General features: G+C 34.5%; 15 protein-coding genes and 1 non-coding gene across 88 annotated transcripts in view; 9 read left to right on the forward strand and 7 right to left on the reverse strand.

The window, feature by feature from the left end:
* LOC126694698 (protein disulfide-isomerase 5-4-like) overlaps positions 1-3,984 on the forward strand; it is an 11,969-nt gene extending 7,985 nt beyond the window's left edge. Inside the window, exons 8-15 of the mRNA XM_050391098.1 lie at positions 107-181; positions 865-921; positions 1,865-1,931; positions 2,051-2,194; positions 2,573-2,794; positions 3,254-3,406; positions 3,497-3,574; positions 3,711-3,984. Of these exons, the coding sequence (XP_050247055.1) occupies positions 107-181; positions 865-921; positions 1,865-1,931; positions 2,051-2,194; positions 2,573-2,794; positions 3,254-3,406; positions 3,497-3,574; positions 3,711-3,788 (874 nt within the window). The 3' untranslated portion in view covers positions 3,789-3,984. The remainder of the gene's footprint in view (positions 1-106; positions 182-864; positions 922-1,864; positions 1,932-2,050; positions 2,195-2,572; positions 2,795-3,253; positions 3,407-3,496; positions 3,575-3,710) is intronic.
* A 1,265-nt stretch (positions 3,985-5,249) lies between these two features.
* LOC126694699 (early nodulin-like protein 1) lies at positions 5,250-6,562 on the reverse strand. The gene is made up of 2 exons (XM_050391099.1): positions 6,252-6,562; positions 5,250-5,960 (listed from the first exon to the last, which is right to left on the reverse strand). The coding sequence occupies exons 1-2, from the start codon at positions 6,454-6,456 to the stop codon at positions 5,509-5,511; spliced, it is 657 nt and encodes a 218-aa protein (XP_050247056.1). The 5' UTR covers positions 6,457-6,562; the 3' UTR covers positions 5,250-5,508.
* Positions 6,563-19,267: 12,705 nt separating this feature from the next.
* LOC126695906 (uncharacterized) lies at positions 19,268-20,398 on the forward strand. Its single transcript, XM_050392701.1, has 2 exons — positions 19,268-19,866; positions 19,951-20,398. Exons 1-2 carry the CDS (start codon positions 19,268-19,270, stop codon positions 20,396-20,398), a joined length of 1,047 nt encoding a protein of 348 aa, XP_050248658.1.
* Positions 20,399-35,757: 15,359 nt separating this feature from the next.
* Positions 35,758-49,155, forward strand: LOC126695907 (U-box domain-containing protein 14-like). The gene is made up of 2 exons (XM_050392702.1): positions 35,758-35,826; positions 48,664-49,155. The coding sequence occupies exons 1-2, from the start codon at positions 35,758-35,760 to the stop codon at positions 49,153-49,155; spliced, it is 561 nt and encodes a 186-aa protein (XP_050248659.1).
* Positions 49,156-60,539: 11,384 nt separating this feature from the next.
* Positions 60,540-158,167, forward strand: LOC126694700 (receptor-like protein 7). 50 transcript variants are annotated; one of them, XM_050391132.1, is made up of 20 exons: positions 60,540-61,307; positions 101,675-101,726; positions 139,990-140,369; positions 140,459-142,862; positions 143,225-143,343; positions 143,537-143,782; positions 143,944-143,974; positions 144,106-144,218; positions 146,874-146,973; positions 147,212-147,267; positions 147,392-147,464; positions 151,503-151,603; positions 151,841-151,895; positions 152,020-152,094; positions 152,501-153,789; positions 156,596-156,684; positions 156,854-156,954; positions 157,199-157,245; positions 157,370-157,444; positions 157,851-158,167. In XM_050391132.1, exons 1-4 carry the CDS (start codon positions 60,638-60,640, stop codon positions 142,420-142,422), a joined length of 3,066 nt encoding a protein of 1,021 aa, XP_050247089.1. In that variant the 5' UTR covers positions 60,540-60,637; the 3' UTR covers positions 142,423-142,862; positions 143,225-143,343; positions 143,537-143,782; positions 143,944-143,974; positions 144,106-144,218; positions 146,874-146,973; positions 147,212-147,267; positions 147,392-147,464; positions 151,503-151,603; positions 151,841-151,895; positions 152,020-152,094; positions 152,501-153,789; positions 156,596-156,684; positions 156,854-156,954; positions 157,199-157,245; positions 157,370-157,444; positions 157,851-158,167. The 50 variants fall into 50 exon arrangements, with proteins under 50 accessions (XP_050247089.1, XP_050247090.1, XP_050247091.1 ...); XM_050391133.1 differs by having other exon boundaries at positions 60,540-61,252; positions 101,620-101,726; XM_050391134.1 differs by having other exon boundaries at positions 60,540-61,035; positions 101,406-101,726.
* Positions 70,704-78,187, forward strand: LOC126694707 (uncharacterized). Of its 19 annotated transcripts, none has more exons than XR_007645850.1 (6): positions 70,708-72,162; positions 72,972-73,067; positions 74,945-75,948; positions 76,910-76,976; positions 77,119-77,172; positions 77,855-78,187. XR_007645850.1 is itself a non-coding variant. In XM_050391160.1 (6 exons), the coding sequence occupies exons 3-6, from the start codon at positions 75,025-75,027 to the stop codon at positions 77,921-77,923; spliced, it is 330 nt and encodes a 109-aa protein (XP_050247117.1). In that variant the 5' UTR covers positions 71,430-72,162; positions 73,005-73,067; positions 74,945-75,024; the 3' UTR covers positions 77,924-78,187. The 19 variants fall into 19 exon arrangements, 9 of the variants coding, with proteins under 9 accessions (XP_050247119.1, XP_050247117.1, XP_050247116.1 ...); XM_050391160.1 differs by lacking the exon at positions 77,119-77,172 and having other exon boundaries at positions 71,430-72,162; positions 73,005-73,067; positions 74,945-75,055; positions 75,786-75,948; XM_050391159.1 differs by lacking the exon at positions 77,119-77,172 and having other exon boundaries at positions 71,433-72,162; positions 72,944-73,067; positions 74,895-75,055; positions 75,786-75,948.
* Positions 115,217-124,367, forward strand: LOC126694706 (uncharacterized). 3 transcript variants are annotated; one of them, XM_050391155.1, is made up of 4 exons: positions 115,217-115,825; positions 116,666-116,761; positions 119,651-119,868; positions 124,142-124,367. In XM_050391155.1, exons 1-4 carry the CDS (start codon positions 115,736-115,738, stop codon positions 124,161-124,163), a joined length of 426 nt encoding a protein of 141 aa, XP_050247112.1. In that variant the 5' UTR covers positions 115,217-115,735; the 3' UTR covers positions 124,164-124,367. The 3 variants fall into 3 exon arrangements, 2 of the variants coding, with proteins under 2 accessions (XP_050247112.1, XP_050247111.1); XR_007645848.1 differs by lacking the exon at positions 124,142-124,367 and adding an exon at positions 120,838-121,281 and having other exon boundaries at positions 115,221-115,825; positions 119,707-119,868; XM_050391154.1 differs by lacking the exon at positions 124,142-124,367 and adding an exon at positions 120,838-121,281 and having other exon boundaries at positions 115,221-115,825.
* Positions 158,168-163,431: 5,264 nt separating the features above from the next.
* Positions 163,432-174,824, forward strand: LOC126694705 (uncharacterized). The gene is made up of 11 exons (XM_050391153.1): positions 163,432-163,972; positions 164,814-164,909; positions 166,812-166,915; positions 167,473-167,729; positions 168,802-168,924; positions 169,964-170,052; positions 170,375-170,480; positions 171,814-171,911; positions 172,958-173,218; positions 173,772-173,855; positions 174,469-174,824. Exons 1-11 carry the CDS (start codon positions 163,883-163,885, stop codon positions 174,481-174,483), a joined length of 1,323 nt encoding a protein of 440 aa, XP_050247110.1. The 5' UTR covers positions 163,432-163,882; the 3' UTR covers positions 174,484-174,824.
* A 2,908-nt stretch (positions 174,825-177,732) lies between these two features.
* Positions 177,733-180,991, reverse strand: LOC126695908 (COBRA-like protein 10). The gene is made up of 2 exons (XM_050392703.1): positions 180,400-180,991; positions 177,733-179,480 (listed from the first exon to the last, which is right to left on the reverse strand). The coding sequence occupies exons 1-2, from the start codon at positions 180,989-180,991 to the stop codon at positions 178,054-178,056; spliced, it is 2,019 nt and encodes a 672-aa protein (XP_050248660.1). The 3' UTR covers positions 177,733-178,053.
* A 1,886-nt stretch (positions 180,992-182,877) lies between these two features.
* LOC126694709 (DDRGK domain-containing protein 1) lies at positions 182,878-190,046 on the reverse strand. 2 transcript variants are annotated; one of them, XM_050391166.1, is made up of 9 exons: positions 189,878-190,046; positions 188,784-188,921; positions 188,519-188,627; positions 187,473-187,576; positions 185,463-185,564; positions 185,201-185,362; positions 184,678-184,734; positions 184,369-184,405; positions 182,878-183,400 (listed from the first exon to the last, which is right to left on the reverse strand). In XM_050391166.1, exons 2-9 carry the CDS (start codon positions 188,901-188,903, stop codon positions 183,195-183,197), a joined length of 897 nt encoding a protein of 298 aa, XP_050247123.1. In that variant the 5' UTR covers positions 188,904-188,921; positions 189,878-190,046; the 3' UTR covers positions 182,878-183,194. The 2 variants fall into 2 exon arrangements, with proteins under 2 accessions (XP_050247123.1, XP_050247124.1); XM_050391167.1 differs by lacking the exon at positions 189,878-190,046 and adding an exon at positions 189,757-189,842.
* A 9,145-nt stretch (positions 190,047-199,191) lies between these two features.
* LOC126694710 (thiamine thiazole synthase, chloroplastic) lies at positions 199,192-202,063 on the reverse strand. Its single transcript, XM_050391168.1, has 3 exons — positions 201,558-202,063; positions 200,098-200,586; positions 199,192-199,582 (listed from the first exon to the last, which is right to left on the reverse strand). The coding sequence occupies exons 1-3, from the start codon at positions 201,975-201,977 to the stop codon at positions 199,430-199,432; spliced, it is 1,062 nt and encodes a 353-aa protein (XP_050247125.1). The 5' UTR covers positions 201,978-202,063; the 3' UTR covers positions 199,192-199,429.
* Positions 202,064-227,379: 25,316 nt separating this feature from the next.
* On the reverse strand, positions 227,380-227,519 carry LOC126697941 (small nucleolar RNA Z247). Its single transcript, XR_007646314.1, has one exon. It is a non-coding gene; the product is annotated as a small nucleolar RNA Z247 (small nucleolar RNA).
* A 3,735-nt stretch (positions 227,520-231,254) lies between these two features.
* On the forward strand, positions 231,255-243,917 carry LOC126694711 (tRNA nucleotidyltransferase cca2-like). 2 transcript variants are annotated; one of them, XM_050391169.1, is made up of 14 exons: positions 231,255-231,719; positions 232,381-232,498; positions 233,677-233,732; positions 233,891-233,940; positions 234,044-234,142; positions 234,930-235,039; positions 235,173-235,300; positions 239,159-239,225; positions 239,403-239,486; positions 240,237-240,299; positions 240,438-240,582; positions 242,187-242,354; positions 242,982-243,079; positions 243,229-243,917. In XM_050391169.1, the coding sequence occupies exons 1-14, from the start codon at positions 231,277-231,279 to the stop codon at positions 243,334-243,336; spliced, it is 1,737 nt and encodes a 578-aa protein (XP_050247126.1). In that variant the 5' UTR covers positions 231,255-231,276; the 3' UTR covers positions 243,337-243,917. The 2 variants fall into 2 exon arrangements, with proteins under 2 accessions (XP_050247126.1, XP_050247127.1); XM_050391170.1 differs by having other exon boundaries at positions 243,232-243,917.
* A 5,608-nt stretch (positions 243,918-249,525) lies between these two features.
* On the reverse strand, positions 249,526-250,825 carry LOC126694713 (MYB-like transcription factor ETC3). Of its 2 annotated transcripts, none has more exons than XM_050391172.1 (3): positions 250,498-250,825; positions 249,875-249,956; positions 249,526-249,780 (listed from the first exon to the last, which is right to left on the reverse strand). In XM_050391172.1, exons 1-3 carry the CDS (start codon positions 250,565-250,567, stop codon positions 249,693-249,695), a joined length of 240 nt encoding a protein of 79 aa, XP_050247129.1. In that variant the 5' UTR covers positions 250,568-250,825; the 3' UTR covers positions 249,526-249,692. The 2 variants fall into 2 exon arrangements, with proteins under 2 accessions (XP_050247129.1, XP_050247128.1); XM_050391171.1 differs by having other exon boundaries at positions 249,875-249,959; positions 250,498-250,816.
* Positions 250,826-256,440: 5,615 nt separating this feature from the next.
* Positions 256,441-259,024, reverse strand: LOC126694714 (protein translation factor SUI1 homolog 1). The gene is made up of 5 exons (XM_050391173.1): positions 258,858-259,024; positions 258,006-258,092; positions 257,224-257,429; positions 257,056-257,109; positions 256,441-256,701 (listed from the first exon to the last, which is right to left on the reverse strand). Exons 2-5 carry the CDS (start codon positions 258,040-258,042, stop codon positions 256,657-256,659), a joined length of 342 nt encoding a protein of 113 aa, XP_050247130.1. The 5' UTR covers positions 258,043-258,092; positions 258,858-259,024; the 3' UTR covers positions 256,441-256,656.
* Positions 259,025-282,810: 23,786 nt separating this feature from the next.
* Positions 282,811-288,358, forward strand: part of LOC126695909 (2S seed storage albumin protein-like) — a 6,383-nt gene continuing 835 nt past the window's right edge. The window contains exon 1 of the mRNA XM_050392705.1: positions 282,811-283,219. Coding sequence (XP_050248662.1) covers positions 282,811-283,219 — 409 coding nt within the window. The remainder of the gene's footprint in view (positions 283,220-288,358) is intronic.

The raw sequence follows: 288,358 nt of genomic DNA on the forward strand, positions 1-288,358 counted from the left end.
ATGAATTTTGTGTCTAATGTACCTCATCATATCATTTGTGACATTGATGTGTAGCCTTATTTTCACTCTGCAACTCAGAATCTTACATGAACACTTGTTTATTTAGATATGACCCAGAGTTGGATGGGCGGATTCTTTTGGGAAAGGTAGATTGCACTCAAGAACCTGACTTGTGTAGAAGGTACTTTCTAGATTTATGTTTTCTTGTTTCCAGGTTTCATTGCTGTTGTGGATCTAATTTCAGGTTCAATTTTCTATTAGTAATGAACTAGTTTTGCCCCATATGTTTCATTAATTTTAGTAAAAATCTAAAATTCATATATGACCCCAGTTTCTCAGACCAATAAAAAAGTGGATTTATTTGAATAATTGGATACTGATCCTTACAGAATCAGTTTAATTTGCTTGTTGGCGATCACTCAGAGTGGAGAAGAAAATCTGAAAGGAAGATGTCCCACTACAAAGAGATTCACTTAGGCAACAGTTTGATTAAATTTTATATTTGAATGAGAACTTTGCTGGATGGGGCTGCATACTATCATGAGCATAATATTTGATAGCTTTGCTACCAAATTTTAAGTTTTTTATTAATAACAAGGCTTGTAGAATTATTATTTCAGGTTTCTTCTTTTGAAAATACTTGTGATGGTTTTATGAATGGAGTTGTATGGTCTGATAGAAAAAATAGTGGCGACTTTCACATAACTTGTGTTCTAGTTTTATGTTGGATTACCTCTGGGCAGAAAAAAAAAAAGAAAAAAAGAAAAAGAAAAGAAAAATAAAAATAAAAACAAAAGAATCTTATTTCCTTCAGTTAGTTTCTTGCCATTTTTTCTTTTTCCTAACTTCATCTTCATCATTCAGGAATCACATACAAGGTTATCCATCTATTCGCATTTTTCGTAAAGGAAGTGATCTTAGGTAAATAATTTATCTTTTGTTTATGCACACCATTCTTATCATATGCTTTATGTTTACATTCATTTTGCATTTGATCCATAAAATGTTCATCATTTTTATCTTCATCTAATTGGCTCTGCATGTCTATGTGGTTCTATGGAAGATCAATTGTAATTGTTATGTATGCTATTAAGAATCAGCTGGTTCTAATTTATAATTCTAATGCCTTAGACTTGCTTTGCATTGTCACCAGCATGTTTTACTTATTCTTCAAGTGTATGTGGTCGATATGTTATATGGTAGTACTGTAAAAGTTTAAAAGTTTTCAACACAATGTTTGGGAGTTCTTAAAAGAATGGAATGGAAATTATAGAATGAGTAAATATCATAAAGAATGGACAGGAAAGGAAGGGGAAGGAAAGGAATATGGTGTATTTTTACTAGTGTGTTTGGGAGTGTATAAAAGAAGGAATGGATTGGAAAGAAATATGTAGTTTTACTATTATTCTCTTCACCTTTTACTTGTCTTTTCTCAGTTGAGGAAAATTGATATATCACCAACATTTCATGAAAGGAATGTGTTTTTCCCACTTTTGGGAGGAATACTTAGGAGAAAGTGGAATATCCCTAAAAATCGATACCATTCCCTTCCCCACTCCCAAACAAGTTGTAAGGATGTTTGTGGTATGATTATTGACACAACTGGTTGTATACTATTAAGGGGTTTGCAGTGTTTGCTTTCCCTTTTGAGTAAATGTTTTTGCTCATAAAAACAGGTCCACTGTTTCTGTTGCCTAGTTCATTTATTTATTTCTTTAAACTATTGTCACTGTTGCATCATTTTGATTCTTGTATAAGGTCTCATATGGAAACAACTTTTTTCCTTCTAAAAAAGATAAATGCTCCAATCTTCCTGTCCTCGGCAGTTCAATCTTTCTTATTATTTGTCTTTTGTCTGTATCAGGAATGACCATGGACACCATGACCATGAATCTTACTATGGAGATCGAGATGTAGATAGCTTGGTTAAGGTATAGAAGCAATTAAGTTTGCTATAGGATCACATGCGTCCAAGTTTAAGTTTGACATTTCTAGTGAATAACCATTAAGAGTACAACATGGCCTGATTTTATGTTTCTACCCTTGGCAGACAATGGAAGATTTGGTTGCACCCATTCCTGTGGAATCTCAGAAGATGGCTTTGGATGATAAGTCAAACATGACACAAAATACCAAAAGACCGGCACCATCAACAGGAGGCTGTAGAATTGAGGGATATGTGCGAGTGAAGAAGGTAATTTCCTATCCTCCCAAAAAAAAATAAAAAAATAAAAAGGTAATTTCCTATAAAAATGAAAATATATGGAAGTATTGCTTTGATATTTAGGTGGCCATAAGGGAACTGTTATTGCCAAAGAGCCATTTAGTTGCTTAGTTTTCAGATGTGAGCTTGCTTTTAGTTTTAGATGCATGACATTCTTTAATTTGTGCTACAAACAACTACATAACTTTGGCAATAATAATGCAGCAGTTATAGCTTAAGCGGTTATAGTAATTATCTTTTTGTTCTCACAATATCTGGCCATTTAGACCCTGCAAATTGAACCCAAAGGGAAGCACACTTTTTATTTGGGTGTTCAGTTTCAAACAAAAGCTGTCTTGTTCTCTGCAGGTTCCAGGAAACCTTATCTTCTCAGCTCGTTCAGGAGCCCATTCTTTCGATTCTACTCAAATGAATATGTCACATGTCATATCCCATCTTTCATTTGGTCGGAAGATTGCGCCTAGGGCGATGTCTGATGTGAAGCGCTTGATACCTTATATTGGTGGAAGCCATGACAGGTTAAATGGGCGATCATTCATTAATCACCGGGATTTAGGTGCAAATGTTACAGTAAGTTTGTAAAGTTTATGTGATCTTTACTACTTTATATAATTTAATTTCTCTTCTCTAATGTTCTTCACATGCCCAGCCATCTGCATGTAATTGTTTTTATTTTACTGCTTATGTGAAAGAAATCAGCATTGTTTGTTTGTATGATTTTTTCAAGGACCAGAACCAGATTGAATCCATTTGTCCCTTTTATTTTGTCAGAAATACTGAAATACTCATTATGGTTAATTCTTGCTGAATGAGGTAGATAATATTTGACTTGGGCTCCCCTCATCTAGCAGAAATTAGATCGCAAGAGATTCATTCCTGTCAGTAACCACAAGGCCCTAAACTACTCTTTTTAATTGGCCTCCTGAGTGAATGAGAATTAAATGAGCTGTGGGATTTTGAATGTGAATAATGTTTTGATGTTTGAGCACTATATATAGAAATGCATTAATCAGATTATTTCACTTGCAGATAGAGCATTATGTGCAAATTGTTAAAACGGAGGTGATGGTAAAAGGGCCTCATAAGTTAGTTGAGGAGTATGAGTACACAGCCCACAGCAGTTTGGCGCAAAGCGTATACATACCTGTTGCAAAATTCCATTTTGAGCTTTCTCCGATGCAGGTTTAGTAACAAACTACATAGTATTCATTTATTTATTATATATCCCCCGGTTCTCATTTTCCACATATTTTTTGTCTTCTTCTTTGTCAGGTTTTAATAACTGAGAATCCAAAGTCATTTTCACATTTTCTCACAAATGTCTGTGCTATTATTGGAGGTGTTTTCACGGTTGGTATCTTACTCTCTCTCTCTCTCTCTCTCTCTCTCTCTCTATATATATATATATATATATTTTTTTTTTTTTTTCAACTTTTAAGATCTTATTGCTTGCTATTGTTAACTACTGTTCATTTGCGTGTTTCAGGTTGCTGGAATTTTGGATTCCATTCTGCACAACACTTTTAGACTGATGAAGAAAGTAGAATTAGGAAAAAATTTTTGATAGATAGGTGAAATCTTTAAGCCTATAAAAAATTCTTATTTTCTCAGACTACCATTTACTAGTGAGGGATTTTTTTGCAATCTATTATATTATAAATATATGTAATGAAGAAAGAAACTCTTTAATTGTTCGCCATTATAGTTACTATTAGAGGAAATTATTTGGAAAAAAAAAAATCTGAGGTTTCTGGTTGTAATGTTTTGCCTCCATTTTATTTGTCCTTTTGATTAAATATATTATTGGATAGTAGGATTGTTAAATGATCTATAGACGTGGAAATTGAAAAAAAAAAAAAAAATTATCTTATGAGATTGTCTCATAAAGTGAGGTGTTGTATGTCTTTATGTTACAAAATACCATCTCATGATAATGATCTTATGATACCATTTTATGAGATACCCTCATAAAATTGAGGGATGATCATTATCATGTCACCTGAAGAAAAAAAGAGAGGATATGTTAAATTCGATATGTTAAATTCCACCTGCATATTATTTTCCTCTATTGAAAATGAACATAAAAAGACATAAATTTTGGATAGATTTTGTGGGTGGACATAATAGCACGACAGAAATTGCACTAACATGTTGAGTGGGTGTGTAAACTATTGAGTCCTTCATCAGGTATGTACTAGGTAGACCTAGGTTAAATGACTTAACTAGTTGGGGTGTACATGGTTTGGGGCGATCGGTGTAGTAGTCAGGTGCCCAGAGAGGACCTCAAAGGAATGAAGATCAACTGTAAAACCTAATCACATCAAACTTAAATGAATTTCAATCAACACGACCACACCGTGAGAGCCATAGGGAAATTGGATATGGGATCTCAAAGCTCAAAGGAGAGAGCAAATTTAGGATCCCGAAAACTCAATCACATCATACCCAAACAAGCTTCGATTGACACTATTATTGCACGCGGTGGTTTGCAATACCTCATTGCCCTACCCCACGGTCTATCATCAGGCTCTCATGAAGGCTTAGTCCCCACCATCAGGCCTTACCAACAATCGAAATTGAAGCTATACCTTGAAGATGAGGCAAGAAGAGAATGAGAAGATGTGAGAGGAAGAAAGAGAGATATGGTAGTTTGATTGATCCGAGATAAGAAGAGAGAAATAAGTTATAGATATATACCTTTGGTGCAATGTAGTTTTTATCGAAATTCTGAAACTGCTCTGGTCGGCCTGCAGTAATCTTAAAAATCACCAATCATCAACCTGTGCACACCAGCTTGGCTCAAGTCAAGATCATCGGTTTGAACAATCCTATTAACTAGCCATTTTGGGATATAGTGTAGATGAGAGTAGCACTTGGAGTCTTGGGTAATGATAAATGATATCTTTGTGCTTTAATCACTTTATATATACGGTTTCAAATGAAGATTTTGTTTTTCTTTTTTTCTCCTTTTTCTTTCATGTATAAAAAGTCCCAGAATCAGAGAAAGAGACAGAAACAAGAATAATTAACACGAAATTCGTGTTATCCACACAGTATAAAGATTCATTTATTCCCTTATTTACGAACATCAATAATGGTGAAATTACAAGCACCCCAAATAGCATATCATTGGCAGCTTGCTTATTTCAACTGTATAACAAACCATTCCACCTTTGAAAACCCAGTTGAGTTCAAGGTACGAAAAACAATGGGGGTAAAAAAATAAAAGAAAGGAAAAAAGAAAAAAAAAAGAAGAAACCAACTCAATCATTCAAACATTATACTTAGAGTAAGAAATAAAGAGATGAAGCAGTGAATGCTCCAAGGGTAGTGACAGAACTAATGAAGATTGAAGAAGCTCCACTTGGAGGAGGAGGAGGAGTTTCACTGACAGGAGCTGGAGTCTCCTCACCGGTAGGTGGTGGTGACGGAGACTCCTCACCGGCAGGTGCTGGAGATGGTGTTATATCTGTTGAGCCTGAAGGTGGAGGAGAGGTGGTTGTGTTAGTATTCTGAGAGCTGTTGCTTCTATCTGCCAATACAATAACCACCATCTTTTCATTTTTTTGACAGTTGTCTTTGTTGCCACTTATGAAGTAGAAAGGCCCAGATTGAGGCAACTGGACAACAGTGTGGCCATCAGTGTATTTTTGCTGATATGAGTCAGTGTTGCAATTGTTGTAGCTGTCCTGGTTTACTTGAAGCACCGAGTCTTGGTCGGGTTGGTAGTTAAAAACTGCAAGTGTGACAGAGTTGTACTTAAAAAAGTTAATTCAAGTAATTTAAAATAATATATCATTTGCTAATTAATTCAATACTTAGATTCCATTTGTTTTGATAGGGAAAAACAATCCAAGATTGATCATGTATCCTTGATTCAAGCCTAATCAAGAGCCTCATAGGTCAAATTTTCTTGTATATGTATATAAAAATATTGTACAGATATTTCTGTACTGAGAAAATGGTACATTGAACAAGCAATAATTTATGTTAAAATGAAGACAGCTTGGGAATGATAACAACTTACGAAGAGAGTCTCCGATTTGAAATCGGCTATTTTCTGCCCATTGGTTGAAGTGGACATCATTGGGACTTGGAACACTCCAGCCCTTTGAGCCTCCAACAGTGAACTGAGTTGCAGCTCCCTTCTGCACCAACAGCATGAGACAAAAGAGTCCCACTGCATACAATACTTTGTTTTGAGGATTTAGTTTAAAAATAGTGTTAGCCATTGTAAAGGAACAAATGGGTAATTAGATGTAGAAAAAGGTTTTTATTTCAGCCAAAAACTGAGATCTCAAATTCAGGTGGAGCTAGAGGTGTGGCAAGAATGGTGTCAGGGTCGAGGTTTTTGTAGGCCAAGCTGCGTGGAACTTTACAAGCTGTGGCATTGAAGCTTTTGCAACTTTTTCTTATTCTCACTTCTTTGGATGACTTAACTCCTAGTGCAAAGCATTTGTGCTACTTTATAATAAGAGCTAGGTTGTTCTCTTCACTTTCGGAGCTTTTGTATAACTTGGCTTGTGGGTTTATACTTTGCTTGAAAATTATCAAGAATATTCATGTCTTGTGCTCTCGGTTAATCTAACGACATCTTATGAACATCCACGCAAGCTAAGCCTGTCTTCACATGACATGAATAGTTTCCATCTTGAGCTTCTTTTCTTTCTTCTCACAAAGATGTTTAAAAAGTTTAAACTTTAAAGTTGTGGCAGATCCAATTTGCAGTATAAATGGATCAAAGTAATTTTATAAGAAGGCTGACTTGTAGGGAATAATATGCAGATAACTTTTTTGTTGTTGTTAATAATATGCAGATAACTTTAGCAATGTCATTCCTCTTGTTTTGTATCAATCTAAGTTATATAAGTGATTTTGCTGAGCCCTATTTACAACTAATCTTTTTAGCTAATTGTTAGTGCACACATATTGTTGCACACAATGCACATAAATTATTTTTTGAATTGAAATCGTGACTTTAAGACATGATTTCAGTTCAAAAACTAAATTGTGTGTACACAGCCTAATCATTTTTAAGGAATAGTGCAAATATGCCTAACACTTTTCTCATGTTGTCACACTTTAACCTTTTGGAATTTATTTTTGGGACTTGGATTAATGGGTTTTAGGGTTTGAGTTAATAGACCAAATTTTGGACCTAATTAAAAGGCCCATATGCTAGCTCTTTAATAGTAGAATGTTAAAAATTTTATTTTGATAGGTGTCGACGTGTGGTTGTATTTTCTAAGTGTTTAAATAGTGTCTTCTTCATTTTTTTTTTTTTTAGAGAGTTGTCTTCTTCATTATTAATGGTGGGTTTAGCAACTAAAAGCTTTGGGGTTAGTTACTTAAGGTTTAGGTTTAACAATTTGAGCTACTGGAGCTGCATCAATCTTAGGCGAAAAACACATTTTGGTCCCTACATTTTCAGCTGATTTCCGTTTTAGTCCCTAAGTTTTTTTTTTATCGCTTTTAGTTCCTCTCCTGAAAAACGCTTCCATTTTAGTCCCTGTCGTTACATCAGAAACGGATATTGCAGACGTGGCAAACGGCAAAGTTAAATAATAATAAACTAATGTCCACGTGGCCTAAATTAATAATAAAAAATATTTTTTAATGCCACATCAGCATCTAAATTAAAAAAATTAATTTATTAATTTTAACTAAATAAAAAAAAATTAAAAACAGAATTAAAAACTAAAAATCTTATGAATTGAGGTCTAAGTGTGCCTTGAACAAGAACAACAAGAACACAATCCCAGATCCAATAACACAAACCCAGAAATTATTTAAAAAAAAAAAAAAAAAAAAACTAACCAAAGCCAGAAATTCCGATCTCAAAGCCAACCCACAACCACCAAAATAAAACCCACAACAACCCAGGCCAAGAAAATCAACCCACAGCCACAAACCCAAAAAAAAAAAAATGTCAACAGCTCAAATCTAAACCAAAAGACAGCAAAAAATAATAATAAAAGACAAGAAAAAAAAATTTTTAGGACCTGATGGATATTGTTAGCAAATTTGGGTTTGTGGATATTGTTATGGATTTTTGTTGTTTTTTTTATTTTTCTTTGTCTTGGCTGGTTTCGGTTGAAAAAGAGAGAGCAAATCTGGGTTCGTGAGAGAGAAAGTGTGAAGGGAAAAATGGGTAGGGGGGTTAGAGTGCTGGGTTGAGCGGCGGCGGCGGCGGTGGCGGAGCAACAGCAGCGAAGCATCAGTTCGAAACCCAGAACAACCAATCTTAGAGCATTGGTTCTAAACCAACCCAAAACAACCAATCTTCAAGCATCGGTTTTCAAAACCCAGAACAACCTAGAACAAGCATAGAAGCATCTATCTAAATCCAATACCCAAGCGAGCAAAACCTAGAACAACCAATCTGATGCTTCAAATATGTGCTTTCTATCATCGATCCCTACAGAAACCAGGAAATTACGAAACTGATTCGACTCACCGGAGCGCTCCGAGTCGCTGACGAGTTTCAGCTCGTCCCACCCGCCGTAACTCGCTGAGGCGGAGGTACAAGAAGCGCTTGCAGAGCAAATGATGTGGGTTTCGTGGCTTTGAAGCCATTTTCGGCGTGTAAAACGAAAAAGGCTTCGGCTTTCCCGAGAAAGTGAGGGAAAATCAAAGAGAAATTTTGTGGGTGAGAATTTAGGATTTGAATAATTAATAGGATTTACGGAAATTAGGGCTTGCATTGTGGGGATTGTAACTTTGTAATTCGGACTTCAGAGAGGAAAATGTTGTACGACCTATCATCTACTGCAACTCCGAGTTGGAGTTCCACGCAGGCACTCAAGCTTTTCAATTTTTAGTGGGTTTGTGGCTGTGGGTTGATTTTCTTGGCATGGGTTGTTGTGGGTTTTATTTTGGTGGTTGTGGGTTGGTTTTGAGATTGGAATTTCTGGCTTTGGTTAGTTTTTTTTTTTTTTAAATAATTTCTGGGTTTGTGTTCTTGGATTTGGGTTTGTATTCTTGTTGTTCTTGTTCAAGGCACACTTAGATCTCAATTCATAAGATTTTTAGTTTTTAATTCTGTTTTTAATTTTTTTTATTTAGTTAAAATTAATAAATTAATTTTTTTAATTTAGATGCTGATGTGGCATTAAAAAATATTTTTTATTATTAATTTAGGCCACGTAGACATTAGTTTATTATTATTTAACTTTGCCGTTTGCCACGTCTGCAATATCCGTTTCTTATGTAACGGTAGGGACTAAAATGGAAGCGTTTTTCAGGAGAGGGACTAAAAGTGGTAAAAAAAAAACTTAGGGACTAAAACGGAAATCGGCTGAAAATATAGGGACCAAAATGTGTTTTTCGCCTCAATTTTAACATTGAGAGTAATAGGAGTTCTTTGGTTTAGGGCCTGTTGAGGAGTTCTAAGATAGAAGAATAGGTTGTTGAAACTGTGTTTTGATGTGATAGCTGGTTAGGTAAGTGACATATATGTAATTGATATATTCTTTTTTTTCCCTAACACGCGCGCATACACACACACATATATATATATATATATATATATATTTATATATATAATGTTTTATCGCTCAAGAATTGTTTGAAACTAATGGCTAATCCATGTGATACAAAATTTTAATTTTGGATCAAATGTTAAAATGTCTAGATTTAATTTCTCAATTTAAAATTTTTATAAGCTGAATTATTCTACATATTTGGTAACAGGTGCACTTCAAAGAATGCTCATTTAAAAAAACAAATTGTTTATATATTGGTTATACATGGAAATAGTTATGTGTCAGTGTAACTCTTGTGATATTGTATTTTATATAGTTAAATATGTTTGACTCATAGGTCAAATAATTAAGGAATAAGAAGCCCAAATGATAGTGCATTCAATTATTCAAATATTTTATAGACAATTGATGTAGACATAAGACATATAATAATATCTTGACATAAAAATAGGCTATTGATTCCTTCTCCAAAAAAAAAAAAAAAAGGGCTATTTATTTAATTTTTTTAGCCTTTGACAGATAATTATATTATGCTTTTCATCCCCAAATTTTGAAAAGTTCTTTTTTTCATCCTTAAATTTTGTAAAGAGCATTTTTTAATAGTTTAGAGACAAAAATAGGGATGAAATTTTTTTTTCTCAATATTTTAGATATGAAAAAAGAACTTTTTTAAAGTTTAAAGATGAAATTAAAACTACATTAAACTTAACCTCTTGCCATTTGTTTTACTATTATGACTGATGGAAAATATATGCACGTGCAGCAAACATGAAAGTGGACTCCTACAGTCCTACGCTTAAAATTAAAGACAAAGATGACCCTCCTACATATTTTTTTGTTTCCTGCGAAAATCTAATGGCCAAACCCAGGACAAAAAAAAAAAAAAAAAAAAAAAAAAAATCACATACGCATCAATGAAAGCATAAAAAAAGAAAAAAAAAAAAAGCCAAGAATCAAAGGGCACAAACATATATATAAATATATATATATATATATATATATTTTTTTTTTTTCCACTAAAGAAGAATGGAATAAACACCTTTGAGTGAAAGCATGCCTAAAATCAATCGGAACAACATCAACCACAGTCAAAAGGGCTGATCCACGCGCTAATATAGCGAAATCAAATTTAAAGGTCAAAAATATGACTTTTATAGCTAGATTTACATTGTACTAGAAATGTAAATTTATATTGTAGACACACAAAATATGTAAAATGTTAGACATATTTACAAAAAAAAGTGTACAATATAGTAAACTATATATATACTGTAGGGTTTTCTCTTCCATTAATACACTTCCCTAAACAATGTATTATTCATATAGAGAGATATTTAAAAATGTTGACTTCGATGAGGGTAAATTGCACTGATTTGCACTGATTCTCCCTGAGATTTTCCGTTCTTACACTTTCTTTCCTTTTACTTTGGAATAATACACTTGTTTTCCCTAAAATAAAAATTGTTTACTGCAACCTCCCAGGATGAATGAAAGTATAAATAAGATCTGTACATTCAATATTCTAACCTTCAAAGAATGTTCATAATTTTGTATATTAAACATAAACAACTTTACAAAAAATGAACACAATTTGGTATATTTAGCATACAAAATTTTCAAAGAATTTTCATAATTCTGTATATTTAATATACATAATTTTTTATATTCAATGTACATCATTACATATATTTTAAGTATAGAAATTTTCAAAGAATATTAAAAATTATGTAAATTGAGCTACATAAAAAATGTACATAATTTTGTACATTTAACATACACAACTTTTCAAAGAATGTACATTATTATGTCCACTCAATGTACACAATTTTGAATATTTAATATACAAATGCTTTTAAAGAACGTACACAATGTATCTTCAATGTATATATTTTTCAAACTATTTCAAAGAATGTATTGAATTATATATATTCAATATACCCATTTTTCTAATAATGTATATAATGCTAAACATTCAACGTACACATTTATCCAAAGAATTGATATAATTCAACGTACACAATTGTTCAAAGAATGTACCTAATTATTTACATTCAGCAAACAAAATTTTACAAAGAATATACAAAATTCTATATTTCCAATGAACACATCTTTCAAACAATTTCAAAAAATATACCAAATTCTATACATTCAAATTACACAATTTTTGAAAGAACGTACAAAATTCTATATATTCAAAGTAAAAATGTTTCAAATAATGTATATATTCAACATTCACATTTCTCAAATAATACACAAAATTTTGTATATTCAATGTACACAATTTGTATATTTAACATAAATTTTTTTGAAAGAAAATACACAACTTTGTATGCTCAATAGACACAAATTTAAAAGAATTTTCAAAATTATGTATATTCAATTTACATATTTTTTAATGAATGTACAAGGTTTTTAATATTTAATGAAACAAATTTTTAAAGAGAGTACACAATAAAGTATATTCACTATCCAAATTCCTTAAAGAATTTATACAATTATGTACATTCAACGGATACAATTTTTCTAAGAATGTACAAATTATGTACTTCAATGTACACATCTTTCAAAGAATATATACAATTTTGCACATTCAATGTACACAATTTTACAAAAATTGTACTCAATTCTGTATCCTCAATACACACAATTTTTCAAAAATGCACCAAATTCTATACATTCAACGTAAACAATTCTATGCATACAATTAATGCACTCATTTTTCATGAGGAAGGGGAATGGGAAATTTGAATTCTGAAAATCTCTATTGGAAACATAAAAAAAAAAAAAAAAAAAAAAAAAAAAAAAAAAAAAAAAAAACTAGTTGAGATAAAAGACTCTTGACTAGAGAATTCCAATTTAGTCCATTGACGTGTTTTTCGTTTAATTCTCTTTAAATAAATTCAAAAGTGTGGGTGTAACCTAACTCATTTTGCATTTTTTTTGGTGGTAAAAAGTAGTTAAAATAGAGACATAAGGTCTTTTTTTTTTTTTTTTTTGGAATGATTCGATAGTTATCATATGGGGTAGAGAAGGATTTGAATCCTAAAAATATTTGTTGAAAATACTAACAAGTAGGAAGTGTTAGTTGAATTACAAGAGTCCTAGCAATCACATAAGAGTTGTACTTTACTTAAAATAAAAACATGAAATAATTAGAACAAGAAGTTTTGGGCTTTAAAAAGCAGAACTTTGAAAATAATTGCGGATTGTAAATAAAACTTATGCCAAATTCACCTTTTTTTTTTTTTTTTTTTTGGGTGAGAAACAAAAGAAAATCACAGCATGCCAAATTCACCTTAAATAAAGCTAATATGCAACTATGCACCTTACACTCTTGTAAGATGGGAAGAGAAATGGCAAAAGGTGTGTAACCTTTAACATATGCTTCATGTCTACCTGTATTACTTTTTAACAATTTTTTTTTTTTTTTTAATAAGAATGAGAGACAAATAAAAGGAAAACAAATGTGGCAAGCACATGCAACAGAAGCATGGAGAATCTAAAAACAAAGTTTTCAGCTATGTTGGGAATAATATCGAACTCATGGCCTCAAACTTGATTTGGATTTGTAATTTAACAATTAACATTGTCAGTAAAGTCGGTGATTCTAGTAAAAATTAAAAAATATGTGGGAGAATTTAGGATGAGAAAGATGAGGGGCTTTGAATCAAAAGTTGTAGTGGGCTAATTTAGTTGGAATCTTTATCATTGATGGGCTTAGCATAGATAGTAAGACTCAGACAGACTTAAATATTTGCAAGTCATTCTCATGCTGGAAAATGTTCCTCTCATATCAAGGCCCACTTGTGCCCATTTAATTTTAAACCCAAAAAACCCCCCATTTTTGAGGTAAAAAGAAAACATTGACAAAACAAAACAAAAGCCACCTAAATTCCATGCCTATTTTGTTCTTCCCAAATCCCAATTTTGGTGTTCTGGACCTTCTGCCTACATATAAAAGAAAAAGAAAAGAGAAGGCCGGCCCAAAACCAAGTCCAAACTATCCAATCATATTTAAGTGCCAAAATCTCTAATACACATTAGGAAAAACATTTAAAAAAAGAAAAAAGAAAAGGAAAAAACCTACTTGACCTACCCAAGGAAAGTAGTATAACTTCATAAAACTTAAAACAGGAAAGAAATCCAATCCTACATTGTAAATTAAAAGTGCAAAACTTATATAAAGTTTCTAACGTACAAGATAATAAGTTTGCCAATTAAATTAAAATATATGATTATATTGACTAAGAAAATATAGATAGTTATTTTTTTAAAGAACAATTAAATTTAATACAGTTATATGTTTCAATTTTATTGGGACTAGGAACTATCTCATGGATCTTTCCTTTTGTTTCCTTTGACAGAGTAATCCCCCATTACCATGACCATAAAACAATTACCAACTCACCAACAAATATATGTTTTCAACACCACATGTTATGGGATTACACATCTTATGTAGTTGGATAAGTTTAGAATTTCAGTTTCTTAGATTTTATTTCATATAATTTTTAGATTGGAATTAGTTTTTAGATTACTATTAGTTGAGAGTTTTATGGTACATAATCTTTGTAGGGGCCTTTTTTGTATATTGTGTGCTGGGCTAGGCTGCCTCCTGCGGTAATGGGCCCGAATGTTTCTGAGTAAGGGAGTTGGGACCGGTCCAATTGTAACTCAACTTAGGTCGGTTTGTGCACAAACTTATGCCTTGTTTGCCAGGAGTAGGCTTACAGCAAGCAGAACTGTTTCAGATGAGTTACGGCAGACAGATATAATAATAATAACAAAAATAGAGTATTCTGACTATTTAAATAAATGGCTATGTAATCCCTACTTATAAAGCATGATTATAGTCGTGATAATGTTATTCACAGAGAAAGTAAAGGAGAAGGAAAATAATATGAACTAATCAAGAATGGGCATAAATCAAGTTTTAACTTTAGTCTGCTGAAGCAAAGCCAAAGAGGGGAGAACGCCTCTTCTCAATGCAAATAATCTCCCAAGAAAAGATCCAGCCGTGGGGATTAATGGTTTTGAGGGAGTTGGACCTGAATGGTTATTGCCCAAAAGGAGTCCTTGTTACGTTTTGAAAGAGAGCAGGATTTGAAGGGGGAGAGAGGGAAATCGACCTACTGGTGCATGCCCTTTGAACTATCTCTCTTTTTTCCTCAATTTCCTCTCTTTTCTTCTCTGTTTTCTCTCTTATCTTTTTTTCTTTTCTTTTTACTCTGCTTTTCTTTTTTACTCCATGAATACTCTGTTTTTTGATCCCTTCCTCAGGGCACGGCAAGGGCCCTTTCATAGTACCTGTCGTGGCCAATGTTTTACCATTTTGCCCCTTAATCGCCTTTGTTTGGTCTGGGCGTACTTGCCGACCACCAAAGGTGTGTGACACTTACCCTCGCCAGACAAAGGCAGGTTTTCATTCCTCAGTCTACCGTAGCACTTCTTTCCTGCCACGGTATAAATGTTTTCTCTCTCTTTCCCTCAAGGCATGCACCCAATGGTTCCCCCCTCAACCTTGCCTCTTTTGGGTGGTTTGTCATCCCAGCAGGACGTACCTCCTAAAAGGGCTTAGGCAGGAGCCGCAAAATAGATCTTTTCCCCTCTCTCCACCACCAAACCATACACCCTTTACCTCTTACCTCTAGCCCCTGACCCCACAACGTCCTATATTGGCTGGGTATAGGCTGGTGGTGCCTGGGCCTTACGCGTGCTTCCCTTTCAGATATGTCCAAGAGTTTGCCTGCTACTCATGCGTTTGCCGTGATCTGGAGACTCTCCGTCTGTGTTTTCTGACCTTTTATGTAGGTTTTTTTTTTTTGTTTCCTGCTCCATTCAAGAGCTGGGCATTGTCTGATGATGTGCCTTACATTTCTTTGGTCCACTCTTGATTTTCTTTATTTCTTGCAACGTTGAACTGTTATTCCTGCCGTAATAATTTAATCCTGCTGGACCTCTTTTGGGCTAGCCGTTTATTCCTTTTCTCAGTGGCTTGTCATGGGCACTGTTTTGCTTTTACTTATGGGCTCCTATGTCCCTTTGGGCATTCACGGCCCGATCGCTTTCTTTGGGTTTCCTCGGCCCGTTTGCTTAATTCCACACTCCCATGGGTTTTTTACTAACTTCATTGGGCTTTCCCGGCTCAATAACCTTATTCTTATCCTTGGGGTACATTGGCCTGCCATAAACCTCTTACTCTCTTAGTTTGCATTGCCTTGGGCCTGCGGCGGCCCTTTCTCGCTTTTCTACCTTATACACTGCCCATGGGATGCTATTTCTTTCTTTCCTGGCTTCTTTGAGTCCGCTTGCCTCTTCAAGACCCATTTGTCTATTTGTTGGGCCTGTAATCCATTATTCCTGCCGCTTGGGCCTAATGGTTTTTTGCTATCTATTTTGTCAATTCTTTGTTGCCTTTATTATTGGGCTTTCTTTTTGTCTGCCCGGGCTTTCATAAATAGCCCTCAACAATCTTCTATTCCTAAAAAGAGTGGTTTTATTTTAACTAGATTGTTAGACATTGATGAGTGAAATTTAAGATTGGAAACATTCAAAAAGAGACTGCTAACTTTGTAACTCAAGAGTTGATACTTTCTAGTGCTTTTAAAAGAGACATCAAATCCTCCATCTTCCACCAAAAAGAAAAAAAAAAAACTTCTATCTTCCAACTATTGAATTATTTTTTAAAATAAATTAAAAAAAGTAAAAAAAAAATTAATAAAATGAAATGTAATAAAAAGAAGAACCAAAACAAAGACACAGTAACTAGACAAGATATGATTATACTTTGTCTATACATTGAGTTATTTTATTGTAGGGGCCTTTTTTGTGTGTTGTGTGTTGGACTGTCTCCTACGGTAATAGGCCCGGATGTTTCTGAGTAAGGAAGTTGGGGCCGGTCCAATTGTAACTCAACTTGGGCCGGTTTGTGCACAAACTTATGCCTTGTCTGCCAGGAGCAGGTTTACGGCAAGCAGAATTGTTTCAGACGAGTTACGGCAGGCAGATATAATAACAATAACCAAAACAGAGTATTCTGACTATTTAAATAAATGGCTATGTAATCCCTACTTATAAAGCATGATTACAATTATGATAATGTCATTCACAGAGAAAGTAAAGGAGAAAAAATAATATGAACCAATCAAATGGGCATAAATCAAGTTTTAAGTTTAGTCTGCTGAAGCAAAGCCAAAGAGAGGAGAACGTCTCTTCTCAATGTAAATAATCTCCCAGTAAAGAGATCCTGCCGTGGGGATTATTGGCTTTGAGGGAGTCGGACCTGAATGATTATTGCCCAAAAGGAGTCTTTATTATGTTTTGGAAGAAAGTAGGATTTGAAAGGGGAGAGAGGGAAAATGACCTACTGATGCATGCCCATTATACTACCTCTCATTTTTTTCCCAATTTCCTTTCTTTTCTTCTCCGTTTTCTTTCTTATTTCTTTTTCTTTTCTCTTTACTCTGTTTTTCTTTTTTTACTCCCAGAATGCTCTGTTTTTCGGTCCTTGTCTCAAGGCACGACAAGGACCCTTTTATAGTGCCTGTCGTGACCAATGTTTTACCATTTTGCCCCTTAACCGCCTTTGTCTGGTCTGGGCGTACTTGCCGACCACCAAGTCTGTGCGACATTCACCCTTACCAGACAGAGGCAGGTTTGTTTCGTTCCTCAGTCTATCGTAGTATTTCTTTCCTGCCACGGTATAAATGCTTTCTCTCTCTTTCTCTCAAGGCATGCACCCAACGGTTCCCCCTCAAACTTGCCTCTTTTGGGTGGTCTATCATCCCAGTAGGACGTACCTCCCAAAAGGACTTGTGCAGGAGTCGCAAAATAGATCTTTTCCCCTCTCCCCACCACCAAACCATACCCCTTTTACCTCTTACCTTTGGCCCATGGCCCCACCACGTCTTATATTGGCTGGGTATAGGTCGGTGGTGCCTGGGCCTTGCGCGTGCTTCCCTTTCAGATATGTCCAAGAGTCTGCCTGCTGCTCATGCGTTTACCGTGATCTGGAGACTCTTCGTCTGTGTTTTCTAACCTTTGATGTGGGCTTTTCTTTGGTTTCCTGCTCCATTCAAGAGTTGAGCTTTGTCTAATGATGGGCCTTACATTTCTTTGGTCCACTCTTGATTTTCTTTATTTCTTGCAATGTTGAACTGTTATTCCTACCGTAATAACTCAATCCTGCTGGACCTCTTTTAGGCTAGCCGCTTATTCCTTTTCTCAGTGGCTTGTCACTGGCATTATTTTGCTTTTACTTATGGGCTCCTATGTCCCTTTGGACTTTCCTTTGGGCATCCACGGCCCGATTGCTTTCTTTGGGCTTTCTCGGCCCGTTTGCTAATTCCACACTCCCATGAGTTTTTTTACTAACTTCATTGGGCTTCCCCGGCCCAATAACCTTATTCTTGTCCTTGGGGTTCATGGGCCTGCTACAAACCCCTTACTCTTTTAGTTTGCATTGCCTTGGGCCTACGGTAACCCTTTCTCGCTTTTCTACCTCATACACTGCCCATGGGATGCAATTTCTTTCTTTCTTGGCTTCTTTGAGCCCGCTTGCCTTTTCAAGACTCATTTATTTATTTGTTAGGTCTGTGATTCATTATTCCTGTCGCTTGGGCCTAATGGGTTTTTGCTGTCTATTTTGTCAATTCTTTGTTGCCCTCATTATTGGGCTTCCTTTCTGTCTGCCTGGACTTCCACAAATGGCCCTCAACATTTAGCCCCTGAACATATGAAACGCTTCTGCGATTCATATGTGAATGAAAAGGCATTTCTGCCCTTCTCTCATCTTTTTTCTTCTTCTCTTTTTCGCGGGTCTTTTTTAATTTGTGGACCCCTTCTTATACATATATATATTCTCCTTCCTGCCATGAACAGGGTTGTCTTTTCGAATTTCCCAGTTTGGCAGTTATTTTCGAAACAGAGCCGCCGCTTCATTAATTTCATCCCATTTTGATGGCTGACCCGTCACCTTCTTTCGTGCTATTATTAATGACCTGGGTATTTAAGGAAGAATCGTTCTGCACTTTAATCACGAACTCTTTCTTTTCCCAGAACATACACTCTTTGTCTCTTACTTTCCTTCTTCTTTTCAAACACCCATACCCATTTTCTCCGACTAAGCCTCCTCATCATGTCGCTGGTGAAAAGCCAAGGCTCTTCCCGCTGCAAAGGGAAGGTGGTTGCTTCCGATTCTCCCGCCGTTCCTAATGTGGGCGAGAAGATGGAACGTTCCGATTCGGAGCGGTCCGCTAAGGAAGAGACGCAGCGCGACCCCGACAGTGAATGCGCTCCTTTAATCGACCCGTGGTACGAAGTCAATCCTTACTTTCCAAAAATCCCTGGTGACTATGTACCGTTGCCGCCAAGCCGTGTATTGATTGCCCTTGCCCGGCGAAACCCCGACGTCTCTTGGGCTCCTTTAGCATCTTCGATCCCCGATCTGTCCATTCGCTAAGGTACCTCGCTTCCCGTTCCCCTTCATTTTGAATTTGGGTCCGGCACAGCCTCGGGTTGGAAAGAATGGGTTGACAGTGAGCTTTCTGATACGGGTTTTATGGGTTTATTGCAACGAGCCGGCGTCTTGAAGGCTATAGTCTCATCTTGCTGCTTGTCGAATTTCCAGAACCTCTATAACCTCCGTCATTTGGTTCGGCGATGGTGTACCACCACCCATACCTTCTTTTTCTCGTGCGGCGAACTCACTGTGACCTTTGAAGATGTGGCTAACCAGTTGCTCCTGCCCATTCTTGGCGATGCCGATCTTGCCGCCGCCTTAGAGTTTTTTCCGGAGGAAGAGGCCATTGAGGCTGAATTGAGGAAAATGATGGCCGGAAACACCAAGTTGTCATACTGGGTGAGTTCTTCCTTTAAGTTTTCTGTTGCTGCCCGCCGTACGGCTTTTTTTGCATTTTGGCTTTGCAAATTCGTTTTTGGGTCTCACCCCCATTACGCCATAAAGCTTTTGTACTTTCGTTTGGCTATTAAAATATCTGCCGGGGTGAGCCTACCGTTGGCCCCTATGTTCTTGGGACACTTGTATGTTCAATTAGATATCCTCCGTAGTGATGAGAGTCAGGCTGGGTCCTGCCATATTGTTGCTTCTTCCGTCCATTGCACCATACTTCAGCAGTTGTTGTTTGAGCGTTGCGCTCAGTACTTGACAAAGTGTAGATCCGCTCGGTTTGCCAGAGAGAAGTACTAGTCATGTCCGAGAGTGATTACCGACTTTTGCGGCAGGTTTGAATCTGATTTTCCTCTTACTTTTCGTTGGTCTGGTTTGAAGCTGATTGGCTATTCTGTGGTTGAATCTTTTGATGAGGGCGTCAGTTTCTCTTGGAGAGCCTATAGAAATTTGGGTGTAGATTACACTTGTGCGGATTTTGCCATGGGTTCGTTTGTTGACACCATTGGGACCACTATCCCATTGGTTAGCTTTGATGAAATTGGGATCACCTATCTTGCTGTTACCAATGCTGGATGGCTGTCTTACCTAGCCGATGAAGGCATTAGGTTTGTTCACTATCCTGCCAACCAGGTGAGAAGACAGTTTGGGTTGGATCAAGACATCCCCGATGACATTTCTTTCCTCATGGAATCTCCTACTTCAGTCCGTCCTTTCCTGCGGCACACTGCTTTTGAGTTTTGGAGGAAGCGTTTCAACGCCGTTACAGTTCCCGGTTACTAAGGGAGGGTGTCTATACTTTTCCCACGCACGGTTACTGGCATACAGTGATGGTTACATTTGTGGATGAGCTAGCGGGTAGCCGTGGCTTTTCCCTTATTCCTCCTGAAGGGCTAGGTATGGTTGTCTCAATTAACCCTCGCCTGCTGCTTCCTTCTAAGTCTGTTTTGGCGTATGCTAGAAAACAAAGCCGGTCAGCCATCTTTGAGTGGGACGCAAAGAAGAAAGGATGGTACTGGCATGCTGGTGATTATCCCCCTGGTTGGGAGAAAAAAGTTAAAGTAATAAACATCCCTGTACCGAGCAAGAAAGCGTCTGCCAAACCCAAGTCCGCTGGCAAAACCAAGCCTGCCACCCCACTACCTCCTACAGGTGCTCCTTTGGCTAGCAGAACTCGTGGTAGCAAAAGGAAAACTACTCTTCACCCCGTATCTGCTGCTGAACGAAGGGTAAGTTACTTCTCCCCCTTTTTTTTGACAAAACTTCTTAACTTTCTTGCGGCTAACTTGCTAATTTCCTCTGCCTCTTTTCTTTTAGTCTAAGCATAAGGAAGACTCGTTAGTTACCCACCCCATTTTGCTTGATGAGCCTGAATCTGAGGTAAGCCTATTTCCTTCACTTCTTCTTTTTTTTTTTTTCCTTTTTCGCACGCGCTCCCTCTGCCATGTGTCTTTTTTTTTTTTTTTTTTTTTTTGCTTAATAATTTTTTTTTTTAGGAGGAGCCTGAGCCTTTATCCATATATTGCCCCACTGCCAAGAAAATTTCCGCCTCCATGGGTGTACCCATGGAAGGCTTTTTTGATGGGGCCGATGCAGTATTCGCGATGACTGCTCCTTCTACTGCTACACACAACGCTCCTGCCAAAACTCCCACCCCTTCCGCCGAGCCGGAGGGGTTGGTGAGACTACACCTTTGCCTGCCGAGAGACCCACTCCTTCAGAGGGAGCCATTCCTCTTGCCGTTGTTCAACCCAAGATTACTCCCTCCGTTCTGCCGCTCGTTATTTCGACTAGTGACCATTTTGCAACTATCTCCCAGGCTACAAAGGGCGGTGCCTCCCTTGTTGTTACTCCTTCCTCCATTCCTGGCTCCGCTACCCGTGGTCCTAACATGGACTTATCCTCAGAGGGATTCGATGACATTCTTGAGGATCCTGATGATGCGCCTATCCTGAAGAAGAGGGTTTCCGATTTCGATAAGGAGGGGAGTAATTCGCCCGAGCCTAACTTCATGGGTATGTATCTTTCCATCCCTTTTTTTATTTTTTATTTTTTTATTGTATTTGTGTTTCACTTGCACACCTATCCCCCCGCTTGCAGAGACTTCTGAGGGGCTAGAAATTGCAGCAGGCATGGGAATGACTGCTCCTGCCACACCTGTAGCGCCTATTCCTGCCGCACCTTCAGTACCCGTTTCAGCCGTACCTACTACTCCTGCTTCTGCTGTGCCTACAATACTTGTTTCTGCTACACCCGTAGCCCCCATTCCTGGTAACTTTGGCAAGTTTCCTTTTCTTCTTATTTCATCTTCTTTTTCTGCAAGTCTTCTCTTCCCGTGCCATGGTTTTTTATTTTTATTTTGCCTTGCATTTCCTTTTTTTTTTTTTTTTTTTTTTTCATAAGTCCACTCCTTACTATCCCTTCTCAGTTTGAGGCGAGTAGTAGCTCTGCCACTGTCCCGGATGACGCTGTGACCTTCCTTGCCCGCTTTGACCAGTCGGAGGTTAACGACCTTGGTCCGGCAGACTTCTGGGTTTTTGGTCCTCTTTATGTGGACTTTTATGGCTTCCAAGTCCCCGAGGACTGCGTTTCTCACCTAGTGATGATCTACAGCAGTCATGGCAACTTCATGTAGGAGTTTTGTCTTGGCCGTTCTGCTAGGGAGCACTTCTTGAAAATGTTAGGAAGCGTGCTGAACGACATCGAGCATAACTTCATCGACTCTGTTTCTGCCGAGAGAATCCTGCAGTGGAGAGCTGTGATTCAAGAACTCATCAGTGTGGGTTTCGCTATAGAGTTTGTTCTTGATCATCTACGTGAGGTTGCCTGAGCCCTTTTTATGAGGAGAGTTCAGCCAGCCATTGATGCCATAGATGCCCGTATCGAGCTTTTGAAGAAAGAGGTGGTGGATTTGGAGGGTCGTCGTGAGCGTCTTCTTTCCGGCGTTGGTGGGCCTAGTTGTTTTGGAGATCAGAGTCTCATTTCCGGACTTCATTGATGATGGCGCGGTTTCCTTTCCTTTTCTCTGTTTCTCTGTTTTTGTTATGTCACACAGAACAGTTATATGTTTCCTGCAGTAGTTACTTGGCTTGTGTTTGCCACAGTTTGGGTTTGTAATAATGCTACACTTTACTACTTTTTCTTTACTATTGCTATGACATGATGATAATACTTCGTACTTTTTCATTGCATGCTTATGAAAGCACGTTACAATTTCTTCTGTGACATAGTCACTTGGAGGAATAAAAAAGAAAAAGTGAAGGAAACATAAACAAGAAACTAAAGAAAGGGACAACCACATAACTTTCTTCTCTAAGCAAAATAACGCTTCAGTCATTTTCCATTGATGGGATCCATCAAATCCCTGCCATCCATTTGAGTTAGGCGATAATACCCACTTTGATGCGCTTCCCTTATCACAAGGGGTCCCTCTCATTTTGGTGCAAACTTGGATGGTCTTGCCAGACCTCGCCTGACGTAGTCTGCCACTTTCAACACTAGTTGTCCTTCCGCAAACACTCTTTCCTTGGTCATCCTGCCGTAGGCTTCAGTCATCTTTTACCTGTATCTTCGACTTCGTTCTTGGGCTTCTTCCCTCCTTTCATCCAGCTCTCCTAGGTCTTCGAACCTTTCTGCAGCGAAGACTTCTCCCTCTTTTTCTTTTTCTCGCATTTGCATGACCCTTAGGGACGGTGTCATTATTTCTGCCGGACTCACTACTTCAGTTCTGTAGACTAAGGAAAAGGGTGAAAAGCCTGTGGCTGACTTTGGTGATTTTCTGTAAGCCCAGAGAGCATCTAGCAGGTGCATCGCCCATCCTCCCGTATACTCTTGGCTCATCTTGTTGATGATTTTTATGAGAGCTTTGTTTGTTGCCTTTGCCATAACCTGGATGTCCCTTTCTGCCACAACTGCCTCATCCTTCTCTTCTTCTTTACCTAGACTTCCTTCAGCAACGCAACACGCCAAACTTTTGTGTTGCCCTTTTTGGGTGGGACCCACTTGCATCTCACCCGTGGGCCCCACGCATCTTCATAATTTATACACGATCCTGCCATCAAGGCCTCGGACCCTGATGCACTAAGGTATTTCGTTTGGCTCTACGGTAGGCGCTTCTTTTCTTTTCTTCTTTCGCGCCAGTAGCTCTCTTAAATCAGGTTCTGGGTCATCTTGAACATCTTCCCACCTAGGCACAAAGGTGCCTCGTGGCTTTAAAACCGAATTTTTCCTAGATGGAGCCCATTGGTCATAAAACATGGTTTCCACCAAGTGGGCTTCTGCCTGCTCAAATGGCGAGGGGTTTGCAGCTATGCGTATCATCCTGCCATTCAATCTTCCTTTCACACATTGGTGGTAGGTGGATGGGACTAGTCGATGCTTGTGTAACCAGGGTCTTCCCAAAAGCACATGGTAAGATACTTCCGTTCTGACCACATAGAAACGAGCTAAAGAGGCTATAGGGCCTACTTTCAACCATAGATGAATGTGGCCTGCAGTGTACTCACCTCTTTCATCGAACCCTGTTACTTCCATCGGGCATCCTTAGATCTTTTTCTCTGAAATTCCTGCGACTTGCAAGGTGCCCAACGGAATGAGGTTTACGAAAGCACCTGTATCCACCAGGGCCCTCTTGATGGGGGTTTGATTTATAGATGCTGCTAAATAGAGGAGCCTCCTATGATCTGGGTGCCCCACCTCCATATCTTTACTGCTAAACATGATTTCTGTTGATTCCTGTAGGAGGGTCCTGTCTTCTGGCATCTCTGCTGACAGGCACTCCACCCCTGCCTCGGAGGCGATGCTTACCAAAGCCTCCGTGGCTATTTTTCTTTCTTTTGCTGTAAGTCCCAACTGGTCAAATAGATTTTTGAACTTGGCACTTTGCTGAAGAGTGGTAATTGCCGCGGTAGGCAGGGCCAAGTTTTCTTCCTCGTCTTCTCCCGGGTCTGCACATATCACCACTACTACTACACCCTTTCCCTTGTGGTTTGGGAGTGGGTTTCTTTGGACTTCATGTTGGGTTAGCTCTAATGTGCCTTTTTTAATCCTGCGGTGCACCAGCCTGCAGAGCGCCCAGCATTCTGCGGTGGGATGTTGTACATAGTTGTGCAAGCGGCAGAAACAAGGATCCCTCATTTCTTCCTCCGTGGGCTCTCTAGAGACCTGGTTGGGTTTAAAGATCCCATCCGCTATCCATTTGTCAAGTAGCACATCCAGCTCCTTAGGAGTGCATGGTAAGAGTGGGGGCGTATCATACTCCATCCCCTCTGTTTTCCTTCTCTGATTTCTAGTGGACGCCGCCATAACCTGCAGGGCATTCCTCTTGTCCAAACTGGGTTTTACAAACTGAGCCGTCTTTCTAGCCTTCTGCAATAGCTATGCAAACTGGGAAATCTCTAGATTTTCCAGGACATCTCTGAATTCCCGAATCATATTGGTTATGCACATTTCTACTAACGTCTTTTCTTCACAGTGGTCGTAGCAATTGAGTGCTATGTCTCTGAATCGTTTGATGTATTCTATCAGATCCTCTCCATTCCTTTGCTTGGTTTCTTGCAGAGTTGTGAGCATTACCGTTTCTTCCCCGTGAAAGTATTTAGTGCAAAATACATCCACCATGTCATCCCAAGTTGGGATTGACCGCCAATGTACCAGGTGTATGCCTGGTCGCACAGTGACTTTGAAACTCCCGCAGACATAAGTCCTCGTCTGCTGCGTAAAGGCCAAGGGTGTCAATAAATTTGCTCACGTGTTCTACTGCACTTCCCTTTCTGCCATCGTACTGGGCAAAGGCCCTTGGTTCATACCTCTCGGGGTACGGTTTGCTGAGTACTTTTAGAGGATAGGGAGGTCTTCGTGTGTAAAACCTCTCCTTTGGTGTTCTGGCTCTCTCTTGCTCCAAGAGAGCTGCTACTTCGGCCATGGTAATGAAAAGTTGTTCTGCGTTCCGTGGGACACCTCCTGCTAGTGTCTCTTTTCTGTCAGCCACATGATCCGGGTCATGCTGGCTGCCTTTCTCTTTTGTTTTGTCTGCCTTCAGTTGACGGATCTCTTCCATCATTTGTTGCTGCGAGTGCTGTAATGATTGCAATACTTCGATGAAGGTGTTGGCATTGTCCGCGGGGACTCTTGTCTGAGGCTGAGGATCAGCCCCCGTTCTGTTGGCACCTTCTGTTTGGTTAAGTTGTTGTTGGTGAGGCGTTGTTGGCCTGGACTCTGCTTGTGAGGGTACGACACTCATATTCCATATTGTCCTGGACTTTGGTGGCATTGTTTGCAAGGGGCTCTGTTTTCTTTTCTTTTCCTTTGCCCCTGTCTATTTCCCAACTCCCTAGTGAAGTCGCCAATTTAATGTAAGGGCCTTTTTTGTGTGTTGTGTGTTGGACTGCCTCCTGCGGTAATAGGCCCGGATGTTTCTAAGTAAGGGAGTTAGGGCCAGTTCAATTGTAACTCAACTTGAGTCGGTTTGTGCACAAACTTATGCATTGTCTGCCAGGAGTAGGCTTATGGTAAGCAGAACTGTTTCAGACGAGTTACGGCAGGCATATATGATAACAATAACCAAAACAAAGTATTCTGACTATTTAAATAAATGACTATGTAATCCCTACTTATAAAGCATAATTATAGTCATGATAATGTCATTCACAGAGAAAGTAAAGGAGAAAAAATAATATGAACTAATCAAATGGGCATAAATCAAGTTTTAAGTTTAGTCTGCCAAAGCAAAACCAAAGAGGGGAGAACGCCTCTTCTCAATGCAAATAATCTCCCAAGAAAGAGATCCTGCCGTGGGGATTAATAGCTTTGAGGGAGTCGGACCTGAATGGTTATTGCCCAAAAGGAGTCTTTATTATGTTTTGGAAGAGAGCAGGATTTGAAATAGGAGAGAGGGAAAATGACCTACTGATGCATGCCCATTATACTACCTCTCCTTTTTTTCCCAATTTCCTCTCTTTTCTTCTCCGTTTTCTTTCTTATTTCTTTTTCTTTTCTCTTTACTCTGTTTTTTTTTTTTTTTACTCCCAGAATGCTCTGTTTTTCGGTCCTTGTCTCAGGGCACGGCAATGGCCCTTTTATAGTGCTTGCCGTGACCAATGTTTTACCATTTTGCCCTTTAACCGCTTTTGTCTGGTCTTGGAGTACTTGCCGACCACCAAGTCTGTGCGACATTCACCCTTGCCAGACAGAGGCAGGTTTGTTTCGTTCCTCAGTCTACCGTAGCATTTCTTTCCTGCCACGGTATAAATGTTTTCTCTCTCTTTCCCTCAAGGCATGCACCCAACGGTTCCCCCTCAAACTTGCCTCTTTTGGGTGGTCTATCATCCCAGCAGGACGTACCTCCCAAAAGGGCTTGGGCAGGAGCCGCAAAATAGATCTTTTCCCCTCTCCCCACCACCAAACTATACCCCCTTTACCTCTTACCTCCGGCCCATGGCCCCAACACGTCCTATATTGGCTGGGTACAGGCTGGTGGTGCCTGGGCCTTGCGCGTGCTTCCCTTTCAGATATGTCCAAGAGTCTGCCTGCTGTTCATGCGTTTGTCGTGATCTGGAGACTCTCCATTTGTGTTTTCTGACCTTTCATGTGGGCTTTTCTTTGGTTTCCTGCTCCATTCAAGAGCTGGGCTTTGTCTTATGATGGGCCTTACATTTCTTTGGTCCACTCTTGATTTTCTTTATTTTCTGCAACGTTGAACTGTTATTCCTGCCGTAATAACTCAATCCTGCTGGACCTCTTTTGGGCCAGCCGCTTATTCCTTTTCTCAGTGGCTTGTCACGAGCATTGTTTTGCTTTTACTTATGGGCTTCTATGTCCCTTTGGGCATCCACGGCCCGATTGCTTTCTTTGGGTTTCCTCGGCCCATTTGCTAATTCCACACTCCCATGGGCTTTTTTACTAACTTCATTGGGCTTTCCCAGCCCAATAACCTTATTCTTGTCTTTGAGGTGCATGGGCCTGCCACAAACCCCTTACTCTCTTAATTTGCATTGCCTTGGGCCTACGGTGGCCCTTTCTCGTTTTTCTACCTCATACACTACCTATGAGATGCTATTTCTTTCTTTCCTGGCTTCTTTGAGCCCGCTTGCCTCTTCAAGACCCATTTGTTTATTTGTTGGGCTTGTGATCCATTATTCCTACCGCTTGGGCCTAATGGGTTTTTGCTGTCTATTTTGTCAATTCTTTGTTGCCCTCATTATTGGGCTTCCTTTCTGTCTGCCTGGGCTTCCACAAATGGCCCTCAACATTTATTTACTTGGTTATTATTTGGGTCAATACTTTTTCCGCCGCTTGGGACCCCTTTGAAACATCCTCAAAGGCATCTGAGACAATTCTTTTTCTGGGATTTTGTTCATCTTTCAATGGATTCCAGCACCTGGGTGTTTTTCTTTTGTTCTTTTTTTGGGTTTGAAAGCAAAGAAATTGTTTTAAGCTTCTGTGTTTTTGGAAATGTGGAGAGACCCTAGAACTCCTGTTAATTCTTTCTACCAGATCCACCTTCAGTGCACTTGTGTTCCAAAGACCTTGAGATAAATTAATCACCCTTGAGATAGATCATAGATGGTATAAATATGTGCTCAATTTAGTTTTTCTTGCATGAACGAATACCAGAATACATAATTCCTTAAGGGTCTCAATAAAGTTTTTGAATCAATTTTATGGAAGCCTTAATAAAAGAACTGCCTACCTTTCTCCAAGCATTAATGCTATATGACAGTTTTTAGACCCCTTAAACAAATGAATTAACCCTAGATAATTAGCCAAGTTGTTACTTAGTCAAATTAACAAGTCTAGGTTAACACAAATATATCATATCATACATAGCAGAGGAAAATAAATAAGACAATGATATGATCACCCAGGAAACCAAACCGGTAAAAACCTGGGGAGGATTTGACCTAGCTATCCTCAAGGTAAACTTGAATCCACTATCAGAAAGAATCGAAGTTCATACAAAAGGACTTACAAGCATCCCCGCTCGACTTCCTAATGCTACCAACCAGTAGAACTTACTGACACGACCACATGCAAGCTCCGAATCTACGGACTCCTTCTTTCTTTGGATTCCACCAGCTACAAGCACCCCCGCTTGTGTAATCTTTAAGTTTTAATGGCAGCAACTGTTTTGATCATCAAGGTTTAGAGAATGTCTCTTCCTTGAAAACCCTAAGTTTGTGTAAAGGAAAGCTCCTCTAGATCTCACAAGAGATTTACACAAACCGCAATATGAGCAACATTAAAACGTGGCTAGGGTTTGCCTTTTATACTTAGGACAAATAAAAAACCCTAAAAACGTTTTAAACACATAGGGCTGAGTTGGACGAATCTGCAGAAAAGCAATCTGCCCGACGTTCGATCGGTCGAGCCTAAGCTTCGATCGATCGAGCCAGGCCGAAAGCCACACTGCTTTCTGCTTTACACTCGATTCCAACTTTACATTGACATACAACTTTGAACTAGCTTTAAACACTTCTAAACACATTGTTTTGATCATGGTTTGCCAACATTACAAATTAGAATTCTAAAATACATAATGTCCTAAACTTTAGAACCTAACAAACTCCCCCTTTGGCAATCCGTGACAAAACACAACTTAGAAGCTCAAAGTTTACAAATGAAAAGCCCTTTACAAAATAATGCTCATAAACAAAAATTTAATCCTAACTACTATCCATCAGTTGCAAGTGTAGACAGCAGCTCAATTGAATCAACCTGTATATTTCCTGAAACACTAAACAAAATGCATAACCGCATGTGTGGAAATAATACAAGTTAACAAAATAACTTCTTGATTTCAAACAACACACAAATAAAGACATATATCAATGAATAACTCATAAATATAAATCAATAAGCAGTTTGAAACAAGAAACAAATAAAATACCAACAAAAACATAAAACTCCCCCTAACATGAATATCCAAAAAAAACAAGGAAAGAGCTAAAAAAGTTAAGTACACAGTGAAGCACCTAGATACAATCTAAAACTCCACAAGCTCCAACCAAAAACAAAAATCTCCCCCTGAAAGCAAAAACTCTACAAGTACTCCCCCTTTTTGTGGCGGAATGCCAAAGGGCACACAAGAAATCCATCATCAAAAGGGAGGTGGTCTAAACTGTGCCAACTTCGCATGCAAGGCACGGATCTCATCAAGCACGTCCACCAAAATCTGTCCTTGAGCCGCCTGAACGGTCAAGAGATGATCCAACGTGCGACGAATGTCTGAATCATCCGTAGCAGTCGGTGGAGGAACAGCAGCATCAGCATCAGCAGCAGTACCTGAAGGCTCAGCTGCATCTATACCTGTAGAAGAGGGAGGAGGGGGAACACTACTAGATGACGCACCTCTAGGACGAGAAGGAGGAACCCTCAACTGAGCAGCTCTCTGACGAAGAAAGGTGGCACCTATAGGAGCTATCACATGAACAGGCTCACCTGACGGAAAACCATCTAAACCCAAATAGAGCAGAATCCTATGAATGAAAATAGGATGAATCAGCGCATGCCCTACGGCAGAACTCCTATGAATCTCGTTCAAAGAACGAAGGAACAAGTGTGGAAAACTGATAGACGCTCCAGAAGCAAAGGCGTACAAAAACACACATCGCTCTAAAGGGATGGTGTAGAAGTGAGAGATAGGCCACACAGAATGACACGCTATCCTAAAGAGGAGATAGGCAGTCTCGGTAAGCTCAGCAGACATGATCCGAGGATCAGAACCCCACTGGATAGATGACCCAGTGATGTAAGATATGACAACATTTAAAGAAGGTGACTCATCATAGGGATAGACAGCATCCCGAACTACCAGCACCCCTAGAGCATCAGCCACCACCCGAGGGTTAATAGTGAACTCTACACCTCGTATCCAACTCCTAACAAGGGTGTTGGAATCATAGATGTGGCAAGAGAGATTCGCATAGAACTCTCTAATCAGGGCGGTCGGAGGTGGATGATCTATCTGTACGAGAGGCAACCAACCCCTAGACTCAAAATTAGCCCTAATGGCTGGATCAAGCGCATCTAACACAACAGCTCGCTCAGACCAGATCTTACGCCTACAGATCAAGGTGTCATAGGCTTTTCTACACTTATCATTCTTAAACAGCTCTACTCTAGGTGGAGAAACAGAGGAAGTGGAAGTGGTCCTATTAGCTCTAGTTTTCCTAGGCATGGTGCTAAGATAAGGATCAAAACACAGAGCGAAAGAACAAAACCACAAAACAAAAACCAAGAGCAGACTGCAAGTTAGCACAAAAAAAAACAAAAAAAAAACAAAATCTATATGATGCATGAACAAGTTTAAATGTCATGATGCATGTGCTAATGCAGTGAATCAAGTCAAAAAGGTTCAAATTACAAAATTGGCTTGACATAAAGGTTTTTTTTTTAACACAAAAAACCCCAAAAATTAGAAACCACTTGATCAATTTTTAAAAAAATTGACGAATTGATCATTGCACATGATAGAATAACAATAATAATGACTAATTACATCAATTGGAGAAGCCAATTTCATCAATTTAAGCCTAATTTGACAAAAACCCCAATTCGGATCAAATTCAAAACCCTAGAATTTTCAATTTTTCAAAAACCACCAAATTGATCAAATTAAATCATAGGGAACATCAATATAACATCATGGCACAAAAACCCATTGATCAATTACACAAGAATTGACTTGAATCATCAAAAACCCCAATAATTTTGAAAGTGTTGAAAATAGACATGAGAATGCATGAAAAATGCATGAAATCAAGAAATAAACTTGAAAAAGATGGGCAAAAGGGTCTTACCGGCTTCTAAAGACAAAAACCCAGCAAGAATTTTGAAGGAAAACAACAAAAATTGATGGTGGAGCCAAGTGCCAACGCGGAGAGAGAGAGGAACTTTGAAAAAGTTTGAATAGTGACTTTGAAAAAGTCCTATTCTACCTTCTTTAAAAACCAGAAACACGAGTTTCGATCGGTCGAAAATCAGCCTCGACCGGTCGAAACAGACAGAGGCTCCCTCTCTCAAAAAATTTAAAATTTTTAAAATTTCGATCGGTCGAAAAACAGGATGGACCGATCGAATCAGGCAAAGGCTCACCAAATTTTTTTGGAAAAACACAATTTTTGAAAAACAAAAAGATTTGACTCAAAGCATTAAAATTTAAGACAAAAAATGCATGAGTATGAGATGATATGATTTTCCAAACAAGAATTTTAAGCCCAATATTCCCAAAAACAAAATTTTGTATTCTTCACAAATTTTCAAGCTACAAATTTAGTTTACACATAATTCAAAGTGATTGCAAAAACTTGGTTGGTCAGACCATAAACACACACAATAACATGTACAATGTTTAGCAACGAGTAACTCGTGTAATGTGTGCGACTAGCAAAGACATGAGATACATGTGAGGTGATATGTGAATAGAAATCAATCACAAAGTCTACAAAATTCATCACAAAAAATTTAAAAGAGACTATCACCTAAAGAGTTACATCATATAACTCCCATATCTCCTAGATCATAAGCTTGCAATCATGTAATTTTCTTGTATTTATGCCTCATAATATACATTCCAATTTTAAGTTTATGTGAGTTTGGCATCAAGCCTAATAGTACACACCAATTAGATTTCAAGAATAAAGCACTTTTACCGAGGCTTCACCTTATGTTCTTTTTGTGCATGTGCTACACTTTCTTGAGTACAAAATCTTATGATATGCACTAAGGTGTTCATGATTGGCTAGTGAACAGTGGTGAGATGGTTATTTATGCCTTTCTCTAAAAGTTCAAGTCCAACATTTAAAAACATGTGACTTCAAGATTAAGACATAATAATCAAAAACCATACATATCTTTCCCACACAACATGCACTACAAATTTTCAACTAGTAGAGTGCAATAAATAAGCTCATCAAAGCTAAACAAGGTACAAACAACATGTTATGTGAAAATATTTTGACCAACCTTGTTCTCAGAAACCAAGAAGAATAGTGTAAAAACAAAATGTGCTTCCTTTTCCCTTTTTTATTTTTATTTTTATTTTTATTTTTTTTTAATTTATTTTTTTTAATTTTAATACAAATAAAAACACCTAGAATGAAATGCATGAATGTTATGCAATGCAAATCCTAGAGACAACAAAAAACCAAATAACAATGGTCACAAAGGGTATAGCAATGAAGCACAAGGACCATGTCAGAAAGACTCAGTTAGGTCGAGTCTTTTGCATCCAAAACTTTTTAGATGCACCACGAGCATTGGAGTTCTTATTCACTTGAGAATGATTTCCAACTCCAGGATTAAAATAAAGGTTTAAAGCCTTTACCAAATCACCAATAAGTACCATAGGATCAAGTGCTTGAGGCACAAGTACTTTTGGTTTGTTTGCTCTCTTTGCAGCTTGCAGCTTGTAGCAATTTGGACGTATGTGTCCTGTCTTTCCACAAAAATGACATACCCATGCAGGTTTATCATGTGTCTTGTCCTTAGATAGGGTAGGCTTCTTAGGCTTAGATTCTTTCAGATCAACTCTAATCTTCCTAGATGATGAACCTTCTATGGGTTTAGCAACCTTACCCACAGGGGGTTTGACAGTATCACTCACTATCTCACTCGCAGAAGGTTCAGAGGAAGAAGATGAAGGAACAAACTTAGTGGAATGGGGAGCGGACACACAGATGCTATCAACATAACCTAAACCAGTTTTGTCAGAAGATGACTTTTGAACACTTAGCATTTGATCAAGTTTAGAACTAGCAGATCTAGCAACAAATAAATCGAGTTCTAAAGTTTTAACTTTATCAAGCAAAAGCATGTTTTCAGTTTTCACATTGTTCAAAAGGTCATTAGCATCAAATAATTTAACAAGCAAATTTTTCTTTTCAAGCTTAAGAGAATCAATTTTCTTTAAGCCAAGTTCAATATTCATAGCATCCTTTACAGCAACTTTGCAAAGTTTGTTATAGGCCTCTTGAAGATCTGCATCTTCAGAGAGTTCCCCATCAGAAGGGTTCTCTTCAACAGATATGCTCTCATCAACTACATCAGTAGCAGTGAAAGCAATGAAGTTTCCATCCTCATCACAATCAGAATCATGATCAGAAACTTCATCATCACTAAGGGTTACAGCCATAGCCTTACCCATAGACTTCAAATAGGTTGGACATTCAGATTTCAAGTGTCCATACCCTTGGCATCCAAAACATTGAGAGCCCAAAGGATTATTGGAAGTTTGACCTACTCTTTCTCTAGGTTTATCATTGTTGTTAACCTTAGTGGGATCATACTTCCTAAAATTTCTAGGTTCAACAGTGTTTGTGCCTCTTGCCTTTCTATTGTTATTCCTGAGAAAATTTCTAAAATTCTTGGCAAGATAGGCAATCTCTGTAGCAGAGAGCTCATCATCGAATCCTCCACCTTCAACATCATCAACTGGCTTAAGAGCCATTGATTTGGATTTGGAAGTTTTGGGTAGATCCAACTCATAGGATTGAAGAGATCCTACAAGCTCATCAACAGGGATGGAGTCCACATCCTTGCTTTCAGTAATGGCAGTCACTTTGGGTCTAAAATCTTCAGTCAAAGATTTAAGAATCTTCCTAACAATTTTAGGTTGATCATAGATTTCACCCAGGTTAAAAGCAGAATTAACAATATCATTCAGTTTAGCATAGAATTCATCAAAAGATTCATCATCAGACATCCTAATGCATTCAAATTTAGAAGTCAATTGCTGCAGTTTATTAATTTTGACAGCCTTTGTGCCTTCATGCACAGTCTGGAGGATATTCCAAGCAGTATGAGCGATCTCAACATTCGAGATTCTCTTAAATTCCTCCATAGAAACAGCATTAAAAATCGCATTCATAGCCTTGCTATTGAACGAAGCTGCTTCTTTTTGAGAAGTTTGCCACTCACTAACAGGAGTAGTAGGCTTCTCCCATCCGTATTCAACGGAATTCCACACCCTCTCATCAATGGATTTCAGGAAAGCTTTCATCCTTACTTTCCAGTAAGCATAATTATTCCCATCAAAGTGAGGAGGAATAACTAGAGAGTGTCCGTGTTCCATGACAACAGGGGTCAAGGATCAGCTCAAAGATCAAAAGATCAAAACACAAAAGAGCTACCTGCTCTGATACCACTTGACAGTTTTTAGACCCTTTAAACAAATGAATTAACCCTAGATAATTAGTCAAGTTGTTACTTAGTCAAATTAACAAGTCTAGGTTAACACAAATATATCATATCATGCATAGCAGTGGAAAATAAATAAGACAATGATATGATCACCCAGGAAACCAAACCGGTAAAAACCTAGGGAGGATTTGACCTAGCTATCCTCAAGGTAAACTTGAATCCTCTATCAGAAAGAATCGAAGTTCATATAAAAGGACTTACAAGCACCCCCGCTCGACTTCCTAATGCTACCAACCAGTAGAACTTACTGACACGACCACGTGCAAGCTCCGAATCCATGGACTCCTTCTTTCTTTGGATTCCTCCAGCTACAAGCACCCCCGCTTGTGTATTCTTTAAGCTTTAATGGCAGCAACTGTTTTGATCTTCAACGTTTAGAGAATGTCTCTTCCTTGAAAACCCTAAGTTTGTGTAAAGGAAAGCTCCTCTAGATCTCACAAGAGGTTTACACAAATCGCAATATGAGCAACACTAAAACGTGGCTAGGGTTTGCCTTTTATACTTAGGACAAATAAGAAACCCTAAAAACGTTTTAAACACATAGGGCTGAGTTGGACGAATCTGCAGAAAAGCAATCTGCCCGACGTTCGATCGGTCGAGCCTAAGCTTCGATCGATCGAGCCAGGCCGAAAGCCACACTGCTTTCTGCTTTACACTCGATTCCAACTTTACATTGACATACAACTTTGAGCTAGCTTTAAACACTTCTAAACACATTGTTTTGATCATGGTTTGCCAACATTACAAATTAGAATTCTAAAATACATAATGTCCTAAACTTTAGAACCATACACTATATTTAGTTAAAAGAGCATGTTTATACTCAAAAGATTTATTTGTTGAAGCCTTGATGACCTTTTCTGGTTGGCCTATTATTAATGTCAAGTCTAGATGTGGTTCGGACTGATAGGACATTGGTGCTTTACGTCGAGAAGTAGGAAAACATGTCAAAACTTTGGGATATTCTTGCCGGTTATGCCTGGATAGATAGAGATGTTGGCTATATTGTCAAGGTGGGTGACTCAAAGGGATGTCTAATATAATGTGTCATTAAGGGGCTTGTTCACATTATTTGCAAATTGGGATCCATTTTCCAGTGGGTCTTGATAATATGTTTCTACATTCTCATGGCATTCCCATGACATGAAGTTAGCCGTGGTTTGGTCCAGGAAGCTCCTTTGATCCCTCCTCCTCTATTACTAGGTAGAGAGAATTGTCCAAACAGCCAATTTTTTCATTAATTTCTTTTCCATTGTATCTAAATTCTAAATTAATGGTTCCATTCCATTCATTCTAATTCAAGGTTTATATGTGGCTTCCAATAATATATATATATATATATATATGGGTTACAATTAGTTCAATTGGTAAAATTTTTTGTCTCTTGAATAAAAGATCTGGGTTTCGAACTCTTGCTTACACAAAAAATAATTGGTATCTTATAAGCTTAATGATAAAGAGCAATATTCATGGAGCGGATGCTACAGATCTAAATTTTTTTTTTTTTTTTGGAAATGAATCATTAAGCGATTTGATTTTATGTAATTGTTTATATAAATTTTCAACTTCTTACTTATCAAAAATAACATTTTGATGGTCTTTTTATTTTTTTATTTTATATACAAGATAGAAATTATACTCTAGCCTAATCTAAGTGTATATGTGTGTGAAACTCTCTCTTGGAGACTTGAATCCCGACCCTTGCCCTCCACACCCCACATGCACTTAACTCTTAACATTGTGTAGTTATGATTATGAACCTTTACAGCTGCGCCTAAAATTGCGACATTCTCCCTGAAATTGTCATACGATATGCATTGATTTTTTTTGGAGGGGGTAATCATACAATGCACTGATTGCATCTACCTCATTGTGTAGTTAATGCAAGCAACTCTAAAGTGCATGTTGGCCTTCAAAGAATTACCAACTCATGGATCTTTCCTTTGACAGAGTAATCCACCATAATAAAACAATTAACAACTCATCACCAACCACCATATATTGCGAACACCACTTCTTATGGGATTGCACATCTTATTTAATTGGATTAGTTTAGAATTTCAGTTTCTTTGATTTGATTTCATCTATCTTTAGATTACTGTTAGTTGGGAGTTTTATGGAACACTATCTTTTATTCCTAAAATGGTGGTTTTATTTGGCTAGATAGTTAGACTTTGATAAATGAAATTTATCTTCGTGATACATAAAGAAAGAATAAAAAACTAAATGTAAAATAAATAGTGCTAGTATAAATTTTACACCATTGGGCTTAGTTTGCTTAAATGAATTTCATGGCAAATTCTTATGGCATGATGTGGATGACTGTTGGGCTTAGTTTACTAAAATGTGGTAATTTTTCTATTATACTAGCAGTAATGATATTTGAAAGTTCAAATATGTGTATTGTAAGGTTGAATTTATTCAACCATCTAATTGGCTTTATTCCGTGCCAAATTTGCTTGTAATTCAGCATTTAGTAACCCTGTATTTAGGTGGGTTTGTTGTAAGGGTAGTGAGTGAGATAGAGTGAAGTTTGCTCAAGAGTGTGCAAGAAAACAGAGACTCGCGGCTGGGACTCGCGGGTGACTCGCGGCTGCAAGCCGCCAGAAGCAGCACACGTGCCAAGCATGCTGGAAGATGAACAGTTATGCTAGCTGGAGCACTACAGGACAAAACAGGACAACTGGCCATACGGTTAACTCGCGACTGGATCTCGCGACTTAGTCAAGCCGCGAGGTCAAGCCGCGAGCCACCCCTGTTTTGTAAAACCTGACGTTTCACATTCCTCTCCCACTCCAGTATAAATACCCCTTTTACCCACGATTGAAAGAGAGCTTCCAGAGAGAATTTTGAGAGAGAAACCCTAAAGAAAAACCAGATTGTTTCACCCACAATCTCTACCTTAGAGTCTCTTCAAATTCCTCAACTCTCTTCCTCTCCATTGTCAAATCCTTGAGAGGCATTATACCAAACCTGGTTCTCACCATCATCATCACTGTGAGACAGTTGTTTGGATTTTTGGGAAGCAGTTAGGAAGGAACCAATCTTCATTGGTTGATGCTACGGTCTAGTAGCGGAATCCGGGAAGCTAGAAAAGAAAAAGGTTCGACGCAACCTCGTTGGAGCAAGAAGCTTGGAGGGCTTAAGTGCACTGGGTAGATTAGGCTTGGAGGGTCTATTGCTGTCCTTGTATCCCAACTGTATTTTCTAGTGGATTGTTTACTGCTTGGAGGGCGGCGGAGAGGTTTTTCGCCGAGGACTTCGGTTTCCTCTTCGATAACACATCGTGTGTTGTTTTTGTGTTTGCATCTTCCTTCCTCTCTATCTTTGCCTTTTTATTATCTGCTGTGGTTTTATTTTGTTATGGCTTAGATAGTCTTTAACCAATTTCGTATTATAGCATGTGTTAAGTTTCCGCACACTAGTTGTTTGACATATTGCTTGTAGTGGTTAAGTTGTATTTTGGGGGTCTAAACGTTCAAAGGTGTTTTGTACACGTTTTTGAACTTTCATGTATAAACACCCTTGAACGTTTAGACCCCCAATTTACAACTTAACCAATTCAAGCATTATGTCAAACAACTAGTGTGCGGAAAATGAACATAAACTATAATATAGAATTGGAAAAACTATCTAAGCCAAATTAAAATCACAACCTACAGCAGATAATAAAAAGGCAAAGATAAAAGGGAAGGAAGATGCAAACACAAAGACAACACGCGATGTGTTATCGAAGAGGAAACCGAAGCCCTTGGCGTAAAACCTCTCCGCCGCCATCCAAGCGGTAAACAATCCACTAGAAAATGTAGTTGGGATACATGGACAGCAATAGACCCTCCAAGCCTAATCTACCCAGTGCACCTAAGCCCTCCAGGCTTCTTGCTCCAACGAGGTTACGCTGAACCTTTTTCTTTTCTAGCTTCTCGGATTCCACGACTGGACCGTAGCATCAACCAATGTAGATTGGTTCCTTCCTAACTGCTTCCCAGAAAACCAAACAGCCCTCTCACAGTGATGAATATGGTGTGAACAAGGTTTTGGTAAAATGCCTCTCAAGGATTTGACAATGAAGAGGAAGAGAGTTGAGGAATTTGAAGAGACTCTAATGTATAGATTGTAGGTGAATCTATCTTGTTTTTCTTTAGGGTTTCTCTCTCAAAATTCTCTCAGGAAGCTCTCTTTCATTTGTGGGTATAAGGGATATTTATACTGGAGTGAGTGAGGAATGTGAAACGTCAGGTTTTACGAAACAGGGATGGCTCGTGGCTTGACCTCGCGACTTGACTGAGTCGCGAGATCTAGTCGCGAGATAACCGTATGGCTAGTTGTCCTTTATTGCTCCAGCTAGCATGACTGTTCACCTTTTGGCACGCTTGGCACGTGTGCTGCGTTTGGCGGCTTGAAGCCGCGAGTCTCTGTTTTCTTGCACACTCTTGAGCAATCAACACTCTATCTCACTCACTACCCTTACAACAAACCCACCTAAATACAGGGTTACTAAATGCTGAAATACAAGCAAATTTGGCACGGAATAAAGCCAATAAAATGGTTGAATAAATTCAACCTTACAATCTCCCCCTTTGGCTATTCCGTGACAAAACCCTAAAACATACTCTAGACTTAACATGTGAGTTGGGAACAGTTGAACAAAACTCACTCACACCTAACTCTAGAAGCTGTGAAGCACTTGAATCATAAGAACATGAAACTCCTGAAACACAACAATAACCATGATCATTGTATGCAGAAAAGCATGAAATGCATATGAAACAAGTTTAAGGTGATCAAGCAAAGATGAAGTGAAGATTCAAATTATGGCTTGATCAACCAAGTAATCACCACAAGGTAGTGATCACAGTGCTCATTCACACTTGGAATGAACACTTGAACATACAAGTTAACAAGAACAAAGCAAGATAGTTGTATGCCCAACACTCAACCAATGCATAATACACTAAGTATATGCATCTAGGAACAATCCTACAAGGGCACAAGAGTGACAGTACTTAAAACAAAATGCAAGACATTTAGATAGAAGTACTGATTTAAAAAAAGCATAAAAGGCTGCATTAAGTAAGGTACAAACCATAAAGCCTACAAACTTTGCATAAAAACATAACCCTAAAAGCTTACATAAGCAACATGGGTACAAAACACAATATATCCTGAATAACATCAACAATGTATATAAAAGATTAAACCAAGATTATAAGTTCTGAGTTAGAAACATGAATACACCAAAACCACGGTGTATCATCCCATATAAACACAAAAAAAACCAAAAACATAAACCTATAAGTTTAAAGGTTAAGACTTAAAACAAGAGTATGTGTGTACTCCCCCTATCACTATGCACACTTCCCTTTGAGCTTTCTCCCCCTTACTGAACGCTCTCCCCCTTTTTGGCACGAATAGCTAAAGGCTGTCGTCCAACTTTTGTTGAATAGCATCTAGCTGATTCTCCATAGTCTCGAGACGCATTTGAACATGGTTGTTTGTGGAGTAGAGAAGTGTCACCATCTCATCAATGCGTTTCTGAATATTTTCAAGTAAACTACCCACTTTATCAGTTTGAGGATTAGTCTGTGCTTGCGGAATGCTAGCTTGTGGAACTTCAGGAATAACATGCGAAGTAGGTGTGGTATGTGCAGGTGTCTCTGACTCAGGGGCAGATGGAGTAACCGGAGAGATGTGTGCACTCTTTGGTGTTTTAGAGGAGTGACTTCTGCTAGCTTGAAGAGTGTACATGGAAATAGGACGTTGACGGGTCAACATTTTTCCATCTGTGGGAGGAACAATGCCTTCACGAAGAATGAGCTTCATGATGAGACTACAAAATGGAATAATTCCTCGAGCTGCAGTTCGAACCGCGGTCTTCCTCATGGTGTAAAAGATGTGAGCACAAATATCAATGGAGGCTCCTGTAATAAGATCACAAAGGAATTGAGCTTTCCCAAGATTTATGAATGTAGTGTTGGACAGTGGGTAGAGATTAGTGAACATGATCAACTTCAGTGTGGTCAGCTCTGGTGCAAACTTTGCGGTGCTGATGGATGTGCCTGTATTGGATACTTCATGATCAGATCCTAGGATTTGTAGAATGTCTTGAATCTCTAGAGTTCGATCATCGTACGGAGTTAGATCCACATTCTAAGGTCTAGTGATTCCGAGAACATCTGCGATGGAGTTTGGGGAAACGCCAAATTCCTTTCCTCTGACCTAGAAAATAAGTTCAACTCCAAGATCACTTGCATTGAAGAAGCATTCTTTAACCAATTCATTCATTAGATCGACAAAGTTCCCAAACAAGTTTGCCCAATCTTGTGGCTCAAATATTCGAGGGACAAAAGTGGTCCCTAAGGTGTTAAACTCCACCACCCGTTCCACTATTGGAGTTGACTTGTCAAAGATGTTTGAGTAAATGTGTGAGGTAAGCGGGGTTCTAAACCTCTCCTCATTGGAGTCTTGAGATGACTGTGATGAGAGTCGAGTCCTTTTAGTAACTGGGGTTGCTGGATCGTCAGCAATAATGTCTTTACCCTTAGAGGATCGACGAGACATCTGCAAGAGAATAGGCCCACAGCAAAGAACCAAAACAGCACCACACAAGATAAATATCAACATGATTCGATGCAGCAAAGAACCAAAAACAGCACCACACAAGATAAATATCAACATGATTCGATGCAAATAAGAGTGAAAACCAGATAATTTAATACACAAATACTAACTTAAGACAGTTCAGACCCAAACAAATCACCATCAATACTAAAGTGCACAATACGACAGGTGCAGCAAAATGGTGAAAGTGTAATAGAGCATAGAGAGACACAAATTCAAAAATAACTGTCAATTAGACAGTCTACCATGACCATGATATGCATACAAAGACAGCATTCGAACATTAAGAACGGATAGCATAAAACAGACCACATAAAATTTCAAAATGAAGGATTAGAGCACCCAAAATAGAGCACATGGTAGTGAGACACAACATTCAGAAAATGAAGTTGTTTTAAAGGAATACTTTCAAGATGCCATCACACACACGTTATATTATCATAAAAACACAATAAACCAATGCCGCAAGCCAACTTCAACACACAAACAAGTGAAAGGAGCAAGTCACAAAAATACCAAACCCATTTAACAAAAGAGTTTGAGAATCAACAACAGGCAAATATTAGAATAAAGAAAAAGGACATTGTAACCAATCAGCATGAAAACGGATGAAATTAACAACAAACACAACTAGCCATACCCATCAAACAAAGAGAGGAATGTTTCGAACACAGTATCTATCCAAATGGCAAGAAAAACATTCATTAAACAGGGAAAATGAGATGAGGAAAACAAGACACATACCTTTTCTTGATGATTTTGAGCAGAAATGAAGCACCAATGAAGTTTGAAAATGGGTGCACGGAGTGTTTGGGAAGGAGACAGTTGAGAGAGAAGATGAATAGTCACAAAAGTTCGAGGGAAAACTGAAAAAGATTTAAAAACTGCCCCTACTTTTGCCAAACACGCATTTTTCGCGACTTAAGTGAGTCGCCAACAAGCCGCCAGGTCAAGCCGCCAAAACACACAGATAAAATTTTGAAAAATTTTCTAAGTGTTTTTCGCGATTGGAAGATCTATCCGCGAGAGAGTCACGAGCTGAGTCGTGAAAATCTCTAAGTAACCCTCGCGACTGGACCTTCCACTCGCGAACAAGTCGCCAAAAATGACCCGCGAACACGCGATTGAGGCCAGTGACTTCACTTACCCGCGACTGAGTCGCCAAAACAGGGCAAAAATGGATTTTTGAAATTTCCAAATTTTGAGAACAAAATACTTTCCAAAAACACTTAAAATACTCAAAAATCTTTTTGTGTTTGAATTAACAAAGATTGAGCATGTGAAAACACATTTCATCAAGTACAATCACACAAATGAATATGGCATTTATTGAACATAAACTTGTGTGTTGTGTGTGGATATCAACAATGAGATAGTCCTTAGTCTAATGTGAAGCTTCAATGATCAATTCAACCAACGCATACACAATTAGCACTAGATTAAGTGATCCATCTCAATTATAGAAATATGTATATATGACCTCCCACAAACTTGATAACATATCTTGGAACTTTATATTTGACTCCACTTTCAATCATACCATATGATCTTTTTGATCATTTTTTAGACAAACACCTCTCATTGTAAGAGTGATATTTGATATTTCACTTTAATGAACTAGCCTTTGGCTTTTTGAATAAACATTCACTTTAATTTTAGGTCTCTTACCCTTTTTCCTAGTCGAATACTAGAATGTGCGACAGGCTTTTACAGCTCAATATCTCTTTTCATTTGAAGATTTACATTTGGTGAGCTCTTTTTAGCAAAAACAAAAATAAAGAGTGGGAAGATATATAGACACAAATCTATGCATGTCTCAAGATCATCATAACCATTCACTAATCATTCATGACAAGTTTGAAGATCTATTTACAACAATCACATAGATTTCAAGATTTCTCTCACAGTGATATGAGTGCAATGAAACAAGCTATGCTCGAAAATGCACAAAGTCATTAGCACAAAGGTACAAGGCAAAACAAGTTTTGAGACAAAAACTCAACAATGTCAATCAAACTTTTTGATTTTCTAATTTTTATGTGATTTTTGGCTTTTTTGACACTAGAAGAAAAAGATTGATCAAAAACAAAAACAAAATTAAAAGTATGCACAAGTAGACAAGCAAACATCCATCAGCATAAACAACAAGCAAACAATCAAACATCGTCGCAAAGCATAGGAAGTATTAATGCATGGACATGTTGTAATGCTTATGCATGAGTATCCTTTTTCACCCACACGTCACTTGCGTTTGGGGTGATTTCCTTATAGGATTGGGTACGGAAGTTAGGGCTTTCAAACCTTCGTGAGAAGCTTTCTAAGCAGTTGGTGAATGCACCAATCATCTTCATCACGTTCATCATTCAGGGATCACCATTTTGATCTCTCGATTATTTACTTGCCCAATTTCTTCTATCATTTCTAGGTCCTCGTGACCTTTGAGGAGTTGCACTATTCTTTGCTCTCAGCTTTTGGCAATTTGGTCGAGTATGCCCTTGAAGTCCGCAATGATGACACACATAAGTTGATCTAGGACCTCTTTGTGGTCGTGGACGAGACTTAGCACGAGATTCAGACCTACCCACAGATTGATTGCGGGAATTCAACAACCGTTCGTTCCCCACATTTCTCTTCTCCTCTATCTAGGGCTCCTCAGCAGTAGGATCAACATCAGCTGATTCTTTGGCCTTTATAAACTTCACTTCTTTAGTGACATTTCTAGATGAGCTACTTCCTCCGGTATATCCCAACCCGGATTTGTCTGAAAAGTACTTTTGCAATGAAATAACATCATCTAGCTTCTTGGTGGTGACTCTCTCAATTTTAGCATTTGCTTGTACAACCTCTTGCTCAAGAAATCTCACTTTTGTGTAAGCTTCTGACAGCTCACCATTCAATGTTTTTATCTCACATTTGGCCTCCCTATATCGGATTAGGAGACTTTTATAATCCTCCTCTGCCTTCTTCATTTTTCTCACAGCTGCCTTAGCCACCCTTGTGTACTTACCCGACTTCTCCAAGAGTGAGTTATAATTCTCTTAAAGATTGGCTGTGCTTTCATCTTCTTCAGCATCTGATTCTTCAACAATTCCCAGTGATTTTCATCACTATGTTCTCCAAGGTCTCGTACAAGCAAATTCAACTTGTCTAGAGACTCAACATGAGCAATAGTCATAAAAGCTGAGTAGTTCCCCTCTCCATCACAGCTTTCTTCAGATTCTGAGTCGGATGAATCCGAGTCACTCAATGTCGTGGCATACACTTTGCCTTTCGATTTCAAATAATTTGGACATTCTTTCTTAAAGTGTCCATGCCCGTTACATTCGAAACAAGTGACACCTTGTGTAGGTTGGGATTCTTTTCCATCTTTTTTTTTGAATTCCCTTTTCTCCCTTCCTGAACTTTGGAATTTTCATTTATCACCAAATTTACCATTATTTTTGAATTTCAAGAATTTTCTGAAATTTTTTACAAGGTAAGCAACATCTTTGTCAACCACATCTTCTCCCGATGAGTCATGATCTTCCACCTTCTCATTAATGATCTTAAGAGCAAGAGATTTACTCTTCCGTTGATTGGGCAGCGACATCTCATAGGTCTGAAGAGAACCAACCAGCTCCTGGACTTCGATGTCATCAAGGTCCTTGCTCTCTTCAATCGCTGTCACTTTAGCACGAAAACTTTCCGGCAATGATCGAAGGATCTTCCTTACAATTTTAGAGTCCTCCGTTTTCTCTCCCAAATTGAACTTGCTGACAATCACCTCATTCAGCTTGCTATAGAAACAGTCAAAGGACTCATCCTTACTCGTTTTTAATTCCTCAAACCGAGTGGTTAGCATCTGCAACTTGGTGTCTTTTACCTTCTTCGTGCCTTCGTAAGTGGTCTCCAATATTTCCCATGCTTCTTTAGCAACGCTAATGTGAGAGATCCTGTGAAATTCATCTGGAGACACACCACAGAAAATAGCATTGAGTGCTTTACTGTTAGCATTAGATGCAGCAAGTGCTGCCTTATCCCATGTAGATTTAGCTTCCTCAGGCCTGGTCCAACCTATCTCAACAGCATCCCAAACAGATTAATCAATAGAACACAGAAAAGCTCTCATGCGAACCTTCCAAAAAGCATAATTACTACCGTCAAAATATGGAGGTGCATTTAGGGATTGAGACCGATCCATCTCAAAAGGGAGTCAAGGATCATACAATGGTAATGAAACCACTAGAAGTGTACCCGCTCTAATACCAATTGAAAGTTCAAATATGTGTATAAACACCCTTGAACGTTTAGACCCCCAATTTACAACTTAACAAATTCAAGCATTATGTCAAACAACTAGTGTGCGGAAAATGAACATAAGCTATAATATAGAATTGGAAAAACTATCTAAGCCAAATTAAAATCACAACCCACAGCAGATAATAAAAAGGCAAAGATAAAAGGGAAGGAAGATGCAAACACAAAGACAACACGCGATGTGTTATCAAAGAGGAAACTGAAGCCCTCGGCGTAAAACCTCTTCGCCGTCTTCCAAGCGGTAAACAATCCACTAGAAAATGTAGTTGGGATACATGGACAGCAATAGACCCTCCAAGTCTAATCTACCCAGTGCACCTAAGCCCTCCAAGCTTCTTGCTCCAACGAGGTTGCGCCGAACCTTTTTCTTTTCTAGCTTCCCGGATTCCGCTACTAGACCATAGCATCAACCAATGTAGATTGGTTCCTTCCTAATTGCTTCCCAGAAAACCAAACAGCCTTCTTACAGTGATGAATATGGTGAGAACAAGGTTTTGGTAAAATGCCTCTTAAGGATTTGATAATGGAGAGGAAGAAAGTTGAGGAATTTGAAGAGACTCTAATGCATAAATTGTAGGTGAATCAATCTTGTTTTTCTTTAGAGTTTCTCTCTCAAAATTATCTCAGGAAGCTCTCTTTCATTTATGGGTATAAGGGGTATTTATACTGAAGTGAGTGAGGAATGTGAAACGTCAGGTTTTACAAAACAGGGGTGGCTCGCGGCTTGACCTCGCGACTTGACTGAGTCGCGAGATCCAGTCGCGAGATAACCGTATGGCTAGTTGTCCTGTTTTGTCCTGTAGTGCTCCAGCTAGCATGACTGTTCACCTTCTGGCACGCTTGGCACGTGTGCTGCGTTTGGCGGCTTGAAGTCGCGAGCCACCCGCAAGAACAAGCCGCGAGTCTCTGTTTTCTTGCACACTCTTGAGCAATCAACACTCTATCTCACTCACTACCCTTACAACAAACCCACCTAAATACAGGGTTACTAAATGCTGAAATACAAGCAAATTTGGCACGGAATAAAGCCAATAAAATGGTTGAATAAATTCAACCTTACAATATTGCTCTTATGTTATTTACTTGGTTATTACATGGGGAAAAAGCTTATCTCTAAATCAGTTTGGAGAGAAAAACCTTTTCAAACTCCTCATATAGTTACATGTGAATTTTGAAAATCTAACTATTGAATTGCATGTCCTTATTATACCCTTGATGCTTGCAAAATTTTAAGAAGATCAAAGATCATCAATCAAATGTTTAAATTTCAGGTTTTTTGTAGTATAAAATTATGCACAAAAAATAAGTGTATTGATCGAATAATAAATAACATCTAATTTGAATAAAATTTGACATACATGTCAAGAACATACGGAACATGTAATTTAACAATTAGATTTTCAAAATTCACATCCAATAAAAAAAATATAAAAAAAGTTTGATGGGTTTGGAGATTTTGGGGAGAAAGCTTATCTATTATCTATTATTTGGACCGGTACTTGTCCCACTGCTTGTGAATTGGGACTGCTTTGAAACATCCTCTGAGGTATCTAAGACAATTCTTTTTACTGGGATTCTGTTCATTGTTTTTCTTTTTCTTTTTTGGTTTTGAAAGCAAATAAGTTGCTTTCAGATTATGTGTTCAATATGGTATTATTAAGAAATTTCCTAGTCATTCCACTAATGATCTCATCGATCTTGTCTAGACCAGTCTACATTTATCATCTGACCATTCAGTCAATAAAATTTCCTAGTCATTCATATAATTAATCACCGGCCTTGAGGGAGATGGTATAAAATAAATATAAGCTCAATCGCTTTGTAAAATCTATAAGTTTTTCTTACATGAATTTAATACGTAATTCCTTAAGGGTCTCAATTAAGTTTTTGAATCAATTTTGTGGAAATCTTGCATGAACGAACACAGTCTCTTCAAGGATTGCTATATTTAGTTATAAGAGCATGTTTATATTCAAATATTTATTTGTTGATTTCCTGATGACCTTTTCTGGTTGGCTTATTATTAATGTCAGGTCGAAATGTGGTTCGGACTGATAGGACAATGGTAGTTTACGAGAAGCAGGAAATTAAACTTGTCAAAACTTTGGGATATTCCTGCTGTTTATGCCTGGATAGATACAGGTGTCGACTATATTGTCAAGGTGGGTGATTGAAAGAGATGTCTAATGTGTCGTAAAGGGCTTGTTCAAATAATGAATCATTGCTTATCTATTTTTCAAAAAAAAAAAACAAAAATGATGAATCATTGCTTAATTAATCCATTATATTTGCTTTGTTATTATTTAGTTATTAGTTTTGTTCAATAAGGGATTGTACATCGAAGCTTAAATTGTCATGGATTGAGTAGATATGATGTTTGCACCAAAAAAAGAGAGAAAAAGACTGGACGTGGATATCGTTTATTACATGCTTGAAATGTTATGATATAAGCATTCAACATGTAAGAGTTGGGCTTCAAAAATGTTAGATAACATCAAGGATTCAGGGTTTAAAAGTTGTATAATACTTAAAAAATAATAGTATAAATAAATAGAATAATGGCCTGTTCGGATGTTTAAAAAAGGAGGGAGAGTAGAGTAAAGGGAGAGAGAATAATTCAATTATCTTGTTTGGAAGTTTTTTAAGGAAGGAGGGGGAGGGGTTTGGAGGGGTTTCAACTACCTGTAGCCCCTTATTTTTAATTCCCCCAAATTGGAAAGATTTGGAGGGAGAGTAAAGTAGATAAATTATTGACCAAATGAATTCCCTAATTTACCATTTCTAAATTAACAAAATTACAAACCGATTATATAAATAATCTTTGTTTGTTTCCTAAGACAATTTAACACTACAAATGACAAATCTTCCTAGTGCTTTCTTACAAACCAAACACAATATCTACTAAATTTAGTATCTTTATAGTTTCTATCCAGTTTTCTCTGCAACCAAACAGAAAAGAGAAACCCAAAATTGCGAAGAACAAGCTAGAAAACCTGCTCAAAATCGCGAAAGCTGGAGCGGTTAAGCCGTTAATCTTGTTGATTTCCTTGGCCAATCCTCAGCTCCAAGAGTATGACGTCACAGCGATTTTGAATCTCTCGCTCTGCGACGAGAATAAGGAGTTCATAGCCTCCTCTGGTGCGATTAAGCCACTGGTTCGAGCTTTGAGATTGGGAACTCCGATGGTGAAAGAGAACTTGGCTTGCGCTCTACTTCGACTCTCTCAAGTAGATGAGAACAAATTCGCGATCGGACAGTCAAAAGCGATTCCGCTGTTGGTGAATCTTCTAGAAAGCGGTGGTTTTTGCGGGAAAAAGGACACGTCGACGGCTCTGTACTCTTTGTGCTCTGTAAAGGAAAACAAGATCAAAGCCGTCCAAGCTGGAATCACGAAGCCATTGGTGGAGGAGGTGTTTGGGGAGTGAGAAATTGTGGGAATTGTTTGTTTCTCGAGAAAGTTTAGGAAATTGGAAGAGGTTTTTGATTTTTTATTATAATTTTTTTGAGGTAATAAAAATTATTTTATAATAGTTAATAGTACTTTTATACTTTTATTAGTGGTATTTGATGGAATGAGAATGTTGATTAAATAATTATTTAATCTAATAAATTAATCATAGACCAATGTTGCAAGTCTATTTTAAAATAGGGGTAAATTTGTCTATTTAAATCATTTCCCCTACTTTTCCTCCTAATTTTTAAAATATCCAAACAAGAGGAAGGGCTAATTACTCCCTTCCCCCTTACTAATTTTAAAAACATCCAAACAAGGTAGAGGATAATCATTCTTCTCTACTCTCCTCCCCTCTACTCTCCTCTACTCTCCTCCCTCTCTAAATTTCCAAAAAGGCCATAAGAGTTGGGCTTCAAAAAAGCAACAACTCTATAATAAATGTAGACTGGAAAAAGTTGGGCCAAACTCACATTAAATAAAGCTGAAACACTGAAAATGGCAAAAGGAGGATTAGTTTAGAATTTTTTTTTTCTTTTTTTTTTTTACACAGGATTAGTTTAGAATTTCATTTACCTTTAGATAGGAACTAGTTTTTAGATTACTATCACTTGGGAGATTTATGGGACATAATCTTTTATTCCTATTTCCTAAAAAAGTCACCCATATACCTACGTCTATTTCGTAACAAACTGCTCAATCCCAATACTAGATCCTCTACTGGATCATCTGAAGCTTTTGATGTTAAAACTAGACAATAATGAGAAAAATTGGATCTAGAATTGAATTTTTTTTTCTCTCTCAGATCGTTGTCTCCTTAGAGAGCCCACTTGCTAAATTTCAATTTTCATTCTTTGTTTCCAATGATACCAAAAATTGTCAGTTGGGTTACTCATTCAATTCAGAGCTTTTGATTATATTTTAAGATTTGCAAGAAAAAACAGAGTTGATTAAAGAGACCACCAGGTTTATTATGCTTGGTGAGGGTGCCTCTGATGATTAAGTTAGTATCAACCCATATATTTCATATATAAATACTATTTTGTAGTATTTTTCTCATACCTAAATAAGTGAGGCAGATTGTCCCTTTTTAAAATGACACGAGTATAGCTATTGTACATAAATAATAAGTTGCCTGTGCGATGCACAGATAATTTTGTAATATTTTATATAGGATGATTTTGGATAGTGTTGTACATATATTATAAAGAAAAAAATAAACTAAATTAGAGTAAAAAAAAACATATATATTTTGAGATATTAAAAATTAGTTTAGTAGTTTTACTACATATTTATAGTCTTCTCAAGGTAAGATTAATTTAAAAAAAAAAATCATGAAACCAAAAATAAATGCTAAAGAGTAACGGGACAATGAAAATCAATTAATTTGTATTGTGTTCACATATTTTATACTATGAAATGAAAGTATGTCCAACTCTCTCACTGTCTTCCACTCATCGATAGCGCAACATTAATACATGGTATGGGCAAGTGTGTATGCATGTGTCTTATAGTTGATTTAAAATCATGGTAGAATATGGTTTTACATTACGTATTAAATATTCTCTCTACTTATATACCAAAAACAAAAACTATCCAACCAAATTACCCAAACCTAAATCATATTTAATCCCCTAATTTAAAGAGGAAAAAAAAAATACTCGTAGGGGTTTTGGCGTCTTGATGGTGGTGGGAGGCTAATATGACAGAGGTAGCGGGCCCCTTAGATTTCTCTTTCTCCCTCTTTCAATTGTTTTGTCAGTCTCAGGTCTTTTATTTTGGTAATATGTAGTGAAATAATGCATTTTATTTAACAATCCACAACATTTTTGTGTCTTTCTATCTCTCTTTAGGGATTTATCTGGTTAGTTATTACTATTAGTTCTTAATTATTATTTTTTTACTTTTTTAAAATATTAAAATGGTGAGTATGCTAAAAGACATGAAGAAGAGAGAAAAGTGTGGTGTAAGCTTAGGCAATTAATTAGAGACTAATGAGATAACAGTAAAATAAGTTAACGTAAACTTTTGGGTAATAGTAAAAAAAAAAAACTCAATGAAAGGGGTAAAAAAAATGTCAAATGCAAAATTAGAGCGCTACTTGGCAAGACTTCATGCACTCCAGCATGAGGTCTCTGCTTTTATGTATATATATATTGATGATTATTCCTTTATAACTCCTAATCACTAATTAGCATGAGTCTCAAAAAACTTTGTGATAAGACTTTATCATACGTATAAAATAAGCATAGATTTATTTTTATTTTTATTTATTTTATAAAAAAAAGGCTATTGCTATTGTGTTCATCCTTATAAGAATTCAAGCATAGATTAAATTTTCAATATTTTTAACAATTTTTCTTTGATTCTTTTATAATTTCTATATTGTGTTGGTTTAAATGAATTTTTTCTCAAGCTTTTAGAGGATGGACTTCATTTTTTCATGCTTTCAGATGATAGACTTTAGATAAGATGTTCCAACTTTTATACACCAAGCATTGATGGTAAGTCTTGTACATGGAACAAATCAAGATAAGAAATTAAGAATATGGTCCACTTTGGTCGGCATTAGCTTGATTTGTCTAGACATCAATTTTATCTCTTGCCAAAAGTCCGACTTATTTTAGGCGGAAGTTTCCTTGATTATTACTTGTATACATAATTCCAGGATCATTAAATTGGAATAGGTCCCTTATTGACCTAACCAATTGGAATATGATGAAATTTCTTCCCATCCACTCTAAACGTTGTACACTCTAAATTTTTTCTATATCTCATAATGATACGTTGTGGAAAGGTGTCATCCAAGTCCAATATGATTGAGGGTTGTAGTTGAGACTATGGCCCATAAGTTTTACTATTCAATACTTTGCGAGAAAAATTAAACACTCATTTGATGTAACTGGAGACTATGGAATTTGACACTATATACATTGGGGTTTGTTCTTGATTTTGTGAAATTGCTGTAGGTATTAAAAACTCTAGTTTGATTAGTTGGCAAGTCATGTTCTTTAAGCGTGAAAAATCTACAATGAAAAACTTTACAATAAATGTTTTGGAGAGAAAATTGTTAGCCCTCTCATCCCATTGGGACCCCCCTATTTTACCAACGAAACAGGGTCCAATATTCCTGAGTGTGACTTAGTTACATGGAATTTTTATGCAATTGTGCCTAGATTTCTTTTAAAATTTTAATGATAATTTAAAACTCTAATTTGGTGATTTTTATATGATTTTTGTGATTTGATTTTGATTTAGTAAAGACATATTAGCCAAAAGAAACGAAGGTAGACATCCTTATAAGAATTTAAGCACAGATTAAATTTTCAATATTTTTGACAATTTTTCTTTGATTCCTTTATAATTTCTATATTGTATTGGTTTAAATGAATTTTTTTTTCAAGCTTTCAGAGGATGGACTTCATTTTTTCAAGCTTTCAACTTTTATACACCAAGCATTGACGGTAAGTCTTGTACATGGAACAAATCAAGATAAGAAATTAAGAATATGGTCAATTTTGGTTGGCCTTAGCTTGATTTGTCTAGACATCAATTTTCTCTCTTGCCAAAAGTCCGACTTATTTTAGGTGGAAGTTTCCTTGATTATTACTTGTATACATAATTTCAGGATCATTAAATTGGAATAGGTCCTTTACTATCCTAACCAATTGGAATAGGATGGAATTTCTTCCCATCCATACTAAACGTTGTGTACACTCCAATTTTTTTTTGCATCTCATAATGATACGCTGTGGAAAGGTGTCATCCAAGTCCAACATGATTGAGAATTGTAGTTGAGACTATGGCCCAGAAGCTTTACTATTCAATACTTTGCGAGAAAAATTAAACACTCATTTGATGTAACTGGAGACTATGGAATTTGACACTGTATACATTGGGGTTTGCTCTTGATGTTGTGAAATTGCTATAAGTACTAAAAACTCTAGTTTGATTAGTTAGCAAGTCATGTTTTTTAAGTGTGAAAAGTCTACAATGGAAAACTTTTATGTTCCTACAATAAATGTTTTGGAGAGAAAATTGTTAGCCTCCTCATCCCATTGGGACTCTCCTATTTATACCAAGGAAAAATGGTCCAATATTCTTGAGTGTGACTTAGTTACATGGAATTTTTGTGCAATTGTGCCTAGATTTCTTTTAAAATTTTAATTATAATTTAAAACTCTAATTTGGTGATTTTTATATGATTTTTGTGGTTTGATTTTGATTTAGTAAAGACATATTAGCCAAAAGAAACAAAGTTAGACATCCTTATAAGAAATTAAGCACAGATTAAATTTTCAATATTTTTGACAATTTTTCTTTGATTTCTTTATAATTTCTATATTGTGTTGGTTTAAATGAATCTTTTCTCAAGCTTTCGGAGGATGGACTTTATTTTTTCAAGCTTTCAACTTTTATACACCAAGCATTGACGGTAAGTCTTGTACATGGAACAAATCAAGATAAGAAATTAAGAATACGGTCCATTTTGGTTGGCCTTAGCTTGATTTGTCTAGACATCAATTTTTTCTCTTGCCAAAAGTCCGACTTATTTTAGGTGGAAGTTTCCTTGATTATTACTTGTATATATAATTCCAGGATCATTAAATTGGAATAGGTCCCTTACTGACATAACCAATTGGAATAGGATGAAATTTCTTCCCATCTACACTAAACGTTGTGTACACTCCAAATTTTTTCTACATCTCATAATGATATGATGTGAAAAGGTGTCATCCAAGTCCAACATAATTGAGAGTTGTAGTTGAGACTATGGCCTAGAAGCTTTACTATTCAATACTTTGCGAGAAAAATTAAACACTCATTTGATGTAACTGGAGACTATGGAATTTGACACTGTATACATTGGGGTTTGTTCTTAATGTTGTGAAATTGATGTAGGTATTAAAAACTCTAGTTTGATTAGTTGGCAAGTCATGTTCTTTAAGTGTGAAAAGTCTACAATGGAAAACTTTTATGTTCCTACGATAAATGTTTTGGAGAGAAAATTGTTAGCCCCCTCATCCCATTGGGACACCCCTATTTATACCAAGGAAAAAGGGTACAATATTCTTAAGTGTGACTTAGTTACATGGAATTTTTGTGCAATTGTGCCTAGATTTCTTTTAAAATTTTAATTATAATTTAAAACTCTAATTTGGTGATTTTTATATGATTTTTGTGGTTTGATTTTGATTTAGTAAAGACATATTAGCCAAAAGAAACGAAGGTAGACATCTTTATAAGAATTTAAGCATAGATTAAATTTTTAATATTTTTGACAATTTTTCTTTGATTTCTTTATAATTTCTATATTGTGTTGGCTTAAATAAAAATTTTCTCAAACTTTCAGAGGATAGACTTCATTTTTTCAAGCTTTCAACTTTTATACACCAAGCATTGACGGTAAGTCTTGTACATGGAACAAATCAAGATAAGAAATTAAGAATATGGTCCATTTTGGTTGGCCTTAGCTTGATTTGTCTAGACATCAATTTTCTTTTTTGCCAAAAGTCGGACTTATTTTAGACGGAAGTTTCCTTGATTATTACTTGTATATGTAATTATAGGATCATTAAATTGGAATAGGTCCCTTATTGACCTAACCAATTGGAATAGGATGAAATTTCTTCCCATCCATACTAAACGTTGTGTACACTCCAAATTTTTTCTGCATCTCATAATGATACGTTGTGGAAAGGTGTCATCCAAGTCTAACATGATTGAGAGTTGTAGTTGAGACTATGGCCCAGAAGATTTACTATTCAATACTTTGCGAGAAAAATTAAACACTCATTTGATGTAACTGGAGACTATGGAATTTGACACTGTATACATTGGGGTTTGTTCTTGATGTTGTGAAATTACTGTAGGTATTAAAAACTCTAGTTTGATTAGTTGGCAAGTCATGTTCTTTAAGCGTGAAAAGTCTACAATGGAAAACTTTTATGTTCCTACGATAAATGTTTTGGAGAGAAAATTGTTAGCGTCCTCGTCCCATTGGGACCCCCCTATTTATACCAAGGAAAAAGGGTCCAGTATTCCTGAGTGTGACTTAGTTACATGGAATTTTTGTGCAATTGTGCCTATATTTCTTTTAGAATTTTAATTATAATTTAAAACTCTAATTTGGTGATTTTTATATGATTTTTGTGGTTTGATTTTGATTTAATAAAGACATATTAGCTGAAAGAAACGAATGTAGACATCCTTATAAGAATTTAAGCACATATTAAATTTTTAATATTTTTGACAATTTTTCTCTGATTCCTTTATAATTTCTATATTGTGTTGGTTTAAATGAATTTTTTCTCAAGCTTTCGGAGGATGGACTTCATTTTTTCAAGCTTTCAACTTTTATACACCAAGCATTGACAGTAAGTCTTATACATGGAACAAATCAAGATAAGGAATTAAGAATATGGTCCATTTTGGTTGGCCTTAGCTTGATTTGTCTAAACATCAATTTTTTCTCTTGCCAAAAGTCCGACTTATTTTAGGCGGAAGTTTCCTTGATTATTACTTGTATACATAATTCCAGGATCATTAAATTGGAATAGGTCCCTTACATACCTAACCAATTGGAATAGGATGAAATTTCTTCCCATCCACACTAAACGTTGTGTACACTCCAAATTTTTTCTGCATCTCATAATGATATGTTGTGGAAAGGTGTCATCCAAGTACAACATGATTGAGAGTTGTAGTTGAGACTATGGCCCAGAAGCTTTACTATTCAATATTTTGCAAGAAAAATTAAACGCTCATTTGATGTAACTGGAGACTATGGAATTTGACACTGTATACATTGGGGTTTGTTCTTGATGTTGTGAAATTGCTGTAGGTACTAAAAACTCTAGTTTGATTAGTTGGCAAGTCAGGTTCTTTAAGCGTGAAAGTCTAAAATAGAAAACTTTTATGTTCCTACAATAAATTTTTTTTGGAGAGAAAATTGTTAGCCCCCTCATCCCATTGGGACCCCCCTATTTATACCAAGGAAAAATGGTCCAATATTCCTGAGTGTGACTTAGTTACATGGAAATTTTTTGCAATTGTGCCTAGACTTCTTTTAAAAATTTAATTATAATTTAAAACTCTAATTTGGTAATTTTTATATGATTTTTGTGAAATGAGGATTGCGTGTTTGTACAACATGTCACCCCCAATCAAAAAGGCAAAGGTACTAAGTCAATTTGCATGCTCTCAAGGGGAAAGAAAATTTAACCCAACGAAAAAGGAATTGACTGCAAAGAGCCAAAGACTCCTGCTCCAATTAGAAACATGGTGACATTCTTCAGTTCTAAGTTTCAAATGAAAATTAGTGTTACGAACAATAAATTGTAGATTTTCCTGAGATCTTTAATTTTTAAGTTTTAGACTCTCTCATTCTCCACATTTCATCTTTGTATTATGTTTGTTTTGCTTCTTTTTACATTGCTTGATTTACATTCCCTTTTGTTCGATTATTGATCTGGGAGACTTTACGGTTTTGAGCTCAATTGATTTGGTTTCCAGGGAAAATGTTTGTAGTGTTTTTGCCTTTTTGGTGTGTGTGTCTCTTTGTTTATAAATTTCCAGATTTTTAGTAAATGGCATTCTTATCCACCGAAAAATGAATTGACTGCAAAGACTCCTGCTCCTAGTCATATATCAATCTCTATCTCACATCTTTATCTCTTCGCTTCCAATTTTCCAATTCGGTTTGATATATCTCTGTACAAATGCAAAACCTTTCAATTATTTTTTTATTAGTCTTTTTAAATTAATAATGCCACTGTTGGTAATTTTATTGGTAAATATGTTAGTATATTTAGTGATTTGATAACTAGTAGTTGAATTCTAGTTTATTAAATCGGTTTATAATTAGCAATTAAGAATCTTCTTGGTAAAGAAGACTACTCAACTGATAAGGAAAGATTTCCTTCTTCTGTTAAGGGAAAGATCATCAACAACAACTTATATTATTACTAGAGAAGCTTAAACCAGATAATAATATAATTTTTCCAGCAATTAGAAAATGATGACATTCTTCAGTTCAAAGTTCCAGATGAAAATTAGTGTTACGTACTAGACTGAATAGAATAGATTTGAGTAATGGTTGTGTCTAAGCATTATTTCATATACATCCTTGATTAATAATTTAATACTATATTTTTATTATGCAACCACTAAGACGGAACGCATAAATAATTATTTTTAAAATGTTGCAATTTATGAAACATTACATGGCACTAGAATTATTGGGCAGGAAATGGAGTAAAATTACTTTAGTTGTCTAGCCTAATTACGTAGGCATAGAGAGAGTGAACGGTGAATGAATAACAACGAAGACGAAGACTTGGTACGTTGTTGTGTTGTCCAAAAAGTAAGAGAATGAAAGCTCATTGTTTTCTCAATCCCACTTTAATTTTCTGGAAAGCTGAAGGCTTGTGGAAACTGAAACTATGGAAACTTCATGGAAGAAGACCTCTCAATCTCTACATGAATGATAATTATTAAATTTGCATGAATTTCATATTACTATACCCAAAGAAGTCGACATTTAAAATACGTACAGTGCGTGTTAAAATAATCTAATAACTACATATATTGTTTATTATTATTATTTTTTTGATAAGTTAGTAATTGGAGTGGTGGGATTTGTATCATATATGTCTTTATTATAAATCGGCTCTTAGCAATCCTATTAAAGTTATGGCTCTTTTTTCAAGGTGTAATATTTTGGTGTTGCAGGCTAGATGTTTGAAATTGGTTAAACTCTTAAAAGTTACTATGAGTTTTTAGTGGAGTTTGTGATAAACCTTTGTGTTAGAACCTCTTTTCATTTCCCTTGTGTATATGTGTTTGTTTCTTAAAAAAGAAAAAGAATCTCCTTGTTAAAGAAGACTACTCAACTCATGATAAGGAAAGATTTCCTTCTTCTGTTAAAGGAAAGATCATCAACAACAACATATATTATCACTAGAGAAGCTTAAACAGTTAAACTAGATAATAATATATTTTTTCGGCTATTATATAGAAACATGGTGACATTCTTTAGTTCAAAGTTTCAAATGAAAATTAGTGTTATGTACTAGATTGAATAGATTTGAGTAATGGTTTTGTCGAAGCATTATTTCATATACATTCTTGATTAATACTATATTTTTTATTATGTACCCATTAAAATGGAACACATAAATAATTATTTAAAAATAGTTGTAAGTTATGATACATTTCGTGGCACTAGAATTATTGGGCAGGAAATGGAGTAAAATTACTCTAGCTAGTTGTCTAGTCTTATGTGTATAGAGAGTGAAGGGTGATTGAATAAAGACGAAAGACAAAGACTTGGACAATTATTGTGTTGTCCAAAAAGTAAGAATATGAAAGCTCATTATTTTGTCATTCTCACTTTAATTTTCTAGATAGCTGAAGACTTGTGGTCGTGTGGAAAGACTGCACCCCTGGAAACTTCATGGAAGAAGACCTTTCAATCTGTGCATGAATGATAATTATTAAATTTGTATGAATTTCATTTTCATACTATTGTGCTTAAAGACCTTTCAATCCACTTGAGTTATAACTTATAAGGCTCTTAGCAATATTATTAAAGTTATAATTCTTTTTTCAAGTTGTAATATTTTGGTTTAGTAGGCTCAATGTTTGAAATTGGTTTTTGCTAAATTTTTTTTCTCCTTTATTTTCAATTCCTTTTATTAAAAAAAATGTAGACAAGTTTCCTTTTATTAAAAAAAATGTATGACAAATTTACTGCAATGTGCAACATTTCCAGGAATCACTCATAAGTTTTTAGATTCTTTATTTTCTTCTTCTCAAAAAAAGAAAAAAAAATCTCTATTTGCATGTGTTGACTCAACTTTGTTTCCTTTCTTTTTTTTTTCATATATAATTACTCCCATCAAGTGCTCCTCATCTCTTACCAACTAACATTCCCATTTCAACTCATCTTTTTTCTTTCTCATTCAAATATTCACAACCTTTTGCTCTTATATTGCAATGACTTTTCCTACCAACAAAGGAGACAAATATCGTTTAACTAATCAAATAGTTAAAAGGATTCCCACTTACAAAAGTAAAGACTTTAGAGATGAGAAAAAATAATTTGTGCGCTTGTGAAACCAAACTTTATAGACTGAAGTTTAAATACAATTACATGTTTAAGTCCACTTTATTTTTTAAGCAAATGCTCTAAAGTTTTCACAAAATTTTTCCTTCTCTTTTTAGTATTTGTGTATTTAAGAAAGAAATCTTACTTTTTGAATAAAAAAATAAATATTATTTAAGTAATATTTATGTATAAAAATGTCTACTTATTATGTTGGTAGCATTATCATGTGCCTTTACACGTCCACACTAAATGATGTTGGTAGCATTATCATGTGCCTTTACACCTCCACACTAAATGAAGTTTTTTTTTTTTTCAATGTCATTGGTAAAGATCTATCAATAATTTTTTTTAAAAAAAATTATAATACTTTTGAAAATTTTTTTTTAAGAAGAAGATACTTGCATTTAAAGAAAAAGCAAAAAACTAGCCAAAATCAGCTACAAGAATAGAGTTAGGGTCTGTTTGGATTGAGCTTATTTTTGCTGAAATTGAAAACTGAAACTGAAAGCACTGTAGCAAAATATTTTTTAAATGTGTGAATAATGCCATGTGACCTATTTTTAATGAAAAAGTTGTTGAAAAGTGGAATTTGTGGGTCTGTGAATAGTGTACAGATCACTGTTCACAGTGAAAAGTCAACATTTGCGTTTACTGTTCATGCAACAATGCATGAACAGTAACCGCATCACTCTGAAACGCGTGAAAACACAAAAAAAAAAAAAGGGGGAAGAAGGACGCGTTTACTGTAGCGTGGGTCCCATGCCCAAAACACAAACGTTGAACGCAGGAAAACGTCCAAACCAAACGGGCACTTAATTGGTGGTGGAGCATCCTAAGCTTTTGGAAAATATTTAAAAGATGATTTGAGCAATGTATCGTTTAACTAATTAAACAATTAAAAAGAACACACACTTTAATTTCGAAAAAAAGAGAAAGGTTGCACAATTCAGAAGAATATCTATGACTAGGCGGAATTTGCAGCCGAGGTATCATCTCCATAAAAAACCCGATTGATCAATCTCAATGGTTGAAATCACAGCTTGATAGATCCTGTTTTTCATAGAGATATGATGCCTGGTCTATTTTGCAAAAGTTATTGTTATTATTATCCGTAATATTATATTATTTTTTAATATACAATAAAGTATATCTTTCCTTAAATAAATAAATAAACTGAACGAAGAATAAAAAAATAAAGCTGAAAGAAAAGTAGTAGAAGACTTGGGTTGACTTGGTAGCAATATATAAATGTTCATAATATTCATCCTATCCCACACGCCGCACTCACCTATATTCACTCTTTTGCTTCCTTGAAGGCTGAAGGGTATCATCTCATCTCATCAAAATGGGTTTAACTTTGAAGTATCAACTCTTCTTCTTCTTCTTCTGTCTACTCTCCTTCCTCTTTCCATCCTCTTTTTCTTCTTCCCTGTCTTCAAGGTCACAATGCTCTGCTCTACTCCATTTTAGTAACTCCCTTTCTCTTGACAGATCCGCTTCTCCTTCTCTTGATACAACCGATTTATCTTCTTTTTATGATTCTGATTATAGATCAAATACTCAAATGTGTGATAATTCGTATCCAAAGACAGCCTCTTGGAAGGAGGATAAGGACTGCTGTAGTTGGGATGGTGTCGAGTGTGACAATGCGACACGCCATGTTATTGGTCTTGACCTTAGTTGCAGTTGGCTTTATGGCTCCATTCATTCCAACAGTTCCCTCTTCCTTCTTCGCCATCTCAGGTCCTTGAATCTTGCTGGTAATTTCTTCAATCACTCCCTAATTTCATCTGAGTTTGGTAACTTTGAGACTTTGACTCATCTTAACCTCTCTCATTCCGGTTTTTCTGGCAAAATCCCATATGAAATCTCCCAGTTGTCTTCCCTTGTTTCACTCGATCTTTCTTACAATTATCCATTAATCATCGAAACACCGGTCTGGAAAAGAGTCGTTGATAACCTAACTCTGTTAAGGGAACTTCTTCTGGATTGGACATATATGTCCTCAATTAGACCTATTTCTTTGATGAATCTATCCTCCTCTTTGACAACTCTTAGTCTCCATGAGTGTGACTTGCGGGGAAAACTCGAAAATAACATCCTCTGCCTTCAGAGTATACAAACCCTTGATCTAGGGCTTAATTTCAATCTTGAGGGTTCTCTTCCAAACTCTAATTGCAATAGCAGTAGTTCCCTAACGTTCTTAGATCTCTCTGTGACGAGTTTTTCAGGAGAATTACCTGATTCTATCGGCAGTCTAAAGTCCTTGAAGCATTTGAATCTCTGTCTTTGCAATTTTACTGGTTCAATTCCAACCTCGCTAGGAAGTCTCACTCAAATTACTCATCTGATTCTATATTTCAACAATTTTACTGGGCCAGTTCCAACATTACTTTGGAATCTCACTCAAATGACTTATTTGGATCTGGGATGGAATAGTTTCACCGGTGAGATTCTATTACCACTTTTAAATTTTAGGTGTTCTTGGCATACGCATAAACGAACAATTTCTAATTATTGGTGAATATTTCAACAGGTTTGCTGCCATTGTCACTATTGAACTTGCCAAATCTCTCAAGTTTATTCCTTGACAACAATCAACTTGTTGGTCCTCTTCCTAGTCACGTAAGTGGTTTGAATCTAATTAATCTCTTTTTAAGTTCAAATTCCCTAAATGGAACACTGCCATCTTGGTTGTTCAATTTGCCATCTTTGGAGATGTTAAGCCTTAGTGATAATGAATTTATTGGTGAGATTGGTGAATTCAAGTCCGATTCATTAAGGTATCTTGATTTGGATTATAATAAGCTACATGGCTCTATACCTAGGTCAATATCTAGACTTGTAAACCTTACTATTCTATATCTCTCATCAAATAAATGGAGTACTATGTTGGAGTTTGAAATGTTTTCAAAGCTCAAAAATCTCCAATATCTTGATTTATCACATAACTTACTTAGCATCAACAATGTAACTTTTACCTTGCCCAATCTTCGGTACTTGAACTTGTCTTTTTCCAACATTAGTGAATTCCCAATTTTCTTAAGAACAGCAACAAATTTAGAATCCTTAGACCTTTCCAATAACAGAATTTATGGTCAAGTTCCAAGATGGTTGGGGGATGTGGGGAGAAATTCATTATATCATGTTGATCTTCGGGCCAACTTGCTTCAAGGACCATTTCCCACATTAAATTTTCTTAACCTTCGATATTTCTTTGTCTCCAATAATAGTTTAACTGGAGAAATCCCCTTTTTAATTTGTAATGCAAGTTCCCTTCAAGTTCTAGATTTGTCTCATAACAACTTAAGTGGCATGATCCCTAAGTGTATGGTACACTCTAATGTCCTCTCAGTGTTGGATTTGCGAATGAATAACTTTCGTGGTACCATCCCAGCCACATTTGCTAAGGGAAATAATTTTAGGAATATTAACTTTAATGGCAATCAATTGGAAGGGCAATTGCCACGATCTTTAGCAAATTGTAGGAAATTGGAAGTTCTAGATCTTGGAAACAATAAGATAAATGGAACCTTCCCTTATTGGTTGGAAAGTCTTCCCAAATTGCGGGTTCTTGTCATAAGATCAAATAGATTTAAAGGTCGTATATTTTGCAATCCTAAAACCAAATTTCCTTTCCCAAAGTTGCGAATCATAGACATCTCCAACAATCAGTTTAATGGTTCTTTGCCAATAAAATATTTCAAATATTTGAAAGCCATGACGAATGTGGATGAAAGTGAAGTTGGATTGAAATATATGGGAGAAGATTATTATCGGGATTCTTTGAATGTGATGATGAAAGGGTTGTATATTGAGTTGGAGGGAATCCTAACTGTCTTCACAACCATTGATTTTTCAAACAATAGATTCATAGGAGAGATGCCGAAGATACTTGGAAGGCTTAAATCACTCAAGGGGCTCAACTTTTCCCACAATAACCTTACAGGTTATATTCCTTCATCGTTTGAAAATTTGACCAATCTTGAATGGTTAGATCTCTCTTTCAACAAGCTCAGCGGGGAGATTCCCATGCAATTGGCAGAGCTGCCATGGCTTGAAGTTTTAGATCTATCACATAACCAACTGACAGGACGTATACCTTTAGGAAGGCAGTTCAATACATTTGATAATGATTCATACATGGAAAATTTGGGATTATGTGGATTTCCATTGTCAAGAACATGCAACAACGAGACAAAGCAACCAACACCATCAACCTTACAAAAAGAAGACAGTTTAGAGCCTGAAAATGGGTTTGGTTGGCAAGCTGTATTGATAGGTTATGGTTGTGGAGTGATATTTGGAATATTGATGGGATATCTTATGTTTAAGTTTGGAAAACCAAAGTGGATTGTGAGGATGGTCATATTAGAGCAACATATCATGCTCAGAAGGCTGAAGAATAATGCCTATAGACGTGGTGGAAGAAAATAACTGGTCAAAACAATTTGTGGGTAGTTTTGCTATAAACAAACTACGAATCAAACTCAAACAACAAAGCCCAGTAGAAAAAAGCGAAGCTCTCCAACTCCTTCCATGTGTCAAAATTGGGATGAAGCTTCTCATTCTACTCGCTATCTTCATCATCCTTGGTTCACTGTCTTCATTTTTCAAACAATGAAAACAACACATAGGTGATGAGGAGAATATCACCCTGCTTTCACGGTCCCCCAGGCCACAGAACACCATTCTTTGCCAAGGTATTCTCCTTCTTTACTTACATCTTTGGGTGCCTTTGTCACTTTCTTCTCTCTCTCTTTAAACACAAAGGCTCATTCACGCTGCTGAGCTTTGTAATTATTATTTATAAAATAAGTATTTGATTTGTTTTATTTATTTTTTTAAGGCAGCTGGTTGGTGTTGTCACTCACTGTTGAAATAATTGGTAGGTCCAAGATTCCTTTCTGCCTTGCATTCTGGTTTTCAGTTATTATAATAATACCTGTATTTTATTGATTTGATTTGTTTTCTTTGGTTGCTTAGTTTCTACTTTTCTTAGCATCTAATGTCAGAATGCTTGGTAACATGCAAGGTTGGTGCCTCTAATGTTTCTGAACATATCAATAACCTTTGTGCTCTTGAATAGTTCAAGACCTCCGTATATAGACAGTAAGGATTCATTCTCTCTTTCTCATTTTTATTGTTGGGTTTGGTATCATATCCTTATATATTTCATTTTTTTTTCATGTCCATTTTTTGATTCTTTGGTGAATGCATTTCTTAATATTATAATGTTGTGGAATTTATGATGGTTTTTAATTATACAATTGCTATCTATGCTGAATGTGAGTATTGTAAGTTTTCGACTAAAAAATGAAACATGTGAATTCAATTTGATTGAAGATTCCAGATGATTTTGAGATTATATACAGAAATTGGGCAAGCAGTAAGTCATCTTTTAGGCGTAAACTTGATATGATTTCTTCTCTTATTTGCGATCTTCAAGTTTTGATATACGAATGTGGAGTGAAGGTATGTATATAGTATCTCACTTTATTCTTTTTGTTGTTGTTTTGGTTGAATAGTTTCACTATATTCGATTATAGAGGAAACTTTCCTGGTTTCATTTGTCTTTTTTTCTTTTTTTCTTTTTTTCTTTTTTTTTTTTTTTTTTTTTTTTTTAATTCCTTTTCCCTTTTAGCAACAGTTGCTATGCAAAAGGTTCGTTTTCTTCCATGTTTGATTTGAAGGTGTAGCCCCATTTTCCCTTGTAATTAATGTATAAAAAGATCTATGCCCTAACCATGTTGTGGTAGGAGGTAGTGAGATTAATCACATTTAGAAGAAGCTGCTAAACTTTATTCAATCTACTTATCTCTGCAAATCAGCTTAGGAGCAAATCAAGACCAAATGTTCTGAAATGAAGTTGTGGAAATAAATCCCGCATTCATATGGTATTCCTAGCATTCCATTAGTTGCTGACTTGCTTTCAGAAATAGACTTTACACTCAAGACAAGCTGTTAAAATGGGGTTGTCAAGGTGACGTATTGTGTCTTCTACAAGACCTGTCTTGAGAATGGGGATCACTTCTTTGAGTATAATTTTCCAAAGAGGTTATGGGAGCAAGTTAAGTCATGATGTCTAATAAAATCCATGGTAAATTTTTTTAAAATAGTTAGGTGGGGAAAAGAAAACTGGAAGGTAAATGTTTTAAAAGCAATATAAGCAAACTTGCTTGGTCTGTAGTGGGCTATTATTTTTGCTTAAAAGAAATGCTTGTGTATTTATCAGCAATGTCAAGTTTGAGGAGGCATAAAGGCCTGGTTTGAGTTTTTTAAGAGAGAAAAAATCTTTCATAGTGAATACTCATGTTGTTTTCTTTTTTTTGGGGGGGGGGGGGGGGGGGGGGGGGTTGCGTTGGGATGTCCATTTATTTGATTTGCTGATAGCCATAATTGAGTGTTTTAGTTTGATGCTTTGTAAGTTTAGTTGCAGCTCTATTTAGTTTTGTGCTTGTTCTGTAAGTTTGATTCTTTTTAAGTTTAGATGCGGCTTCATGTTTTGTGTCTTCTGCTGGTGTTTGCTTACTTTATGGTTTGTTTCATTGATAAATTCATTCATTCATCCCTTTCTATTTTTTCTTAGAGAAATATATTTTCCAAGCTGTTAAAATGATCAAGGTGACATCTTATGTGTCCCCTGCAGGAGCTACCTTTGAGAGTAGGTATTATCAGTTGTTGTTCAAGCGTCCTTTATCAAAGAGTCTATGAGAGAAAGTTAAGTGTAATAAAATCCCAGGTATATAGCTTGCATAAGTAGTTCTGTAGGATATGGATAGGTTGAAGGGTAAAAGTTTTAAAAGAACCACATGCAAACTTGCTTAATCTGCAGTACTTTATTAAATTTGGCTTCAAAGAAATGTTGTTGTATTTAGCGGCAATGTCAAGTCTGAGGAGGCTATCTTGCTTTTGATCAGAAGAGACAATGCTGAGGTTGAGTTTGTGAAGAGAGTGCAAAATTTGTTGGTGAATAGTTCTAGGGGTTTTAGTTTGATTATTTTTAAGTATGGTTCCAGTTGCTATTTAGTTTGCTGATTGCTCTATTTAGGTGTTGTAGCTTTTAGCTGCTGGTGTTTTGTTGTTTGTATAGTTTGTTATTTTAAAAAATTCATTCCTTCGAAGAAGAAAAAGTTTCAATTATCTATGATTCTCCTTGACCATTTTTTTTACTTATTTTCTACCTCGCCAAAAAAACTATGAAAATAACATGCGTTGTAACCTAAATTCCATTGTAGTCAAACTCTAATGTTCTCACTAAAGTAACTCTTTTTTTTGGACAAACTACACTTTTGGTCCTCTGATAATGTGTTTGTTTTCGTCCCTACACATTTAATTGTATCAATTTTGTTCCTCAACTTTCAAATGAAGTCAACTTTTGAGGATACATTTGACATGATTTTGAAAGTTGAACGATGAAATTGTCACAATTAATAGTTCAAGAACCTTTATTTTAAAATTTGAAGGACAAAAGTAACACAATTAAATGTATAGGGACAAAATTTGGCCAACACTTTTTTATTGATTGCATTGCTCCCATGGTTACTGTTTTTCACCAGTTACCATCTTTTCTTTTGTGATTTTTTTATCTAATTTCTAGATTTGGATAAAAAGTGCAAGATGCTGCAACTCTTGAGAAATGTCTTGTAACAATCAAAGTTCATATCCTTTGCTTGTTAAAAGACAGAGGTGTTTGAGATTTCTATATGCTGTGAAAGTGTGTGTGTGTATTTATATATATCTTTTATTTTTTTTGGAGAGTCAATTTTTTGGTCTTTTTTTATAGTCTGTTTATATATATATATATATATATATATATATATTTATATATAGTCTATTGTTATGATATTAAATTTAATGTTGAAGCAAATTTATGTGTTTCAGGTTCAACTCATAGAGACCAAAATGCTTTAGATATATCAAGGCTAGCTGGATCATATAATGCTCAATGTGGTAAAATCTGGAAAGGTCGTGTTAATCTAAAGGTTTGCCTTTGCTGTTTCATTTTTCTTTTTAGTTTGTTTGAAGTGTTCATGAGAGTTTAAAACCTTTGAGGCAATACCATAGAGATGTTTTGTGGATCTTCTGCTTTATTGATGTTTTAGTGAATATCCATGAATGGGAGGATCAACACTAAGATTACGTACTCTGCTTGAAAATCTTTTAAACCAAATATTCCTTTCCATTCAATAGTAACCAAATACCTTTATTTTTTTGGTGCCTAGTTTCAGCTTGAACACTTACAGGGACATGTTGGATTGTAAGGCAAAAAGTAAGCTCCTCTGCTATGGCATGTACTAAAATTTTATTATTAGCTTTCATTTATGATTAGGAATTTAATTCTTTATGTAAAAAATAATTGTTTCGATTCTTTATTTGGCTCTTTGTTTGACTAAGAATGTGGAGCTGCAATTACAACAGACTATACTTATGTCAAAGTCATTCAAGATGTTACTCTGCTACTGCTAATAGGGTAGGTAACTCATTTTGGTTATGTTCAGAAAATTATCTTTGGAAGTGCTCCTAGATTTTGAAGTGCTAAATATAAGTGCAATTTTTGAATTCAAACATCAAGACAACAATTTGATTGATTAATCCAAAGATGATATTTGGTCTTCTTGATGTGTCAACCAATCATATTAATAGATTTTTTAATATTCCATTGTTTTGGATAAGAGAAGAAATAATAGGATTGAATTGGAAAATGGAAAGATTTGTACAAGTAACTTACGGGCTTAACCTAATGGAAAAAAATATTTAGAACATAAGATCTGTGCTACGTCTTGTACATGTGCTTTACCTTAGTTTTCTAGGCCAAAAAATAGATAGGTGTTTGTTGAGATTTTGGTTTTGTAGAGTTTATGATATTCCATTATTTTGGGTCTAATAGTTCCATGTTATGTCTTACTAGGAAAAGAGCCGGGCATAATAAGTTTCGTCATAAGACTACTCATGCAGCTTGTTGCTGCAAATTTGGGAGTGGTTGCGAAAGGAAGATGATTTGCAGTTGAAATAATTGGGATTACTATTAGTTTGATCATAAGTCTACTCAAGTAGCAAAATCAATTAGTTTTGAATGTTTACATGTTCTAAACAGTTGAAAGTATTATTCAAGTTTATGTTTTGTATGTATTGGGAAACATTTTAATTTAAGGCAAAGTCATAGATCTATATATCTGGCTTATTTGATTTGTTTTAACTTGTACTGGAAAGCACATGACATATCTGATGATTGATTACGAATGGACCATGTATTTGTGTACATATTTATTTGAATTTGTATTAGCTCCTGTTTAAGTATTTTTTTGGTAAGATAACTGTTATTGTAAAAAGACTACTCCATGTATAACGGACAGAGACTAGAATTCAAAAGAACAAATTTTGTACAAAGAGTCAACAATTCTATAAAATCAGGAAGTGAACTAGATCCTGTTTAATTATTCAAGTTGTAATTTTTGTTGTTTGCTTATTTCCTACTTTACTGAATTGGTTTATGTTCCTTTTCTCTTCCCCTTCTTCCTTCTGATTTTTTATTCATTAGAACGAGAATGAGAATAGAAGTTTTTATCATCTTATTTTAACATCATATATTGTTTTATCTAATGAAGGGATCAACCTCTCATATTCATTTGAATATGCTTCTATTGTTCCTGTATGTTATAGCAATTACATGCTTTAGCTTACAAAACAGCCCATTTTTCCCTGTACCTTTGAACTTGCCAGCAAACACCCCTAAGCCTTTGATATGACCTTCCTACGTATCCAGTGTATGGTCTATATGGGTTCAATTTGGTATGGCTTCTTTTTGAAACGGATGTGGAGAACTATCAAAAAGCTTTAGCTCTAAACTAAAATAAGTTAATGTTTGACATAGTTAAATGTATGTTAATATTGAATATTTTTCTCTTTCTTTCCTTCTTAGACATGAATATAAACTCTATTCTAGTACACGCATTTCAAGGTAAAGCAACTATACAATCTATTAAACTTCCCAATAGGGAAAAGGAAAACCCAATAACTATTTTGATACAAAGAAATGCAATGGGAAATGTTCTCATGGAAGCTCAAAGGCTTGTGGGAAATGGGAAACATTTCCTACCAACCTGTTTGGGGGAAATTATACACATTAGAAGGTTTTGTGATTTTATTGATCAAGCAACAGCACAATGGAATTGTGCATTGGTGAGGAATTTGTATGCACCTCATGTAACCATCTCTATTGTTAAGAAGCCTCCTAGGTTGGAAATTTGAGATACGCTTATTTTGCCCCGTGAATTTGTTTGTTTCTTTATTATTTTGTCTGTCTAACAATGTCATACATGTAGAGCGCTTTTATCTCCAACTACCCATGATGAACAAAATATATGTAAAGATGTGCTTCTTTTCAAATTTTTGTCTTTTATGAGTTAAAGTTTATTGTTACGTAGTTAACTTTCTATAATTCTTCTATATTACTATTGAAGTGATTTTTCCTGTTTTGGTATGGATTTTTCGTTGGTTCAAAATACCCTTCCGTCCTAGGGTTAAGTAAAGACAAAACTATAGGATAACCCGGTAAAAATATATCTCTGACTCTCATGTACAACATTGCCTTTAAAATAGAACCACTTTCCCATTGGTTTTCAATTTCAATCTAAATTTCAATTTTATTAGATCAACAAAGCCTATTGTTACGTAGTTAACTTTTTACAATTTTTTTATACTACTATTTAAAGGGGTTTCTTCTGTTGTGGTATGAACTTTTTGTTGGTTCAAAATACCCTTCCACCCCTAAGGTTAAGTAGAGACAAAACTATAGGACAATCCAGTAAAAATACATCTCTAACTTCCTTGTCCAACATTGCCTCCACTTTCTCGTTGGTTTTCAATTTCAATTTGGATTTCAATTTTATTCGATTAACAATTTTTTTTTTTACAATTTGTTTAGTGGAGGATTCCACTACTAAAATAATAATAATAATAATAATAGCCCACAAACCACAAGTAACTTCTCCTGAACTCAAGTTGTCAATCACTTCAAAAATAAAAAAAATAAAATAAAAAAATAAAAATAAACCATATTGCCTTCCATCAAACTTTAAATACTTATCCATTTTTTTAGGAGACACCATCTCTAATTTTGAAATTCTCACACAATTTCTATAATAATAATAAAAAGATATATCTCACACACATTTGACACATCTTTTTCCTAAAAATTAACAAATACTCTTCATCTTTTTTTCTTTTTCTTTTTTAAATATCTCACACGTCTCTTTTTGAGTTTCTCTACACAAGCTTTTATATTGTTTCTCCATTCGTTCCCACATCTCATTTTTCTCTGTTGCCAAAACCATGTCCTACAAACTTCTACGGTTGAACTGATCTGACACTGGAACCAAACCCAAAAAAAAAAAAAGTTTATGGTTCTGTTGGGAATAATATAGAACAACTCATGACCAAAATCTTGATTTGGTTTGGTAATTTAACATTGTTAGTGAAGGAGATCCTAGGAAAATATGTGGAAGAATAAGATGAAAAGATGAGGAGCCGTGAATCAAAGTTTTAGTGAGCTATCTTAACTAGAATCCCCATCATTGATGGGTTTGGCTAAGCTGAGACTCAAACAGTCCAAGTCATTCTCATGTCAAGGCCCACTTGTGCCCATTCTAAACCCAAACAACCCCCATTGACTTAAAAAACAAACATTGACATTGACAAAACAAAAGCCACCTTCCTAAGTCTAATTTCAGTAATTTCTATCATTCCATGCCTCTTTTTTGTTGTACCTATATCCCAATTTTCTTGTTCCAGTGAAATAAATAAATGAATGGCAGGTCAAATCTAATGATCCAACGCCTCCTTCGCTCCCCACCCTCTCTACCATCCAATCAAATTTAAGTACTAAAATTTTCCAACCACCACCACAAAGTAATAAAAATCTCTAATCTATGTAAAACACTAAAACCCAACCAAAAAAACCTACTTGACTTGATCTTTCCCAAATAAAAGGTACAACTTCTTAAAACTTAAAACTTAAAACTAGAAAGCAATCCAATTCCACATGATAAAAATAAAAAAATGTAAAACTTTATATTCAGTTCCTTAGACCCATTCTCCAAAAAATAAAAATAAAAAAATAAAAAGTTCCTTATGATCAGTAAAATCTTTAACGCTAAATCCTATATCTAAAAAATTATACGCAAGTAATTTTTTATAATAAAAGAAAAAAGACATGTGAAAAAGGAACGTTAAATTAACGCATTAAACGGCCTTGTTGGAGGTTGTCGTGAGAGGTGGGACTGGGAAACATCTCAAGGACACGGACCTTTCCTTTGACAGAGTAAAATCCACCATTAGAATGAGTATCTGTATGACCATGACTAAATCACCAACTACTCACCCACCACCATAACTCCATTTTAATAGAGGAAAACTAATTAAATTTTATGTAATAATAATAAATAAAAAAAAAGAACAATAACAAAAACAGAATAACCAAACCAACAAATAATTATTTTTCTTTCTCCAAAAAAAAAAAATTATTGTTTTTTTTTTTAATTTGTTATAAATATATAGATATAATTTTTGGGTTATGCTCCTGGATATTATTGGAGCCTGTACTTGACCAGCAGCTCGTGATCTGGGATCCCTTTGAAACATCCTCTGAACCAATTCTTTTTTCTGGGTTTTTGTTCATTTTTCAAGGGGTTCCAGCTTCTGGGTGTTTTTTGTTTTTTTGGGTTTTGAAAGCAAAGGAATTTCTTTGACTTTTTGTGTTTTCTGGAAGCGTTTTTGGAAATGTGGAGGGACCCTGGAACTCCTGCTGATTCTTACTATCAGGTCCGCCCTGAATGCACCGATGTTCCAAAGACCCGCTTCAAAATCAAGGTATGTTTTTTGTTTTTGTTTTTTTACAACATATATAATATTCGGATTTTTAGATACCCTTTTGGATTTTTCAGATATATATGCATACACACTGACACACATATATATACATGGCATGAATTAAGGAAGGTGGAAATAAATGATAGAGATTGGGTTGTTCGTGTTGGAAATTTATGATTTTTCTTGAAATTTGAGATTCGTGAACAATTACAAGATTGTTAATACTTCTATGTTTGAAGGCAGGTATGATAATAATATAGTTAACGTTTTTCTGAGATAGTGACATTGGGCTCATCAAGGTCTCATTTAATATTTCAGATTGTGTGCAATTTCATACTTAATCGGATTGTTATTAATCTGGACATTCAAAGAGAAATTTCCTTGTGAGGATGTTGCCATAAAATTACTGTTGATCAAACTTGGCAGGGCTCTTGTTTTCGCAATGTTTCTTACTTCCAATTTAGAGAATGTTTTTCTCTTTTTGTCATTGGAATAGACGAGAGGGTATTTGTAAGACTGAACAGTTGGAACCAAAAAAAAGGAACTAGTCATAGGCGTTTATAAGTCTATCATTATTGGTACTTTGTGAAATGTGATGCTTTGAATTGAAGATCTAACTAATATCTCTCCTATCAAGAGTTGCTTCTCTACAAATCTGATGATGTTTCATGCTATTATAAAAATGAATTATATGTAAAGTCATATTGATGCACTCACCCTAGGTAATACAGATCGAATGAATATTCAAATTCGTTAAACTTTCTCTCTGTTGCTTGTAAAGTCTATTTCTGAAGCTTCTACTTGCAAAGGCTGGTAAAACATTAAGTGTAAGGAAATGGCAGGCTGCATTTACTTCAGAAGGGTATCTGGATATCAGCAAGACTCTAAGTCGAATCCATCATGGGGTAAGTGCCTCTTAATAATTCAAAACCATCCAAAAAAGTGTGTCAAAGTTTATTTTTATTGGAGACTATGAAACTCAGTTTGCACCAGAGCATCACTATCATTCTTAGTTGATATATAAGATTAATAGCCAAGAGCTTTGTAGCTCAATTGGCACTTCTTGATGTTCCCAACAAAGAAGTCCAGGGTTCAAAACCCCTCCCATTTTAACTATAAAATTATCAAAAAAAAAAAGATATTTAAGATTAATATAGCATCTTGAGAAGCCCAGAAAATCTCCTCTTTAAATCAAGTTTGAATGTTGAACTGTGGAATTAGCAAACTTACTCCCTTCATATTAGATAATATAGCCACTTTTTTCCCTTTCTAAAATAAATTTGTTGGATAGATAAACATGACTTTCAGATCTTTAAGGGATATCTGCTTCCTTTTAGTATAAACCCTTGTGGGGGAAGATGCCATTTGATCCAAAGATCATTGCATTGGATAATATGAATGCCTCTAAACGTAATGTTGCTCCTACTAGCATAGTTGATCACGTTTCAGCACACTTCTTGCCCATGTAAAGTTTACTAATCAGGTTGAGGAATTCAATGACCCTCAGAATTGGAGATACTATCAAGTCAATGTAATTTACTTAATAAATGATTGTGCACATCATTATGATTATATACCTTTTTTGGCCTTCATGACCTCCCTAAAGACCTGCAGTGATAAACATATTGCTTCTTTAATTAGTCATAAATCTAGTGTGCTGTAGTCTGTTGCGGTGTCACTTGTCTCTCATGTGATTACAAATTTCTAAAATAGCTACTTGAACAAAGTGCATTTGCAAAATTCATTAGGATAGGCAAATATTGTATTTGACATATGAGCAAAAGTTGTAAAGAACAAAGATATCTGTAAATATACAAATGTTAAAAAGAATATTGGAGAAGCTAATAAAGTGTAATTATGATAATATTAACTAATTGCCTAGTCATTCAACTTAACTATCTTATCGATCTTGTCTAGACTACATTTATCATCTGAACACACTGTCACTAAAATTTATAACATCTGCTCTATGTAACATATCTGATTTTATTATTATTACCTTTGATTTTCTATGCACCTGGACTACTTGACTTGGTTCTTTTGTTCTGACAGCTCTAAATGAAGCTTGAAGTTTTTTTGAAGGCCAATTTAGTTTATACCCATTCTAAGTCATGTTTCTTTTTATCATAAAGTGAAAAATCACCTAGATATTCTTCACCATGATAATGTTCCTTTCATGTGTTGTGGCTACAACACATGTCATTTATAAATTAATCACCCTTGAGGTAGATGTTATCAATATGGAGCTCAATCACTTTGTAAAATCTATAAATTTTTCTTACGTGAACAAACACCCAATGTAATTCGTTAAGGGTCTTAATAAAGCTTTTGAATCATTTTTATGGAAGTTGTTATAACAATGGTTAGACAATTAAATTTGCCTTTTTCTAGTTGTTCAAGCTTTTGGGACAAATAGTAATTTACTATGGAATTAGAGCCATAAAAAAATACCTCCACTTAAATGATTAAACCCAATGTGTTGGGCCTCACTTATTAAGGGGGGATTCTTGGCCCACATGTGAGAGGAAGTGTTAGAATAATTGTTTGATTAAATTCATCATTTTCAAATTGTTGTTTAGTGATTTAATAATTGTTTACCATTTGTCCCAAATAGTAATTTGGGCCAAATAGTGTGTGTGCTTGAGCAATCATTTTACCAAATCTTCTCTATTTCTTCATTTTGTAGATATTTTCTTTTTCATGGGTTCATTTTTGTTTTTCCATTCATAAAGGGAACAAAGCTGTGAGGATTGCTGCTTATCATAATTATTTTCCAAATTAGGGGATAGATGATACATCCATCAACTAGAGGAGAAGTATGGGAATTTCTACTAAGTTGTTTTGATCCTCAGAGTACATTTGATGAACCTTAGCAGATATGGCAGCATCGAAGGTAGTCCAATTTCCTTTTCCATGAAATCCAAAATTTAGTTTCTTAAGGTTTGTAATGGGTAGCACAGTTTCTTTCTTTTTATTTAATTATAAAGGGTAGCACATAGTGGGGAATTAATGGGGAAGGGTTAGGGAGAGATTTATGGTGTTGTTGCTTAAAGGATCAAATGAGTGATTAAGTTTAATTTTCTTTTGGGCCATTTAATTGTCTTCTTTTATGTGCTAGATAATATGGCACTAAATATGAAAGCAAACATAACAAAGTCATTGGTAAAATGGCTATTCAATTTATCGAAAAAATCCCAAAAGACCAATGGACCAAAACTACCTTCATCTGGAGTTTTCTGCATTGTTGTCCCAAAGTCATTGGTAGATTCCTTCCCAATGACTATAATAAAATGAAAGGCATTTTTCCACTTATCCAAGGAATCTCTTTCTTGGCATTTGTATTTGAGATGGAGCTATGCTCAGGTCAGTTTCTTCAGTAAATTTATGTGGTAATAAAATGAAATGTAATGAAAAGAAGAACAAAAACAAAGACACAGTAACCAAACAAGATATGATTATATTTTGTTTACTTTGTTTAAACTTTCAGTTATGTTATTTACTTGGTCATTATTTGGGCTGTACTTGTCCTGCCGCTTGTGAACTAAGACCCCTTTGAAACATCTTTAGAGGCATCTAAGACAATTCTTTTTCTGGGATTTTTTTCATTTTTCAATGGATTCCAGCACCTGGGTGTTCTTTTGTTCTTTTTTTTGGTTTTGAAAGCAAAGAAATTGCTTTGAGCTTCTGTGTTTTTGGAAATGTGGAGACCCTAGAACTCCTGCTGATTCTTTCTACCAGGTCTGCCCTGAGTGCACTTGTGTTCCAGGGACCTGCTTCAAAATCAAGGTAATTTTTTTTTTTTTAAAGATTTTCTTTTGAAACATAAATATTTGGATTTTCAGATATCCTTTTGAATTTTTGGATACCCATTATCTTATTTAGTCATAAATCTAGTGTGTCATAGTCTGCTGTGGTGTCACTACAAGTCACTCATCAGATTACACATTTCTAAAATATTTACATGAACAAAGTGCATTTGTAAATTCATTAGGATAGGCAATAATGCATTGCATTTGACATATGTGCAGAAGTTGAAAATAACAAAGAAATCTCTATATATACAAATGTTCAGAAAAAAAAATGTTGGAGAAGCTAATAAAGTGCAATATGGTATTATTAAGAATTTTCCTAGTTCTTTTAATTCAATTATCTCATTGATCTTGTCTAGGCTACATTTATCACCTAAGCATTCAGTCAATAAAATTTCTATAACAACTACTCAATAACATATCTGACTGGCTTTCTATGCACCTGGTCTACTTGACTTTGTTCTTTTGTTATGGTAGCTCTAAATGAAGTTTGAAACTGCCAATTTAGTTTAATACTTATTATAGAGTCATGTTTCTTTTTATTTAAAGGAATAAATCACCTATATATTCTTCACTATGTTATAAATGATAATGCTCCTTTCTCAATATATATATATATGGTAATGATAATACTCCTTTCCTGAGTTGCAGCTAAAACCTATGTCATTTATAAATTAATCACCCTTGAGATAGATCATAGATGGTATAAATATGAGCTCAATTTAGTTTTTCTTGCATGAACGAATCCCAGAATACATAATTCCTTCAGGGTCTCAATAAAGTTTTTGAATCAATTTTATCGAAGTCTTACATAAAAGAACTGCCTACCTTTCTCCTAGCATTAACGCTATATTTAGTTATAAGAGCATGTTTATACCCAAAGATTTATTTGTTGAAGCCTTGATGACCTTTTCTGGTTGGCCTATTATCAATGTCAGGTCAAAACTTTGGGATATTGTTGCCGTTTATGCCTGGATAGATAGAGATGTTGGCTATTTTGTCAAGGTGGGTGATTCAAAGGGATGTCTAATCTAATGTGCCGTTAAGGGCTTGTTCACATTATTTGCAAATTGGGATCCATTTTCCATTGGGTCTTGAATCTTGATAATATGTTTCTCCATTCTCATGACATTTACATGACATGAAGTTAGCTGTGGTTCGGTCCAGGAAGCTCCTTTGATCCCTCCTCCTCTATTACTAGGTAGAGAGAATTGTCCAAACAGCCCACTTTTTATTGGGGTCCATTTTCCTTCGGTTTCTTTTCCATTGAATCTAAATTCTAAATCTATGATTCCATTCCATTCATTCTAATTCAAGGTTTATGTGTGGGTTCCAATCAAAAAAAATTTATATATGATTTACAGCTAGTTTAATTGGTAAAATTTTTTGTTTCTGGAATAAGAGATTTGTGATTCAAACTCCCATCTACACAAAAAATAATTAGTGTTTTAGCTTAATGATAAAGAGCAATTTTCATATAGTAGATGCTATAAGTTTAAATTTTATCTTATTTATTATATAAATTTTTTTAAAAAAAAGCTTCTAAGTATGCTCATGGTACAAGCTATTGTGAATCATTATGCGATTTGATTTTATGTAATTGTTTATATTACTTTTTTTTTTTCATTTTTCATAAAAACTTTTTTTATATGAATTATTAATCAATGCCCTAAGGGCACTCGTTAACATTTCCCAAAATAAAAAACATTTTGATGGTCTTAACTCTTAAAATTGTGTAGTTATGATTATGAACCTTTACAGTTGCGCATAAAATCTCGACATTCTCCCTCAAATTGTTATACAATGCATTGATTTTTTTATTTTTTGGTGGGTGGGGGTGGATAATCATACATTATACTGATTGCATCTACCTCATTGTGTAGTTAATGCAAGCAACTCTAAAGTGCATGTTGGCTTTCAAAGAATTACCAACTCACGGATCTTTCCATTGACAGAGTAATCCACCATAATAAAACAGTTACCTGCTCATCACCAACCACCACATGTTGCGACGACCACTGCTTCTGGGATTGCACATCTTATTTAATTGGATTAGTTTAGAATTTCAGTTTCTTGGATTTGATTTCATCTATTTTTAGATTACTGTCAGTTGGGAGTTTTATGGAACATTATCTTTTATTCCTAAACTGGTGTTTTTATTTGACTATATGGTTAGACTTTGATGAATGAAATTTGAGATTGGAAATATCCTAAAAGAGGCTGTTAGCTTTTTAGCTCAACTAATTAATATTTTTTGATATTTTCAAAACAGATATTAAATCTTCACTCTTCCAACTATTTAATTATTATTTTTTAAATTATATAAAAAAGTATAAAAATAATAATAAAATGAAATGTAATGAAAAGAAGAAAAAGCACAAAGACACTGTTACTAGACAACATATAACTATTATTATATTTTTAGAACTTTTTTTTACACTTTAAGTTAGAGCATTCCCATCAATTAGTGCAAAAAATTTTCTCTATTTTAGAATAAGAACTTACTTTTTTCTACTTTATATACTCCCTTTCAAAATACCTCACATTAAATTATTTATTTTATACTATAGTTTATTAAAATATCAAAATATATTGATTTCTTAATTGTTTTTTTTTTTTCTTCACACATATTAACCACCATTCACTCTCTTCCTTTATCCTAGGTGTTGAGGGCCATTTGTGAGAGCCCAAACAGACAGAAAGAAAGCCCAATAATAAGGGCAACAAGGAATTGACAAAATAGATAGTAAAAAAACCATTAGGCCCAAGCGGCAGGAATGATGGATCACAGGCCCAACAAATAAACAAATGGGTCTTAAAGAGGCAAGTGGGCTCAAAGAAGCCTGGAAAGAAAGAAATGGCATCACATGGGCAGTGTATGAGGTAAAAAAGCGAGAAAGGGCCGTCGCAGGCTCAAGGTAATGCAAACTAAGAAAGTAAGGGGTTTATGGCAGGCCTATGAACCCTAAGGATGAGAATAAGGTTATTGGGTCAGGAAAGCCCAATGAAGTTAGTAAAAAGCTCATGGGAGTGTGGAATTAGCAAATGGGCTGAGGAAGCTCAAAGAAAGTAAACGGGCCGTGGATGCCCAAAGGAAAACCCAAAGGGACATAGGAGCCCATAAGTAAAAGCAACACAGTGGCCATGACAAGTCACTGAGAGAAGGAATAAACGGCTAGCCCAAAAGAGGTCCAGCAGGATTAAGTTATTACAGCAGGAATAACAGTACAACGTTGCAAGAAATAAAGAAAACCGAGAGTGAGCCAAAGAAATGTAAGGCCCATCATCAGACAAAGTACAGCTCTTGAATGGAGTGGGAAACCAAAGAAAAGCCCACATAAGAGGTCAGAAAATACGGACGGAGAGTCTCCAGATCATGGTAAACGCATGAGTAGCAAGCAGACTTTTGGACATATCTGAAAGGAAAGCACGCGCAAGGCCCAGGCACCACCAACCTGTACCCAGCCAATATGGGACATGGTGGGGTCATGGGCCAGAGGTAAGAAGTAAAGGAGGTATGGTTTGGTGGTGGAGAGAGGGGAAAAGACCTATTTTGCAGCTCCTGCCCAAGCCCTTTTGGGAGGTACGTCCTGCTGGAATGACAGACCACCCAAAAGAGGCAAGGTTGAAAGGGAAACCGTTAGTTGCATGCCTTGAGGGAAAGAGAGAGAAAGCATTTATGCCGTGGCAGGAAAGAAACAAATCTGCCTTTGTCTGGCAAGGGTGAGTGTCACACACCTTTGGTGGTCGGCAAGTACGCCCAGACCAGATAAAGACAGTTAAGGGGTAAAGTGGTAAAAATTTGGCCACGGCAAGAACTATAAAAGGACCCTTGCCGTGCCCTGAGAAAGGAATCGAAAAACAGAGGGTATTCACGGAGTAAAAGAAAAACAGAGTAAAAGAAAACAACAGAAAGAAAAGAAAAAGATAAGAGAGAAAACGGAGGAAAAAATAGAGATAATACAATGGGCATGCACCAGTAGGTCGGTTTCCCTCTCTCCCCGTCAAATCCTGCTTTCTTCCAAAACGTAACAAGGATTCCTTTTGGGCGATAACCATTCAGGTCCGACTCCCTCAAAGTCATTAATCCCCATGGCAGGATCTTTTCCTGGGAGATTATTTGCATTGAGAGGAGGCATTCTCCCCTCTTTGGTTTTGCTTCGGCAGACCAAACTTAAAACTTGATTTATGCTCATTCTTAATTAGTTCATATTATTTTCTTTCTCCTTTACTTTCTCTGTAAATGACATTATCACGACTGTAATCATGTTTTATAAGTAGGGATTACTTGGCCATTTTATTTAAATAGTCAGAGTACTTTGTTTTGCTATTATTATTATATCTGTATGCCGTAACTCATCTGAAACAGTTCTACTTGCCGTAAGCCTACTCCTAGCAGATAAGGCATAGTTTGTGCACAAACCGGCCCAAGTTGAGTTATAATTGGACCGGCCCCAACTCCCTTACTCAGAAACATTCGGGCCCATTACCGCAGGGGGCAGCCCAGCCCAACGCACAATACGCAAAAAAAAGGCCCCTACATTAAATTGGTGACTCCGCTAGGGAGTTGGGAAGCAGATAGGGGCAAAGGAAAAGAAAAGAAAACAGAGCCCCTCGCAACAGTAGAATCCAGGACGACACGGAATATGAGTGTCGTACCCTCACAAGCAGAATCCAGGCTAACAACATCTCACCAACAGCAACTTAACCAAACAGAACGGTGACTGATCCTCAGCCTCAGACAAGAGTCCCCGAAGACAATGTCAACACCTTCATCGAAGTATTGCAATCATTACAGTACTCGCAGCAACAAATGATGGAAGAGATTTGTCAACTGAAGGCAGACAAAACAAAAGAGAAAGGCAGCTAGCGTGACCCGGATCATGCGGCGGACAGAGAGGAGACACTGGCAGGAGGTGTCCTACGAAACGCAAAATAGCGTTTCATTACCATCGCTGAAGTAGCGGCTCTCTTGGAGCAAGAGAAAGCCAGAACACCAAAGGAGAGGTTTTATGCACGAAGACCTCCTTATCCTCTAAAAGTACTCAGTAAACCGTACCCCGAGAGGTATGAACCAAGGGCCTTTGCATAGTATGATGGCAGGAAGGGAAGTGCAGTAGAGCACGTGAGCAAATTTATTGATACCCTTGGCCCTTACGCAGCAGATGAGGACTTATGTTTGCGGGAGTTTTCAAAGTCACTGTGCGACCGGGCATACACCTGGTACATTGGCTTAAAACCCTATAAAACCCTAATCACTAAGCCTCCGCTCCATGGACTAAGCTTTAGTAAATCTTCCATTAAAAACCGCGCAGACAATGTCAACACCTTCATCGAAGTATTGCAATCATTACAGCACTCGCAGCAACAAATGATGGAAGAGATCTGTCAATCGAAGGCAGACAAAACAAAAGAGAAAGGCAGCTAGCATGCCCTGGATCATGCAGCAGATAGAGAGGAGACACTGGCAGGAGGTGTCCCACGAAACGCAGAATAGCGTTTCATTACCATCGCTGAAGTAGTGGCTCTCATGGAGCAAGAGAAAGCCAGAACACCAAAGGAGAGGTTTTACGCACGAAGACCTCCTTATCCTCTAAAAGTACTCAGTAAACCGTACCCCGAGAGGTATGAACCAAGGGCCTTTGCATAGTATGATGGCAGGAAGGGAAGTGCAGTAGAGCACGTGAGCAAATTTATTGATACCCTTGGCCCTTACGCAGCAGATGAGGACTTATGTCTGCGGGAGTTTTCAAAGTCACTGTGCGACCGGGCATACACCTGGTACATTGGCTTAAAACCCTATAAAACCCTAATCACTAAGCCTCCGCTCCATGGACTATGTCTTAGTAAATCTTCCATTAAAAACCGCGCAATATTATTCAGGTCGGGTCGGCTAGTCGAACTGGATCAAAGAAAACTAGGCTCCACAAGGCCCAACAATATGTTCCGAACACCACTTCTTATGGGATTGCACATCTTATTTAATTGGATTAGTTTAGAATTTCAGTTTCTTGGATTTGATTTCATCTTCTTCTTTTTTTTTTTATGAGGATTTCATCTATTTTTAGATTACTGTCAGTTGGGAGTTTTATGGAACACTATCTTTTATTCCTAAAATGGTGGTTTTATTTAGTTAGAGTTTGATAAATGAAATTTATCCTCGTGATACATAAAGAAAGCATAAAAAACTAAATGTAAAATAAATAGTGTTAGTATAAATTTTACACAGTTGGGCATAGTTTGCTAAAATGAATTTCATGGCAAATTCTTATGGCATGATGTGGATGAGTGTTGGGCTTAGTAAACAAAAATGTGGTAATTTTTCTATTATACAAGCAGTAATGATATTGCTCTTATGTTATTTACTTGGTTATTATATGGGGAAAAAGCTTATCTCTAAATTAGTTTGGAGAAAAAAAAAACTTTTCAAACTCCTCCTATAGTTATATGTGAATTTTGAAAATCTAACTATTGAATTGCATGTCCTTATTATACCCTTGATGCTTGCAAAATTTCAAGAAAATCAAAGATCAACAGTTATGTCATCAATTAAATGTTTAAATTTCAAGTTTTTTGTAAATAAAATTATGCACAAAAAATAAGTGTATTAATCGAATAATAAATAATATCCAATTTGAACAAAATTTAGCATACATGTCAAGAACATACGGAACATGTAATTCAACAATTAGATTTTTAAAATTTACATCCAATAAAAAAAATATGAAAAGAGTTTGATGGGTTTGGAGATTTTGGAGAGAAATCTTATCTATTATCTATTATTTGGACCGGTACTTGCCCCACTGCTTGTGAACTGGGACCGCTTTGAAATATCCTCTGAGGTATCTAAGACAATTCTTTTTACTGGGATTCTGTTCATTTTTCAAGGAATTCCAGCTCCTGTATTTTTTTTTTGGTTTTGAAAGCAAATAAGTTGCTTTCAGATTATGTGTTCAATATGGTATTATTAAGAAATTTCCTAGTCATTCCCCTAATTATCTCATCAATCTTGTCTAGGCCAGTCCACATTTATCATCTGACCATTCAGTCAATAAAATTTCCTAGTCATTCATATAATTAATCACCGGCCTTGAGGTAGATGGTATAAAATAAATATGAGCTCAATCGCTTTGGAAAATCTATAAGTTTTTCTTACATGAATTTAATACGTAATTCCTTAAGGGTCTCAATAAAGTTTTTGAATCAATTTTGTGGAAATCTTGCATGAACGAACAATCTCTTCTAGGATTGCTATATTTAGTTATAAGAGCATGTTTATATTCAAATATTTATTTGTTGATTTCTTGATGACCTTTTCTGGTTGGCTTATTATTAATGTTAGGTCGAAATTTGGTTCGGACTGATAGGACAATGGTAGTTTACGAGAAGCAGGAAATTAAACTTGTCAAAACTTTGGGATATTCTTGCTGTTTATGCCTCGATAGAAAGAGATGTCTAATGTGTCGTAAAAGGCTTGTTCAAATGATGAATCATTGCTTAATTAATCCATTATATTTGCTTTGTTATTATTTAGTTATTAGTTTTGTTCAATAAGGGATTGTACATTGAAGCTTAAATTGTCATGGATTGAGTAGATATGATGTTTGCACCAAAAAAAAGAGAGAAAAAGACTGGACATGGATATCGTTTATTACATGCTTGAAATGTTATGATATAAGCATTCAACATGTTAGAGTTGGGCTTCAAAATGTTGGAAAACATCAAGGATTCATGGTTTAAAAAGTTGTATAGTACTTAAAAAATAATAGTATAAATAAATAGAATAAGAGTTGGGCTTCAAAAAAGCAGCAACTCTATAATAAATGCAGACTGGAAAAAGTTGGGCCAAACTCCCATTAAATAAAGCTGAAACACTGAAAATGGCAAAAGGTGGATTAGTTTAGAATTTCATTTATCTTGAGATAGGAATTAGTTTTTAGATTACTATCACTCGGGAGATTTATGGGACATAATCTTTTATTCCTATTTCCTAAAAAAGTCACCCATACTCCTACGTTTATTTCGTAACAAACCCTCAATCCCAATACTAGATCCTCTACTGAATTATCTGAAGCTTTTGATGTTAAAACTAGACAATAATGAGAAAAACTGGATACAAAATTGATTTTTTTTTTCTCTCTCTCAAATCGTTGTCTCCTTAGAAAGCTCACTTGCTAAATTTCAATTTTCATTCTTTGTTTCCAATGATACCAAAAATTATCAGTTGGGTCACTCATTCAGTTCAGAGCTTTTGATTATATTTTAAGATTTGTAAGAAAAAACAGAGTTGATTAAAGAGACCATCGGGTTTATTATGCTTGATGAGGGGGGCCCTGATGATTAAGTTAGTATCAACCTATATATTTCATATATAGATAGTATTTTTCTCATACCTTAGTAAGTGAGGCAGATTGTCCCTTTTTAAAATGACATGAGTTGCCTGTGCAATGCACAGATAATTTTGTAATATTTTATATAGGATGGTTTTGGATAGTGTTGTACAAATATTATAAAGAAAAAATAAATTAAATTAGAGTAAAAAAAAACATATACATTTTGAGAGATTAAAAATTAGTTTAGTAATTTCACTGCATATTTATAGCCTTCTCAAGGTAAGATCAATTTTTATAAAAAATCATGAAACCAAAAATAAATGCAAAAGAGTAACGGGACAATGAAAATCAATTAATTTGTATTGTGTTCACATATTTTATACTATAAAATGAAAGTATGTCCAACCCTCTTATTATCTTCCACTCATCGATAACGCAACATTAATCGATAACGCGACATTAATACATGGTATGGGCAAGTGTGTATGCATGTGTCTTATAGATGATTTTAAATCATGGTAAAATATGGTTTTACATTACGTACTAAGTATTCTCTCTACTTATATATCCAAAACAAAAACTATTCAAACAAATTACCCAAACCTAAATCATATTTAATCCCCTAATTTAAAAAGAAAAAAAAAATACTCATAGGGGTTTCGGCGTCTTGATGGTGGTGGGAGGCCAATATGACAGAGGTGGCGGCCCCCTTAGATTTCTCTTTCTCTCTCTTTCAATTGTTTTGTCAGTCTCAGGTCTTTTATTTTAGTAATATGTAGTGAAACAATGCATTTTATTTAACAATTCACAACATTTTTGTGTCTCTCTATCTCTCTCCAGGGACTTATTTGGTTAGTTATTATTATTAGTTCTTAATTATTATTTTTTTTTGCTTTTTAAAAAATATTAATGAAAATGGTGGGTATGCTAAAAGACATGTAGAAGAGAGAAAAGTGTGGTGTAAGTTTAGGCAATTAATAAAAGACTAATAAGATAATAGTAAAATAAGTCAATGTAAACTTTTGGGTAACAGTAAAAAAAAAACTCAATGAAAGGGGAAAAAAAATGTTAAATGCAAAATTAGAGCGCCACTTGGCAAGACTTCATGCACCCCAGCATGAGGTCATTGCTTATATATATATATATATATATATATATTGGTGATTATTCCTTTATAACTCCTAATCACTAATTTACATGAGTCGCAAAAAACTTTGTGATAAGACTTTATCATACGTACAAAATAAGCATAGATTTATTTTTATTTTTATTTATTTTATAAAAAAGGCTATTGCTATTGTGTTCATCCTTATAAGAATTCAAGCACAGATTAAATTTTCAATATTTTTGACAATTTTTCTTTGTTTCTTTTATAATTTCTATATTATGTTGGTTTAAATGAATTTTTTATCAAGCTTTTAGAGGATGGACTTCATTTTTTCATGCTTTCAGAGGATGTACTTTAGATTAGATGTTCAACTTTTATACACCAAGCATTGAAGGTAAGTCTTGCACATGGAACAAAAACCAAGATAAGAAATTAAGAATATGGTCCATTTTGGTCGGCCTTAGCTTAATTTGTCTAGACATCAATTTTCTCTCTTGCCAAAAGTCCAACTTATTTTAGGCGGAAGTTTCCTTGATTATTACTTGTATACATAATTCCAGGATCATTAAATTGGAATAAGTCCCTTACTGACCTAACCAATTGGAATATGATGAAATTTCTTCCCATCCACCCTAAACGTTGTGTACACTCCAAATTTTTTCTGCATCTCATAATGATACGTTGTGGAAAGCTGTCACCCAAGTCTAATATGATTGAGAGTTGTAGTTGAGACTATGGCCCAGAAGCTTTACTATTCAATATTTTGCGATAAAAATTAAACACTCATTTGATGTAACTGGAGACTATGGAATTAGACACTGTATACATTGGGGTTTGTTCTTAATGTTGTGAAATTGCTGTAGGTATTAAAAACTCTAGTTTGATTAGTTGGCAAGTCATGTTCTTTAAGTGTGAAAAGTCTACAATGGAAAACTTTTATGTTCCTATGATAAATGTTTTGGAGGGAAAATTGTTAGCCCCCTCATCCCATTGGGACCCCCCTATTTATACCAAGGAAAAAGGGTCCAATATTCTTGAGTGTGACTTAGTTACATGGAATTTTTGTGCAATTGTGCCTAGATTTCTTTTAAAATTTTAATTATAATTTAAAACTCTAATTTGGTGATTTTTATATGATTTTTGTGGTTTGATTTTGATTTAGTAAAGACATATTAGTCAAAAGAAACGAAGGTAGACATCCTTATAAGAATTTAAGCATAGATTAAATTTTTAATATTTTTGACAATTTTTCTTTGATTCCTTTATAATTTCTATATTGTGTTGGCTTAAATAAATTTTTTCTCAAACTTTCAGAGGATGGACTTCATTTTTTTCAAGCTTTCAGCTTTTATACACCAAGCATTGACGGTAAGTCTTGTACATGGAAAAAATCAAGATAAGAAATTAAGAATATGGTCCATTTTGGTCAGCCTTAGCTTGATTTGTCTAGACATCAATTTTCTTTTTTGCCAAAAGTCGGACTTATTTTAGATGGAAGTTTCCTTGATTATTACTTGTATATGTAATTACAGGATCATTAAATTGGAATAGGTCCCTTATTGACCCAACCAATTGGAATAGGATGAAATTTCTTCCCATCCATACTAAACGTTGTGTACACTCCAAATTTTTTCTGCATCTCATAATAATACGTTGTGGAAAGGTGTCATCCATCTAACATGATTGAGAGTTGTAGTTGAGACTATGGCCCAGAAGCTTACTATTCAATACTTTACGAGAAAAATTAAACACTCATTTGATATAACTGGAGACTATGGAATTTGACACTGTATACATTGGGGTTTGTTCTTGATGTTGTGAAATTGCTGTAGGTATTAAAAACTCTAGTTTGATTAGTTGGCAAGTCATGTTCTTTAAGCGTGAAAAGTCTACAATGGAAAACTTTTATGTTCATACGATAAATGTTTTGGAGAGAAAATTGTTAGCACTCTCGTCCCATTGGGACCCCCCTATTTATATCAAGGAAAAAGGGTCCAATATTCCTGAGTGTGACTTAGTTACATGGAATTTTTGTGCAATTGTGCCTATATATCTTTTAAAATTTTAATTATAATTTAAAACTCTAATTTGGTGATTTTTTTTTATGATTTTTGTGGTTTGATTTTGATTTAGTAAAGACATATTAGCCAAAAGAAACGAATGTAGACATCCTTATAAGAATTTAAGCACAGATTAAATTTTTAATATTTTTGACAATTTTTCTCTGATTCCTTTATAATTTCTATATTGTGTTGGTTTAAATGAATTTTTTCTGAAGCTTTCAGAGGATGGACTTCATTTTTTCAAGCTTTCAACTTTTATACACCAAGCATTGATAGTAAGTCTTGTACATGGAACAAATCAAGATAAGGAATTAAGAATATGGTCCATTTTGGTTGGCCTTAGCTTGATTTGTCTAAACATCAATTTTTTCTCTTGCCAAAAGTCCGACTTATTTTAGGCGGAAGTTTCCTTGATTATTAATTGTATACATAATTCCAGGATCATTAAATTGGAATAGGTCCATTACATACCTAACCAATTGAAATAGGATGAAATTTCTTCCCATCCACACTAAACGTTGTGTACACTCTAAATTTTTTCTCCATCTCATAATGATATGTTGTGGAAAGGTGTCATCCAAGTCCAACATGATTGAGAGTTGTAGTTGAGACTATGGCTCAGAAGCTTTACTATTCAATACTTTGCGAGAAAAATTAAACGCTCATTTGATGTAACTGGAGACTATGGAATTTGACACTGTATACATTGGGGTTTGTTCTTGATGTTGTGAAATTGCTGTAGGTACTAAAAACTCTAGTTTGATTAGTTGGCAAGTTAGATTCTTTAAGCGTGAAAGTCTACAATGGAAAACTTTTATGTTCCTACAATAAATTTCTTTTGGAGAGAAAATTGTTAGCTCCCTCATCCCATTGGGACCCCCCTATTTATATCAAGGAAAAAGGGTCCAATATTCCTGAGTGTGACTTAATTACATGGAAATTTTTTGTAATTGTGCCTAGACTTCTTTTAAAAATTTAATTATAATTTAAAACTCTAATTTGGTAATTTTTATATGATTTTTGTGAAATGAGGATTGCGTGTTTGTACAACATGTCACCCCCAATCAAAAAGGCAAAGGTACTAAGTCAATTTGCGTGCTCTTAAGGGGAAAGAAAATTTAACCCAACGAAAAAGGAATTGACTGCAAAGAGCCAAAGACTCCTGCTCCAATTAGAAACATGGTGACATTCTTCAGTTCTAAGTTTCAAATGAAAATTAGTGTTACGAACAATAAATTGTAGATTTTCCTGAGATCTTTAATTTTTAAGTTTTAGACTCTCTCATTCTCCACATTTCATCTTTGTATTATGTTTGTTTTGCTTCTTTTTGCATTGCTTGATTTACATTCCCTTTTGTTCGATTATTGATCTGGGAGACTTTACGGTTTTGAGCTCAATTGATTTGGTTTCCAGGGAAAATGTTTGTAGTGTTTTTGCCTTTTTGGTGTGTGTGTCTCTTTGTTTATAAATTTCCAGATTTTTAGTAAATGGCATTCTTATCCACCGAAAAATGAATTGACTGCAAAGACTCCTGCTCCTAGTCATATATCAATCTCTATCTCACATCTTTATCTCTTCGCTTCCAATTTTCCAATTCAGTTTGATATATCTCTGTACAAATGCAAAACCTTTCAATTATTTTTTTTATTAGTCTTTTTAAATTAATAATGCCACTGTTGGTAATTTTATTGGTAAATATGTTAGTATATTTAGTAATTTGATAACTAGTAGTTGAATTCTAGTTTATTAAATCGGTTTATAATTAGCAATTAAGAATCTTCTTGGTAAAGAAGACGACTCAACTGATAAGGAAAGATTTCCTTCTTCTGTTAAGGGAAAGATCATCAACAACAACTTATATTATTACTAGAGAAGCTTAAACTAGATAATAATATAATTTTTCCAGCAATTAGAAAATGATGACATTCTTCAGTTCAAAGTTCCAAATGAAAATTAGTGTTACATACTAGACTGAATAGAATAGATTTGAGTAATGGTTGTGTCTAAGCATTATTTCATATACATCCTTGATTAATAATTTAATACTATATTTTTATTATGCAACCACTAAGACGGAACGCATAAATAATTATTTTTAAAATGTTGCAATTTATGAAACATTACATGAAACTAGAATTATTGGGCAGGAAATGGAGTAAAATTACCTTAGTTGTCTAGCCTAATTACGTAGGCATAGAGAGAGTGAACGGTGAATGAATAACAACGAAGACGAAGACTTGGTACATTGTTGTGTTGTCCAAAAAGTAAGAGAATGAAAGCTCATTGTTTTCTCATTCCCACTTTAATTTTCTGGAAAGCTGAAGGCTTGTGGAAACTGAAACTATGGAAACTTCATGGAAGAAGACCTCTCAATCTCTACATGAATGATAATTATTAAATTTGCATGAATTTCATATTACTATACCCAAAGAAGTCGACATTTAAAATACGTACAGTGCATGTTAAAATAATCTAATAACTACATATATTGTTTATTATTATTATTTTTTTGATAAGTTAGTAATTGGAGTGGAGGGATTTGAATCATGTATGTCTTTATTATAAACCGGCTCCTATTAAAGTTATGGCTCTTTTTTCAAGCTGTAATATTTTGGTGTCGCAGGCTAGATGTTTGAAATTGGTTAAACTCTTAAAAGTTACTATGAGTTTTTAGTGGAGTTTGTGATAAACCTTTGTGTTAGAATCTCTTTTCATTTCCCTTGTGTATATGTGTTTGTTTCTCAAAAAAGAAAAAAGAATCTCCTTGTTAAAGAAGACTACTCAACTCATGATAAGGAAAGATTTCCTTCTTCTGTTAAAGGAAAGATCATCAACAACAACATATATTATCACTAGAGAAGCTTAAACAGTTAAACTAGATAATAATATATTTTTTCAGCTATTATATAGAAACATGGTGACATTCTTTAGTTCAAAGTTTCAAATGAAAATTAGTGTTATGTACTAGACTGAATAGATTTGAGTAATGGTTTTGTCGAAGCATTATTTCATATACATTCTTGATTAATACTATATTTTTTATTATGTACCCATTAAAACGGAACACATAAATAATTATTTAAAAATAGTTGTAAGTTACGATACATTTCGTGGCACTAGAATTATTGGGCTGGAAATGGAGTAAAATTACTCTAGCTAGTTGTCTAGTCTTATGTGTATAGAGAGTGAAGGGTGATTGAATAAAGACGAAAGACAAAGACTTGGAAAATTATTGTGTTGTCCAAAAAGTAAGAATATGAAAGCTCATTATTTTGTCATTCTCACTTTAATTTTCTAGATAGCTGAAGACTTGTGGTCGTGTGGAAAGACTGCACCCCTGGAAACTTCATGGAAGAAGACCTTTCAATCTGTGCATGAATGATAATTATTAAATTTGTATGAATTTCATTTTCAGACTACTGTGCTTAAAGACCTTTCAATCCACTTGAGTTATAACTTATAAGGCTCTTAGCAATATTATTAAAGTTATAATTCTTTTTTCAAGTTGTAATATTTTGGTTTAGTAGGCTCAATGTTTGAAATTGGTTTTTGCTAATTTTTTTTCTCCTTTATTTTCAATTCCTTTTATTAAAAAAAATGTAGACAAGTTTCCTTTTATTAAGAAAAATGTATGACAAATTTACTGCAATGTGCAACATTTCCAGGAATCACTCATAAGTTTTTAGATTCTTTAAATTGGAATAATGACATAACCAATTGGAATAGGATGAAATTTCTTCCCATCCACACTAAACGTTGTGTACACTCCAAATTTTTTCTTCATCTCATAATGATACGTTGTGGAAAGGTGTCATCCAAGTCCAACATGATCGAGAGTTGTAGTTGAGACTATGGCCCAGAAGCTTTGCTATTCAATACTTTGCGAGAAAAATTAAACACTCATTTGATGTAACTGGAGACTATGGAATTTGACATTGTATACATTGGAGTTTGTTCTTGATGTTGTGAAATTGCTGTAGGTACTAAAAACTCTAGTTTGATTAGTTGGCAAGTCATGTTCTTTAAGCGAGAAAGTCTACAATGGAAAACTTTTATGTTCCAACAATAAATGTTTTGGAGAGAAAATTGTTAACTCCCTCATCCCATTGGGACCCTCCCTATTTATACCAAGGAAGAAGGGTCCAATATTCCTGAGTGTGACTTAGTTACATGGAATTTTTTTGCAATTGTGCCTAGACTTCTTTTAAAAATTTAATTATAATTTAAACTCTAATTTGGTGATTTTATATGATTTTTGTGAAATGAGGATTGCGTGTTTGTACAACATGTCACCCCCAGTCAAAAAGACAAAGGTACTAAGTCAATTTGCGTGCTCTCAAGGGGAAAGAAAATTTAAGCCAATGAAAAAGGAATTGACTACAAAGAGCCAAAGACTCCTGCTCCAATTAGAAACATGGTGACATTCTTCAGTTCAAAGTTTCAAATGAAAATTAGTGTTACGAACAATAAAATGTAGATTTTCCTGATTAATTTTTAAGTTTTAGATTCTCTCATTCGTCACATTTCATCTATGTATTATACTATTATGTTTGTTTTGCTTCTTTTTACATTGCTTGATTTACATTCCTTTTTGTTTGATTATTGATTTGGGAGACTTGTGGTCCTGTGGAAGACCTACACCCTGGAAACTTCATGGAAGAAGACCTTTCAATCTGTGCATGAATGATAATTATTAAATTTGCATGAATTTCATTTTCATACTATTGTGCCTAAAGACTTTTCAACCCACTTGAGTTACAAGGCTCTTAGCAATATTATTAAAGTTATGATTCTTGTTTCAAGTTGTAATATTTTGGTTTAGTAGGCTACATGTTTGAAATTGGTTTTTGCTAATTTTTATTCTCCTTTGTTTTTCAATTTCCTTTTATTAAAAAAAATGTAGACAAATTTCCTTTTATTAAAAAAAAATGTATGACAAATTTACTGCAATGTGCAACATTTCCAGGAATCACTCATAAGTTTTTAGATTCTCTATTTTCTTCTTCTCAAAAAAAAAAAAAAAAAAAAGACTCTATTTGCATGTGTTGACTCAACTTTGTTTCCTTTTTTTCATATATAATTACTCACATCAAGTACTCGTCATCTCTTACCAACTAACATTCCCATTTCAACTCATCTTTTTTCTTTCTCATTCAAATATTCACAACCTTGTGCTCTTATATTGCAATGACTTTTCCTACCAACAAAGGAGACAAATATTGTTTAACTAATCAAATAGTTAAAAGGATTCCCACTTACAAAAGGTAAAGACTTTAGAAATGAGAAAAAAATTTGTCGCTTGTGAAACCAAACTTTTTAGACTACAGTCTAAACATGATTACATGTTTAAGTCCACTTTACTTTTTAAACAAATGCTTTAAAGTTTTCACAAAATTTTTCCTTCCCTTTTTAGTATTTGTGTATTTAAGAAAGAAATCTTACTTTTTGAATAATTAAATAAATATTATTTAAGTAATATTTATGTATAAAAACCGTAATTAAACATGTTTTTTTTTTACATATTTTTATTAAAAATTAAATTTTATAAGGATGTGGTTTAAACCCAAGTTTTACACTCTCCAATCCCAACATGCCACATCATCTTATCACGTATTAAAGAATAAGTACAACCACACTCAATCAATTATAATACTCATCTGAAAATTCAACCAAATTGGGAGTTTATAAGATGTTATTAATTGTGGTATGATGCACTAAGTTTTAAGTAAAAAGCTGATGTGACATCTCTTATTGGATTATGTAAAACATGAATTTTACACCACATTCTTACCAAATTCAGACTCTTTTTATTAATATCCTCAAAACACTTTTTTTTTATTAGTTGAATTTGGAAACTAATATCCTGTTTGGTTGTAAGGGAGATGAAAAGGAAAGAAGGGAGGAAAAAGTAAGGGAAGGGAAAGGGAAGAGAGAGTTGTACATAGAAGGATTGCATTAATACAATTTCTTCGAAAGAAAGGTCTTTTTTGAAAAAATAATGGGACCGTCTGAAGGATTGTGCTAAGAAAATTTCTAGAACACAAACTTTTTTCAAAATTATGGGTTGTGAGAAAAGTACAAAACTACATCAAAAAAAAAGTATGAAATATTGGCGAATCAGTCAAATTATATATTCTCACTTTTTAATAGAAACTGAAAAGTGAAAATACTTGGGACTATCACAACACATATTGATATAGAAAAACTTAATGAAAAAGGTAAAAAAAAAAAAAAAGGCTAAATGCACACTTAGAGTGCAACTTGGCAAAACCTCATACACTCTCATATGAGGTCTCTGCTTTTATATATATATATATATATATATATTGATTGGAAGTAATTATTATCCCGAGTGTAACGACCATTGTCCTAATGAGAGATTAAGACCTTTGAGTAACGGTCATCATTGAATATGTTGAATGTGCTTGACTTGTTACTTATCTTTCTTTAATGGCTTGCTGGTGACTTAATGTTGTCCATTAAAGGTGGATGACCAATTGATTTTCCTAGACTCATCAGTTTCCTTTCACCACTTTGTATTGTTTGGTCTCTAAGAAAGTGTAAGAAACTAAAGAAAAATGAAATCCCAAAGCTTTTATCATAAAATGGAAGTGAATTTTGCATGTGGTAAATTACTATTCTTTCTTATGCTTACACAACAACTACATGAAGCACTGAATAGGAAGAACTATCTACCTAAGTTGAGGTCTTTTTTTTAACCCCAAAATTTGACAACCAAATCGAAGAAAATTCATAAATTTAGATAGTAAATTTCATAGTTTTCTAGGAATCAGTTAGTGATGTCTTTGAAAGCTCTGGCACCATTTCAATGGCTTGTTATAGTCCATGGGTGTTGGTGTGGAAAAAGTATTTTGTATCAAATGATACCATGTTATCCACATCAAAATTCAATAAACAAGAGACATATGTGCAAAAATAACTATCCACTAACACATGTCTTTCAGTTGTTAATGAGATAATTCTTTCACTTATTGAATTTTAATACCGTTAATATAATAGCATTTGATACTAAATACCTTCTTGTTGGTGTGGGCAATGGGTTTGCTAAGGAGGTTGCTAAGGGGTTGGATATGAGAAAGAGATAAATAATTTATGGCATTTCATGTGGCTTATTTTTTACCTTCAAATTTATTATTTGTCACGTTTCTTTTATTTGGATAAAAATAGGAGGGAATGAGAGGAATCTAACTTTTTGTATTTCTTTCACAATTCTTAAATGGGAATCTCTTTGTTACTATTGGATTGCCTATGCAATATATTTTGTTCTTTTTCAAGGCATATTACTGTAATGAATTCATTCTTCCTAGACTTCTTCCTTAATTCATTTCTTTTTACTCCTTTTTCCAATTTTTGGGAGGTGGCAAATGATAGAAAATTTAACGGAAACCGTCTCAAACCAAAAGCTGAATCCAAAGGGCTCTTTTGAAGATTAGTGAGCGTCACTGCTGAATTTGTACTTGATAAGTGGAGCCAAGATTTCAGGTTTTTTTTTTTTTTTGGGGGGGGGGGGGGGGGAGGAATCAAAAGAAAAGATTAAAAAAATTAATTTGAAAAAAAAATATTAATATTAATAACAAAATAAATAAAAAATAGTAAACTAAATAAGTTCAAAGCTGTTAAGAGTATAACAATAAACCTGCAATATTGTATACATCTTTCATCCTCACTGCTTGATTGCTTTAAAAAATACATATGTAGATTTCAACTATATTTTTTCTATGCTTTTAAGAATCTGAAATGTGGATTTATAACAAAAACATAGAGTTTGAATTGTGAAAAAAAAAATCAATAAATGGAAGAGAAAGACAAATAGAGACAACATTAGGGTACAAGGCAAAAAAATACATTTAGTAGATTTTATTTATATTATTATTTGAAAAATGTTAAAGGTATTATAAATTTTACTATATAAAGTTTACAAACTGATATGGTAACAAATATGATTGATGAACTTCAACCACCTTATATATGAATATTTAAAATGCCTTTATGTGGTTGGTGACACAATATAGATTATGGAAACTAAGTCAATAAACTAAAGCCGTGAGGGTGAGGGAGGATAAATAAAATAATAATAATAAAAAGAAAAAAAAATTAAGGAATGTGCTCAATGGGATTTTTTTTTTTTTTTTTTTGAGGAAAAGATTTTGGAGTTAAAAAGAAAGGGTTAATCACATTTTTTTTCCTTGGAAAAATTAAAGCCCTTGGAATTTCTGTGGAAATTTTTGTGGAATAAGGATTACGTAATGTCAACGTGTCACTCCCAATCAAAAAGGCAAGGTACCAAATCAATTTGCGTGTTGTCAAGGAAAGGAAAATTTAACCCAACGAAAAAAAGGAGTTGACTGCAAAAACTCCTGCTCCTACTTCTATCAATCTCTCTCTCAATTCCTTTGTCTGTTCACTTCCAGTTTTCCAATTCAATTTGATCTATCTCTGTACAAGCAGAATCTTTCAATTATTTTTTTTATTTGTCTTTTTAAATTAATAATGCCACTGTTGGTAATTTTTTTGGTAAATATGATATATTTATTGATTTGATAAGAAATAGTTGAATTCTAGTTTATTAAATCGTTTTATAATTAACAATTAAGAGTCTCCTTGTTATAGAAGACTACTCAACTGATAAGGAAAGATTTCCTTCTTCTGTTGAAGGAAAGATCATCAACAACAACATATATTATTAAAGGTGGACGACCAATTGATTTTCCTGGACTCATCAGTTTCCTTTCACCACTTTGTATTGTTTGGTCTCTAAGAAAGTGTAAGAAAGTAAATAAAAATGAAATCCCAAAACTTTTATCATAAAATGGAAGTGAATTATGCATGTGGTAAAGTACTATTCTTTCTCACGTTTACATAGCAACTACATGGAGCACTGAATAGGAAGAACTATCTACCGAGGTCTTTAATTTAACCCCAAATTTTGACAACCAAATAAAAGAAAATGCATAAATTTAGATAATAGATTTCATAGTTTTCTAGGAATTAGTTAGTGGTGTCTTTGAAAGCTCTAGCACCAAGTGTTGGTGTGGAAAAAATATTTTATATAAAACGATACCATATTATCTGTATTAAAATTCAATAAATAAAAGATATGTGTACTAAATTAACTATCTACTAACACGTCTTTTAGTTGTTAGTGGGGTTATTATTTTTTGCAAGCACATCTCTTATTTATTGGATTTTGATACTATTGATAGTATCATTTGATACTAAATACCTTCTCGTTGGTGTGGGCAATAGGTTTGCCAAGGAGGTTGCTAAAGGGGTTGTGTTATTATAAGGAAGAATCCCTAGGGAGTGGACCTAAGGTACTGGCAAAAGATTTCGATACTAAATTTGTACATGATTTATATGAAAAGATAACAAAATAGTAAGGCCAAAAAAGTTATTAAAAAAAATTACAAGATGGAATGTGCTCAATGGGATTTGGATATTGGAGTTATAAAGAAAGGGTTAATCACATTTTCTTTCTTTCACTTAAGAGTCTAGGGATTTCTAAAGTTTGTGGAAATTTTTGTGGAATGAGGATTTCATGTTGTACAACATGTCACCCCAGTCAAAAGGGCAAAGGTACTAAGTCAATTTGCGTGTTGTCAAGGGAAAAGAAAATTTAACCCAACGAAAAAGCAATTGACTGCAAAGAGCCAAAGACTCTTGCTCCAATTAGCAACATGGTGACATTCTTTAGTTCAAAGTTTCAAACGAAAATTAGTGTTACGAACAATAAATGTAGATTTCCCAGAGATCTTTAATTTTTAAGTTTTAGACTACTCATTCTCCACATTTCATCTTTGTATTATGTTTGTTTTGCTTCTTTTTACATTGCTTGATTTACATTCCTTTTTGTTCGATTATTGATTTGGGAGACTTTACGGTTTTGAGTTCAATTGATTTGGTTTCCAAGGAAAATGTTTGTAGTGTTTTTGCCTTTTTGGTGTGTGTGTCTCTTTGTTTATAATTTCCAGATTTTTAGTAAATGGCATTCTTATCCACAGAAAAATGAATTGGCTGCAAAGGCTCCTACTCCTAGTCATATATCAATCTCTATCTCATATCTTTTACTGTTCGCTTCCAATTTTCCAATTCGATTCGATATATCTCTGTACAAATGCAAAACCTTTCAATTATTTTTTTTATTAGTCTTTTTAAATTAATAGTCACTGTTGGTATTTTTTTTTTTTTTGATTCATGTTGGTAATTTTCTTGGTAAATATGTTAGTATATTTATTGATTTGATAAGTAATAGTTGAATTCTAGTTTATTAAATCGGTTTACAATTAGCAATTAAGAATCTTCTTGGTAAAGAAGACTACTCATCTGATAAGGAAATTAAGATTTCCTTCTTCTATTAAGGGAAAGATCATCAACAACAACTTATATTATTATTATTAGAGAAGCTTAAACTAGATTATAATATAATTTTTCCAGCAATTAGAAAATGGTGACATTCTTCAGTTCACAGTTTCAGATGAAAATTAGTGTTATGTACACGTACTAGACTCAGTAGACTGAATAGAATAGACTTGAGTAATGGTTGTGTCTAAGCATTATTTCATATACATTAATAATTTAATACTATATTTTTATTATGCACCCATTAAGACGGAACACATAAATAATTATTTTTAAAATGTTGCAATTTATGAAACATTTCATGGCACTAGAATTATTGGGCAGGAAATGGAGTAAAATTACTCTAGTTGTCTAGTCTAATTATTTAGGCATAGAGAGAGAGTGAACAGTGAATGAATAACAACGAAGACGAAGACTTGGTACATTGTTGTGTTGTCCAAAAAGTAAGAGCATGAAAGCTCATTGTTTTCTCATTCCCACTTTAATTTTCTGGAAAACTGAAGACTTGTGGAAACTGAAACCTTGGAAACTTCATGGAAGAAGACCTCTTAATCTGTGCATGAATGATAATTATTAAATTTGCAAGAATTTCATATTACTATGCCCAAAGAACTCAACGTTTAAAATACGTGCAGTGCGTGTAACACGCACTAATCTAATAACTACATTTATTGTTTATTATTATTATTTTTTTGATAAGTTAGTAATTGCAGTGGAGAGATTTGAATCATATATGTCTTTATTATAAACAAGTTCTTAACAATTCTTTTAAAGTTATGACTTTTTTTTCAAGCTGTAATATTTTGGTATTGTAGGCCAAACATTCGAAATTGGTTAAACTTATCCCACCCTTCTTTAAAAGTTATCATGAGTTTTTAGTAGAGTTTATGATGTACTTCTGTATTAAACCTCTTTTCATTTTCCTTGTGTATATGTGTTTATTTCTCAAAAAAAAAAGAAAAAAAAGAACCTCCTAAGAAGACTACTCAATTCATGATAAGGAAAGATTTCCTTCTTCTGTTAAAGGAAAGATCATCATCAACAACAACATATATTATCACTGGAGAAGCTTAAACAGTTAAACTAGATAATAATATAATTTTTCAGCTATTATATAGAAACATGGTGACATTCTTTAGTTCAAAGTTTCAAATGAAAATTAGTGTTACGTACTAGACTGAATAGATTTGAGTAATGGTTTTGTCGAAGCATTATTTCATATACATTCTTGATTAATACTATATTTTTTATTATGTACCCATTAAAACGGAACACATAAATAATTATTTAAAAATAGTTGTAAGTTATGAAACATTTCGTGGCACTAGAATTATTGGGCAGGAAATGGAGTAAAATTACTCTAGCTAGTTGTCCGGTCTTATGTGTATGGAGAGTGAAGGGTGATTGAATAAAGACGAAAGACGAAGACTTGGAAAATTATTGTGTTGTCCAAAAAGTAAGAATATGAAAGCTCATTATTTTGTCATTCCCACTTTAATTTTTTAGATAGATGAAGACTTGTGGTCGTATGGAAAGACTGCACCCCTGGAAACTTCATGGAAGAAGACCTTTCAATCTGTGCATGAATGATAATTATTAAATTTGTATGAATTTCATTTTCAGATTATTGTGCTTAAAGACCTTTCAATCCACTTGAGTTATAACTTATAAGGCTCTTAGCAATATTATTAAAGTTATGATTCTTTTTTCAAGTTGTAATATTTTGGTTTAGTAGGCTCAATGTTTGAAATTGGTTTTTGCTAATTTTTTTTCTCCTTTATTTTCAATTCCTTTTATTAAAAAAAAAAAAATGTAGACAAGTTTCCTTTTATTAAAAAAAATGTATGACAAATTTACTGCAATGTGTAACATTTCCAGGAATCACTCATAAGTTTTTAGATTCTTTATTTTCTTCTTCTCAAATAAAGAAAAAAAAAAAAATCTCTATTTGCATGTGTTGACTCAACTTTGTTTCCTTTTTTTTTTTTTCATATATAATTACTCCCATCAAGTGCTCCTCATCTCTTACCAACTAACATTCCCATTTCAACTCATCTTTTTTCTTTCTCATTCAAATATTCACAACCTTTTGCTCTTATATTGCAATGACTTTTCCTACCAACAAAGGAGACAAATATCGTTTAACTAATCAAATAGTTAAAAGGATTCCCACTTACAAAAGTAAAGACTTTAGAGATGAGAAAAAAAAATTTGTGCGCTTGTGAAACCAAACTTTATAGACTGAAGTTTAAATACAATTACATGTTTAAGTCCACTTTACTTTTTAAACAAATACTCTAAAGTTTTCACAAAATTTTTCCTTTCTCTTTTTAGTATCTGTGTATTTAAGAAAGAAATCTTACTTTTTGAATAAAAAAATAAATATTATTTAAGTAATATTTATGTATAAAAATATCTACTTATTATGTTGGTAACATTATCACGTGTAAAGAGCCTTTACACGTCCACACTAAATGAAGTTTTTTTTTTTTTTCAGTATCATTGGTAAAGATCTATCAATAATTTTTTTTTTTAAAAATGTATAATACTTTTGAAATTTTTTTTAAGAAGAAGATACTTGCATTTAAAGAAAAAGAAAAAAACTAGCCAAAATCAGCTACAAGAATAGAGTTAATTGGTGGTGGAGCATCCTAAGCTTTTGGAAAATATTTAAAAGATGATTTGAGCAATGTATCGTTTAACTAATTAAACAATTAAAAAGAACACACACTTTAATTTCGAAAAAAAGAGAAAGGTTGCACAATTCAGAAGAATATCTATGACTAGGCGGAATTTGCAGCCGAGGTATCATCTCCATAAAAAACCCGATTGATCAATCTCAATGGTTGAAATCACAGCTTGATAGATCCTGTTTTTCATAGAGGTATGATGCCTGGTCTATTTTGCAAAAGTTATTGTTATTATTATCCGTAATATTATATTATTTTTTAATATACAATAAAGTATATCTTTCCTTAAATAAATAAATAAACTGAACGAAGAATAAAAAAATAAAGCTGAAAGAAAAGTAGTAGAAGACTTGGGTTGACTTGGTAGCACTATATAAATGTTCATAATATTCATCCTATCCCACACGCCGCACTCACCTATATTCACTCTTTTGCTTCCTTGAAGGCTGAAGGGTATCATCTCATCTCATCAAAATGGGTTTTTGTTGTTTAACTTTCAAGTATCAACTCTTCTTCTTCTTCTTCTGTCTACTCTCCTTGCTCTTTCCATCCTCTTTTTCTTCTTCCTTCTCTTCAAACTCACCATGCTCTGCTCTACTCCAATTTAGTAACTCTCTTTCTCTTGACAGATACGCTTCTCCTTCTTCTGTTTTTTCTGATGGTTATAGATCAAATACTCAAATGTGTGAAAATTCGTATCCAAAGACAGCCTCTTGGAAGGAGGATAAGGACTGCTGTAGTTGGGATGGTGTCGAGTGTGACAATGCGACACGCCATGTTATTGGTCTTGACCTTAGTTGCAGTTGGCTTAATGCCTCCATTCATTCCAACAGTTCCCTCTTCCTTCTTCCCCATCTCAGGTCCTTGAATCTTGCTGGTAATGGCTTCTATCCCTCCCTAATTCCTTCTGAGTTTGGCAACTTTAAGACCTTGACTCATCTTAACCTCTCTAATTCCGGTTTTTCTGGCAAAATCCCATATGAAATCTCCCAGTTGTCTTCGCTTGTTTCACTCGATCTCTCTTGCAATCATTTAATCATCGAAACACCGGTCTGGAAAAGAGTTGTTGATAACCTAACTCTGTTAAGGGAACTTCTTCTGGATTTGACAGATATGTCCTCAATTAGACCTAATTCTTTGATGAATCTATCCTCCTCTTTGACAACTCTTAGTCTCCGTGAGTGTGACTTGCGGGGAAAACTCGAAAATAACATCCTCTGCCTTCCGAGTATACAAACCCTTGATCTAGGGTCTAATGACAATCTTGAAGGTTCTCTTCCAAACACTAATTGCAACAGCAGTAGTGCCCTGAAGTTCTTAGATCTTTCTTGGACAATGTTATCGGGAGAATTACCTGATTCTATCGGCAGCCTAAAGTCCTTGAAGCATTTGGATTTGTCATCTAATAGTTTCACTGGTGAGATTCTATTACCACTTGTAAATTTTAGATGTTTTTGGCATTAGCATGAACAAACAATTTCTAATTATTGGCGAATATTTCAACAGGTTTGCTGCCATTGTCACTATTAAACTTGCCAAATCTCTCAAGTTTATACCTTGACAACAATCAACTTGTTGGTCCCCTTCCTAGTCACGTAAGTGGTTTGAATCTAATTATGCTCTCTTTAAGTTCAAATTCTCTAAATGGAACACTGCCATCTTGGTTGTTCAGTTTGCCATCTTTGGAGATGTTAATACTTGATGATAATGAATTTGTTGGTGAGATTGGTGAATTCAAGTCCGATTCATTGGACTATCTTGATTTGGGTTATAATAAGCTACAAGGCTCCATCCCTAGGTCAATTTCTAGACTTGTGAACCTTACTTATCTATCTCTCTCATCAAATAAATTGAGTATTATGTTGGAGTTTGAAATGTTTTCAAAGCTCAAAAATCTCCAATATCTTGATTTTTCACATAACTTACTTAGCATCAACAATAATGTCATTGTCACCTATACCCTGCCTAATCTTATGCAGTTGAACTTGTCTTCTTCCAACATTAGTGAATTCCCAAATTTCTTAAAAACAGCAACAAATTTAGAATACTTAGACCTTTCCAATAACAGAATTTATGGTCAAGTTCCTAGATGGTTGGGTGATGTGGGGAGGGATACATTAGGTTCCCTTGATCTTTCTCACAACTTTTTGACAAGTATAGATAAGATTCCTTGGAAGAACTTACAATTTGTTGATCTTCGGGCCAACTTGCTTCAAGGACCATTTCCCACATTAAATTTTCTTAACCTTCGATATTTCTTTGTCTCCAATAACAGTTTAAATGGAGAAATCCCCCTTTTAATTTGTAATGCAAGTTTCCTTGAAGTTCTAGATTTGTCTCATAACAACTTAAGTGGCATGATTCCAAAGTGTTTGGCACGTTTTAGTTTCCTCTCAGTGTTGGATTTGCGAATGAATAACCTTCGTGGTACCATCCCAACCACATTTGCTAAGGAAAATAATTTTAGGAATATTAATCTTAATGGCAATCAATTAGAAGGGCAATTGCCACGATCTTTAGCAAATTGTTGGAACTTGGAAGTTCTAGATCTTGGAAACAATAAGATAAATGGAACCTTCCCTTATTGGTTGGAAAGTCTTCCGGAATTGCGGGTTCTTGTCTTAAGATCAAATAGATTTAAAGGTCGTATATTTTGCAATCCTAAAACCAAATTTCCTTTCCCAAAGTTGCGAATCATAGACATCTCCAACAATCAATTTAATGGTTCTTTGCCAATAAAATATTTCAAATATTTGAAAGCCATGACAAATGTGGATGAAAGTGAAGTTGGATTGAAATATACGAGAGACATGTATTATCAGGAATCTTTGAATGTGATGATAAAAGGGTCGTATATGGAGTTGGTGAGAATCCAAACTGTCTTGTTCACAACTATTGATTTTTCAAACAATAGATTCATAGGGGAGATGCCAAAGACACTTGGAAGGCTTAAATCACTCAAGGGGCTCAACTTTTCTCACAATAACCTTACAGGTTATATTCCATCATCGTTTGGAAATTTGACCAATCTTGAATGGTTAGACCTCTCTTTCAACAAGCTCAGAGGCGAGATTCCCAAACAATTGGCAGAGCTACCGTGGCTTGAAGTTTTAAATCTATCATATAACCAACTTACAGGATGCATACCTTTAGGAAAGCAGTTCAACACATTCAATAATGATTCGTACATCAAAAACTTGGGATTATGTGGATTTCCATTGTCAAGAACATGCAACAATGAGACAAAGCAACCACCACCATCGACCTTACTAAAAGAAGACAATTTAGAGCTTGAAAATGGGTTTGGTTGGCAAGCTGTATCGATAGGTTATGGATGTGGAGTGATATTTGGAACATTGATGGGATATCTTATGTTTAAAATTGGAAAACCAAAGTGGATTGTGAGGATGGTGATATTAGAGCAACATATCATGCTCAGAAGGCTGAAGAATAATGCCCACAGACGTGCTGGAAGACAATAACTGGTCAAAACAATTTGTGGATAGTTTTGTTAGAAACAATCTCCAAATCTGACTCAGACAGTGAAGCCCAGTAGAAAAAAGCAAAGCTCTCCTCCAACTTCTTCCATGTGTCAGAATTGGGATGAAGCTTTTTGTTCTACTCATTATCTTCATCATCCTTATTCATTGTCTTCTTCTTCATTTTTCAAACAATGGAAACAGCACATAATGGTGATTAGGAGAATATCACCATTCTTTCACGGTCCCCACAACTACAAGACACCATTCTTTGCCAAGGTATTCTCCTTCTTAACTTACATCTTTGGGTGCCTTTGTCACTTTCTTCTCTCTCTCTCTCTCTAAATGTAAATGCTCATTCATGGGGAAATCAAGCTGCTGAGCTTTGTAATTATTATTAATAAAATAAGTATTTGATTTTTTTTTTTTTTTTTTAAGCAGCTGGTTAGTGTTGTCACTGTTGAAATAATTGGTAGGCCAAAGACTCCTTTCCACCTTGCATTATAATAATTCTTGTATTTTATTGATCTGATTTGTTTGCTTTGGGTGCATAATTTCTGCTTTTTTTTTAGCATCAAATGCCTAGTAAAATCCAAGGTTGATGCCCCTGCTGTTTCAAAACATATCAATAACCTTTTGTGCTCTTGAATAGTTCAAGACCTCTGTGTAGACAGTAAGGCCTCATTCTGTCTTTCTTATTTTTATTGTTGGGTTTGGTACCATATCCTTATATATTTAAATTTTGCTTTTGTTTTTCGTGTCCATTTTTTGATTCTTTGGTGAACACATTTCTTAATATTTCTATGTTGTGGAATTTATGATGGTTTTTAATTATACACTTGCTATTTATGTTGAATGTGAGTATTGTCTCTTTTCTACTAAAAAACAAAAAAATGTGAATGTGAGTATTTCAATGTTGTGAAATTTGATTGAAGATTCAGGGTGATTTTGAGATTATATATAGAAATTGGGTGAGCTGTAAGTCAACTTGTTGGTGTAAAATTGATTTGATTTCTTCTCTTATTTGCAATATTCAAGTTATATATATGAATGTAGAGTGAAGGTATATATAAAGTATTTTACTGTATTCTTTTTTCTTTTCTTTTTTTCTTTTTTTGGCTGAATAGTTGCACTCTATTCAGTTATAGAGGAAACTTTTTTGGTTTCATTTGTCTTTTTTATTTTTTCATTCCTTTTCACTTTTAGCAATAGTTGGTATGCAAAAGGTTAGTTTACTTCCATGTTTGATTTCAAGGTGCAGCCCCATTTTCCCTTGTAATTAATGTAAAAAAGATCTATGCCTTAAACTATGTTGTGAGTAGGAGGTAGTGAGATCAATCACATTTAGAAGAAGCTGCTAAACTTTATTCAATCTACCAAACTTGGCAATTCTCTTGCAAATCGAGACCAAATGTTCTGAAATGAAGTTGTGGAAATTAATCCAGCAATCATATAGTATTCCTAGCATTCCATTAGTTGCTGACTTGCTTTGAGAAATAGACTTTCCACTGTTGAAATGAGGTTTTCTAGGTGACATGTTGTGCGTCTTCTGCAAGACCTGTCTTTAGAGTGGGGATCCCTTGTTTTTTGAGTATCATTTTCCATAGAGGTTATGGTAGCAAGTTAAGCATGTTGTCTAATAAAATCCAAGGTAAATGTTTTGAAAGTAGTTATGTGGGGTAAAGAATAGTTGAAGGCAAATGTTTTCAAAGTATTATAACCAACTTGCTAGGTCTGTAGTGGGTTATTATTTTTTCTTAGAAGAAATGCTTGTATATTCATCAGCAATGCCAAGTCTGAAAAGGCATAACCATTTCTTTGATTTGGTGCTAGCCATAATTGAGGGTTTTAGTTCAATGCATTGTAAGTTTAGTTGCAGCTTCTATTTAGTTTTATGCTTGCTCTGTAAGTTTGATTCTTTTAAAGTTTAGGTGCAGCTTTGTGTTTTGTGCCTTCTGCTGGGTTTGCTTATTGTGTGGTTTGTTTCATTGATAAATTCATTCATTCATTCATTACTTTCTCTATTTTCTTAGAGAAATAAGTTTTCCACTTGAGATAGGCTGGTAAAATGATCAAGGTGACATGTTATCAAGGAGCTACCTTTGAGAGTAGGAATCATCAGTTGTTGTTTGAGTATCCTTTATCAAAGAGTCTATGAGAGAAAGTTAAGTCTAATAAAATCCCAGGTATATAGCTTGTATATGTGGTTTTGTAGGGTATGGATATGTTGAAGGGTAAAAGTTAAAAAAAAAAACCATAATCAAACTTGCTTAATCTACAGTAGTTTATTAAATTTGGCTTCAAAGAAATGCTGTTGAATTTAGCTGCAATGTCAGGTATTAGGAGGCTATCCTGCTTTTGACCAGAAGAAACAATGCTCAAGTTGAGCATGTGAAAGAGAGTGAAAATTTTGTTAGTGAATAGTTTTATGTTGTAGTTCTTTTTTTTTTGGGGGGGGGGGGGGGGGGGGGGGTGGTGGTGGGATTGCATTTCTCTGTCTTGATTATTTTTAAGTATGGTTTTTATGTTGCTATTTATTTCGTTAATTGCTCTGTTTATGTGTTGCAGCTCTTAGCTGCCAGTGTTTTGTTGTTTGTATGGTTTGTTTAATTTTAAAAATTCATTCATTCAAAGAAAAGAAAGTTACGATTATCTATGACTCTCCTTGACCATTTTTCTTACTCGTTTTCTACATCACCAATCAAACTACGAAAATAGCATGCACTCAAATTTGAATTCCCTTGCAGTCAAACCTTATTGTTCTTACTAAAGTAACACTTTTTTTTTGCCAAACTACACTTTTGGTCCTTTGATAATGTGGTTGTTTTAATTTCGTCCCTACACATTTAATTGTATCAATTTTGTTCCTCAACTTTGAAGTGAAGTCAACTTTTGAGGATTTATTTGACTTGATTTTGAAAGTTGAAGGATGAAATTGACACAATTAATAGTTCAAGGACCTTTATTTTAAAAGTTGAAGGACAAAAGTGACAATTAAATCTATAGGGACAAAATTTGGCCAACACTTTTTTATTGATTGCATTGCTCCCATGGTTACTGTTTTTCACCATTTACTCTCTTTTCTTTTGTGATTTTTCTTCTAGATTTGGATAAAAAGTGCAAGATACTGCAACTCCTGAGAAATGTGTTGCAACGATCAAGGTTCATATCCTTTACGTGTTAAAAGACAAAGGTGATATATCTTTTTGAGATTTCTATATGCTGTGCGTGTGTGTATCTTTTTTTTTGGGGTCAATTTTATGGGTTTTTTTTTAATTTATTTATTATTATTATTATTTTTTATGTAGTCTATTGTTATGATATTAAATTTAATGTTGAAGCATATTTATGTTTTTCAGGTTCTACTCTTAGAGACCAAAATGCTTTATATCTATCAAGGTAGGCTGAAACATGCAATGCTGGATGTGGTCAAATCTGGAAAGGTCCTATTAATCTAAAGGTTTGGCTTTGTTGTTTCATTTTTCATTTAGGTTGTTTGAAGTGTTCATGTGATTTTAAAACCTGTGAGACAATACCATAAAGATGTTGTTTTGTGGATCTTCTGCTTTAGTGTTGTTCTAGTGAATGTCCATGAATGGGAGGATCAACACTAAAATTATGTATTCTGCTGGAAAATCTTTTAAACCAAATATTCCTATACATTAAATATTAACAAAATACGTTTTTGTTTTTTGGGTGCCTAGTTTCAACTTCAACACATACAGGGACATGTTAAATTATAAGGCAGCAAGTAAGCTCCTCTGCTATGGCATGTACTAAAATTTTACTATTAGCTTTCATTTATGATTAGGAATTTACTTCTTTATGTAAAACTAACTGTTTCAAATCTTTATTTGGCTATCTATTTGACTAAGAATGTGGAGCTGCCATTACAACAGACTATACTTATGTCAAAGTCATCAAGATGTTACTCTGCTACTGCTAATAGGGTAGGTAACTCATTTTGGTTATGTTTAGAAAAGCGTCTTTGAAAGTGCTTCTAGATTTTGAAGTGCTAAAAATAAGTGCAAGTTTTGAATTCAAACATTAAGAAAACAATTTGATTGATTAATCCAAAGATGATATTTGGTCTTCTTGACATGTGTCAACCAATCATATTAATAGATTTTTTAATATCCATTGTTTTGGATAAGAGAAGAACTTATAGTAACCTGCAGGCTTAACCTTATGAAAAAAGATATCTAGAACATAAGATCCGTGCTACGTCTTGTACATTTTCTTTACCTTAGTTTTCTTGGCCAAAAAATAGATAGTTGTTTGTTGAGATTTTGGTTTTGTAGAGTTTATGATATTCCATTGTTTTGGATCTAATAAGTTCGTGCTATGTCTTACTAGGAAAAGAACTGGGCATAATAAGTATCGTCATAAGACTACTAAAGCAGCTTGTTGCTTCAAATTTGGGAGTGGTTGCCAAAGGAAGATGATTTGCAGTTGAAATAATTGGGATTACCATGAGTTTGATCATAAGTCTACTCAAGTAGCAAAATCAATTAGTTTTGAATGTTGCATGTTCTAAACAGTTGAAAGTATTATTCTAGTTTATGTTTTGTATGTATTGGAAAGCACATGACATATCCGATTATTGATTATAAATGGACTACAAGCAAGTATATCTTTAATACAATGGACTATATAGTGTGTGTTCATATTTATTTGAATTTGTATTAGTTCCTGCTTAAGTTTTTCTTTGGTAAGTAGATAACTTTTATTGTAAAAAGACACTCCATGTATAATGGGCACAGTAGAATAAAAAAGAATAAATTTATGTACAAAGAGTCAGCGATTCTATAAAATTACGAAGCGAACTTGCTCCTGTTTAATTATTCAAGTTGTAATTTTTGTTGTTTGCTCATTTCCTACTTTACTGAATTGGTTTATGTTATCTTTTTTCCCCCTTCTCCCTTATGATTTTTTATTCATTAGAACGAGAATGAGAACAAAAATATTTATCTTATTATAACATCAAATATTGTTTTATTCATTAGAATGAGAATGAGAATAGAAGGTTCCTGGATTTTTAGCAATTTCATGCTTTAGCTTACGAGACAGCCCATTTTTCCCTGTACCTTTTAGTTTGCCAGCAAACTGGAATTCATAAGATCCATTAATTCCCACCCTTAAGCCTTTGATATGGCCTTCCAACATATCCAGCGTGTGGTTTACATGACTTCAAATTGTTATGGCCTCATTTTGAAACGAGTGTGCGGACAACTATCAAAAGCTTTAGCCCTAAACTAAAATAAGTTAGCGTTTGACAGTTAATATGTATGTTCATATTGAATATTTTTCTCTCTCTTTTCTTCTTAGACATGAATATGAACTCTATTCTAGTTCACCTGATTCAAGGTATAGTAACTATACAATCTATTAAAATTCCCAATAGAGGAAAAAAAAAAAAAAAAAAAAAAGAAAAAAAAAAAACAACCCAATAACTATTGTGACACGGAAAATGCAATGGGGTATGTTCTTATAGAAGCTCAAAGGCTAGTGGGAAATGAGAAACAATTCCTACCAACCTGTTTGGGGGAAATTATAAACAATGTTTTGTGATTTTATTGATCATTTGATCAAGCAACACAATGGAATTGTGCATTGGTGAGGAATTTGTATGCACCTCACGTAACCAACTCTATTGTTAAGAAGCCTCCTAGGTTGGGAAGTTAAGATAAGCTGATTTGGCCCCACGAATCAATCAGGTCTATTTAAAGAATTAGAGTCAAGTGAGTCTACTGGCTTCTCCATAGTGAATGCAATTTGATGGAAGAAGTAGAGCTCAGATATAGTTACAAAATGTGGACAGCCTTGTGAAAGCCAAAGGTCCTTACTTTATTCCTTTGGAAACTATTAAATGATAGTCTCCCAATGCGAAGAGAGTTTGCAAAGTGGAATGTCATCCCTAATGCTTCTTGCCCTTTGTATGCTTCCAAAGAGGACTCTTTGGACTTCCTTTTTACTGGAAAGCGCAAACAAGCATTTGGGCAGACATGCTCTTGTCCGACATGTACAGGACATGGGAAATGCGTGGACATGATAGCACGTGTCCTAGAATTTTTTTTTTTTTTTTTTTTGGGTGAAAAATGATGGACACGGCAGGACACGGTTGGGACATGGCCTGTGCAGGTGCTGCCAAAAAAAAAAAAAAAAAAAAATTTGTAACACACTACCTCTCACACCAATCTCCTCCCACTTCCTCTTACACTGATCTCCTCTGCCGCCAATCTTCTTCCCATTCCGATCTCTTGTTCTTCTTTAGCTCTGTCTATTTCTCTTTTGTAGTTTCCCCTTTGCCTTTATTCTTGTTTTGTTTCTCTTTACTTTATTTTTTATTTTTTTCCTGTTTCACACTATCACACATGTAAAGCTCTCTTTTATCTCCAACCAGCCTCGTGAACAAAAGATGTGCAAATATATGTTTCTTTTCAAAATTTTGTCTTTTATGAGTTAAAGTCCGCTACTAAGTAGTTAAATTTTTACAATTCTTTTTTTATTACCTAGGTAGACAATAGACACAAGTATATATTATCACTGGTTTGGCTTTAATATGCTCATAAAAGAATTTTTAACAATTATTTCAAAATAATATTTTTGTTATAAAACATTTTATCTCTTAATTTTTTAAAAATTGTCATTTCACCCCGTGTTGTACCCATACATGTGCCTGTATTTGTATTCGTGTCCGTGCTTTATAGCTTATTTATTACATGTGACTTAGATCGTGCAATGTGGTTTAAATCACCGCACAACATTAGAATTGAGGTTCTTCAGCCATTGTCAATTCTGAATTAGGTTGCTATTTGGTTGGAATGAGTGTATAATTTTGTTAAAATTGATATGTTAATTTTTTTTTTTTAAATTTAAAAGCTTATATGGATGTTGATGTCACATTTTTAATTTTGAGGACCAAAATAGGAAAAGAAAAAAATTGAGGACCAAAATGAAAATCGGTCAAAAATGTAGGCACAAAAGTGGTATTTTTGCCAATATGTTATACAACAAACATCCAAATGGGTTTTAGCTTTTAGGTGTTGATTGTGCCACTCTGCTAGCATGGACAATATGACTCTAGAGAAACAAACTTCAAATCTCGGAGCTCTCCAACAACATAACCAAGGAATGATTAAAATTAAAATTTTAAAATCAGAGAGAGCTCACTTAACATTGTGATATGATGGAAAGATAGCAACAAGAGGGATCAAATTACTAATTTAGTCCAAGTATGAATGGTATTAGTTAAACTGAGCTCCCTCCTACTCTGTGAGAGAGTGAAAGGGTTTTATTTTATAAGCATTTTAAGTGTTGGTTTGGTAAGCGCCTTTTGGATCCAAAATTGTACTTATTTTTGCCAACCTACTTATTGTTGCATTTGGTAACTTATGAAGGTATCACAAGTAAAGGAACTCCCTTATATGATATTCTTCTCCTTTTTGGTGATTCACATCTCAAATAGTAATTAGTAGAGTTCAGATTATTAAAACCACACTTTTTATTGGTTTTTACTAAATACTCTCAAATTTTTCAGGAAGTCCATTTTCATCAAGATCACTTTTGTTTTTATGCAAATTGACTTTCAAAAAATATTTTTCACACTTACAAGTATCCGAGTGACTGAAATTGCTAATCAACCTGAAAATAATATTTGATTAATTGTAAAATAGAAGCATTTTGGGTGTAAATATTTTATACTTTTATTTGCGATTATAATATTTTACACTTCATACTTAGGTCGTCCCCTTTACATATTTTTTATTCATAAAAAAAATAAATAAATAAAAACATTTTACACCTCACCCAAAACTCATTAGCCCATCCTCCACCCCACCCCCCTATTGTCTATTTAACCACCACCGGCACTGAAACCAACACATTCTCAAAAAGTCCTCAAAAAGCTATACTAAATTCACCCAAAGCCCTAGCAATTTGAAGAGGTACTCCCATAATATGTTCCTAGAGCTAATGTGCTGCTTGAATTTTTGGGTCGGATTCAGATTCGAGCTCGCAGCTTTGAATAATTATGAGGATAGATTAATTTATCAGTTAGAATAGCTCATCACCAATATTTGTAGCAAGACTTTCTCATAATGGATGGAAAGTCAAAGTTGGAAAAAATGCTTAACTGTACTTCTAAAGCGTGATCAAGTGAAGATAGTAGTCAAGAACCCAAGTCCAGTATACTACAACACATGTTCACTCAATCTATTTTCCAAGATTTGGTGTCTAATAGATTATATCATTTGATCTCATTTCAACCCAGTATCTTTAATTTATAAATGAGAGACTTCCAATTTAGTCAAGTATTTCTTTCATTTACTTCTCTATAAATTTATACTAAAGTTTGGGTTTAGCTTAACTTTATTTTTTATTTTTTTGATAGATTCAACAGTTACAACGCGTAGGTGGTTGGGAGGGGGATTTTAACCTTGAACTACAATGGAAACACTAAAAGGTACTAGTTGAGTTGTAAGACTCGAGACGGATTTAGCTTAACTTAATTTGCAATTTTTTGAAGAAGAAAAAGTATGTTAAAATAGATAACATGAGGGATTCAAGGTTTAAAAAGTTGTATGTTACTAATTTTCTTTATTTTTTTTTATTTTTTTTATGTTATAAATATAATAAGAGTTGAGCTTAAAAAAGAAACCTTTAAAATAAATACAGATTGGATTTCCATCCAAAAGAAATGCAGATTGGAAAAAAATTGGGCCAAACTCACATTAAATATAATTAAAATACTGGAAATATGCAATTTTGCACCTTGCAGGCCGGGAAGAGAAATGGCAAAACGTGGGTAACATAGATAACATTAGGGATTCATGTCTACTTGTATTAATTTTTAACATAAACTTTGGACCTGATATACCAACCCTTTTTTCGTTCATATATATATATATATATATATATTAATTTACCTTCCATAGATTGCAAATTAAGAGGAGAGAGTGAGAGGCATATAAAAGGAAAACAGATATGGCAAGCACATGCAACAAAAGCATGGGGAATCTAGAAAAAAAAAAGTTTTCAGTTCTGTTGGGAATAATATTGAACAACTCATCACCAAAATCTTGATTGGGATTGGTAATTTAACATTGTTAAAGTGAAGGAGATCCTAGGCAAATATGTGGAAGAATAAGAAAAGATGAGGAGCTGTGAATCAAAATTTTAGTGGGCTAACATAACTAGAATCCCCATGATTGATGGGCTTGGCTGAGCTGAGACTAAAACAGTGCCAGTCATTCTCTTGTCAAGGCCCACTTATGCCCATTCTAAACCCAAACAACCCCCATTGACTTAAAAAACAAACATTGACATTGACATTGACAAAACATAAGCCACCTTCCTAATTCTAATTTGAGTAATTTCCATCATTTCATGCCTCTTTTTTGTTGTACCTATATCCCAATTTTCTTGTTCCAGTTAAATAAATAAATGAATGGCAGGTCAAATCTAATGATCCAACGCCTCCTTCGCTCCCCACCCTCTCTACCATCCAATCAAATTTAAGTACTAAAATTTTCCAACAACCACCACAAAGTAATAAAAATCTCTAATCTATGTAAAACACTAAAACCCAAACAAAAAAACCTACTTGACTTGATCTTTCCCAAATAAAAGGTACAACTTCTTAAAACTTAAAACTAGAAAGCAATCCAATTCAATATAATAAAAATAAAAAATGTAAAACTTATATTCAATTCCTTAGACCCATTCTCCAAAAAATAAAAAATAAAAAGTTCCTTAGACCCAATAAATGGGTTTTCTAATCTATATATATATATAAAACCGAAGCTTTTGAAGTTCCCACAATTTTCCACGTCAGCACAATATTAAAAAAAAAAAAAAAACTTTTTAAGACTAAAAAAAAAACCGGCATTATCAAAAAGGAAAAAAAAAAAACACCCAAAAATTTCAAACCGGCATTATCAAAAAGGAAAAAAAAAAACACCCAAAAATTTCAAACTAACATTATCAAAAAGGAAAAAAAAAAAAAAAAACACCCAAAAATTTCAAACCGGCATTATCAAAAAGGAAAAAAAAAAACACCCAAAAATAATATATTTGCCTTGAATCCTAACTAAAGCTATAAGACAGTTTAAATATTTTTTGACACAGCTTACGTAAATAAATATAGTATTTAATTTTTGTACAGAGAAATTGGGCATGATTTTTTTTTTTTTGAGAAGGAAATTGGGCATGATTTGATTGTAGTAGTATTGTGTTTATTGTTCACTACGTCCTGCTACTGCCTGTTTAATATATTCATTTTATTCTTGATTTTGGTATAAATATATTAATTGAAGAAGATGGTGATTGTACAAAATTTCAAAAACTTATCAATTGAAGAAGATGGTGATTGTACAAACCAATGTGTAACTTATACCAACATCTGTACTTAAGGAAAACAAAATGGCATATTCAGGGACTACTACAAACCAACAAAGGAAGAAGATACAAAAAACACTTTAAAGTTGTCTTTCAATCTCTAAGATTTTCTATGCACAATTTGGTTTTAATGAATTTGTGATTTTAATACTAAAGACGTATTGGAACAAAGGAAATTTTTTTGCTTTTATGCACAATTTGGTTTTAAATTGAAACAAAGAGGAATTAAACTCTTATATTTAGTTATTTGAGGATTTTTTTTTTTTTTTACTATAGCGTTAATTGTTTGTCTATATACATTTAATTTCTAAATATTGTAGTGTTCAATATTGTTTGAATTGTAACTTATCATGTATAAATAATTTATTTTGAATTTTAAGTAATTAATATTTGCATTGATATGTTGTTGAGATTCAATAGTTGTGTCTTTAAAATAAAGAGGAACTGAAAAACAATATCTAAACTTCAACGTTTTTTAAATATAATGAATGCATTGAATATTTAATAGAAGGCAGGAAATAAATGAAATTAAAAAATAAGAACGTGCTACTAGAGAATTGATGTTCAATTCCAACAGCTAATGTCAAATCATTTGGAAAAAATTGGTAGCTTTCCCGTGCATCGCACGGGTTAGCGACTAGTTAGATTTAAACATATGATTAGAGCGTGATCAGTAAAATCTTTAACGCTAAATCCTATATCTAAAAAATTATACGCGAGTAATTTTTTATAATAAAAGAAAAAAGACATGTGAAAAAGGAACGTTAAATTAAACGGCCTTGTTGGAAGTTGTCGTGAGAGGTGGGACTGGAAAACATCTCAAGGACAAGGACACGGACCTTTCCTTTGACAGAGTAAAATCCAGCATTAGAATGAGTATCTGTATGACCATGACTAAATCACCAACTACTCACCCACCACCATAACTCCATTTTTATAGAGGAAAACTAATTAAATTTTATGTAATAAAAAAAAAAGAAAGAACAATAACAAACACAGAATAACCAAACCAACAAATAATTATTTTTCTTTCTCCAAAAAAAAAAAAATTATTGTTTTTTTATTTTTTTTAATTTGTTATAAATATATAGATATAATTTTTGGGTTATGCTCCTGGATATTATTGGAGCCTGTACTTGACCAGCAGCTCGTGATCTGGGATCCCTTTGAAACATCCTCTGAGCCAATTCTTTTTTCTGGGTTTTTGTTCATTTTTCAAGGGGTTCCAGCTTCTGGGTGTTTTTTGTTTTTTTGGGTTTTGAAAGCAAAGGAATTTCTTTGACTTTTTGTGTTTTCTGGAAGCGTTTTTGGAAATGTGGAGGGACCCTGGAACTCCTGCTGATTCTTACTATCAGGTCCGCCCTGAATGCACCGATGTTCCAAAGACCCGCTTCAAAATCAAGGTATGTTTTTTGTTTTTGTTTTTTTATAACATATATAATATTCGGATTTTTAGATACCCTTTTGGATTTTTTAGATATATATGCATACACAGACACACACACACACACACACATATATATATACATGGCATGAATTAAGGAAGGTGGAAATAAGTAAATGATAGAGATTGGTTTGTTTTGTGTTGGAAATTTATGATTTTTCTTGAAATTTGAGATTCGTGAACAATTACAAGATTGTTAATACTTCTATGTTTGAAGGCAGGTATGATAATAATATAGTTAACGTTTTTCTGAGATGGTGACATTGGGCTCATCAAGGTCTCATTTAATATTTCAGATTGTGTGCAATTTCATACTTAATCGGATTGTTATTAATCTGGACATTCAAAGAGAAATTTCCTTGTGAGGATGTTGCCTTAAAATTACTATTGATCAAACTTGGCAGGGCTCTTGTTTTCGCAATGTTTCTTACTTCCAATTTAGAGAATGTGTTTCTCATTTTGTCATTGGAATAGACGAGAGGGTATTTGTAAGACTGAACAGTTGGAACCAAAAAAACGAACTAGTCATATGCATTTATAAGTCTATCATTCTTGGTACTTTGTGAGATGTGATGCATTGAATTGAAGATCTAACCAGTATCTCTCCTATCAAGAGTTGCTTCTTTACAAATCTGATCATGTTTCATGCTACTTAAAAAAAATGAATTATATGTAAAGTCATATTGATGCACTCACCCTAGGTAATATAGATGGATTGAATATTGAAATTCATGAAAGTTTCTCTCTGTTGCTTGCAATGTCTATTACTGAAGTTTCTATTTTCAATCCGCTTATGCAGGCTGGTAAAACATTAAGTGTAAGGAAATGGCAGGCTGCATTTACTCCAGAAGGGTATCTGGATATCAGCAAGACTCTAAGTCGAATCCATCGTGGGGTAAGTGCCTCTTAATAATTCAAAACCATCCAAAAAGTGTGTTTAAGTTTATTTTTATTTGGAGACTATGAAAGTCAGCTTGCACCAGAGCATCACTATCATTCTTAGTTGATATATAAGATTAATAGCCAAGAGCTTTGTAGCTCAACTGGCACTTCCTAATGTTCCCAACAAAGAAGTCCAGGGTTCAAAACCCCTCCCATTGTAACTATCAAATTATCAAAAAAAGATGTTTAAGATTAATATAGTATCTTGAGAAGCCCAGAAAATCTCTTCTCTTTAAATCAGGTTTGAATGTTGAACCGTGGAATTAACAAACTTACTCCCTTCGTATTAGATAATATAGCCACTTTTTTTCCGTTCTAAAATAAATCTCCTGGATAGGTAAACATGACTTGCAGATCCTTAAGGGATATCTGCTTTCATATAATATAAACCCTTGTGAGGGAAGATGCGATTTGATCCAAAGATCGTTGCATTGGATAATGTGAATGCCTCAAAACGTATTGTTGCTCCTACTAGCATAGTTGACCACCTTTCTGCACACTCCTTGCCCGTGTAAAGTTTACTAATCAGGTTGAGGAGTTCAGTGACCCTCGGAATTGGAGATACTATCAAGTCAAAGTAATTTACTTAATAAATGATTGTGCACATCATAATGATTATACTTCCTTTTCTGGCCTTCATGACCTCCCTAAACACTTGCAGTAATAGGCATTGCTTCATTAATTAGTCATAAATATAGTGTGCTGTAGTCTGCTGCGGTGTCACTACTAGTCTCTCATCTAAATGCAAATTTCTAAAATAGTTACTTGAACAAAGTGCATTTGTAAATTCATTAGGATAGGCAAATATTGTATTTGATATATGAGCAAAAGTTGTAGATGTCTCTAAATATACAAATGTTAAAAGATGTCTCTAAATATCTGATTTTATTATTATTCCCTTTGATTTTCTATGCACCTGGACTACTTGACTTGGTTCTTTTGTTCTGACAGCTCTAAATGAAGTTTGAAGTTGTTCTTCCAATTTAGTTTATACTCATTCTAAATTTTGTTTCTTTTTATCTTGAAGGAAAAAATCACCTAGATATTCTTCACCATGATAATGTTCCTTTCATGTGTTGTGGCTAAAACCTATGTCATTTATAAATTAATCACCCTTGAGGTAGATTTTATCAATATGGAGCTCAATTGCTTTGTAAAATCTATAAATTTTTCTTACGTGAACAAACACCCAATGTAATTCATTAAGGGTCTTGATAATGCTTTTGAATCATTTTTATGGAAGTTGTTATAACAATGGTTAGACAATTAAATTTGCCTTTTTCGAGTAGTCCAAGCTTTTGGGACAAATAATAATTTACTGTGGAAATAGAGCCATAAAAAAATACCTCCGCTTAAATGATTAAATCCCATATGTTGGGCCTCACTTATTAAGGGGGGATTCTTGGCCCACAACTAAGAGGAAATGTTAAAATAATTGTTTGATAAAATTCATCATTTTCAAATTGTTGTTTAGTGATTTAATAATTGTTTACCATTTGTCCCAAATAGTAATTTGGGCCAAATAGTATGTGTGCTTGAGCAATCACTTTACCAAATCTTCTCTATTTCTTCATTTTGTAGATATTTTCTTTTTCCTGGGTTCGTTTTTGTTTTTCCATTCATAAAGGGAACAAAGCTGTGAGGATTGATGCTTATCATAATTATTTTCCAAATTAGGGGATACATGATACAGCCATAAATTAGAGGAGAAGTATGGGAATTTCTACTAAGTTGTTATGATCTTCAGAGTACATTTGATGAACCTTAGCAGATATGGCAGCATTGAATGTAGTCCAATTTCCCTTTCCATGAAATCCAAAATTTAGTTTCTTAAGGTTTGTAATGGGTAGCACATTTTCTTTTTTTTTTCATTTAATTATAAAGGGTAGCACATAGTGGGGAATTAATGGGGAAGGGTTAGGGAGAGATTTATGGTGTTGTTGCTTAAAGGATCAAATGAGTGATTAAGTTCAATTTTCTTTTGGGCCATTTAATTGTCTTCTTTTATGTGCTAGATAATATGGCACTAAATATGAAAGCAAACATAACAAATACAGCAATTGATGTATGAGGTTTGTTTACCCCGACAGGTTTTTTCAATTGATCAAACACAACTTCTTTCAGCCCCATATGATTTTCAAACACAAACTTATAGTTGGTGGGTATTTCTAGGCCAAAAATATGACGGTTACACTTATTTCAAAATCCATGATTCACCTACTTAAAACTTGGAAGAACTGTTCAGTATCTTTACCAAACTTTTCAACTCTTGAGATTCAAACAAACTTCTCTCTCTGCATCCTTTCTGCAACTAACCAAGCCATAGAATTCTTAAATTGTTAAAAACAATCCAAATGGCTTGAGTGAAGCAATCCAGCACCGCTAATGAAGCATTGTCAGTGCAACCCATTTCTGTTGAACCTCGGTTGGATGATTGTAAAATGGCTATTCAAGTTATCGAAAAAATCCCAAAAGACCAATGGACCAAAACTACCTTCATCTGGAGCTTTCTGCAGTGTTGTCCCAAAGTCATTGGTAGATTCCTTCCCAATGACTATAATAAAATGAAAGGCATCTTTCCACTTATCCAAGGAATCTCTTTCTTGGCATTTGTATTTGAGATAGAACTATGCTCAGGTCAGTTCCTTCAGTAAATTTATTTGGTAATAAAATGAAATGTAATGAAAAGAAGAACAAAAACAAAGACACAGTAACCAAACAAGATATGATTATATTTTTGTTTACTTTGTTTAAACTTTCAGTTATGTTATTTACTTGGTCATTATTTGGGCTGTACTTGTCCCGCCGCTTGTGAACTGAGACCCCTTTGAAACATCTTTAGAGGCATCTGAGACAATTCTTTTTCTGGGATTTTGTTCATTTTTCAATGGATTCCAGCACCTGGGTGTTCTTTTGTTCTTTTTTTGGTTTTGAAAGCAAAGAAATTGCTTTGAGCTTCCGTGCTTTTGGAAATGTGGAGACCCTAGAACTCCTGCTGATTCTTTCTACCAGGTCTGCCCTGAGTGCACTTGTGTTCCAGAGACCCGCTTCAAAATCAAGGTAATTTTTTTTTTTTTTTTATAAATTTTCTTTTGAAACATAAATATTTGGATTTTCAGATATCCTTTTGAATTTTTGGATACCTATTATCTTATTTAGTCATAAATCTAGTGTGTCGTAGTCTGCTGCAGTGTCACTACCAGTCACTCATCAGATTACACATTTCTAAAATATTTACATGAACAAAGTGCATTTGTAAATTCATTAGGATAGGCAATAATATATTGTATTTGATATATGTGCAGAAGTTGAAAATAACAAAGAAATCTCTATATATACAAATGTTCAGAAAAAAATGTTGGAGAAGCTAATAAAGTGCAATATGGTATTATTAAGAATTTTCCTAGTCATTTAACTCAATTATCTCATCGATCTTGTCTAGGCTACATTTATCACCTAAGAATTCAGTCAATAAAATTTCTATGACATCTGCTCCATAACATATCTGACTGGCTTTCTATGTACCTGGTCTACTTGACTTTGTTCTTTTGTTATGATAGCTCCAAATGAAGTTTGAAACTGCCAATTTAGTTTAATACTTATTATAGAGTCATGTTGCTTTTTATTTAAAGGAACAAATCACCTATCGTTTTACCGTCAACAAAAGAAAAAGAAAAAAAAGAGCAATAAATCACCTATATATTCTTCGCTATGTCATTAAATATAATGCTCCTTTCCTGCGTTGCAGCTAAAACCTATGTCATTTACAAATTAAGCACCCTTGAGGTAGATGGTATAAATATGAGCTCAATCGCTTCGTAAAATCTTTTTCTTACATGAATGAATATCTAATTCCTTAAGGCTTTCAATAAAGTTTCTGAATCAATTTTGTGGAAGTCTTACATAAACGAACACCATAACTTTCTCTTATAAGCATTGCTATATTTAGTTATAAGAGCATGTTTATACTCAAAAAGATTTATTTGTTGATGTCTTGACCTTTTCTGGTTGGTCTATTATCAATGTCAGGTTTAGATGTGGTGTGGACTGATAGGACATTGGTGCTTTACGAGAAGCAGGAAAATTTGTCAAAACTTTGGGATATTCTTGCTGTTTATGCCTGGATAGATACAGAGATGTCAGCTATATTGTCAAGTTGGGTGATTCAAAGGGATGTCTAATCTAATGTGTCGTTAAGGGCTTGTTCACATTATTTGCGAGTTGGGATCCATTTTCCATTGGGTCTTGAATCTTGATAATATGTTTCTCCATTCTCATGACATTTCTATGACATGAAGTTAGCCGTGGTACGGTCCAAGAAGCTCCTTTGATCCCTCCTCCTCTATTACTAGGTAGAGAGAATTTTCCAAACAGCCAATTTTTCCGTTGGGTCCATTTTCCTTTAATTTCTTTTTCATTGTATCTAAATTCTAAATCTATGATTCCATTCCATTCATTCTAATTCAAGCTTTATATGTGGGTTCCAATAAAAAAAAATTATATATGATTTACAGTTAGTTTAATTGATAAAATTTTTTATCTCTTGAATAAAAGATTTATGATTCAAACTCTCACCTACACAAAAAACATTTAGTGTTTTAGCTTAATGATAGAGAGCAATTTTCATTGAGTGGATGCTATAAGTTTAAATTTTATTGTATTTATTATATAAATTTTTTTTAGAAAAAGCTTCTAAGTACGCTCATGCTACAAGCTATTGTGAATCATTATGTGCTTTGATTTTATGTAATTGTTTATATACATTTTCAACATTTTGATGGTCTTTTTTATTTTTTATTTTTTTTGAGAAACAACATTTTGATGGTCTTAACTCTTAAAATTGTGTGGTTATGATTATGAACCTTTATAGCTGCACCTAAAATCTTGACATTCTCCCTCAAATTGTCATACAATGAATTGATCTTTTTTTTGTGTTGTTGGGGGGGGGGGGGGGGGGTACAATGCATTGATTGCATCTACCTCATCTCATTGTGTAGTTAATGCAAGCAACTCTAAAGTGCATGTTGGCTTTCAAAGAATTACCAACTCATGTATCTATCCATTGATAGGGTAATCCACCATAATAAAACAAGGGGCAGTTTGGGTCCAATGCTTCCAGTGCATTGGACCCATTGGGATAATAACATGTGTTCAAAAATAGACACATGTCACAATCCCAACAGATCCAATGTCATTGGACACTGGATCTAATCCAAACCCATAAAACAATTACCAACTCATCACCAACCACCATTTGTTGCCAACACCACTTCTTATGGGATTGCACATCTTATTTAATTGGATTAGTTTAGAATTTCAGTTTCTTCAATTTGATTTCATCTATTTTTAGATTACTATCAGCTGGGAGTTTTATGGGACATTATCTTTTACTCCTAGACTAATTGTTTTATTTGACTAGATAGATTTTGATGAATGAAATTTTAGATTGAAAATATTCTAAAAGAGGCTATTAGCTTTGTAGCTCAACTTATTAATACTTTTTGATATTTTCAAAAGAGACATTAAATTTTTACTCCTCTAACTATTTAATTTTTTTTTTTAAAGTAAAAAAAATAAAATAAAATGAAATGTAATGAAAAGAAGAACAAGAACAAAGACAATGTTAACAGACAACCTATAACTATTATTATTTTAAAAAAACTTTTTTTTACACTTGAAGTTAGAGCATTCCCATCAATTAGCGCAAAAAATCCTCTCTATTTAAGAATAAGATTAGAACTTACTTTTTTCTACTTTATTTACTTACTTTCAAAATACCTCACAACAAATTATTTATTTTATACTATATTTTATTAAAATATCAAAATATATTGATTTTTTAATTGTTTTTTTCTCTTTACACACAATAACCACCATTCACTCTTTTCCTTTATCATTTGGACATATAAAGAAAGAATAAAAAACTAAATGCAAAATAAATAGTGTTAATATAAATTTTACACTATTGGGCTTAGTTTGCTAAAATGAATTTTATCGCAACTTCTTATGGCATGATATGGATGAGTGTTGAGCTTAGTTGCTAAAATGTGGTCATTTTTATATTATACAAGTAGTGATGTTATTGCTCTTATGTTATTTACTTTGTTATTATTTGGGGAAAAAGCTTATCTTCAAATCAGCTTAGAGAGAAAAAACTTTTCAAACTCCTCCTATAGTTGCAATGTTACATGTGAATTTTGAAAATCTAACTATTAGATTGCATGTCCTTATTATACCCTCAATGCTTCCAAAATTTAAAGAAGATCAACGAATCAATAGTTATATTATCAATCAAATATTTAAATTTCAAGTTTTTTGTGATATAAAATTATGCACAAAAAATTAATTTATTGTTCGAATAATAAATAACATCTAATTTGAACAAAATTCGACACACATGTTAAGAACATGCAATCTATCAATTATATTTTCAAAATTCACATCCAATAAAAAAAATATTGGAAGAGTTTGATGGGTTTGAAAATTTTGGAAAAAAAACCTTATCTATTATCTATTATTTGGACCGGTATTTGTCCCAATGCTTGTCAGACCCCTTTTAAACATCCTCTGAGGCATTTAAGACAATTCTTTTTACTGGATTCTGTTCATTTTTCAAGGAATTCTAGCTCCTGGGTATTTTTGTTTTGTTTTTTTTTTTTTTTTTTATTCCTTGGGGTTTTGAAAGCAAATAAACTGCTATCAGATTATGTGTGCCGTATTCTGCAGCGGTACCCTCACTACTCATCGAACTACACTGTTCTAATTTTTTTTTTTTTTTGCTAAACACACTTTTCTAAAATAGTTACATGAACAAAGTGCATTTTAAATTCATTAGGATAGGCAATAATATATTGTATTTGACATATGAGCAAAAGTTGAAAAGAAAAAGAAATCGCTATATATACAAATGTTCAATAAAAAATATCAGAGAAGCTGATAAAGTTCAATATGGTATTATTAAGAAATTTCCTAGCCATTCCACTAATTATCTCATCGATCTTGTCTAGGCCAGGCTACATTTATCATCTGACCATTCAGTCAATAAAATTTCCCAGTCATTCATATAATTAATCACCGGCCTTGAGGTAGATGGTATAAAATAAATATGAGCTCAATCGCTTTGTAAAATCTATAAGTTTTTCTTACATGAACGAATACGTAATTCCTTAAAGGTCTCAATAAAGTTTTTGAATCAATTTTATGGAAATCTTACATGAATGAACACAGTTTCTCCTAGCATTGCTATATTTAGTTATAAGAGCATGTTTATATTCAAAGATATATTTGTTGATTTCTTGTTGACCTTTTCTGGTTGCCTTATTATTAATGTCAGGTCGAGATGTGGTTCGGACTGATAGGACATTGGTGGCTTACGAGAAGCTGGAAATTAAACTTGTCAAAACTTTGGGATATTCTTGCTGTTTATGCATGGATAGATACGATGTCGACTATATTGTCAAGGTGCTTGATTGAAAGAGATGTCTAATGTGTCGTAAAGGGCTTGTTCAAATTATGAACCATTGCTTAAATATTAATCCATTATATTTGCTTGGTTATTATTTATTTATTAGTTTTGTTCAATAAGGGATTGTACCTTGTAGATAAATTGTCATGGATTAAGTAGTTATGATGTGGGTCCGGCTCCCCTTCAGTTTTGAAGTCTCCAGATCTCTCCCATTTTAAAATTGATGAAGGACACGTGGCAAAAATAAAATCCAAAGATTACAAAAATGCCACGCCAAATATAACATTTTTCTCACCTAAGAAGTCTGGCCACCCTCTTCTCTTTCTCCCCAAAAGCCTTTCCTCTCTTATTTGCCACTCTCTTCTTCTCTATCACCACCGCCACCTGAGCATCATAGGCACCGAAATCAAAGCTTACCGGAAAAGAAGGGTAAAACAAGACAATGGATTAGGAAATTAAAAAGAGCAAAAGGCAAAAAATTCAATAAATGGAAGAGAAATAAAAATAGAGACAACATTAGGGCACAAGGCAAAAAATACATTTATTAGTTTTTATTTATATTATTATTTGAAAAATACAAAAGGTATTACAAATTTTACTATATAAAGTTTACAAATTGATGTAGTAATAAATGTAATTAGTGAGTTTCAACCATCTTTTAAATGAATATTTAAACTGCCTTTTTGTGATTGGTGACATGTTAGTTTGTAAGCTCGATGTAATAAAAATTGTAGTATTTGTAACAATGCTTATTATTTTGAGTAGAATATGGATTATGGAAACTAAATCAATAAACTAAACCTGAGGGAGATTAAATTTAAAAAAGAAAAAACAAAAACAAAGACAAAGATTAAAAAAAAAAAAAAAAAAAGATAACTAAGGAGTGCTCTCAACGGGATTTGGATTTTGGAGTTAAAAAGAAAGGGTTAATCACATTTTTTTTTCCCCTTAAAATTTAAAACTCTTAGGATTTCTAAAGTTTGTGGAAATTTTGGTGAAATGAGGATTGCGTTTGTACAACATGTCACCCCCGGTCAAAAAGGCAAGGTGCCAAGTCAATTTGCGTATTGACAGGGAGAAGGAAAATTTAACCAAGAAGGGAATTGACTCCAAAGACTTCTGCTCCTGCTTCTATCAATCTCTCTCTCTCTCTCTCTCACACACACACACACAATTCCTTTGTCTGTTCACTTCCAATTTTCCAATTCGATTTGATCTATCTCTGTACAAATGCAGAACCTTTCAGTTATTTTTTTTATTAGTCTTTTTAAATTAATAATGCCATTGTTGGTAATTTTATTGGTAAATATGTTAGTATGTTTATTGATTTGATAAGTAATAGTTGAATTCTAGTTTATTAAATCGGTTTATAATTAACAATTAAGAATCTCTTTGTTAAAGAAGACTACTCAACTGATAAGGAAAGATTTCCTTCTTCTGTTAAAGGAAAGATCATCAACAACAACATATATTATCACTAAAGAATCTTAAACTAGATAATAATATAATTTTCCAGCAATTAGAAAACATGGTGACATTCTTCAAAGTTTCAAATGATAATTAGTGTTACGTAGTACGTACTAGACTGAATAGATTTGAGTAATGGTTTTGTCTAAGCATTATTTCATATACATTCTTGATTAATACTATATTTTTTATTATGTACCCATTAAAACGGAACACATTAATAATTATTTAAATAGAGTTGTAAGTTATGAAATGCTAGTGTGTAGCCCGTGCACATTCACGGGTACAATTAAAAATAATTACAATTATATAATTCAAATTATATTTTTTATTTTTAGAAGACAAAGGTAAAGACTTGGTAAATTGTTGTGTTGTCCAAAATGTAAGAATATGAAAGCTCATTATTTTGTCATTCCCACTTTAATTTTCTAGAAAGCTGAAGACTTGTGGTCATGTGGAAAGACTGCACCCCTGGAAACTTCATGGAAGAAGACCTTTTAATCTGTGCAAGAATGATAATTATTAAATTTGCATGAATTTCATTTTCATACTACCATGCCTAAAGAACTTGACGTTTAGAATACAGTCCGTATTAAAAGAATCTAATAACTACATATATAGTTGATGAATTTTTATTCATTTATTATTTATTTTGATGGTTAGTAATTGGAGTGCGTAGATTTGAACCATATATGTCTTTGTTATAAACGTTAAAGGGTATCGACTATTTGAGTTATAAGGCTCTTAGCAATGCTATTAAAGTGTATTGTGACTCTTTTTTCAAGCAATATCATTTCAATGTGTAGGGCCAGACGTTTGAAATTAGTCTTGGCTAATTTTTTCTCCTTTTAATTTTCAGTTTCCTTTTATAAAAAATAAAAATGTAGACATATATTGCGATGCGCAACATTTCCAGGAATTTCTCATAAGTTTTTTACTCGACTTTGTTTCCTTATTTTCATATATAATTACTCCCGTCAGGTACTTCTCATCTTTTACCTGCTAACATTCTCATTTCAACTCATCTTTTCTTTCCTTCTCATCTCCTCATTCAGATATTCACAACTTTTTGCTCATATATTGCAATGATTTTGCCTACCAACAAAGGAGACAAATATCATTTAACTAATCAAACCGTTGAAAGGACTCCCACTTATAAAAGTTAAAGACTTTAGATATGAGGGGAAAAAAATTGGTGCGAGCCTGCTAAACCAAGCTTTATAGACTGAAATCTAAAAGCAATTATACGTTTAAGCTCACTTTACTTTTTAAACAATTGCTCTAAAGTTTCCACACAATTTTTCCATCTCTTTTTAGTATTTGTATATCTAAGTAAGAAATTTTACTTTTTGAATTAAAAATAAAATATGGAAAATAAATATTATCTAAGAATGTTTATGTATAAAAAATTCTACTTTTTGTGTCAATAATATTATTACATGGCTTTAGGCCATGTAATAATGTTATTTTCATATGCGTGAAATAAATAGATTTGAGTGATGGTTTTGTCTAAGCATTATTTCATACGCACCCTTGATTAATAGTACTATACTTTCATTATGTACCCATTAAAACAGAATATATAAATAATTATTTAAAAATAGTTGCAAGTTATGAAACACATCGTTGCACAAGAATTATTGGGCAGGAAATGGGGTAAAATTACTCTACTTGTCTAGTTTTATATTATATAGACATATAGAGAGTGAACAGTGGTTGGATAATGACGAAGACGAAGACTTGGTAAATGGTTGTATTGTTCCAAAAAGTAAGAATATGAAAGCTCATTGTTTTGTTATTCCCACTTTTAATTTTCTGAAAAACTGAAGACCAAACCAAAGACTTGTGGAAAACTAAAACCATGGAAACTTCATGGAAGAAGACCTCTCAATCTGTGCATGCATGAATGATAATTATTAAATTTGCATGAATTTCATTTTAATACTACCATGCCTAAAGAACTCGACGTTTAAAATACAGTGTGTGTTAAAAGAATATAATAACTACATATATTGTTGATGAATTATTTTTATTTTTATTTTGATAAGTTAGCAATTGGAGTGGGGGGATTTGAATCAAATATACCTTTGTTATAAACACTAGAAGGTGCTAATTACTTGAATTATAAAGCTCTTAGGCCTTAGCAATATTATTTCAAGTTGTAATATTTTGGTATTGTAGGCCAGACGTTTGAAATTGGTTTTTGCTAATGTTCTTCTCTTTTATTTTTCAATTTCATATTTATTAAAAAAAAAATGTAGACAAGTTTCCTTTTATTAAAAAAAAAAATGTATGAAAAATTTATTGCAGTGTGCAACTTTTCCAGGAATCACTCATAAGTTTTTAGATGCTATCTTTGCCTTTTCTATATATATATATATATATATATATATGCTCTATTTGCGTGCGTTGACTCGACTAGTGGTGGTTCTAGGAATATTTTTTAGGGAGATCATTCAAATTCGTATTGAAGAGGTTGACAATGACCTTTTTTAAATGATATTTTCTTATTTCATCTTAATTATTGGGATGAGAAGATGAAATTTTTCGCAAATTATAATTCAAATGAAGATTTTTCAAATCAACACGAGTTCTTTTATATAATAAATCTTAATTAGATAGAAGATGAATATTGCAGTATATGTGATTTTTTTAATCAAAAATTTATCCATGATACAGCAAGAGAATAAAGGATAAAATATAAATTCATTGAGCATATTGTTCCTTAGTATATTGAAGATTAGTGTTGCTAAAATTAAATCTTGAAAATTGTCTATTGTCTATTACTATTATAATAAAGTTATTAACTTTTATTGTTAAGTGAACTTTAATTATTGTTGCTTAGAATATTTTAGGGTAAACAACATGAATGGTCTCTATCCTTTACACTATATCTCAATTTTATCTCTAACCTTTCAATTGTGTCAATTTAATCCCTAACCTCTTAGTGATGTATTAATTTAGTTTCTGCTGTTATCCTTTGGATGGAAAAATCTGACGTGTCAAGTGGAAAAATAAAAAATTGATTTACTAGCACATCTACTACCAATTGTGTTGCCATGTCATTTTTTTTTATTAAAAAAAAAAAAAAAAACAAAATTCTCACATAAGTTAAAGTTTGGGGAAAAAAACCAAATCCATAACTTTCTCTCTTTTGTCAGATTAATCTGCTATGGTGGCTGACTTCCATCTTCCTAATCTACTTCCTCAAACTAGCACTGTATCGGGTGCTTAAAATTGAACAATATAAGTACCTCAACCTTAATCATAAAGTATGCACGTATAACCTTAATCATAAAATATGCTCTTGGTTCTTATCCAGTTGGGTTCTTATATTAAACTTGCCAATTTGTTAGTAACAGTTTTTAGAAGTGTAGATTGGGTTGGCCACAGGCTGGTCCATGTTTTTATGTTTTTGAACATTGGGTTTGTTCAGGTTTTGAACCTTCAATTTGTTTAGGTTGCATTTGTGACGAGAGAGAAAGCTAGGAAGCATGAGAGCTATTCTAACGAGAGAGAAGGTTATTAGAGATTTTTTTTTCCCAAACTTAAAACCCACATGAGAACCTTTTTTTTTTTTTTAATAATACAACAAGGTTGCACAATTGGCAATTGATAGGGCATGTAAATCAATTTTTTATTTTTTCATTTGACATGTCAGATTTTTTCATCTAAGTGATAATGGCAGGAACCAAATTGACACGGCACTAAAATGTTAAAAACCAAATTGACATAAATGAAAAGTTAGAGATAAAATTGACATATGATATAAAGAATAGGTACTATTTATGTAGTTTACCCAATATTTTAATTTATTGTTTATTAGTTTTTATCTTTACTCTTTTCAATTATTTTATTTCACAATTCAACTCAACTTTGACTTTTCTTCTCAAAAAAAAAACACTCAACTTTGACAACTTATTAGTCCTTATAATTCATTAAGAAAAATGTTTTTTTTTTTTTTTTTTTTTTTTTTTTTTTTTTTTTTTTTTTTTTTTGCATTACTCTATCAAGATTTCAACACAATAATACAATCATTAAAATTAAAAAAAAAAAAAAAATTGTCTTCACTTCCTAGTTTCCACAGTCCTACGTCTCACTTCTACTACCTCACACTTAGTATTACCCTTTTATACTTTACTGCCTACTCTTTTTTTCCCCTAAGATTTAAGATCAACAAATTACTAATTTTTGTTGTTGGGCTTACTGTTTTTTTTTATCAGATTTTAGATCAAATTGGTTTATTGTTGGTTTTTTTCTTTTTTCTTTTTTGTTTGAAAAAACCAATATAATTGTTGGTGTTGAATTGATTTGTTATTGAGTTTCTTGTAGGGGGTTCAAAATTTCAGTTAAGAGTGGTCAAAAAAAAAACTAAAAAATAAAAAAAATAAAAAATAAAAAAAATCCCAAAGTCGAGGGGTTCTTTGAACCCCTGATTCCTGAACTCTATGTGGCGGCAGTGGCGCTGACACTGGACATGACTCTTTACTCCCCGTCAAGCACTCCTCATCTCTTACCAACTAACATTCTCATTTCAACTTATCTTTTATTTCCTTCTCATCTCCTCATTTAGATATTCACAACTCTTTGCTCGTATATTGCAATGGTTTTCCCTAATCAAATAGTTAAAAGGAATGAGACAATTATCATTTAGATAATCAAATAGTTAAAAGGATGTGGTTCGGACTGATAGGACACTGGTGCTTTACGAGAAGCAGGAAAACTAGTCAAAACTCAAGACTTTGGGATATTCTTGCTGTTTATGCCTGGATAGATACAGAGATGTCGGCTATGTTGTCAAGTGGGTGATTTAAAGGGATGTCTAATCTAATGTGTCCTTAAAAGGGCTTGTCCAAGTGATGAATCACATTGCTTTGTTGGAAATCTGCTTGATCCATTATATTTGCCGAGTCCACTACCATTTGCTTTGCCACCTAGTTATTAGTTTTGTTCTTATAAATTATTTTTTCTCATTTTTCCATTTTTGGGAGGTAGCAAATTATAAGAAATTTAACGGAAACCTTCTCAAACCAAAAGCTAAATCCAATGTGCCCTTGGAAGATTAGTGTGCATCACTGCTGAATTTGTACTTGATTTATATGCAAAGATAACATAGTAGTTAGGCCAAAAAGTTCTATTAACCAAAAAAAAATCTACAAAATGGAATGTGTTCAATGGGATTTGGATTTTGGATTTAAAAAGAAAGGGTTAATCTTTTTTTTTTCCTTAGAAAAATTTAAAACTCTTGAGATTTCTAGAGTATGTGAAAATTTTTGTGGAATGAGGATTGCGTGTCAGTCAATATGTCTACCCCAGTCAAAAAGGTAAGGTACCAAGTCAATTTGCATGTTGCTAGGGGGAAGGAAAATTTAACCCAATGAAAAAAAGAATAGACTGCAAAGACTCCAGCTGGTACTCCTATCAGAATGAAGGATGATTGAATAAAGACGAAGACGAAGACTTGGTAAATTATTGCGTTTGTCCAAAAAGTAAGAATATGAAGCTCTCTTTGTTTTGCAATTCCTAATTTAATTATTTGGAAAACTAAAGACCAAAGACTTGTGGAAAATTGAAGACTGAAGACTGAAGACTGAAGACTTGTGGAAAATTGAAACCATGGAAATTTCTTGGAAGAAGACCTCTCAATTTATGCATGAATGATAATTATTAAATTTGCATGAATTTCGTTTTCATACTACTATGCCTAAAGAACTCGACATTTAAAATACAGTGCCTGTTAAAAGAATCTAATAACTACATGTATTGTTGATGAATTTTTTGTTATTTTTATAAGGTAGTAATTGGAGTGGGGAGATTTGAATCATATATGTCTTTGTTATAAACACTAGAAAGTGCTAACTATTTGAGTTATAAAGCTCTTAGCAATACAATTAAAGTTGTGGCTCTTTTTTCAAGCTGTAATATTTTGGTGTCGTAGGCAAGACGTTTTAAATTGGTTTTTGCTAAATTTTTTCTCTATTTTTATATTTCCTTTTAATTAAAAAAAAAAATGTAGACAAGTTTCCTTTTATTAAAAAAAATGTATGAAAAATTTATTGCAATATGCAACGTTTCCAAGAATCACTCATAAGTTTTTAGATGCTCTCTTTGCTTTTTCTATAAAAAAAATATAGACGCTCTATTTGCATGCGTTGACTCGACTCTGTTTCCTTTTACATATATAACTAGTCGTAGACTAATGCCATGCGTGAGAATATATAATTATTTTGTAATTATGGTATAATGCATAATTTGTTCTCTAAAATTTGTTGAAGATAATTGTGGTATAACATTTTCTAAAATTATTTTTCATCTTTCTCTCTCTACCAATATATCATTCTATTATTTTTGGTGTAGTATTTTTGATAGATATAATTACTTTATGATCTAGTCCATATTCTTTAAAATTATGTTTTTGTGTACTATGCATAGAATGTGAGAGGGAGAGATGGATAACCTTTTTATGTGAGAATTGGGAAAGCTATGCATAGAATGTGAGAGAATTGCAAATTTTTAGTAAAATAATGAGAATAAGAAAAACAAAAATAAAGGAAGATAAAAGGATAGAGGAAGAGTAATATTAAAGTAGATAGTAAGTGAGGAGATAAAAAGATAAAAGGGAGGAGAAATATTAGAAAAAATGTAACAATAATTCGGGGATTAATAAGAAGTAAAAGAGTTAAAAATAAGATATGTGGATCAACCGGCGCGCAATACACTTCAACTTTAAGATATATATTGATATAGATAAATTGATTGATTTATTGATTGATTATGTATTATAGATTTATCATTAACAGAGTGCAGACTGCTGTGCTAGAAGAAGAGAAAAAGAGGTTGAAGATAAGGCTAATACAAGGCCAAGGGAGACCATGATTTGAGTCATGAGATACATGGAAAAGCCGAACATCAATGAAGTTTTGAGGAAAGAAACTCAAGTGAGACAGTGAAACTGATTGTAATAGGGACCGAAAGAGAGATAGGAGTATAAAAATAAATAAATAAAATCTAATGTTATTTCAATTATAGCATGAAATATAGTTCAGATGGTTGGATAAAGATTTTCCCTTGCATGATTAATCTTGATTAGTTACTTTAATAAAACAAAAGCAACCCATTCACTTTGTGACCTCTACAAAGCCACTTTATCCACCTTCACCAAACAACTTTACCCTGCGTCTTCCGTAGTGCAATGACCTGAAAAGCAAGTCCACATGAATTCTTCCTCATCTATTTTCCACTTATTATTATGCTACATTAATACCTTCACTCGCTTTTACTTTTTGTACTTTCTTCCAAAAGATTAGCATTTAGCAACAGGGGTTGCTTTGTGTTATTTTTTCGCCCTTTGCGTTTTTATTTTTTCTTGTGTGTTATTATGACTGAAAATTACTAACAGCCAATCAGTCTGTGTATCCAAACTTCTCCTCTGATTTCTAAACAGTTGTTGCCTAATTTATAGAATTGGCTTTCTTTTGGAGAGAGAGGGAGAGAGAACTGGTAAGTGGTAAGATCTTTGATGCCAAAGAATATATAAATATAATGCAATGAGATGTAACATATAAAATATAACTATTACTTTAAATATTTTCTTTTTTTTAACAGATTTCTACAAGTACTTTTTTAATTTTTTTTTTAATCTTTACAAATATATCATTCTATTATTTTTTATGTGTTTAATTAATATTTTTTAAGGTGAACCATAATATTTTAACTTTTGTTGTAGTGTCATATTTGCCTAATATACCACTAAACTTAATAAGTTTTAAATTTATTATTCAAAATTTTATATCTTAAAGAATAAGGAGATTATCATAATAATCAAAACTTATCACAAAATTACAATGTTATTTTAAGCAAAATTAAAATGAAACCAAAGGAATAAAAGAATGACATTTTAATAATTTATTACTCAAATAATTGGTATGCATATTTAAATTCTTAGCCATGTAGATTGTATTTTGATATAAACTTAAATACTTACTTTAAAAAAAAAAAAAAAAAAAACTAAGTATTGACCAAAACCAAATCCAAAACGATTACATGGAGAGGGAAGACTTTGTAATGAGAAATTAAAAAAACACACACACACAATTCCAAAACACATATTTATAAAATAAAAAGATTAATAAAAAAAACCATTAACCTTAATTAAAGTTATAAGAAAGAACAAAAATCCACCAAAAGAAATGAGGAGAGAGAGAGAGTACTTACAGTTTTTGTGTGGGAAAATATGGATTTTTTTTTTTTTAGAATACTAAGTATTTTAATACACACACGAGGAGAATGAAGAAGGTCTTAAAGAAACTGACAGTTGTGTATATCCAAAAGAATGAGAAGAAGATTCAAATATATATATGTATGTATGTATGTATGTAAAGAGAAAATAATGAAGGAAGTGTAATGGTAAAGTAGAGAGTAGTGGAGAGATAAAGTGGCAAAAAGGAAGAAGAAAGGTTGAAGGAAATGTAACAGTTTGTATTGACTAATAGGGAGAAAATAGTTTTTTTTTTTTTTTTTTTTAATCTTTTTGAATAGGGAGTAGAAAATTTCAAAAAGAGAAAAGAAGAGGTAGAAAAATAAGTGAATGATGCGGCTCAACAGAAGTGTAGCAACAATAAATGTTACGCTTCAACTAACATTCCCATTTAAACTCATCTTTTCTTTCCTTCTCGCCTCTTCATTCAAATATTCACAACCTTTTGCTCATATATTGCAATAGTTTTTTCCTACCAACAAAGTAGACAAATATCATTTAACTAACCAAATAGTTAAAAGGACTCCCATTTACAAAAGGTAAAGACTTTAGAGATGAGAAAAAAAAAAGGTGCTAGTTTATGAAACCAAGCTTTATAGACTGAAGTCTAAACACAATTACATGGTTAAGCTCACTTTAATTTTTAAACAATTGCTATAAAGTGTGAACACAAGTTTTCCTTCTCTTTTTAGTATTTGTGTTTGAATAAAAAATAAAATATGAAAAATAAATATTATTTAATTGATATTGTGGGGACTGAAATTGTTTTGGACCCAAACTTGATGGAAAGACCTTGCATATCAAGGCCTCATCTTTGGAGTAGATAGTCATCCTTTGGCTAAAATGGCTAACGTGTTCCATTGGGTCTGTCCGACTATCATATAGGGTGAAAGTAGGCTGATGGAATCGCCGAGGAAGAATCACATCCTCTATATTCCTCGTGAATGGTGATTTGGAAACTTGACTCAACGCTTCGTTCATGGCGTTGTTCCCCAAGCTCCTGCGAGGCAAGCTTTTGTACCTACGTCGATAGCTGTGTTCTTCTTCATAGGAAAAAGTCTCACTAGGCGGAGTTCTTGATCTCCGTCTATAACTAGCTCCATCTGTCTCTTCGGATGATGGTTCGGAGTTGGGCGGGGAATGCCTTCGCCGGGCGTGACGCAACTCTCTTTTCAACTTGTCAATTTCACGTTACATGTCTCTGTCATTCTTTATATGGGAAACATGACTCTTCCCACGAGAGTGACTTTTGCTGGTATGAGTTGTGTGCACACTCCCCTCACGGCCCTCTCTCTATTCGAGATTCCGGTGTGGATTGCCATGCTGGGAACCTCTTGACTCTGCTTGGTGTAGGTTAGTCTCTACTTGGTGTGGTCCTGCTGCGAAGCCATGTGGACCTGCTTCCTCCATTATGAACTTTATAACCAGATTTCCTTTAATAATACTTCCTGATTACTTGGCTCCCAACTAGTGGTACACTACTCCTTCGCTTCAAAACTTATAAGGTAGAAAGTGGGGGGATTTCTCTCTTCGATGTGGGACGCCTAGGACGTTGCAAAGCATGCCGAGGTCAGCCAAGGACGTTGTCAAGCATGCCTAGGACATTGCAAGCATGCCTTAGGTACCCACAGATATATATATATATATATATATGTATGTATGTATGTATAAAAAGGTCTACTTATTGTGTTGGTAGCATTATTATATCTTACTAGTCGCTAACCCATGCATATGCACGAGAATCTACCTATTTGTGAGGTAGACTAAAATAATTTTATAAAATCTTAAATTGATTAAGAAACTAAACCATTGCATGATTTTCTCTTGTATGACTTCAATTTGTGTTACAATTTGATGAGGAAGCCATTGATTAAATGTGCAATGGCTTACAAAAAATTTGTCAGATAGTTTCAAATACTACAAAATAATAACTCAAATTTAGATATTAAAACTTCTGAAAGACCAAAAAATATTAAAAAATAAGATGATTCATTGCTGAAATTATTGAAACATATATATATATATATATATGTGGGTACTTGCCTCGCCATTAAGCAGTGTTTGTCCGCTTTGGGGAGCCAAGCTCTCACGGATTTGTCACGAAGGGGTGGGAGTCCAGGATCTTCACCATTTTGGCTTTACACCTTTGTCCCACATCGCCTAAGTAACCCTCCCACTCATGCTTTATATGCCCTTGGAGTTTGAATGAGTGTACCACTACTACACATTAAAAGGGCCCTTTTAATGTGGTTACTTGTCCCACCATGAAGCAGTGTTTGTCCTCTTTGGGGAGCCAAGCTCTCACGGATTTGTCACGAAGGGGTGAGAGTCCAGGATCTTCACCATTTTGGCTTTACACCTTTGTCCCACATCGCCTAAGTAACCCTCCCACTCATGCTTTATATGCCCTTGGAACTTGTATGAGTGTACCACTACTACACATGTAGGGACATGGTTTGGAGCCCAAACCCCTATCTTGTGAAGTCTTGGTCCAAAAAAACCCAACACAATGAAATTTGTAGAGTATGGGTCAAAGAACTAGGTTTAGATAAGTTAAACAGAGGCTTGCATGGGATAAAGGAACATACATATAAGAACAAAAGCCATTACGTTGAAATATCTTACGATCCAAGGAGACTAAAAAATTAATTGGTGAATACAGACTAATACATTATGGTTCCTTTGCATGTCACAGTATTCTACCCTCTTCCCCTTTTTTCTTTTTTTTCTCTCCCCTTCTTATGGGGGCTCCTATACATTATATAGGCTCTTCCTTATCATCTGGGTTTTACACTTGTTGATTATCCAAGCCTCCATTTAAGCACCTATCCCATCAGACATCTCTTTCAGTCCTTTGTGAGTTGTGGTAACCAAGGTAACACTGTTCAGGGGTCTTCTCCATACTAACGTGGCTAGAAAAGTAGTTGTAGTGCATTTAATGTGGTGGTGACAGCTTTTGCTTAGATATTTTGGGTTTTCTTCCTTTTCACATATTTAGGGGATGTGCTTCAGTGGCTTGGACGTACCTCCGCTCCGGGTTTTTAGTATCCGAGGAGGGATTCCTCCTCGGACCTTTTTTCTTTGTTTCTCGTGATAAGGCTAAACATGGATTGCCTAAGCCATGTTACCTCCTCAGACAGGCTGGCGTCCTCGAATGGGCCCAAGGCTCAACTCGTTACTTTGGGCCATAGCCCCCACAATATATATTTATATATATATTACTAAATAATAGAGAAATATAAAAGAAAGATGAGTTACATTCAAAAGAATAATCTATGACTATAATTATTGAAAGGAAACAAAAGATTTAGAGTCTACAAATTATAGATAATATATGTGTGTGTGTGTGTGACTACACAATAGAGAAATATAAGAGAAAGATGTGTTACCATCAAAAGAATAATTTAAATATTAAAACTTTTAAAAGGCCAAAAAATATTAAAGGATCATAAGATTTACTTTCTATAAAATTTTGAAACAAAACAAAATGTATATGATTACACAATAGAGAAATATAAAAGAAAATTAATTACCTTTAAAAGAATAATACATGGTATAGTCATTGAAATTTGCTAAACATGTTTAAATATTGTAAAACCTAATACAAATTCAGATGTTAAAACTTCTAAAATGTCAAATATATATATATATATATATATAATATTAAAGAATAAGTTATGGAAACAATTCAAAAAATATGACTATTCAAAAAAGAAATATAAGAAAAAGTAAAAAGAACACGAACCCATAAAGTAATAAGTTTTAAATTTTAACGGGAAACTTTAAACGATGAAAAAAAATCATATACAGTCACAGGTGTAGTGTTTAGTGGTTCATGTATCACTTTTTAAAAAATACATAAAAAATCATAAAATATTTTTTTTTTTTTTTTTTTAACAAAGTTGAAGAGAAGAAAATAACAGAAGAATAGCTCATACCTCTAATGATTGTATATATAAAAAATAAATAAAAAATTTAGAATTTGCACTGCTTTTATAGTGTTCATAATTAATTTCGCAAATTTAGAGATAAATTATCATTGTTTAAGTTTGAGTTTGAGTTTAAGTTGAACTTATTAGAAAGATAGAATTTTACTCATTATTAACTTGATATTATTAATTAAAAAAGTTAAATAATTTTTTTTAAAAAAATGATAATAATGTGATAAGTTCTGGAGAAGTCAATAAAAAGTCAAATATTTTGGTTATATATATATATATATATATATATTAACAAATATTTAATAAAAGTGAGCTCCCACGCTAAAATTTTGAATTGTAACTGGGGTAAAATTTTGGAGAAAATTTTTATTATATTGTTTAATGTTAAGTCATTAACAAATAACTAATGAAGATGGAAGTTGACGTGACATTGACATTTATAGAGATGTGTAGAGTACTGGTAAAACTAACACCAATATTGATTTTTTGTGATGGCATAAATATTTTTAAATTTCAGTAGTGTTTGTTTTTGAATGAATTAGTAACTTATGAGAGGAGTGATTGTAAAAGGAGTCTCATATCTATTTAATGGGAAGAAATATATCAGATTTAAAAATTATAAATATAAAATGCTGACGTGAAAAATTGGAAGAGTTTCAAAAGATTCTGTTTATATATATAATATATATATATATATATATATATATATATATATTATGTGGCTTTAGACCTCAATCCTAGAGGGAGTCTTATTTTTTTAGTATTATCGATAAAAATCTATCAATAATCAATAATATTCTTATTATATTTTTAAAATTTATAGAATTTATAATACTTTTAGACATTCTTTAAAAGATTATTTGAGCAATGTATCATTTAACTAATCAAATAATTAAAAATGAGACACTTTGATATCAAAAAATGAAAAAGGATGCACAATTCAAAAGAATATCTACAACTGAGTAGAATTTGCAGAGCAGCGGTAGGCATCATCTCTATAAAAAACCTGATTGATCAATCCGGTTTTTCATAGAGATGACTTGCCTATTTTGCGAATGTAATATAATATATATATATTTTTATAACAATATTATATTTTTTTTTAAAATACAATAAAGTTATATCTTTCTTAAATAAATAAACAAATAAAAAAGAAATAGGGTGACAATAAAGCCATGTAGTTTCGTAACTCAATAAAACCGAAAGAAAAGTAGAAGACTTGGGTTGACTTGGTAGCACTATATAAATGTACGCCGCACTCACCTATATTCACTCTTTTGCTTCCTTGAAGGCTGAAGGGTATCATCTCATCTCATCAAAATGGGTTTTTGTTGTTTAACTTTCAAGTATCAACTCTTCTTCTTCTTCTGTCTACTCTCCTTGCTCTTTCCATCCTCTTTTTCTTCTTCCTTCTCTTCAAACCCACAATGCTCTGCTCTACTCCAATTTAGCAACTCTCTTTCTCTTCGCAGATCCGCTTCTCCTCCTTTTGATACGACCGATTTATCTTCTTTTTTTTATGATTCTGATTATAGATCAAATATGAAAATGTGTGATAATTCGTATCCAAAGACAGCCTCTTGGAAGGAGGATAAGGACTGCTGTAGTTGGGATGGTGTCGAGTGTGACAATGCGACACGCCATGTTATTGGTCTTGACCTTAGTTGCAGTTGGCTTTCTGGCTCCATTCATTCCAACAGTTCCCTCTTCCTTCTTCGCCATCTCAGGTCCTTGAATCTTGCTGGTAATTTCTTCTATCACTCCCTATTTTCATCTGAGTTTGGCAGCTTTAAGACCTTGACTCATCTTAACCTCTCTCTTTCCTCTTTTTCTGGCAAAATCCCATATGAAATCTCCCAGTTGTCTTCGCTTGTTTCACTCGATCTTTCTTACAATTATCCATTAATCATCGAAACACCGGTCTGGAAAAGAGTCGTTGATAACCTAACTCTGTTAAGGGAACTTCTTCTGGATGACACAAATATGTCCTCAATTAGACCTAATTCTTTAATGAATCTGTCCTCCTCTTTGACAACTCTTAGTCTCCATAGCTGTGACTTGCGGGGAAAACTCGAAAATAACATCCTCTGCCTTCCGAGTATACAAACCCTTGATCTAGGGTATAATTTCAATCTTGAGGGTTCTCTTCCAAACACTAATTGCAACAGCAGTAGTTCCCTGAAGTCCTTAGATCTTTCTAGGATAATGTTTTCGGGAGAATTACCTGATTCTATCGGCAGTCTAAAGTCCTTGAAGCATTTGAATCTCTATCATTGCAATTTTACTGGTTCAATTCCAACCTCGCTAGGAAGTCTCACTCAAATTACTCATCTGATTCTATATTTCAACAATTTTACTGGGCCAGTTCCAACATTACTTTGGAATCTCACTCAAATGACTTATTTGGATCTGGGATCGAATAGTTTCACCGGTGAGATTCTATTACCACTTTTAAATTTTAGGTGTTCTTGGCATACGCATAAACGAACAATTTCTAATTATTGGTGAATATTTCAACAGGTTTGCTGCCATTGTCACTATTGAACTTGCCAAATCTCTCAAGTTTATTCCTTGACAACAATCAATTTGTTGGTCCCCTTCCTAGTCACGTAAGTGGTTTGAATCTAATTAAACTCTATTTAAGGTCAAATTCCCTAAATGGAACACTGCCATCTTGGTTGTTCAGTTTGCCATCTTTGGAGACGTTAAGCATTTATGATAATGAATTTATTGGTGAGATTGGTGAATTCAAGTCCGATTCATTAAGGTATCTTGATTTGGGTTATAATAAGCTACATGGCTCTATACCTAGGTCAATATCTAGACTTGTAAACCTTACTAGTCTATATCTCTCATCAAATAAATTGAGTACTATGTTGGAGTTTGAAATGTTTTCAAAGCTCAAAAATCTCCAATATCTTGATTTATCACATAACTTACTCAGCATCAACAATGTAACTTTTACCTTGCCCAATCTTCTGGAGTTGAACTTGTCTTCTTCCAACATTAGTGAATTCCCAATTTTCTTAAGAACAACAACAAATTTACAATCCTTAGACCTTTCCAATAACATAATTTATGGTCAAGTTCCAAGATGGTTGGGGGATGTGGGGAGGGATACATTAGGTTCCCTTGATCTTTCTCACAACTTTTTGACAAGTATAGATAAGATTCCTTGGAAGAACTTACAATTTGTTGATCTTCGGGCCAACTTGCTTCAAGGACCATTTCCCACATTAAATTTTCTTAACCTTCGATATTTCTTTGTCTCCAATAACAGCTTTACTGGAGAAATCCCCTCTTTAATTTGTAATGCAAGTTCCCTTGAAGTTCTAGATTTGTCTCATAACAACTTAAGTGGCATGATACCGAAGTGTTTGGCAAATTTTAGTTTCCTCTTAGTGTTGGATTTGCGAATGAATAACCTTTGTGGTACCATCCCAGCCACATTTGCTAAGGGAAATAATTTCAAGAATATTAACTTTAATGGCAATCAGTTAGAAGGGCAATTGCCACGATCTTTAGCAAATTGTAGGAACTTGGAAATTCTTGATCTTGGAAACAATAAGATAAATGGAACCTTCCCTTATTGGTTGGAAAGTCTTCTGAAATTGCGGGTTCTTGTCTTAAGATCAAATAGATTTGAAGGTTGTATAGGTAATCCTAAAACCAAATTTCCTTTTCCAAATTTGCGAATCATAGACATTTCCAACAATCAGTTTAATGGTTCTTTGCCAATGAAATATTTCAAATATTTGAAAGCCATGACAAATGTGGATGAAAGTGAAGTTAGATTGAACTATACAAGAGACTATTATTATCAGGAATCTTTGAATGTGATGATAAAAGGGTCGTATATGGAGTTGGTGAGAATCCAAACTGTCTTGTTCACAACTATTGATTTTTCAAACAATGGATTCATAGGGAAGATGCCGAAGACACTTGGAAGGCTCAAATCACTCAAGGGGCTCAACTTTTCTCACAATAACCTTATAGGTTATATTCCTTCATCGTTTGGAAATTTGACCAATCTTGAATGGTTAGATCTCTCTTTCAACAAGCTCAGCGGGAAGATTCCCATGCAATTGGTAGAGCTAACGTGGCTTGAAGTTTTAGATCTATCATATAACCAACTTACAGGACGTATACCTTTAGGAAAGCAGTTCAATACATTTGATAATGATTCATACATGGAAAATTCGGGATTATGTGGATTTCCATTGTCAAGAACATGCAACATTGAGACAAAGAAACCAACACCATCGACCTTACAAAAAGAAGACAATTTAGAGCCTGAAAATGGGTTTGGTTGGCAAGCTGTATTGATAGGTTATGGATGTGGAGTGATATTTGGAACATTGATGGGATATCTTATGTTTAAGTTTGGAAAACCAAAGTGGATTGTGAGGATGGTCATATTAGAGCAACATATCATGCTCAGAAGGCTGAAGAATAATGCCTACAAACGTGGTGGAAGAAATTAACTGGTCAAAAAAATTTGTAGGTAGTTTTGCTAGATTTTTTTCAAGAAGATTTCAAAGTCATGTTGTACAATGTTGTAATTCGTGGAAATGACTTCGATTTCATAAAATGGTTGGGAGTCCATGTAGAATGCATATGTTGCGGCTTTTTTCATTTCCAAATCATGGAATTTTTTTAACTCTGGAGGAAATTAGGGACATACTGGAATCCAACTCCAATGGCAAAAAAGAAACATACTCCGAATCTGATTCAGACAGCGAAGCCCAGTGGAAAAAAACGAAGCTCTCCTCCAACTTTTTCCATGCATCAGAATTTGGATGAAGCTTCTCATTCACTCTCTTCTTCATTTTTCAAACAATGGAAACAACACATAATGGTGATTAGGAGAATATCACCCTTCTTTCATGGTCCCCAATGACACAGGACACCATTCTTTGCCAAGGTATCCTCCTTCTTTACTTACATCTTTGTGTGCCTTTTTCACTTTCTTATCTCTCTCTCTCTCTCTCTCTTGCTCTCTCTTTAAATGAAAAGGCTCATTCATAGGGAAATCAAGTTGCTGAGCTTTGTAATTATTATTTATAAAATAAGTATTTGATTTATTTATTTATATATATATATATATATATATTTTTTTTAATGCAGCTAGTTGGTGTTGTCACTACTAAAATAATTGGTAGGCCCAAGATTCCTTTCCACTTGCATTCTAGTTTTCAGTTATTATAATAATTCTTACTTATCAAAAAGAAGTTATTATAATAATTTTTGTATTTTATTGATCTGATTTGTTTACTTTGGTTGCAGAGTTCATGCTTTTTTTTAGCATCAAATGCCCAGTAACATGCAAGGTTGATGCCTCTGATGTTTCAAAACATATCAATAACCTTTGTGCTCTTGAATAGTTCAAGACCTCTGTGTAGACAGTAAGGCCTCATTCTCTCTTTCTTATTTTTATTGTTGGGTTTGGTACCATATCCTTATATATATTTAAGATTTCAAAGTCATGTTGTACAATGTTTTAATTCATGGAATGGTTGGGAGTCCATGTAGAATGCATATGTTGCGGCTTTTTTCATTTCCAAATTATGGAGTTTTTTTAACTATGGAGGAAATTAGGGACATACTAGAATCCAACTCCAATGGCAAAAAAGAAACATACTCCGAATCTGATTCAGACAGCGAAGCCCAGTAGAAAAAACAGAGCTCTCCTCCAACTCTTTCCATGTGTCAGAATTTGGATGAAGCTTCTCATTCACTCTCTTCTTCATTTTTCAAACAATGGAAACAACACATAATGGTGATTAGGAGAATATCACCCTCTTTCATGGCCCCCAATGACACAGGACACCATTCTTTACCAAGGTATTCTCCTTCTTTACTTACATCTTTTTGTGTCTTTTTCACTTTCTTCTCTCTCTCTCTCTAAATGTAAAGGCTCATTCATAGGGAAATCAAGTTGCTGAGCTTTGTAATTGTTATTTATAAAATAAGTATTTGATTTATTTATTTATTTTTTAATGCAGCTGGTTGGTGTTGTCACTATTGAAATAATTGGTAGGTCCAAGATTCCTTTCCACTTGCATTCTGGTTTTCAGTTATTATAATAATTCTTACTTATCAAAAAAAAGTTATTATAATAATTTTTGTATTTTATTGATCTGATTTTTTTTGCTTTGGGTGCATAGTTTCTGCTTTTTTTAGCATCAAATGCCCAGTAACATGCAAGGTTGATGCCTCTGATGTTTCAGAACATATCAATAACCTTTGTGCTCTTGAATAGTTCAAGACCTCTGTTTCAGTAAGGCCTCGTTCTTTCTTTCTTATTTTTATTGTTGGGTTTGGTACCATAGCCTTATATATATATATATATATATATTTAAATTTTGCTTTTGTTTTTCATGTCCATTTTTTATTCTTTGGTGAATGCATTTCTTAATATTTCAATGTTGTGGAATTTATGCTGGTTTTTAATTATACACTTGCTATCTATGTTGAATGTGAGTATTGTCACTTTTCGACTAAAAAACAAAAAAAATGTGAATTCAATTTGATTGAAGATTTAGGATGATTTTGAGATTATATATAGAAATTTGGTGAGTTGTAAGTCAACTTGTAGGTGTAGACTTGATATGATTTATTCTCTTATTAACGATCTTCAAGTTTTCATATATGAATGTGGAGTGAAGGTATAAATAAAGTATCTCACTGTATTCTTTTTCTCTTTTTTTGGCTGTATAGTTTCACTATATACAGTTATAGTGGAAACTTTCCTAGTTTCATTTTGTCTTCTTCCTTTTATTTATTTATTTATTATTATTATTTTTATTTCTTTTCCCTTTTAGCAATAGTTGTTTTGCAAAAGGTTAGTTTTCTTCCATGTTTGATTTCAAGGTGCAACCCATTTTCCCTTGTGATTAATGTATCTAAAGATCTATGCCTTGAAACATGTTGTGAGTAGGATATAGTGAGATTAATCACATTAAACTTTATTTAATCTACTAAACTTTGCAATTCTCTAGGAAATCAGCTTGGGAGTAAATCAAGACCAAATGTTCTGAAATGAAGTTGTGGAAATTAATCTAGCATTCATATCGTATTCCTAGCATTCCATTAGTTGCTTACTTGCTTTGAGAAATAGACTTTCCACTCAAGACAATTTGTTAAAATGGGGTTATCAAGGTGACATGTTGTGTCTTCTGCAAGACCTTTCTTGAGAGCACTTGTTCTTTGCTTTGAGTATCATTTCCAAAGAGGTTATGGGAGCAAGTCATGATGTCTAATTAAATCGAAGGTAAATGTTTTGAAAGTAGTTATGTGGGGTAAAGAAAAGTGGAAGGAAAACGTTTTAAAAGCAATATAAGCAAACTTGCTAGGTCTGTAGTGGGTTATTATTTTTGCTTAAAAGAAATGCTTGTGTATTCATTGGCAATGTCAATTCTGAGGAGGCATAAAGGCCTGGTTTGAGTTTTTCAAGAGAGAAAAAAAAAATCCTTTCTTAGTTTTATGCTTGCTCTGCAAGTTTGATTCTTTTTAAGTTTAGGTGCAGCTTTGTGTTTTGTGTCTTTTGCTGGTGTTTGCTTATTGTATGGTTTGTTTCATTGATAAATTCATTCATTCATCCCTTTCTCTTTCTTCTTAGAGAAATTTTTCACTTGAGATAGACTGTTAAAATGATCAAGGTGACATGTCATTATCAGTTGATTATTAATTTTGGGAGTAGGAATCATCAGTTGTTGTTTGAGTATCCTTTATCAAAGAGTCTACAAGAGAAAGTTAAAGTCTAATAAAATCCTAGTTATATAGCTTGCATAAGTGGTTCTGTAGGGTATGGATAGGTTGAAGGGTAAAAGTTTTAAAAAATTATATGCAGACTTGGTTAGTATGCAGTAGTTTATTAAATTTGGCTTCAAAGAAATGCCATTGTATTTAGCGGCAATGTCAAGTCTGGGGATGCTATCCTGCTTTTGATCCGAAGAAACAATGCTCAGGTTGATTTTGTGAAGAGAGTGAAAAAATTTTAGTGAATAGTTTTATGTTGTAATTATTTTAACTATGGTTCAAAAAAAAAATGTTTGCTGATTGTTCTGTTTAGGTGTTGCAACTTTTAGCTGCTAGTGTTTTGTTGTTAGTATAGTTTGTTTACTTTTAAAAAAATCATTCATTTGAAGAAAAAAAGTTTACGATTATCTACAATTCCCGTTGGGCCATGACCATTTTTCTTATTTTCTACCTTGCAAAAAAAACTATGAAAATAGCATGCACTCAAAACTGAATTCCCTTGTAGTCGAACTTTAATGTTCTCACTAAAGTAACACTTTTTTGGCCAAACTTCTCTTCTGGTCGTCTGATAATCTGGTTGTTTTAATTTCTTCCCTACACATTTGATTTTATCAATTTTGTTCCTCATCTTTCAAATGAAGACGACTTTTGAGGATACATTTGACTTGATTTTGAAAGTTGAGGGATGAAATTGACATAATTAATAGTTCAAGGACCTCTATTTTAAAAGTTGAAGGACAAAAGTGACACAATTAAATGTATAGGGGCAAAATTTGGCCAACACTTTTTATTGATCACATTGCTCCCATACTGTTTAAGGCATTTTCCATCTTTTCTTTTGTCAATTTTTTTAATCAAACTTCTATATTGGATAGAAAGTGCAAGATACTGCAACTTTTGAGATAGGTCTTGGAACAATCAAGATTCATATCCTTTACGTGTTAAAAGATAGAGGTGATTGAGATTTCCATATGCTGTGCAAGTGTGTGTATCTTTTCTTTTTCTTTTTCTTTTTTTTTTGGGGGGGGGGGTCAATTTTATGGTTTTTTTTTTTTTCTCGTCTTTTTTATTGTCATTATTTTTTTTTATAGGTATTATTATTGTTATTTACACGCACACACATTCTATTGTTATGATATTAAATTTAATGTTGAAGCAAATTTATGTGTTTTAGGTTCAACTCTTAGAGACCAAAATGCTTAAGATCTATCGAGGCAGACCGAATCATGTAATGCTAAATGTGGTAAAATTTGGGAAGGTCCTATTATCTAAAGGTTTGGCTTTGTTGTTTCATTTTTCTTTTTAAGTTGTTTGAAGTGTTCATGAGAGTTTAAAACCTCTGAGGCAATACCGTAGAAATGTTGTTTTGTGGATCTTTTGCTTTAGTGATGTTCTAGTGAATATCCATGAATGGGAGGATCAACACTAAAATAACGTACTCTGCTTGCCAAATTTTCCTTTCCATTCAACAGTAACAAAATACATTTCATTTTTTTCTTTTTCCTTTTTTAGAGTGCCTAGTTTCAACTTCAACACTTGCAGGGACATGTTAAATTATAAGGCAGCAAGTAAGCTCCTCTGCTATGGCATGTACTAAAATTTTACTATTAGCTTTCATTTATGATTAGGAATTTATTTCTTTATGTAAAACTAACTGTTTCAAATCTTTATTTGGTTATCTGTTTGACTAAGAATGCGGAGCCGCCATTACAACAGACTATACTTGTCAAAGTCATCAAGATGTTACTCTGCTACTGCTGATAGGGTAGGTAACTCCTTTTGGTTATGTTCAGAAAAGCATCTTTGAAAGTGCTTCTAGATTTTGAAGTGCTAAAAATAAGTGCAAGTTTTGAATTCAAACATTAAGACAATAATTTGATTGATTAATCCAAAGATGATATTTGGTCTTCTTGACATGTGTCAACCAATCATATTAATAGATTTTTTAATATCCATTGTTTTGGATAAGAGAAGAAATTATAGTAACCTGCAGGCTTAACCTTATGAAAAAAGGTTTTTAGAACATAAGATCCGTGCTACGTCTTGTACATTTTCTTTACCTTACTTTTCTTAAAATAGATAGTTGTTTGTTGAGATTTTGGTTTTGTAGAGTTTATGATAATCCATTGTTTTGGATCTAATAGGTTCGTGCTATGTCTTACTAGGAAAAGAACCGGGCATAACAAGTATCGTCGTAAGACTACTTAAGCAGCTTGTTGCTTCAAATTTGTGAGTGATTGCCAAAGGAAGATGATTTGCGGTTGAAATAATTAGGATTACTATGAGTTTGATCATAAGTCTACTCAAGTAGCAAAATCAGTTAGATTTGAATGTTGCATGTTCTAAACAGTTGAAAGTATTATTCTAGTTAATGTTTTGTATGTATTGGAAAGCACATGACATATCCGATTATTGATCATAAATGGACTATAAGCAAGTATATGTTTAATACAATGGACTATATAGTTTGTGTTCATATTTTTTTGAATTTGTATTAGTTCCTGCTTAAGTTTTTCTTTGGTAAGTATGATAACTTTTATTGTAAAAAGACAACTCCATGTCTAATGGACACAGTAGAATAAAAAAGAAAAAATTTATGTACAAAGAGTCAGCGATTCTATAAAACCAGGAAGTGATCTTGCTCCTGTTTAATTATTTAGGTTGTAATTTTTTTTGTTTGCTCATTTCCTACTTTACTGAATTGGTTTATGTTCTTTTCTTTTTTCCCCCTTCTCCCTTCTGATTTTTTATTCATTAGAACGAGAATGAGAACAGAAGTATTTATCATCTTATTATAACATCAGATATTGTTTTATTCGTTAGAATGAGAATGAGAATAGAAGGTTCCTGTTTTTTTAGCAATTTCATGCTTTAGCTTACAGGACAGCCCATTTTTCCCTGTACCTTTGAGTTTGCCAGCAAACTGGAATTCATAGAATCCATTAATTCCCACCCCTAAGCCTTTGATATGGCCTTCCAACATATCCAGTGTGTGGTCTACATGACTTCAAATTGGTATGGCCTCATTTTGAAACGAGTGTGTGGACAACTATCAAAAGCTTTAGCTCTAAACTAAAATAAGTTAGCATTCGACAGTTAACATGTATGTTCGTATTGAATATTTTTCTCTCTTTTTTTCTTTCTTAGACATGAATATGAACTCTATTTCAGTTCACCTGATTCAGGGTATAGTAACTATACAATCTATTTAAGTTTTGCTTTTGTTTTTCATGCCCCTTTTTTTATTCTTTGGTGAATGCGATTCTTAATATTTCAATGTTGTGGAATTCATGCTGGTTTTTAATTATGCACTTGCTATCTATGATGAATGTGAGTATTGTCACTTTTCGACTAAAAAACAAAAAAAATGTGAATTCAATTTGATTGAAGATTCAAGATGATTTTGAGATTATATATAGAAATTTGGTGAGCTGTAAGTCAACTTGTAGGTGTAGACTTGATATGATTTATTCTCTTATTTACGATCTTCAAGTTTTGATATATGAATGTGGAGTGAAGGTATAAATAAAGCATCTCACTGTATTCTTCTTCTCTTTTTTTGGCTGTATAGTTTCACTATATACAGTTATAGTGGAAACTTTCCTGGTTTCATTTTGTCTTTTTTTATTTTACATTCCTTTTCCCTTTTAGCAATAGTTGTTTTGCAAAAGGTTAGTTTTCTTCTATGTTTGATTTCAAGGTGCATCCCATTTTCCCTTGTGATTAATGTATTAAAAGATCTATGCCTTGAAACAAGTTGTGAGTAGAATGTAGTGAGATTAATCACATTAAGAAGAAGCTGCTAAACTTTATTTAATCTACTAAACTTTGCAATTCTCTAGGAAATCAGCTTGGGAGTAAATCAAGACCAAATGTTCTGAAATGAAGTTGTGGAAATTAATCCAACATTCATATTGTATTCCTAGCATTCCATTAGTTGCTGACTTGCTTTGAGAAATAGACTTTCCACTCGAGACAATTTGTTAAAATGGGGTTATCAAGGTGACATGTTGTGTCTTCTGCAAGACCTGTCTTGATAGCACGACCTGTCTTGATAGCACTTGTTCTTTGCATTGAGTATCATTTTCCAAAGAGGTTATGGGAGCAAGTCATGATGTCTAATTAAATCCAAGGTAAATGTTTTGAAAGTAGTTATGTGGGGTAAAGAAAAGTGGAAGGAAAATGTTTTAAAAGCAATATAAGCAAACTTGCTAGGTCTGTAGTGGGTTACTATTTTTGCTTAAAAGAAATGCTTGTGTATTCATTGGCAATGTCAATTCTGAGGAGGCATAAAGGCCTTGTTTGATTTTTTCAAGAGAAAAAAATTCTTTCTTAGTTTTATGCTTGCTCTGCAAGTTTGATTCTTTTTAAGTTTAGGTGCAGCTTTGTGTTTTGTGTCTTCTGCTAGTGTTTGCTTATTGTATGGTTTGTTTCATTGATAAATTCATTCATTCATCCCTTTCTCTTTTTTCTTAGAGAAATTTTCCACTTGAGATAGGTTGTTAAAATGATCAAGGTGACATGTCATTATCAGTTGATTATTAAATTTGGGAGTAGGAATCATCAATTGTTGTTTGAGTTTCCTTTATCAAAGAGTCTACAAGAGAAAGTTAAAGTCTATTAAATTCTCAATTATATAGCTTGCATAAGTGGTTCTGTAGGGTATGGATAGGTTGAAGGGTAAAAGTTTTAAAAGAATCATATGCAGACTTGGTTAATCTGCAGTAGTTTGTTAAATTTGGCTTCAAAGAAATGCCGTTGTATTTAGCGGCAATGTCAAGTCTGAGGATGCTATCCTGCTTTTGATCAGAAAAAACAATGCTCAGGTTGAGTTTGTGAAGAGAGTGAAAAAATTTTAGTGAATAGTTTTATGTTGTAATTATTTTTAAGTATGGTTCAAAAAAAAAAATGTTTGCTGATTGCTCTATTTAGGTGTTTCAGCTTTTAGCTGCTAGTGTTTTGTTGTTAGTATAGTTTGTTTACTGTAAAAAAAAAAAAAAACATTCATTTGAAGAAAAAAGTTTATGATTATCTACTATTCCCGTTGAGCCTTGACCATTTTTCTTATTTTCTACCTTGCTAAAAAAACTACAAAAATAGCTTGCACTCAAAATTGAATTCCCTTGCGGTCAAACTTTAATGTTCTCACTAAAGTAACACTTTTTTGGCCAAACTTCTCTTTTGATCCTCTAATAATCTGGTTGTTTTAATTTCTTCCCGACACATTTGATTGTATCAATTTTGCTCCTCATCTTTCAAATGAAGACAACTTTTGACGATACATTTGATTTGATTTTGAAAGTTGAGGGATGAAATTGACATAATTAATAGTTCAAGGACCTCTATTTTAAAAGTTGAAGGACAAAAGTGACACAATTAAATGTATAAGGGCAAAATTTGGCCAACACTTTTTATTGATCACATTGCTCCCATGGTTACTGTTTTAGCATTTTCTGTCTTTTCTTTTGTCATTTTTTTTAATCAAACTTCTATATTTGGATAGAAAGTGCAAGATACTGCAACTTTTGAGATGGGTCTTGGAACAATCAAGGTTCATATCCTTTACGTGTTAAAAGACAGAGGTGATTGAGATTTCTACATGCTGTGCAAGTGTGTGTATCTTTTCTTTTCTTTTTTTGGGGGGGGGGGGGTGTCATTCTTATGGCTATTTTTTTTATTTCGCCTTTTTTATTATCATCATTATTGTTTTTTTTATAGGTATTATTATTGTTATTTATACACACACATATATTCTATTGTTATAATATTAAATTTAATGTTGAAGCAAATTTATGTGTTTTAGGTTCAACTCTTAGAGACCAAAATGCTTAAGATCAATCGAGGCAGGCCGAATCATATAATGCTAAACGTGCTAAAATCTGGGAAGGTCCTGTTAATCTAAAGGTTTGGTTTTGTTGTTTCATTTTTCTTTTTAGGTTGTTTCAAGTGTTCATGAGAGTTTAAAACTCTGAGGCAATTCCATAGAAATGTTGTTTTGTGGATTTTTTGCATTAGTGATGTTCTAGTGAATATCCATGAATGGGAGGATCAACACTAAAATAACATACTCTGCTTGCCAAATTTTCCTTTCCATTCAATAGTAACAAAATACATTTAATTTTTTTCTTTTTTCTTTTTTAGAGTGCCTAGTTTCAACTTCAACACTTGCAGGATATGTTAAATTATAAGGCAGCAAGTAAGCTCCTTTGCTATGGCATGTACTAAAATTTTACTATTAGCTTTCATTTATGATTAGGAATTTTTTTCTTTATGTAAAACTAACTGTTTCAAATCTTTATTTGGCTATCTGTTTGACTAAGAATGCGAAGCTGCCATTACAACAGACTATACTTATGTCAAAGTCATCAAGATGTTACTCTGCTACTGCTGATAGGGTAGGTAACTCATTTTGGTTATGTTCAGAAAAGCGTCTTTGAAAGTGCTTCTAGATTTTGAAGTGCTAAAAATAAGTGCAAGTTTTGAATTCAAATATTAAGACAATAATTTGATTGATTAATCCAAAGATGATATTTGGTCTTCTTGACACGTGTCAACCAATCATATTAATAGATTTTTTAATATCCATTGTTTTGGATAAGAGAAGAAATTATAGTAACCTGCGGGCTTAACCTTATGAAAAAAAATATTTAGAACATAAGATCCGTGCTATGTCTTGTACATTTTCTTTACCTTACTTTTCTTGGCCAAAAAATAGATAGTTGTTTGTTAAGATTTTGGTTTTGTAGAGTTTATGATATTCCATTGTTTTGGATCTAATAGGTTCATGCTATGTCTTAATAGGAAAAGAACCGGGCATAATAAGTATCTTCAAAAGACTACTTAAGCAGCTTGTTGCTTCAAATTTGGGAGTGGTTGCCAAAGGAAGATGATTTGCAGACGAAATAATTGGGATTACTATGAGTTTGATCATAAGTCTACTCAAGTAGCAAAATCAATTAGTTTTGAATGTTGCATGTTCTAAACAGTTGAAAGTATTATTCTAGTTTATTTCTTGTATGTATTGGAAAGCACATGACATATCCGATTATTGATTATAAATGGACTATAAGCAAGTATATGTTTAATACAACGGACTATATAGTTTGTGTTCATCTTTATTTGAATTTGTATTAGTTCCTGCTTAAGTTTTTCTTTGGTAAGTAAGATAACTTTTATTGTAAAAAGACAACTCCATGTATAATGGACACAGTAGAATAAAAAAGAAAAAAATTATGCACAAAGAGTCAGCAATTCTATAAAACCAGGAAGTGAACTTGGTCTTGTTTAATTATTCAAGTTGTAATTTTTGTTGTTTGTTCATTTCCTACCATACTGAATTGGTTTATGTTCTTATCTTTTTCCCCCTTCTCCCTTCTGATTTTTTATTCATTAGAACGAGAATGAGAACAGAAGTATTTATCATCTTATTATAACATCAGATATTGTTTTATTCATTAGAATGAGAATGAGAATAGAAGGTTCCTGTTTTTTTAGCAATTTCATGCTTTAGCTTACGAGACAACCCATTTTTCCCTGTACCTTTGAGTTTTTGCCAGCAAACTGGAATTCATAGGATCCATTAATTCCCACCCCTAAGCCATTGATATGGCCTTCTAACATATCCAGTGTGTGGTCTACATGACTTCAAATTGGTATGGCCTCATTTTGAAACGGATGTGTGGACAAATATCAAAAGCTTTAACTCTAAACTAAAATAAGTTAGTGTTTGACAGTTTACATTTATGTTCATATTAGAGCAACATATCATGCTCAAAAGGCTGAAGAATAATGCCCACAGACGTGCTGGAAGACAATAACTGGTCAAAATAATTTGTGGGTAGTTTTGTTAGAAACAATCTCCGAATCTGACTCGGACAATGAAGCCTAGTAGAAAAATGCAAAGCTCTCCTCCAACTCCTTCCATGTGTCAGAATTGGGATGAAGCTTCTTATTCTACTCGCTATCTTCATCATCCTTATTCACTTTCTTCTTCATTTTCCAAACAATGGAAACAGCACATAATGGTGATTAGGAGAATATCACCCTTCTTTCACGGTCCCCACAACCACAAGACACCATTCTTTGCCAAGGTATTCTCCTTCTTAACTTACATCTTTGGGTGCCTTTGTCACTTTCTTATCTCTCTTTCTAAATGTAACTGCTCATTCATGGGGAAATCAAGCTGCTGAGCTTTGTAATTATTATTAATAAAATAAGTATTTGATTTTTTTTTTTTTTTTTAAGCAGCTGGTTAGTGTTGTCACTGTTGAAATAATTGGTAGGCCAAAGACTCCTTTCCACCTTGCCTTATAATAATTCTTGTATTTTATTGATCTGATTTGTTTGCTTTGGGTGCATAATTTCTGCTTTTCTTTTTAGCATCAAATGCCTAGTAAAATCCAAGGTTGATGCCCCTGCTGTTTCAAAACATATCAATAACCTTTTGTGCTCTTGAATAGTTCAAGACCTCTGTGTAGACAGTAAGGCCACATTCTGTCTTTCTTATTTTTATTGTTGGGTTTGGTACCATATCCTTATATATTTAAATTTTGCTTTTGTTTTTCGTGTCCATTTTTTGATTCTTTGGTGAACACATTTCTTAATATTTCTATGTTGTGGAATTTATGATGGTTTTTAATTATACACTTGCTATTTATGTTGAATGTGAGTATTGTCTCTTTTCTACTAAAAAACAAAAAAATGTGAATGTGAGTATTTCAATGTTGTGAAATTTGATTGAAGATTCAGGGTGATTTTGAGATTATATATAGAAATTGGGTGAGCTGTAAGTCAACTTGTTGGTGTAAACTTGATTTGATTTCTTCTCTTATTTGCAATATTCAAGTTATATATATGAATGTAGAGTGAAGGTATATATAAAGTATTTTACTGTATTCTTTTTTTTTTCTTTTTTTTCTTTTTTTGGCTGAATAGTTGCACTCTATTCAGTTATAGAGGAAACTTTTTTGGTTTCATTTGTCTTTTTTATTTTTTCATTCCTTTTCACTTTTAGCAATAGTTGGTATGCAAAAGGTTAGTTTACTTCCATGTTTGATTTCAAGGTGCAGCCCCATTTTCCCTTGTAATTAATGTAAAAAAGATCTATGCCTTAAACTATGTTGTGAGTAGGAGGTAGTGAGATCAATCACATTTAGAAGAAGCTGCTAAACCTTATTCAATCTACCAAACTTGGCAATTCTCTTGCAAATCGAGACCAAATGTTCTGAAATGAAGTTGTGGAAATTAATCCAGCAATCATATAGTATTCCTAGCATTCCATTAGTTGCTGACTTGCTTTGAGAAATAGACTTTCCACTGTTGAAATGGGGTTTTCTAGGTGACATGTTGTGCGTCTTCTGCAAGACCTGTCTTTAGAGTGGGGATCCCTTGTTTTTTGAGTATCATTTTCCATAGAGGTTATGGTAGCAAGTTAAGCATGTTGTCTAATAAAATCCAAGGTAAATGTTTTGAAAGTAGTTATGTGGGGTAAAGAATAGTTGAAGGCAAATGTTTTCAAAGTATTATAACCAACTTGCTAGGTCTGTAGTGGGTTATTATTTTTTCTTAGAAGAAATGCTTGTATATTCATCAGCAATGCCAAGTCTGAAAAGGCATAACCATTTCTTTGATTTGGTGCTAGCCATAATTGAGGGTTTTAGTTCAATGCATTGTAAGTTTAGTTGCAGCTTCTATTTAGTTTTATGCTTGCTCTGTAAGTTTGATTCTTTTAAAGTTTAGGTGCAGCTTTGTGTTTTGTGCCTTCTGCTGGGTTTGCTTATTGTATGGTTTGTTTCATTGATAAATTCATTCATTCATTACTTTCTCTATTTTCTTAGAGAAATAAGTTTTCCACTTGAGATAGGCTGGTAAAATGATCAAGGTGACATGTTATCAAGGAGCTACCTTTGAGAGTAGGAATCATCAGTTGTTGTTTGAGTATCCTTTATCAAAGAGTCTATGAGAGAAAGTTAAGTCTAATAAAATCCCAGGTATATAGCTTGCATATGTGGTTCTGTAGGGTATGGATATGTTGAAGGGTAAAAGTTAAAAAAAAAACCATAATCAAACTTGCTTAATCTACAGTAGTTTATTAAATTTGGCTTCAAAGAAATGCTGTTGAATTTAGCTGCAATGTCAGGTATTAGGAGGCTATCCTGCTTTTGACCAGAAGAAACAATGCTCAAGTTGAGTTTGTGAAAGAGAGTGAAAATTTTGTTAGTGAATATTTTTATGTTGTAGTCCTTTTTTTTTTTTTGGGGGGGGGGGGGGGGGGGGATTGCATTTCTCTGTCTTGATTATTTTTAAGTATGGTTTTTATGTTGCTATTTATTTCGTTGATTGCTCTGTTTATGTGTTGCAGCTCTTAGCTGCCAGTGTTTTGTTGTTTGTATGGTTTGTTTAATTTTAAAAATTCATTCATTCAAAGAAAAGAAAGTTACGATTATCTATGACTCTCCTTGACCATTTTTCTTACTCGTTTTCTACATCACCAATCAAACTACGAAAATAGCATGCACTCAAATTTGAATTCCCTTGCAGTCAAACCTTATTGTTCTTACTAAAGTAACACTTTTTTTTTGCCAAACTACACTTTTGGTCCTTTGATAATGTGGTTGTTTTAATTTCGTCCCTACACATTTAATTGTATCAATTTTGTTCCTCAACTTTGAAGTGAAGTCAACTTTTGAGGATTTATTTGACTTGATTTTGAAAGTTGAAGGATGAAATTGACACAATTAATAGTTCAAGGACCTTTATTTTAAAAGTTGAAGGACAAAAGTGACAATTAAATCTATAGGGACAAAATTTGGCCAACACTTTTTTATTGATTGCATTGCTCCCATGGTTACTGTTTTTCACCATTTACTCTCTTTTCTTTTGTGATTTTTCTTCTAGATTTGGATAAAAAGTGCAAGATACTGCAACTCTTGAGAAATGTGTTGCAACGATCAAGGTTCATATCCTTTACGTGTTAAAAGACAAAGGTGATATATCTTTTTGAGATTTCTATATGCTGTGCGTGTGTGTATCTTTTTTTTTGGGGGTCAATTTTATGGGTTTTTTTTTTAAATTTATTTATCATTATTTTTTTTTTTTATGTAGTCTATTGTTATGATATTAAATTTAATGTTGAAGCATATTTATGTTTTTCAGGTTCTACTCTTAGAGACCAAAATGCTTTATATCTATCAAGGTAGGCTGAAACATGCAATTCTGGATGTGGTCAAATCTGGAAAGGTCCTATTAATCTAAAGGTTTGGCTTTGTTGTTTCATTTTTCATTTAGGTTGTTTGAAGTGTTCATGTGATTTTAAAACCTGTGAGACAATACCATAAAGATGTTGTTTTGTGGATCTTCTGCTTTAGTGTTGTTCTAGTGAATGTCCATGAATGGGAGGATCAACACTAAAATTATGTATTCTGCTGGAAAATCTTTTAAACCAAATATTCCTATACATTCAATATTAACAAAATACGTTTTTGTTTTTTGGGTGCCTAGTTTCAACTTCAACACATACAGGGACATGTTAAATTATAAGGCAGCAAGTAAGCTCCTCTGCTATGGCATGTACTAAAATTTTACTATTAGCTTTCATTTATGATTAGGAATTTACTTCTTTATGTAAAACTAACTGTTTCAAATCTTTATTTGGCTATCTGTTTGACTAAGAATGTGGAGCTGCCATTACAACAGACTATACTTATGTCAAAGTCATCAAGATGTTACTCTGCTACTGCTAATAGGGTAGGTAACTCATTTTGGTTATGTTTAGAAAAGCGTCTTTGAAAGTGCTTCTAGATTTTGAAGTGCTAAAAATAAGTGCAAGTTTTGAATTCAAACATTAAGAAAACAATTTGATTGATTAATCCAAAGATGATATTTGGTCTTCTTGACATGTGTCAACCAATCATATTAATAGATTTTTTAATATCCATTGTTTTGGATAAGAGAAGAACTTATAGTAACCTGCAGGCTTAACCTTATGAAAAAAGATATCTAGAACATAAGATCCGTGCTACGTCTTGTACATTTTCTTTACCTTAGTTTTCTTGGCCAAAAAATAGATAGTTGTTTGTTGAGATTTTGGTTTTGTAGAGTTTATGATATTCCATTGTTTTGGATCTAATAAGTTCGTGCTATGTCTTACTAGGAAAAGAACTGGGCATAATAAGTATCGTCATAAGACTACTAAAGCAGCTTGTTGCTTCAAATTTGGGAGTGGTTGCCAAAGGAAGATGATTTGCAGTTGAAATAATTGGGATTACCATGAGTTTGATCATAAGTATACTCAAGTAGCAAAATCAATTAGTTTTGAATGTTGCATGTTCTAAACAGTTGAAAGTATTATTCTAGTTTATGTTTTGTATGTATTGGAAAGCACATGACATATCCGATTATTGATTATAAATGGACTACAAGCAAGTATATGTTTAATACAATGGACTATATAGTGTGTGTTCATATTTATTTGAATTTGTATTAGTTCCTGCTTAAGTTTTTCTTTGGTAAGTAGATAACTTTTATTGTAAAAAGACACTCCATGTATAATGAGCACAGTAGAATAAAAAAGAAAAAATTTATGTACAAAGAGTCAGCGATTCTATAAAATTAGGAAGCGAACTTGCTCCTGTTTAATTATTCAAGTTGTAATTTTTGTTGTTTGCTCATTTCCTACTTTACTGAATTGGTTTATGTTATCTTTTTTCCCCCTTCTCCCTTATGATTTTTTATTCATTAGAACGAGAATGAGAACAGAAATATTTATCATCTTACTATAACATCAAATATTGTTTTATTCATTAGAATGAGAATGAGAATAGAAGGTTCCTGGATTTTTAGCAATTTCATGCTTTAGCTTACGAGACAGCCCATTTTTCCCTGTACCTTTGAGTTTGCCAGCAAACTGGAATTTCATAAGATCCATTAATTCCCACCCCTAAGCCTTTGATATGGCCTTCCAACATATCCAGCGTGTGGTTTACATGACTTCAAATTGGTATGGCCTCATTTTGAAACGGGTGTGCGGACAACTATCAAACTAAAATAAGTTAGCGTTTGACAGTTAATATGTATGTTCATATTGAATATTTTTCTCTCTCTCTTTTCTTCTTAGACATGAATATGAACTCTATTCTAGTTCACCTGATTCAAGGTATAGTAACTATACAATCTATTAAAATTCCCAATAGAGGAAAAAAAAAAAAAACAACCCAATAACTATTGTGACACGGAAAATGCAATGGGGTATGTTCTTATAGAAGCTCAAAGGCTAGTGGGAAATGAGAAACAATTCCTACCAACCTGTTTGGGGGAAATTATAAACAATGTTTTGTGATTTTATTGATCATTTGATCAAGCAACACAATGGAATTGTGCATTGGTGAGGAATTTGTATGCACCTCACGTAACCAACTCTATTGTTAAGAAGCCTCCTAGGTTGGGAAGTTAAGATAAGCTGATTTGGCCCCACGAATCAATCAGGTCTATTTAAAGAATTAGAGTCAAGTGAGTCTACTGGCTTCTCCATAGTGAATGCAATTTGATGGAAGAAGTAGAGCTCAGATATAGTTACAAAATGTGGACAGCCTTGTGAAAGCCAAAGGTCCTTACTTTATTCCTTTGGAAACTATTAAATGATAGTCTCCCAATGCGAAGAGAGTTTGCAAAGTGGAATGTCATCCCTAATGCTTCTTGCCCTTTGTATGCTTCCAAAGAGGACTCTTTGGACTTCCTTTTTACTGGAAAGCGCAAACAAGCATTTGGGCAGACATGCTCTTGTCCGACATGTACAGGACATGGGAAATGCGTGGACATGATAGCACGTGTCCTAGAATTTTTTTTTTTTTTTTGGGTGAAAAATGATGGACACGGCAGGACACGGTTGGGACATGGCCTGTGCAGGTGCTGCCAAAAAAAAAAAAATTTGTAACACACTACCTCTCACACCAATCTCCTCCCACTTCCTCTTACACTGATCTCCTCTGCCGCCAATCTTCTTCCCATTCCGATCTCTTGTTCTTCTTTAGCTCTGTCTATTTCTCTTTTGTAGTTTCCCCTTTGCCTTTATTCTTGTTTTGTTTCTCTTTACTTTATTTTTTATTTTTTTCCTGTTTCACACTATCACACATGTAAAGCTCTCTTTTATCTCCAACCAGCCTCGTGAACAAAAGATGTGCAAATATATGTTTCTTTTCAAAATTTTGTCTTTTATGAGTTAAAGTCCGCTACTAAGTAGTTAAATTTTTACAATTCTTTTTTTATTACCTAGGTAGACAATAGACACAAGTATATATTATCACTGGTTTGGCTTTAATATGCTCATAAAAGAATTTTTAACAATTATTTCAAAATAATATTTTTGTTATAAAACATTTTATCTCTTAATTTTTTAAAAATTGTCATTTCACCCCGTGTTGTACCCATACATGTGCCTGTATTTGTATTCGTGTCCGTGCTTTATAGCTTATTTATTACATGTGACTTAGATCGTGCAATGTGGTTTAAATCACCGCACAACATTAGAATTGAGGTTCTTCAGCCATTGTCAATTCTGAATTAGGTTGCTATTTGGTTGGAATGAGTGTATAATTTTGTTAAAATTGATATGTTAATTTTTTTTTTTTAAATTTAAAAGCTTATATGGATGTTGATGTCACATTTTTAATTTTGAGGACCAAAATAGGAAAAGAAAAAAATTGAGGACCAAAATGAAAATCGGTCAAAAATGTAGGCACAAAAGTGGTATTTTTGCCAATATGTTATACAACAAACATCCAAATGGGTTTTAGCTTTTAGGTGTTGATTGTGCCACTTTGCTAGCATGGACAATATGACTCTAGAGAAACAAACTTCAAATCTCGGAGCTCTCCAACAACATAACCAAGGAATGATTAAAATTAAAATTTTAAAATCAGAGAGAGCTCACTTAGCATTGTGATATGATGGAAAGATAGCAACAAGAGGGATCAAATTACTAATTTAGTCCAAGTATGAATGGTATTAGTTAAACTGAGCTCCCTCCTACTCTGTGAGAGAGTGAAAGGGTTTTATTTTATAAGCATTTTAAGTGTTGGTTTGGTAAGCGCCTTTTGGATCCAAAATTGTACTTATTTTTGCCAACCTACTTATTGTTGCATTTGGTAACTTATGAAGGTATCACAAGTAAAGGAACTCCCTTATATGATATTCTTCTCCTTTTTGGTGATTCACATCTCAAATAGTAATTAGTAGAGTTCAGATTATTAAAACCACACTTTTTATTGGTTTTTACTAAATACTCTCAAATTTTTCAGGAAGTCCATTTTCATCAAGATCACTTTTGTTTTTATGCAAATTGACTTTCAAAAAATATTTTTCACATTTACAAGTATCCAAGTGACTGAAATCGCTAATCAACCTGAAAATAATATCTGATTAATTGTAAAATAGAAGCATTTTGGGTGTAAATATTTTATACTTTTATTTGCGATTATAATATTTTACACTTCATACTTAGGTCGTCCCCTTTACATATTTTTTATTCATAAAAAAAATAAAAAAATAAAAACATTTTACACCTCACCCAAAACTCATTAGCCCATCCTCCACCCCACCCCCTATTGTCTATTTAACCACCACCGGCACTGAAACCAACACATTCTCAAAAAGTCCTCAAAAAGCTATACTAAATTCACCCAAAGCCCTAGCAATTTGAAGAGGTACTCCCATAATATGTTCCTAGAGCTAATGTGCTGCTTGAATTTTTGGGTCGGATTCAGATTCGAGCTCGCAGCTTTGAATAATTATGAGGATAGATTAATTTATCAGTTAGAATAGCTCATCACCAGTATTTGTAGCAAGACTTTCTCATAATGGATGGAAAGTCAAAGTTGGAAAAAATGCTTAACTGTACTTCTAAAGCGAGATCAAGTGAAGATAGTAGTCAAGAACCCAAGTCCAGTATACTACAACACATGTTCACTCAATCTATTTTCCAAGATTTGGTGTCTAATAGATTATATCATTTGATCTCATTTGAAACTTTCAACCCAGTATCTTTAATTTATAAATGAGAGACTTCCAATTTAGTCAAGTATTTCTTTCATTTACTTCTCTATAAATTTATACTAAAGTTTGGGTTTAGCTTAACTTTATTTTTTATTTTTTTGATAGATTCAACAGTTACAACGCGTAGGTGGTTGGGAGGGGGATTTTAACCTTGAACTACAATGGAAACACTAAAAGGTACTAGTTGAGTTGTAAGACTCGAGACGGATTTAGCTTAACTTAATTTGCAATTTTTTGAAGAAGAAAAAGTATGTTAAAATAGATAACATGTGGGATTCAAGGTTTAAAAAGTTGTATGTTACTAATTTTCTTTATTTTTTTTTATGTTATAAATATAATAAGAGTTGAGCTTAAAAAAGAAACCTTTAAAATAAATACAGATTGGATTTCCATCCAAAAGAAATGCAGATTGGAAAAAAATTGGGCCAAACTCACATTAAATATAATTAAAATACTGGAAATATGCAATTTTGCACCTTGCAGGCCGGGAAGAGAAATGGCAAAACGTGGGTAACATAGATAACATTAGGGATTCATGTCTACTTGTATTAATTTTTAACATAAACTTTGGACCTGATATACCAACCCTTTTTTCGTTCATATATATATATATATATATATATATATAAATTTACCTTCCATAGATTGCAAATTAAGAGGAGAGAGTGAGAGGCATATAAAAGGAAAACAGATATGGCAAGCACATGCAACAAAAGCATGGGGAATCTAGAAAAAAAAAAAGTTTTCAGTTCTGTTGGGAATAATATTGAACAACTCATCACCAAAATCTTGATTGGGATTGGTAATTTAACATTGTTAAAGTGAAGAAGATCCTAGGCAAATATGTGGAAGAATAAGATAAGATGAGGAGCTGTGAATCAAAATTTTAGTGGGCTAACATAACTAGAATCCCCATGATTGATGGGCTTGGCTGAGCTGAGACTAAAACAGTGCCAGTCATTCTCATGTCAAGGCCCACTTGTGCCCATTCTAAACCCAAACAACCCCCATTGACTTAAAAAACATTGACAAAACATAAGCCACCTTCCTAATTCTAATTTGAGTAATTTCCATCATTTCATGCCTCTTTTTTGTTGTACCTATATCCCAATTTTCTTGTTCCAGTTAAATAAATAAATGAATGGCAGGTCAAATCTAATGATCCAACGCCTCCTTCGCTCCCCACCCTCTCTACCATCCAATCAAATTTAAGTACTAAAATTTTCCAACCACCACCACAAAGTAATAAAAATCTCTAATCTATGTAAAACACTAAAACCCAAACAAAAAAACCTACTTGACTTGATCTTTCCCAAATAAAAGGTACAACTTCTTAAAACTTAAAACTAGAAAGCAATCCAATTCCATATGATAAAAATAAAAAAATGTAAAACTTATATTCAGTTCCTTAGACCCATTCTCCAAAAAATAAAAAATAAAAAGTTCCTTAGACCCAATAAATGGGTTTTCTAATTAGATTTAAACATATGATTACAGCGTGATCAGTAAAATCTTTAACGCTAAATCCTATATCTAAAAAATTATACGCGAGTAATTTTTTATAATAAAAGAAAAAAGACATGGGAAAAAGGAACGTTAAATTAACGCATTAAACGGCGTTGTTGGAGGTTGTCGTGAGAGGTGGGACTGGGAAACATCTCAAGGACACGGACCTTTCCTTTGACAGAGTAAAATCCACCATTAGAATGAGTATCTGTATGACCATGACTAAATCACCAACTACTCACCCACCACCATAACTCCATTTTTATAGAGGAAAACTAATTAAATTTTATGCAATAAAAAAAAAAAGAAAGAACAATAACAAAAACAGAATAACCAAACCAACAAATAATTATTTTTCTTTCTCCAAAAAAAAAAAAATTATTGTTTTTTTTTTTTTAATTTGTTATAAATATATAGATATAATTTTTGGGTTATGCTCCTGGATATTATTGGAGCCTGTACCTGACCAGCAGCTCGTGATCTGGGATCCTTTGAAACATCCTCTGAGCCAATTCTTTTTTCTGGGTTTTTGTTCATTTTTCAAGGGGTTCCAGCTTCTGGGTGTTTTTTTGGTTTTGAAAGCAAACGAATTTCTCTGACTTTTTGTGTTTTCTGGAAGCGTTTTTGGAAATGTGGAGGGACCCTGGAACTCCTGCTGATTCTTACTATCAGGTCCGCCCTGAATGCACCGATGTTCCAAAGACCCGCTTCAAAATCAAGGTACGTTTTTTGTTTTTGTTTTTTTATGACATATATAATAATCGGATTTTTAGATAACCTTTTGGATTTTTTAGATATATATGCATACACACACACGTATATATATATATATATATATATACATACATGGCATGAATTAAGGAAGGTGGAAATAAGTAAATGATAGAGATTGGTTTGTTTTGTGTTGGAAATTTATGATTTTTCTAGAAATTTGAGATTCGTGAACAATTACAAGATTGTTAATACTTCTATGTTTGAAGGCAGGTATGATAATAATATGGTTAACGTTTTTCTGAGATGGTGACATTGGTCTCATCAAGGTCTCATTTAATATTTCAGATTGTGTGCAATTTCATACTTAATCGGATTGTTATTAATCTGGACATTCAAAGAGAAATTTCCTTGTGAGGATGTTGCCTTAAAATTACTATTGATCAAACTTGGCAGGGTTCTTGTTTTCTCAATGTTTCTTACTTCCAATTTAGAGAATGTGTTTCTCATTTTGTCATTGGAATAGACGAGAGGGTATTTGTAAGACTGAACAGTTGGAACCAAAAAAACGACCTAGTCATAGGCATTTATAAGTCTATCATTCTTGGTACTTTGTGAAATGTGATGCATTGAATTGAAGATCTAACCAGTATCTCTCCTATCAAGAGTTGCTTCTTTACAAATCTGATGATGTTTCATGCTACTTAAAAAAATGAATTATATGTAAAGTCATATTGATGCATCCACCCTAGGTAATACAAATGGATTGAATATTCAAATTCATGAAACTTTCTCTCTGTTGCTTGCAATGTCTATTACTGAAGTTTCTATTTTTAATCCGCTTATGCAGTCTGGTAAAACATTAAGTGTAAGGAAATGGCAGGCTGCATTTACTCCAGAAGGGTATCTGGATATCAGCAAGACTCTAAGTCGAATCCATCGTGGGGTAAGTGCCTCTTAATAATTCAAAACCATTCAAAAAGTGTGTTTAAGTTTATTTTTATTTGAAGACTATGAAAGTCAGCTTGCACCAGAGCATCGCTATCATTCTTAGTTGATATATAAGATTAATAGCCAAGAGCCTTGTAACTCAACTGGCACTTCCTAATGTTCCCAACAAAGAAGTCCAGGGTTCAAAACCCCTCCCATTGTAACTATCAAATTATCAAAAAAAGATGTTTAAGATTAATATAGTATCTTGAGAAGCCCAGAAAATCTCTTCTCTTTAAGTCAGGCTTGAATGTTGAACTGTGGAATTAACAAACTTACTCCCTTCGTATTAGATAATATAGCCACTTTTTTCTCGTTCTAAAATAAATTTCCTGGATAGGTAAACATGACTTGCAGATCCTTAAGGGATATCTGCTTCTTATAATATAAACCCTTGTGGGGGAAGATGCCATTTGATCCAAAGATCAATGCATTGGATAATATGAATGCCTCAAAACATATTGTTGCTCCTACTAGCATAGTTGACCACCTTTCTGCACACTCCTTGCCCATGTAAGGTTTACTAATCAGGTTGAGGAGTTCAATGACCCTCGGAATTGGAGATACTATCAAGTCAAAGTAATTTACTTAATAAATGATTGTGCACATCATAATGATTATACTTCCTTTTCTGGCCTTCATGACCTCCCTAAACACTTGCAGTAATAAGCATTGCTTCCTTAATTAGTCATAAATATAGTGTGCTGTAGTCTGCTGTGGTGTCACTACTAGTCTCTCATCTAAATGCAAATTTCTAAAATAGTTACTTGAACAAAGTGCGTTTGTAAATTCATTAGTATAGTCAAATATTGTATTTGATATATGAGCAAAAGTTGTAAAGAACAAAGATATCTCTAAATATACAAATGTTAAAAGAACATTGGAGAAGCTAATAAAGTGTAATAATGATATTATAAACTAATTTCCTAGTCATTCAACTTAACTATCTTATCGATCTTGTCTAGGCTACATTTATCATCTGACCACACTGTCAGTAAAGTTTCTAACATCTGCTCTATATAACATATCTGATTTTATTATTATTCTGTTTGATTTTCTATGCACCTGGACTACTTGACTTGGTTCTTTTGTTCTGACAGCTCTAAACGAAGTTTGAAGTTGTTCTGCCAATTTAGTTTATACTCAAATGAAGTTTGAAGTTGTTCTGCCAATTTAGTTTATACTCATTCTAAGTCGTGTTTCTTTCTATCTTGGAGGAAAAAATCACCTAGATATTCTTCACCATGATAATGTTCCTTTCATGTGTTGTGGCTAAAACCTATGTCATTTATAAATTAATCACCCTTGAGGTAGATGCTATCAATATGGAGCTCAATTGCTTTGTAAAATCTATAGATTTGTCTTATGTGAACAAACACCCAATGTAATTCGTTGAGGGTCTCAATAAAGCTTTTGAATCATTTTTATGGAAGTTGTTTTAATGATGGTTAGATGATTAAATTTTCCTTTTCCTAATTGTTCATGTTTTGGGGACAAATAGTAACTGTGGAATTAGAGCCATTAAAAAAAAAAAAAAAAACCTCTACTTAAAAGATTAAATCCCATGAGTTGGGCCCCACTTATTAAGGGGGGATTCTAGGCCCACATGTGAGAGGAAGTGTTATAAATTTTTTTTTTATTGAACTCATCATTTCCAAATAGTTGTTTAATGATTTAATAATTGTTTACTATTTGTCCCAAATAGTATATGTGTACTTGAGCAATCCTTTTACGGAATCTTCTCTATTTCTTCATTTTGTAGATATTTTCTTTTTCATGAGTTCATTTTTGTTTTTCCATTCATAAAGGAAACAAAGCTGTGAGGGTTGATGCTTATCATAATTATTTTCCAAATTAGGGGGTACATCCATCAATTAGAGGAGAAGTATGGGAATTTCTACTTGGTTGTTATGATCCTCAGAGTACATTTGAAGAACGTGAGCAGATACGGCAACGTCGAAGGTAGTCCAATTTCCTTTTCCATGAAATCCAAAATTTAGTTTCTTAAGGTTTGTAATGGGTAGCACAGTTTCTTTCTTTTCTTTTAATTATAAATTGTATCACATGGGGGAATTAATGGGGAAGGGTTAGGGAGAGCTTAAGGGTGTTGTTGCTTGAAGGATCAAATGAGTGATTAAGTTCAATTTTCTTTTGGGCCATTTAATTGTCCTCTTTTATTTGCTAGATAATATATTCCCTTTTTCCTATGTTTTTCAAGAGATAATCTTCAATTTAGATTTAAAACTAAATTTTTTTTCCCAAACAATCAAATTAAAGTGACAAAAGCACAGGTGATTATTATCAGTCTTAACCTGTAAAAAACTAGCAACAATTATTTATACCTATAGCATAGGCATCCTTTTTTTAAAGTTATTATTCTGTTATTTTTGGATCCACTGTAAGTTTTATCCTTTAAGCATTCAATATATATATATATATGAAGAGTTCAAAGTTTGCTATACCATCTGCTGATATTTTAGAGACTATCCATTTCGTAAATCTTATGTCTACTCCTTCAGAATGCAATATGCTAGGTGGAAGGAAGAGTGCGGCCAAATGTTTCCTGTAGTTGGAAGTGGTAGATTTATCACAGCGCCCGTAATCACTGAAGATGGTCAGCCCATTCAAGATCCATTAGTGCTTTTAGAAACAAACCCAGACAAGGGACAGGCTTTACCTCCTGATGACAATGGTGGGGCAATTGTTGGAGGCAATGGTTTGGAAACAGTGAAGGATAAGAAAGCAATCCAGTGGATGCTGACTCTGCATCAAATAGGTTGGTGGTATTCTTTAATTAAATGCTCATGTCTTTTGTGTTAGGGCAAAATTTGCATTTACCTTTCTGCATAAGCTCGCATTTTGATGATTGATTTAGCTTGTAAAGTACTTATTATATGGAACATTATTATTAGACATTTCAATTGGTGATGATCACAAATTGATCTCAGATGAATGCATCTTGGGGATGAGATTGTCATCTAAAATCCTTTGTTACAATTTGAAAGAAAATACAATCTCAATACAGTCAGCATAAATTCTAGTTGCCTGGAATCTTCCAGTGTTCAACTCTCTTTTGCTAGATTTGTGCTATGAAATTTAAATGTCAATTTATTTCTAGAGAATATCTGTCATTCTAATTTTGCAATTTTGCTTCAATGTTTTTTGAGTTGTTTCAATTACTTATTCTGTGATCACTTTGTATTACTTCATTTGTCCCATAATCAGTTACTTTTCCAATTTTGCTTGTTTGTTAATGTCTGTCCCCTGTCAAAAAGTCAAAAGTTTAATTTTATGTTCCCTTTTTATTGTTATTTTGAAGCTTCCACCATTCATCAATACTTAACTACAATAATAAATAATAATACAATGGCAAGCACATACAAATATTTTGAATTACTGAAGCAATTAAGGAACCTCCTTAAAATGTGCATTTTTTTTCATAAGTGACACTCATTGTGGGATGGATGGAGTAATGGTTTTTTATTATATATTATGATTCAAAGTTTTTGTACAGATTTCCAAATTTGATTTAATTAGCATGCATTTGACATTCATTTCTTATGTGGGTGTAATTGGTGCCAATGAAATTAAATTACTGTTCAACAAATCAAGATTGCATATGAATCACCAAGTTTGTCAATCTTTTCTGCTTGTAATGCTGTAGTTCTTAGTTGTTTGAAGTTTGAGCATTGATTAATTTTTTGGTGTAAAACCATTGCAATATGTTTATTTGGAATTTACTTGCATATAGTAAATTAGAGCATTGTTGTATTTAGTTATAAGAGTATGTTTTTACTCATAGATTTATTTTTTGATGAATTTTCTGGTTGGCTTAATATTAATGTCAGGTCTTGATGTGGTTCGGACTGATCGGACATTGGTGTTTTACGAGAAGCAGGAAAACTTGTCAAAACTTTGGGATATTCTTGCTGTTTATGCCTGGATAGATACAGATGTCGGTTATTGTCAAGGTGGGTGATTCAAACGGATAGCTAATGTGTCGTTAAGGGATTGTTCAATCAAATGATGAGTCACGTTGCTTTGTTGGAAATCTGCTTGATCCATTATATTGCCGTGATCTCCATTCTCCACTACCATTAGCTCTGCCACCCAGTAATTATTAACTTTGTTCAATAAGGGACTGTAGCCTGTAGCTTAAATTGTCATGGGTTTGAGTAGATATGATGTTTGCACCATAAAAGAGTGAAAAATACTGAATATGAATACTGTTTATTACATGCTTGAAATGTTATGAAATAATTTTTCAACATCTATGGCTAGGGACACAAATCTGGTGGACTACTTTTAGTATAAAGTGTGTACAAAACTAGCATGATCATCTTCTTTACAATGCTCTCATAAATGCTACTTGTTTAATTATAACATTTGAATGGAAAAATAATGAAAAACATGATTTGCAAATTGGGGTCCATTCACCAGTGGATCTTGATAATATGTTTCTCCATGCTCTCATGGCATTTTCATGACATGAAATCATCAGAGATTAGGTCCAGGAAGCTCCTTAGATCCCTCTTTCTCTATTAGTAGGTAGAGAGAATTGTCCAAATAACCATTTTTTTACATTGGGGTCCATTTTCCTTTAATTTCTTTTCCATTGTATCTAAATAAATGGCATATCAGGAAAAAAAATTATATATATATATATATATATATTTTTTTTTTTTTTTAATATTCACCCAATATCTGCTCTCTGTTATTTTCCATTATACTTGTAGTAATGTTTTTTTTCTAAGGTTCAAGAGTTGGAAAAACCTTTGATTCTTTCACTTGTTTATTAAGGGAAGAATAATAATCATTGATGTAGTCTACTTATATTGTTACATGTGGGTCTAGCATTCTTATCTAAATATATATATATATATATATATCTCATTGAAATTCTTCTCATTTACATTCCTTCCTTGCATAGCAAGAGGTAACAAAAATTTACATAATTATTGCAACACAATATTGGATCTTCTATCTAAACTTTATGACAATACTGAGCAGGAATGAGTGACCTCTGCTCCCCCATGATAATTCTTCTTGAAGATGAAGCAGATGCATTTTGGTGCTTTGAACGGTTGATGCGCAGATTGGTACTTTTTTGCCCCATACAATTTTTTTGTTGGTCATAATATTTCACTTTAAGTAGTGTACTTTAGTTATTATTTAGATATCTCCTACTATGCAAAATGGCTTGCTTTGGGTGGAAACTTTTGTAGGCCATATTATTTCACTTTAAGTAGTGTACTTAAGTTAAATATTCTCTGTTTACAAGTAACCACACTATGTTCCATTCTATATAATCTGTTAACATATTGTTCTTCCAGAGCTGGAATTTTTTTTTAGATTAATCGTTTTTGTTTCTAATTTTAATTCCAGTTCCTTACAATATGTGTTCTTGTTTTAAAATTATAGCGAGGAAATTTCAGATGCACTGATAGCTCTGTTGGAGTGGAGGCACAACTTAGTAATTTGGCTGCAATTACTCAAGTTATAGATCCAAAACTTCATCAGCACTTAGGTATTGCCTTCAAATTTTGTTTTCTCATTCTTTATATTTAGCTCATAATCAATGTCATATATCAGTTAATAAAGTTTTTGTCCCTGTCAGTATAAACATTATATTGCAGTTGTTGTTTTGTAACCCATTGTTATTAATAAAAGATATAAGAGTTTGGTGGAAGAATTATTGACCTTTGAGCATTGCTGCCGAACATAAGCTGAAAATCAGCATTCAGGGGCAATTGTGAAACCATCATAAAACGAAAATTTTATTGAATGGAAAGGACACTCAATTAGACAGGGTGAAGAGAGCCACTAAAAAATTACAATATAAAGTTGATAAGATCTACAATTTAAATAGGTATAGAAAGCACTCCAAAGACAGTAGACCACTCAAACAAAGTTTGCAAGAAAAAAGATTTGGTCTCAAAGCTTTACAGTTCCTCTCTCCAGCTTGCCCACATAAAGCAAGAGGAGCAGCATTCCAAGTAATGCTATTTTTATGCCAGCAAAACTGCTCTGCAGGCACCAACTAAAAACATATTTTCCACATTCTTTGGCATCATCCACTGAACCCCAAATGCATAAAAAGGAAAGGACCATAATTCTCTTGCTTTAGAGAAATTCTTGGCAAAGGGAGGTTCCTTTGGCTGTATGGACTTGAACTGTGGAATTTAAGTGAGAAACTAAAGGCAAGAGTATTAGGGGATATTTTCAAGTGATTTTTTTTATTTTTTTTGGGGGGGGGGGTTGAGTTATTGATGGGAGGAATTCTCAAATTTTTTAAATTGCCTTTATGGCTGGAAGCTCATAATCAATGTCTTTGTAGTTTTTATTTACTTTCATATGCTACCCAAAAGTAAGAAAACAAAAATTTGTTGCCCAATATCTATTTTGAAGTTATAATATATGAACTAGGGTGAGGAAGAAAAACATCATGTACTTTAGCATAGTTTTTTAATTAATAGTCTGCCAAGACAAAGCAACTCAACCATTGCTATGCTGTTAACTGGTGTAGATGCAGCTCTCAGCTATAACATTGTAATTATTTTTCTTTTTTTTTTTAATATAAGCTAACATTGTAATTCTTTAGGAGTACCTCATGTAAACACCCTGTGCACATGATGTAGTTCCTCTTCATTAACAAAAACGTTTTACTAATAAAAAAAAATAGGGCCATTTAATGGTTTATTTATTTATTTATTGTATTATAGCACTATATCCTATAGTATTATGTCAATAGTTCAATATTCCCTTTGTGACAATATATTTTATATTTCTTGCACATCCCTTCATTTAGTTCTCAAGAAAGAAAGTAATAGAAAAGCATGTCTTTTGATTTTGGAGCACAGAGACACTAGGTGGAGGTGATTATCTATTTGCTTTTCGGATGCTCATGGTTTTGTTTCGTAGAGAATTCTCTTTCGGTGACTCATTGTACCTTTGGGAGGTAGGATTCAACTTCAACTGTATCTTTTTCCTTCTTTTTTTGAGAGTTCAACTCCTGTCTGGAGGGTTTAAAACTGTTCCTCAAAGACCAATTTTAACTTTCAATATTCTTAAATCTCAGGTTTCTCTTCCAAATGTTTTGTGATGTGATTCTAATATTTAAGTAATTGTTTGCTGATTATTTTGGTCTAATCTAAATTAAAGTTTAAAAGGTTTATATAAGGATATGGTTAGTGTTCTTTAGAAAACACAGAAAGTTGTTACAGAAATATTGCATGGATAATCATTCAAGACTTATCTTTCACCTAAATATAACTGGTCCGTGATTAAAAGCCAAGAGATTGCATCTAAAGTAGTGAATTGTGATGTCATTTGAAATTTTCCTGTAGGAAGGGATTGTTTATGAGTTATGACTTGATCTCTATGCATCCATTTGCTTCTCAATTGAGAGCATCCAAATGCTCTTGCCTCTATGTTGTGATCACTCTTTACATGTTCAGAATATAAGGTTTAAGCTGTGATTTTTGCAGATGCATGCCATGCTTGTGGCACAAATATATTATAGAATATTGATGCAAATTGTTTAAGCTTACTGATGTGGTCATAGAATGTGATTTTTTCCCCCTGTTCCTGTGAATCGTGTCCTAGGCCCACCTATAGGCAAGGCCCCCAAAAACTCATGTATACTTGATCTGTAACCTCTTACATTAGTGCCGGGGGAAAACAAATAACATCAAATAAAATTGCTAATTTATATGGCTTTAAGAAGTGTCCAGTCAGTCAGTTTTCTGTTAAATAACTCCTTTGGGTATTTTATAATTGCTTTTATCCATTGGACTTAAGCATGCAAAAGGAAGATGCTTGTGTCTCCTTTTATTCTCACTTATTCCTTTTGTTCATTTTTATTTGTGTATGTTCATGCATGTGTCTGTGTCTATGATAGTTTTTGGGCATTAAGTTTACGGTTATATAATCTTTTTTTTAATTGTAATCACACATTGGACATTTCTGTTAATAGTTATTGTATGGTGTTTGGACCTTTTTCAGATGATGTGGGCCCTGGAATACGATCCTGACTTATTCTTATTGTATGAAGAACCTGAGTCAGCTAGTGAAAAAGCTGAGGGATCTAAAGGAAAAGCAAAGTCAAGACGTCAGTGTGGAAAATATGAAAGGGAAAATATGAAAAATGGAGCAAAGAATTCAGAAGCCCCCCTCCCAATCTCTATTTTCCTTGTTGCTAGTGTCTTAAAAGATAAGAGCACAAAGCTACTGCAAGAAGCTCGGGGCCTGGACGACGTTGTCAAGGTTAGTTTGGTTTAGAAACTCCAATATGCTGATTTACTTTAGGTCAGTCAATGGGGAAAATAAAAAATATGTAGAGAACTCAAGTGAGGAAATAGCATTCAACAAAAAAAAGAGTAAATATTGAAGTTTCTTTAATCCGGGTGAGGAAGAGTTGGGTGGGGTTGGCATAGGTGCTACAGATTGACCACCCCCACTTCTCTTCCCCTTTAAATAAACAAATAAAATAAAAATTTAAGAGTAATGAAGCCATGAAGGTGTGCGGCAGGAAAATTCACCTACCAACCTTAAGGATTTAGAAGAATTTTCCCCTTCTCTTTGATAAAAACGTTTGTTAAAGTACAATCAGTTGCTCTTTATTCTCCTACTGATGATTAGAATAAAATTTGAAGTCCTGAGGAAACAGTAGTTGGGTACTGATGAAGCATTTTCCATGCAATTAATTATCCAGTTCTGGTAGGCATGTGCTGGAACATTGCAATTATAAGTTACTTTATAACTTTGCCTGTCTGTGTATAAATCATTTTTCTCCGGTTTTTTTTTTAATCCTTTCCAGATATTGAATGACATTACTGGAAATCTAGATGCCAGAAAAGCTTGCACTGGGGCAATGAAACTTCACAAGAAGTATTTAAAAAAGGTAACATTCTTGTCTTGGACCTTTTTTATAGTCTTGAAATGCGTTCAAAATCTTTCCTGGAGTAAGAAACAGTGAAACATGGCATAATAGGCTATAGTTTATAGAAGTGACTGAAACTGTCTAGAGTTTTAAGACTAAAAGAATAAAAATAAAAATGATCAAATTGCAAGATGTCATCTTAGCGCCAATCATTCAAAGAGTTTCACTCTGGTGCTTTCTTTGTAGTCATACCTTTTGGTAGCCAAATTTTCCTGGTTATAACATAGGAATCCTTCAAATGTTACAATTTCATGGTCAACCAACTTTTCTCTCTGCTGGTCATGTTATTAGTGGCCGTACTCCATCAACCTGTTCTAAAAGGGCTCCAAAGGCTATTAAAACAAAGGATATTTCGCCAGAATGAAGCCATTTTGTTGCCCTCACCATTTCTGGATAAACCAGTTGTGAAAGATTATGCTTGTATTTATACGTTTGATTTTGTACACTTTTTTCTGCCAACTGGAATCCATGGGGTAGTAATATCCTCTATTCATCAGTTGTTTGTGTTGCTTTATTAAAAAGCAAAGCTCTTCCACGTATTGCTTCAATTCACTGAACAACATTGTCACTGCAGGCCAAGAAGACATAACTGTAAAGAAAGCACATGATTTTTTTCAGCCAGACGAGAAGTAATGGCTGTTTTTTCCTACTTGCTGGTGATTTGATTTGGCGAGCGATAATGATATACTTTAACTTGAGATTTTGTCTGAGTTCACAGAATCGTAAGATTGCTCCAGCAGCAAACCTTCCACAGAAGTGAGTGTTGTATGTTCAAATAATCTTTCATTATTTGTATATCCAAAACAATTCTTTGCAAGATCTTACACAAATGTACCTTGTAAGCCCCTATTGTTTGTAACAATTACAAAAATACAAAAGAAAGCTGATACACAATTGAAATCCATATCAATGAAATTAATTTTATTTGCAGTGGTGTATTTTCTTTTGGGAAGTAATGTGGGAACAGGATGATTCATTTAGACAGCTAATATGCTTGCGTGGTCCAAGAAAATCAAAAGTCACAAGGCAAAACTGGAAAGAACATTGAAACTAATGACAAAAATTAAGTGTCCATTTGATACATTTTATTTTTGAGCAATGGTTATTACACATGCCATACACACGCTTGTTTTAGCTAAAATTGATTTCAATTAAAAACATGCGTGCATACAGTGTGTGTGTGTGTTATTTTCCTTTATTTTTTGTGGGTTTTTAAAAAATGAACTGTTTGAAAATGTTTAAATAAATAAGTAAAAAGATTAAAATTTATACTTCAAAAAAAAAAAAATCTTGTTTTAAAAAGCCCTCCTCGAAGGTTAAAACTAGAGGCAAAATTTCTTCTAGTAAAGTCTCTTATAGTCGAATAAAAAATTTAAAATACCTAAAAGCTATTGGTAATTTGGCCTAATGATAAAAGTGTATATCATGGAAATATACATCATAGTTTTAAAATAATTTCATATCTATTAAAATAATAATAATAATAGACTAGCCCACTCCCTGGCAAAAAGAGCAGTTCTAGTTGTTGACTTTGATGTGTGGTTAGAAGAACTGCCACCAAATTTGGATGATGTATTCCAATTTAATTTTCCTTAATAATATTGACTTACCTATTCCTAAAAAAAGAAAAAATAAATAATAATAATAATAATAATAATAATAAAAAAAGAAACTAGAGGTAAAATGTCTTTCATTGCTATTTTTTTTTTTCTTTTTCTTTTTCCTTTTGAGAAAGGATAGGAAGGGAAACTAAAGTGCACATTTGAGATCATTTACTTTTTTTGGCTTATTGGACTTTCTAAAATAAGTTGGTGAAAAGTACCATACATCTAAAAACAAGGCTTTTAAAAAGAGAAATGCTTGTGACACACACTTATACACAACTTTATGTCACAACTCGTCACATGGCGAGATATAGTTGGTTAGAGTGTTTATCCACATGACCCACTAACACACTCTAACCAACCACAACTCATCATGTGGCGAGTTGTGACACAAAGTTGTGCATAAGTGTGTGTCACTAACACTACTCTTTTAAAAATGGGACATAAAATTGAACAAGATATAAATCAACTCTGGCAAACGAACCCTAAGCATTAGGCAAAGATGATACAAAAATGTCTTTTTAAACCAAGGTTCTCAAAACGCCCCTCTTAAAAAAGAACCTTCTCACATACAGGAAAAGTAGGGGAAAAAATTTGTTATTCACTTTTTCACCTGTTCATTATAAAACTTTTTTTTTTTTTTTTTGTAGGAATTCATTATAAAGCTTAGAGCCATATTGTTGTAACCTAGAAAGTTCATACTCAAATCATAGTCTTTACTTGTATTTGATTAGAATTGAATATATATGACATAATCTCATCTCTGATTAACTAAACTTACTCGGATCTATACGATTCAAAGTACCATAATTTTTTTGTCCATTGTCCTCTATTTTCTAGTACTCAGATTAAAGGTTTTCACTATATTCGGTTAGAAATGTTGTATATCTTAAACTAATTGTAATTTCAGATTAACTTATGTTAATTATCATAAAGAGCTTCATATTAGAGACCCAGAAATAAGAATCTTTCTCAAGGTTCTACTAGTAACTAGTAAGGTCTAAATTTCATTTGCTGTCTTGCTTAGAAACCCAGTCTACCTAAATAAAGTCCCTGGTTATGACAAGTGAAATTAACTCATTTGCATCTCATTGCTCATGCTATGAGAAGCAAAAGTTTAATCATTGAAGAGGACACTTCTTCATATACTTCTTTCCTGCATATGGAAGATAGTGGATAGTCCCAAAGTAGGTTATGGAGGACTCTTTTTCAGAAAGAATTCACAGAAGTCCTGGAACGAGTTAGATTGCATCTTCAGGATTTTCAGCTTTTGTAAGATTCAATTGCTTGAAACTTGAAAACAGTTAATGCAGCTGTTATGTCCTTCATAGCATACAGCAATATTTCCCTTGTAATATCCTAAGTCTATTCAAACTTAATGCCAAGCTTGGGAGTGTCAAAAGAAGCCAATCATCTTATGCTCTCAGCATATTCAGTTAACTAGCTTGGATAATTGAAAGCATATCGCCAAGAGCCTTGTAGCTCTGTGGCATTATCTAATTCTCCCAATGAGGAAAATTAGGGTGTGAATCCCCCCTCTCACTCTTCTTGCAAGAAAAAAAAAATTGAAAGCATATCAGATGGATTGTTACATACAATTTTGTTGATAATGTGGCCACTTAGATATAGTAAAATATTCAGCCCCGAATCCTACAATGTTTTTTCTTCTCATTAGGTGGCTTGGTTAGTCGGTTAATTGAAAGCATATCACATTTTGTTTAGATTACTATTTCTTTGAGAAAATTCATGTCTATAGTCTTTTCTTTTCTGCTTGCCTCGCCTTTTTGAGGTTCCATCTTCCATCATATAGGCCTTGTTTAATTTAATCAATGAGCTAGACGATGAAGGATTTACTTTTTCCATCTTCCATCATATATAACCAGTTTGTACTATGACATGTTTGATGTTCCTCTTAGTACAAGATTACTAATGTCAGCTATAAATCATATCTGTTGAGGAGACATAAAGCCATATGACTTGCCCCATGTAGCCCCAAGCCCTACCACTCGAGCTAAATATATTTGCGAGATAGAAATTCTAAGATAAAATTTTCCGATGTGTATGAAAGGTTGAAGTCAATTCAAAACCAACATATTTGAAGACAAAAAGTTCCAAAAAATTTCACAACACTTTTTTTATAAATAAAAAAATAAGTGCTAGGAAACAAAAAGACAGTGAACCAGTCACTCTTCAGTGTAAAATATCTGTCAGATACCATGTGAATCCATCGTTATATAAAAACTACTTGTTATAATTTCATACAGATTATCATAATTTCTGTTTCAACTTGTTACATCCTCCGCATCTGCCATTGGAACCAACTGATAATAAAACAGGCCTTGAAATCCTAGTTGTGCCATTTCCTCATTTTCCATCCACCCAAGTGTAAACACATCCTCTGATGCTGAGACAGAACAATTATGATATGAGAGAAAGCATTGTACTTAGTTGCATGGAGGTGCTGAACATGTTTAACTAAATCCAAGAAATGTAAATTCTCACCAAAGCAAACTCCCTACTAGGTGGAAAGAGTTCATGCAAAAATCCCCAAATCATCATATATGGAAGTGATCCGTCATAAGCATAAAAGTCACAGCTGTGATGAATATGATTGCCAGGAAATTAACATGAGATTGGTGCCCAGAATTTCCTGGCCGGGGAATTTCTGTAGGAAGCGCACACTCTTCACCATTGAAAAGAAGTCTTGTTGGGAATCCATCACCAAGTTGTACATTGATTCCAGGTGTGAGTTTCTTTGAGAATGAAATAACTGTTTGCTGCTTGCCAGGCACTCTTGGGTCATACAATTTAGTCCCATTTGTCTCTCCCATCAAGAAATTCAAACCCTTTAACCCTTGTAAGAAGATGGTATCATTTAGGTCTGGTAAGCTGGTACCATTGAAGGAGTAAGCTTTTTCAAAACCCAGAAACGCCTTTTTCATTTGAATTGCAGTGTACCAATCCTCGAAAGGTGACTCCCCCCAGTTAAAGAGTGTAATCCGAGCTGTCCATCCACTCCTGTAATCAGTGTCAAGATGCCAATTGATGCTAACCCCACAATTGTCTGGACAAGGCATTGGTTTTGGTATGTGTTTGTGTTTGATTTTAGCCCAGGCTTTTGCTTTCTCCGTTCTGTTTACAAAAGGCACAAGAAGGGCTTCCGGTGGAAGAAGCATTGCTGCAGCATTCTGATTGCAAGTGTCTGATTCAGAACAACCACAAGCACAAGTGTTGCAAGGAATGACACTAGAATTGTAGTATGCTGAATAAGAAACACAGCATCTAGCTTGCTTAACCTTGGGACGTGTAATGTTGCATACAACTTGCCAACTTGCAACAGCACTAGTGGTAGCCGCAAGCCCACTTGGGTCAGGAAACTCTGATGGATCAACTCTGATTGGAGGGCCACACTTGTATTGCGGATTAACAACACCACTGATAGCCCATTTCTGTGGCGGATTCAGAGCAGTTCTATTCATGTCAGGAGGTAGCTTATAGACTTGCAATTGAAAAATAGACATTGATTTGCTCTTATCCATTACTTCGGGCAAGATGGTTCCATTTCTGCAGCAAAAAGGTAACTTTCCAACTTTGCTATCATTTTTTAAATAAGGAGGGAGGTCAGAAATGGTTGGCTTCTTTTCACAGTTCATGACTTGAGAGAAATCAAGGTCTGCATAGTATTTGGCAGGAGGGCCATAGACACAAGTGGCACCATCCTTTTTGTGAGTGAAGGCTCCTCTCATGCTGTAAATGAACTCTCCCCTCATCCACTCCCAGGTTAAATTCCAGTGATCAAGACGGCCTAATGGGTGGCTGTTTTCGATGGTCACTTGGGCAAGATAGTTGCCTGGAAAGGCTTGGAGCACATCATATGAGAAAGAGAGATCACCAGACTGACGAGGCAAGAATTTGGTCTTTTTAGTAGCTTTAGCCTTGTATTTTGGATCTCTTTTACAGCATACATACATCACACTAGCCCCTGGGAAACAAATTTGCACAAAGTAAGTTCAGAGATGTCTTGCATTATGTGAATGCAAAATAATGCTAGCAATGTACAATGTATTCTATTGTATAAATACAAAACCGTGTTTTGATACACCTTTAAATTAGGAACATTTAATATGAATCATGAAATTGATCCATTTCAAACAAACCCGATGATACCGAAAAAGTTGTTACCGTCCAAAGTAACTTTGCTTTTTAGTAAAAACAAAGAAGCTAACATCAAGAAGAACAAAATACTTTTGATTGGATGATTGAATTGCAGGCAATGAAATTTATCAAGAGTCAGCTTTTGATAAAGTGCTATCTATTGTGCTTCCTGAGGTTGAAGAGAAGGAACCCATTTTACATCCTTGGGACCTTTTAATTTCAATGAAAGCATTTAATTTTTTCTTAATCTCTAAAAAGAATCGCATCCTATTCCTAAGAAAAATCTGTACCTTTTCAAACTTCTGAACCATAATTTTCAGTATGTTTTTGTTTCCACAAGCATGAATATATTGAAAGAAAAGCTATATCTTTCCCTCCTGAAAATCAACTAGCAAGGCTCCTTTTCAGATTTTCTGGATAAAAATTCCTCCCCCCAAATAGTTTTTTAATTAATTTGAACCTTCATATTAAGCAAGTTATTATCAAATTGAGGCTCCTGTTCATAGCTTTACTTATTCATTAGAATCCCATGTTAGATTACAAAACAAAATCACTATACGCCTAATTCCACAAAAGTTTCATTCAACACATATATAACTACATGATTAATAATTACCCTTCTCTTATAATTTTGTTATCTATCAATGTTTGAAATAAAAACTTTGCTCAAAAATAAAACTTCCATTCTATAACCACATTCATGCAAACAAATATGAACCTTAAAAAAAACAACAAAGTGAACTTACCACGACGATGTGGTGCAGGACACTTATACCCATCATTTTCAAGCCTAATTGTCTTTGGCATTGGAACCCCCGGCGGCTTCACCCCGAACTGTGTTCCGGTTAAATCCACGACCACCTGAATCTGAGTCTCATCCCCGGCGGTTTCAATTGCCGTCTTCAAGTCCGCATTTGGGTACCCCACCAAGTAAGTCCCGTTCCCGACCGGCGCTGGGAAATCAGTCGAGTCCATAAGGATGGCTCCGGTAGCCGTCACCAAAATCTCATTGTGTTGAAACCCAACGAACATCTTCCATGCCTTGAGCTCATCGACCCCGGCATTGAATATTATCGCCTGGGACTTAAACGACCACGCCTGCGCCGTCACATTCTTCACGCGCGGATACTCTTTCTCGCGACTGATGAAGGTGTATGTGAGAAAGATCCCATTACAGTCTTCTTGCTCGGGTGGAGGGGCAACCGTCTTGGGGTCTTCGTCGTAGTCTTGTCCATAAGAAACCTCAAATGTATAACAAAACAACACAACTAACAACAACGTTACGTAAAAGGGCTTTGCATGGTGCCATGCAATTCTCATTCCTGGTGTTTTCGTCATTGCTTAATGAGGCAATGACTTTTGTGTTTGTGTTTATGCCTTTTGTTTTGTTTTGTTTTTTTTTTTTTTTAATTCAAAAATTTTTTTTTTTTTTGGGGTTTGAAATGAAGAAAAAGAGCGGCGGAGGAGAGGAAGAGCAACCGCGGGAGGACGCGGGCAAGGGAGGTGTAGAGGAGTCAGAGACCCTAGAAGATTGAGAGGTGAATGGTTTAAATTTGAGGAGAGGCAATGGAAGACTGAGTCAAGCTAAATTCTCTTCCTCTAGTTTTAGCTTAGGATCCGGAGGAGGGGTTACAAAAGAATGTGTTGTGTCCGTGTGCATGTGTGAGTACACATTGCATGGCATTGCTTTGCATAGGAAACTTATATAGTAAGTGCTGGTTGGTTTGAAAGACATACACTCTGTCATGCTCTTTATGTTCCACTTTATACTCTATCAATGACAGCTTATTGCATATTTTTTTGACTTTCCTTATAAATAACCAACTTCTAGTATGGGAAAAAAAATCAAACACATGGCATACTATAATTGGAGGAACATGAAGTAAAACACAAAAAGTGAAACAAATGATTTATGTTTCTTTTTCTTGGTAGTCATTTTAAAGACAGTTAAGGTACATGATAGCTGTTATATTCATTTTAAAAATTCCAACGGTTTCTCTTTTTCTTTTTCCTTTTTTTTTTTTCTTTTTTTTTTTTTTTTTGAGAAGATGTTTCTCAAACATTTAGTTGATACATTGTAATTGACATACAATAAAAATTATAAAATAGTGATGAATTGTGAAAATGACAACACAATTAATCACAACTTACCATCCCAATAAATTTGTGATAGAAACCAAAAAATTAAACTAGCTTGAACAGGCCCAAAATGGATGTGTTTGGATCCAACTGTTTAATGAAAACAAGAATGGTTACTCAATTTGATTGCCAAGAGTTGTGACAATGGAATTTTTTTTTTTTTTTTAGAAGAAGTTGACAAAGAAGAGAGTTGAATTTAGCATTAGCCCCTTGACTTGCTTTCTATTTTCAATAATTAAAATTTTCGCGTCTCAAAATATAGAAATCAAATAAAGCATAATGAGATTACCAATAAAGAGTCTTAAGCAGAAGTGTTCATTTGGCTATTAACACTATCAGTTTGGGATTCGTTTATTTTGCTGAAACTGAAATTTTTTTGCTGAAATTACTATAGATAAAAGTAAAAATTAACTGAAATAGTACAGTTGCACCAATGAAGAGTATCAAAAAGTACAATAAGACCCATGAATAATATCAAAAATAAGCTGAATAGTAAAATAAACTGAATAGTAAAATAAGCTAATTTTTTAAGCTGAAGCCAAACACACTGTAAAATTATAATTTCTTTTCCATGACATGCGTGCACTTGTAGCCAAGAGATCAAAATGCATTACGGCTTGAGTTATAGCATGGCACGGAGGTCTACGAGCAAACATGGGTCCTCGTTCCAAAAGCATCCCAGAAATTTGCCTGAATCAAACATATCTAGACCATCTCTTCCAATAAGCATTTTGCTACTTTAAAATATCATATCATCCAAAAATATTTTAGACTAATTTGCCCCAAAAAAAAAATAAATAAAACTTAGGTAACCACTTTGCAAAGACATTTTATTGAAACAGATAATTGCTAGAACTATGGTTAAGTGATTAAATTCACAATTGCCTAACTTAGACTTTTGAACGATCGATAATTTATCAATAACAATTAAGGAAAACTTCAATTAAGACTTTAACATAATACAAAAGAACACCATTTAATTCGAAAGCATAAACCTATAAATTCAAATCAATTATGATATATTAATTCTTTTAAAGTTTGTTTTTTTTAAAACTACATTGACATAATTATATTCGACAAAAACCTACAAGAGAATAGGGTATTGGACCCTTGTTTCTTCAAATTAATCAAAACTTGTCGCGTTCTTGCCGAAGAAACATTATAAAATGTCAACACATTAGCAATGTGGAGTTTTTAAGTAAAATTTTCTCTGCTTCTTGTTTTTGGCAGAATAGTGTATAAAAGCCTAGTGTCAAACTATTGCATTTCTTCGCAGCAAAAGATGTGTGTGTTGTTAATCATGTAGAAGGCATGTACACAAAAGCGAATAAAAGCCTCTTTACTTTTTCATCATGCACTTGGTGTACCACTACTATAAATCTATGACATAGATACACTTGGGTCAAGAGACACTGATCTCCTCCACGTTGCTGATTTCCTCAACAAACTGGGCTTTAGGCTCCAAATCAATGAACTGGTTGGACTTACTAGCTAAGTGTGAAATGCTAACCCTCCCCTGACGCTTGATATAGTCTGCAACAGCTTTCATTTCTTCCTGTGAGATGTATATGTATTTTCCTCTATCATCCATTACTCCAGAAAGTCGCCCTAAGACAAACACCAAATCCAACATCAAAATCCTCAACAGAACTGCACTGTCTTAATAAAACATGATTCAGTGTTAAAAAATACATGCACAAAAGAAGTATGACTTAAGGTATGAACAACCAGCGCATGGTAGATGTCTTTCTTTATCTTCCTTTCTATCTGTCTATGAATGAGGTGGTTTGGATATACTTGAAAACTTAATGAGAAAACAGAGGAGAAATTTTAGGATATTGGAAAGAGAATGACTGTTTGGGCAACAGACCACCTGAAACTACTTGATTTATCTATTAGACTAGACAATAAGGTGAATAGGCAGTTGAAATGATAAGAATACTATTCATTTACAAACACCAACTATCCGAGGATTAAACCAAAGTAAATGAAAGATTCACCGAAGAAACATTATGCAGCGTGACCATTCACAAGGAAAGAGAGTTTTTTTAATAAATAAATAAATAAAAGGAGCTATTTTTTCAAAAAATCAAAGCCGGATTGTGGAGGTAGAAGTGGTGTATGACGGTCACATCCCAAAACATAATGGGAACATAAAATCTGGATCAACACATGGAATAATAGAGACTACAAAACACAATATTCTATGCAGAAGAATTTTAAAGAAAACAGAAACTCTAAGATTATGCCCAAGAACAGAGAGAAAACTACAAAACAATCAAATGAGAATAGGCCAAACATAAAAGAGAACATAGAAAACTGCATTTTTTATAAAGTTCGATTATACAAACAGGTGCAAGAAGAAAAGGGGAGTTAAATTTGACATGGAAGAATTATGAAGCAGGTTTTAGACATTATATATTTCATATGATAGAAAACTCCTTCGAGATTCTAAAATGAGAAAGTAATTTAGGTTATCTTTGACTGTGAAAGTTTCAAAAAGGCTCTATTGATTGTTTGAAACAAGATGGTCAATACAACAAAAAGGAAATGTGACAAGACATGACAATACATACCCATACTCTCCAAGGAGGTGATCCGATTGATACATTCCTGCATCAACCAAAAGTTGTAATTGCAAATTAGAAAGCTAAATTTTGTGTAAAACAAAGCAATGAGACAACACAAACCACAATGCATTATCCCTATCTCTTGTGTTGATAGACAGATGCAGACCTATGAGATAAACCTTAAAAGACTAGTTGGACAGACAAAACATGCGTATTAATTGCTTGAAAACAGAGTGAAATCTCAATTCATCTTCACTGTCCAAGAGAAACATATCAATTACAGAATCTAGAAGCATAAGGGCGGATAGAGAATACCTGAGTGCGTAACTTGAATTCTGCAGCAATATCTTCTAATTGAACACATTTGTGGTTCTGCAAGATCACATCAAACAAATTGAAAAATAAAAAATAAAACATAAAAATCTGCTCATCATCCTTTGACATATCTGTAAAATGAGTCCAAACATTATTATTGCATATGTTAGTAAATATTCCCTATCCTTTAAGTACTTTCAACACTCACTTATTGTCAATGCACCCTAGCTCAAATGGCACCTCCTCCCCTTGTAAGACCAAGGTGGAGGGTAAGGTTGTGGGTTCAAAACTCACTAGGTGCATGTGTAACTGACCAATAAGAAAAAAAGTATTTTTAACACTTGTGAAATATATTTACTTATCGTATGAAACTATCAATTAAAGAGACTGAGTTTGTAATTAAAGGTTTCTTAACACATACAAATATAAATCTTGAGCTACAATTATAAAACTTGTATGCTCATCATGAAATAGAGAACAAAGTCTCCAAGAGGAATCTATCAAGTCCAGGACTAAAAATTACCTTTATGTATTCAACGAAATGAGAAAGCATGTCCTGATTTCCATCCTGCACTTCATTCTCTGTAGTACCTTCAGCATCAATTGAAATTTCACCTTTCCACTTCTCAAACTCTAATGCAGCAGCTTCCTCCTCCCTGGCCTTTCGAGCCATGGCTTCTTCTTCCTATATGAGCCATGGCAAAATTCCTCAACAAGGAATCCCACATTTTCCCACATGTGCACACACACACACACACACACACACACAGGAAATGATCACTTACCAGCATACGCTCCTTTGCCTCACGTTCCTCATCCTTCCTCCTTCGCATTTCTGCATACCGGTCCTGTTTAGTTAGCCTTGACTCTCTTGCAGCTTGATCAGCCTTCATAACAATCATGAGGAACTCAGAACAAGAAGATTCTGATTATACAAATATAAATTTGAAACACAGTTCAACTGAACCAAGTACCCATATATCTTCAAATAAATATTAAATATTTAAATATTTACAAGGCTAATACTTCCAATGTTTTCTTTTTTTTGATAAGTAATAAGAGAATATTATTAAAATAAAGGAAAACAAGAGAAACACAAAGAGTTCACGGAAGTGAACAATGGAAAAAAATAAACAACAAGACAAAAACAGCCCCTATTCTATTCTAATAGAAGAAATAAAATCTGTAAGGGTAGAACAATCCGAGAAACCCCAACATCAAGACCAATCAAAGAGGGTTCTCTAGCAAAACTCTAATAACTGAACCACAGTTTTCCCCTCATCCTCAAAAGTCCGCCGATTCTGTTTAGACCAAATAGTCCATATTAAACAGCCTGGGACCAAATCCCAAATGTCAAAACTATGCTTCCCAAGCCAATGAAACCAATAGAATAGTTAGTCTTCAACTGAACCTAGCATAACCCAATCGATCCCAAACAATCGAAGCATATACATCCACAAAGAATGAGCTATCGGACAAAAAAGTAACAGGTGATCCATAGATTCCGCATTACAACAGCACAAATAACATCGATTCACCAAAGGACAACCACGAAGCATAAGATTATCCAAAGTTAGAATCTGACCATGAGCTGCTGTCCACATAAAAAAAGCCACCCTTTTAGGAACCTTAACTTTCCAAATACCCTTCCAAGGGAAGGTGGAGGAAGCTGCATTACGAATCTTATGATAGAAAGACCGAGTATCAAACTTCCCATTGCCATTAAGATCCCAACAAAGCCTGTCACACCCTCCACCCCTAGGGATTCGGGATTGGATGAAATGGAGAAGGGAGTAGGAAGCCGCCAACTCCCAATTATTGAATTCCCTCTGAAATCTTAAATTCCACACACTGTTATTATCACCCACTGAAGGGCTTAACACATCAAAAATACAAGCCTCCTTATTAGCAGAACACAAAAATAACTGAGGATAAAGACTTTTAAGAGGGACATCCCCAATCTACTTATCATGCCAAAAGAGAGTACGAGATCCGTCCCCCACCACAACAGAGAAATGCTTAGCGAAAGTTTCCCACCCTTCACTAATACTCCGCCATAACCCACAACCATGGGCCCTACTACAAGCTCTAGTGCACCAACCCCCTTTTCCCTCCCCATATTTCATGGCTATGACCCTTCGCCACATATGAGAGATTTCATGGCCATACCTCCAAAGCCATTTCCCTAAAAGGGCCTGTTTAAAAGGCGCCAACTTCCGAATTCGTAAACTACCCAACTCACGTAGTAAGCAAACCTTTTCCCAAGCCACCAAAGGATATTTGAAACACTCAACTAATGAACCCCACAAGAAGTTCCTTTGAATGCGTTCAAATCTAGTCGCCACGGCTTTGGGGATAGTAAAAAGGGAAAGGTAATAAGTCGGAAGGCTTGAAAGGGTACTCTTCAGTAAGGTGAGTCTACCACCCTTTGACAAATAAAGCCAAGAATCCTCATTTCATTCATGATCCTCACCAGTTAATGAGAAATTCGAGAATTACTTAGCTACCACAACATTCTGATTCCCATAAAACTTAAACCTCAAACCTCAATCAAGACAATGGAAAGATAGCTCTGGTTCTAAATCTTAATACTGTTCATTAGACTATAATTAGATCTAAGGGTAGATAGTTATGGCGAGCAAGGATTACTTGCCCATAACCACAATATTGATGACAGTTAAAGATTAATAATAGCTGAAAACCATGTATAAAGATTAAAAAAATAATTAAAAAAATTATATAAATTAAATAGATAAAAATAAATAAAGAAATAAAAACAGGGACATAAAATGTACCTGGCGCTGTGCTTCACGCTCTTGCCGTTTCTTTTCCTTTTTCGTTGATGCTTTGGCCTCATACTCACCTGCAACAACTTCTTCATCACTTTCATCAGCAGTTTCTGCATTCAAATTATGAATGATTACTTCACAATACAACACAAAATTTCCAACATACATAAGGTAGATATGGAAAGCAAAAGTCAAGTCCTATAAGCACACCTAGGATCAGAAATAACCAATAAGATGAAAAAGTACAGTGAAACAAAGCACACAGGCAGTATGCTATGATACCAGCAGATATCTAAACTAAAAGGCAATGAAAGTACAAAAATCAAGTAAATCAGGAAAAGAACTGAAAGAAGAAACAACCTACGTAAATTTTTTCTTTCATATAGTACTTACATAAAACTTTGTAATAATGACCTAACTCCAAAGACATTAAATGCTTTGACCAGCACAAGTAATGAAGCTTCAAATTGTGTGAATTTCCATTACTTGTGGAAAAATGCCATGATGACAGCCTTATGAAAAATTTCCATCTCAACCCAACTCAATAATGGCATAGGTCAACCATATAACGTCTCTTAGAACAGGCAAATATATCTTTTCAATTGACTCTATTAATGTCCTTGTCTTGGCCTCAAGTTTGAAGAATCTATGAACAGATAAATCAATTAGACCTCTAAAGAGCAGTCACAGGCCATGCAGAACTATACAATTTATTCTCAACTGCCTTCGCCTCATAAGATCCCCATTTACTTCAACCTCAATGTTCTCACATTACATTAATTCCCTTTTTGGTCCTTCCCTTTCTTGCTAATTATCCCACCCAAAAAACAAATATCTGAAGACATACTATTTCTTGACTACCCAACATAAGACACTGTAGAGTATACATTGAATTCACAATTCAATTAGAACCATCTATCCAATTAATGTGAGAAAAACAGTTCAAAACTTCACATAACAGTACCAAGAGCAACAACAAAAATCATACAATTTCTCATTTACAGAAGTTGAAACAAAAAGAAAAAAGACATCAAATACACCACTCTACAAACCTTCAACACTTGCTGCTGCTGCAGCTGTTGATGTGCTAGCTCCAGCAGCGGGTCTCCGACGCATTCTACGAGTACCAGTAGCGCGTACAACTGTTTCCCTCCTTGGAACCTAAACTTCAGAACAGATTAAAAGATCAAATAGAAAGCTTACAGTGGAACAAGAGAAAAGCCATAATTCCACAGACTTCTTAATTCTAATCTTCCATCAAACATCAAACACTTAAAACTATAAAACAAGCTTAACATGAAGAGGAGGAAACCATACCTCACGCTCTTCTTCATTTTCATCTTGTGATTGAGAATCCCGACGGCGTTTCCACAGGAAGAGTGGAATTAACGCAACAATAAGAAGCATAGTAAGAATCCCAACAAAAAGGTCCTCCATCTTTCTTTAAATCTCAAGCTGCCATTCACAACATTTCAATGAGCCCATAGATAGACCCAATATATAAAAATCCAAAATAGTCAATTATATACCCATTTTCATAAACTGTGCAAACAAAATTAACATTCCTTTTAACTAATCATCTACAATTACACAATAAAAATTCATACAATGAGCCCACATATAGAAATCCAACACGGTCACTTATACATTGAAGAGATATTCAATTTCACAAACTGTGCAAACAAATTTAACATCCCCTTTCACTAAACATCTATTACAAAATAAAATTTCATACAATGAGCCCACATATAGACCTATCATATAAAAATTCAACACGCTCACTTATACATTGAAGATATTTGCAATTTCAAAAACTATGCAAGCAAATTTAACACCCCCTTTCACTAAAACATCAATTACCCAATAAATTTTTCATACTTTTCCACCTAAGATTGACTAGCTAATTTTATATTTCATTATTTATCAGCTAAATTTAGCTAAGGATTTCAAAAATCAATAACTACTCAAAACGAAGCTATGAAGCAATTGATAAGAAGAAAATGGATACAATTTCAAGATTTGGAAAAGCGAATGGAACAGTGAAAGTTACACTGCGTTTGATTCCTCAGAAAATAAATCAAATTAAAAATTCAATTTTTTTTGGGTACAAAGATTAATTTAAAATTCTTATTATTTGAAGCTGGAAAATTAAAAATAAATAGGATCTACAAATAGAGTTTTGACTCAGATAGACTTATGCTTCGTTTGGTTTCTAAGAAAATACACGAAAATAAAAAAGAAAAATTTAGTTCAAAACGAGAATTTCGGCCAAGTTGAGTTTTGGGCTGACCTTTTAATTTCTCGGGAACCAAACGGAGAGGCTAGGGTTTCATAATTTTATTTCTGATTTTAATTTTTATTTAAACAAAATTGTTTAGAATAAAGTTAAAACTTGGCGAACATTTACGTACCTTGGAAAAGTGTTGGAGAAGAAAGTGAGAGAGCGACGGTTTCAGAGGGAGACACAATCAACAATGTCGAAGAAGTTAAGGAAAAATGAAAAACAGGGCTGAAACGGTGTCGTCTTGATACACAGTCCCCATGTATAGTGGCTTCTCTACGACTAGTAGCAAAACCCTTTTCTTTTAGTAAACGATTAGTCGGATAAGCGTTGACGTTTGTAGAAGTATGGGCTTGTTTAAGGCATCAATAAGTGTACTAGGACACTATTTTTTCACAATTTCTTTAGCAGCTATTGAAAATTTCTTTTATTTTATGATACGTTGTGGTTGGTGTATAACAAAAATAGTGTTAATAATAAACCTATGCAAAAATAAATTGGATTACTTACTTCTCACAGACATTACTTAGTTCTCTAATCTAGATTTGGAGATAAATTGGATTTCTTGTAAGAGAATGCAAGAGCACGATCAAGATATATATTGGAGAGTGCTGATATTTGATCTTTCTTTGTGACTTTCATCTATCAATGTCTATGGTTCTCTGTGATTCCTATTAGAACCAACAGTAGTCTGACTAGTATTGTTAAAAAATCTCATCCAATATCCATTATTATTGTTATAGAAAATTTCATTAACATAAATATTGAGATTTGGGCTAATGCCAACCAGATCCAATACATTTCAAAACTGACCAATTGAATGCTTAAAGCCAATCTAGTCCCTACACATGGTTAGGTCCATTAGTCATTTTTCTCAACTATTTTAAGGACCAAGTTGGGTTTGGTTATGAAATGTCTTAAAAATGATTGGTATTAGCCCAAACATTAAAATATATTAATGGAATTTAGCCTTATTGTTCACATGGAGTCGTCAACAAAGAAGTCTTTATCTCTTTGATGACTAGAAGTTGTAATCAAGTCGATTATTGAATGGGAGATTTCCTATGTAAAAACAAATATACATCCTAGCATACGTGTGGACCTTTCAAAAACCTGTCCTAAGTTACGGGTTGGACATCTTGAAAAGAGTTTTTCTCTACCCAATAAAAAAGTTTGAGTTCTAACTTCTAAGATTAAGAAGTTGGGGCTCAATGGTAGGAAACTCTTGAAAGCCTCATAACAACTCAAAGGTTCAAGTCTTAGCTCTTGCAACCTAATCCACTACAGATTGTGGCACACCCCCTCTCATTCTTCACCAGATTTTTTAGAAGTCATTTGAAGAAATTCATTCAAATCTGTCAAAACTTTAAGTTTTATTAGAATCAAGCTCAAAAACCTCCAGAAACTTCAAAAAATCATTGAAACTCTATTGATCAAGCCTCTAAAGCCATGAAGAACGTCCATTAAAATGCAAATTTTTGCCTAAAAAACACTCAAAGAAATTCATTCAAATCTTTCTTCCAAAACTTGAAGTTTTATTAGAATCAAGATCAAAAACCTCCAGAAACTTCAAAAAATCATTGAAGTTCTATTGATCAAGCCTCTAAAGCCTTGAAGAATTTCCATCCAAAAGCCTTTGCATTTGAAGAATCTTCAAAGAACTTGAAGAACATTCAAAGAACTCGAAGAACAACAAAACTCTAACAAGTTCAAAACTAGGAATTCGTTGTGAACACCTTTTGATCCATCTTCCAACCAAAGTAGAGAAGATTTCATGTTCAAGTCATGACTACGAGAGGATAGAATCAAAGGATCTTTCTTATGTAAAAGAATTAAAACAAAAAATTGTACTTACTCATTTTATAAATACAAATTTATATTTGTGAAGCACTTTCAATTGTTTGATTTTCAAACTTCAGAATTTTGTGTTTACAACAACGAGCCGGGACAAATAAAATCTATCCCCACCCGATCACCTCTTCAAGGCAGAAAAAATTAACACAAGGCAAGATAGATCATATGGACAGGGAATATTTATCATTCATACTAAAAATGTCACTATCCCATATATATATATATATATTTTTTTTTTTTTTTTTGAGGAACCTATCCCATGTTTGGATCATGCTTAGATGGCAAAGTCATTTGCTCGGCTCTACATATAAGCAAAGGTGACCACCCTAACTTGCAAAAAAATGTATATATATGCTTACACACACACACACACACACACACACACACACACACACACACACACACACACACACACACACACACACACACACACACACACACACACACAAAAAAAAAAAAAAAATTATATGCTAAACTAACTTATTTTGACCACCCTAAAATTTTGAACACCCTGACTTGAAAATCATAGCAATTTGGGTTTAACAAAAATAAGAGTAATGCTACCTCCACAACATTTTCATTATGATTTGGGCCCAATACTAACATTACTGACATTACTTTTCTATCTATCAATAATAATTTGTCAAATAAGATTTGTTATGAAAATGTTATGGACATTAGCATTACGCCAAAAATAATTTTGGCCTTCCAAACATAATTCTTAACCCCTTAAACCCCAAAAAATGGCTTAAATAATAACAATAAAAATTAGCCCAACTAACAACAAAAATAACCCAAACAAAAACAAGATTAAACCAAATAACAATAAGTGAACAAATTGTTCAATAAAAAGCCTATTCAAATTTGTAACTCGTTCAAACCATTATATAAAAATAATCTATAATTTCATTGTTTCTTAAAATATTGCACCAAGAGAAATATTGTAGTCTTGCGTTCTCATTAGCAATGCCAACAATTATGCTCTCTATGACTTTATAGTTACAACAATTTTACTCTTCTTAGCAACTTGGCTCACAACTGGAGCAAATATCATCTCTCTCTCTCTCTCAATTTCTCTTTTCTAATATCACTTTAGACTCACTTTATTACTCTCTCATTTTATTACTCTCATCTCAGCACTTTTAGTTCTCACTTTATCTCTTATCAATTTTTTTTTCTTTCTCTTTGATAATAGAAAGAAATTATAATAAATCATATGTGTACTTATTTTTGTGATGTTGATTGTGGGGCCCGACAACAGATGGGCTAGATCCACTTATTCACAGGAAGACTTAAGGCCCAAGCCGAAGAAGATAGCAGTCCAAGCCCAATAAACGCAAAGCACCAATGGGCCAGAGAAGCCGCCGAGGAAGGTACAGTCCTCGGCAGGCCCAGAGCTACACTAAGGAAAGGGGCAAAAGCGGCATAGGGATAATCTTGTAAGAAATCTAAAATATCTAGGAAAGGCTGCCCATACTACCTGCCCTAGACAGAGCTTTGCCTCTCACAGAGTCGTGTTTCTTTAGCCTACTCAACCACTCCCAACAACTCAAGTCTGAAACTGATGGGACAAGTGTCAGTCTTGGAAAGTTCGACCCTACACGTGGACGAAGGAAATTGAATGCATGCTAATATAAAAGGAAAATATGCAACCTAAAGAGGGGGGTCCGATCCTTCCAGAGAAGAGGGCCAAAAGGGTGAATACCTCTAAATCATGCATGAACAACTTAACAAAACCACAGCCGGGTAAACATGACGTAGCCTTTCGATCCCACTCTCTACAAATGATATTGTATGGGCCCGTTTACGTGCGAACCCAACTCAACTGCGGTTAAACGCAAATCGTGAGCCTACAATTGGCGCCGTCTGTGGGAACGCTTGCGTGTTAGCTCGAGCGGTGGCGAGGTTGAGTTTCTGTCGAACAAGGGACCATGAGGATGCCTGTATCACCGGCGACACATTGTTGCTATTCCAACATAGGCTCCTGCTAGGGGCTACGTTCCACGGTGTCAACGACATGGGCAAGCCTAGGGGCTTCAAACATCAGGCCGACTTCTTCCACCTTATTCGAGGAGCAAAACCTTCGGAAGAAGAAGCATACAAGTTTTGGACAGAACCAAGGCCTTGCATGGTCCTCGGACCCAAGCCTCTGGGGAAACCAACTACTTAAAAAGAATCGTACAAGTTTTGGACAAGTTTTGGACAGAACCAAGGCCTTGCATGGTCCTCGGACCCAAGCCTCTGGGGAAACCAACTACTTAAAAAGAATCGTACAAGTTTTGGACAGAACCAAGGCCTTGCATGGTCCTCGGACCCAAGCCTCTGGGGAAACCAACTACTTAAAAAGAATCGTACAAGTTTTGGACAGAACCAAGGCCTTGCATGGTCCTCGGACCCAAGCCTCTGGGGAAACCAACTACTTAAAAAGAATCCTACAAGTTTTGGACAGAACCAAGGCCTTGCATGGTCCTCGGACCCAAGCCTCTGGGGAAACCAACTACTTAAAAAGAATCGTACAAGTTTTGGACAGAACCAAGGCCTTGCATGGTCCTCGAACCCAAGCCTCTGGGGAAACCAACTACTTAAAAAGAATCGTACAAGTTTTGGACAGAACCAAGGCTTTGCATGGTCCTCGGACCCAAGCCTCTGGGGAAACCAACTACTTAAAAAGAATCCTACAAGTTTTGGACAGAACCAAGGCCTTGCATGGTCCTCGGACCCAAGCCTCTGGGGAAACCAACTACTTAAAAAGAATCCTACAAGTTTTGGACAGAACCAAGGCCTTGCATGGTCCTCGGACCCAAGCCTCTGGGGAAACCAACTACTTAAAAAGAATCGTACAAGTTTTGGATAGAACCAAGGTCTTGCATGGTCCTCGGACCCAAGCCTCTGGGGAAACCAACTACTTAAAAAGAAGCATACAAGTTTTGGACGAAACCAAGGCCTTGCATGGTCCTCGGACCCAAGCCTTTGGGGAAACCAACTGCTTAAAAAGAAAAACAAAAATTTTTGGACAGAACCAAGGCATTGCATGGTCCTCGGACTCAAGCCTATGGGGAAACCAAGTACACAAAAGCGCCATCGGAGTTCCCTAACTCCCAGTCGATTGCTCGGATGGATTATTTATAAATCATCAGCCTTGGACGACATTCACGCGCTTATCACAGAATATCCAACTGATATCCCGGTTAGTTTCTTAAGTTTGGTTTATTACAAATTATCGGTATAATGCCTGATAGTGCTGACAGATGAGAGTTGATTAGATTATGCTTCAAAGCAGCTTTATCACAAATATTCTCAAAGCAACACATACATAGAGCACATTCGTTCACAAAGTTGTGTTGCCCATTAGATCAACGCTTAAAACATGTAAATCAATTTCCATTTTTATTACGATGAAGAAATAGTACAGTGTACAAATGAAAAGCTGGAATCAGCCTACGTCAAAGCTTACTACATAAGCAAGAAAAGAAAATACAAGAAAGCTGGAGAAAGCCGAGGAGGTATGTCGGAGGAAAGGTTGGCTACAGCTCCGAGACCTTATTCTTCCCCCGCACCCTTACATGCCCATAACTCAGGCAGCCAAATAGACCCAACTTGAACCTGACACCGTTGAAGAAAAGGTGCAGGGAGTTGGAGGTGGTGGGGCTTTCTCTAAATATACGCCTGCCGCAAAGCAGAGGCGCTGATGGAGGAAAATCTTTCTTCTGCCATACCAAAGTGCTGGCATGAACAGAGCCTGCTTCGGATTTTGGCTAAAAGAGGGAGAGACGCCGTTCTCCCTCGGTGGAGATGGAGTACTCTCCTGAACTTGTGCTTCCTGTGCCCATACCTTACTGTTATAAGCCTCATGAAGACACGGCGCTTCTGCGGCGGAGACAGTTCTTTCTTCCCAACCCTCACTTTCAACATGTTATGCCAAGAAAGGAGAACTCCGGATATGGAAGCTGTGATGTGGAAGAAAATCTGAAGGATTTGTGCGTATATAAAGCAACTTTCCCTCCTTCCCATTTATTGGAAAAGACAAGGTGATGGCAGTCAACTCATGTGGCGTCCCAAGAAACGCTACAGACAAAACAGTCCTGGCTCAACTTCCAATATCAACTGCAACCACAAGATTAAAGAGCCTCGTAAAGGCGCACCTCGGTCACCGTGACATCAGAGAGTACCACGTGGCCAGAAGTTGTAGAAATATCTCTTAATTCATGGGCTAGGTGGATTCGTGGCCCCGGGCCCGCTTTGTGTAAGGGCCCAGGTACTCTGGCCGATGCCGAGCAGTGGCCATGGCCGAGGACAACCATTGTTAGGCACCTAGGGAAATGCTTAAAGAAAGGGGAAACCAAGTACTGATGCAGACATTGGTCTCGGACAGAACCTAAGGCTTGCATGATCCTCGGACTCAAGCTAAAAGGGGAAACCAAGTACTGATGCAGACATTGGTCTCGGACAGAACCTAAGGCTTGCATGATCCTCGGACTCAAGCTAAAAGGGAAAACCAAGTACCGATAAAGACACAAGTCTCGGACTCAAGCCTAAGGGAAATGTCAAGTACATAAGATAAAACGCATAAGTCCTGAGCAAAACCTAGGTTTTGCAAAGTCCTCGGACTCAGGCTTCCTGGGAAATCAACTGCCCGAATGAAGAAGTTTCTCGGCTTAAATACTGGAAAAGGTTAAGGTCAGTGTGTCAAGAGTAGGGCGTAACGAATCGATGATCGTTAGCCTAAGGAAATTGCTCATTGAAAGAGTGACATGTCCTCGGATAATTACTTCTTACACCTTATCAGGCACTTAGTCCCCCTCGCGACTAAGGTTAAGGTAAGTCTCGTCCTTCACTGGTCGGATTGTTATGTCTAATAATAATTTTGTTAAAGTCATTATGGCGTCTTTTTATCAGCAAGTATTTTGGCCTTAGTTGTCATTGGTTCAAATGCTATACTACTGTGCCGAGCAGAACTTGCAAATTTATTAAAACGTATAAACAGAACATACGAAATAGAATAACAGTAATTTTTATTAATATAAAATTATTATTACAACGTACAAGGAAGGGCTTAAACAAGCCTATACAAAAAATGAACTGTCAAAATAACACTAACATCCGCAATACAAATAAGTAAATCATTGGGCGTCTTCTGAACCCGCCTTCAAAATCTCTCTGAAATCTCTGCCTCAGTACTGCTCATATCAGGAGAAGAACCTTATACAAAAATAATGAAGGACAAGGAAGAAGAATTGGAACACATGGAAGCACTTCAGCAAGCTCTTGTTGCTGAAGAAAGCAAGGGAAAAAGAAGATGGAGGACATGAGCGGGAAGGAGGAGAAGAAGAGGGAAGCAATGAAAAGAAAGTAAAAGGAGCAAAAGAGGGAGAAGGGGAGCCATATTAGGTATGCTCATGAGAGAGCGGATGGAGATGACAAGGGAGGTTTTCGACTCAGTCACACCAGAAATGGGGTATGACGAGTCCCTGCTTCGGATTTTGGCTAAAAGAATGGGGAGGCAAATCTTGAGCCTCCGCCATCCTTGTCCCGACCGAGCCATCTCAAGTTTTGTTAGGACATGACGTTTCTGGGAAAGGAAGGCTTTGTTCATGGCGGATTACTGTGGGGGATGTATTATTGAATATTAAGTAACCGGATGGAGGAAGTGAATTCTGAGAAGAGCCTGGGGAATTCAGATATAAGAGAATCACCTTTTGTTCTCTATCTTTATATAGGGGAAGGGGACAAGGGTACGTAACGCGCTCTGATATCCCAAGAAATCCCTAAATAAATGTGCGTCCGTTTCGTTCCTCCACGTTATCAGTAACCGCTTGATTTGGGAGGCCTCGTAACAGGAAGATATTAAAGGCAGACTACGAACAATCAAACGGTATCAACGCATCACGCGCAAATCGAGGGAGACATCTCGTAGACCGGCGCATTCCTTGGGGAGGTGAAAAGTCGCCGACGTTGATCAAGGGCCGAATTTAATGAGCCGCTATAAATGCTCGGTATTATCAAAACCCTCCTATCCAACCAAGGGGTCGGACAGCATGGTTTTGAGGGGCTATTGTGGGGCCCGACAACAGATGGGCCAGATCCACCTATTCACAGGAAGACTTAAGGCCCAAGCCGAAGAAGATAGCAGTCCAAGCCCAATAAACGCAAAGCACCAATGGGCCAGAGAAGCCGCCGAGGAAGGTACAGTCCTCGGCAGGCCCAGAGCTACACTAAGGAAAGGGGCAAAAGCGGCATAGGGATAATCTTGTAAGAAATCTAAAATATCTAGGAAAGGCTGCCCATACTACCTGCCCTAGACAGAGCTTTGCCTCTCACAGAGTCGTGTTTCTTTAGCCTACTCAACCACTCCCAACAACTCAGGTCTGAAACTGATGGGACAAGTGTCAGTCTTGGAAAGTTCGACCCTACACGTGGACGAAGGAAATTGAATGCATGCTAATATAAAAGGAAAATATGCAACCTAAAGAGGGGGGTCCGATCCTTCCAGAGAAGAGGGCCAAAAGGGTGAATACCTCTAAATCATGCATGAACAACTTAACAAAACCACAGCCGGGTAAACATGACGTAGCCTTTCGATCCCACTCTCTACAAATGATATTGTATGGGCCCGTTTACGTGCGAACCCAACTCAACTGCGGTTAAACGCAAATCGTGAGCCTACATTGATATATTTAAATTAATTCTTTATTAGATTTTATATCATTTAAGTTTCTTAGTGATATTTAAGTGCTTTAATTTTTTTTTTTTTTTTTTTTTGGTGACGCTAATATACTCAAATTATTTCAAAAATATTTCTAGAGATATTTAAGTGCTTTTATTTATTATTATTTTTTGGGTGACGCCAAAATACTCAAATTATTTCAAAAATATTTCTAGAGCCACCGCTATGTTGGTAACCTAACGGTTTAGGTACTCCCTTCCCCATCCATTTGCACTTCTTCGTTGACACATCTCATGATAATTTTTTTTTCTTTATTTTACGTTGAGATTTTGTTTAGATTTGTTAAGGTTGAGTCCATCTTCAATTGGATGCGCTTGTGAATTAATGTGGGTCCACCGAGCAGTAAAGCTGATCCTAATGCTGCTCGACTTCCCCCTCATAATTCTCACCCATTCGCCTTGACTCCCATTTTAAAAAACCGTAGAGGATGATACGGAGCAAAAACCCTCTCCAAAAGCTTAATTGCTCTCAATCATTAGGATTAGCAGTGAAACTACAGGTAACAGGTAACCGATGACTAGGTGAGTTCATAAAAGTACTTACTCATAATGGCTTAACGAAATTATAAGGCTTTCTACATCAAAGTCTATTCCCTGATGACAATTTGAGCTTCTAATTTCTTATTTGTAGATGATTACGGTTTTGGATGATTTTTCTCAACCACTAATTTGGAGTCATCTATAACACATTAAGCAAACTGTATCATACACCTAAACACAATGAATCAATGACCATTATCTCATCATGTGTACTGTTCCTGCAAAACCTAAACTGTATGATTTCTAGCACAAATCATGGGACCATCTAGCACACGAAGGAGAAGGTCCAAATCATTGAAAAGGAAAAAGGAGAAGATGGCCAAGGACTATCCAGAAAATAACAATTTTGTCTCTAGCCAAGCGAGAAGCATACAAGAAGTAAATAAAGCTAAATGCTAAATGCTAGCATTAAAAGTTCCAAAGCCATAAAGTACCAAAAGAAGAAAAGCCCACCATATAAACATCATCCTCACTCCACCACACCACAAACTCATTCCTATGAACTGTATTTTATTCCGGCACATATATATATATATTATTTTATTAAAAACTCTAAAATTTGATTCTAGGCTTCTGCAATTTCTGCAGAATCTGCGGCAGCTAGAATCAACTCCGGGTGGATGGCTTCTGCATCCAGAGCGTTGGGAAGTCCCAGTGCCTTCAAGGCCAAGTGGGCAGCTTTCTGCCCTGAGATCATCATGGCACCAAATGTGGGTCCCTGCATTACCAAAAAGAAATTGCAATTACAAATAAATCACTTTCATCAATATTGCAGGCAATCTTTTTGCTCTTCCTAGCTAGTGGCATTTCCATCACTGAAAAAGACACATATCTCTCTAATTGCTGTTGGGTCCGCGCCCTCTATCATTGAGGTTGTCAATATTAAGTTGGGTCCAATGTAATTGCCTTTATATATTCTCTCTCTCTCTTCACTACCTCCATAATTGTCTTAAAGGGTCAAGCCTCCCCATCATTTCTTTCTCATACCATTACATTAGTAACAAAATATCTAAAAGAAATAAGAACAAAAAAGGCCTTCTGCAATTATGTACTTAGGACTACAACTATTTGCATTATATCCCATCTTCTACTTTCATTACTTAGAACATGGCATCCATATGCAACAAGGATAAGATGAGTATCAATTCTGAATGTTACAACTAGGCATACAGAAACAAAGTTTAAGCATATTATAAGCTTATAGACACAGAATATATAAAGGAAATAACATACCATTCTTGGAGCTCCATCAATCTCAGCCACTTCCATCCCAGTAACAATCATCCCAGGCACAATTTCCCTAGTAAGCCTCACAATGGCATCCTCAGCTGTGTTCATGTCCAGTGCCTTCATTCCAGGTACGCTGTCAATCATCCCAATGCTCTTGAGCCTCTTGACCCCAGTGGCCCCAAATGGCCCGTCGTGCCCACATGAGCTCACTACCACCTTAGCCTCCATGACATTGGGGTCCATGCATGACTGTGTGTCGTGGTTCATGGACACCAAGGCCCAGTTGGTCACCACCCCACCAACTCTTCCTTCTTTCACAATTAAGTCCTCGGCTGCCACCGCATTGAAGAGCTTGACATTGGGGCGAGCCAAGAGCTTGCTCATGATGGTTGAGGTGAAGAGAGCAGCGTGTTTGATCACAACATAGTTGTCTTGCTCATCGTACTCAATTTCAAGCTCGTCAAGGAAGAGATGAGCAGGCTTGCGAACAACCTATTTAGAAAATTTTAGTGAAAAATTAAATCTAAAATCTTTCATAAATTATAACAGTATAAATTTGGGGGACAGAATTTATTTGAGTAATATAATCAGCTACGCACTTCACTTAAATATTTGAATAATAACTTCTTTTTCTTTTTCTTTTTTTTTATAAAAATAATCATTTGAAGGAGACACTCTTGTTTTCTTATCAGAGTCGTAAAGTATCTAATTGTACGAAGAGAGCAATAAATATCATTATTCAACCCTTTTCTTTCTTTTCTTTTTCCTTTCACCAGCAAATTCAAGAGAAGTAAAATAAAGGAAAGGAAAATTTTCCTTCTTCCCTTGACAACTAAACATCATAAGCAATTAAATTTTTGCCTCTTCTTTCTGACTTTCTTCTCTCCATGTCCATTTATTAGGGACACAAAATTTCAAGAATCTTTTTCACATGAGATGGCAAAGTGGTGCAAGTGATTGGCTAGTGTAAAGACAACGTTGCTTCAGTCACAACTTGCCAGATCAACAATTGCGAACAAAAATTATGAAAATTTTAGTGTCCGATAGCATTACTCGCTTGCCAAACATGAACATAAAGCCTCACACACAATTATGTAGTAATTAATAGTCTCGCTCTGGTTAGTTTAGCTCGTGAATCCCATCTCTTTATTGAAAGCTCTTTTCTAGGCAGTTCCAACTGAGATGGGCCCACCCACCCCTTCTTTAACATAAACAATCGGATAAACAAACCATAAACAAATCAATTTAAAACTAAATAAAAATTGCATCATGCCCATTATTCAAAAAGGACCACCCAAAAGACCCATAAGCAAATAAATTAAAACTAAATAAAAATCGTATCTTTCTTAATCTATATACCTCCAATAACCCAATATGAACCGATAAAAAGAATACTTGGGATTCGTTTATCATTTTCACTCTTGAACCAAAACATGCAAGATGATATGTTGAGATTCACGTACCATAGCAGAGAAGAGCTGACCACCGAGCCATGCACCGCCACCAGGGCTCACAGATTGCTCGATTATGGCCACTTGTACGGATGGGTTCTTGCTCAGTTCATAAGCGCATGAGAGACCAGCTGAGCCAGCACCGACCACGACCACATCGGTATCGGCGTAGGTGATCATGTCAGTCATGTACCTACGTGTCATCTCGCGTGAGACGATGGACTCCTTGATGGGCTCGAAGGCGAACCCTTTAAGATCGTACGGCGGAGGAGAGGCGGACATGGAGATTGCATGTGGGGCCACGGAAGATTTGGCGGGTTGATGGACACGGAGAGAAGAAGGTGGGGCCAAAGGGGTGCCATGGAAGGAAGAGGAGTCGAAGAAAGCGAGGGTTTGAGGCTTGGAGGTGAGAGTGGAAGCCATGGTTGCCATTTTCAATGAGATTAACAAACGACAGAGCGTTTTAGGTTCTGTTTGTGTGTGTGAGACTGTCTGAGGTTGTGAAGATAATGTGGAAGCGAAGAGGGATTTTAAGGAGGAGTGGGGTAGAGAAAATATCAGGATGGTGAATGGTTGACACGTGCGGAGGGGATAGGATTTGAAGGGTCTAGAATGGCTGTATTGTTGTTACAAGTGGCACCCATGAAGTGGACCTTATTATAGTGCAGTGAGAGACTGTGTTGACAGTGCGAGTGATACAACTTTTTTGAGTAATGCTGGTACACTAAACTTTGATATATTTTTGTGCTACAGCTTAGGTGAGTTTTGATGGGTAAAGATATGTTTCACATGTTCCATTGACACATTTTAACCGATCAAAATTTATTATGTGATAAATTATGGTATAAAATTGTGCCAAAATTAGTGTCTCTTACTCAACTTTTTTTCAGCTTTTTTTTCACAGTAGTAATTTACTAATTTGTTACAACCATAATAAACAAATTTGACTTGTATTTTGGTTAGTTTAATTAGTAAAGTCTTTAACTGGCAGGAATAGAGGTACGTGTGAACCTTGGGAGATTACGCACCCAATATTTTCTTTAAAAAAAATTAGCATATATAAATATATATGTTTAAAAGATTTGATACATAAAATTTATATTTGGCCTTCCAAAATATTAAATTAGTCATTTCAAATTGAAAATTTACTCAAAAATTTTTAAGTTTAAAATAATCACGGGACTTATATGTGTTTAGTATTTTAATTTGCTTGTTTGATGCTTGAGATCCAAAGTTAAAAGTTTGAGACTTTAAGTTTTGAGTGATGTGTTACATTTTCACCCAAAGAATTATTTGAGCGCTTGTTATCTTTTGTTTATGTACTTATATGTCTTAATTTTTTTACATAAAAATACTAATTGAATTTTTCACCAAGAAGAATATTGTATAGAATAGTTGTACTTCTATCTAGTTTTTCAATTTTTATAATAATTATGAAACAAACATCTTTAGTCATAAAATAAAAGATTTTTTTTAGCGGATGATTTTGTACATTGAAAGAGAAATCGCTACAATGATGGGTATAATTTTTGGCCCCCCAAAGCAGTAATCCTGACTCTGTCCCTATTAACTAGTGAAATCTTTTATGGTCGAATGATTCCCGCCTATATCAAAAATTAATTGGTATTTTGATCTGATGTTAAAAAGCTTGCCTACACCAAAAACTATTTGATATTTTGGTCTAATGATAAAAAGCAATCATCATGACCATACCCATAATTAAGTTGAAACTATTTCTATTTAAAAAAAAAAAAAAAAAAGGCTTGTTGAAGTTGTGGATTGTGAATTGGCATAATAAATTTCCTCAAATTAATTACAATTTACCACCTCAATAGTGATAATAAATGCATAATAATGCAACAATATATAATTCTATATACAGACACAAACACAATTCTAATAAATGACTATATTAATAACTATCATAATTATTAAATTTCTTATTTAAAGCAACTAATAATATTAATAAAGGAGGAAAATATGTATATAAAAAATAAAAAATAAATAAAGAGGGGAAATATCATATTATGTCAAACAATTCCAAATTTATCACCTCAATGTATTACAAAATTAAGTATGCTTATAAATTTATTCAATTGTTAAGTTTTTTTTAATACTATAATATATACATATATATATATATATATATGATTGTGGGGCCCAATAATTTATGGGCCAGGCCCGCTTGCTCATGGGGAGTCCAAAGGCCCAAGCCGAAGAAGGCTATGGCCCAAGCTCAGAAATATAAAGCACAAAATGGCCCGGAGATGCAGCCGAGGACAGTTCAGTCCTCGGCAGACCCAAAGTTCCATTAAGAAGAGGGGTAAAAAAGGTATAGGAATAAACTTGAAAGAAAATCTAAAATATCTCGGGAAAGCTGCCCTCACTACCCTTCCCAAATAAGACTCTGCACCTAACAGAACCGGATTCTTCGGCTTTTTCAACTACCCCCAACGATTCTAGGATTAGATTGACGGGACAAATATCAGCCTTGGAAAGGTTGACCCTACACGTGGACGAAGGACAGCAAACGTAGGCTAGTATAAAAGAAAAGGTAAGTAATCTGGAGAAGGGGCGGAAGAAAATGGCCAAAAAGCAGAGCCTCCCATCCCACTTCCAGGAGAAAGATTCCAGAGGTGAAAACACCTTAACGATGTATGCACACCACAAAAAACCCACCGCTGGGTAACCCGGGCAAGACCTTAATACTCCTCGGAACAAGTCCGAGGAGTCCAACCCCTCAGGCTACGAAGCTGTAGGGCTTAAATGTTCAAACCCAACCCTTTTTCTACATGAACTCCTCTAAAAGGGTTGGCTTTTTCAACCCGGGCAAGACCTTAATACTCCTCGGAACAAGTCCGAGGAGTCCAATCCCTCAGGCTACGAAGCTGTAGGGCTTAAATGTTCAAACCCAACCCTTTTTCTACATGAACTCCTCTAAAATCAGGACCGGACCATCGCCCCGTGATCAAAGGCAAGCCTTTTAAGCCCATTCTCTACAACTCATATTGTGAGGGATCTTTCATGTGCGAGCCCAACGTCATTCATGGGCCGTTAAATAATCGTGTCCCTACAATGATATTTCTATAATACAATATAAAATCTTATGTTTATAATATATAGTCGAAATAATTTAATTTTAGTTTGACCTCATAATATTGTGCTGTAGTCCTCACAACTGTGCTAGCCATTAATTTGATATATAATTTTTAATTTTAATTTTAATTTTAATTTTATTCTATATTTAAACTCTCTATTAAAATTTTGACACATCATTTTTTCTTTAATTGGTATAATATATAGTTCCATATACAACAATTATAATAAATACATAATGCAAAAATATATAATTCTATTTACAGACACATTTCTATCATTATTATCAATTTTAGTATTTGAAACAACAAATAATATTAATAAACGAGGAGAAATATGTTTCTAAAAAAGACGAACAGGGGAAATATCATATTATGTTAAACTTTTCCATGAATTGCAATTGGTTACTAACTTATAATATATATGTATAAAATTATTAAAATCGAAACTATTTGATTTTCTCATTAAAAAAAAAAAATCGTTTTGGATTTTGGTTAAATTCATAATATTGTACCACATAAGTTTGAGTGTTTCAAAATTTTACATTTTATCTTAATATTATATTTTTAATTAAATTTTGAGCATTACATTCTATATTTAAACCCTCCATTAATGTTATCCAAAAAAAAAAAAACCCTCCATTAAAAGTTTTCCACATCATATTTTTCTTAAAAAGAGTAGAATGCTTAATTCCATATACAAATACAATAATAATAAATGTCATGCTAAATTATACCGTATAATTAAGTTAAGAATAATGCTAGAGATACAAACTATTTTATAAAAAATTTTACAAACTGTTGATATAGTGAGTGATTATTGGTAAATGAAAAAGGTGATATTAATGATGGGCCTAGATAAAAACCAATAAGAAGTTTGCTACATCAACATTTTGTAAAAATGTTGTAAAATAATTTGTGTCTGTAGCATTACTCACTAAGCTAAATACCACTTATTCAATAAAAAAATTAATATTATTATATAATTTCATTTTTAGAACAAAAAAAAACAACCATGAAATATCATATTTTGAGAATACTAAATATGCAATATCTTTTCCCAAGAATTGACCTATCTCATGATAATAATAAAAATAATATTAGTGATAATAACCTCATGTAAAAATAATATTGCTTCAAAATAACAATTGATGTGTCTTATAAAAAAAATATGTGATGACTTATTTTGATTATTGTATAATATAAATAGTGTTAACGATATTGATCCAATAATAATAGATCATTGTGGTGGGCCTTTTGTGATTTTGGGCTGGATTGCCTCCTGCTGCACTGGGCCCGAGTGTTCTGGATAGGAGAATTGGGATCGGTCCAATTGTAACACACCTTGGTCCGGATTGCACACAAACTATGCCCTGTTTGCCGAAACTTTAGTCATATGCCCATGGCAGGCAAAGTTGCCACAAAAAGAATTATGGCAAATAAATGTAATAAAACAATGATAACGGAAGTACATTACTGTTAGGCAAAATAAGTAAGAGATTAATTATAAAAAACAAGTAGAAAGAGCACGTTATAGGTGAAATTGCAAAGACAAGAGAAGAAACAATAGCAATGAGTGGTAAAATCAAAGAAGTAAAAGATCAGTTTACCATGTTCAATTGTGTTACAGGGCTAAGGCCAAGGAGAGAACCACTTCTTCAATGTGGATAACCTCACAGGATAATCCTGCCCTAGAAATTATCCACTTTGAGGGAACGGGCCTGAATGGCTTGTGCCCAAACGAGTTCTTTATCCTCAATAGAGGGTGGGCTTTTAGAGGGAAAGAAGGAATTGGCCTATTGGTGTATGTCTGCCGTTCTACACTCCTTATTTATTTTCTTTCTCTCTTCTTTCCATTTTTTGTTACTTTAATTCTTTCCCACTCCTTTCTTTCTTTATCAATGCTTGCTCGTGTGGTGTTATAGTGATGGTAGTGCAGTGTTATGGTGTGTTACTATCCACAGCAAGGACCTTTTATATACTACCTGTCGTGACTGTTTTTTACCATCTTAGTCTTTGACCACTTTTGTCCAGTTTAGGGTGCTCCTTCCGACCACCCACTAGTTTGTCAGTTGTACAGCTACCACCAGTTACCTGTGCTGGTTGTGCCACTCCCCATTACCAGACAAAGAAAGCTATTTTGTTTGCTTGCTCACCATGGCATTCACTCTTACTATCCCTCATGGCATGCACCTAGTGGTTCCAACTCATCTTGCCTTCTTTTGGGTGGTATGTCATCTCAACAGGACATCACCCCCAAAAGAATATGAGCGGGAACCTCAGAATAGGCTTTCCCTTCTCCCTACCACCAGACCATACCGTCTCTTTCCTCTAGCCCATTACCTACCATTCCTATATTGGCTGGGTATAGGTTAGTAGTGTCTGGGCCTTACACGTGCTCCACTTCCTGTGTACATTGAAAGCTTGTCTGCTGCTCATGCGTTTGCCATGGTCTGAAGGCTCATTTGTGCATTCTGCTGCTCATTCTTGACCACTTATGGCGTAAACTGTTTTCTAATTTTTCATTCTTTATTGGCTTGCTCCTTTCAAGGGCTGGGCCTTGCTTGATCATGGGTTTTCCCCTTTTGGCCCATTTTTTGCTCCTTCCGTAGTCTTATTGCCATTCCTACCATACCACTTTGTCAATCTTGTTGTGGTGTTATTTGACCCGTGCTTGCTGAGCCTCTTTGAGCCTGCTGCCTTCTCTCAATGACTCAATATGGTTATTGGATTTATACTCATGCTACTTTGGGCTCTCTTTACCCATTACATTGTTCGTGGGCTCCTTTGTCCCATTTCTTTCTTCTTGAGCATCCTTGGCCTATTTTCTAACTCTGCCCATGGGCTTTTACTAACTCTTTTGGGCTTCCCTGGCCCAATTATCTTATTCTTCATCCTTGGGGCTCATGAGTTTTCCACTAACCCCTTACTTTCTTGCTTCACTATCTCGAGCTTGCTGTAGCCCATTCTCACTTTTCTACATCTCATAATGCCCATGGGTTTACTACTTCTCTCTTTGGGCTCCTTTAGGCCCATTTGCTTTCCTCAAGACCCATTTATTTACTTTATGGGCTTATAATCCATTGTTCTTGTCATTCGAGCTTAATGGTTTCTTTTATTAATCCACTAACTCTACTCTGCCCATATTGTTGGGCTCCTTCCTGCTACTAGGCTTCCAAAACAAGCATCAACAATCATCTAAATATTTGAGAAAATGTGATAAATTCAAACAAAAGTAACATCCTCCCATAAAAAATTAAAAAAAAAAAATCATCTAATATAATTGTGAAAAATATCGTTGTTTGAAATATTATTATTATTATTTGTGTGTGTATGTTTTTTTTTTCCTCCTAGTTAATTACAGGGGTGGCACCACCTTATGGCCAGGGTGGTCCCAGGACCACCCTGACATGAAAAAAAAAATTATACATAATAATTTAAAATTTTATATTTATCTACCTTTAAAAAAAAAATTGGGAACAATCTGAATTTTTTTATGCCAATAAAATTAAATTTTGGTCTATAATTTGAGCAACTTAACAATATATTTGGGTCTTTCAAGCAAAAAGAACAACATGCTTTTATATTCTTTTAAGCCTATACTACGGCCTTACTTTTAGTTTTTGCTTTACCTGACACACTGTCATTGTACGACTACTTTTCCTCAAAAAATTATAATATATATTATACAACTAATTGGTCAAAATCACATAAATTTAGTTTTTTTCATTGTACAATCACTTTTCTTTTTTCTTTTCCGATAATTTTGATTAGAAAAAAAATAGTAGTTTTAGTTAATTATGTGAATAAACTTAAAAAGTTACTTAATTTTTATATAACATCAATTAATTCATTATATCTATATATATAAAATAAACTTTTTATTTTTATGATTATAATTAAACATGTGATTGTCCATTCTAAGGAAATTTGATTAAATTTACAAGAAAAGCATCACTAAATATTATGTTTTTACATTTTGCTATCATATTATTAGTAATAAACTAATTATATTTTTATTTATATAATTTAAAATTTTATTAATTATATTATTTATGACGTTACCGGTTCGACCATTGGTTCGACCAAAAAACCAATAACCAGTCCCTTTTCCAGTTCTTTCACCGTACTAGTTTATAAACCATGGAAAAAAAACCCCAAAAAAAAAAAAACAAAAAACAAAAACAAAAACAAAAAACAAAACAAAACTTGAACGAAAATCTGGAAAAAAAAATTATAATAAAACCACTAACACAGCCCAAACCAAATGCCAATAGAAAAGCCCAGTACAAGATCAATCTCATCTCAGACTAAGACTATCACTACTCCAACACTAACACAATTATGTTTTTAATTCAACAAATATTAAAAAAAAAAAAATCTTCACTGCCTCAATGTCTCGGGGATTCACAAGTCATTAAACAATTTAAACTAAAACTATATCAAACCTAAAGGTTAAAAGGAAATAAGAAACTCACTTACTCTCCTCAGCTATCGCGGTTCATCCCTGTTCAGCAATACTAACAACAACCACAATTAAACTCCACAAGTTTTATGTTGTAAAACTTTATATATTTACATATTCTTTTATTATTGTTGTTTTTGTTGTTAATATATAAAATTTTCTTTTTATTAAATTGTATAATTTATGTTTTTTTTTAAAACATCTTGAAAAAAATTTCTGCAGCAGCCACTGGTTAATTAAGTGAGTGCTCCGTACTTTTGTGTGCTGATTCATGTTGTGAGGGTGAGGCGTCATTTTGAACGTGAACTTTTGGCAATTTGTTGTTTGTTTGCAATCTTTTTTCGTTTGTGGTGCCACTGCCATGCATCTTTTGGCAACTTTTGGCAATTTTGTCGTTGCTTGCTGCACTATGGCCTTTAATTTTGTCGTTGCTTGTTTGGACACTTTTCATTTCCATTTTGAATGCAATTAAAATTGCCTTCACTTTCTTTTGATGAGATTAATTGACGTGAGGAAAAAAAAAAAGATACGATTTTAATTGCACTTTGATGTCATGCCATGAAAAGGATTGTAAATTTATAACCCACTTGTTCATACTTCAAATATCTTCAGCTAGGAGAGAGAGGTTTCTAAAAAGAGTTAGGAGAGAGAGACTATTACACATTGCCAAATTTTACTAACGGTAAGAACTAATATGCGACGTTCTCCCCCTGCTCAAAGACTAAAATGAAACTTACGAAAAATAAGAACTAAAAAAAAATGGCCTATAAATATAGGGACAAAAAATATATTTTTGTCATATTATCAAATATAAATAACTTCTTGAAATATTAGATTAAGGGTATGTTTGGATACTATTTATTTTGCTAAAACTGAAAACTAATTACTAAAAGTACTCTAGATAAATATAAAAATTAGTTGAAATAATATAGTGAAGCCCATAAATAGTATAAAAAAATACAATGAGACCTATAAATAGTAACAAAAATAAACTGAATAGTGAAATAATTTATAATTTTTATTGGTTTCCAAACGCACACTAAATGTTTTCTAAAATCATTTTGATACTTCTTTGGGGTTTTTTTTTTTTTTTTTTTCCTCTAAAGAGTAAATAAACTTTTAAATAAAATATCTATTTTCTTTGTATGACAGTTAAAAAGGAATACAAATTCTTTTTTTTTTAATGAGAATATTGTAACTTTATTGAAACAAAGATAAAACCAATACATCATGAGTCAAAGCAGACTCAATCATACTTGGACTTTCTTCTATCCAAGTTACATATGAAATATTATTTTTGGCACACTAACCTAGTATATGAGCTCCCTGTCGCTTTACATGAGAGAATTGTACTTGTTTGAAATCTTGTAGTTTTTGGTGAATACCCTCAATGATCGATGGTGGCAATACCGACTGGTGGTTCAATAGATGCCAATAATGTAGAAATGACAATCTGAGAATCACTCCCCACAACCACATCACGAACGCCCAAGTCCCGTGCAAACATAATACCCTCCTCCATGGCTTTAGCTTCAATTTCAAGTGGACCCAAATTAAGGAACAGAATGTCTTTTACTTAGTGCCGCCTCCACACGACCTGCAAAATCACGAATAAGAACACCAACTCCCACTGTCTGAGATTGGACAAAGGTCGCCCCATCCACATTAACTTTGAACCAAGGATCCATTGGTGGCTACCACTCACAGTGTCATCATAAGCAGGCTGGTTTAATTTGAAGTTCGCTATTTGGAACTCATCCAGCAAATGGTAAGCCTTCTGCAGAATGGTCGAGGCTTGAGACTGCACCTTACCAAGCCTCACTTCATTCATACTAAACCACAAGCACCAAGCCACTATACAAATTAACCAACCCCAGCAATTCCTCATCTACCGGCTACCAAAACTTAAGGTGCCACAAGAAATCTTGAAACTCAAGAAAAACATCACCATCCAAGTCGAAAGAAATTCCACAAAGCGCCCACACTTCTCGAGCTATAGCACAATTCCAAAGAACATGCCCACTACTCTCAGCTGCATCTTCACAAGCTTCACAAATAGGAGAGTTGATAACATTCCTTCGACATAGGTTTGCTTTAGTGGGCTGAATATTCCTACTCGCCATCCATGCAAAAGATTTTATTTTATTAGGAATATTGAGTCTCCAAATCGGCTTCCAAAACAGCTTGCTATTTTGTGTGTTGGAAGCTTAGCTATCTATGGCATTGGCAAATAAATATCGTGCTAGTTTATAGGTACTTTTGACTGAGAACGTGCCCTTGGGTGTGTAAGCCCACACCAATCAGTCCCTGGGGAGTCTTGAACTTAAAGGAATACTTAGTATGGCCTCAACATCATGTGGGACAAAAAATTGTTGAATCATGTCCCATCTCCAAGCTGCGGTGTATGCATGGGTCGATGAACAAAGAGAGCTTTGCATCATCTGGGACAGCAACAAGTCTGGAGGTAAAGCGAAAAGTAGAGGGTTGGTTCAACCATTTGTCATTGCAAACATTGATGGACTGGCCATTGCCTACCTGCCAACGAGTACCTTGTTGAACCACTAATTGTGTAGTCATAATGCTACGCCAAGCATATGATGGGTTGTTCCCTAATTCAGCTAAGAGAAAATCACCATTGGGAAATAACGAGCCTTGAGTACTCTATGGACTAGTGGATTTGTAACCGCAAACCATGCTTTGCCAGTAATGCAAGATTGAAAGCTTTGAGATCTCGAAAATCCAATCCCCCATCATCTTTGGGAGTGCACATTTTGTCCCAACTTAGCCAAGCCATCTTATTTTTCTCATTAGATTGACCCCACGAAAAATTACTGACCAAGCTTGTCATCTCATCACAAATTACATTAGGAAGCTTAAACACACTCTGTTGACACCCCATTACATGGAGGGTAAAAGGGTAATTTCACTCTAGAAATATGTATCTTGATTCTAGTAATTAGATCATTAATCTCATTTCACCAAAATGATCATGATGTTGTAACGATCAAATCGATTGGTTATAAGCCCTAATCGGACCATCACTTTGAAAGGTATCATCAAATTAAGTTTTAATGACCGACTATATGTGATTATGAACAATTGATTCTAATTAGTTATAATTATAATCAATTTGAGATTAATGACGTGTTGTAATTTGATTGGCTAAGACTACATTTTATGGTTAAGTTGCACTAACTTAATTAATTAGATAGTCAAACATTAATTATTCAATGAGTAATTTGTGCGATTATCTTTTAATTAGGGTAAATTTGAAACTAATTAAGCCTGAAATAAGAGTGATTGGAGCCTATTAATGTTAATTGGAAACTAATTTGGGACCTATTAATGTTAATTATGCTGAAATTATTTTTCTATCAAATGAAATTTTCTCACCATTTCGTTTATATCTCTCAGAATATTTTGAATATGTGAATGAGATTAATTCTCCCAGAAACTAGACATCCAGGGCTTCAATTTGAGCACAAGAACAAGACAATTTCAGTCAGAATCAAGTAAGATATGATTTTTTAAATTTGGCTCTACAGGCTGTTACAGTAGCTACGAGAAAACCAAATTTTGCTTACTCCTCACTCCCACCAATCTCTACATTTAATGCACCAGATTTTCCCAAAGGCTAAAACAATGTCTAGGTTCATGATTCTTTGTCAACCCTCATTAAATGACATTCCGTTCATATTTTCTCCATTACTATCAAAAACCCCCCTCTCTCTTCTCCTCTCTTGAGTTCTAATGAAGTAGAGTAGTCTTGTCATATCTTAGTCTTCCTGAGACTTATGGTATTGAGTGAGACTCACTGTCCCTCTCCTAACTCTTCTTTTCCTCCATCCTTAGGACCTCCAGCAAGAGTCTCCTCCATCGTATGAATCTTGTATGAAAATATAATCTCTTTCCCTAACTTGTTTTTTGTATTACCATAATGAAAATTTAAGATTAAAGTATGATAGTAATTATTTAAATTCCCTTGAATATGTTTGAATGTTCTTAAATGTTCTTATGTGTTCTTTACATATTCTTGGTTGTTCATCACATGTTCATGCATAACACTAGTTTCGATTCTTAATTCATATCAAAAATATGAAAAAGAAGTTTGTTTCATAATTCTTTCAAATTTTTGAATCTAGGATATCACTATCCACACACATTCATTAGAATTTATTTTTCAATCCAAATGCAATGCTTAATAAATTGAATTAGAGTTTATCACATGCACACACATTAAATTCAACATGCAAGTTGATTGATAACATATTGGATGACGTAATATGAATGTTGGCCACTATAGTCTAGAAGATCGGTTTCATCGGACAAGGTGGGTGCCTAACACCTTCCCACCTTGTAACATAGTCTCTGAGCTTAGATCAAGGATTGATAGATCAATGTTTATCCTTGTAATTTTCAATTTCTAAATTGTAACTAGGAAACAAAGTCATGTACTTTATTTTAGATTGTATCTATAACCAAAGCCATGTAATTTCCTATGATCAATGCAAATTCAATTTCAAATTAATAAAATGAGGAATTTTTCAATTTATTTTTCTTATTTATTCCAATAATTAATGTGAGAGACCGCTGTCGGGGACGTTTTTGCGACAAGGGTCGAAAATGCGAAAACGACTCAAATCTCTCCTTGGGTTCTTTAGAAGTATTTGTTTATGGAGAATTAAGCCCAAAATTCACAATGTATAAAAAAAAAAAAAGGCTAATGGTGCTTTGACAAGAGAGAATCAAAATGCTAACAACAGAAGTGCAGAAAAAGCATAAAACATAACAGGTCTGAAACTTCGACCCACAGTCACACAGAAGAAGAAATTGAGAAAGGTCGTGAGGAAGAGAGGGAAGGTTCCCCTATACCCATATTCCCACCCCTAAGGTTCAGAATTGTGAGAATGTCTCTTAGCTCAGTGGGTTTTTGCTCTCAAGTTTCAACTCTATAGAGAAAACGTGGTTTAACAGGTCTAAAACTTCGACCCGCAGTCACACAGAAGAGGAAATTGAGGGAGGTCGTGAGGAAGAGTGGGAAGGTTCCCTTGTATCCATATTTCCACCTCCAAACTTCGGAATTGTGAGATTGTTGACTGGCTGAATGGGCTTTTGCTCTAAAGTTTCAGGTCTCTAGCTAGAACGTGGCTGCCCTTTTTTTAAGCTGAAGAGAGAGTTTTATATAGAGTTTAGGGTGTTGCTAATGACTGGTTTTTGAGTAGTAGAAGAGGCTTTTATCCCCCATGATACTAATTAGGTGTTTTGGCTTGGGTTGCTTTTGTTTAGGGAAACGTTTGTTATGCTTTTAGCATGATTTTGGAAATAAAGTGGGTTTGCTCTTAATTGGTTGCCTTTGGTCAGAAATTTCAGATCATTGGGAGGGTCACCTAAGTGAGGGCTAGCAAATGGAGTTAGCCAATGGGAGCTAACTATGTTTAAAGGAAAAAAAAGGGTTCAGGCATAAACTTTGGGCCACAATCACACAGTGCATAAAAGCTGTTTTGGAGTGGAAATTTTGGATACAAGACTTCCTCCATGAGCCTGAAGTGCTACCAGTGTCCCTTGCCCACTTGGTAGCACGCATGGGCTGGGCTCATGTAAAAGGTCTGAAAGGAAACTGACCCATACCCTCCAAACCACATTTTCTCAATTTCCCCATAAGTTGCATGGGCTTGGGTCATGCTTAAAAGAATAAAATATAATATAATACATGAATCGAGTCCATAGGGAAGTCGAGTTTGGTTGAATCGGGCTTGTAGAAAATGTGTCGCGAAAACGGGTATCAACAACCGCAAAACCTCGGGTGCTCTCAAAAAGAGATTTGGGTACTTTTTAGGATACCTCTCTTCCACTTATTTTTTGTATAGAAAATAAGAAAAACAAAATATAAAAAACATGACTGAATTATTTCCTTTCATTGATTGAATGAAAAAAATACATATTTGAACAATTGAAAACTACATGACTTTGGGTTCTAGTTACAAACTACCAAATAATTATATGGTTTTCTGTCCTAATTACAATCTACCAAAATTAAAATAAAGATAAGACCTAGGTCTACCTATCCAAAGACACTAAATTCGGAGGCTAGATTACGGAATGAGAAGGTGTTAGGCACCCATTCCGCCCAGACAGAGTCTGGTTTTCTAGACTCTCATGACCAATGTACCCCTTTTATGCATGCTATGAATGATATGTTGTACATGTGAATAAAACTAAAACACGCAAATTTATTTATGAATGCATCCCCTTCTTTGTTTTTAAAAAGATTCAGATCTGTTGTTATAAGTAAAAAAATTTGATTTTGGTTTATAAAAATAAATAAAAAATCAGATCTGTTTTTGTTGGGTAAGAAAAAGGTGGTTTTCAAGGAGAAAATTCAAATATGTTTTTAAGAACTTAAAAAAATGGTTTTGGTTTATAAAAGATCAGATTAGTTTTTATATGTTCAAAGAAAATATGTAAAAGATTGCTTGAGAAGAGTATTTCATTCATGAAATAAATTTATGCTACATATATTGAATAAAACAAACACAACAAACGCAACCATTCATGATCTTTTTCTTTATTTCAAAATCTGCTATGTTAAAAAAATCAAATCTATATCTAAGGAAGATACAAATCGGTTTTTGATTTAAGAAAAATTCAAATATACATCTAATGAAGATGTAGATCTGTTTTTGATTTAAAGAAAATTTCAGATCTACATCTAATGAAGATGTAGATTCATTTTTATTTTAAGAAAAATTCAAATCTACATCTAATGAAAATGTAGATCCGTTTTTATTTTAAGAAAAATTGATATCTACGTCTGATGAAGATGTAGATTCGTTCTTATTTTAAGAAAAATTCAGATCTACATCTAATGAAGATGTAGATCAGTTTTTATTTTAAGAAAAATTCAGATCTACATCTAATAAAGATGTAGATCCAATTTTGAGTTAAGAAAAAAGAATTGTTTACATGCAGATTTTTGAAAATAAGAAAGAGATCACAACAATAATAAAAGAATTAAGAACATGTTTTGACAAAATAAATCAACAATTCATGATATGAATACTTTAAACAACTAAACTAAAAAAAAAAATCTAAACATGCATCATCATTATAAGAGAAGCATAAAGAAAAGAAAAGGGTAATCGAAAACAACCTCTTGCATTGTGATGCCCCAATTTGATTGATTATGTGATGTGTGTGAGTGTGTGATAAGTCCCACATTCAGTATTTACTAGGTTGAACTGAACTTTATTAACAACTGCAAGGAGCCTTAATTGTGACTAGTCCTTTTGAGGTATAGCACAAATGTGGCTAGCGATTTTCCTTGGGTCGTTACATATGGTATCAAAGTCGGTCCAGTAACCCCGTGTGGGCTTGGAGACACTACCCCACAAAGTGGGCCCTAACGAGAACGTTAGGGATTTAAGTGGGGGAGATTGTGATGCCCCAATTTGATTGATTGTGTGATGTGTGTGGGTGTGTAATGAGTCCCACATCGGGTATTTACTAGGTAGATCTGGGCTTTATTAACAACTACAAGGAGTCTCAATTGTGACTAGTCCTTTTAAGGTATAGCGTAGATGTGGTTAGCGCTTTTCCTTAGGTCGTTACATATGTAATAAAGCCCAGTTCAACCTAGTAAATACCCGATGTGGGACTCATCACATACCCACACACATCACACAATTAATCAAATTGGGGCATTACAATCTCCTCCACTTAAATCCCTAACGTCCTCGTTAGGGCCCACTTTGTGGAGTCGTGTCTCCGAACCCACATAAGGTTACCGGGCCGGCTCTAATACCATATGTAACAACCCAAGGAAAAGCGCTAGCCACATCTGCGCTATACCTCAAAAGGACTAGTCATAATTGAGGCTCATTGTAGTTGTTAATAAAACTCAGATTTACCTAGTAAATACCCGATGTGGGACTCATTACACACCCACACACTTCACACAATCAATTAAATTGGGGCATCACAGCTTCCATGTTTATTCTGCGCTTGGTAAAGAACTTTGCAACCAAGGTTCTTGTGATATTGATCTCGTTCGTCGATAGTTCCACAATTTCACTCTCCTTTGTATTAAGGGATAGTCTCGCCGAACGTCCCGTGATATCCTCCATCGTGTGATCTCAATGTAGTAGAAATTGTTTCACCAGATGGCTCTTAACATACTAGACGTTGTTTCACCAGAGGGAAAAGAACAGCCTATCAGAGATAGGTGGGAGAGTTCCACCGTCTGAGGGTTTCTCAAGAGCAAACTTGGTGTTTTTCTTTATACTTTACCAATTATAACTTGTCGTGTATTATTTTTACTTTTCTTATAAATAACTAAAGTTTAAAATGGAAAAAAAATATATATTAGACACACAATATGTCACAAATCACAATTGGTGGAACATAAAATGAAACATAAGAAGTGATATAGAGCCTACAAAAGCGGACGCCAAAAGTTGAAACTCTATAAATAAATAAAAAGAATATAGCTCTTAATAAAAAATTGTGGTAATTATACCACTTTCTTGAATCTTCACAGGCACTTTTATTATAAGAGAAAGTTTAGCTACAAAATTGGTTGTAATCTTATACTACAACTATACTCAATATCTTTTTATTGGAGGTGAATTTTGACAAATCCACCATTGGATTACATATTCTTTTTATATTCTCCATGCTTACAAAATTTATAGAAAATTAAATATTAATAGTCATGTCATCAATAAATTGTTTAAATTGCAATTTTTGTAGTTTAAAATTATGCATAAAATATAAGTTTATAGATCATATAGTAAATGATATCCGATTGACACAAAATTTAACATGTGTATTAAAAACGTAAAGAATATACAATTCAATGATTAGATTTTCAAAATATATAGTAATATTTATTTTATTGAGTAAGGTTATAACCTTAAATTACAACTAATTTTGTAGTTAAATTTTGTCCTTTATTATAATAAAAAAGTTTCTATTTCTATGCACCAGCCAAAAATAATAATTAAGTGTTAGTGTGGCCAAAATAATCATATCATGCCTTTCCAGTAGTGTTGTATGGACCCTTTTCAAAATATCAAAAACGTATGGACCCTAAGGGTGCCAATTCGGGTTAGCGTGTCGAGTCGTGTCGTGTCGAGGTAGGGATATTCAACTAAATGGCTCAACCCTAACCCGATCCATTTAATAATCGTGTCATGATCCTTCAATCCTAACCCGACCATTAATAAAGCAGGTTAACCTGACCCAACCCATTTGACCCACTTAATAAACAAGTCGTGTTTGATCGACATGAATGTAACACAACTTATTTCAACCTACATAATATTAAATATAATATCCATATAAAAATAATTTTTTTTGCATCCCAAAAGTAGTGCTTACACTTCAAGTTTTCAACCCACATTTAAAATAATATAGTTTAACAAAAATATAACATTCATCTAGAAATAAGTTCTTTACACTCCAAAACAAGTGCATACACTTCAATCCAAATTCAAAATAACATAGTTTAACAAAAATAAAATAACATAGTTCAACAAAAATATAATATCCTTGGAACTTGTCAAATGCTAAGTATCAATATTGAAAGAATTGGAGTAAACAGTAGGCTAATCCTGACTATGACTACGATTATCATCCACAGATTCTAATTTATAAACTATCTTAATAAACCCACTTGCAAGATATGCGGACGGTGTCCAACACTAATACAAACACCAAAAAGAACACACGGCACAAGACAAAAGCTACAACCGTGGCCTTAATCAACAATTAATATATCTCATATATTAATAACAACATATGGGTTCAAAGTATATAGAACAAAAAAATTATTGCAGAATTTTGAAACACCAAGAAAACAGTTTTCTTTAATTCTAAAACTTACTAAACACATGAGAGAGAGAGAGAGAGAGAGAGAGAGAGAGAGAGAGAGAGAGAGAGAGAGAGAGAGAGAGAGAGAGCAATAACCGGTTTGAGACTTTGAGTTTGAGAATTTGGCGTGAAACTATAAGATAGTAAAGCGAGTAGTACGGCTGAAATAAAAAAATAAAATTAGATATTTATAAGAAAGTTTAGAGATTTCTAGTGTGTAGGGTTTAGAGATCTAGGATTTGTAAAGTTTCAATTTTCAATTATATCCCTTGTAAGTTTTTGTAATTACTCACTTTTTTTTTAATTTAAAATATATGTTGGATATAAAGATATTTGATAAATATAAAATAAAATGAATATTTATTTGTTATACGAGTTAAACGAGTTGTGTTAAGTGGGTTATTTCGGGTTGACACAAATAAATTAACGTGTCAAACGTGTCTATTTTAGGTTACGCAGGTTAACCCGTTTATAACACGTTTCTTATCATGTCACTTTAGGATCGATCCGTTTATAACCCAAACCTATTAAGGCTCAACCCTAACCCGCAAAAACCCGTATCAAGTTCATGTCGTGATCATGGATCAGGTCAAACATTGACACCCCTAATGGACCCTTTTTAAATAAGGTGGGATAATTGCCCATAAGATGGAGATGGAGATATGATGATCCTCTCTTGTAGTCTTCTTGTGTTATGTCTCCTTCGCGTTAATGACAGTATTAACTAAACCCAAAAATAAATAAATATTTTTCTTTTTTTGAGAAAGGGACTCAACACCACTTGTTAATAAATGAATGAACCCATGTCTGACTTGTCCCTTTCTTACGTTTGGGTGGATTATCAAAGTACAAATATTTTTCCCCTTATAAAATAGAAAAAATACCAACTTTTAAAATAAAATAAAAAAGTATAACTCACTCATAAATATCTTGATTCTTGAATGAACTTTGTGGCTAATATTAGAAAAAGAAAAAGAATTGAAGGGGACACTAATGAGTCTAAATCTTCTATCCCATTTTTCCTGCTCCAATTTATGCTCTACCAATAAAAACTTGCCACATGTTCACCTAACTAATTAAATACTACCATTATTGACTCATTAATATTACAATTATTAATTAATGGTAGTAATTAATTAATTAGGTGAACATGTGACAAGTTTTTATTGGTGGAGTATAAGGTAGAGCAGGAAAAGTGGGATAGAAGATTTGGACTCGACGCTAATGTGTACAAAATGGAATTTCAACCGACATATTCCTTTGATATTTGGCGGAAAGTTTGCTTGTATTCACTACAAAAAAGAAAACGCCGGCTTTAGTTGCGTTTTTTTAAGCTGCATTTACAAACTCTCATAGGCAAATAAGAAATATCATCTTATTGCCAGGACCAAAAAATTAAGAGTTACCCTATCATGTACACACTAGCTTTTATTCCATGTATTGCACAAGGTTTTTTTTTTTTTTTTTTTAAATAATTATCTTCTTATAAGTATTAATATAATTTTTAGAATTCAAGACATAGTAACAGCATTTTTCAATCAACATTTCTTACAAATTTTATGTTAATAACTAGTTATAGGCCAGTGCATTACACGGTTTTATGAAAAACTTATAAAATATATGTATAAATAATTATATATTTTAATAATTATTATAAGAAAATAAGTACTAATTTGTTAGTGACTTGAAGTATTGTTAAAAATAATATCAATGATTAAAAAATGTTAGAAGTATTTTTTTCCTTTGGAAAATCTTTGAATACTTATTTGTACACTATGTTTTTAGAGTATCCTTGTTCTTCTTCGTCATTGTTCTTTATTAAAATCTTTAGACATAGGGTGTGTTTGGATAGAACTTATTTTGCTGAAACTGAAAACTGAAAACTGAAAACACTATAGCAAAATAATTTTTAAATGTGTAAATAGTGCTGTGGGACCCATTTTTAATGAAAAAATTGGTAAAAAATGAAATTTGTGGGTCCATGAACAGTACACGGGCCCACTGATTGACAGAAATGTCAAAAAAAAACGGCCAAACAGTACTGAACAGTACTCCTGTCCCCTGAAACGTGTGTGAAAAAAAAAAAAAAAAAAAAAAAAAAAGAAGCAAAACGCAAAACGCAAAAGCAAAACTCAGGAACCAAACACACACAATAGTATTATAAAAATTGGCCACTTTTAAGAGAAAGAACTATTCAAAGAATAATAACCTTTAGTTTGTTCTAATTATAGAACCTATCATAATTTTTGCTTCCTGCATGCTGCACGACTTTATACACAAATTCATATAATACAAAATTTATTTGAGAAACAAAAAGAAAATGAATAGTTCGAATTGTAAGAGAGACACTACGTGTAAATGAAAAAAAAAAAATATTGCAGAGCTCTACATATAGATTACACACCTTTCTTTGGATGCTTGGAATCTTTTATGACAAAAAACAAAATCAAAAAAAAAAATTAAACTGAGTTAAAAAAAAAAAATTCGAACCATATAGATTGTAAAATTGCATATGAGTCTATGACCATTAATACTAGGCTTTAAAATGACTTTTTTTTTTTCTATAAAGAGCTATCATTTCCACTTTGATTTTACTACTTTAGTCAAATACGTTCCATAATCGTAAGGGAAAAAAAAAAAAAAAAAAAGAAGCCTATTTTGTAATGATGGTCCAAAATTTTGCAATTTAAAACCAAAAGTATAAAAAGATTAATGAAGAATGTGTTGGAGAATAGAAAATTATACTAATAATTAGCAAAAAAAATATTAATTAATGTTGCAAACAAATACATAATTCTGTGCACACTTTACATAAATAAATGCTGATATTCAAAATAAAAATAAAGAGTAAAAAGGGAACAACATGAATAAATCATACTTGACAAAATTTATTTCATTTTGTTTGATAAATTATATAAAACAAATCCTATTAACTTAGTTTTAGTGTATTTAAATGGTCTAGAAAAATAATGAAGCATATACTTTTGAGCCTAATCACATCTAGCAAAATAATAAAGATTATCCCTTAATTTAAGAAATATATCCTAACAAATAAAAAAATAATGTTAATATAATTTTATTTAATGATAAGAATGAATTAGAGTCCCGGTAGTATACTATTCTTTTTTAGTTCTTTAAAATTCTAAAAATTTAATAAAATTTCTACAATTTTGTAAATTCACATGGTTCAACCACGGTGTCTAAGCCAAACTTTTATTATATATAATAATATAATATGATATGATGTTGGGCCACAGTTGACAGCCACAGGTTAGTCTTACATGAATTATGAAAATCCAACAAATATTTGTAACCAATCTTAAAAAAAAAAAAAAAAAAAATCAACTAACATTGACAAGTCTGCAATATTTAAAATCAATAATAAAAAGAATCATCTAGACACGATAACATTAACTTTTACGTAGAAAACATTTTCAACTTGAAGGGAAAAAACTCCAAGCAAATCTATTATAAAAAATCATGAGTTTCAGTATATCTTCTTAACTTTTATGCCTAAAACTCTACTTCACAACAAATACAATAGTATCACATATCGACACAAACATTTTTTTGTATTTTTTTGCCTAGCACTAGCAAAGAAGACAGCACGTCCAAGCAATACAGAGAGAGACGTATGAAGTTTGAGTCTTTTCAACAGAGAGGCGATGGAAAACCTGCAAATGTATTACGTACCATTGTTGTCTCATAAGACACAACTTTATTGCTGTGAGATCACACTAGTTACCAACTAGGAGTTTGTTCACAATTTCACTTCCATAGCGTTCAATTTCATTCAACCATTGCTTAAGCTTCCTTTATATAGTTATATGTGACATCATAAACAACCTGCCCAGAAAAGCCCCCAGCTTGAGATTGATTTCTCTATAGGGAAGCTATAACTAATGTAGCTATCCAGATGGGAGTGATCTTGGTTTGCAAGTGATTAGTGATATAATGTGTAATTATGATGTACGTATTTTCTTTTAGGACAAATTATCAGTGTTCAAAAGACACTAAAAACCTTTCATTCGCATAAATAAGTACATGTTTGCAATCAAATTGTTTGAACAATCCTAATAATAACAGAAGTTCTCAAAAGAATATATACAATATAGGTTGGATTCAAGTTACATTATGTGTAAATTTTGATAATTTTACATTTCTCAATATCTTTTGATTGAATGCATACTTTGACAAATTTGCCTTTGAATTATATTTTCTCCATAATTGACATGGTGAAAAAAGATAAGATACATGAACCTTCAGTAGAAAATCAAAGGGAAAAAAAAAAATCTCCATGTTCCCTCAATGCTTGTAAAATTTCAAATTCATCAAGGATCAATAACTATCTCACCTACAAAAAGTTAATTTAAATTTCAAACTTTTTATATTTTACAAATTATATACTATGAGGTTATTACATGGTAAGTAACATCCAATCAACACAAAAATTTAATGTGTGTGTGTTAAAAATAAGAAAAGTATATAATTCATCGATAGGATTTTTAAAATATTAATCAAATAAAAAATTATTGAGACTATAACTTGATAATGTTCTTCCCTTTGGCTATTTCACATTCAAAAGCTCTTAGGAGAAAACATGGGATTTCTTTTTAAGGAAAATTAAAGCTCATCCACATCCAATTTGTTGTTTATAATATGTTGACATATCAGTATGAAAAATCAGCAATTAGACAATAATATTTTGATTTTTCATTTTAAAGAAAGAATTAATTAACTCTATGCAATAATTAGCTTATTTGATTTGTTAGCCTACAAGCATATAAATGCACTCATAACAAAAAGTGTTATGTCTACAATATTTTCATAATAAAATTTAAGTGGTAGGTTGATATTAGTTATAATTTGTACCTATCATTGAAATTAGTTTTTTGTCCACCAAAATAATTTATCACTTAATATTTGTTAAGAAAATCGGTTCTCATTTACACCCAAACAAGTTTTTTTTTCCTTCCTTTTTAAAATTAATAAAGCATAGCTCAGGCTAGCAAGAGATAAGAACAAAAACACATTAATTTTGTAATTTCAACCTCAAGCCCAGCCAATCTAATGGATCTTGAACCCACACACAAAAAAAAAAAAAAAAAAAAAAAAAAAAAAAAAAAAAAAACCCTCAAGCCCAGCCAGATTCTCGGGAAAACAAAAAGCCCAGCCAATACCACCATAAGACTAGATCCGTGATGTATAGATCTTTTTTTTTTTTTTTTTTTTTCCCTTAAGCCCACTCATGGGCTCTTGGCCCAATTGGTTGAAAATTCTTCATAGCCCACTAAAAGGGCCTTTTACAGTAATTTTAATATGTTTTAGAAAGCATTTCTTCTTTTAAAGAGGAAGTCTAGTACCACAACTAATTCCACAATTTTGTTATAACTTTATTACATGGCGACCTATGAGTGGTGGAATCATGGATCCACCACTTATAACTTACCACATGGGCAAATTGCAGTAAAAGTAGTAGAAATTGTTGTAGCACTAAACTTATTCTATTTTAAAACGACATAAAACTGAATAAGATGACGTGTCATATTGAAGATATGGGCCATATGGCACAATCCTAGTGGTCTTGGAGTGTCAACCTTGTATTTCGAAACTACCTAATAATTTCTTTTGTTGTACTAGGTCATGATTAATTAAAAAGTTATTTAAGGTATATTCATATAATAATTACACAATTATTACAAAATGAAAGAAATTATTATGTACTTTCAAAATACTTAATAATTTTCCACTCCACGAAACGAGAAATTAATAAAGCATAGCTCAGGCTAGCAAGAGATAAAAACAAAAACACATTAATTTTGTAATTTCAACCTCAAGCCCAGCCAATCTAATGGATCTTGAACCCCCCCCCAAAAAAAAAACCTCAAGCCCAGCCAGATTCTAGGGAAAACAAAAAGCCCAGCCAATACCACCATAAGACTAGTTTCGTGACTTATTGTTCTTTTTTTTTTTTTTTTTTTTTTTTTTTCCCTTAAACTCATGAGCTCTTGGCCCAATTTATTGAAACTTCTTCAAAGCCCACTAAAAAGGCCTTTTACAGTAATTTTAATATGCTTTAGAAAGCATTTCTTCTTTTAAAGAGGAAGTCCGGTACCATAACTTTATTATATGGCGACCTGTGAGTGTGGAATCATGGATTCACTATTGTATTTTTACCACTTATAATTTGTCACATAAGCAAATTGCAGTAAAAATAGTAGAAATTGTTGTGGAATTAGACTTATTCTCTTTTAAAATGACATAAAACTGAGTAAGATGACGTGTCATATTGAAATTTTGGGCCATATGGCACAATCTTATTTGTCTTGGAGTGTCAACCTTGTATTTCGAAACTACCTAATAATTTATCCTGTTGTATTAGGTCATGATTAATTAAAGAGTTATTTAAGGTGTATTTATATAATAATTACACAATTATTACGAAACAAGAGAAATTATTATGTACTTTCAGAGTATCTAATAATTTTCCACGAAACGAGAAATTATTGTGTACCTAATATTTTGTTATTACGATCATATCATAAGGTAAGGGATACCTTTCAAAATTCAAATTTGAAAACAAACAAATTTTCCTCAAAAAGAAATTGAAAAAATAAAATAAAATTTAATTAGCAATTAAAAGTCTCTCATAAATAAATAATCAAATCAGGTGCGGAAAATCACAAATTAAATCAAATTTGAAATATCCCTACTTATGAAAACTACTTTATTCATAGAGTCTAATTAATTTAATTCAAATCATCTTTATTTACTCCAAATGCCAGATCATCCATAAAGAAAAGAAAATATATTCAAACTCTAAGAAATTGATCTAAGCCGACTAAAGAAAGGACCATTGATTAATTTAAATTAGCCTTATCATAGGGCTCCATAATAAATGTAAATTAAACTAATTTAAGCATGCATATGCATGAAATGCGTACGCCAACCATGCTTGAGGCATGCATACTCACCCTCATTTAAAAATAGTCATTCTTCCTTTTAGAATTGAGTTCTCTTGAGTATGCTTGTTTTTTTGAAGCTTGAAAAGAGGAAGTTGATAGTGTAAGAATTATCACATTACCCGTTCCTCACAAAATATTTGAAGCTTGAAAGTATCAAAGTAATTCATGAAAATAGCCGTAATTAAGATGAGTTATCTAGCCACCCAAAATTATGGATAATACATTCAATTTCTTTAACTTGTTCCCAATCTTGGTTCAATTCTGACAGAATGGCCTTGTCATGGAAATAGAGGTTTTGAGAGTGAGCTTCTTCTTTGGGATCTTCTAAATTCATCGACTCCATGAGGAATGGATATTGGTTAGTTCTTGCATTAACAACTTGGTGTCCTGTTCCTAATGAGTGACGGGTAAAAGAATCTCATGTTGAGCATTGCTAAGAATAAGATCTAATTCATATCCAGTCTAGCTATATATCCAGCTGCATTACAGATGTGATAGAATGGTGGCATAAAATACGAAATACAAATTGTAACAACTCTAGATTGTGATAAGGTAGAATAGAGTTATTTTATATTTCAAACTCTTGTATCTGTAACTCCCTGTAACAATTCTAATATAAATGAAAGGCCTGGAATCGTATAAGGCTAGGCTGGAAAACAATTCTATTATTTGTGTTTACATGGTATCAGAGCTAAAGTGTCTCACGTCTTATTAAATGGATTCATCATCTTCGTCTTATTAAATGGCTTTATCATCTCTTCAGCCTCTACCGCCAATACCACCATTACTCCCACCCCTCTCACTCACTCCTCCCACCTCACTCATTATCATTCATCATTTGATTACCCTCAAATTGACTAGTGATAATTTTCTTTTAAGAAAGACACAAAATGTTCCTTATTTGAAAAGCCAGCACCTTTATGGCTACATGTAACTGCACCTCCTCCACCTCAAGTCATCACCTTTGTAGCAGTTGGAGGCACTCAGACTCTCCAAAATCTGGAAATTTAGCACTGGCATCTACAGGATGAGATGATTTTTAGTGCAATTATCTCCTCTCTATCCGAGAAGATTCTTACTCATGTGGTTAAATGTACCACTTCTTGTGACATCTGGCATATTGGTTGAATTAGTGGAATAGGAATTGTCATACTGATGATAACAATTTAGTGCTGAATGTCCTGTCTTGTTGCAAGCCAGACAAACTGGACGAGTTGTGGATGAAGAATTTCCATAGCCACGACCACGCCCCTGGCCTCTGTTATTTTTCTGGTTGGAGGAAGGAGAGCCACGACCAAGTGCAGGAGAGGAGTTTTGGCGACCACCTTGGCCACCGCGAGAATTTCCTTGACCTGCAAAATTCGCTCTAGCAAGAGAGAGATCAACAGTGGGCTGTTTTTGTTCGAGATCAACAGTGAGCTATTGTTGTTCAAGCCTAAGTTTATGGGCTAGTAAGTGCCCGTATAAGTCCTCAATGGAGAGAGGATCAACCTGTGTAGTAACGGATGTGACAAATGAATCATAGTCAGATCCAAACACCAGCCAAAATGAAGGAGATTAGCTCAAAATCATTAAGAGGTCGTTAAGAGGTTGGTCGATGGCAACAAGAGTATCAACCAGTGTAGTGGCGAGGTGAAAATAATCAGCAATGGAAGAGTTGCCTTTCGTCAAGTGGCGAGCTGATAATGAATTTGCATTGTTCCCGAGAATGTGAGATGAACATGCATTCTAATGCATGCCAGACGTTACGTGAAGTGGTACATTTAACCACATGAGTAAGAATCTTCTCATATAGAGAAAAGATAATTGCACTAAGAATCATCTGATCATGCACATGCCAGTGCTGAAATTTCGAATTTGGAGAGTCTGAGTGCCTCCAGTTGCTGCAACGGTGATGACTTGAGGTGGAGGCAGTGTAGTTCCATCAAGATAGCCATAAAGGTGTTGGCCTTTCAAATAAAGAACAATCTTTGCCTTTCATAACAGATAATTATCACAAGTCAATTTGAGGGTAATCAAATGATGACCGGAAAAAAATTAGAGTAAACAAATACATACATGCAAGGTTGTAAGTAGATAAAAAGAAGAATAGAGAAAAAGAATCGTATGGTAGGTATTCATTATGAATTATGAGTTATAGTGTTAAGCTCTCTTCTAACTCAATTAAAGTTTCAATAAACCAAAGATTTGCTTAGGTCTATAGCGTCACCAATCAGAGTCATGTCTTAAAGGTTGGTCTGTTTTCTTATGTACATTGTCATAATGAGTTATGTGATTTTTGTTCCACATGGCATTTATAAAGACTAAAAAATGTAGGACACTTGCCAATTTTTTATTTTGCATTTCTTTCCAATTTTTGTCAACATTCAGGTAATGTTTGGATAGAAATGTTGCGTTTGCTGCGTTGCGTTTATTTGTTTTCTCCTCCTTCTTTTTTTTTTTTTTTTTTTTTTTTTTTCACGCGTGTTCTCCCTCACAAGCGGCTACTGTTCATGTACTGTACATGAAAAGTAGCCGCAACATTTGACTAGCTTCCATGAACAGTGCATTCGTGCACTGTTCACGGATCCACAAATTTCATTTTTTATCAATTTTTTCATTAAAAATGGGTCCCACGGTACTATTCACACATTTAAAAATTATTTTGCTAGAGTGTTTTCAGTTTTCAGTTTCAGCAAAATAAGTTCTATCCAAACAGACCCTCAATTTCGTGATGATGAACTCATAATTTCTTAAGAAATATGGGGCTGCGAGGGTAGATACGTGTAGAATTAGATGTATACACTCTACGTTAAAGAAGTTGAAGTTGATATGAATAAAAAGTTTAATATTAGTTTAATTTGTAGGAGTGTGAAGCTGAAATTTTGTAACTAGGATTCTAATCAAAATAAGATTTTTATCAACTTAAAAACTATAGAAGAAGACAATATCTATATTTTATTAAAAATCACTTATGGTAGCTGACTCAAATTTCCTCTTGACAAATTTAGGGTCCGTTTGGGAGTTTATAAGGGAATAGAATGGAATGGAATGATCATAAGAGAATGGAATGAAATAAAATGTATTTAAGTAAGGGAAAAGAATAGAATGTAATGGAATTAAGTAATCTTGATTGAATGTTTTAAAATAAATGAATGAAAATGAATGAAAGTGAATGGAATATAAGTAATCTTATTTGAAAGCAACATGAAAGGAATGTAATGGAATCATTTTATGACAATATTACTATTAGATCCTTATTTTAAAATAAATAATTAAATATATAGGGATATTTTGAGAGTTTTAGTAAAAAAATCGGCGAAAATGGGTAAATACCCATAAAAAACAAACTATTTAGTTAATAGGGTCCGTTTACAAACTGATAGTGTTCGAAATCAGTAAGGTAGAATGGCCTGGCTTCGGTGGGCTGTTCAAGCGGTTGATGGCCTGCAAGGAAGAGAATGCTATCAAAAGAGGAGACCGGAGAAGACCGGTCGAACCCCCTCCGATGGAGAAGTTAGATTTGTAGAAGAATAAGTTCCAAGTGTTTTGGAAATGTGTCTGAGAGAAAAGACTTACCTCTGTCGGGTCCAGACCGGTCTCTTATATAGGGAGCCTGGGGCGGTTATTTGTTCGATAACCTCCCCAGGTTTTGTGGAATCCAACAACTCCGGAGTAACCTCCCTCAACGGATATAAAATGGTAACTGCTAAATGGAAGTTAACTTATTCGAAGGGTTTGTCGAGATAGTTGAGGGTTGCTGAAAGTCTAAGTGTTGAGGTTTCGTCCGTCTGGTGTAGGGTGGTTTAGTCGTCCAAGGATATTTGACAACTTCTCATGGACGAACCTCATGGACGATCTTGTCGTCCATGGGAGACTTAAACTTATGGAGTGGTGCTATTATTTAATGGACGTCTCTCCTTCTTCTGGGTTGACTCTTGGATCAATCTGCGCTGTAGGCTCTGGACGAACCCTTTGGACGAGCTGGAGATGGATTATTTTCCGCTTCTCTATCACAAACTATATATATTTTTAGCAAATCGAGTTTCAAAGACTCGATTTTGGGCCCCTAAATCGAGCGTCTAAGGCTCGATTTTCATGGGTTGCTCCTGTCTGATGTGGCAGTTTGTCCAGATGGCGTCTACATGGAAATCGAGTCTTAGAGACTCGATTTCCAACCCAAAAATAAAATATTAATGACCCAAAATGCAACCCAAAATGCAGAAACAGCAGGAAAAAAAGGCAGAAAGAAAGAAAAAAAAAAGAAAGAGAAGAAGAAGGAGGAATGGCGACACAGGCCGCGCGCGACAGATCCAGGCCGGCGACCCACGTCGCCGCGTGACCCAGGTCGCCCCGCGCGACCCACGTCGCCGCGCGACCCAGGTCGCCCCGCGAAGAGAAGAAAGAAAAAAAAAAAAAAACCCAGATCGCGACCTGGGTGCGCGCGGTGCGACCTGGGTCGCGCGGGGGCGATCTGGGTGCGCGCGGCGACCTGGTCGCACCGCGCGACCCAGGTCGCCGCGCGCACCCAGGTCGCGATCTGGGTTTTTTTTTTTTTTTCTTTCTTCTCTTCGCGGTGCGATCTGGGTTTTTTTTTTTTCTTTTTCCTTTCTTCTCTGATGAACACATTTTTCTCTGGTTTTTTTTTTTCTTTTTTTTTCCTTTCTTCTGATGAACGCGTTGTTGTGGTTTTCCTGCTGCCTTGTGGTTTTTTTTTTTTGTTTTTGTTTTAAATGGAAATCGAGTCTCTAAGACTCGATTTCCATGTCGACGCCATCTGGACAAACTGCCACATCAGACAGAAACAACCCATGAAAATCGAGCTTTAGACGCTCGATTTAGGGGCCCAAAATCGAGTGTTTTAAACTCGATTTGCTAAAAATAGATATAGTTTGTAAACGGACCCTATTAACTAGATAGTTTGTTTTTTATGGGTATTTACCCATTTTCGCCAAAAAAATCATTAAATCTAATTTCATTCCCTCTCATTTCTCTCAATTTCAAGGGAATGAGAATTTGAGGGAATAGAGAAGAATAAGTGTTCCCTCCTACCCATTATATTCCCTCCATTAAAACTCTCAAATAAGGAGAGGAAAAAATATTTTAAAAATATTCATTTTATTTCATTTCATTCCTTCCTCTCAAACGAAGCCTTAAATGTGAGAGGTGTATGGTTAAGGTGGCGTTTCTCATTCGTATAATAATAAATATAAACCGTGAGGCATTGCTTTTGTTATGGATAAAATTTAACTAAAAAATTGTTGTAACTTAAAATTACAACTTTACTCAATATATCTATATTAATAGTAAATTTTGATAAAATCTAGCATGCAAAATTTTTAGAAAATTAAAGGGCTATGTACAAAATTGACTCCTCGTCCTCAAATCTTGACCATTTTTTTGCTTTTTCATTCCCACTCACTCTCGCTAATACCCTGCACAAACTCCCAATCCTAAACGCAAGGGTTTTTGCCTTTGCATTGCAGAGCCAAGCGATAATAATGGCAAATACAAACTCTGCGTCTGCACCAGTGGTTGAAGAAGTAAAGGAGAGGATTGAACTGACACAGATTGAGCGGAGAATCTTCGACAGGCTTCTCGCCACTCTTCGCCATTTTGGCCTCACCAATCACCATCTCCGAGTCGCAGGTGGCTGGGTCCGCGACAAGCTTTTAGGGAAAGAGTGCTACGACATTGATATCGCTCTCGACAACATGTTGGGAAGTGAATTCGTCGACAAAGTCAGGGACTACTTGTTGTCTACTGGAGAACAAGTCCAAGGTGTCGCTGTTATTCCATGGTACTACTACAAATGTTAATTCAACACTCAAACTCTGTGTTTTTAATTTTTGTACTTGATTTTTATTTTTTGGCCGTATTTTGGGGTTTCATGAAATGGGTTTTGTAGAATTTCATTATTGGCATATAAATATGGTGTTCAAACTCTGTTCTAGATTTTTGTACTTGATTGTTTTTTGCCTGTATTTTGGGGTTTCATGAAATGGGTTTTGTGGAATTTCATTATTGGTATATAAATATGGTGTTCAAACTTCGAAGTTCATTCTTTAATTTTTTTTTTTGGTGGAGGTCTTGAAGTTTCATTTTTCAACTTTTGAGAATATGGTACACTGGCTACTTTTGAACTTTGTCTGCAAATTTTAGACATCCCACCCTATTAACATTCATAGGCAATGTAAAATTATGTCTTTTATGTTCTAATTTTCTCTTTGCTTTCTATAATTTCATATGGGTGCATGTTCCAATTTCATTCCTTCCTTCATTCTCTCTTTGCTATGGCACATTCAATTCTATGTTCTGCTGCCTAGACTTCCTTTATAGATTACTGTGATGCTTGAATAATGTGAATTGAATTAGATAACCATATTCATGACCTTGCAATTGTTAACCTTTTTATTTATTTATTTTATTAAGTGTTTGGTTCCTTTGACTTTGATTTTCAGCAATCCTGAACAGTCTAAACATTTAGAAACAGCAAGGATGCGCCTTTTTGATATGTGGATTGATTTTGTAAACTTACGGTCTGAAGAGTACAGTGTTAATAGCCGCATTCCTACAAAGGTATATAGTTTTCGCATTTTTTTCATTATGATTTTCTATGATTATTTGAAATAAATCAAGAAATTGTTTGATATGTTATATCTCTGGTCATTTTTGTCCATTATTTAGCGTTTAGTGTGTTTAAGAAAATTCTGTTCAAAGTTTGCAATAAAAGGTTTTAATGGGTTAATGATGAGGTTGATTTTGCTAATTTCTTTGCCATAACTGGGGCCTTATGTTGTGGGATACTTTCAGTGGTCATCTTGAGCTTTACTTATGTTCTATCATCTTGTTTTCGTAGTTCTATTTCTTTTAATTTTTGTTTGAAGATAGACTCTGAATATGTTCTTATTCTTCTCATTCTTCTCATTCTTAATGCTTGGTTGTTTTTGTTCTCATTTCTTCAGCTACATGTGATCTCATGTTGTTTTAGTACAAATTGTAGTTTTCATTCAAATATCAGGATAGAAGCTAAACCTTATAGAATCATATGTAGATGATTTTAAGCTTTGCTTGGGGGATGACTTGTGGTTGATATTTTCATTATGAAAGGGGAGAGAGCTCAGTGATTTTATGTAAAATACTTGTTTAAGGTGTTGCTTCAAACTAAAATATTTTCAGCTGCAACATTGCGCCTTCTTTTTTATTTTTATAAAAAAATTTCAATTGACACACTTTAGTAGGTTATGTCTTTCTGAGAGAGAAAAGGACCTCTGCTGTTCATAAAGCCTTGCCAAAAAAGTGCCCCCCCCCCCCCCCCCCCTCCCCCCTCCCTCTTCTTTTCCCACTTTTCCCATGTTGGGAGCATCTTTTAGCCTTCTAAAACTTTGATCATTTGAAAGAGCAGTTCAAATTCTTCATTGTGGGAGTTAATACTTTAAGGGGAAACGGGCTAGTGAGTTTTGCTGATTTCTTTATGACATGATGCTTGTGTAAAATATCCATATGCTCTGCTAGTGTTTCATGACTAATGTCTTCCTTCTCTCTCTGTGCGCGTGTGTTGTGCATACACGTGTTCATGTGCTCACATACATTTATCAGGAAAGAACTGTTGATTACACGTAAAAGAACATAAGGAAAATTTTCCCATGATTTTTATTGCCCATTGATATGTAAGTGAACTAAAAGTAAACACTTTTTGCACTCTGGGACATCCAATTCCTCTTCTTTCTTTAATAAAGGTTACTTATGGCTTATAGCAAAAATTTGGCACAGCAGAAGAGGATGCATACAGAAGGGATTTAACCATCAACAGGTATCTTTCATGGGAAATGCATGTCATCATGATGGGCTAATTATGGTGCTTAGGATGACCTTTTTTCTGTCTCTGTGTGCATACAATTTGTAAGATGATTTATTATCATTGATTTGAAAATTTTTTATCTTAATTATTAATTTCATTTGATTCCTCAGCCTGTTCTACAATATTAACACTGATTCAGTTGAAGATTTTACTAAAAGAGGTTAATATAGTTTTCATTTGCTTTTGCCTTTCTTTTCCTGGGCTACTCTGCCCACCATGTTAACTGTAACTTTGGTTTTATGGCCTTTGTTTTGTCATTGCAGGCATTGCAGATCTAAAATCTGGAAAGATAGTGACCCCTTTACCTCCGAAGACTACTTTTTTGGATGATCCTTTACGAGTTATTCGAGCCATCCGTTTTGGTATTTTGTAATTTTATCTTCTGTTGTCTTTGCCATTTATTTTTTGTGGCAAACTTTTATTGTTGTCTTTTTTTTTTTCTTTTTTTTTTTTAAATCTTTTAAAAATGTTGCTCTGTGAAGTTCCATTAGCTTTATGAATAAATATCCCATATTCTTAGCTCTACCTAAGCTTAATATTAACACTTCCAAACAGTCCTATTCCTAAACCATTCAGCTCTCTCTATTAGAGCAATTTTTCTGGTTAATTATGGGATATGTCTTTCCTTCTAGTCTTGGCCTACACTCTCTCTCTCTCTCTCTCTCTCTCTCTCTCTCTCTCTCTCTCTCTCTCTCTTATTTTTACTTTTTAAATTTTTTATCCTTTCTCTTATGCTTGACCGATATTGCCTTTTGTTTTCCTCCTACCTCGTAGCATGTTGATCTTGAACCAAATCATGTTTTGTTTGAAAGCCTTGAAGACATTTTTCTTTTTTTCTTTCCTTTTCACTTTTGTACGTGATAAAAATATAAATGTGTGCTAACAAAAATTTGAAAAAGTATAATCTTTTTTGATAAATCTTGTAGTTGGCATGCACGTGTGGGTAATGGCTCGATAGGAATTTGAGTAAGGTACATGGCAATTACCTAGGTGTAGATTTGGCCCCTCAACTCACCAATTTGTTTATTTGTTTTTTTTTTTTTTTTTTTTTTTTTTTTTTTTTTTTTTAATATATATAATTTTAATTTTTAAACTTCTATATGCACACTTGCTTTTTGCAACACTATTTTCTCATTTGTGTTCATTTAGGTGCAAGATTTGGATTCCTATTAGATGAAGATCTAAAGGAAGCTGCTTCCTGTGATGAAGTGAAAGATGCTCTTGCAGCTAAAATTAGCAGAGAGCGCATTGGAGTTGAAGTATGTGCAATATCTTGATACTTAAGTTGCTTTGAACATTGAGTGATATTTGAGAACACAACTCTTAACTTCTTTTATGATGAATGCACTGAATAATATTATTTATGACTTCACCTGTTACCCCTTTTTGCAGATTGATCTCATGCTCTCTGGAAATCAACCAGTTAAAGCAATGATGTATATTTGTGATTTGATGTTATTTTGGATTGTCTTCACTCTTCCTCCCAAGTTTGAGCCTGCCAGGTCAGAAGGCTGTGATAGGTATTTGTTAATTTTATGGAATCATATTTTTCAGGTCTTTTTTTTGGTAATGTTTTTGGCAAAAAGTACATCTTGGATGAAGTAACTTGTTACTACAATAATTGTTAATTTTTACTATAAAATTTCACTTAGCTTTTGATATGCTTGGAATTTTATAAATGATGGTTGTAATTGTGAAACTTGAGTATCAATGGACCAAGTGAATAGTAGTGTGAAAACTACCCTTCACACACATAACTGTGTTATACAAGTCCTATAGTTTTGTATAATTGATGTATTTCTTAATTGTTAATGCTTGTTGTTTCTACCTAACATCTTTAATGTCAATGCTATAACACCTTTCCTTCATTCTCCTCCACATTGGACAAGTTGAGACTCGCTAATAGGTGTCCAATATGCAGTCTAAGTTTAACTTGTAGTGAACACACCTATGCTCCATTAACGCAGCCAGCAAAAAGCTCTTGGAAAAGCAAGATCAAAGATGAAATTATTCCACAAAAAAGGGTCTTGTTTTGATGTGGGATCTAATCGGCTACCTTCATAGGCTGTTTTAGTGACTAAAAAGTCTTACTTTTATGTTTCTTTGCATTAAGAAGTTTCTGGTCAGTTTAAAGTAAGCTTTCATAGCTGTTATTAATTCTTATTCTTTGCTTACAAAAAAAGGAATTTTCTTGAGACTTAATGTTTAAGGGGTAGTCTGGTGATTTTTAGACTTGCTGGAATGGGCTGTCTAAGAGGCCTATGAGTCATATCTTATGTTCCTGGTCTTTCTCTATTTTCTTTTCCTACTTGGTTCAGAAATTATTTTATTACTTTAATATTAAGGAATTCTAGTCTTTTTTGAAAAAGAATTGTAGCAGCCTACATAAAGGCCATCTTGTTATTATCAATTCATATTTCATAGAGAGATTTGAGTCCAATAAAATCCTAGCAGTCAGTTTTTTTTTTTTTAAGCTTTGGCAGTTTTATTGTTTCTTCTTCGTGTGATTGCTTACGGTGTTTTCTTTTTTCCCTCATTCAATCTTTTTTTTTCTTTTTTCTTTTTATAAATTTTTTTACACCAAGCAGCCATCAAATTCTTTAAAGATAAAAGTACACTCATAGAGTCAAGGTTCTTCATTGGTGTCCAACTTTATCTCGAGCTTTGCATGATTGGTAACTTGAATTTGTTGAGATATTTTTTGAGATTCTCTATTGGGAGAGGCATGGTTTGGATGGGTTAGCCTTTATCCATGAACTGGATGTTTGATGTGAGATCTTACTATCAAGCCTTTCAAGTAGAATCAAGGATAGATTTCTTTTGGAGAGCAATTAGGAAGACAAAATCTCTAAAGAAGGTTGAAGTCTTTGTTTGGACAGTTGTAAATCTCTAAAGAAGGTTAAGTCTTTGTTTTGACAGTTGTTCATGGTAAAATCTTGATGGTGGATAACCTTTGTAGGCAAAACATAATCATGGTTGGTTGGTGTTGTATGTGCAAAAAGTTGCTGGGAGACAATTAATCATCTTTTCTTGCATTGTGCTATAGCTAATGAGATTTGGTTGCTGCCGATGAGCTCTAGCTTAAATTGATTTACTCTTATATTAATGGGATGTAACTTACCAATAAAAAAGAGAGCTTCGATCTCTAGGTTTTTGCCTTACTGAAGTTTATTGGGTAATGCCAAATTCAGTGATGTATCTTTTAGGCTAGGTAATATTAAGAAACATTTTATGTGTGGTATGCTATTCCATTATGTTTGACTAGGTGTTTTTGGAGGGGGAGAACTTCTATGATGCTTGAAGGAGTTTAGACCACGTTGTTTGGGACTTCTATTCTTAAGATCCTTGTCTGAATGGTTAAGGGGTATTGGAGATCTTGCTTGTAATTCTTTTAGTTTTTTTAATAAAAAATTAATTAATATATATATACACACACACACACTTTGTAACTTCATATGTTCGTTTTTTGGTTGTGCTCTTGTATAACCCCTCTTGTACTAGGGCTTTGCCCTTCATTCATGATTGGTATGTCACACACATTCTTGAATCCATGGTACGAGAGGAGGTGTAATTTGAGCTAGGGCTTCATCATTTTTTCATCATTTAAAATTTCTTTTACTTATAAAAAAGAGATTCACTCTTTTTATTTATTTATTTAAATTTTTATAAGTACTGTTCTTACAATCTTGCCACCACTAAGTCCTTTAAACATCAAACTAAATCCAAGAATCCTTCAGGAACTTATCAAGAAACCTATTATGGTGCTGACTTTCTTAAGGATCCTGCATCATATAGGTCTCAGAGCCTATCACACAATTCTATCCCATGTCATCCATCCTAGTTACCTAACTGGTGTAGTGCTAGTAGTATGACGAGCTTTGATATACTTCCTTAGCCCAATTTGTAGGAAAGATATGGAACTAGCACCCTTTTGGGGAGTGAAGGGAGCCCCTTGGAGAGTGTCCTTTCTTATTTGGATGGCTGTGTGGGGGAAGATCCTTGTGACAATCTTAGGAAGGGAGAATATACTATAGTGGTTTGCTGTTGTATGTGTTGGTATAGTGGGGAGGGGGTGAATCACCTTTTAATTCATTGCAAGGTGGCTTATCAATTGTGGTGTTTTGTATTGACGTCTTTTGGCATCTCCTGGGTATTGCCAAGGAGTGTGAAAGATATTTTGTTTGGTTGGCAGAGTTGGTTTGGAAAAAATTTCATTGGATATTTGGAATATGGTTCCCCTTAGTTTGATGTGGAACCTTTGGTGAGAATGGAGTAGGAGAACGTTTGAGGACTTGGAGAGTTCTAGGGACTAGCTTCTAGCTCATTTTGTTGGGACTTTGTTTGATTGGTCTCTAGCACAGGGAGGCATGAATAGAGATTCTATTCCTATGTTTATTGAGTCATTTTGTATGAAGTAGTCTCTTTTCAATAAAACTTCCTTACTTATCAAAAAAAAAGTATATGAATCAAAAAGTTCCTCAAATAATGTTATTGGGTACAAACTCTATAGTTTTTTCATGCATATTAATATTAAGGATAAAATGATTACATGAATAGGAATAGGATTGTTTCTGAGTGGCCTTGTCAGTTATATAAAAAGCGCACCTAGTAGCTAAAGAAGTGCCAGGTGCAGTGAGGCACAATTGCAGGAATATTTAGTGCTGAAGGTGCGAAGTTAAGGAGATCTTTCTAATAATAATATTATTTAATGCTATATTAGTTTAGTTTCATTCTAGTCAATATTTTTGTTTTATGTATTTTATTTTTCACTCCTTAGAAGAAAATTTATGAACTATAGATGATTCAAGAATTGTTGACAAGTTACGCATAAAATCTTTTGGTCCTTGTTCTTCTTTGGTTCAACCTCTGTTTCTTTCTCTTGATCTTGCAGCAATAATATCTAGACAATATGTTATTAATTTATGGGGTATCATCCTCCTTTTCTAATGGACAATGGTCCAACCGTTAATATGCCAAGATATTCCTTATCTTGGTTGGTTAACCAGTTTGGAGAAGTGTTTGACTCTTTTCCCTCCCCAAGCATTTTTGTGAATTTCTTGTATTAAAAATGCACCAGACTCAGCTTCAGCTTGGACGCATCCTAGGCTGTTGGAGTCCCCAGTACCTTACAGTGTGCCTTTTGACTTCAAATATTTATGGCCTTTTTTTTTTATGATATGTGAAGCATTTAATAAGAAAAAAAAAAGGCCCAAATTTCAGCATTTATATGTCTACTCAGGTTTGATCAACATGCCTTTTAAGAGTTACATGTAATCAGACAGAATTCCTTGCACATAATCAGCCTTTGCTTTTCATGTGTTTTGTTTTCCACTTTTGTATGTTTTTCATTCTCAGTTATTTCCATTTACCTTGTATAGGATTAGCATTGGTTACTTAGATGCTACATGGAGCCTCATTCAATTGATTGGAGACTCTACTTTCAATGTAAGTGGCTACTATATGAACATTATATATCTACTTAATTTTCTCACATTACTCTCATTTGTTGTTTGCAGTTATGTATCATTATCAATAGTGGTTCTAGTTCATCCTCTACTCTTCTATGTTTAGTTTCTTATGTTATTCTTGGAATTATCGTTTTGTGTAACATGTGAATCTTAGGATGAACAAGGAAGGCTGTCCTTGTACGCTGCCTTGTTCCTCCCATTTAGGAAGACCATATATAAAGATAACAAGGCCAAAAAGGTACTATCTCTATCCCTTTTCTTATCAATCGTGTTTGTGGCTTCCATCTTACCGGTTGAATTGCCTGTTGTACTAGCATTATCATTATTGCACATGTAGCAAAGTGCATTGTTCAACTGGTATTAGTAACTATGTTGTTTTGACAATACAGATTCATTGACCCTTCTTTCTTTTGGTGTTATCAATCCCTTCCCCCCAAAAGGGAAAAAAATATTATATATATAAAATCCCAGGACTAGGCTTTTCGGGAGAACAGGACTGAATATGTTTTAAAGAAGTGTAATAAAAATCTTTGTTGCTAAAACAAAGATTTTTCCCTCTCTTGGGTGAAATAGCCTAGCTGAAATGATTCTTGTTGTCTCCCGTACTGGGAGCTGAATAATGTAATCCACAAAGTGAGTGGTCATCTATTGTGCTGCCACTGCAGCAGCTTTTACTCTGCTTGAATCTTAAGTGGAAATGACCTGGTGGGTTCCATCTATTGTTATATGTCTTGATTGGTTTTCTTGGTTTCAGGGAGAATGATACTGAAGAATGGAGTAAGAGTTTAATCCTCAGTAACTTTTTTTAATATTTTATTTCAAGGGCCAAAGTATAATATTTTGGAATTTTTTAGATTATTCATTAATTATGCTTTTAAGTGGCTGATAATAATTTCTGTACTTGATATCTATGCTTGTTCCTGAATGTAGCTTTCCAAATTTTTTAGATTATTCCTTAATTATGCTAGAGTTCGTTCTTGAACTACAGATACCTGTTGTCAATTACATTTTCCGGGAGTCTCTTAAGCGAAAAGCCAGTGATGCTGAGACAGTAAGCTTAAGCCTACTCTCTTTTAAGTTTCTAACATTAGATATTTTGGTTTAAATTACAAGTTCTAATGTATATTATTTCAGTATTTCTTTAATCTGCAGATATAATAGTTTGGTCACAATTTTTTCTTTACTGTAGGTTGTAAATCTACACAGTGCATTGGACAAATTCTTATCTTTGATTCCTTTCCTAGTGTCCGATGGGAACATCCAACCCATTGAAGTTAATTGGGGAAGAGGATTGGATGATGTCCCTCTTACTTCAAAACTTCGGGTACTGACAGGTATGGTTTCTATATACTGCATTGTATATCCTTTTTTCATTATCTGCAGAATGAAGATTCTGTTTCTAATTGTTGTGGGCAAAACCTTAATTAAAGTCTATCGAAGTTCTGTTTTGTTTAGTGCACCCACTATTACCCTTAAAACAGTTTAGTAAAATCATATCTCCATTCAGGTATTAATGCATAAAGACAACTTGCATGCGCTTGTGTGTGTTCAAAGAAACCCAGCAGAATTATTTTGTACAGTCAAGGGAATGGTATAGTGGAAAATTTGTAGCGCACACGCCGCACACACACACACACATATATATATAGAGAGAGAGAGAGAGAGCCCCATCCCCAAAAAGAAAAGGAAATATAGGAAATGGAATAGAATTTGAAATATTAACTCATGAGTAATTGAACTTTGATGCACTTATCTTTCCATTTGTAGTCTTGCTTGATTAGTTTGGATTCTGGAACCATAGAAAAGTTGTAAATGAAGATGGTTAATAGTAATAGGAGAACAATAGGAGAGAGACCCATAAGAGAATGAAAATGAAAGGAGGAAATAAACGTAATAAATAAGTTTAGAACAATTACAATTCTACTGTGTTTTAAATGTAACATAATGTCTAGGTATTTATAATTTATTGTTTTCCATCCCATTTATTAGTTTTTTTTTTCTTCTTTAAATTTGTTGTGACTTATGTGATGAGTTTTTTTTTTTTTTTTTTTTTTTTTAAATTTAAAAAAATGGGCACCAAAAAGCCCTACTCCAATAATAGTTGTATAAATGATCTGGGACTAAAAATTTTAACTGAGGTTTGGGACATAATGAAATAAATGATTTTAAAAATCTTCATATAATTTAAAGTTTCAAAAACTTATAAAAGAATTTAATCTCTTCTTTCAATAGCCAAATAAATCAGTATTTTTTTATAAGTAAATATTTCATTGAGCACAACCCATGCACTGTGTACAATAGGTACACCAACTGTGAGCACTAAAAGTACAGGCATCAAGCATCTCAGCTTGGCAAAAGAGAACAGATTGGAATCATTTATCCACTCAAATAAAGATTTGAAGAATAAAAGCTTCAGATCAAGTACAAATATTTCACATCCTTCAAAAATTCCTAGCTTTCCTCTCTCTCCAATTCGTGACATTGCCACATCTACCAAACCTGCCTTGCCAACTTGCTAGAAACTCCACAACTTGCAAATTAAAATTTGTGGGGTTATTTTGAATTATTATAGTTCCAATTGCAAATAATTCCATTAAAGATAGAATTAAGTTAAATGTGTAAAAAAAGGTTATACGTCTTTGTGTTCAAGGAATATATGTGTGGGACATGCATCTGGCTGTGACAATGAAAGTGAATATTTTTTTCCAATTTGGTTTTGGACCGATCATTTTGATAATCAAAATAAAAGTTGTGAATTTTGACTAGACACTGAATCAATCTAGATCCAGAAGTGGGCCTTTTTTATAATTTGGTTAAATAACACTCCTTTATTGGTTTCTAATATATTTTGTTACCTAATCATGTAATCTAACTTCTTATTGTAATTTTTAAGTTGCATAACTTTCTTATGGCTAACATTTTGTTCTTACCTATACAGGATTACTTCTACGAGAAATCAAAGATTTTTGGCGAGTGACCTTGTTGTTGTCTACATTGTTATATCCCACTGAAGTTGATTGTACAGAAGATTTTCCAAAGCAGCACTTTCAATTGGACAAGCAAAGAGATCTATTTGAGGCAGTTGAAAGTGCCATTGCTAAATTAGGTATGGACAATGTCTCTTTCACTATTTTCTCGAACTTTCATTTTAAACTTAGGGGGCCTTCAAAGAATTGTGTGCTAAATATGCTCTAGACTTCCATATTTATTGGTGGTGAGCGACATTTTCTCAAACTTTCATTTTAAACTTAGGAGGCCTTCAAAGGATTACGTGCTAAATATGCTTTGGACTTCCATATTTATTGGTGGCAAGTGACATCTGTGGTCTAATATCTTTGTCTAAGTAACATGCCATAACTGATTGTTACTCTATGAAACCTCATGCTTTCAAAGCCATAGAAGTCTATTGCCTTCAATTTTTCATATCTGAAAATCTGCATGATTTGCAGTGTTCAATCATGGAGTTTTCAATTTTCCAGTATCTGCTCACTGCCTTCTAATTCTCTGATTTTGTGAAGTCCATCCATGCATAATTATGTATAGGAGTGGCCCAGTATTGAAATATATTAATTGCCAACAAAACTAGAAGGTGGCAAAAATCATTATATTCTTTTGGAGTAGTTATGCTTTCCTTGTTGGGAAACATTAGTTAATCCTAATGCTCATCAAGTCTTGGGAAGGATTCTTGCAAATCCTTTTTATCATTATCTGTTTATTTATTAATTGAATACAGGTCTTGAGAAAGTGTGGGATGCAAAACCACTGGTCAATGGGAAGGACATTATGAGTGTCTTGCAGCTTAAAGCTGGAGGACCACTTATTAGGGTTTGGGTAAGTGTTTCTTCTTCTTTTTTTTGAGGGAAAAGAGGGGGGTTTGTTTCTAGTGCCAAAAATTATTTTGGAACTTATAAAAATACCGAATCTGTGTGAGAGTTTTTGTCTCATTATAATTGCTGGTGACACTAAATTCATTCATTAAGCAGCAACAAAAATTGCTTGCGTGGCAACTAGCCCATCCCTATGGAACTGCAGAGGAATGCACTGATTGGATGAGGCAAAGCCATTCTAAGCGTGTAAAGACAGAGTAACTATCGACTCTTTGAGATGTACTCGTGGCGAATCTCATCTGGACCAATTGGTGAGAGCACTCTGGCTTGCACTGAAGGAGAAGCTTGACTGCTAGTTGCCAGAAATTGCTGAGACATGGTGTGGTTCCCTGATGGATTTCTGGGATTGGAGTTACTGTGGCTATTCAATTAGGGGGCACCAGCACTCCTGCCACATTTGAGATAAGAAAATGCTTCAAATATATAGTGCATCATCTTTCTCACAACATATGGTTCACACAATATAGATGCAAGAGAATTATTGGTCCAACTGATGATCTCCTGCCCACTCAAAGAGAATGAATCTCCATGCTTATTGTTAATGTAAATAAAAATTTCTCAATGTTATTGAATTTCTCCATAGGCAGCGACTTAGCACCTGTCCTGGTAAATTCGCCACTTTCTACAAGCATGGACAAATGACACTTTTGTACAAGCATTCGTGCAAAATGATGGTTACCACCAAATTTGCTACCTTCTATTTTGTGCTCTTGTGATCAAAGAGTAACCAAGCTGTAAAAGTTTCATCCATAATGGTTAAAATAGCAATGCTAATTTTTTTTGGTGACGAATTGCACTTTTTTTACCCTATTTATTTTGTCTCCGCAAAACTAACATTTTATTGATTGACATCCTAATTTGAGTGAATTATATTAGTATGCACTATATTGTGTTAATTGAGAGTTAAATTGAACAAAAATTGTGATCTTCGTTAATCATTACAACCAATTAGTGTATTTTTTTTTAATTGCACAATATCCGTCTGATTTTAACATCTAGGTTAGATGGTGGGGGGGGGGACATTGATATAATTTTTTCAATTGGGATGTTAATCTTGCAACATGATAGTCTTTTTGGGGGGGGGGGGGGGGGGGGGTGGGAGATGGGGAGGAGGTGGGGGAGACTTACTTCATAGAACTCACAAGAATAGCAGTGTTTCAGTGTTTCAGTGTATATGTAAATAGGTAGGAGGCTCTAATACCAATTACAAAAACAAGGTGAAAATGAAGAAAGAATGGAAGAAAGACTTGTATTATTATTCGTCGTCTACTACAAAAGAATGTTACTCTATATATATATATATATATATATATATAGAAAGAATGGAGTATAAAGAAGACAACTTATAAGGAATCACCAGAAGCTTTCTTAGGTGTCTCAAGTACATATATTTCTACAAGCTTCTCATGCTTATCTTTAGAAGTCGGTGAAAGTTTGAGGAACAGTGTAATTCCTCCACTTTTGGTTTTGTCTATTTTAAACCTTGGACTAATCTCAAATAGCATGGATATGGTAGTTTTGGAGTGGGAAGTTCTGGATCATAGGCAAGGAATGGACCTGGAGCTTTCTCTGTTACGACATGGAATATATGAAACAAAAATAATTACTCAAGGATTCAAAGGAAATGAAAGGGGCCAGTTGTCATTGTAGAAGAACGAGAGAGAACTCCTAAATGTGTATAATCAAACCACCAAAACTCTTATTTATTTATTTATTGGAAGATAATAAGGGAGGGAAGAGGTGAGGTTCAAATCACAGACATAAGATACCATAAAAAATGTCATTACCATTGGATTATCATTTAAACTCCATCTCGAGAGCTCTTTTTAAGGACACTAATGGGTTCTACCTCCAACCGATTTTTATAATAGGAATATCGCTAAGGCTATTTTTAAATTTTAAGGACAATAGTGAAGTAGGTGTAGGTGCGAACTCCTAAATGAGTATAATTAGACCACTAAAGCTCTTATTTATTTATTTATAGGAAGATATAATAAGAGAGAGGGAAAGTGAAATTCGAATCACAAACATAAGATACTACAAAAGATATCATTACCATTAGATTATCATTTGAACTCCACTTCAAGGGCTCTTTTTAAGGACACTATTGGATGTTGCCTCCAACCAATTTATATAAGATGAATATCAATGAGGTTATTTTTAAATTTTAAGGACACTAGTGAAGTAGGTGTAGGTGTGATAATTCAGAATGACAAGGGTGAGCTAATAGTTATGTTGAGTAAAAGAGAGAAGATGGTTATTTGTCAATGTAGCCAAAGAAATTGAGGCAGCAACAGTAATCCAATTATCCAAGCCCCCTCTTTTCCGAAGAATGTCAATATACAAAATGTGATTATCAAAGGAGACTCGCTAACAACAATAAAAGCACTCACAGAAAATGAACCTGATTTCTCCATAGTTGGTGACATGCTTGACGAAGTAAGGAATGCATTCAGAGCTTTATGCAATTGCATGGTCTATCCCATATGTAGATAGGCAAGGGAACACCGAACACAGCAGCCTATAAGCTAGCTAGGTATGCTCAAGATGTGGTAAGAGCTGAGGTATGTTTAGGGGATGCTCCATATATATATATTTTTTTTTTATGTTGAAACATTACTTAACATCCGATGTAATACAAGTTCATTAATAAAATCTTCCTTCATTCTTAAAAAAAAAATGATAATGACTTAATAAGGGTACAAAAATGTTGTAAGACACAATATGGGCCATTTTTATGATTTGTTATTTTTTGATTATTTTTGTGCTGCTACTTTTGAAATTTTAGATTTGTGGGATTTAATTTATTTTTGATAAAGTGCAAATCATCAGTTTTTATAAGTACGTCTAGATGGAGCTGAGTCCTCGTCTGTGTCCCTGCAAATATGGTAAGATGGCTCCCTCAAGGTGGTCACCGGTGTGATGTCTGCCACAATGTCTCCGATGCCAAAATCAGTACAAGGAAGCCTTTAGAGAATAACACAAAATATCAGAATAACTATCAGTGATTTTAGGTGTGTCTGTGTACCTTGTGTTGATGTTGTGAGGGGTTTATATATGTTTCCACTCCTCCTAGCCGTTGTGGCTATTATTGTGGTTTTAATGCCTATCTTGGTAACGCTTTATGCTCTATAATATAAGCTTTGATGGGCCTCAACGGTCTATACAGCTGGTCTCGTAACCGTCTGTGGTATTATTAATTGCATTGAATGGCTTCCTTACCTTCGCCAGTGATGTGGATCTATTGACGAAGATATTTGCTTAGTTCATCTGAGACAATAGACTTCGTCAGTCTCATCAATTTCCTTGAATTTTCTAATGAAAGTGTGGTCATTATATATATGTGTGTATTATTATTATTATTTTACAACCTAATGAAGCACTAGTCATATTTGTACAATACTCCACATTTGTGCAATACAATAGGTACTACTTGTAATCACTTGTACAGCTAAGATCAACTCTGTAAATGTTTGCTATGAGATTCAAGACATACCTGTGCAACATACACTTAAACAATTTAATATTATAATAAAATCTATAATATGAGATATCATAATTTTCCCATTCTTAAATCTTAAACGTACTATTTAAGGCTCACACTATGTAGTACCCTTACACAATATCTAATATGTTGGGTTTAATATTATTTGCGATGACCCTAGGAAGTAATAGACTCATCAAAATTTACCCCAAAATGGCTCATCATAATTAGAGTTTCTTGTAATCAGATTTATGGATTTGTATCTAACTAGAATGAGATTGAAATTTTCGTTTTTGTTCTTTTTTTATTTTTTATTTAATCAGTTGATATATATATATATATATATATAAGATTTTGTTACTAATAAGGTGACAAAGTTGAAGACAATTAATCACAATTATTGGCATTGATCGTGAAACGTAGACTCATCTGTGCTATATAGTATATACCCCAAGAATGAATATAGAGATCTCTATAAGATGACATTCTAATCGATTTAAGACCAAGTGCCTATAAGAATCATGATAATAGTAGAAATAATCATGGAAAGATCAAGCCAACTTGTATGTCAGTTTATGCACTCATGCTTATGATAAGATTCCATACTTCGATGGAATCATTGGAATGTTAGGTTGAAATACTATTCTTAATTGGTTGTTTAGTTTTGAAAGGTTCTTGATAATCTCGAAAGCTAATGTTGCAAATTGGTAGGATGAGATGCAATACTATACATATAGAATTCAAGGGGGTAAGTAAATTCATTCATATGTGCTAGAACGAGGTCATTGACAAAGCAATTTTTTTTTTTTCCTTATCATTATGATCGAGAAAAAGATAAAATGACGACATTTTAATATAACAATCAATACGAGTTTTATGTGCAACAGTTAAAAAAGAAGATATCAATATAAAGGTTTGAAGATCCAAAACTACAAGTTGACGTTGAAGAAGAAACTCTAAAAATAAGAAAGTAGCAAGGTCGAGAAATGAACCTATGACAGAATTTGAAGAATTTGTCGTTGAAGATAGTTTTTGTTTTTATTTTTATTTTTATGAGAAGACAGTATTTTGATGGTAATTTTTGAAGTTTTTCGACTTAAATGGTTGTAAGCTATTCAATATAGTGATAGAACATCCACTAATTGTGAATTTTATTTATTTATTTTTGGCATGGTTGTTAGTATATACCTTACGATATCTGTGTACAACACATTGAATTATGGGTGTATTGGGAATGCTCAACCTGCCATATAAGATTTATTATAAACGTATTGTGAATATCAAATTTCTCTAATATATATCATAATTGTGTATGTATATCGATAGGATGCACAATCGTATTGAATCAATGTATTGACACGTATCTTCCATTCATAAACGCATGAATTTATTTTGGGACAACATGAATTTAAGCAAGTGGATCAGATTTTATTGAGCACAACAAGACAAAATATAGCTTTGTAATTAGTATTTTAATTTTAGGAGAATAAGCTAGTTTACAACACGAGTATTTTTTTTAAATTAGTCCTTTTTTCCCCTTTTTTCCCCTCTTAATTAATTATTTTTCTTTGATTAAATCATATATGTATGTCTTCAACTCTTATTTTAACGGTTTTCATCCATGACAATCTCTAATTTAGAGCAACACAAGGTCCACGACAGAAATGAGCATTACCTTTTAAGTGTATGTTTGGCAAAAATTATTTTTGTTAACTTATTTTACTATTCAGCTTATTTTGCTACTATTTATGGGTCTCACTACACTTTTTGGTATTATTCATGGGTCCTACTATACTATTTCAGCTAACTTTTACCTTTATTTATAGTACTTTCAATAAAAAAATTTTCAATTTCAACAAAATAAGCGAATCTCAAATAGCCCTAAGTATGATAAAAAAATAATAATAATGTATCCATCCATACTCCAGTCTCATACAAAATCAACTCTTCGCTTATGTGGTTATATTAATTACATGTTAATTACAAAATCATCAATTTGATTGTAGATATTGTAAATATAATTCTAGTTGAAATATTTTATTAGATTTGGTATATATTATCATATAAGTGATGATAAAACAAATTATATATTAATTGAATATAAATTACGCCATTTTAGTTTGGTTTTATTTTCGTAAGACAAGTTTTATTTTGATCATTTTCATCCTTCCACATTTACACTCACCCCTAATGCTTTCATCCATAACTCTCATTAACCGTTTAAAAACAATTATTTAAAAATAATAAAAACTATTTGCATTCATTTCCTCGTATTGAATTTTTTGATCTTTAAACCACTACTTACGTGACTTACAGATTCATTATGATTGCTTTCTCTCATAATTAAGAGTGTCACTGTAGCTAGTCTCATAATGTGATTATCTTGTTTAGCATTAAGTGTCATTGATTACATAAAATGTTAAAGGTATTATAAGTTTTGTTACATAAAACTTACTAATTAATGTGATAATAAATGTAATTAGTGAGCTTCAACCATATATAATACATATCAGTATAATTATAAGCACAATGCAGTAAAATTTATGGTATTCATAGTATTATTCTAAAATAATTAGTACTAAAATTTTTATAACTTTTTAGGGCAGATTAAGAGAACCTTCCTTTCAAATAATTTATTTGATTCTCTCTACATATGAGTGTGGAAGGGATGAGATAGAAAAGAAGTGTATGTATATTAGCATTACTTTTCAAGATTATAATCCAAACCCTACTTCAACCTATCTCATCCATTATATGTCACTTAAGAAATAAAATTATTTTCTTCTAGCAAAGAAAACAGACCCACAAAAAAAAAAAAAAAAAAAAAGAGTTGATAATAATCACAAATTTTAATTCGTTAGGGCATGGGCTCTTTACCTTCTAAAGACAGGAAAGAAATACATCCAGACGCGTTAAATATTGCGTTTAATATATATGTTACAAGACGTTTATAATAATAATAAATAAATAAAAACCATATCTAACTCCAAAGTTCCGAATGACATCCAATTTTTATTGATCACAATAAAACACTTTTTTCTTTTCTTTTTTTTATAAATATCTTAAAGATATATCATTCGCTTGTGGAGTATCTTGAATTCCAGTATTTCTCAATTTCCTCAGCTGTTCTTCCAGGGATTCTACCAGCAATTAGAGACCATCTGTGTAATTTAAGCCACATGCAATATTAATTAGTACAATAAAATAAGAAAAGAATAACACAGAGAGAGAGAGAGAGAGAGTATGTGTGCGTACCTCTCACCAACAAGATTAAACATTCTTATAACTAGTGTCTCTTCATCATATGAGAATTGTAGCTCAGTCTCTTTATTGTTATCTTCTGCAGCAAATTAGTACAGTGGTCTAAATGAGAAAACACAGGCATATATGGGCATATATTTACTATTTAGTATCCGTGGAGAGAAAAGAACACAAAAAAGAGAAACAAAACTATCAAACCGGTTAATATCTAGGTATTAAGGAAAGGCTTTTTTTAATTACAAACAAGTTTTATATTTTTTTTTTCAACCCCATTAAAACATCAAAAGAAATTTAGTAGTAATATTATTATTCCTCAAAAGAAGATTTATAATGGATACAAAAGCAGAATGGCCATCAGTATTGAAATGGGTGCATAGAAATTTACTTTATGTTACATGAAAAGCATAAACTCCATAAGAGACAAGACAAAAAAAACAAGCAAAAGAATGATAAACTGAAGACATAATGACGAGTTTTAACTTTTTAAAATTTTTACATTATGGATTATATAACTAATACTCATAGCTAGCCTTATTGATATTAACTTTTAATTTATTACAAAAAAAAAAAAAAATGAAAAAGACAAGGACATTATTGACATTAAATAGAGGGGTCACCTTTAGAGTCCAAAGTAGTAGTAGTAGAATCATCGGTATCAGTAGAAGTAGAGTGATCCAAGGAAGCCATATTTTATGCTGAACAGAAAGATATAGAGAGAATTTAGGACTTTAGTTGTCAGTAAGAAGAAGCTATGGGAGATATGTAGGTTTAGTCGTGGCTCTTAATCTTAAATACTGAGCCCTAGAGAGAAAGTCCTCAAGTGAAGAATGGAAGGTGGGAAAAAAAAAGGAACATAGTAGGAGTAGAATGTTAGTTGGCAAGGGTCGCTGTGTTTGGTGACTGAAGTGATTTATTTAACAAACACTATATTAGAGCGTTCAGAACATACTCAATTCCTTAGGGAATATAGCTACGAGTTTTATATAACTATACAGATAGTCCAAACTCCAAAAATATTATTTAATTAATGTGCTTTCGAGTTGAGACACCTATGTTAAGACATTAATTTGGATTAGACATGACTCTGTTTAGCTTGTGATCATAAAGTCCTTGTTTGTATTATTTAAAAACCAAAAGCAAAGCTAGAAAATAGGGGGATAGGTTCGAGTTTTCTTCAACTTAGCTTATTCAGTCTTCCAATTGAAATATAACTTGTATCAGACAGAAATTCCATTCAATTCAAACCGTACACATGATCACCTAAGTTTCGTTTATTTGATGATGTTGTAATGTACTTTCAGATTTTGAAGAGGTTTCATTTGATCTCCTTGTAGTACTCATTACATTTGTTGGTCCATAATGAATTTCCTATCCATATGTGTTATCCAATCATCGTCAAATAATTATCTTCAATATGTAGAATATACTTTCTTGCAGATTTTTTTTTTTTTTTTTGTGCTTTTATTCTCATGATGCCTGTCTCAGTTATGCCCACACAAAATTATTCTTAATTTTCCAGGCATGCAAAGAATTTGATACTCTCTCCACTATCAAATTTCCTCGAAACAATGAAATAGGTCAAAGATGGCATGAGCACTATGATGCTTTTGGGACCTTTAAACATCATTATGTCCCATGGTGGACGGTCAATATTCTCATTAAGTGTTTAATTTTACGCCACAATCTCTTTTGTCGCAGGAAAAAAATGGGCCCGAGATGAAGCATGCGGTTAAAGCAAACCGTAGAAATAAAAGATAAATTGAACAATCTTTGGCACGTTGTTTATTAACTAACATATATTCATATTAGAATCAGAATAATTTTTATTTGTTAGAGATATCAAGGGTGAAGAACCGGACACGTTGTAATTAGTTTAGATATAACCTATTATGAAAACAAAGTAATCCTATAAAGTAAACCTAATCCTATATTTGAAGAATAATGCAAACTAACTTAATTAGAGTTAGTCTTTTCATCAGGTCAAATAATGCTAATCCCATCTCTCTCTCTCTCTTCCTCTCTCAATTTAAATGCAAATTATACTTATCATCACCGTATATTAATATATATTAAATCCTATCACACCAAAAATTATCTTTTTAAGTTATAAGACTCTTAACTCGTTACGGCATTTGAAGTTTGAGCAAATTTGACAACTGAAGAAGACTTGTGAATTATATTACCAAACACCATTGACCAATTGATCCTAGAACAAAACGTCAGGGATAAGGCATTTTTTTGGCTCTTAAAAAACTCCAAGTTGTTAGATTTGTTCTTATCTTAATCAAAGAATCTCTACTGTTGTGTAATAATATTCTTAGGATTTGAATCGATAACTGTAAAATTTTTGTTCTTTTATTAAGATATATCTACTATCGTGTAATAGTATCCTTAGAATTCAAATCAAAAACAATAAATAAAGTTATTACTACTGTTTCTGCTCCCAAAAAAAAAAAAGTTATCACTACTTTTGTGTAATAGTACCTTTACTATTCAAATCAATAACAATAAAGCACACATACAGAGAACAAAATTTTTTACTTAGTTGCCATTATATCTAAATTCTATATATGTGTGTGTATATATATACATACACTCATACAAAATCGATGTAGTTTTGAGCTCCTATTGCAAACGTGAGTGTACAAAACTATTTTACTTGATGCACCTTCCAGCCGCCTCACTATGCAAGAAGTCCCCGGTTATTTCTTACAAAAATACTCTACATCCAACATGCATGTAATTTACTTACTAGAAAAAAAAAATTATCACGTAATTGATCCCCAAGTTGCTATGCCCAAATTGGTGACCAAAACCTACAAAGACTGTATGTCTTTGTTGTATTTTACGTGTATTTGAACTATATTCAAAGTGCATTTAAATAGACATACAGACTAGGATAGATAGTGCAACAGTACAACGATAGTACGATAGTGTAAATACTGGTATACTGAATTTACACAAGATATGGTCTAGGCCTTGGACCTATATGCTAACTATTATAACAGTTTCCCTCAAACTTATGTTCTATTATGCGAGACAAACTTGAGTTTTGATAAAATTTCGCGGAAGCATCCCAATGGAAGGTGCTTGGTGAAGATGTAACCTAGCTAAGTAATCATGCATGGGGGGGAAATGGAGTGTACTTGCAGGGCTGTCTTGGAGCAAGTGGTGACAAATGAAGTCCCAGAAAATTTCAATGTGGGATATGTTCATGAAGGATGTCATTGTGTGCAATATATTTGGATTACACTCTAATTGTCATAATAGATCTAGGATAGGAGACACCTAGATCTTGCAGAAGCCAGATAATATATAGCCACAAGAGCTCTTAGGTGGTGTTAGCAAGTGTTCTATACTCACAGTTAAGCAAGTCAGATACTTTCTAAGTTGTTCCATAGCCATCAAATTGCATACTGACGGAAATAGTAGAAGCATAGTGGAGCCAAGTAATGATAATGATGATTTATGCTATCCCAATCTTCAATAGTTGAGGCAAAGTCATTATCATATCTGTCTCCTCCTTGTTCTTTGTGGGGGCCTTACATTTTTAAGTGACAAAAATCCAAAGCTTATATACCTTCGAGGAAACTAGGCATAGCCCAAGCCCAAAAAGAGTGATTGTGGTCATTAAGAACTATGTGGATAGGGGAGAGACATCATTTTGTGCCATTTAGAGGTTTCAAATGTACAAAAGGACTAAAATTTTCAAATTAGCTCAAAAACTTGGTAAAATGCACACGATCAAAGTCAATGGTCAAGGCAGTCAATGAGTAACGTGGCATTTGACTTGGCCTTAATGTTGACATGGCACTTGATATCGTGGTAGCTGATGTTGCCCTTTGATGACATGATAAGCAAATTCCATGGTAAAGTGTGGTAGTGACACCTAACACATGGTAGGACAAAGTGAGGTTCTATTGTTAGCCATGTGAGCTGAGGCACATCAAGCAAGACATATAAGTGCATGAGATCTCACGATGGTGTGTGCTTCAATTCTCACACGCGGCACGCCTAACAATAGAGGTCTTCCAAAGCCTAAAGCAGCATGCGAAAGCATTTCTAGATGATTTTCTTGTGAAGTAGTTCTAGAACCACAAATTATTCCACAATTTTGTTGTCACAATTCTAACGTGATAGATTATGAGTGGTTAACTATCATTTACACATAGACCCATCATTTTTTCTTTACCAATCACACTCTGCCATGTCACAGTTGTAACAAGAAGTTGTGAAAAATTATGTGGTCCTAAACTTTTCCTTTCTTGTGCGCCAATCCTTCAATCTAGGAGGTTGTTGTCTCCAATCGATGAGTGTACAACTTGGATCCAACAGGGGCATCATTTTAAGGGCAATAGAGACACCATTGAATGCTGCAGAGGAAGATACCGAAAAAGAAGAGAGAAATTTTCTAGAGAGGCTCTAAATACCATGAAATAGCTGGATGTCTCTGTTGTATTGTATGTGCATCTAATTGTATATAAGAATGCCATTATATAGGCATACAAACTTAAGACAAATAGTACAATATATAGTACAATGATAGCACAGGAATGGAACAACGTTAAACAAGATATGATCTAGGCTTGATCTCTTGGGGTATATGCAAACCATTCTAACACCTACATTCTCGACATTAGTTTCTGTAATGTCAAGCTTCCCTCAGGAAAAAAATTGCAGCCTTCCCTTGTTTTGCTTTAAGCATTCTCACCTTCTTAGAGATGCAAAATTCTATTCGGGTCAGTTATGGGTAAGCACCAAACCATTGAGAGTTTAGACCACGTGGGTTAGCAACATTTTTTTTTTTTTTTTTTTTTTTTTGGTCTACTGGCTTTACGCAATAATAAAATACCCAAGGTTAAAATATAAAATAAAATGATAAAAAAAAAAATTTAAAGAAGAAGAAGATGAAGAGGAGGAGAAAAAAGTAAAGAGGATCACCCTGAACCCCAGACTAGAAAGGTTCTCTAGTACAACAGTAATAGTAACTGTCTACCAACACCAAATAGCTTTTTTTTTCTTTTCTTTTTCTTTTTTTCTATCAACACTAACCTCCCCCAACAAGAATATCTAACTGTAAAAACTAAAAACATACAATCCCACAAATTTTACACCACGGTCCGACAAAAAGTGGCCTGAACCTACTATTTCTAAGTTCTAACCCATATATTTCTCAACCAAAAATTAATAAGTTCTAAACCATATGATTCACAAAAATAAATAAATAAATTCTAACCCATATCCCTTCCCAAGTCCTAGACTCCTAGAGCCTAAAATCCTCCTCCTAAATCCTACCCCTTCTAGAAACACCCACTCCCACTCTGCATACCAATCCGAATTCCAGAGTCTTTCATATATTAGGACAATGTTGCAACTTAAATATGATAGAATTGAAGTAATGTGGACGAGAGTCAAAGGACTGCCCGTAGGAATTTAACAAACTAATAATACTTCGTGCCCGTTTTGTTACAAAGCAGAGAAGACTTGGATCAGCTATTATAATTTTGTCACTTTGCAAGAGCTGTTTGGTCCGGTTTTTAGCTTTTCTTAAAGAACAGAATTTATTGTTCCTGGACGGTTACAAAGCTGGCTCTGATGAGCGGTTTAAACAAGAGTAATTTGCACATTTCGTTAGTTAAGAATGGTTGGTTCACACCTGCTCAGATCTATATTTTATATGTTTTTGCAATGCAGACGTTCAAGCCTAAAAGATACCTTTTTCTTTTTTTGATGAACAAGCCTAAAAGATACTAATTCAGCAGATACATGACTGGCAGATTTTGTTGTTGGTGGAAGGGGGAAAAAATACCCCACTATTTAAATCTTCCAATTCCCTCTAAGATGTGAGACACAAAGATATATATATATATATATATATATATTTTTTGAATGGTTTTATACGAGTTGGATTTTGTAAATGTTCTTACTTTAAATAAAAGGAGAACCCTTCCCTCTCTGATGAACTGGCGGTGCTCTCTAAAGTGCAAGGAAATTGCTGCTTGTTACGGTACCACACATTAATAGCCATGAACAGAGTAGCTACTAGATACGCAGCTGAGGGAAGCACTCTTACTCAGCATACCCCATTCGGACGGTGTAAAGAAGAAATGGCTATTATCTAGAAATCAATTTCAATCTACCAGATTCAACATCAACAAACAACCAAAATATGATAGGGTACCCTCCATTGGGTACAATAAGCCTAAGCCTGATAGAGGAACTGCTCATTCATCTCACGCCTTTTACTAATCTGCCCTTTTGTGAAATACATATTTCATAAAGTTCACTAGCTTAAATTGCCATTGCAATATGACTATGAATTCTTGTATTGTACAAGAATTCCATATGTGGATTAGCTGGGAGTACAAATTATATGGTTAAGCAGGGATTTAACCTATGACACAAATTCAAACACATTCAAACATGCGGATTGCGATATTCATGACCAAGGATATCTTAACTTCCAAAGATCACCTTGGACTCATCAGTTGAATCTAATCTAAGCCTCAAAATTATAGCCATGTAAAAAATAAACAACAATTAGCAACATGACCAAGACCTTAACATCCAATTTTGACAGTGCTTGTTATTAAGGATGGAACAAGTAGTAATAAGTTCCATAATCATCCCACATTACACAGCAACTAGAATACTAGAACACACCAGAAACAGAGTGTAGAGTATTGAACACACTAAAACCTTAAGATAACATGACAGAAAAACACTTGGATAGCGTCTGGAACATATAAGGGCATAAAGCTTTCAGTTGCAGCCGCTCAGAAACCATGAATTTTGATATTTTCTTTCTTCACAATTCCAGCCTGTTATCCACAATCAAGACAAAAGAAAGCAAAAATTAGGACTGAACCACACCATATTTTCTACTGCAACAAGTAAATTAATTACTTCATTTTATGCACATTTCAAGTCCAGAAAACTAGATTTTTTTTCCTTCCTATCCCACAAATTTATTGCACCTTTATTTTACCTCTGAAATTGTCAGCATGCAATTCTTTATTTATCAAATGTCATCATATGGAGAAAATAAAAGAAAAGCAAGCATTTTAATGGGTTGTTACCATTTATCATGGCATCAATAATATATTCACCAGGAAAAAAGATCACCAATACATTTAACTTTGTCCTAGCAAATCTAAGATGTGGTAAGTAGTTACCTGGACAAGGAAGGTGGAAACATTCTTCCTCTGATCACCTTGAAGTTGAATAACCTGTACACACACAAGAATATCAGAATTTGAGAAGAGCACAACAATTATTAGGTTACAACAATTATTAGGTTTGGAAAAAGGCAAACATGAGCAGAGCATAGGTCTACAGCCTACCTGTCCTAGTTCGGGGTCCTGGACTACGGTACCATTGCAGCAAAATTCCTTCTTAAGGTCTTTGAGTATCTTGTTGTAGCTGTATTCTTTCTTCAAACCCTGCACAGTTGTCAGGCTCTTTCTACCGTTCCGCTGCTGTATACGAATGTGCACATACTCTTTTGTCCCAGCACCGGAGTCCTCAGCATTTGCGTCAGCAAACGGATCTATACCCAGCCCACAAGGACAACAATCTAATTAGAATTTCCATTGGAGGAAGAGGGAGAGAGAGAATTTATATCGGAGAGGCACAACTAAAACAACCTCATTCCCACCACTCTATGTACACAGCTAACATAGAGTCAAATTTTTTTTATCCTCATATTTATTTCAAACACAGTCATGGCTTTACCATATGACAATGTCCCAGCCATCATGTTATAATCAGTGTAGTATGGCTTTTTCAAACAACTTGGCACTCAGAATCCTTAGTGTATTTTTTTTCATCATATGGCTGACTCCAACTAACCTGTTGTGAATCCATGGCCAACCCAAAAATTTAGGGACTAAGGTTTTGTTTTTTGTTGTTGTTGTTATAAGTAAAAATAGAAAAACATATTTTGGAAATATTTTTTATTTATTTATTACATTTCACATGGGGTAGAGGGGAATTGAACCCTGAACCCTACAGGTCATTAGCTGCACTCAAAATCCTCTCTAGAAATTTTTTGCATGTGAAGATAAGGAAAATTATATGACATTTAATTAAGAGCAAAAATCAGACAGAAGAAAAGTAGGCATACCAAAGGCAGTAGGAATTTGGGAGTCGAGTTCAGACATGAAACTTGGCTGATTAAATTGAACCAACTAACAACCAGAATTCTTCAGACCTGAATTATAAGGTGAACCCACATCAGAATGCCAAACAATGATGAACATATATAATAAGGCCTGTTATCATCATATACAATTATAACTACACGTGTTATCTCTCATCAACCATACCACACTTCCAAGTAGAAGACTCAGGCAAAACAAAACAACAATCTATATGAAAAACAAAACAGGGTTACAAGGATCAATTGGGCAAATTCAGAAACACAAAACCTTATCACTACACTAAATCACAATCAAATTCAATTACACAAACATACAAATTGATAGACAAATAAAAATTAAGCAACAAAAATCCAAAAACAAGACAAACCAAACAAAATAAAAGCTTTGATCGTATGATGTTTAACTCCTAACACAACAAAATCCAAAAGGGTATTACCAAAAAGAACCTAGCACAAGCCACAAACTTTACCAAAAACAAAATAACTCATCCCAAATCGTACATAAACATTAAAAGACATGCTTGATCTACCTGCAGAGTTTCACAAAGTCTCTTAATTAAAGCGATAAAAGAATAAAACTTTAGGACCCATACACATAATTACATACCTTTTCAGTTAGATTCTAAGAAAAAAATCAGACAAAGACCAAATTAGAAAGTTGGATACGAAACGCACAAAATTTAAACACGAATCATGGCATCCAAAGCCAAAATTTGAATTTCAAAATCGAAACAGATTGAAAAACGAAACCCTAAATTAACCAGAATAAAAGATCGGATCGCGAAGAATTGTGAGAGGGAAAAGGTAGAAGAGTACCAGATCCGAAGGTTAGAGTTTCGAAATTGGGCGTCGATGGTGAGAGGAGGAAACCCTAAAATTCGGATAGATAAAGACCTTTCTCTCTCTCTCTGTGTATCGCTCGCTCGCTCTTATAGAAGGCTGTTTGGTGAGAGAGAAAAGTGAATGGACATTAGAGGTTTTGACAAAATATATAGCGCATATAATATTTGGAAAAGTCTGAATTTTTTATTTTATTTTTTGAATACATTTATTTTTTCTAAAAAGGGTGTGTAAGGTCGGTGACAATCGCGCAATGAAAGGAAAGGGAGTGTGTTGGTTCACAATTTCACCTCACATTATAGGAATAAATTTTAAAAATTAATAAATAAAGGATAGGTGGTGGTAACTTGGCCCATTAGTCAACCCAACCAATTTGAGATGGGGGAGAATCAAAATTTGTGGTGTTTCGAAATTGCGTGACTAGATTGGTTGATTACAGTGGTTTTATCGGGTGATAGGTGTTGGTTGAATCACAGGAGAGAGAATATAGATCATTTACAGCAGGCTCAACCAAATTTTAACGAAATTCACCCATGTTAGTTGGTGTTATTTTTTTTTCTTTTTCTTTTTTTTAATTTTAAATTTGGTTTGTTTGGGTTGATGTGAGTTGATCTAGGTGGGAGGATAGTGGCTAGGTTGCCATGAGTGGTGGACGACGGTTTCTAGGTCATGATTTGGTGGTGCCTCACACGGTGGTTGGTCACAATCTAAGGGTGCGGTTGATTAGTCTTTTTTTTTTCCTAATCTAGCTTAAAGGGTGGGTCCTTGGTTTGTTTCTTTTTTTTTTCTTTATTGTTGATCAAACGTGGTTGGTTTGATGTGTTGTCGATGGGTTTAATGGATGTGGTGTGGTTGGGTTTGTATGAATTGTGTCTTTGAGGAGTTGAATTGGTGACTATGGAGAGACTTAAATTTGAGAAAGAATGAGGTTAAGTAATTATAATAATATTTGGGTGAGAGAAAATAATATAAAAATATAATAGTGATAAAGTATTGAAGTTGATGTAGTTGTCTACAAATTAGCTAAATTAGTAAAAATGAGATTTTTATAACAAATTTGGCTAAACCTGTATTGAGGCAAATGCTAATGCTCTTAAAGGGAGAGGGGCTAGCCAAAGAGGGAGGGGTCTAGGGGGGTTGAATGGAGGGAGAGAGAAAGTATAACACTTCTAGTTGCAGAATTACAATTGTCAATGTCAAATCTATGGTTGTCGGTGTCAAATTTGTGGTCTTGGATTCCATTAGGGTGGATGCATATTTGTAATTAGAAAGATGAACTATCAAATAAATGGTGGGCAGATATATGAGTAGCCATAGGTCGGGTTTGAAGGCTTGAAATTTGTTGCCAATTGCCAAATTTGTTAAAAATATATGTTTTTCATTTTGAGCCTATTCATATCAATCTCTTCCCTAGCTTCGATCTCCCCCTACCCCTTACCCCAAAATCTATCTATTCCTTTTGTTGGGCTATACTTGGGATTAGGGATTTCAGATTCAAAATTGAGCCCCCTCATGTGTTTACATGAGTCATTCTACAAAAGTATTTTTTTTTTTTTTTATAATCAATGTCATATGACATCCACTTTGGCATCCAATTAGCATTATCACATTATTTTAATCTCTCTATTTGCCACATTAATTTTTCATTCACTGCTTAACCACAATGATTATTTTGACACAATAATAAAAGGTTACGACTAAAGGGACACATTCGAAAGGTTACAAACCATTTTGAATTAAGGGGCAAAGGGTGAGAAATAAAATTATAATTAAACCTTTTTTAAAATAAAAAAAGAAGAAGAAGAAGAAGAAAAAATACTTAGAAACAAAAGTGTTTGGTTCATGACTTTAAATTAGATGAATACTATTTAATTTAAACATAGGGACCAAGACTGGTCAAATGTCGTGGATTATATAGGAAGTAGACCCATCACTCGACCTAATCAATATATCGGGGTAGAGGAAACAATATATGCTGTTGTCCAACTTAATCGAACTACTTAATTGGACTGAATTTTCAAAGCAATGTTCAATTATAATGGTTTCATTGGGTGAGGGTTTCAATTGATTGTCAAGGGAGAGAAGTTAAGGGAGTGAGACTAATTGGAGGGAGAGAGGGAGTTAACATCGCAAATTTATGGTCACAAGTGTTGGATTTACGAATTTTAAATTAAATAGAGGAACTGTTGAATGAGGGGTGACAGATATATGAGAATGTCAAGTTTGAAGGTTGGAAACATGTTTCCAACTACCAATCTTGTTGAAACTGTTTAGGCTTGTCACTAGTTTGAGTCGAATCTGATGGATGGGCTAAGTTTCAAGTCTTGTAAGCAGCCCTAGTAAAACGGGATCAAATCTTAAAAACAAACTCCACCAAGGGTGTAGAATGCCATCAGACTATTAGTATTACTTTGGCCAGTGGCTTAAGGCTGCAGGTTCAAACCTTATTTGTGCAAACACCCCATTTTGCACCGTCTTTGAACTTCATCATGGGCAAAACCGTCATTTCACAACTCGAGGAAAAATTGCAATTTTAATTGGTATATCTTCAAACTCTTCACATAAAGAAAATTTAGAGGTTCTAACAATCAAAATAATTATCATGAGTTTTAATCAGACCATCGGATTGAAGGTTATGACTTGATCAAATTTCAATGGCTAGTACATGTCCATGTGATTAGAATGGATCACATATGACCATAAATAATTAATTACGATTGATTCCTATGGGAATTAATTTTAAGTGATGACATGTTGAATTATAGTGGATTAAGCTCAAGATAATTGCGAGGATCCATGCACTAAATCAAGTCATCTATATAACTCTATATATATAATAATAGGTAAAACTGAGAGAAAATCCAATTAGATTTCAAATTGGAATTAAATTAGAGCCTCATTTTACGCCATGTGTCACATCTAATCTAAGTTTTTAAATTTTTGTGTCAAGTGAGTTAATTCAATATAAAAATTGGATTTCAATTAGAGTTTAATTTTGTGTCATGTGTCTAATCTAATCCAAGTTTTTTTTTTTTTTTTAAATTTTTGTGTCAAATGAGTTAATTTAATATAAAAAATGAAGAGTCCAATATAAGTAAACCATAAAAAATATAATTTTTGAATGATTTTATATTTATGGGCATTTTTTTTGTATAACTAAAAACAATTCAAGTTTATAAGTCATATATATATATATATATATATATATATATATGTATTAATAGCCAAAGTTAAGAGAAAATCCAATTAAATTTTAAACTAGAGTTTAATTTTGCAGCACGTGTTTCATCTAATTTTTAAATTTGTGTTTCAAGTGAATTATTAGGTGCAAAAATTAAAGAGTCTAAATTCAATTAGATTCTAAATTGAATTTTAATTGGAGTTCAATTTTGCACATATGTTCCATCTAATTTTTTAATTTTTGTGGCAAGTAAATTATTGAATGCAAAAACAGAAGAGTCTAGATGTAATTAGATTCTAAATTATATATATATATATATATATGTAATTGAGATTGTTTTTAAATGTATCCGTGCATATGCACGAGGTTACACACTTGTATATGTTAAAAAATGTCTAATATTTTTAAATTATTTCTAAAATTATCCTTTGAATCAAATAATAAAGTTATATTTAAAAATATTTAATATTTAATAGCATTATATGTCTTAAAATGGCTAAAAATCAAATTTAAAATCGTGTTACTACTCCTAATTGATCAGAAAAGCGCCAAATTCAAGACAAAACCGAAGTAAGGGCCTAGGATCGAAGTGTCGATTAGCATTTGGATGAGCACTTAGAGCATTCTCATCAGCTCTTCTATAAAAAAAAAATGTCATTTTGACACACTAAAAGCCTACTTTATTATTTTACCACATCATTTTACAATATCTCATTTATCAGATGTTTTATTCATCCCCTCTATACATTAAAATAATACTTACACCACATTAAAATAATATATTAAACTCCTACAACATTAACAACAACTCCTCCACCACTACCGCAACAATACCGACAGCCACCACCGACACAAACCCACATCCACCAACAACACCTTAAAAAAAAAAATCCCCAACAACCCAAAAATTAACCACCACAACTACCCAATAATCACCACCACAACCACCAAATTGCCGCCACAACCACAGTATCACTATCACAACTAACTCACAACCTACCACATTCACAAACCTCAAAATCCATCCCAAATCAAACAAACCCACAGCTCAGGCAGTGAGATCGGCTTCAGGCAACTTTAGGCGAGATTGGTTTCAACGGCTTGAGGTGGCTTTAGGCGAGATCGGCTTCAGGCGGCTTAAGGATGAGAGAGGAAGAGAATGAGAGTGAAGAGGGAGCTATTGAGGACGACTATGGCTCTGGCGAGATCGGCGAGATCAACAGTGAGATTGGCGGCTTCGGTGAGATCGGCAAGAGAGAAGAACTCAGATGCAAAGAGAAAAGAACGAAATCATATGAGAGAAAAGAACGAAGATGAGAGAAAAGAGAGAGAGAGAAAGTCAGAGTGAATATATGAGAGAGAAAACCCGGTGAATAAACAAATAATAAAAAATTTTGGCATTGATATCCATACCGTCTCATATTTGAGACGGTACTGTAGCATGTTGCAAAATTTTGACACATTTAGAACAGCTCATGAGACTTGAATAGTGGTGTTTGGTGTGTCAAATGCCAAATATTTGGCATTTAACACACTTGATGAGAATGCTCTTAGCCAGATGCCACTTTTTTAATATTGATCAACAGTTGAATAAACCAGATTGATTTTTCAAAATTTAGCTAGCTAGCTAGTCTTATTTCCCTATAATTTCAGTTTTGATCAAATTTTGAAATTGAAATCTAAGCCAGTCATTCTAGAGAGTCTCTTGCACATCCAAAACTCATCATAAGGCCTATCTTCCTCTATAAATAGAATGGAGATTTAGGCCTTGTTTGGATTTTGCAAAACTGAGTTTTGTTAACTCATAACTCAAAATTTGTGGGGCCCACATAAGGAAACACTGTTTGGATGATTTTTTGTTTGTTCACTTAGTTAACAAAACTGAGTTTTTTGAGTTTTGAGTTACCAATTTCAGAAACACCAGAAGCTTGTTTTCAAGTTATGAGTTTATTAACTAAGTGGCAATTTTCGTAATTTTTCTTTCCAAATGGGTCCCATAGCAATGTGTAGTTACATCACTGCAGACCCACAAAAACTCCAACTGATATTTTAGCTTAACTTTCCCAACTACCCAAGCTCACTTTCTTCATCTCACTTTCCCTTTTCCTTCTCCTAAACCCACAACAACTAAAGCAGAGCTCTAGTTCTGCCAATCAGCACCTTTAGCCCAAGACAAGCATTCACAGCTCTGTGCACCGATTTTCGTTTCCGGTGAGACCTAAATTCAACCCCTCCATATGTTTACATGCCCGAAGTTGCTGGGTTTTATTTTGATATTTTTTGTTTTTTTCATGTTCCTCCATTTCCATGTTCCTCCATTTTTTGTGTTGTGTTTACTGAGACCTTGGCTCACTTGGCTGTAACTTGGTTTGCATCGGATCGTGCCTTGCATCGGTTTTCTTTTTTTTCTTTTTTTGGGTGTTGATAGAAACATAGACAAAAGAAAACTCAAGAGAAACATCAAAACAGAGAGAGAGAACTGGCTTGCGATATGCGTGGGTGTGAACTGTAAATGGATGGTCGGGATGAATTGCAGCGGTTTCCATCTCAATCCTCATAGATCTCCCACTTTCTTGCATAGATCCAATGCATGCTTCATCAATTTAAGAAAGTATACATTTTCTTCCTCCCACTTATTGCTGAGTGGTCCACCAACTATGAGTGTGATAAAATATTCACTCAAGATAGAATATATTTTTCCCCTTGGATGTATTTTTCCTCCGAGAATATAGCTTTGCTGGGGAAAGGGGAAATGAGAAAAGAGAAAAAATGGGGATGAAACCTTCTGCGAGTAGGCTAACAGCTTTGCTTTGACCAAGTAACAAGTATGGGGCCCACAAAAAGTTGAAAATTTTGAGTAATGACAAGTTAAGTGATGTGTGCCAAATGGGCAGGTATAAGAAATTGGGGTATTTTAAGTGATGAGTGATGAGTGATAAGTGACGAAAATTGAGTGAGAAGTGATGAGTGATAAAAAATAAAAATAAAAACCAAACAGGGCCTTAAAATTCAAGGCACTTAATTCACATAGAGCTATAGGAGGAAACTTCAAAGTTCAAAGTATGGTTATAAAGTTGTTGGCGATCCTTCTCTTGAATGCGACCAAAACTTTAGTTGCATTCCCCTCTAGACTTCTAGTTAGGGAGATTTACCAAAATTATATCCAAAAATCTCCATTGTATGCAGGTCGTATTTCATAACCTCTTGTGTATTTGATCTATTAAATTCACTTATAATTTTAAGGTACATATTTTTGTCATGATGATATGGGTTGATTTAAGATTGAAACATGTTAATTTTTTTTTAAAAAAAATCACATGATGTTCTTGAAAAAAATCACATGATCATATGATATTATTGAAACAATTCACGTGATCACATAATGTTCTTGAAATAACTCATGAGGGTTAGCTCTTAGGCTAGGTCATTTGCCTAAGTCCCCCAATTAGAAAAATGATCCAAATTTTATTCAGTAAGTAATTTAATATAATATAATAATGGTTAGGTTTTCGTGTTGGCTTATATTCCATGATAAGTTTTGTGTAGTCATTTCAAGATTACTGTTGTATTTTGCTCATTGTAAAAGAGGGATTAATTATGTACTTGAATCAAGTTGAATAAGTCATTTTTGTGCAAGGTTGACTCATCCTTGATTGATCGAGATTCCGCTCTCTATTAATCCTTAATTGATTTCGCTAAATCAAAAAATAAAAAATAAAAATCGTTGATTGATCAAGATGCCACTCTTGATTAACTCCTTGATTGAATCCTTATAAATCAAGCTTCGCAAACTCTATATTTCCGATTTTGTTTCTAGTTAGATTTTAGTTATTTATTTTAAACCTACTTAAAACATATATGTATATCCTCATAAACTCAATTTTGTAAGCTGAAGGAGGTAGAGACTTGGAGCTAAACATATAGAAGAACTCACCATCCAAAAGCTGGAAACCACATAGCCTTCACCCCGGTGAGTTCTTGAAAAATCAAACGTTTAAGGAGGTGTCTTGGAGTGGGTAAGTGGTTTTACTTCGTTGACACGGACATGTCATTCGTGAAGCGATTCATGTACAAGAAATTTAGATTCTAAAACTATTGTGGGTTACAACAATGAGTTTATCTACGGGGTTGTAAAGTGTAGGTAACAAAATTTTTGCTCTTTAAATTCCTTCTCATTTAGTGGATTGCCTTAATTGAGGTACATCATCTTTGTAGTGGTTTTTCTTTGGAGATGTTCTCCATTGGTTTTCGCTTTGTCACCATATCATTGTCCCTTGCATTATTTCTTTTATTATTTTGCTATTGAGATTTGATGACTTTCTATTTGGTGGTTTAGAATATATAAATTGTGATCACATAATTGAGGTAAATAAAATATTTATTAATAATTTCAATATATGCACAATAAATATTGGGGTCTAAACCGAACTTTTCAATAATTTTAATTTAAAAAATGTAAATTTATTGTGCATTCTCTCTTCCACCCTAAGAAGGGTCCCCAAAATTGTGTGTTAATAGATTTCCAATCCAATTACAATGGACAAAATTGGTCTTTGTACTTTTCGCACAAATTATATAGCATTTTGCCTATTTTCCCAAACTAATTAGGGAAATGTCATTTTTTTGAAACTCGATTTTCTCAAAATCAAGTTTATAAAAAAAATAATAATAAATTATGGAGCCCTATAGTAGCATTTTAAGGAGTCTATAGTGACGTTTTAAGGACCTATAGTAGCATTTTAAGGAGTCTATAGTGACGTTTTAAGGACCTATAGTGGCGTTTTGGAACTTGAGCTCCATGAACTCGAGTTATAGGTAAAAAAACAAAAAACTTGCATGGAACTCAAGTTCATGGAGCTCGAGTTCCAAAACGCCACTATAGGTCCTTAAAACGTCACTATAAGGCTCCTTAAAATACCACTATAGGGCTTAACTCAATTTTGAGAAAATCAAGTTTCAAAAAAGAGGCATTTCTCTAATTAGTTTGGGAAATGGGACAAAATGCTATATAATTTGTGCGAAAAGGGCAAACGCCAATTTTGTCCCAATTTTACAATTCTATGTTGTTTTTTTAAAAACAAATCATTGTAAGTGGGTCAAATCATCAATGCTGATCAATTTCTTATAGAGACTTAAAACTTTAATTTTTGTATTTAGGTCTCCCGTTCTTAGTCACTCAATCTCCCATTCTCAACAATCAACACTAAATCAAAATTTGAAATTAGATTTTAGCTTTCCTTCACCATAGATTACCTTATCCAAGGTAAATTACAACTCTCTTTTTTGAGAAATTATAAACTTTCTCACTCTAAATTTAACTCTAGAACCATAATATTTGATTCTCTACATAGTATTAGTCTTTGCTTATGTGTAAGATTTGTCTTTGTTTGAACAAAATTGAGGTTGCTGGATGATTGTATTATCAAATAAAATTCAGTAATGATATTAAGAAATTTTATTATATTATTCTACACTTTAAATTTTATTTTATTATTGTGATATTATAATTTTATATCACATGTAATGTTTCTTTTATTTGTATTTTTTTTTAATTATAAATATCTAAATAGAGGTAGGGTTATGTATTACATGTGTCTTCACAGAATAATTTTCATATCATTTTGTATAAGTATTTCATGATATTGTTTTGTAAACAAAATTCCAAATAAGTCTTTTTAATTAGATAAAAATGATGTTATACTGATTATAGTTATGAAAAGAAAAAAATTGTAAAAGTTATTGTATGGAGCAATATTGTTATAACTAATAAGATGCATGTCTTCAAAAGTTATGTTGTGAATTAGTAACTTTCACTAGAATTTGGTTAAACCCCTTTCAGTGAGGTGGCAAAATAGATCTCAACTCTTTTAAAGAGCCAACAAAAGAGCCATGAATCAATAAGTTGACCTTTCAAATATGATCACTTGCTGGAAAATGATATAGCTAGTGACATGAACTTATGAAGCCTCTTGGCATCTATGAAGCCTTTACAACTATTTTACTCTCTTTAAGAGCCTACAAAGGGGTATGCGCCAATGAATAAAGATATTCCGTCACCCTGTTAGTTTTTTACTTTAATACTCTATTAATCGTAGCTTATTATTACATGTCTTTTTGTTTTCCCTTTATAGAGTCTATGAAAATAATAAGATACATGGTATACTGTAACTTGTGAAAGGATAAGGATTTGCTGCAAACTAAGTCGTAGCCACTCCTGCAAAATACACACATGTCAATGTCTAAATTTGGTGAAAATTTTAATCTTGACACAAAAGTTTCATTTAAATATAAGCCTAGATAGGTGTCTATCTGAGGCATTGACATGTGTGCATTTTTGCAAGAGTTGTTGCAACTTAGTTTGCAGTAAATCCTTGCCCTTTATGAAATATGATCAAGTGTGACACTAAGAGTGTGATAGAGGATTTTAATTCTGCACTAATGATTAATTTGAGTATAAAAATTATTTGTTCAACTTTTTGTATATTACTTTATATTTCTCTGATCATAATTTCCCATATGTTTGATTTTTTTTTTTTTTTATTTAAAACTTTAGTTGATATTTTACAACGAAAGAAAAAAGAATATATGTGATTCATAAAAAAAGAGAAGAAAAAAAAAAAAGCATATGTGGCAAATAGTAATTAGTAGATAATAATCTAGATTGCAAAAAGTGGAGGGTTTATATTCCAATTTGATAAAGGTGTATGCGCTAAGGATCAATTTGACCTTCCAAACCTAGTGGGAAAAATGCTTGACTAAGCTCCCCCATTTGGTATTGTGGTAAAAAGTAAAACTTTAACCATAGAATTTTAATAGCAAAGGTTTTATTTTAGAGAATTCTAACTAAAAGTTCTTTAGCGTTTAGAGTATTTACCAAATTACAATGAATATTGTTTTAAGGTCTTGGATCTATAGGATGAGACTGGTCGCGTGTTAGCACACCAAAAAAGTTCTTTAAAAACCTTAAAAGCTTAATTTTTTAGCAAAAATTGCCACACGTTTAGCAATTTTGCTAAAGTTCTTTAAGGGTAGAAAGGCTTAAGGCTAAAGCTGAAATTTGGAACGTTTTCGTAAAGGCTCTGTAATTCAATATTCATGCTCTATAAATTCAAAATTTTAAATTATTTTTCACTTTAATTTGCCTAATATTAAAACACTATAGAACTTTTTAGTTAAAGTCCTATATAACTATGTTGCAAAAGTTCTACAATTAATTAAAGTTATACTTCTTATAGCAATGCCAAATGGGCTAGCTGTAGTAATTGGACGAGGAGTCTGTGGAGGAAGATTAGCATGACTCAGAGGCATGAAGGGTGATGAAACTGGTTCTTAAGATGCATCTTGTGACGCTCACAGACAAGGTGATCACCATGACACCAATAAGCGATAACACTAAGGATCTGTTTAGATTGAGGGGGAGAGAGAGAATGAGTGGATGGGAGTAGAGTAGAGCTGGCAGGAAATTAACTTAACTTTTGACAAATTCTACTCTACTCTCCTTCACTCCTCCTTCTTCCTCCTCAATCCAAACAGAGCATAACAAAAAGCATCTATTGAGATTGGTTGATAAGAAGAGTCCCTCAAGGTTGTAGATTTAGATATGACTTGAGAGGCAATGACTAAGGCAACATCGGAGGGCCGGGTTGCTTATGCATAATGTAACCACGTTGGTTTTCCTCATAAATGAGTTTAGTAATTATATATAGCTGCTAGAGAGGCCTGTGTTGGCTCAAAACCTTCCTGAAGAGCCATCACGGACCGTGGCAACTCAAGGAATATTTTTCAGGGTGGTCATTATTGACCAAAATTTAATAAAAAGATAACTTCATATATTGACCCAAACTCACACACACACATGTACATAAAATCTTACAATTTTCTTCTACAAATTTTCTTATTTTGAAATCTTTGCATGATAGTCTCATTATCAACGTTACAAGTTACATTTCTTTCAAAATTTTAGTTAGATAAAAAATTTATTGGGATTTTTCTTTTTGTTTGTAATGACTTAATATATTGTTAAGGAGACCAAAATTTAAAGACAAAGTTTTGCTACAAACTTAGTTATGACCTAAGATTACAACTCTCACTAAACAAATTAACATAACTACATTGTAAAGTTGTGATTTATAACTATGTTTTATGTTGGCTTTATTCCATGACAAAAAAGTATTGTAATTGCATTAATTTATTTATTTGTATTTTGTGAGATTTTTTTGTATTGGGTTTAGTATTAATTTGGTGAAGAATCGAGCATAAAATGAAAAATCAGTAGATTTGGTGAGTCTCTCACTAGAAGCTTACCCATGAAATAGCCATGTGAGAAGCATATACTGGAAACTGAAGAGTTATGCTAGGCTGTCCTTTTCGCGAGTGTTTCGCGGGTAAGGCCTTCCCTCGAGGTACTTGCGAAACATTTTGTCTGGAGGATTTTAAGTGTGACTTTCTTACCCTCCCCCCATACTATATATACCCTCATTACCCACAAAAGTACAAGAGATCATTCAGAGAGAAAAACCCTAGATAGATTTTCTACAACACACACATCCATCTTTTAGAGAGAGAGTTACTCATCCTTAGTGAAAAATCATTGTAGCATCTTCTCATTCCCTCTCCTATTGCCATACCTTAAGAGGTGATTTGTACCCAAACACAACCCACACATTTTCAAAGTGTAGAAAATGTTTTGGAACTTGGGAAGATTTAGGGATTTGCTAAAAGAAGCCAGTGAGGCTTGGCGGATGCAATTGGGTGTATTGCGGGATCCGGAAAGTTAGAGAAGATATGACTCCGAGAAGTCCGTTGGTAGCAAGAGTTTGGAGGGCTCAAGTACATTAGATAGACTAGGTTTTGGAGGGTCTTTTGTTATTCGTGTACTTTAACTTTATTCTCTAGTGAATCGATTTCGACTTGGAGGATCGCGGAGAGGTTTAATTTTCCCTGAATTCTTCAGTTTCCTCTTTGATAACACGTCTTGGTGTTATCTTGAAATGTTGTTCGTGTTTATGCACTAGAGTAGTATCAGTTCATTGCGCACATTTACTCTTGTTCCGCACTTTGATTAAGTAAGAGTAAAAGTAATCTAGCAATAATTTTTAATTGGGGATCTAAACAAATTCTTGTGTTTATACACAAATCCAAGCTTTTATACATATTTTAAAAGTCTAACCGTTGAATTGCATGTTCTTTATATTCTTAAAACACATGTCAAATTTCATGCTAATTCGATATTATTTACTATTTAATCCATAAACTTAAATTTTTATGTAATTTTAGACTACAAAAACTCAAAATTTAAAATTTTGATTGATGACATAACTATTGATCTTTAATCTTTTTGAAATTTCGCAAATATGGAGGATATAAGAAGAAAATGTAATCCAATGGTGAATTTGTCACAATTCACATCAAAAAAAAAAAATTTGAGTGGAGTTGTAGTCTTAGTCTACAATCAAGTTTATTGCCAAATTTTATCCAATAATTAATTATGTTGAGCCTAAAAAATTTTAGGGTGGTCACAAATATTTTTAAAGATAATAAAATCATAAATTTTTTAAAATTTATACATAATAATTAATTTTTTTACCAGGTTAGGGTGGTCCTGTGACCACCCTGAACTCCATGTGGAGCCGCTAGTGATCACGGAGTGCTTGAATTTACGACAACTACAGTAAGTTGCAAAAAAGAAATTTTTATTTTTCTATTTTAATAAGAAAAATGTATATAAGATAGTTTGTACGTTACTTAATTATATATTTAGTTTTTACTACTTCTTAGCATTTCTTTTGTTCTTATGATTCAATGAAATCAATTTCTTTATTTTTATTATATTTTTCAATTAAATTATGAAACTTAAGTCATAATGAAAATCTATTAAAAAGATACAACTAATCTTGTGAATTAATTTGAAACAAGGTAAATGTTTCACTGAAGTTTATATATTAGAAATAATTTTAAATTGGATTAACACTTTACACAGAATTAGGGTATGATTTGAACACTAACGTTAAAATTAAAGTAAATTAGTTCAATACTCTGTTTGAACCTCTGTTTTAATTATGATATATTGATTAAGATCGATATTGACATATTGTTGTAAATTTTATGGTCTAATTAAATTATAAACTTTCATTTTTTATAATTCAATAGTTATTACATGGAATAAAAATTTAAACTCTGAATATTTCTATAAAAAATATCATGTGTCAACTAATTAAGTTAAAAGACTTTCGGCACAAATTTCCATAGTTAAGAGATATATGTTTTTATTGAAAATACCAAATAGTGTCAACCAATTAAATTAAAAGTCTATTAGCATAAACTTTTATAGTTAAGAGATAATTACCTCAAATTTAAGGTGTAAAAATTGTATCTTGATCTTTTATCTAAGAGTAATGCCACAGTTACACTATTTTACAACATTTCTGCAAACTATATATTGTTATAGTCAATTCTTACGAGTTTTATCATTTAAACCCACTGCTAAAATCATTTTTTCAAATTACTAATAACCACTCATACATCAACGGGGTTTGTAAAATTTGTTATAGATCTAATATTTTCCTTTATTTAAATACCAAGTAAAAATTAACCATAACAATTATGGTGATTTGGATTTTTACCTAAGAATAGTGATTATTACCCAAGAGTCCGTAGTGATTATCATAAACTCATTTTGTGTATATTGTCCAATAACACTGTCACAGTGTCACTGTTCACTTTTTTTTTTTTTTTTTGAGGGTGTGAATATCTATACAGATATTTGTAGATTGCATGCATGCAATTCTGGATTTAATTAATGTGTACGAAATGTGTGTATTGATCGTGTAAAAAGGTCTTTCCGTTACCAAATAACTTCCTTTTACTGAGAAAAGAGAATTTTTATATTAAAATTAAAAACTTACTAATGATTAAACAGCAATATTGCATGGAAGAACCATACGTGGAAGCATGAATGCACCCAAAACCACCACGCATACTGCCACCCCACGAATATGCCAAATCCAACCTGACCATCCCTCCATACACGTACTTTACATGCATTCCCCAAAATCTTCAATAAATACGTACCATTTCCTCCTTAGATTCTCACCGCAACCCAATTATTACTACGTTCTGATGGAACACAAATCCGTCAGTAAGAGTGAGCGGATGGAATCTCTTGTGGAAAGTGAAGGTTTGCTCGATGAGGGACACCGGTGTGGTGCCTGCCACAAAGTCTCCGATGCCAAAGTTAGGATCACAATTAAACACAGTAAAGAAGAAAAAATATAATTTCAGAGTATATTTGCCTATATCTCACCTTCCGTTGATTGTATGGAAGCTTTATACCTGGGACCTTAGGGGCTAGCCGTTGAGGCTGTTAATGCTCTCAGTAGTAACGCCCATGGTCCAGTAATGAGACTTTTAAGAAGCTCCCAACGGTCTGCTTGGTTGATTTAGTAACTGCTCAGGTCATTGATTGGCTGCATTGAATGACCTCCTGCCTTCGTCAGTGATGATGGTTTTCTTCGTTATTTCTGATGACCTCGTCATGGATGATTCCTTCGTCACTACTGTTATCTTCGTCAGTGGAAGGTAGAATTGTCATTCCCGTCAGTTGCCCCCCAAGTTCTGGGGTCGTCGATGACACGTCATGACGATCACAGAAGATGAAAAGTTTTTACTTGTGACTCTTGGGGTTCTGTTCCGCTTTTAATGCTTAGTGGCGGCGCTACACGCAGTCATGGCCATGTGGCGCGTGATGATCTGTGGAATTAATGGCATGACCCTTGGGTTTCCCGCTGGTTTTTCAATCGTTTTTTGGCCCACATTTAAAACTTCTCCTTTTTAATTTTTCGTCTACTTCTCAGAGAGCAAAAACAAACCAATTTCTCAGTGATACTCTGAGCATTTTGAGACTTCCTTTCTTCTCCGATTTGCTTTGCGCTGAGCTTCTGCCGTTCCGCCATTGGAGGTACGTTTTTCTTTCCTTTTTCTTTCTTCTTTTTCTTCTTTTACTGTAGCATAATTTCTGATTTGCTATTCCCTTTCGCATCTATTCTGTTGTTGGTTCTTGTTTTTCTTTTGGGGTTTCAGTTTCGTACCTTGTTTTTCTGCCCTTCGATTTCTGTATTTTCCATGGTTGATAGCTTGGAGGTTAGGATAGCTTGCCCGTCAATCTCCTTCCTTTTTGCGCGTCTAGGGGGGTCTTTGGGTACTTACCCTTTTTTAGAAAATTTTGTGTACGAAGGCAATAGTCTGAGCGTCGTTTTGAGCGAATTGTTGCCCTTGCTCCGTCAATCGCTTAATTGGTTCGAGGGTTTAGGAGGGAAAAGATTAATGTCTGAGGTTAGGTCTAGTGACCTCGAGACTGGGCTATCATCCAGTGGTGGCCCGGCTGAGGGAGATACAGCCGTCTCTGGCCCTCGAGAGGTTAGGGCTTTTTATGCCCTTAATGAGGTTTGTGGTCTGGATGACGAGACCGTGAATAGATTCAAGGATAGGTTTCAATTTCCGTCTAGGGTTCGTGTTCGTCTACCCAGGGAAGAAGATAGGGCCTGTCACTTCTTTCCAGGCGAAATCTGCTTTTACGAGTCAACCTTCACCTGTGGGCTTAGGCTTCCCGTCCACCCGTTCCTGATGGAACTTTTAGATCACTTTGGTATAGCTCCTGGGCAGCTCATGCCTAACTCGTGGAGGATCGTCATCAACGGTATGCAAATATGGTTGGCTTCCAACGGGGATATGATCAGGATAGGCGAGCTCACCTACCTGTATCGTTTGAAAGAGTCTAAGGAGTGGGGGTATTATGAATTGGTCCCTTGGGAGAGAAAGACTAGGATCGTCAAGGGATTGCCCTCGTCATTCAGGTATTGGAAGTCGCGATTTTTCTTTGTGTCTGGGGACGACTTCGAGACTCAATCCAGCAGTGATTGGGGTGATATCCCGAGGTTGCCCCGTCGGTGGGGAACCCCGACCTTAGGTGCATCAGTATTTCTCCCCGTTGTTTCAATTTTGCCAATTTTGAGACTCTGGTCTTGCTAACCTCTTTACTTCTTTGCTTGGTATAGTTAAGAGACGGCCCGGCCTGAAGAGACGGTATAAGGAACGTATAGAGACTGCGATCGGGTACGCTGAGACGATTGAGAGCTGGGACGAACTGGTTGACCCCCGGTCTCTTGCATTTTACAACCTTGGTCCTGACCCGTCTCCCTACGTTCTTCGTCAGCTTGGCATTGAAGGAAAAAAGAGTAAGTTTTAACTTCGTCATTACTGATTCTTCTTATGCATACTTAAGCAATTTTTGACACACTTCCTTCTTGCAGAGATGACGACAAAATTCAACAAGGATATGTACGCGAAGATGAGATCAAAGAAGGATGAACCCCTGTCCAATCTGGGGAAAAAGACTGTACGAGTCACCGGGAAGGGTCCTGCATCCATCCCGCTCAGCATTGTTCCTTCCATCGCTTCTGAAACGACGAGGACTGCCTCCCCGACCGTTTCAATAGAAGAGATTCCTACTCCCGGCTCCAAAAGGCCGCGTGTGGCTGGCAAAGGGAAGGAGAAGACTGATACTCGTTCATCCACAATATGGGATGACGAGTCATTGGCCGTAGAAAGAGCTCACGAGGTCGTCACTTCAGCGGACTTGAAGGCTCTCTCTGACTTGTCCTTAAACGATGTGGCCTCTCGTCATGTCCACAAACTCGTCCAGGTGTGGGGTTCTTCCCTCTTCATTTTTTTTTTTTTTTTTTTTTTTTTGACGACTTCATAATTCCCTCCAGGTGTTGGGAGAGAGTCTCCATATCACTGCTGAGTACCTTACTCAAGGGGCCAAGGTGGCGTCTCTAGCAACCCGGATGGAGGCCTTGGAGAAGGACAACTCTGACTTGAGGACGAACCTGATCACTTCTATGGACGAAGCCACGACTTTGAAGGAGAAGGTCAAGGTGCTGGAGGACGACCTCAGAGTTGAGCGCGGGTTGACCCACGAGAAGGACGAGCAGCTTCTTGCAGCCAAGGAGAAAATCGCGACCATCGCTGCTCGATCCGTGGAGGCTTTCCAGACCACTGACGAGTACAATACCGTGCTCTTCAGTTGGTATTTCAAAGGTTTTGAGCTTCTCCGGAGGTACATGATCAAGCATCCTTCTGGAGTCAACCTGGAGAGTCTGGATTTGGAGGAAGTTGACAAGGAAATGGCTCTGGAGGAGGCGGCTTCATCTTCTGCCCCTGGCGATGATGCACCTGAGCCTGTTGCTGACGTACCGGCCAGTGAAGGCACTGCTGATGCTTAATTTTAATACTTAGAAAATTTTTTTTTTTTTACGGTGGGTGCCCGTCTTGTTTTGGGCCTCTTCTTTTTGTAATTCTAATTTCAAAACAGTTAATCTTATTTTGGAAACAATGATGGTTGCCCAGTGGTTATGGGCTGGAATGAAGCGTACTTACTTTTCCTCTAGATATCTTGGCTGATTTGCATCTGTCTACAACTTTTGTGCTTTGTTAATTAGTTGTGGCATCCTGTTTTGATTTGATGTACTGCGCTCTTTTCTCCATCAACTGACTTCTGCCACTTGTGACTTTAAGGGGTGCTGCCTGGGTGACTTCTGTCCGTCCAGGCGAACTCTTGTCACTTAGTCTTTTAACCATACTTTTATGGTCGTCAGTAACTTACATCCGTCAAGGCGGAATCTTGTTACTTAGTCTTTTAACCATACTTTTATGGTCGTCAGTAACTTACATCCGTCAAGGCGGAATCTTGTTACTTAGTCTTTTAACCATACTTTTATGGTCGTCAGTAACTTACATCCGTCAAGGCGGAATCTTGTTACTTAGTCTTTTAACCATACTTTTATGGTCGTCAGTAACTTACATCCGTCAAGGCGGAATCTTGTTACTTAGTGATTAACAGACCTCATGGTCGACCAGCACTACCTGCGCAAAAACATCGGAGGAATAATACTTTTATTAACTTTAATAACGAATGCATTTGTGTATTACATTTACTCATGGTATTTCTTTAAATGCTCAATGTTCCAAGGACGAGGAAGCTTCTGTCCATCCATAGTTTCAAGATGGTAACTTCCATGTCTAGAGTAGTGAATGACGCGGTAAGGCCCTTCCCATGTAGGGCCCAGCTTCCCTTGAGTAGGGTCTTTAGTCGCTATAGTAACTTTGCGAAGGACGAGGTCCCCTATGTCCAGACGCCTGAGTTTGACTCTCTTGTTGTAGTACTCGGCCATCTTTTTTTGATACTTTGTCATTCTACCGGACGCGTTGTCTCTTACTTCATCTAGGCAATCCAGGTTGAACCGCAGTTCCTCGTCATTGAGTCCATCTCTGAAAGTTCCTTGTCTGATGCTTGTTACTCCAACTTCTACTGGGATTACTGCCTCCGTGCCATAGGTAAGCCTGAAGGGCGTCTCTCCTGTTGGAGTTCTGGCTGTAGTCCTGTATGCCCACAGGACACTAGGTAGTTCTTCTGGCCAGGCACCTTTTGCTTCGTCCAGTTTGGTTTTGATTATCTTGAGCAGCGTCCTGTTCGTTACTTCCGTCTGTCCGTTTGCCTGAGGATGTCCCGGGGATGAGAACTGATTCTTGATCCAGAGGTCCGAGCAGAAGTCTCTGAAGCCTTGGCTGTCGAACTGCCTCCCATTATCAGATATGATCGTCAAGGGAATCCCGAACCTGCAGATTATGTTTTTCCACACGAAGCTCCGGATCCGAGCTTCGGTGATGGTTGCTAGGGCCTCTGCTTCAACCCATTTTGTGAAATAGTCAATAGCAACTAGAAGAAATTTTACCTGACCTTTACCTTGGGGCAGAGGACCGACGATATCGATTCCCCATTGTGCGAACGGCCATGGGGAGGCTATGGTCGTCATTTTCTCCGCTGGAAGCCGTTGCACATTCCCGTACCGCTGGCATTTGTCGCACCTTCTGACGATGTCAGCAGCATCCCCCTGCATGGTTGGCCAAAAATACCCCGCTCTTATCACCTTGTTGACTAGGGATCTGGAGCCGGCATGGTCGCCACAGATTCCTCCATATACTTCTTCCAGGATGTATTTGGCCTCGTCCTCGTCGACGCACTTTAGATAAGGCATGGAAAAGCCTCTCTTGTACAAGACGTCATTCAGGATCGTAAACCTGGCTGCTCTCTTTTTGACCTTTCTGGCTTCGTCAGTATTCTGAGGTAGGTGCCCGTCCTGGAGGAAGGATATTATGGGCGTCATCCAGGTGTCTGTGCTCTGGATGGAAAGTACCGCCACCTCTTCAATACTCGGGTGTTTCTGGATCTCTATCGCTATGTCTGTGCTCGTCTTCCCTTCTTCTGATGACGCTAGTTTTGATACTTCGTCGGCCCCAATATTCTGGCTCCTTGGTATCTGGACGAATTCCACTGTATCGAACTCTTGAGTTAGTTGCCTTGTCAGTTTAAGGTATTTCTGCATCCTTTCTTCCTTTGCCTCGTACTCTCCACTGATCTGTTCAATTACCAGCTTTGAATCACTCTGGATTAGCAAGTTTTTGGCACCAAGAGCTTTCCCAAGCCTCAAGCCCGTCAATATTCCTTCATACTCGGCTTCGTTATTAGTGGCTGAGAACTTCAGTTGAACCCCGTATCTCATCATTTCTCCGTCGGGGGTGGTTATGACGACCCCTACTCCCCCCCTCTTTTGGGCTGACGAACCATCTGTCTGTATTGTCCATTTATCAACTTCGTCTGTAACTCCATGTTCATCTGGAAGAGTGAATTCAGCGCCAGGGCTTGGGCCTTGATGGCTGCTCTTGGATGGTACTCGATGTCAAATTGGCTGAGTTCGATTGCCCATTGGACCATTCTCCCTGCTGCTTCTGGTTTGTTCATTGATTTCTTAATTGGTTGATCCGTCATCACAAGGATAGGATTTGACTGGAAATACGGCCTGAGCTTGCGTGAGGCTACTATAAGTGCAAACGCAATCTTTTCGATCCTTGGATACCTGAGCTCGGCTCCTTGCAAGGCTTGACTGACGTAGTACACCGGGAGTTGCTTCTTGCCTTTTTCTCTAATCAAGGCTGCGCTTACTGCCGAGGCTGACACTGCCAGGTACAAGTATAGGTTCTCCCCTCCTTTGGACGGGCTCAGGAGAGGTGGACTGCTCAGGTATTGCTTCAGCTCTTGGAACGCTGCCTCGCATTCGTCGGTCCAAGCAAAAGCCTGCTTGAGGGTTTTGAAGAAGGGCAGGCATTTGTCTGTGGCCCTAGAGACGAACCTATTTAGAGCTGCTATCCTTCCTGTAAGCTTTTGTACATCCTTGACGGTCTTGGGTGAGGCCATGTCAATGATAGCTCGTACTTTCTCTGGATTTGCTTCTATTCCCCTCTGGGACACCATGAATCCCAAGAACTTTCCCGAGGCTACCCCAAAAACACATTTGCTTGGATTCAACTTCATCTGGTGTCTTTTCAGGGTTGCAAAAGTCTCCTCCAGATCGTCCAAATGAGTCAACTCCTCTTTGCTCTTGACGAGCATATCGTCCACGTATACTTCCATGTTCCTGCCAATCTGTTGGCTGAACATTTTGTTTACCAATCTTTGGTACGTAGCTCCAACATTTTTCAACCCAAAAGGCATCACCTTGTAACAGTAGAGTCCTTGGCTTGTGATGAAGGCAGTCTTCTCCTGGTCCTCTTCAGCCATCTTTATCTGGTTGTACCCTGAGAAGGCGTCCATGAACGTTAGTAGCTTGTGCCCGGCGGTGGAGTCCACGAGCTGGTCTATCCTTGGTAGAGGGAAGCTGTCCTTTGGGCATGCTTTGTTCAGGTCGGTGAAGTCTACACACATTCTCCACTTTCCGTTGGCTTTCTTTACCAGGACGACGTTGGCGAGCCACTTTGGATAATATACTTCCCGGATGAATCCAGCCGTCAAGAGTTTGGTTACTTCCTCTGCTACTGCCTGATCTCGTTCCGGAGCGAAGGTTCTTCGTCGTTGCTGAACGGGCTTCCTGCTGGGGTCCACATTCAGCCTATGCTGGATGACTTCCTTAGATTTGCCCGGCATGTCCTCGTGACCCCATGCAAAGACATCTAGATTCTCCTTAAGGAATTTTATGAGTCTCGTTCTCATCTCGGGGCTTAGCATCGTCCCTATCCTGGTCGTCTTATCCGCATTTCCTTCTACCAACTCCACTACTTTCAGGGTCTCCATCCCGTCCTCCTCTTTTTCTTCAATCGTCCACGTGTGGTTCTCTTTTCTTGCCAGGACGGCCTGATAGCATTCCCTTGCCAGGACTTGGTCACCCTTCACTTCACCCACGCCGTTGTCTGTTGGGAATTTCACCTTCAAATAGTAGGTCGACGTCGCCGCCTTCCACTTGTTTAGGGTGGGCCTCCCTATGATGACATTGTAGGACGAGGGGCAGTCTACCACCAGGAAGTCTACTTGTTTGGTCAACTGCAACGGGTAAGTCCCTGCCGTCACCGTCAGAGTCACTATTCCCCTAGGGTAGACCCTGTCTCCACTGAAGCTGACGAGAGGAGAGTCAAAAGGGCGGAGCCTTTTTGGATCTAATCTCAACTGCTGGAAGGCTGGGAGGTAGATGATATCTGCTGAGCTCCCGTTATCAATAAGGACCCTTCTGATGTTGAACCCTTCTATATTCAACACTATGACCAGGGGATCGTTGTGAGGCTGCTTTACTCCCCTGGCGTCTCCTTCATTAAAGGACATGTCTTGATATGTTCGTCGGTGCTTGGACGGAAGCACGGTGTGGACGCTGTTCACCTGTCTGTGGCATGCTTTTTTGAGTGATCTAAACGATCCTCCTGAGGATGGTCCTCCCGTGATCGTGTTTATCTCCCCGATCACTTTGCGTGGAGGTTGGGACGGATGGTCGTCATCCCGAGTGAAGGATTCATGTTGGGTCCTGTTGTCGTCTCTGAACTTGCTATATTCTCCTTTCTTTACATATTTCTGTAACTTTCCTTTCCGTATTAACTCCTCTATTTGTTCCTTCAGGTCTCTGCAATCTTCTGTGTTGTGGCCGTGGTCTCTGTGGAACCGGCAATACTTGTTCTTGTCATGTACGTTGGGGGACGAGTGTAATGGCCTGGGCCATTTGAGATAATGCTCATCCTTGATCTGCGTGAAAATCTTGTCAACAGGCATAACCAAAGGAGTAAATTTTATCTGACGAGGATTTTTGTCATCTCTCCTTCTATTCCCGTCATTGTTCCGACGTTCTGGTCTGTCTCTCTTTTGCCCTCTGCGGTCGTCTTCCCTCTTGGACTTGTCTCCTAGCCTCTCGGTATCTTTTATGGCAGCTAGAGCATCTTCCGCGTTCATGTATTTTTGTGCCTTCAGGAGCATCTCAGCCATTGTCTTCGGGGGGTTTTTGGCAAGAGAGGCCACAAGGTCTCTAGATTTCAACCCTGCCTTGAAGGTCGTCAGTTGTACCTTGTCATCAGCTTCGTCCACCTCCAGAGTTTCCCGGGTGAATCGCTTGACATATGACCTCAGAGTCTCCTTCTCGCCCTGTCTTATGGTGAGCAAGTAATCTACTGGTCTTCTTGGGCGTTGTCCCCCTATGAAGTGGCGCAAGAAAGCATTACTTAGCTGATCGAAGTTGTCTATGGACGAGTTTGGCAACTTAGTAAACCACTCTCTTGCAGCTCCTTTGAGAGTCGTAGGGAAGGAATGACACAATATCTCGTCAGGTGGTTGCTGAAGACCCAGAGTCGTCTTAAAGGTATTAAGATGATCCTGAGGGTCCTTGAGTCCGTCGAATGGTTCTAATTGAGGCAAGCGAAACTTGGACGGCACGGGGCAATCAAGTACCGCTGCAGTGAAGGGCGAATCTGTAGCCCTTACCATCTTGTCTACACTCCGGTCTGTCTTTTCCTTGATAGCGCTCCTTAGTTCGTCCATCTCTTTCCTCATTTCCCGAAGAAGATCTGAGTTCTGTTCGTCCGGAGTAGTTGGTCTCCGAGGGGTTTCCCTCTGTTGGCTATCCCCCTCTCCCTCCGTGTTACCCTTGGACCGGTTTTCTTCCTGTTGAGCTTGTTGAACCTGCTGGAGCCGCAGCTTCATTTCCTGGTTCTGCCTGGTGAGTTCCTCAATGGTGGTTGCCAGGGCTTGAACTTGCTGGGCCAAGGTCGTTGAATCTGGGTTGGATTCCATCTGGATATGGTGAATTGATGGAAACTACGTTTTCGAATGTAAATCTGAAAACTTGTCCCCACAGATGGCGCCAAACTGATGGAACACAAATCCGTCAGTAAGAGTGAGCGGATGGAATCTCTTGTGGAAAGTGAAGGTTTGCTCGATGAGGGACACCGGTGTGGTGCCTGCCACAAAGTCTCCGATGCCAAAGTTAGGATCACAATTAAACACAGTAAAGAAGAAAAAATATAATTTCAGAGTATATTTGCCTATATCTCACCTTCCGTTGATTGTATGGAAGCTTTATACCTGGGACCTTAGGGGCTAGCCGTTGAGGCTGTTAATGCTCTCAGTAGTAACGCCCATGGTCCAGTAATGAGACTTTTAAGAAGCTCCCAACGGTCTGCTTGGTTGATTTAGTAACTGCTCAAGTCATTGATTGGCTGCATTGAATGACCTCCTGCCTTCGTCAGTGATGATGGTTTTCTTCGTTATTTCTGATGACCTCGTCATGGATGATTCCTTCGTCACTACTGTTATCTTCGTCAGTGGAAGGTAGAATCGTCATTCCCGTCACGTTCCATACATACTACCACAAGTCCCCAACAACAATGGCCAGACTCTCAACTCTGGCAGCTCTCCTTGCAGCCCTTTTGTTCATCGCCCAAGCCACTGCCGAACTCACCATCGTAACCACCGACGTCGAGGACGACACCGAAAACAGGAGGCAAGACGACCGGGACTGCCGGCAGCAGCTTCAGGAACAGCAGTACCTCAACGACTGCCAGAGGTACCTGAGGCAGCAAAGCCAGCAGTCAGAGGGTTTTGATACTTCTTCCGAAAGGGAGCAAAGGCAGCAGTGTTGCCGTCAGCTGAAGCAGCTAAGCAGGAACTGCCGATGTGATGGGTTGAATGAGATGTTGAGGCAGCTGAGGGGTCAATTGCAGGGTCAGGAATTGAGGGAGATGATGCAGATTGCTCAGAACTTGCCTAATGAATGCAACATGAAGCCCCGCAGCTGTGAAATAGAAATGCGCTCATCCTGGATCTAGAGAGCTGGCCATGAATGCATGCATAAATGTGCACCTACGAAAAATAATGGTCACTGCTAGCTCTAGCATTGTAGCTGGAGATAAAAGGGTGACTAGCTAGAATAAGCATATCATCGTGTGTATTGTAATATTATTATATATGTACGTATTAGTAGTAGCTCAATCTTGTTATATCAAATGCCTCTATATATGTTATATAGTGGAAAATTATTGTATAGTCCCAGACTACACCTCTATGAGAGGGAGAGAGATAGAGAAGGAGAGAGCATAGTCCGGGACTATGCAATAACAGCCCTTATATATTATAGTTAGTTAACTTGCTAATGCATTTTTCTTCATTCTATACTCAAATAATAATAATAATAATAAAACATAATGTGTCATACCTTATGATGAAAAAGAAGACCTATTACTCAAAAACAAGAGTCCAAAAAGGAAAATTATCATTTCATATCCTGACAAAATGAAATCATATCTCCATATTTTTCACCTCATTGTTCACACTTTTGTAAGTGAATTTGTAAGTGGTTTCTACAGAGAGTGTATAAATTGGGATGTGTGATTATATATAGTGTGTAGAAATTGGGATGTGAGAAAATCACAGTCCATCCCAAAATAGGTTTTTTAAGTCATTACATTAAATAAATAAAAAAAGAAGAAAAAGTTATGTGTATTATACACATCCTATGTACACTCATGTACATTACTCTTAAAATGCACTGAAATTGAAAAAATGTAGTATTTTTTATACATATCTTGTAGTATTTATCATACACGTCCTATTATGTACACTCTCACATACATTACTCTTAAAATACATTGAAATCGAAAAAGGAAGTGTTTATTATATATACATCGTATTATGTACACTCTCACATACATTACTTTTAAAATGCATCGTGATTTTATCTATACGCTTCTCCTATTTGGATTCCTCATTTTTTAGTTCAAAAATGTCCATACACCCCTATTTTAAGTAGAAACAAAATTAAAAAACAATCCGATAAAAATGCAACTCTAACTCCCACTAAAATATTGTCTAAAGAATAGGACCACTCTCCTATTAATTTTCAAATTGATTTATTCATTTATAAATTAAAATTTCAAAATAAGAATTATATATATATATAAAGTAAATAAAAAAACACAGTTTTTTTTCCTACAAAATAGGACCACTAAAAAAAAAAGACTCTCTTATTAATTTTTAAATTCTTTTATCCACTTATAAATTACATTTTCAAAATAAAAACATAGGTTTTTTTTTTTTTTTTTGAGAGTGTATATGTATTAATTTCAAGACATTTTAAAAGTGTGTGCAAGCGTGTAGAGTATTGTGTGCACTAGTAACCCTTAAATAAAATACTACATATTTACCCTTAGGGAGGATGGAAAATTGAGGGGAAAAAAAGTGGAAAGATAGCATTAATATTTTTAGTGGTTTAATTTGTTTGGTTGGGAGGGGAGAGGAAAAAACAAGTTTTGAAGCCTAGGTGTTTTCTCTTTGGGCCACCAAAATGTTTTCTTTCCAAAATGGAAAGAAAAGTTGGGAGAGAAAAGCTCAATGTTAGAGTTGACCAAAATGCCCATGTGTATTTTTGGGCGTCGTTCTTGCCTTTTTTTTTCCTTTTTCCTTAGATTTTTGTTACTGTGACTTTGTGTCTCCTCAAGTTTCCCTATTTTTTTTGTTCCTTTATTCTTTTTCTTTTTCTTTTTTAATAAATTGTGCTCATCTTTCTTTGGCTTGAGCTATTAAAAAAAAAAAAAAATTGAAGTACCCATACACAATTTTTTTTAATAAAAAAAGTGTTACTTTTTTGTTTTATTTAAGGGGAAACAAAATTGTAAATTTATACCAACTTCATTTTCTATCCTTTCATTTTTCTTCTCAACTAAATGAATAAGTTTTTCATCTCTCCACTTTTTCATTCTTCCAACCAAACACAAATAAGAGAAAAGTAAATATCTTCTATTCTTCCGCTTTTCTAGCTTCTCTTAATTTTCTATCCTCTCATTTTTCTACTTCTTCAACCAAACGGACCCTAAGACTCAAACCTAATCCAATCCATGAACTCATTTAGATTGAAGTTGCCCTTGGAACTCAAACTGTTCCACCTTTAAGCTATATGTAAAGTGGTGGGCTGTATTAGTAGTGTTGGGCTGCTTCTTGCTGCACTAGGCCCAAGTTTTCTGGATAAGGGAGTTGGGACCGGTAACTACAACTCAATTTGGCCCGACTGGTGTGCAAATTATTCCTGGTTTGCCAGGAATGTGCTTGCGGCAGACAAAACTGTTTTAGATAAGTTGTGGCAGACAGACATAATAACAAAAAAAATAAAATATCTGGATATTTAGTAGGAAATGACCAAATGATCCCCAAACATAATCACAGTAATAATAATCACTTTTACAAAAAGAAAAGAACAAAATGGAGCAAATAGTAATATGTATGGGTTGATCAAAAGATGAAGAAATCAGCTTAAATATGGTCTGCAGACCGCAAGAGTAAAGCCAGAAAGGAAAGAATGTTCCTTCTCAACGCAATTAATCTCTCAGGAAAGTTCTGCCGTGGAGATTAACTACCCTGAGGGAAACGGACCTGAATGGTTGATGCACAAGGGCCCCTTTTGGTTTTGACAAAAAGCAGAATTTCGTGAAAGAGAGAGAAAATCAATCTACCGGTGCATGCATGTCGTTCTAATTCTCCCCCTATTTTCTTTCTGGTTCTTTCTTTCCCTCCCACTCGTTTTTTTTCTATTTTCTGGTCTCTCTTTTCAAATTCCTATTTCTTAGTTATGGTTCCCGTTGTTGCTCTGTTTTTTGTTCACGGCAGGGTTCTCTTTTTATAGTGCTTGTCGTGATCGAATTTTACTATTTTAGCCCGTAACCTCCTTTGTTTGGTCTGGGTGTACTGGCCAACCACCATTGGTCTGTCTGTGTGCCACCCGCCATCACCAGACAAAGAAAGGTATTTTGTTTGTTTGTCTGCCATGGCACCCTTTCCTGCTACGACTTGAGTTCTTTCTCTCTCTTTATCCCTTATGGCAAGCACCTAGTAGTTCCAACTCAGCTTACTTCTTTTGGTTAGTATGTCATCCCAGTAGAACACTTCCCCGAAAGAGCCTGAGCCGGAATCTCAAAAATAGATTTTTCCCCTTTCCCCACCACTAAACCATGCCCTCTAAATCTCTGACCCATAACCTCACCATGCCCTGTATTGGCTGGGTACAGGCTGGTGGTACCTGGGCCTTACGCGTGCCTCCCTTCTATGTGTGTCCAAAATCTGCCTACTGGTTGTTCGCCTGCCGTGGTCTGGAGGCTTGCCTGCATAGTCTGCCATCCATTCCTTTTGACCTTTTATGTGAGCTGCTTTTTGATTTTCCGCTCCCTTGAGGAACTGGGCTTTATTTGATACTGGGTCTTACATTCCTTTCAACCCATTTCTTAATTACCCTCATTTCCTGCCATATTACTCTGTCACTCCTGCTGTAATGACTTAATCCTGCTGGGCCTCTTTAGACCAGCCGTTTTACTTTTTCCCCCAGTGGCTTGGTATGGCCATTGGTTTTCCTACTTATAGGCTCCTGTGTCCCTTTTGTCTTCCTCTTGGGCATCCTTGGCCCCCTTGCTTTCTTTAGGCTTTCTTGGCCTTTTTACTAACTCTGCATTCTCATGGGCTTTTACTAACTTCATTGGGTATCCCTGACCTAATTATCTTATTCTAATCCTTGGGGTTCATGGGCCTGCCATTAACCCCTTACTTTTTTTGTTTGCATTACTTTGGGCCTACAGTGGCCCTTTCTCATTTTTCTACATCATATACTACCCATGGGTATGCCATTTCTCTCTTTCCGAGCTTCTTTAAGCCCACTTGCCTCTTCAAGGTCCATCTGTTTATTTCATGGGCCTGTGATCCTATATTCTTGCCGTTTAGGCCTAATGGTCTTACCACCTGTTTGCTAATTCTTTGCTGCCCTTGTCGCTGGGCTTTCTTCTTTCTACTTGGATTCTAATAAATGATCCTCAACGCTATGTATGTTTGGGTGGATTTTAGAGATAATGGAAAAAAGATGAGAGAAAATAGATAGGAGTGGTGGTTGGTTGGAAGGGAAAGGGGAGAGGAAAAACGGTGGGGCTTGACTATTTTCTCTCCGAGCCACAAAAGATTGATCTCTCTAAAATGGAGAGAAAAGTTAGAACAAAAGGCTTGGACAAAAATGTCCTCCGATCCTCTAATGTTTAAAAAGTGTGGTGGTTTTTGTCATTTTCTTCATTTGATTTGTCTTTTTTCTCCCATTATTTCTTATACGTACGATTTTTGTTTTTGTTTTGTTCCTTCTGTTACTTCTTCAGTTCTTCACGTCCAGATTTTTTTTTTTTTTTTTTTTGTGTTCATTTTTTTCTCATTTGTTACTTATCTTTTTTTTTTTTCATCATTTTTTCCCTCATTTGTTTTGGGTTCTTGTGCTATCTTCTTCTTCTTCTTCTTCTTCTTCTTCTTCTTTTTTTTTTTTTTTTTTTTTTTTTTTAATGAATTGTCATTCTATATACAATTTTTAAATAAAAATATAATGTCCAATTTTTTTATCTAATAAGGGCATGAGTGTAAATTTATACAAACTTTATTTTCTATCCTCCCACTTTTTTCCTCAATCAAATAAAAGAGTTTTTCATCTTTCTATTTTTCCATCCCTCCAACCAAATACATATGAGGGAAAACAACAAAAATGCTTGAATAATGAGACTTGATATATTGTCATGTGCAATAATACTAAAATTAGTTCGTAAAGCTCAGACAAAAGCCTCCCATATTTCTAATAGTCCGAACTCCTTCCCATCTTGAAACCAAATAAGTGGCTCATCTTCCAAGTGAAAGGAAATTATTTGGACCTATTGATGGTTTAGAGTGTTGTAGAGCTTGAAAATTGATTGGCTTTATAGAATCTATCCTAGATGAGGGTCTTGACCTTTAAATTTTGAACTCCACCCTCATGCCCGGACCAAACATATTGAGGTTGACTACCATTTTGTTATAATCTTATGACATGTTTGGAAGTTTAGAGAGAGAGGAGAGTAGAGGGGAGGAGAGTAGAGAGGAATGATTCCTCTC

This window comes from Quercus robur, chromosome 8 (genome assembly GCF_932294415.1).
Source record: "Quercus robur chromosome 8, dhQueRobu3.1, whole genome shotgun sequence".
NCBI lineage: Eukaryota > Viridiplantae > Streptophyta > Magnoliopsida > Fagales > Fagaceae > Quercus > Quercus robur.

Excerpts from the sequence above, each read along its gene's own strand:
- LOC126694699 (XM_050391099.1), bottom strand. The coding sequence starts at position 6,456 with ATGGCTAACACTATTTTTAAACTAAATCCTCAAAACAAAGTATTGTAT. Across the intron at positions 5,961-6,251 it reads TCAAATCGGAGACTCTCTTC|TTTTTAACTACCAACCCGAC; the intron begins GTAAGTTGTTAT and ends TCACACTTGCAG.
- LOC126695906 (XM_050392701.1), top strand. The coding sequence starts at position 19,268 with ATGGGTTTATTGCAACGAGCCGGCGTCTTGAAGGCTATAGTCTCATCT. Across the intron at positions 19,867-19,950 it reads TTGTTTGAGCGTTGCGCTCA|GTTTGAATCTGATTTTCCTC; the intron begins GTACTTGACAAA and ends CTTTTGCGGCAG.
- LOC126694706 (XM_050391155.1), top strand. The coding sequence starts at position 115,736 with ATGTGGAGGGACCCTGGAACTCCTGCTGATTCTTACTATCAGGTCCGC. Across the intron at positions 115,826-116,665 it reads AGACCCGCTTCAAAATCAAG|GCTGGTAAAACATTAAGTGT; the intron begins GTATGTTTTTTG and ends CCGCTTATGCAG. Across the intron at positions 116,762-119,650 it reads TAAGTCGAATCCATCGTGGG|AGGCATCTGAGACAATTCTT; the intron begins GTAAGTGCCTCT and ends AAACATCTTTAG.
- LOC126694705 (XM_050391153.1), top strand. The coding sequence starts at position 163,883 with ATGTGGAGGGACCCTGGAACTCCTGCTGATTCTTACTATCAGGTCCGC. Across the intron at positions 163,973-164,813 it reads AGACCCGCTTCAAAATCAAG|TCTGGTAAAACATTAAGTGT; the intron begins GTACGTTTTTTG and ends CCGCTTATGCAG. Across the intron at positions 173,219-173,771 it reads GCCTGGACGACGTTGTCAAG|ATATTGAATGACATTACTGG; the intron begins GTTAGTTTGGTT and ends AATCCTTTCCAG.
- LOC126694714 (XM_050391173.1), bottom strand. The coding sequence starts at position 258,042 with ATGTCTGAACTCGACTCCCAAATTCCTACTGCCTTTG. Across the intron at positions 257,430-258,005 it reads CCAAATTCCTACTGCCTTTG|ATCCGTTTGCTGACGCAAAT; the intron begins GTATGCCTACTT and ends GGCTGGGTATAG. Across the intron at positions 257,110-257,223 it reads AGGACCCCGAACTAGGACAG|GTTATTCAACTTCAAGGTGA; the intron begins GTAGGCTGTAGA and ends GTGTGTGTACAG.
- LOC126694707 (XM_050391162.1), top strand. The coding sequence starts at position 75,025 with ATGAACCTTAGCAGATATGGCAGCATCGAAG. Across the intron at positions 75,056-75,785 it reads CAGATATGGCAGCATCGAAG|CACCTGGGTGTTCTTTTGTT; the intron begins GTAGTCCAATTT and ends AATGGATTCCAG. Across the intron at positions 76,977-77,854 it reads ATGTTGGCTATTTTGTCAAG|TTAATGCAAGCAACTCTAAA; the intron begins GTGGGTGATTCA and ends CTCATTGTGTAG.
- LOC126694710 (XM_050391168.1), bottom strand. The coding sequence starts at position 201,977 with ATGGCAACCATGGCTTCCACTCTCACCTCCAAGCCTCAAACCCTCGCT. Across the intron at positions 200,587-201,557 it reads GTCAGCTCTTCTCTGCTATG|GTTGTTCGCAAGCCTGCTCA; the intron begins GTACGTGAATCT and ends TTTTCTAAATAG. Across the intron at positions 199,583-200,097 it reads TTGATGGAGCTCCAAGAATG|GGACCCACATTTGGTGCCAT; the intron begins GTATGTTATTTC and ends TTGGTAATGCAG.
- LOC126694709 (XM_050391166.1), bottom strand. The coding sequence starts at position 188,903 with ATGGAGGACCTTTTTGTTGGGATTCTTACTATGCTTCTTATTGTTGCG. Across the intron at positions 184,735-185,200 it reads ATTTCGTTGAATACATAAAG|AACCACAAATGTGTTCAATT; the intron begins GTAATTTTTAGT and ends GTGATCTTGCAG. Across the intron at positions 184,406-184,677 it reads AATTCAAGTTACGCACTCAG|GAATGTATCAATCGGATCAC; the intron begins GTATTCTCTATC and ends TGGTTGATGCAG.
- LOC126694700 (XM_050391103.1), top strand. The coding sequence starts at position 139,259 with ATGGGTTTTTGTTGTTTAACTTTCAAGTATCAACTCTTCTTCTTCTTC. Across the intron at positions 140,370-140,458 it reads GGGATCGAATAGTTTCACCG|GTTTGCTGCCATTGTCACTA; the intron begins GTGAGATTCTAT and ends ATATTTCAACAG.
- LOC126694713 (XM_050391171.1), bottom strand. The coding sequence starts at position 250,567 with ATGGCTTCCTTGGATCACTCTACTTCTACTGATACCGATGATTCTACT. Across the intron at positions 249,960-250,497 it reads TACTACTTTGGACTCTAAAG|AAGATAACAATAAAGAGACT; the intron begins GTGACCCCTCTA and ends AATTTGCTGCAG. Across the intron at positions 249,781-249,874 it reads TTTAATCTTGTTGGTGAGAG|ATGGTCTCTAATTGCTGGTA; the intron begins GTACGCACACAT and ends TAAATTACACAG.
- LOC126695908 (XM_050392703.1), bottom strand. The coding sequence starts at position 180,991 with ATGACGAAAACACCAGGAATGAGAATTGCATGGCACCATGCAAAGCCC. Across the intron at positions 179,481-180,399 it reads TCCTGCACCACATCGTCGTG|GGGCTAGTGTGATGTATGTA; the intron begins GTAAGTTCACTT and ends TTTGTTTCCCAG.
- LOC126695907 (XM_050392702.1), top strand. The coding sequence starts at position 35,758 with ATGTCAAAACTTTGGGATATTCTTGCCGGTTATGCCTGGATAGATAGA. Across the intron at positions 35,827-48,663 it reads ATGTTGGCTATATTGTCAAG|TTTTCTCTGCAACCAAACAG; the intron begins GTGGGTGACTCA and ends GTTTCTATCCAG.
- LOC126694711 (XM_050391169.1), top strand. The coding sequence starts at position 231,277 with ATGTACAAAATTGACTCCTCGTCCTCAAATCTTGACCATTTTTTTGCT. Across the intron at positions 233,941-234,043 it reads TGAAGATTTTACTAAAAGAG|GCATTGCAGATCTAAAATCT; the intron begins GTTAATATAGTT and ends TTGTCATTGCAG. Across the intron at positions 242,355-242,981 it reads AAGTGCCATTGCTAAATTAG|GTCTTGAGAAAGTGTGGGAT; the intron begins GTATGGACAATG and ends AATTGAATACAG.